Source organism: Polyodon spathula, chromosome 8, assembly GCF_017654505.1.
Source record: "Polyodon spathula isolate WHYD16114869_AA chromosome 8, ASM1765450v1, whole genome shotgun sequence".
Taxonomy (NCBI): Eukaryota; Metazoa; Chordata; class Actinopteri; order Acipenseriformes; family Polyodontidae; genus Polyodon; species Polyodon spathula.
Window position 1 is genome coordinate 37944729 of NC_054541.1, and position 288358 is coordinate 38233086.

General features: G+C 35.8%; 2 protein-coding genes across 11 annotated transcripts; both read right to left on the reverse strand.

The window, feature by feature from the left end:
* Positions 1–4478: 4478 nt before the first annotated feature.
* On the reverse strand, positions 4479–148194 carry LOC121319909 (voltage-dependent calcium channel subunit alpha-2/delta-1-like). 10 transcript variants are annotated; one of them, XM_041257863.1, is made up of 41 exons: positions 147722–148194; positions 133143–133224; positions 131500–131616; positions 94178–94237; positions 89828–89869; positions 88898–88939; positions 85247–85364; positions 65716–65847; positions 58282–58351; positions 57654–57704; positions 55533–55632; positions 49860–50018; positions 45963–46067; positions 44566–44644; positions 44111–44160; positions 43315–43404; positions 37514–37603; positions 37018–37092; positions 36630–36704; positions 33451–33507; positions 28700–28771; positions 25497–25568; positions 24797–24858; positions 23278–23354; positions 19400–19420; positions 18312–18372; positions 16609–16706; positions 16403–16484; positions 16139–16201; positions 15071–15174; positions 13653–13745; positions 13084–13151; positions 12721–12759; positions 12565–12636; positions 11986–12027; positions 11403–11455; positions 10791–10846; positions 9856–9979; positions 9627–9739; positions 9192–9274; positions 4479–5347 (listed from the first exon to the last, which is right to left on the reverse strand). In XM_041257863.1, exons 1-41 carry the CDS (start codon positions 147808–147810, stop codon positions 5231–5233), a joined length of 3255 nt encoding a protein of 1084 aa, XP_041113797.1. In that variant the 5' UTR covers positions 147811–148194; the 3' UTR covers positions 4479–5230. The 10 variants fall into 10 exon arrangements, with proteins under 10 accessions (XP_041113797.1, XP_041113790.1, XP_041113791.1 ...); XM_041257856.1 differs by having other exon boundaries at positions 11986–12138; XM_041257857.1 differs by lacking the exon at positions 33451–33507 and adding an exon at positions 34399–34452 and having other exon boundaries at positions 11986–12138; positions 28700–28756.
* Positions 148195–170438: 22244 nt separating this feature from the next.
* On the reverse strand, positions 170439–281859 carry LOC121319910 (protein piccolo-like). The gene is made up of 27 exons (XM_041257867.1): positions 281524–281859; positions 278921–279479; positions 276110–277300; positions 241858–242451; positions 234347–239504; positions 231974–233964; positions 223590–225795; positions 219941–220015; positions 218481–218614; positions 215939–216014; positions 211919–212044; positions 201364–201472; positions 200433–200500; positions 199888–200099; positions 196736–196786; positions 196298–196428; positions 195117–195143; positions 193674–193767; positions 193114–193185; positions 191747–191927; positions 191027–191221; positions 189511–189693; positions 184028–184163; positions 182407–182468; positions 176906–177040; positions 175198–175343; positions 170439–174581 (listed from the first exon to the last, which is right to left on the reverse strand). Exons 1-27 carry the CDS (start codon positions 281766–281768, stop codon positions 174438–174440), a joined length of 14301 nt encoding a protein of 4766 aa, XP_041113801.1. The 5' UTR covers positions 281769–281859; the 3' UTR covers positions 170439–174437.
* Between the last annotated feature and the right edge of the window lie 6499 nt (positions 281860–288358).

The following is a 288358-nucleotide window of genomic DNA, read 5'->3' on the forward strand; positions in this document are numbered from 1 at the left end:
TATATGACTAACATCTTACAATACAGGGAGGTGGAATGGACAGGTATTTGAAAAGTTTGAATCACACTCTTTATAACAGCCAGTGAACAAAATAATATTTGTATTGCCCCCTTCAGACTGTAGACCTCTGATACTCTATGTATATGTTTTTAATGGATTATTTCAATCAATAATTTATGGGAAAAGGAAGGCCAAAATATTTATTCTAGAAAGCCTAAAAAGCATTAACATATTTTTTGCTGTATCCTTTCCATTGTTTACTGATGCATGTGAAACAACAAATAAAAAAGGACTGACTTGTATTTGATCTACTGTATGCAGAAATATACTTTGAATAAGCAGCCAAGTGTGTTAATCAGTCAGTTTGCATCACCTGTGCATGGCTGAGAACTGGTATTCCATCGGTGAACCGTGGTCCAACTTTAATTTCTTCATGAAGAATATTTTAATAGGGCAAGAAACCAGAATGTTATACCACTGGTTTTAATTAACCTGCAAATATATAGTGAAATAATATAAAAGATTGTGTCTTTCTATACTTTACTATAGGATGACGGGACTTTATCGTAAACACGGAGAGCAAATGCTGTAGGATACAGACATAGTGGTTTCCGGAGATACTAACAACAATTAAGAAAAGTACTGTAAAAAACAAACTAGATAGGTAAGTCATTCAGCAAACCAAGCAGTTGGGTTAAGGAAGATCTGAACACTAAAGAAATACTTTTATTTAACTGAAGAGTTGCATAACTTAAGCTGACTTTCCTGACCAAATCATTTGAACTTTTAAATAGATGGTCGCTAGTTAGCCGAGCATACATTTAAAGGTTCATGCGGTACTCTTTGTAAATAAAAAAAAAAGGGTTATGTTTACAAGAAATTCCATATTTAGTTTTTTACATTTCCATGTATGATTGAATTGCATTTCTTATGAAATGGTTACTTAGATTTTTCTGAAAAGCGACAACATTGAGGTTGAACTGTTTTCTTTAGGATCAGCAATGACCAGGTGCCACATGACTATCCATCCATAGAGTGTAAATCAGCTTCCTCTACTGCTTCTGGTTGTTTGGAATTCACACCAGAGCTGTGTATGATAAAAGCTAATAAGGAAGGGTTGCCACAGATAAGATTGGCAATATCACTACCATCCTTCAAATATATGCAATGGTTGCGCCCCTAATATGGCTAGACATTTGTAAAACAAAACAAATCTACAAAAAATGGTTGAAATGTGGAATACAAAAACAATACACCTTGTAAACCCTGGTTCTAGATTCAAGTGGTAGAGGACCAATCAGTCTGGAAGTGCGATGTTTGTTATTTTGAGGTTTATATATTTAATATAAATATGTAATCCACAGCGAGATTCGTCCTTCTGGAGAGCTTTTAAAAGACACACTAATAGACCATGATGTACTACCTGTAAATACCACTACATTATCACCCAAACTGAGATGAGAGCCGCTAAATCATTACTCAACATCCATGAATCTTTTACATGCATCTCTGAAGGAGTCATATGCAGCATTATCTGTAATTAATGCAACAACCTACATTGGGGAAACTAAAAGGCATTTAGCATACCGCATTGTGGAACATTTACAAAGCATTCAAATCAACACCACTACATTTCCAGTAGCCCGACATTTCAATAATGATAATCACACTGCTGATCTCATCTGTGGGATCAGTCAGTGCTGTGGAACAAATGCTCCTTGGAAACAAAATGAACGTGAGTTTCTCTTCAAACTACAAACTTTGGAACCTCTTGGAATGAACATTCTATTCTAACAATCACGACATCATCCACTGATTCATTTATTTATTTTTTTAAACAAGTTTACTGCACTTTGTTTACTTTCCTTACCACACAGCTGAAGAAACAAGCCAAAAGCTTATGATATTTTTATATATATATATTGTATATCTATATATATATATATATTATATATATATATATATATATATATATATATATATAGAATAATATATATTTTAATTTAAACATTGTGCCCTAAAATTCCAATTTTTTTTAAAAAAGCACATTTCTTATTTGGGTCTCAATTTTACTGGTATTTATCACTGAAGATGGTGTTCTTAGGCATGGACATTGATTTGCACAACAGCGAGTCCAATAAAATAATCTTTCTTTTGAACACAGCATCAATAATATAAACAGTATATGAATTGACTGTCAGTCAATTTGTAACAGATGAAAAATCTAGCCCTTCATTATTATTATTATTATTATTATTAGTCGTAGTAATAGTCTTATATTTTAAGAACATTCAATGTACTGACAAAATACTTTAGAAAACATCATAGTTATTTTACATTTTTTATGTGGATTCAGCATTTTAAAGTTCAAAGTGAGTTTAGTGGACCTCTGTCTATAGAATAAATGCAACTGAACTTGCATTGTCAGTAATTTGAATTCGGAAGTACACAACTAACCTACACAGTGGTTAACATTTTAACACAGTTACTAAGTGTATTTCCAATCACATTGTTCTGTGATTGGGAAGATAGTGTTGAAGTAAATAATGGGTTATATATTTAGTTAATTTATGCCAGGGATCGGCAAGTCTTTCCAGACCAGGTATTTGACCCAACCATATTCTTAACTGTCTAACTGAACTAATTAAACCTCCTTCTAGGTCTCAAAGGCCTTAATTAAAACAAAGTTTATGGCGACGCTATAGATTAGAATGCTTATGGCCCTACCATTATTTGGATTTAATTCAAGCCCTGGAGTAGAATAGCCATGCAGGATTGGAGTTGACCATCCTTGATCTACGAGCTGCAGATCTAAATATTGTCTGTTTGGATAAACCGAAGTGTCTTTAACGTAGCTACTGTACCTATATATTGATAACATGATTTTGTTTACTGGCTGCTGTTTTGTGTGTACCTGTTCCAGTATCAGTAAAACATCTTTGAATTTAGAAAAGCATTGTTATTTGTTGAGATAAAACAATTACAAAAAAACATTGCATAGTGGCAAAATGAAAATGGGCACACTGTACTATGAACAATGTTAAAATGCGTGTTACACTTTAATATATAATCACTTGCTTTTATTTAAAATTCAGTTGTAAAGGGTGAGCAAGGGTGACTTTACAAATTCCTTTTATTTTAATTTGAAACATTTTTCGATAACTTTCAGTAACTAGCAACTAATGTTACACAGGACCGAACATGATAATTTGATGCAAAATTTTAAAATTGTCATAAATACTCTTTAAAAATAGAAGGGTTTGCATATGGACCATTTAAGTCACAGTACACAAGCAGTTGATATAAAAATGATGGTGCAGCAAATTCAATCAAATTAAATAATGGGCAAATCTTACCGACAATATTAGGTAGTAAAGCATGATTGTTTTCTTTTCGCCTGTTTATAGCACAATATATTCAGGTATACAATAGATGTTTAGGACTCAATTGGTTACACTGTACTGTTCCGTGTTCACACAACACTAACCACTCAGCTGCCTTTTGCAAGACAAAACACTCTACAATCAAACAGAATAAATACAAATAAAAAATAAACAAACAGCAGCATCATGCAAACGTACCCTTGGTAGCCAAACAGCCATTGACACAAAAATACAATTTTCATTCACAAACTTTTAGAATGATAAAAAGGGTCTGGCCAGCTCTAAGTATATGTATCACATTGCAAATAAATGGATTGAATGGGCAGTAGATTTACTCCCTTTGGCATGAATAAACAACTGCTCAGGTGACCTGAAAAAAACTTAAGCAGAAAGAGGCTTTGTAATTACAGTAGAGGTTCACCAGCTAATCAAAAAGTACACGTTAAAAAACGAAATGCAATTCTGTTTGTCAATAACAATGTTTATGAAAAGAGAACGGCAAGCAAAAATAAATTAAAAGGATACATTTGATACGTTGTTTAAGGTTTTCAAGGAAATGAACTGCTATATTAAGGGGTAGACTGACTAGATTATCTGCATCATGGAGGAAAAACTTATCAATAAAAAGAAAGACATTGTACAAGATGTACATTTCAGTCGTCATCTCCCATTTATAATTCATGTTACCAGTGTTGTAAAAAAAAACAACAAATCCTTACCAATTTATCTGATCAGAAATGCTGACTGTAATTACATCTGTAACCACAAGCAGCCCCTCAATACAGTTGAGCATTATCAATTGTATTTATTGGTAACCTTGAAGGAATTATATTTAAGTTAAAAAGCTGGTAAAAAATATATATTAATAAAAAAAAAAAAAAAAAAAAAAAAAAAAAAAAAAAAAAATTACAATTGAAATATAAGATGGGATTCAAATGCTTGTGATCTTGAAAGGGTGTGTGTAAATTTCAGTCTTTGGAGAAGTGTTGCAGACACACCCAACAGTGTCTTGTTCAATACATTTAAGGCAAACATCATTTAGTAAACATGACTCACATTTAGATACTTGAAAAAATAAATAAAATAAAAAATAAATTCTGCGTCTGCAAGAACATATCTTAGTAAATCTACCCCAAATGTTGATGCATTGTGTATGGGTTTATTTTTGTAAACCAAGCAACCGACTACTGTTTGAATGTTGTTTGGTTTTCATAAAATCTATAGTATACATGAATTCATCACTGATGCTGCCTTATGTGTAGAACCATCATCACTATTAATATGTGTTTGTAAACTCTCTGAAATTGGGTTTATGCTCCTTTTTACTTAGAAGAGAAATCCGACATGCTTATTTTTTACACTTTACAACAGCTTGTAACCAATTGCTAGCCTTCAGAACCCTAAATTAACATTCAGCAAAAATACTAACAAAACAGTTACGAGGGGCATCACTTTAAGTCTTTATATGTTTTTAAAAGTCTAGATTATTTTTTTTTTATATTATATTACTATTTGTATTTTGAAAAAAGAAGCACACCGAGAAACCACAACATAAATGAAGTAGCGTTCCCCAAAAGATCCCTTCCAAAGATCAGACAGTCCATACTTCTGCCTTTGTGGGGGCATTCAGCTTCAGATGGAGTAACATTCAATGTTCTTCTTCAGTGAAAGGTCAGTGGCTTTCCCAGGCAAAATTACTCCAGGGTATGGACATGATCAGTCTTCTACTTCCTGGGTCATTTTTTTCTTTTGTTTTCATCAACCCCTGTCAACATAAAATTTCGGAAACAAAATTTGGCAGGATCTTGAAATGTATGCAGAAAGGAGCTTGGCCTTTATTTCTGGGGTCATGACGGGTAATGTCTTGATCCAGTTAAGAGCCAAAGCAGCACAAGTTGGATTCCAATCATGGACCACAGTGATGGGCTCAAACCAGAGACCCCACCACAGTCAGAATCGTCCTCCTGTCATCAAGATGTAAGAAAGTCAATATTAATAACAATTAAGTGTGAAGTATCCTGTATGCCACATGATGTATGATTTAATACTAAACCTTCCCTACCAACTCTAATTCTTTAGTAATAACTTGGTTTATTTTGGTCTGTCCTGTCATAAGGGATTCCCATCATACAAATTTAGAAGCTGTTACATAGCCTGCTATAGGCAAGAGAGCAGATATTCTGCACACCGCTGCAATCTAGTGAATACATCTGCATTAGTCCGTGTTTACTTTTAGAAACATAAGGAATGATTTGAATGCAGCGTCTTACAGACCAGTGGTACTCAACTCTGGCCCTCGAGATCCATTTCAGACCTGGTCTATATTTATTCTATTTAATTAGTTAATTGCCTCTTAGCAGCTTCAATTAACTACATGAGAACCTGCTTTGAGTAAAAACCTGGACTAGATTGAATCTCGAGGGCCAGAGTTGAGTACCACTGGTATGGATTATACCCTGCATTGGAAAGAGAAGTCTAAATGCCTATGCTTAAGATATGATCATAAATATTGCCTACCTGGTTTAAAATGTGAAAGCACATTCCAAAAAAGAAAAGGCCACTGCCACCGATGACTGGGCATTCTCAAATATTATTTCTGCACCAAGCCCAAAGGCTCACAGAATCAGTCCCCTCAGAAATTTTAAACATTTTAAATAAACAATTAAATCACAAACACGTGTGTTTATGAAAAAGCAGGAATGAAACTAAAACAAATGGGAGTTACTTTTAGGGTTAATTGAGAACAAAAGCAATGCAAACTATGAGATGTCAGTCCTTGCGTTAGTTTTGTTAGTATTTTAAAATCAACAGCTGTATATACATTTTTTTACCTTTAAAATGTACCGTTTGATTACCAAACTTAAGACAAAACTATCTGCAAACCAAAATTACTAGCACTAGTATATAGAGGGTATATTTTCAAAGGTGATAATTTTAGTTAAACGTCCAAAGTTCTACTTCTTCTTAAACGACTACATTTGTCAAGATTTTCGAAAACAGCGTGGACAAATGACGTTCGTCGACATCTAAGTTTACTATTCATGGCATCAACACCCAGCCTCTCATAGGTTAGCATCGGAGTTAGATGTCAAGAGAAGGGAGTGTTTTTCATTTAGTAATGCGCTCTCTTAATTGAGACGACTGTTTTGTTATTAGATAAATATCTCACCTTTTCATTTATGATACTCTCCATGTATTAAAAAAAAAAAGCATCAGACCTTGCATTGGAACACTACTGCATTTTTAAAGTACAGTATTTTTTTTTTCCCCCATGCAAATGTGACAGAGAAAATAAATGTATGTTATACTGCAACTTAATTTGAATGAAAACTTTTTGGTATGCTGTACCCCATAGCAATACATAAATACTGCTTGATAATTTACTTAAAATCTTTTGAATGTCTGTTATTGCTCAGACATTATAGGAATACTATAGAAATCCCATAGGATATTATAGTAATACTGTAGATTTTTTTTTGTAAGGGATGAACTATATACACACAAACCTAATTCTTTTTCAGCAATCAATACATGATTCTGACTCGATATTTCTTTAAGATAAATGTAAATAATGTTCCCAACCATTACAACACACCTGTCTCCTTTTCGTCAACTCTAATCTTTTTCCACTCTCAGCATTCCACTGTGTTCTTGCACGTGACAGCAGCACGCACCTTTCTGTAGACGTGCGCTACACACCATTGGAGCAGGTCTAACTTTACTCGCCTAAATGACTGTTTAGACACAGTCTAAATGTTTGAAAATCACATGTAAATACGGTAATGAGCTAAAACGAGACTAGATGCTGATAGACAGGGCAGGGCGTCTAAGGACATGAACGTCTGAATTTAGATGCTTTTTGAAAATTGTCCAAATGTCTAAAAAATTGAGTTACACGCGTCTAAAGTCCTTAGTCGCCTTTGAAAATCTACCACTACATGTCTACATAAAACCTCCTATCCAGCCTGAATTAAAAAAAAAAAAAAGAAAAAGAAAAAAGAAAAGAAAATAACTGACCCTTTACACCACATGAAAACTTGCAGTAAAATGAGGAGAGGAGTTGACACCATGGCAGAGGCACGACTTGTTGTGCATATAGGCTCGTCCTATTAATAACGGGCATAAGTAGCGAGTAGAAAACGAGGAAAGAAACACAAAAAAGACATACAAGATGAGAAATCATGCAGTTTTTTGGCTGGCAGTTAGCAAAGTTAATGTGAAAGAGAGAGAGAGCAACCACCTAGAGCAGAGAGTCAGAGTATCACGAAAAAAAAAAAAAAAAGATTTACACCATTACAAAAAAACTAAGACCACAAGTAAAACACTGCTATGCAAACACATCAAGCCAGTGAGCAAGTGTTGTGCTTTCACACAAAAATATAATACACCATTATACATGTATCTGTGTGATTTTAGACTTTTGTTAATTAGAATTCTAACAAATTAGATGCTTAACAAATTATCTTTAGCCTCAGAAGATAAAATATCGATTTTGGGAGGGTGTAGTACTGTGCCCTGATAGAAATATATCAATTTATATCAGGAATTTATAATGATTACATATTATGCAAAAAGATTAAGGTGGAATTGTTCAAATGTTTCCTCAGAATAATGTAGTTATGTACGTTGAAAAAATGAATAGCTATTTAGTTTTATACAAAATAATTTGGTATTAAATTTAGTGTTGGGAGATATCATCTACTGAGCAACACCTTTGAAAAACAAAACAGGCTATTATCATGCCATTTTGTAATGCTAAATTTTGTTTTTCTCTTCCATTTAGCATTATAAAACGGTTTACTGCACATGTAGCTTATTACAGTGGAAAGTTAACTTCATCACTGTGACGGGGTGCACACCCCTTGTGTGTATCTGATTTCTGTATTATTATTATTATTATTATTATTATTATTATTAGTAGTAGTAGTAATAGTATTATATAAACTGTATTTTTGTGTGGATGGACAAAAGCTGACCAACATTTTTATTTATTATTTAAGACCGGCGAAAAGATGGTCTTATACAGTGTAGCTGGTATGGATGGATTAATTCCCCATCCCGATAAAACTTGTGGGAATGTTGCTGGAGACTTAATAAGGTACTTGTTTAATAGGTAATTAAGACACCAGCCACAGTAAAAAAGACCCACTCCAGGCTCAGAGTTAAGAACGACAGCGAATGCTACCCGGAAGCGAATCAAGGTACTCTTTTTTTATAAAAAAAAATATAGCTAGTGTTTGTTTTGTTTTGCCAATGTGCTCTTTCTTTTGTGTTTTATTTATATTATTTAATAAATGTACTACTGCGGCAGTATGACCCTGTAGTACGTGTTATTGTTTAATTTCCCTGGTCTGACATCACCCCTGCAGCCCCCACTGGCACAGTCATGCAATTGATCATGGTGATATGCATTAAGAAGCCAGAATGGGTCTGTGGTCAAGAAGTATCTACAGATTATCATGCTAAATCTTGTCAAATTCATGAGAAATTCACAGGCTCCAAAATGTCTCCTATATGAAGAAGCATGGTGCTCACTTTCTCGTACTTAAATCTATATCATGACCTTTTTGTGTGAAAGCTCAATATATTAATTTATACAGAAAAGGCAGATAAAAAAGGCAGCCATTATTTAGGTTCACATTAATAAAGTATGGCCCAAAGCACATGTACTGTGAAAACGATAACTAAATCAAGTTTCTTCAATAAGCAAATAAAAGGTACCGGTAGTTGCATGTATACTGTTTCTTAAAAGAAAATATCTTATCCATAAAAGGCATGGGTATACTTTTTCATATTGTTGAAACTTACATTGTCATCGTTGTCAAAACAGACTTCGGGTCCTTTCCTATGTCTAGGGTTTTGAGCTAACTCACAAGGATTTGGTCCATCAGCTGAAATATTTAGTTAAGGAAACATACATTGTTTCACTATTAGTAATAAACAGTGTAATTAATATATATATATATATTTTATTAACAGCACACTTTACAGCCCTGGACCTATCAAATCAGACATTTACAATATTACATTCTTATGAAGTTCTTAAACGTAACAGTTGGAATGCTAAATGCTACCAGCTTTAATTCCATGGCTTCAATACTCAGGATACATATACATTGATTTTCCTCTATGTCACAGGCAGTAACTGTTAAAATACAATGTAGGCTCAAGCCATCTTACTGCACAAACAAAGTGTCTTCTGCTACACAGTACAGGACAGGATGTAGCACTGGTAAAGGATACATGGCTGTTCTGCTTGAATCAATGGTTTTGAGTCACAGGCCAGACAGGTCACTTTGCTGTCAACAATCAGGAATACTAAATTTGTGTTCGCCAGCTTTTCTGCGTGGTATATTCTGAAAAAAAAGGAAACACTCAAACAATAATGCAATGCTTAAAACATAAGGCATTTTAATGTAATGCTATGCAATGCAATGCAAAACAATATGCAAACACGCACAATAAAAATTACCTGGAACAGTTTCCACAGTCTAGGACGCCGTGAAATGATTTCATATTATTGGAAAAGAAATATTGAGTCTGCTCGGTAATACAGCTTTTCTTTGACAGAGCTGCTATCTCTTCTTCAATGTCAGCTGTTCGAAATAAAAAGAGATAGGACTGATTATTAAGAACAATATGAAACAATTATTCCAGAGAAAGAAGTTCTTTGTCAATAGGTATTGCCTGGTCTCTCAGTGGTCCACTGTGATTAATAATGATGGGTGCTCTCATACACAAAGTCAAAACTGGCATAGCTAATTTAGAGGGAAGGTATTGCACTGTGTTAAATACAAGAGAATAAACTAAATTGTATGCACAGAGTGATTATTCTAACAGAAGGAACCTCTCCAAATAGACTGGCAATTTTTTTAATAGTCAAAATGTGAGACTAATGTATACTATTTCTGTATTGACGAGTTAAAACAGGGCTGAGGATTCGGTCCATTCCCAATTTCACTTTGGCATACTCTTCAAGTATGCAAGTCTTTATACAGCCATAGAAAATGTACAGTATTTAAAATGCCATCATCATCATCACAAAAGGACACATGGAATGTTATTTAAAGAGTGAAAGACTTTAAAGAGTGAAATATGTCAGTGAACTTGATTGAAAGGGCACAATTGTGATCATTCAGAAAACCTGGATTCCACTGTAACATTAAACACTTATCTTTGTAAGTTTATTTTTTAAAAAGTTTTTTTAAACAATACAATGTTTGCACATATATCATTGTTTATCAATACAATGCTTGCTTATACATCACTGTTTACCACCCACACGGTGCAGTGGTTAACACATCCACTGTAGATGGAAGACATTGATTCTTGTTACTCGTGGTAAAAGGATAATTAAATGCAATATAAGTTAAAGTTTAATGAATAATTAAATCCATTCCAACTCACCTGCTTCTAGAACATTTGGGAATGTAAGGGTTAAAAATAACTGCTGCAATATTGACCTGCAACACAAAATGTTTTTCAAAATGTTTTGTTTTTCTATGTTGATTTAGTTCTTACTTTTTATAAAAGTAATATGACATTTTCAATATGAAATGCCCAGTTTGAATGTTTCCTCACCACTGCAACCCACTGATTTATTTAGGTGACTGAAGATCAATGGGCACCTCTGTTCCTGCTGTCACTCCATTCAAGCAGATGCTGCCAAGCTACATACATCTGACCAGTAGGGGTCACTGCATCATAGTATAGAAGCAAACTACCCTGTCAACCCCCCCCCCCCTCCCCCCTTTCCCCCTCTCTTTCCCCTCCCCCAATTGCAGAAGTGTAAGGCCAATGCTCTAATCACTGCTGGGATAGTCAATCTGGTGAGATCAGGATTCAAGCGATTTCCCAATTAAATGACTCAGCCCGTGCTGTAGTGCTTTTACTAGATGAACCATTCTTTGTGTGTGTTTTTTTTCTAAATGTTATTTATTTTTACATACAGTTTAATGTACAAATCTCATTCTAATGTATATTGTTTTGGAATACTGAAAAAACAATACTATGACTTACCATGCAGCTGCAGAAGCCCACCAGCCAATGTTTAAAATATCTGCTATTGTAGGCTAAGGGTAATAAAGAAAACCAGTGTTACTCGGAACTAATTCAATAAGCATGCTTTTTAATTTTTTTTATTTACCACCACTTGGAAAAAAAAAAAAAAAACAATAAAAAATAAAACCCCAAGCAGTCAACAATAGATCTTTTATTATTTCTCAAAAGAGCCACCCTCTGTCAAGTTCCCTTTATATTTAACTATAAAAGAGATGTTTGGCACCATCAGATGTGTACAGTTGAAACCATACATTTCAGAAACTTATAAAACAAACTTTACAAAATAACAAATTCAAAAATAAATGACCCGAAAAGTCCCATTGTTTATTAAGTAGCAATAATAATAATAATAATAATAATAATAACACAAAATCCTACAGTCTGTTTCAATTACTAAAACACCATCTGATTCCAATCACTCAGTGGGTTCTTTCTTGATTAAATATTGTCCAGAAATGTTAAATATAATTTCCTGCATCATCTGCTGTGCTGGTTAGGATTAATTGCAGATGTTCTTTTTAGGAATACAGTTTGCACTTACCACAAAGACAGAACGCAGACCAGCTGCAGCCTTGGTATCTCTCTGTGGATCACACACAGACTGATAATCGTAAGACTTATTAAATGAATACAGAGGCACCTCTATAAGGTTCCTCATGAAACTGGGGTCAATCTCTCCAAAGAACCTGCCAATCTGCACAAGAAAGAACATGTATGTATTGTAACTGTATCTACACACTAGAGGTTTCTTATGTGTAGATCTATTTCTGGGCATACTGAAAATGCAGATGGCTTCTTTATTTAGACTGCCCAATTATTTCACACCTGTTTTTCTCCCCAATTTGGAATGTCTTTCACCAAGCCAATTGCATCTTTACACCTAGGAATTCTACATCAGATGTCCACATACAACCACTACCTAGAAGACAAAGGCCAGTCCTGCAGATTACTAGGTGCCTGATCATTAAGGGGAGACAGTTTGAGTTGTATTTTGTATTAGCACACTTTCTCATTGAAACCATCCACACAATTTCAACATTTAAGACAAGCTATTTTACCTTAAAGTGAACGTACAATAATGTTATTTTGCTGCTTAGAAATACAAATCCTTCAAGCTTACCTGTGAGATGTACTCATCCTGATTAGACATCAAGAGGAATCCACCATCATCCAGAATCACACAGTCTACATACTGAAAGGAAGGGCAAAAACTTTGGTTTTACTACAAATGGCAGGACAATCAGATGGTAACTAACTTTTAATGATGTAAGCATACCTTGTTGTTTTTCTCACAGTCACATATCTCACTTGTGCACTGCAGAAAACAATAAAATACATTTAATTTCAAACTGCAATTCGGCAATATGAATATTCTCCAGTAAGTAGGTACCATACATTTTATAAAATGTGTAATGTTCAGGTTAAGCTCGTCTTGTTATATTTAAGTGTCTACAGTACACTTTCTCAAATATAACACTGTAGATGTATATTATTCCCCTACATTTGAAATCTCTTCACTCAATCAAGATATGTGTGTGTGGAAGACATTTCCATAAAACAGAGATATGCGCAAATGTTATAAATCGTTTGGGTGAAATCTGTGTGTCAATCTATACTATCTAAATACATTATTTCTTACATCTGTCCTCATTGTGGCTTTTGTGAAGTTCTCCATCCAGGTAGTGACATTAATCTTTACTCCAACAACTGTTAAAAAAAAAAATCAAAACACTCGATCAATAACAAATATAGTGATCAGTTACAATTTTCTACAGCTATAAGGGTGTTAAAAATTCAACCAAACACGACTTTGGTCATCTTGGAAGGGAATTGGGTTTTCCTTTAAAGAGTGGTTAGTGCACTGTATCAGTCCCTCATTTAAATACCACCTCACAGTTCTAGTGTCCAATGGATCAGAATCTGAGAGGTATGTGGGCAATTTGGTGTTAAATCCTCTGTGTGTGAGTGTATTGACTTGCATATATCTGTAACTATCCTTTTTAGTCAAATGTCAGGATAACCTTAAAATAAATGGTGCACTTATCTTATACAGAACAAAATCATAAAATAAAAATAAACTTTGGTAGGCTTTTTAACTGTATTTTAACACGGAAGCAACAAAGTGTATCAAAGAAGTTTAAAAAAAAAAAAAAAAAAGAGTAAGCAAGTGAAAGAAAGAATGTAAGTATAAAAATATAGTATACCTACCAGCAGGTTTTAATAGTTTACCATCCACTGTAATTTCAACTGCTCTGCTCACCATTATACCAGAATCAAAGCCACTCACACCAATTTCTGAATCTGAAGAGAGAAAAAATGATAATCTTAAAACCTGCTGCTGTGTTCTTTATACACAGATGCACACAGGTGTAACAGCTTAGGAGATGCCATGTACAGCTTTCCTATTAGCCTTATTTTAGTCACTCTGTTGTTGAAACTGAGGAATACTGGGACTGTTGAAAAATGTGTGTTCAACTATGGGTGCGTGCCATGTAGAAATACAGGGGCCGAGTTTCAGGTTTATTTATTTAGTGTTAAGGTTTGAAGTATGGACAAAGTTTGCGTCTAAATGGAAATCTGTGTCTCAACTTTCTTTAACATTGTATATCATTTTCACAATAATGTCTTACACCTTTAAAGTAAAAAAAAAAAATAGTCAATTAACAAGACTAGGACAAGTTCCGCTTGTGCATTTGGTTTGGTTTCTTACAGTTCTATCTTGGAATTATGACTGAGCATTCTGAAACTATGAATGAAAGGTTATAAAGAATATACATTCTAATCATATAAAAAGGGAATAGAGAAAATGTAAATTATTATTCAACTAATGTAGAAAAAATAAAATACATGCACCGGTATATTGTTTGTTGTAAAATATATTGATATTGTTGTAAATATGTAATTAATTGTACGAAAATCAATACAAAAAAAGAAAGCCCAAAGCATTAGATAATGGTCTGTCTTTGTCTTAGAAAGTGCTGCAGATAGTCCTGTGTGTGCTAATGATGCAAGGAATTGTGTGTTCCTTTTCAATTTGGTGAGGACTCTCACATACAAACACAACCTTTTGACAAGGGCTATAATGTGACTGCAGGTCCGATCTGTATTTTCACACACACTCCGTAAAACAGGCTTTTCTGTTTCTTTGTGGATTTATTTTCTTTACATGTGAGTTTGGTCACTGCACACCTATTCACGGATGTCTCCGCTTCTTATAAGGGTCAACTACCTTGTTAATTGAGTTATTCATTGTGAAACTAACATTATTACTGGATGATCTTAATTGGCTGGATGTTAAGCGCCATGCGAAACTATATCTCCTTATATTGATAGATATATATAATCATTGTATATTATTATATATATATATATATATATATATATATATATATATATATATATATATATACACATATATATATATATATATATATATATATATATATATATATATATATATATATATTTTTTTTTTTTTTTTTATTCAGACACTTAAGATCAAACATCTAAAGGTCGGAGTATTAAGATAAAAGAACAGTGCCTAACACTTGTTTTGAACAGAATCGAAGACTCGACCCTGTGGTATCCAATACATGGCGAACCTCTGATTCAGAATTATGCCTTACTGTTGAAGTATGGTGCAGTGAAGATATAAAATGGATTATCCAGACTCCTCTTGTAAAAGCTTGCCTCATATGTCTCTGCATCTTCTGTCCAATCCTCCCCAGCACTTTAAAAAAAAAAAAAGAAAAAAAAAAGTTATGTACATAGGTTTCATGTTTTTCAATATTGTTTTTCAAAAGACGACATGTCCATGCCTTGTGAAATTATACAAAACAATAAAACCCATAGTAACAGTGGAGACGTGTGTTTGCTGCTTGATTAGCAGGAGATCAAGATGGAGGATGGAGCTGACACGCCCCTCAGACGCACAGGGTATATTTACAAACAGACACAGACAGCTCAGGTGAGGCGACCAGCGATGGTAGCTTACGGAGGATATAAATATAAATGTATAAAAAGCAAAAATAAAACACTGTACAGAAAACTCTACTCCGCTAATAAATTAAATGGAGGTCCTGCATATACACCTTGCTATAGTTTCATGGGATCTCAAACCCCTGAGATAATCCTTAGTTATTATACAAGTAAACAAACCCCGCCCCTGGGTACACACGCAGTGGTCAGTGGTTTCGGTTCCTTTAAAAATCAAACCCCGCCCCCGGGTACACACGCAGTTGGTCAGTGGTTTCAGTTCTTTTAACAATCAAACCCTGACCCCGGGTACACACGCAGTGGTCAGTGGTTTCGGTTCCTTTAACAATCAAACCCCACCCCTGGGTACACACGCAGTGGTCAGTGGTTTCGGTTCCTTTAACAATCAAACCCTGACCCCGGGTACACACGCAGTGGTCAGTGGTTTCGACTTCTTCTCTTTAACGCTCAGATCTGAGGATTTCAGCTTTTAGATTTTTGTCCAGGTAGCATGGACAATCTTAATCCCGGTGCTTGTTATGGCCTTGCAACAGCCCTGAGGTGTATAATTGGGACCTTTTCATACCTGAGGCTGGAACACACCTACCTTCTGATCAGGACTAATGAGTCTGGGGCTATCTTTGATTAAGATATATACCAGAGTAAGATAGTTTGCCAGGATATCCTTTTACAGATGGAAAAATAATATTGTACAATACCTTTTTGGGTAAATTCTTGTTATTCCACCATCAGTAGCGACAAACCTGGCAAGAACTCCTTGGCTACATTTCAAAAGAAAACAAACATTTATTAGAGAACTTAATTTTCCATTACATTTGAACTCCAGGCTGTTTATCCAGGAAGAATATTTTTACTAATTGAGCTTGATGGATGTTTTACATCAAGCACATTGGCTTATCAAAATACTGTGAGGCTCAACCATTTCAGTCATTTCAATAATTCATGAAGGGTAACAGACTTACGGAGATTGCTTTTTCCAGTACTGCACCAATTCATTTGAAAACCCAGCATCAAGTAAGAGCCGGTTAACTAGTGTAACGTTGCCTGAAATAACATGAACATTTAGTAAACAAAATTGCATTTTATTTTGCTGACCTCTTTGTACAGCAAGGCATAACGTTTCCAGCATATTCTTTAAGAATTATTTATAAATGTATTTGATACATACAAGATGGATGACTGGGTGACTTTCTGTCAATAAAATCATTGAATTCCAAGAGAAACTGGGTTTTGTTGCTTGACAGTTTCAAGTCCTTGCAGTATTCCCTAAAAATGTAAACCCTGTGTTAGTCCTCTCTCACAGCAGTAAATGAAAAAAAGTACAGAATTAAAACTGTATTTACCACTATAAATCTAAAACATAAAACAAATCTCTGACTGCATATGTATTAAGAAAATACTTTTATGATACCATGTGCACTATCTTGCATCTTAGATCTTAGCTGAGTTTTTGCAGACTTTCATGTTCAGAGTAAATCCTACAGTAGGGTTTTAGAGGTAGGTGTACTAAGATGGGCCAGTCGCAGCACAAATACACCACATGTTTATTGTGACACTTAGCAAAGTAAACATTTTGTCGTGTGCACAAAGAGAAAATATATTAATGAAAAAAGCTACAATATACTAATTTAAATATCTGTTGTGTCCTCTTAGCAAGATCTCTTTTGCGAGAGTCACGCGACATTGTTCAAATAAACAGCAGCAGTTGAGTTGTGGTTTGCTGCAGCAGAGTGTGCTCGAAGGATAACGTCTATACAGGCAAGGGTGCAAGAATCAAAGTAACATTGTTTTTGTTAAATGCAAATGTCATCTGTACAATGCATTCTGTTACGTCTTCATTTTACCTATTGTAGTACTGTTATATAAAAAATGAAAGGCAGTTTAATCCCATTAGATTCTATAGTGGGGTCTCAACCTTCACCCACAAATACAAAATGACTTTTTATCAAAAAGCTTTTACAGTCATACAGTAGCCTCTCGCTAAACCAGATATGTTTGTCCGACATTAGGAGGTGTTGGGTTTTTTAAAAAAAAAAATACAATACAAATCGCACACACATACATTTATAGTGCTCAATGTATTTTAAATGTATACATCATTGCACTTAAATAACACCAATGTGAGCTGGAGGGGTCAGCAGCACATGTGTGCAATCTATTGAACACATTGGGGGAACCAGAAATGTCATAGAAATTAGTTTGAGGCTTGTAAGTACCCCCTACTTTTAGGGAAAAATAGGTATTTGGCTGGTCGCTTCAAAAATGCATTGAGCACACCTGGCAACGCACAGGAAAAAGCGGACTGGGAAATGCCAGCAACAACAGTTCTTAACAAATTGATGCAATTGTAAGTGTCGCAATTGCCTACAACATTTGTACATCTCATTATAATATTTAGCAACCATCTTTTTTGCAAATTTATGCAGGAATGCCCATAATTACATATTTATCTACACCGCAAAGCATTCCCTAAATAGTCGCAAATAGTACTGCGCTTGTCTAGTACATTTCACTCAAGACTTCCAACTCGACAGGCGCAACACTTTAGTAAACCTACCCCTTAGTGTTTGTTTTAAAATTCTCATAAAAAAATAAAATCCTTGAAATCAAGCAGCCAAAATCACTCCAGCAGTCCACCCTCACCTCTAACACATTTAAAAATATATCCATAATAAACGATCACAGGCGGTGCTTCAAATAAATGTTATCTGAGTAAAAGGAAAACGCAAAGCAGAGAATGTCATTATAGCGTCATATTTTGACTTCAGTAAATTTAAATAAGTCATGCTTTATCACAGGATTGCCTATTGCAAATATAATGTACTTTTCCTTCCGCAGAATAATTATTGATTAGCAGTAGGGCACAGTTACCTTGGTGCAATTGATGTGTAACCATATTCTTCAAAGTAATCAAGTTGCAGGGTTTCGGAAACTGCAAAAGCAAAGTCTAAAGTTAGACATGTACACTGCAGAGCAAAGAATATTTGCAATAGGTTGTCCATTTTACAAGACAATGCTCTCCATATGCCTCGTATGCACAAGGGTTAATTTCAATAATATTATTTCCTTAATGGATGAATGAATAAATTAATAAACAAAACGAATGAATGAACTAATCGTAATATGTAGAAATGTGTCCAAAGAAATAATATGTTGCAAATGGTTCTCCATAACTTGGTTGACCATCACCCTTCAAAATAACATAAACAGTTGGATACATGTCTGCACAGTTTCATTTATACTGCAGATGTAGTCATTTTCTTGTCCAGATGGTTTCCAACCACAAAAGTTCTAATTAGGTTAAATCTTCCAGTAAATAATTCCCCAGAAGCTGTTATTTTGTCTAGCTATAGAATGGAACAATACAATCTATTTCAAATGAGTCACCTGGAATTATAATATTGTGTATTCAATTGTACTCTTAAATGAATCTTACAAAAGCACATTTTTACTTCTGAAAAATCCTAAATGTGTCAGTGCTCTGCTTAGCATACATCTGATGACATTTCTGTATAAGTTACCAAATGACTTAGTGAGTAAGGCTCTGTTTAGATCGGTGACTAACACTAAGATAAAGCTACATAAACAATACTAAAGCCTGGAAAGGCTGGGGTTGATTTTCAGAGACATGCTAACCATGGGCAAGATCTCTAGATCGGTGTGAAAGACACACATACTCTACTGGAATTGTTTTCTGTTTGTACATGCTAACTAGATGCTCATCTTCCACCTGTTACAAGGAAGGAAGTAGGGTAACATTAAGAACAACTTAACTGAAGCAAAAATATATTAGTAATAACACAACACATACACCAAAAAAAATACTGTATTTGAACCGTATTCTCAACCTGGCTGGAGCAAAGGGACAGTCTTAACAGGAAAGGATAGCAGTAACCATGTACAGTACAACAGAGATGGAACAACCACAGGAGGAAAACGACCAACAAGTAAATACTTGCCCTTCAGTTTGCTCTTTTTGGCTGAGATTATCCAGGAGAGAGAAAGCAGGGAAACAGAAAAACAGGGTAAAACAACAGAGGTTGTAGTCAACAATATTTTATTCAATGAGTTTGCCTTGAATAAAAATATTGTGGTCTGATCAGAAGTTTTCTTTTTCTTTTTCACTGTCATAGTCTAGGCAAAGGAGACAGACATCCTGAGGAAACTGGTGTTCCACACACATTTTTAAGGTACCTTCTGCAAGCTGTGGCTTTGTATGTTATTTTTGAGAAAATGTATTAGTGATTGCTGATCCAAGCTGAACTGATTTTTATTTTTTATTTTTTTTTACCTCAGCCAATAGACTAGAAGCTATGTACTTTGTGTTCTCTTACTGGAACAGATAAGAGCGAAGATCTTCTGTGTCATAATAGATAACAACTGGGGATATTTATGTTCACCATTGTAAACACGCTTTGTTTCCTGTACTATTAGCAAGAAATAAAAAACATGTTGACACAATGGGTGATTTATATGTCAAGCTATTTATGCCAAAGAGCAATCTGTACTTTTAACATTTACAAAACTAGTAATAAATAGGCAGGGTATTTAAATAACCATCTGAGGGGTTTGTTACTAGTTTTTTAATATGGATATTTTTTGTGCATACAAATTGTAAATGATCTTTCATGATTTAAAAACAAATCACTATGAAGGTTTTATAAAGATAAGCAACATGAGAATAACTAATTCTATTTTGAGCCAGAATCACCGACATACATACAGGGTTCTTGCTACATTATTAGTAGTATGATATTTCTCTTAATAAAGGGTAATCAGGAACTACAGTAATTCAGTGTTGTCAGTCAATAAGCTGCAAGCTTTGCTGGACTTCTAATAGACAGAAGATGTCTGCTTGAACTTCAGTACATAATTTTCCAGCTCTGGAAGTCTGTGAGCTCAAGTATCTCTTATTTATGTGCAAATCAGTATAGATTACCACTTAATTCACGGCTGCTCTGTTACTATATGCCCTGCAACCTATTTTTCAACAACAAGCTCCTCAGATATCACAGACCACTTGCAGTACTACTGTAGGACCGACTCGTTTCAATTCACTGACATTGTCCACATAAAGCCTAACGCTACACTGACAAGTGAAAAAATTATTTAAAAAAGTGACTTTTTTGATTGTTAAATGAATATTGTTCTTTTTTCATGAAACTTTTCCTTAAACATTAAATAGAATATATTGTTGTATAATATCATTTGCGTCCTCTCGATGCAGGCTGTTCCATAGATGACATTGAGCTTCACCAAACAGTAGAGAATAATTAAATCATATTCTCAGTATTGTTCCACTGACCATTATTTAAATGCATACCCTCACCCACTGAATATCTACTATATATCACCGTGCTTTAGGCATGGATAGACTGGCAGTGTCTTGTAACTAACTTTGCTTTTTGACAACATAATAGGCAAAATTATAGAGATGAGGAAATTTGAATGTATCTGTTTTGTTCTTATGTAAGAACCATAGGAACAGAAGATACAACTGAACATTGATTCTAAAGATGCATAACAAGGGAAAATCCAGCACACATTCTATATGTTAACCTATCGTGTGGTTCGGGGGATGGAGCTAGGCCCCCCTGCATCCTATCATCTCCTTTCATCAATTAAGTCTACCTCATTTAGCCATCAGTCACCCCTATCTAGCTGATTGCAAGACGCACATCTGATGACTCATCAGCAAAAGAAGCATTTAATATGGAGTACTCACAGCAACTCTCTTCCTCAGATTCAGACGATTTTCAGTATTTCTCGTCTGTAGCAGAACATTCTCCCGCAGCTTCAAACCAGGGTCTGATCAGCCCACCATTCTTCTCCCCGCCCGGCATCTAAGTAATCTCTGAACAGGTGCTTTACGACCAGGATACCGTATCTCTACCTGCCACCCAAGGAGCTAATCTCTGCCGATGCAAGTGACGCCGGGCGCAGGATGCATCTCCTGAACGACTAAACTGGAAGGACTGGACGCTCAACAAGCTCATAAAGTCCCTTCTAAAAAATGGCAGCGCGATCCCAGCAGGGAGTAATTGAGAATCACTTTTTCTTCTTTATTTTAAATTTCGTTTTGGCTGAAACAGTTTTTCCACCCAAGAAAGCTCCCTAGCCGTGCTCAGCTTTTCAGCCCCAACCAGACAGCAGGCAGTCTGCACCAGAGCAAAACATGCCCAGAGTTAGCACATCAAACAAGCAGACAACCGCTCCAGCCAGCGAAATTCAGCAGGAGCACGCCCTGATATTTCACAAAATAAAAGCATTCACGCAGCCATTCGCCGACACGTTATCTTCAGTCAGTACTAAACTGAGCAATTTGGATAAAGAGGTGTCTAATATTGAGAAGCAAAGTTCAGCTCTTTCAGTATTTCCCTCCATTCCTGCAGTAAACACAGCAAAGGTCAAAACAGTCACATCCGCTTCTGCTCTAACTTTGGTCCCTTGAGTAGAGCCTCCCGTGTAAACCTCACTACTGCAACAGCATATGGTTCCACCTCCTCAACCACAGCCCGCTGTCACTCAAAATCCCCATAAATTCGGAACAACATAATAGAAGGTAAGGACGTCAATCTAGTTTCATTATTGATGGCGACATCCGAATTCTTGGATCGCAGAGTGGTTGATTGTGGAGATCTATCAGTAATACTGAAATCCAGAGACCCCAGATTACTCAAAAATCTAACTTTGGGGGAATTCGTCCTTGCATTCACCATATTCAGAGAGGTACTATGTTCACTATACCCAAACCGCAAAGCTGAATTAGACTCCTATGAATTTTACATTGTGGAGCTGTCTGTCAGATATGGAGGGACCACGCTTTTCGATTATCACAAAGCTTTTTCAGCAAAAGCAGCAGCTATATTGGAATCAGATAACCACAACATTGACTGGGCACAACCTGATTCAGATCTGATCAACAGGATTTACAGCTGTCTCAGAGCTATTGCATGCGGGGTCTGTGGTTCCACTGGTCACTCAACATTTCTCTGCCTGAAGACGGCCATAGCACCATATTTCTCCAGATCAGCAGTCGGCGTCACTATTCAAACAGAATCTCTATCCTCAACTCCATGCAATCTTCAGCCCACCCTGAGCAATCCACAAAGCAAGACAAATATGGGTGCAGAATCAGATTTGCAGGAGGAAGACAAATCTGTAATAATTTTAATACCGGTTTGTGTTCAAACAGGCAATGCGATTATATTCACATATGCAGTATTTGCGGAGATGCTCACTCTAAAGCAATCTGACCAGCAGCTCCCAAGCAACTATCTTCAAAGCTCAGTCTCCACTCCCATAAACATTTTGAATCACCCAGACAAGATTTTCACCAGTTACTTAATCGGAATGGAAAGTGGTTTTTCAAATGGGCTCAGTCAAATTCCTCCTTCCTCTTTTCAAAGTAAAAACCTCCAAGCAGTGGGATCCCTCTTCGTTTGTCGGGTCTCCACAGAGACGGTGACCTCTCTGCTGTTTGCTGGGTCTCCTCAGCAACGGAACCCTCCTTCTATATGTTGGGCCTTGAAGAGGCGGAGCCCCTCTCGGTACACGTTTTATATGTTACTAACCCCATGGTCTTTAAACACTACATCAGGGGGTCTTGCTCTACCCCGTGAACTAAAAATAGAATATCTATACAACTTGCATGCTTGGTTGCTTTAGAATTATTGTCTCATTTTTTTGCCACAATTGGAAAACCAAAGCTTACAGCATTTTATGCTCACACCTTAAATTTGTTAACTTCTGTTTTAGAATGATATTTACTTTGTATTATGACATAAATTCATAACACAAAAAAACAACGTACATATTCAAAGGAGAATCTACTTACATCTGGCCTGTGTGATTGTGTCGTCAGCTTTTGCCTTAATATAGTAAGCACTGTAGGACGGCAATACCAATGCCAAGCTGGAAGAAAGACAATACAATTACAGCTTACAGAAGTTCCTTCTTACACTAGAAGACAGTGATAAAGGTCCAGAAATAGACAAAACCATCACCCATGAATCGGTGGTTGGAAATTCTGGCATGTGATTGGTTATAACCTCATCATCTGAGCAAAAATAGATTGTGAACTACTGCCATGACATCCTTACAGCACCGGGCAATAGTGTCCGTCTGTCATGTGTTTGGTTCACAACACTGTCAGTCCATCCCTTTTCAAAGGAACACCCTTCTCCCCTGCCCTCACTATATGAGAAAATGGCTGAACACTGATTCTGTGATTTAACCCTTTAAGGACCAGGATCGTGTTAACACATACTGAAGTGGGCTTCTAGGACTGTGACCGTGTAAATACGATAAAAAAGCACTTAGTTTTGATGACGTGCAGGGCCACCATACTTTGCAGTGATAGTCCTGATAGTTTTTTTTTTCGTGTGGTGTCACTGAGAGGGGCATTTAGTGTCTAAAGGGCGGAGACAGTTTACAGCAGCCAGGCAGAGACAACAGCAAAAACAAAACATTACAGAAACTTGTTTAGAGTGAATAAAGAAAGGGGAAACACTGTAAATCTGATGTATTTGACTTAGAATTATATTAGAGCATGTGTTCTGTTTTGTGTGTTTAAATATATATATATATATATATATATATATATATATATATATATATATATATATATATATATATATATATATATGAACTGATTGTACGACTAAATGTATCATGCGTAAAAAAAAAATGGTTTCTGAAGTACTTTATAATGTTCCCCAGTGTTCTGAAAAAAGGACACAATTTTCAAGCTGCTACTGTAAAAAATAGATTTTTAGTGATTTTTTTTATAGGTAGAGAGTCAACTACAACCAAAAAACACCCGGTCCTAGGGGAGCATCTCACTGAAATACTTGGTCCTGAAAGGGTTAAAAATGAATTACAAAACATACTACAAAAGAAAAGATGCTCCAAACACTAAATGGTGATTAAAATGTCACTGTCACTCTTTTCTGACTCGACGATGTACACGGATATGACGGCCGGGATACAAACTGGATTATGCAGCAGTCAGCAAGCCACACGGAAAGCTGGACGCCAAACAAACCTTCACACACACACACACACACACACACACATATATACACATATATATATACACATACACATAACAGAATAATGTGAAAGATAAATCAGAAAAAAGAATTAGAGAACACATTTTTTCAGAATAACCAAAGATTAAGACAAGTTGTCCTCTATTATTCTCTTTCAATCTGGTGCTGCATAGAATACCAAAGGGCATTTAAAAAAAAAAAAAAACTCTACTTGCAACTTTGTCCACTAGACAACTTGGCCATCTATCGAATCAAAGCCAACTGTAAAACTTTTAAATAATGTGTCAATATACTTCAAATTACCTGTAATCTGTGCCATTCACTGGGGTCCAGGTGTATGTTCTGACTCCCTTGTCAATATACCTCTGTAAATGTATATAAACAAAAATAAGTACATGTGCATCCACAAAGGCTGACAAGCATACATATACAGTGTTAATAAACTACTGCTTTCTCTCTACTGTTGAATTTGTCAGTGTGGTCATAAAGTAAATTAAAGTAAATGAACTGACCGATCCTGATTTCACTGAATGCAAAGACAGTTACAAATGTATAGATCTCAACCAGGGGTGGTAAACTGCAGTCCTTTTGGTTTTCATTCCAACTTAAGCTCCGAATTAGCAGAACTGATCTAATTATTTTTTCAATTGGACATATTTAATATTTTACAGTTGATGATTTACAAAATACACTTGATTCGAGGTACAATACCTATAAAACATTTTGAGGCCTGGAGAGTGTTACGTTTGTCCAATTAATCAAATCATTAGACCAATTAAGTAATTGAGAGCTCGGGTGGAACGAGAGCCAGAAGACACTGCGGCCCTCCAGGAACTGAGTTGGACACCCTTGATCTAACATGGTCCAACAAAAATGTGTCCCCTGTATAAACCTTTTGTGGACCTTTTTTATTTTATTTTTAGAAATGTTAATAATTGGGTCAATAAATCACCTGAGGGGAAAACACCAGCAGGATTAATATGGCTCTCTTATCTTGACCTACCTCATCCTGAGACTTCACTAGTGTGTTTATTTGAATCTCTCCTTTTTCTCCATCAATCATTTTCCGTCGAATCTAGACAATAAAGGAAAAATAAATGAACACAGAAGACGTTTGTCTGATTTGTTGGATTAGTATTTCTACCATTATGATTTGTACGTGTTTCTTAATTTCCTGAACTTTGATTTACAAAACATTTGAAATCTCAAAACCCCCCTCGTTGTCATAAGGAAAAGGTGGCTTCAGTCCTCTGTCATTGGTATTTATAATGCAGTACACTATACTGTATATAGACGTTTGTTGATTGTGAATGTGATACATAACATAACCAATAACCATACTATTATTATTATTTATTTATTAGAAGACACCCTTATCCAGGACGACTTACAGTTGTTACAAAATATCACATTCTCCTTTTACAGTTGTTACAAATCATACACATTCCAATGTTTATAGGTTGCAATATTTCAGTTGTGGCTGAATGTCAACACATGTTTTGATAAAATGACATGTTGACACCATATCTTTCTACGTACCTTATAGAACCGCCTGTACAAAAGAATTTAAACAATTCATATACAGTGCCTTGCAAAAGTATTCAGACCCTTGACCAATTCTCTCTTATTACCGAATTACAAACAGTACATTGAAATTTCGTTCTGTTTGATATTTTATTTTTAAACACTGAAACTCAGAATCAATTATTGTAAGGTGACATTGGTTTTATGTTGGGAAATATTTTTAAGAAAAATAAAAAACTGAAATATCTTGCTTGCATAAGTATTCAACCCCTGTGCTGTGGAAGCTCCCAGTTTGCACCGATGAAAGAAATTGCCCTAACGAGGACACAATTACATTACCATTGGCCTCCACCTGGGAACCATTAAAGTTGCTGTCACATTTTCTGGATAAAAACCCCACTGTTGAAGGATCATTGGTAAGGCTGTGAATCCGAAGGAAAATAAAGACCAAACAGCATTCTACAGAAGTTAGAGATAAAGTAATACAAATGCATAGATTAGGGAAAGGGTACAAAATAATATCCAAGTGTTTGGATATCCCAGTGAGCACAGTTGGATCAATAATCAGGAAGTGGAAGCTGCATCACACCACCCAGGCACTGCCAAGAAAAGGCCGTCCCTCAAAACTCAGCACTCAAACAAGAAGGAGACTTGTGAGAGAAGCCACAGAGAGGCCAACAATCACTTTGAAGGAGCTACAGAGTTCACTGGCTGGGAGTGGAGTAATGGTGCACCAGTCAACCATATCAAGAGCTCTGCATAACACTGGCCTGTATGGGAGGGTGGCAAGAAAGAAAGCCGTTACTCAAAAAGTACCATCTGAAAGCACGTCTGGAGTTTGCCAGAAAGCATGAGAGTGACCCAGCTGTGATGTGGGAAAAGGTTTTGTGGTCAGATGAGACCAAGATAGAGCTTTTTGGCCAAAACTCAAAGCAATATGTGTGGCGCAAACCTAACTGCCCATGCCTCAAGGCACACCATCCCTACAGTGAAGTATGGTGGTGGCAGCATCATGCTGTGGGGATGCTTCTTATCAGCAGGGACTGGGCATCTTGTTACAATTGAAGGAAAAATTGATGGAGCAAAATACAGGAAAATGCTGCTAAAAAACTGAAGCTTGGGAGGAAATTCACCTTTCAGCAGGACAATGAGCACAAGGCCAAAGCAACATTGGAGTAGCCCAAGAACAAAAAGGTGAATGTCCTACAGTGGCCCAGTCAAAGTCCTGATTTCAATCCCAGTGAGAATCTGTGGCACTATTTGAAAATTGCAGTCCACAAGCGTCGTCCTACCAACCTGAACAACCTGGAGCAAATCTGCCAAGAAGAATGGGCCAAAATCACTCCGACACTGTGTGCAAAGCTGGTACATACTTACCCCAAAAGACTCAAAGCTGTTATTGCAGTGAAAGGTGGCTCTACCAAATATTAATGTGTGGGGGTTGAATACTTATGCAAGCAAGATATTTCAGTTTTTTATTTTTCTTAAAAATATTTCCCAACATAAAACCAATGTCACTTTACAATAATTGATTTTGAGTTTAAGTTGTTTAAAAATAAAATATCAAACAGAACGAAATTTCAATGGACCATTTGTAATTCAGTAATATGAGGGAATTGGTCAGGGGTCTGAACACTTTTGCAAGGCACTGTATATTTCCCTGTATACTACATTTACTGACTGTGTCTATTATTAATAACCAAACTTACATACGCCAGTGAATTCTTAAAGAGTAAGTAGCACGGTTCGGAAAAATATAGCGTTACAGGTACCCACGTGTTGCCACAACTGTATAAATAACCTACCTGTAATTGTTCTTTTCATTGTTAACATCCTGACAACTTTTTACACTTATAACTTTAAAGTCTGTTTCAAAGCTCTTTTCAAAATGTCCGCTCTAGTGCACTGACAGTGTAAGGATTATTGTCCACCCTGTCAAAAAGGTAACACAGCAATAACGATCCATGATGTGGTACAGCACAGAAAATCCAGAGCACTTGTTTCTTTTTTTTTTTTTAAATCTTCTTTCTACAGTGATTTAGAGGACAGATCTCAAACCCCAGAGTGGCCATTTTGAAACAGACTTAAGTGTAGAACGTTGTCAGGATGTTAACAATAACAAGACAAATACAGGTATGTTATTTAAACAGATGTAGCAACATGTGGGGACGTACATAACGCCATATTTTTCGGAACCCTGCTACTTACTCTTTAAGGTCCATCTTACAACTAGTACATGATGCACAGCTGGTATCTTACAGTTTAGTATACAGAAAGAGGATTCCTACTAAATTAATCAGAGTCCTTGCACATGCTGATTTAGTACACACACCTTAGGCTCTACAGCTATGGCCAAACATTTTGCATTACTTAGAATTTTAAGATTGTGAATTCATTTTAAAAAAAAAAAAAAAAAACAACTATATGATGATAATTGAGATCTTTCATTTAACATCATGTAAGCAAAGAAATTACAAAAATAATATTACCAGAAGCCATAATATTAGTTCATGTTAAATTCTGAAATGTCACATTTATGTTAAGTATATGGAAAAATACAAAACGCGGGATGTAATTCAATATGTTAACGTTTAGCAGGTTTCGTTCAACTATGTGAAGCAACAGTAGTTATTTCTACAGGGTGACGCAAAACGTTTTGCCATAGCTGTAGGGCTTTCATACCTCCACTTTGACATCATTCTCCAGTTCAGCATCCAGAAAATCCAGTGTAACCGGCTCCTGAAATTTGGGATTCTAAAGAAGAAGGGGATAGATGTTGGAAGAATAATTTTAAAAATTTTTATAAAACATTCTGCATTGATAGCAGGGCCTTGGCAGACTAGTTTCATTAGAGTTTCATTTTCATTAGACAGTTTGTACGCCTGTTTTTGTTTAACATCAGAACCATATCCTTTTTTTTTTAAAATTTAAATCTGCCTAAACAATTTCTACTTGACATTAACTGTTTGGTTTACTTAAATATAGGTGAGAATTACTGCAGATTACTGCCAACCTTGTATACATACATTTATAGATGTATTTACACAAGGGTGGCCGTGAATTTCATAATATATATATATATATATATATATATTATATATTAGTATATATATATATATATATATATATATATATATATATATATATGAATTTAACAGAGATGCACTCACGTTAAGTAGATACAAATTCTAATATAAATAACAGTTTCTTCCAGATGATAGTAAATGCTATGTTTTTACATAAATAAAATGGTCACAATGACTGAACTCCAAAAAAAGAAAATGTATGATGGTGCTCTTTATGCAGAATTGTATAAAGGTACTGTATATTTATTGTGAATAAAATGCATAGCCCATCAACTTCAAATAGCCTTTCAGCAAATGCATCACTGTATATGAAAGGAATGGAAAAGCTGAGCAATCATTTTCATGTTATTTAGATTCTCTCTGATAAACAGTATACAGTAGTACTAAAAAATATTTTGCCATTACTGTATATTAAACCATTTTAAGAGATCCGGAATTTGACTTACGGTATTCAGACTTTTCATCCCTCTAACAACAGCACAAGACATACTATACAACACAATATTTTGCTTTCAGAAAGCAGGTTAATACAGAAAAGCTAGTTAGAGCTTGTACTGCGCAGGTTGAAAAGCCAATGACTGCTGCACATGACCTGTGTAACATGATCTCTAGAAATAGCACAGCTCTAGACAACAGATGTGTCCTCACCTTTCCTTAACAACTTGGAATTTAGGCTGCCTAAATAATCACCATCAAATCTCTTTTGCAAGCAAACAATAATCGCTGTAGTTTTGTTCCCATTTGTTATTGTGCTACCTTCCGGTTAGATCATTAAAATGGACCCTGAATTTAGATAACCAAATCATACCAATATAGGTTTGTAACGAATGCCTTTTCATTTACTGTTTTTGCTAAATAACATCACGGCCTACAATATACATAAACTAAAACTAACAATGTTTTCAAGATGAAGTTCGTAAAATAATGTTTGGAAAAGAAAAAACATTTAATGAGAAAACATAAGTAGTACCAAGGCAGAGCAATGGAATCACGGAATCTTACAAGCAGTGGATAAGCAAAGCAAGACCAGACCAAGCAGCATGCATGATATGATGGATATGGCAGAAATGGGTCAGGAAGGTAGAGGTCCGCATCCATACAACCCGGTCATGGAAAGGGGAAAAACAAAACAGTTAGAGGCAAATAAAATGAACACCTAACAACACTGTCACTGTATGTTCTATATTGTAGCTTTCAACAGATAACTGAAGGATTAAATAAGGATTTAAAAAAAAAAAAAAAAAAAAACATTAAAATAATCCTGAAAATCAAAGCTCAGGGGACATCTTTTAGTTTCGTAAAAAAAACCCCCCTGTAGATTTGACGGAGATTTTTTTTTGGGATATTTCATATAGTAAATTTATGATGATGATGATGAATGATGATGATTAGTTATATTATTATTAATTATTTTAATCATCTAAGACTATAGTATATATATTATGTTATATATAATATATATATATATATAGATATTATATATATATATATATAATATATATATATATATATATATATATATATATATATATTTTTTTTTTTTTTTTTTGTTATTTATTAGTATTTATACAGTCCTAACTTAGACGACATAATACTGACTGTTGCAACGTATTCATGGAAATTTGTTAGATATACATGATTTGCATAAAGATGAGATTGAATAATAAAGCGTTGCTTATAATAATAATCAAACAACACACAGACATTAAAAGGCACACATTGCATGCACCACACAACTCAAATCAAACCACTTCAGATAGAGAAAGAAAAAACACTGAATAAATTCCACTGATTTCTCAATTTATCACACAAGATTGTTTTTTTTTTTACCCTCTCCCCTTCCCAACCTCCAATATTGAAAGATTTTTCCATCGCAAACTTACTTGATAAGAATTGACTTGCAATTACCAATTTGCTACTTTACATTATTGTTATTAAAATAACATCATATCACCACAACGCTCTTAATGTTTTTTGTTTGTTTGTTTGTTTGTTTCTATGGTATAGTGTCAATACAGAGAATATGTGAGAATAATTATATTAGATCATCTGTGTCACTGGGCAGTATTGTAATTATCTGAATAGTGGCAGATCTTATTAATGTCACTCTTAAAGTAATTCCATACAGCTTATACATTTTACACTTCCAATACCTACATAAATATCAAATGTGCAGTTTTTAAGGAAACACATGTACTTTTATTTTAAAACATGTTACTGGCTGAAAGCATGTCAGTCAAAAGAGGAGGCAACTAAAGGGCTGGGGGAAATTCCACCTTCTAAGTGAAATGATACAGGAAGTGCCAGACAGTCTAAAATCATTGCTTACAAACACATACTTACTTAACTTAGTGTAATACTAAATAATACATTTGAAAATGAAAATGAAAAACATTTCTCTGAAAACTGCACATTTGAGTTAGGTACAGTTACTTTAATGTTTAAGTCTAAATGCCTCTGTTAATCACAACTCAGCAGACAGTGTCCAACCACGAACTTGAAAAACAACATTCTGCACAGAAAGTCAGATATTGACAATTTTGATGAAAACACAGGGCACAACAACTAACACGCATCGCCTTAAAATCGAGAAAACTATTTCACAAAGAATTGCTTAAGTTCATTATTTGTTTATTAATCAGAGGGGTTTGTCATTAGAGTGCTTAAAGTTATATATGAGATTTGAGGTGGGCCCAAGAGGTGAAATAGGATGCATTTGTTACCAGCTAAGTTAAAGTAAGAAGTAGTTTTGTATGATTTATATATATTCACTTTTTGAAGTTTGCCATTATCAGCATTACAGGCACATACCCCATTATATTATCCTCGCTGGGAAAGAAAGAAACATCCATCTCATGACTAATTTTATTGATGCTACAAGGAAAATTTTGTCTGAGAAATTGTGGATAAATGTATTTTAGAAGGAAATATATTTCTGAATAATGCTTTGAAATGTTTGATTTGAACATATTCATTATCACGCAATCACTTACATACAAACTTCAACTTGAACTGGAAGTATATTTACATTAATGATGTATAACCATATGTAGGCATATCACCAATTATGATCTAATGTCTGTAAGAGAGAAATATATAATCATACTGGTGCTGGGAAATTTAAAAAGCACTGGGGTTGATTCTCAGCTAGGTCATATATTTCTCTTTTAAACAAATACAGTTTTGATAATCAATGTAAAACATTGATGTCAAAATGAATTACAACATTACCTTAACATGGCGTGAGGTTTAAACAATATGTGGGGTGCGGTGATAAGTCTGTATATATAATCTAAAAGGTTTGCACATTAATACCGGGAACATCATTTAATGCATTTAACCTACATACTAGAACAGCAATTGCAAGGCAGCGATTGGACAAGCACATTACCAACAATGCCCAATTTGCTAAAGAGCTAATTTAAAATCTAGTTATCCTGCATTCTCTTGTACAGAGCCTACATATCCTATGATGCTCAACTACATGCAGCAGTCCTGCTATAAAAGCTGCCTGCTAGAGCAGCTGGTTTTACATCATTTTGAGACTATTTATTTGGATAAACAAGGGGAAGTCAGCTCTTACAGGGATACCAAAGACTTGTCAGATATTTCCCCTGCTATGATTAAAGGTGGAGTATGTTACGGTAAGTGCTGACAATACTGGCAGACTTAACATAGCCCAAGACAACTATATCAGAATATCAGCATTTAAACCTGCAGTCATCAGCACATGAGGGAAGAACTAACAGCTTGTTAAATGCATGTTAAAACATTCAGTTGTAAGGCAGGGGATTCATGTTTCATCAGTGGAGAATACATTGTTTTTTTTTTGTTTTGTTTTGTTTTTTTAAATATTAGATTTAAAACTACAAATGATTATAAAACTATTGAAGAGTATAATGTAGATAACAAACAGCATATTTACATTTTTTGTCAGATCTACACCCCACTGTTGTAAACAATAGCTTAGTTTACATGCAAACATAAAAATAAAAAGTTTTTAGTTAATTTGTGTGACTTTTTAGCATGAGAAGATGATTTCTCAACCCTTTTTAGCCATATATGTTTTTGACCACGCAATTGCTAAAGCGTGAGGAATGTGCGTGACACAGCACGTGTGTGCTACGTCATATTCTCACAACACAGACAGAATGTGGAGTTTCTAAGCTGCATGTAAACAAAGCCAATGATAGGATTTTGGATTTGGGTTTTAAAAACATATCTTGGCAAGCTGCACTCTCATGCTTTTGGGCTTTATTTATTGACTTCCTAAAATTAGGTAGGTCAAAAGCTCTTTTAGCAAATTTAGCTTCAGTAGCGCTAACCCCACCTTTTATCCACCATTACCTGGAAAACAGGCTTCCGTTTTCCCGTATAAATCTTTGGGATGCCTACACCAATCGTCTGAGTTAATGAAAAAGTAATACCCATGTAAATATTGCCCCTCTTGTTGTTATTAAGTACATTTAACCTGTACCGAGAAATTCACATTTTCCATGTAACATGCCTCAAACTGGCCAAGCAGGTTAAAACTAATTGAAAAAACTAAAAGTTTGAAAAGTGTAAAACCATGCTGTCTACTGAGATAGAATAGAGTAGCGTCTAAATGTGCCATAATGTTGGGATTAGTTTGCAAAGGCTCTGCACAATACAAGATACTTTAAAAAAATGTCTTTCAAATATTCTGATCCATTCACTTTCATTCACACGACATTAACGGAAAATTCTTATGTTCTTAAAACCGTCACTTACAGCATCCGGCAGACCTACATGACTTCCGTGATTGATATGATGCACTGTAGTTCATCCAATACAGTTAACATTTTAAATAAAGGGCTCTGTTTTATCTCACTCATGCCAATGCAAGTCGTTTAATCTAGTGTATGCTGGGATTAAAATACTGCACTAAACCCTGTTTTAACTCACTCTAAGTACTACATTTGTAAGTGACTGAGCTGAAATAATATAAATACTACCAAAAAAATGTCTAGCTATTTTACCTCACTTACTATAACAACTCACTATTCTTCACTCTCAATCCTCCCTTTTACTGAAAGTAATGATAGATAGAACAAAAAATAGCTATTTTCGGGAGCACTAGTTCTTCATCTGTGGGTTTTCATATACAGTTCAGATTTTTGTCTTTATCAACAGAAGTTTCCACTGCAAAAACCAAACAAAACAACAACAAAATAAAACCAAAAAAACAACTTTCATGTTAGAAATTTAGTTGTGAATTTAAAGATTATAATCCCAAAATTATGGCAGCTAACTAACCCTACGGCACACTCTCACCTCCTTGAAGGTTAATGCATATTTGTTTTTACGTTTGAGCCTACGGATCCTTTTCTAACGAAAGAGTAAAAGTTATGTTGGTTAGTATGATTATAAATAGCCACTTCATTTACATACTACTGTAGTTAGTGTGGTAGTTCAAAGGCAGCTACTAGTGCTATGTCATGTCACATTATACCCACCCTACATGTTGTCTGGTTCTGCTGAACAGGCAATATATGAACATGAAAATGCATACAGCACAGAATATGATTGTGACACTTATACACAGCTGCCTTTGTAACTACGCATAAGCTTAAATGAATCATGTACCAATCCCTACAGCACACAGCACACCACACTGGTTATTAAACATTTGAATCAAATAATCATTGCAATTCCAATTAATAAAAAAATCCTTCTAATCAGGGTCTGTAAAACCAGCCGTACATGTATCTTTTCCGTGAATATTACCATCATGTGAGCATTTCAAAACCATATCACTGTGATATCTTATTTAAGACAAGTACTTAAGCATTACAGGAGCCATAACACGCCCGAATATAATTGTGGCTTTCCCTCAAGATGTTATATGCAATGTATGTTAGGGTAAAAATACCCTAACAATTAAATTACTGTCTAATAGACAATATACCATTTAAATTGTCAGATACTAGACATGTAGGCAACTAGATTAGCATATGGCATTTAAGACTAGTTTTATTACTAATAATGTTGCAGTTTTAGAACATAGCAAAAGCAAAGTAACTTTGTCATCATACTTCATGAGATGTTTCACTAGAAAACCCATTTGAATTTCAGATGACAATTGTTATATAATTAGGAAACCCCCTTTAATGTCATACATGTTACTTTTATGGACCATGGCAATATATGTATCATAAAAAAAACATGCAGCCCTTAAAAAAATCCACTAGAATGTGGGTATTGATAAGAACTGCCCAAATCAGCGTGCTTTCAATTTTTACTTGAAATCCACCACAATGCATGTAACCTAGTGCTGCTGCTTTTATTCTCATAGTCATTCACAATAAAATGTTCAATACATTTAAACCAAATGAGACTTGCTAAAATGACATTTGTTATGCTGTGATGACCTGGCCTGTGATGACCTGGGGCCTGTTTTACCTATATATATATATATATATATATATATATATATATATATATATATATATATATACACATATACACACACACACACACACACACACACATATATATATAAGTGACTGAAAAGTAAACAAGTTTTTAATATCAGCAACCAACTGATATTGATTACACCATCTTTGATATCAAAAGTTTAAAAAAAAAAGTGATTTTATGATATCAGAAATTTATTTTTTGACAGCAAGGCAAATGGGAACTACAAATGGTGTGTTTCTTGATATGAATATTTCAAATTTTGATACTTCAAATTGTGTCATGCTGTACATGCTAAAACGACTCATTCTCAGAACTTATTGTGCATGCAGGAGTGCGAGTACATGCAGTGATGCACATTAGCGATGGAGAGAAATATGGGATTTCACATTCCTTTAACTGCAATAACTGCGTTTTAAAAAAGCAAATCTCAATAATTTAAGAGGTAAAAATACTCAAATGTTCTGCCCTTACCTAACGCACATTACCTTTCACGTTTAAACACGACAAGGATTTCGACATGGTATATTATATACCGAAAAAAAAATTGTATAAACTCTTTTAAGAGCCATATGCTGTTGAACGCTTATCAATTTTTAACTCATGAAAGTGCAATATAGAAACAGGCCCCTGAGATGGATTCAGACTCAAGACTACAGTTAGATACAAGTGCAAAAGACCATTAAGCTCCCAAATAATAATTTTTCCCAATAATAATCTATATTGTCAATGCTACTGTATACCGCCTGTATTCAGCTACATGTGCTTCAGAAAACCAGCTTTGAAATAATTTACCAAATATTATATATATATATATACATCCAGATGGTAAAATAAGAGCTTTCTGTTTTCTAATTTAAACCACATGTTATGAAGTGGCTGAAGGTGGTATATTTTGTTTTGAAGCATTGGGATTTCCTACTAAAAAAAACATGACACTTCATTAATTATTTTTTAATTATGAATAGCTGGCCAGCGAAAACATTTGCTCATGCGATATTGGTACACTTGATTGCTGATGAAAAAATAAATAATAAAAAAACAAAACAGAGAGAGTTGCCTGTTTACAGAAAAAAAGTTTCACATACCTTTGGTTGAAGGTTAGGATGGAGCAAAACATAGCCATTCGGGTCGATTGCAAAATAGTAACCATTTGGGCCAATCTGAAAAGGAAAAGAAAGGATGCTATAATTAATCACAAAGCCATCATGTGCATAATCATTCTAAACCCTGGGGCAGATTAAACCTGCTGAAGCTGGAACTACAGACACTATTATAACAGAGGCCACATTTGAATTAGGGGCAAGTCTCGTGTCAACTTGAAACTGATGAATTACAGTGCCTTGTGTAGCAGGTTGTTCTTTGATATTATATTACATATTTTGATACACACTCATACCCTTCTTTCCTTGAACTTATTTGATGTTTAACCATTGTTTTTTTCTTTATTTCCTGCATTCTGGTTTTGATACTTACTGTAAAGCGAGGCGTGAGCCTCTTAATGTCCTCAAGAGACACGTCGATTGCCATCACTCCGAGAATCAGCTGGTTCTGTTTGTTAAAAGAAAACACTGTGTGGTTAGGTATCAGCTGGTCTTGTCATCATGGGATTCTTTCCCTCGATAGCGTTGGCTCTGTCACTGAATGTACGGTGGCACTCGAGGAGACCATAGGATTATATGAGCTAAAAACCTTCCTTTGAACCTGTAACTGATTTATCCACCTCATTACTGTGGTGTTACAAATGATTACTAATATATACTATATATATAATATATATATATATATATATATATATATATATATATAAGATATATATATATATATAATAAACAGAGGTGACTGAGGGTGGCACTTTCGAAAAGGAATGTAACACCTTGGTCACCAGTTGAATAACAGTTCTGGTTGTTTATAAATGGAGGTCATTTGCATCGGCTACCAATGCATGATGAAATAAGAAAACAATTCACACCTGTCTTGGAACAGCACCTTTCTCACTTGACTTGAGCTCTTTGGTTTTGTTGAAGACTGGCAGCGTTCCGGTGATAACAAGACCAAGTTCCTATTGGACAAACAAAGTGAGACAAATACATACAAACACAAAGAGATAAAACAAGAAAATGTGGACAATTAGCACATTTTCTGTCATAATATTACATTATCATCTTTAAACATGTACTTCAGCTAAAAACACTGAATAGCATTATGTTGGCTAATAGAATATTCAATATTGTGACAATCTAGAGATCTGCCAACAGGAGGCAGCACTCAGCACTGTGGATCTGGTGTGGATTCGGCAATCTAGGAATGCATTATGGTACGCTGCAATACTCTGTATAATTATTATGAATTAAGCTGAGAAGCTGCCATTATAGTGATAAAAATAAATTTTGAGAAAATAAAATATTGCTGTATATACAATAAAAATGTGTGTTTTCGTTCTTATAAATTACTTGAAAAGGAAAAAGTTGATAATGTCAAAGAGTGCTGCAAACTGTATGCTGTTTTATCACAACATCCTTTCTATTTCCAGTAACAGGCAGATGTGAGTTACAATAACAGGTCAACAGCCTGGTGACCATGAAAAAGCAGATACATCTATCATTTTGTAAATGCATGTAACTAGCAACTGGTTTAAACCAGTACTCAAGTCTGCTCATTATTCTTCAGATATGAAAGTCATTTACTGTAACCATATGCAGACATGGCACAGTAAAATGATTGTAAAGCTCTGGCCAAAAGTTTGCATCACCTATAGAGTTAACTCATTTGGCTTCATCAGTGAGACCTGCAGAACAATGTTACGTTAACATATTGAATTACATACCGTTTTTTTTGTTTTCCATAGAATTAACGAAAAAAAAATGAAAAATGTGACAATCTAACATGAAATACTGCACTACTATTATGGCTTCCAGTAGTTTTATGATATTATCTTGTAGGTTCTTTGATACATGATGTTAAATAAAATATCTAAATTATGTTCATATAGTGTTTTATTATTATTATTATTTTAATTATGTCTCATCCTAAAATTCTAGGTGATGCAAAACTTTGGGCCATAACTGTCCTAAAAAAGTGCCTCAAATTCAAATGTGTGACACAGGATGAATTGAAAGTTTGTTCTTGTGTGATTATCCTACTGGGAAGATAGATGCGTATTAATCTTTTGAATCCAGCCCAGTTGAACGGGACTATAAGTGCTATGTGAGGCACTGCCATGACAGATTTGAACCCCCCTATAATTGTAATGGCATTAAAACAAAGCTTGTCTTATTTGTAGAGTGGTTACGAAATTTGACCTGGGAGCGTGTGGCTGTGTGTGTGTAATATCTGCTTTAGGCAAGTTCAGTGACACATTCAGGGGTAGATGTACTAAGATGGGCCAGTCGCAGCGCAAACATACCGCAATTTGCTTTTCTGTTGCAACAATTTGCAAAGTATACATTTTGTCATATGTACTAAGAGAAAATAATTTAATAAAGAGAGCCGCAGTATAATAATTTAAACATATGTTGTGTCAGCTCAGCTAGATCTCTAGCATTGTGAGAATCATGCATCATTTTTTCAAATAAATAATGAAAGGCAGTTTAATCCCATCAGATTCTGTAGTGGGGCCCCCACCTTCACCCCCAAATAAAAAAGGTTTTTCTACCAAAAAGCCCCTCGCTAAACCGGATATGTTTGTCAGACTTAAGGAGGTGTCAGGTTTAAAAACAATACAATAAAATCGCACACACATACATTTATAGTGCTCAATGTATTTTAAATATAAATCATTGCGCTGAAATAACACTAATGTGTTTTGGGTAGGCAACACATTACATTATGTACAAATATAAATCTGTACAGTATACATATACAGTATACAGTACAGTAGTAAAATAAATAAAAAAATCTTTCTGCTTCATTGACAAGTTATGATACTTACAGGAGGCCAGTCAGTTCTCATTAATAAGAAATTACAAAGGACCAGCAATAAATGTAGCATTATACCACTAATTCGTATTATCATGAGTAGCCTATAACCTAAATGTATACTGTCAGTTTGTATTTAAGTTAGTCAGTGGTGCAGTGCTAAATTGTGCACAATTACAAACCACCTGCACATTAGTATTTCCTATTCCTTCACAGATGTTCAGAATAAGCTGGAGGGGTTAGCGGCACATGTGTGCAGTCTATTGCTCCCAACACGTTGGGGAAACCAGAAATATCATTGGATTTCTTTTAAGGCTTGTAAGTACACCCTGCTTTTAGGGCAAAATAGGCATTTGTGTGTTCGCCTCAAAAATGCATTGAGCACAACGGACAATGCACGAGAAAAGGCGACAATTGCGACTGTTTAAAACATGCTTTCAAAGTTTAACAAATTGATGAAATTGTAAGTGTTGATATTGCTCATTATAATATTTGATATTTAATATAATGATATTTTATATCATTTCCACTCTCCACCTGCTTTTTGCGAATTTCTGCAAGAACGCACATATTTACATATTCATCTAAGGCTGAACAGCAAAAAATAAATAAAAAAAAAACTGCTGTCGCAAAGCATACCCTAAAAAGTCGCCAAAAGCATTGCACATGTTTAGTCCATTTCACCCTAGTCTTCTGACTCATTTGCAACTGGTTTGCGACTATTGCGACTGTCGCAACTCTTTAGTACATCTACCCCTCAGAGTCAGACTGCTTCTGTCTCCCAGAATTCATAAAGTAACTTGTAAAAACACACAGTAATCAGTAATTTGGTAACATTTTTGTTAATTACAGTTGTTATACAATATTATGATTTTTTTTCATTACCCTAACCATACCCTGAACCATAACAACCTATTACCAGTTAATAATAGTAAATCTACAGATATTCCGAATTAACTCAATGGAGTGAATCGTTTAGGGAGCTTGAAGTGGAGAGAATCATTTAGACGTCACTGTTAAAGTGAGGTTTATATAAAGCATGACCTTTTATTTCAAAATGGTAAACCACTATGGTTGAATCTTTATTCTACATTTATCAAACAAGTAATAAAAGTTTAAGAAGTGCAATGAAAATGTTACATACAATAGAAAAATTACTGAACAGCTCCACCTAGTGTTTCAATTTAAGATCTGTGCTGCTTTATCAATCATAAGGCAGGGTAATAAGCTTGAGCATGCCAGTGCATCTACACATGCTCCTTACAAATTAGTTTCATACAGGTGTGGCATATGAAATTTGCAAAACAGGTATTATCAACCAGGTTTGCAAGGGAACAGGTGCAAGCCACAAATAACATGCACAAATATGCATTTATGCAAATTCATTTTGGAATGATTTAATAGGATATATTAGTAATGTGGTCTATTGTAGTGATCCAAGCAGCAGCAGATCTTAAAGCCAACTGCCTCTTACTCTAAATTAATCTGACGGGCGTTTTTCCTTCAGGGGTTTATTGACCTCTTAAATTCACTAAAAATACAGTGGTTAGCATTTCATTGGGTTAACATGTTAAATGATATTTAGATCATTAAAATAGACCCCAATGTGTTTTTGATGTTCTGCATCCACCCATATGGTGTACTCGTGAACAAGATGTACCTCAGTGTGCCTTTCTATATACTTTCAGAGGTGCAAATAAGTAATAACATCTTCATTATAACTTTTTTCTTTAAAATATTTATGTCAATACTAGCATTGTGCTTTGCTTTGCCATACTGTAAACATAATGCACTGTATGCATCCTATATTGGAATGTTTTTAATGGAGTTCACATGCTGCATCATGCTTGTGTTAAACAGGGACTGACAAAATCGCAGAAAAGATAATCCTGGGAAAGTGATAGACAATTAACAGATTCCCACATGTATGGTTGCAGATTATTCAAATGAAAAACCTGTTTAGCACACACCTTACTTATGTATTTACATAAAAAGTTTGCTTTTGATAGTATGAGGGTGTTGTCACTTATGGGCACCACTGTGCAATTTTAAGCAATAAATAAACAACAGCACTTACCTTACAACAAAATTCCAAATTACTAGTGTTAAAGACAAAGCAACTTGGTATCACTATAGCAGAAGAGACTGTCAGATAAATTCTTACACACTGTAGATTTATAGGGGCTGATGTAAGGATTGGCGCAATGCAAACAATTGCGGCTGCAAAATCCAAATTGCCTAGCGGCCAGGCAATCATTTTGCACTGTGGCCTATGTAAGTTTAAGAGCAATGCAAATTACTCAACATGCACAAATAATGAGCTGAAATCATGATAATGAGGATCGCAATGAGCGCTGCCTGTGCATCGGGCTACTTAGCGGTCGCACTTATAGTCCACAGGTGAGGTGAGTTAGCTGAAATTAAGTTATTTGGAAAAGCCTCAGCCAACATTAGTTATGCTACCAAAGAGTCCTCTACAGTAAACCAGGTGATGAAAAGGTGGCAGGACCTGAGGCGTCAAACAAAAGCGAAACTTGCAATGCAGCACAGGCATGCAGCAAGAAGAGGAAGAAGGCCGCCTTCCACATCACAGCTGACAATGTTGGAGAGGCAAGCGTACAGGACAATCCATCCCAAACAAAGTGACCTTGATTTTGAAAATCCTTACATCTCATTATAATGTTTGCGCCCGCTTAGCATTCTAGATCCCTGACAAAGTCCTTGCTCTTTTCTTCATTTGAATACATTTCAATATCATTTAAATGGACAATGATGGCAAAGTGCTAATTTGATAACGGGTGCTGAATGGCAGGTAAAAATCATTCTTTACATACGCACATTTTTAGTGACCGCTAAGGTCCCACTTTACGCCAGCTAAACACGTTTTTTGGCAGCAATATGGATGTTTTGCAGTCGCAAATCACTTTGCACGTATCTTTACATCAGACCCATAATGTATGTGTTTTGTGAGAAATAAGATTAAACTAACAATTTAGCATATACATTCAAACAAATATATATATATATCACATTCATTCATTCATTCATATATATATATATATATATATATATATATATATATATATATATATATATATATATATAGCAAGGTGGAGGGTCAGATTTTCCTCCCTGCCTAAAAAAAATGTGAAAATGCACATTTTGTTTAATTTAATTGCTTTTGGTTAATTTAACTATATTTGTGTTAATTGTTGTATTGTTAATTATCCCCTGCACCTGGCTATCATTGTAAATTAGAGCCAGGTGCAGGGTATTTAAGGAAAGCAGCCAGTTTGCTTGTTGCTGCTATGGAGTGAAAAGCCCAGCTGCAAGTCGTTAAGGTCTGTTGGAAACCTATATTTGGTTTTGTAAACAAGTGTATTAGTGTTTTGCTTTGGTGTTATATATCAGGTAAACAGCTTAGCTGTCCTGTGTGTTAGTCAGGGACGGGCATAGTTTAGTTAGTGCTCGATGAGAGCTAGGTGTTTGTTTTGTTTTTGTTTGTTGGTTTATTTTTTAATAAAAGTGTGCGGAAGTGCTAAAAAACTAAATTTTCTTCTCTAGGTCACATTTTTAAAGGGGCACGAACCCGAACTACGGCCAGCCTGTTTACTATATATATATATATATATATATATATATATATATATATATATATATATATATATATATATATATATATATATATAAGAAAGGAGGTATAACTGCACACAAATGAAAAACATGCAAATAGGTTTTTTCAATGTAAACAAAGGGTTTAAATGATTAGAATATAATTTATTTCAGTATGTTTCAGACAAACATTCTTTCAACAGCTGTGTATAAAGAAAAGTAAACAGGTATATAAACACATACCAGTGCATCCAGGTACACATTTGTCCATTGTACTTGTTTGGCCTTCTTATCAGCCAACACCATTGGTCTTCCCAACACGTCAAGGTACTCCTAAGAATAAAAAACAGTTGTCACATTTTCTTTAACATGCTTCTTAAGCCCCTTTCATACACAAATGCCACTACTGTGTGGTCTCAAAATCTTTAAAATACCCATTAACACAGCAAATTGCACATTTTACGGCTGTAGAGTACCATCATCAGCCTTTCACACAGCCAAAGAGATCCTGTGAGTGCAACTTTCAAACCTGACCGTCAACAGATCGTTTCCGTGGCAACGGCGATTCACCCATAAATCACAACATCACGCACCACCCTTCTACTTGTGATCACCTCCTCGTCAGCCAGGAAAATGTTAATAATTCCTTAACTTATTACAGACTCCAATTACTACATCGTTCTTGATTGTATTTGAATAAAGTGAAAGTGTGTAACACTAACGACAAAAATACCCAACACATCCAGTGTACAGTCATGAGGGATGCTGACTTTAAATACACTCCCACTATAGCACAGTGCCGGCATAGCCTTTCACACAGGAGTCAAGACAGTTCAGAGATGGCATAAAATATAGTATAGTATATATAATATATGTATAGGCAATTCACACAGACCAAAATGCCGCATCAATGCCATTTCTGAGCCTGTGTGAAAGGGGTATTCAAGAACTGAGCGACTATGAAAGAGTCATTGGGACATTTCAACAGGAATCCAAAGATATGTATGATGTACTTTCAGAAGATATGATAAAAGGTTACCTGGGTGTTGATCCTTATGGCTCCAATGGATGGAATTTCATAATAGTGTCCTATGAAATAACATTTTGAAATATATAAATATACCTCTGTCCCAGAAGATATATTATGTAATAATTAGTAATATTGCTTAACAGCAGAATGTGAAAGCAGATACAAAGTTATTACAATGTATAATTTGTAGCCATTTTGTGGTAAGTAAAAACTCTAGGCAAAATGCCGCCATAATGCATTTTTTAGTGTGGCACTGCTTGTAGGTTTAGATTGAAGCACTTAGTAAAGTGTTTGTCTACTTGTTTTACTTTAAAGCTCTGCGTATGTGCTACAGATCGCTTACGTATAGCATTGGCAAACTTAAAGGGTATGATTTGCTGCCTTTTTGAAATTTGCAAACAACTACATACTGTATATAGCAGTTTTTTTTTACAAATGCTTTACTAGAAAAAAAAGAAAAATACCTTTATTGGCACAGGCCATCCACTGAATTGGGCCTTTATCATAGTTGTGTTGACCAACAGAGAATGTAAATACACGGACCTAAAGAATCAAGAAATTCAAGATTTTATAATCGCCTTTTAACAAAATAATAAAAGAAATGACAGCCAATGGTCAGTCTAATCAATACAAACTGTTCAAAAACTGCAACATGATACATTAAATATAAATTAATGTTAAGTCTATGATTCAATGTCTTTATATTTGTCATGTTATAATTGCCACCCCAGGGTGTGCATTGCTGTGAATAATAACACTTTACTACTATCATTGCACCATATTCCTAGACTGTACACAAAGCCCTTTACATGCCATGCTGTGTACACTCACTTAATCCTGGGGAAAACAATTACACAATATATGCAAACAATTAAACAATATATGCAACACCTGCATATAAGGTATGCAGCAATTTTAACATACTGTAAGTGGAAAAAGTGATTGTATAGGATGAATCTCCTTGGTTACAGCACACAATCAATGTCCTCACATCCACAGCCACAGAAAGGTTGTCAAGCCTGCTCATCATTCACCCATAATTAATATCCCTTTTCAAAATGGGCATATGTCCAAAGAAATAATATTGCTAAAGGGGGTATAGAAATAAGCTAAACAAAATACATTTGCTGGAAAGTGTTTTATAATATTTTTAAGAAGTACATATAATATTAAAAAAGAAACAAAGGAAGCACACTATATATTTTTTTTGTTTTAAGCTTTGTCATTAAGGGGCCACAAATGACATATGATGTCTTTGATATCAGAAAAAAAGGTTGCTTTGGTACATATTGATCATGGGCTGAGCCAAGTAAATGATTGGCTCAGCTGGAGTGATGTCCATTACATCACCCCACTATGCTGTACATAATCTGATTGTGGGGTCTCACAACTTGAATTAAAGCTGTAACACTGCTTCAAATATAGTACTTGTTATGTATTCAAAGCATCCAATATATATATATATATATATATATATATATATATATATATATATATATATATATATATACACACAAGAAACCGGTGGGAACCCTTTTCCACCAGAAGGTGGTACAGATTGTATAATGTCTAAACATAGTCACACACAGAATTAATTGGAGTAGTTTCCCCTCAAAGAACTGCCTTTGGGGAAACCACTAATAATAATAATAATAATAATAATAATAATAATAATAATAATAATAATAATAATAATAATAATAATATACAGTAATTTGTCACATATCCGGCTGTGGTGGGAACAGAGTTTGGGCGGGTATGTAAACAGTCGGATGAATGAAATTTTAAATACCATTATACACAGCTGTAACAATTACTATATTCACACAAGTACTGTTTTGAGATTCTCTAGCTACAATACCTTCTTTTCTGGGTTGTATTTCTCAAAGATCTCCTGAGCTCGCTCTTCCCCTCCGTCAGTGAACAGCATGATGATCTTGTTGCAGTTGGCTCGAGAGACATTAAACTGGAAAGGACGGAAGTGTAAAAACCTTAAAAAGAAAACCCTTGCAAGAAACTATATATTATGGCTCGACTGGATATCAGTCACATTTGAACATTATCTCTGTGTTTAATCTTAGATGGTATAGTGCAGTGGTACTCAAAGTAATTTTGGCACGGGCATAAAGTGATCTTACTTTGCTGTTTGCGGGCAAGCCGACTATTGCATAGGTTATTATCTTAAACACTGCCTTCCCGCGACAATATACAATGTGTTTCTCTCTCTCTCTCTCTCTCTCTCTCTCTCTCTCTCTCTCTCTCTCTCTCTCTCTCTCTCTCTCTCTCTCTCTCTCTCTATATATCTATATATATATATATATATATATATATATATATATATGAGACAGGGGAGATATCTTGACTCACTCTGATAAAGCCAAGTCTCAGGCAGTAATTGTGCGTGCTGCGCTTATTCTTTAAATAACACCGTGTAACAAATATATATATTTTTTTGTTCCTGGGTAGTAAGTGTTATTTCCTAATTGCTTATGCCTCAACAGTATAGAAAATGGCTATTATTCCCCACAAACTTTGCTTTTGTGACCAGGACAGTGATATTTAAAAATATCACTATTTCCAATGGGAAAACGGGCAAATGTGTGTCTTTTTGTTCACATAAAGTCAGAAAAAAACAACATATGAATCCAAATTAACATGTATTTATACTAAAGTAATACAAAAATGACTACAAAAGATTTAGAAGTGAGTAGTTTTTCAGATTTACGATTATATTGTAAATACAGTATAATCGTAAATCTCGAAAAACTACTCACTTCTAAATCTTTTGTAGTCATTTTTGTACTACTTTAGTATAAATACATGTTAATTTGGATTCATAGTGTAATTTACATAAAATACACAATGCAAATATTTTTGAATCGCAGGTTAACCGCAGATAACCGCGAATAAACACTAAAATAAAATTTTAAAAAAAGTGTAGCTAGCGTCTCGCTTTGTTTCAATTTGGCAGATTTGTCAACACTACTCTGTTTTAAAGATCGCTCATCTCCAATACAATTATTCAGAGAAAGTGGATTCGTAACTAAATCTACTATGGTGTTTCCCTTGTCTGGTGAAATAAAAAAAAAAATATCGGAGATAGAAAATTTAATTCTAAACACTCAAATGTATTATTTTTCTCAGTAACAGTCGGCAAATTAACCCCCCCGCCTCTGCTCACAAATGATTGGACAGCTGCCAGGTCTTTCATTTTCCCGTTGGCTAATCACTCGCCTTCAACTTTCATGCAGCATACCGTGAATGGCCTCTGCTTGCTTATGATTGGACAGCTGCGTAAAACTTGCCAAATATTTTCCCACGTCATGACCCGCCAGAAATGTGTTCATGACCCATAATTTAAGAACATCTGCCGTGGGCACGATGGCCTGGCTTCGCGGGCACGAATTTGCCCGCAGGCACCACTTTGAGGACCACTGGTATAGAGGATGCAAACTGAATAGCTGAACAGACAGAGCACGTCAGGTTAAGAAAGGGTTAAATGTCTTTAGGCAATCTGTTTTTATAGAGGAATCCATAGAAGACAGTTGCTGACCCTGTATCACCTCGTCAAAACAGAAATGCAATTAATGAAATAATATTGTTTTCCAGCAGGTGGCACTTTTTACAATCATGCATGATGTATACTCTGGAATAGTTTTGCTTGTTTTTTGTATAAACAAACAGTAGTTGTTTTTGAGTTTGACTGAATTGATTTGCTATAATTAATAGATCAATAAAAAAAACACACACAATTGTTGACAGTGCCACTTAAGCCAACTTAATGCCTTGTATTTCTGAGATCTTGAAAACAATAGCTGATCTTTTTTATTACCAGTGAGTATATGAACACATCTGTTAAGATTTCAGTGGTAACATGGCGATGACATGGAACCACAGTGGCTCTCAAAAGTATTCATCCCCTTGGCCTTTTCCACATTTTATTGTGTTACAACATGGAATCAAAATGGATTTAATTAGGCGTTTTTGCCACTGATCAACACAAAAAAGTCAGTAACGTCAAATTGAAAAATAAAATCTACAAATTGTTCTAAATTAATTACAAATATAAAACAGAAAATAATTGATTGCATAAGTATTCACCCCCTTTGCTATGACACACCTAAATAAGCTCTGGTGCAACCAATTGTCTTTAGAAGTCACATAATTAGTTGAATGTAGTCCACTTGTGCGCAATTAAGGTGTTTCACATGATTTCAGGTTAAATATACCTGTCTCTGGGAGGTCCCACAGTTGGTTAGTACACTTCCTAACAAAAACTACATCATGAAGACAAAGGAACATTCAAAGCAAATCTGGAACAAGGTTCTTCAAAAGCACCAAAATCAGGGGTAGGACATAAGAACATTTCCAAGGCACTGAATATCCCCTGGAGCACAGTAAAGTCCATTGTTAAGAAATGGAGAGAATATGGCACAACTGTGAATCTGTCTAGCACAGGCCGTCCTCAAAAACTGAGTATCCGGGCAAGAAGGGCACTAGTCAGGGAGGCCACCAAGAGGCCTATGGCAAATCTAAAGGAGTTACAGTCTTTCACGGCTGAGCTGGGAGACACTGTGTATTTGGCAACAACAGCCCGGGTGCTTCACAAAACTGGCCTTTATGGGAGAGTGGCAAAAAGAGAGCCATTGTTGAAAAAAACTCACATCAAATCTCGGCTAGAGTTTGCCAGAAGGCATGTGGGAGACTCTGAGACCAAGTGGAAGAAGATTCTATGGTCTGATGAGACCAAAATAGAGCTTTTTGGCCTAAACGGTAAGAGCTATGTTTGGCGCAAGCCTAACACCCCACATCATCCCTACTGTAAATCATGGTGGTGGTAGCATCATCTTATGGGATGCTTCTCTGCATCAAGGCCTGGAAAGCTTGTGAAGATAGAGGGCAAAATGGATGCAGCAAAGTACAGAGAAATCCTGCAGGAAAACCTGCAGAAATCTGAGACATGGGAGAAGATTCATCTTCCAGCAGGACAATGATGCCAAACATACAGCCAAAGCCACACTGGAGTGGCTTAAAAACAAAAAGGTCAATGTCCTGGAGTGGCTCAGTCAAAGAACGGACCTCAATCCAATTGAGAATATGTGGAAAGAGTTGAAAATTGCTATTCACCAAAGGTCCCCATCCAACTTGATGGAGTTTGAGCAATTTTGCAAAGACAAATGGGCAAAAATTGTAGTGTCCAGATGTGCAAAGCTGGTAGAGACTTAACCAAATAGACTCATGGCTGTAATTGCTGCCAAAGGTGCCTCTACCAAATATTGACTCAAGGGGGTGAATACTTATGAAATCAATTATTTTCTGTTTTGTATTTGTAATTAATTTAGAACAATTTGTAGATTTTATTTTTCACTTTGACATTATGGACTTTTTTTGTGTTGATCAGTGGCAAAAATTCCTAATTAAATCCATTTTGATTCCATGTTGTAACACAATAAAATGTGTAAAAGTCCAAGGGGGTGAATACTTTTGAGAGCCACTGTATATGGCATGCTTAAAATAATGATCACAAAATAGGTGTTTAACTTAAGCTTCTTTAACTTAAAAAAAAAAAAAAAAAAAAATATATATATATATATATATATATATATATATATATATATATATATATATATATATATATATATATATATATATATATATGCTGCCCTAAAAATGAGTACATTTATTTCTGGCATTCATTTCAAGAAAGCTCCCAATGGGAAATGTCAAGCGACCACTAAAGCAACCCTGTAACACTTACATTTGACAGCTGTTCAAAGGCAAAGCTGAAGCCCTTTTTGTAATCTGTGATTCCCTTTGCTAAGATTTTATGAACTGCATCTTTCAGCACCTTCTTATTGCGGACGTTGGCTTGAACAAGATGGGTGAAGCAACTGACATTCTTGGCATCGTTGTTGAACTAAAACAGAGAAAAAACAAAGAGAATGTGTTTCAGTACTGTGTCTACAGCTTGAGTCATATGGGTTCATTGGAATCAGAAACACCAGCTACCGGGCTCTTAAACCTTACAGTCTATTGAAATCAGAGAGCTTTTTTTTTTTTTTAAACATATCCCAAGTGATTTAAGGTGGACTATTAACAATTTCTTATCTCTACAAGGTCCATTTCTTCTTGTCACAAACATGTTTCCCCTCAAAGTGTGCTGATTAATTAGATGTGTGTGTGGCGCATCAGCATGTCTGTACAGTGTTTTCTGTCCTATCTTTGATCAATCTCTGCACGTTTTAAACTCCTAATGAGCTGGCAAACTAATGGGCAGGTGCTGGCGGCCTGGAGAACAGCCTAATACAGGCCTGCCATCTATATTCAGACTGGGTGTTAAGAACTATAATACCTGATGAAAGAGAATGCTGGTAATGCATTAGCAAATACAAAGTAGTGCTTCAGGTCATTATTTTCAATTCATATTATTTGGTCCCTATACACACCATAGTTTCTGCAGCTAATTTATGCATAAATTCAATAGGTAATCATATGTTAGGTAATATATAATTGACACCTGGAATGAAGTGTGTGTGTGTTTTACAACTGTAGTTAAGGTGCCAGAAAGTAGAAACAGCTGCTCTCCAGTACATGCAAACATTCACTGACATTCAATCTGGCAGCTGACTGTCAAAATAAGATCTTCAGAGGCAGAATAAAACACAATAAAATAAAAAATCACTGTATCAAGAATCTTTTATATCTGCCAACTAGTCCTGGGAATGTGTTATAGACTTGCCTGGGAATGTGCAATGGACTTGTCCCAGCCCTATGAATATGTTTTCCTCAACAATAAATGTCAATAGCAATGTTTATTGCTATTTTAAAGTATATGGTTTTGGGTTCTGGAGCTCTAATACTGTTATTAGCATTTGTCTCTATATTTGCCTTTACCTGATGTTAAGCTTGTCTAGAGAATCCAGGACTGAACAACCTTCTTAAATGCCATTTAAACCATGTGACAATGTGACCTTTCAGCTCTGCCAGTCCCACCTGCTCTCTCTGTCTGTTAATATGTTGAGTAGGTGGAGCTGGCAGCGTTGACAGATCACATGATTTGGATGGAATTAAAAAGGATGCTCAGACCCGGCACTTAGGATTCTCCAGACAAGTAAAAGATGAAAAGCAGATTCAGGGGGGAAAAAAAAAAAAAAAGCTAAAAACTTTTTATTCAAGATACAGTACCTCTTATAACGATTGCAAACATCATGAAATAGGAAGATACAAAACACATGACTTGCTCTTTAAATTGTGTGCCAATCATTCAACTCTTATCCAATAAGTGGCAAGTAGCATTGGTATTTCATAGACAGTTATGCTACTGGATTTTCCATGCATCACAAGCTACGCAGCTTTGCGACCTAGTTTTGATCCCTATATTAAAATGAGCAGCATTACAATGGAGCTGATTAGATTAGACCTTGTATGAAACTAAATCCAGCTTTACCAGTTTCCCTTTATATACAAGGGTACAGTAATAGGATCATGGTGTTAACCTCCAGGGGAACTCAGTCAAATTCTGTGTACTCTTCCAAGCATATAGGCTAAATTAGAAGCACAGTTGGATTATACCTTTATTGTAGAAATGTCCATATTTTTATCTGTGAGGGAAGTAACAAGAGAACTACAGTCATATTTGTATGTTTGTATCAAAACAGAGATGAATGCCAAACAGGTTAATACAGCAATAAATCAAAATATTAGCATGTATTACTGCAGTTTACTATTCAGATACTACAATAAAATAACTTCAATGGGACTATCTGTCCCAATCCTAGAAGTCATTCACATCTTTCACTTTGCTTATTAATTACACCCACTTTCATTTTGTAGGTAGGACAAAACACTGTTTTAAAATTCTATTTCAGTGATATGCTTAACTGGGAGCAATCACTGACTGTTAATTACACCGTACAATCGATCTGAAAAAATGAACAGCAAGCAGCAGTGAATCAGAAAAAAAAAAGAAAAACTGAAAAAGTGACATGTTTTGTAGTGAGTAAAACTGTCAGCTCCTTGGATGAAAGGAAAATGAACCTCCAACCAGATTTTAAATCACTCAATAAGGAACTTTATTGCCACTGATTGGTACAGATGAGGTCAAATGAAGCTTGGAAATGCAGCTTGTATTATTGTGAAAGGGAATCACTACCCTAGCAGCACCTTTTTAAACAGAATACATAGCACTATATTAGAATACTTCAACTATATTGCTTAATATTTGTTATGCAAAGCGTTTTAATATGCTGGAGGTTTTGCAATTGTTTTGTCTGGACTTACTGCTGGAGTGTCTATTAGAAACTGTTTCTCTAATGGGCATAGAACAGTGAATGGAACAGGTAAGGCTGTTTAAGTCTCAGTGGCACTAATCCATATATATTTTTGGAAGTTTAAAGTAGAGAAAAAAATGTGTGGGAGAAATAAGAAAAAAGTATTGTACTGTATGTTTCTTTTTACTTTTGGAAAGTGCCAGAAAGTACTTCTTTCCTTTATAACTTGAAAGAATGAGATTGCATGGTATGCTCGTCTCTGGATAAACCAGGGTTGCTATCTATTTTTACTGTTTGGAGCTCAATCAAGATGTTCAGCTAAACATTAATTATACTGTTTATAACAGTCAGATGGATTATATGGTTCCATGCATGTCGTCAATATTACACACATAAACCTGCACTGAATTTAATTATATACATTCCAAATGCCAGACTATGCCTGAGGGTTTTAGCAAAGATAGAGCTCCTCGGAACAATTTGGGATTTGAATTGCCTTTGAATAATTTAGGGTCAAAGAAGACACAACACTGAAGAGAAATGGTTTACCTCCATTTTCCTTTTGTGTTTTTAATTATTATGTTTCTCACAGACCAGTGTGCCCAGAGCAACCGTGTTCTCTGTATAAGCCTACTGCTGTAGGCAAAGACATATATATATTTTGTTTAATGGAAAGGCAGTCAGGAGCAACTGCTGTTTTTCTGCACAGTAAAATTAATCGGTTAAAAAAAGGAAAAATAAGCCATAGTGGTATCACATTGACTTCCCCCCAAAACCCACAGCCTACCCAGCAATCATAAATATATTAAACACTCTGTGTCCACATTGGAGAACATGTCCCTAAATCATAGCTTGCTGTGATTAAATTGTTGCTGCTATCATCTGCTGCTAACTGCTATCAAGGAATATAACAGGATTAGAAAAGGCAGCAGAAGCACTACTCACTCGTTTACCCTCTCCAGACAGCAGGGTCCATTTTTATTCACTCTCCATTTTTCAATAAGCCTAGCCAGAATTCTCCCTAACCACTTACTTGTTGTGGCTCTAATGTCACCATCCTTTTTTTTTTTTTTTTTTTTTTTTTAAATCAATATAAACCTATTAGTGCAAAATTAAAATACATATATTAAGAAGGCCAGAATAATTTAGTAATGGATTTTAAAACATTATCCATCATAATTTGTGACTTTTCATTCTTCACCTCCTAGAATACTTTATTTAAATAGTATACATGATGCATACAGCATGTAAAAAAAATAAATAAATAACGTGACAGACGAATGCATGATGAATGATGAGAGGGTTATTTGTTGCCTGTTCATAACCTTGCTCAGCAAATATCTTGGTGTCCCTGAATAGATAATCTCACCCGTCTTCAAACACATGTAAAAGATTTTAATAAGAAAGCTATCTGTGAGGGTCTGGAATCAACTCCCCAGTAATGTTGTTGAAGCTGACACCCTGGGATCCTTCAAGAAGCTGCTTGATGAGATTTTGGGATCAATAAGCTACTAACAACCAAACGAGCAAGATGGGCCGAATGGCCTCCTCTCGTTTGTAAACTTTCTTATGTTCTTATGTTATTATGTTCTTATCTCATGTAGTGGAACCCTAAATGTAACACATAATTTTAGCAATATACAATGACTGGGAGTGAGGCGTTTGCTTCCTATTTTACCCCAACCAGACCCCTTGGTTACTAAATGTTTAGGTATAACTTAATATTTAAATGTCATCCAGATAGCCCCCATTGCCTACTAATTCAGAACAACAGGGTGGGCCATTTTTTTTTCATTCTCCAAAATAAATGGGTTTCGATGGCCTCCAGTCCCAATATTTTAAATATATTTCATGAGGGTAAAACTATGTATTCAGAGATACTAAGGTATGTAGTAAACAGGAATTAACAACAATTAAACCTACTTTGAACTGGATGTGTGCCATTACAAATGTGGAGACCACTGGCCATCATCCACAACTTAATACTTACAAGTGGTTTCACATACCTGGATTACCACTAAGGGTTTTCCAAATCTATCATTAAATACAGCTTTCAGATTTCACACATGGTAAGAATAAAATGTTCTATATATGAAGGAACGCATACTTAAATAAATGTATATGGGACTTCAATAAAGTCTAAACTATTTTATTTAGTTTAGCCAACTATATGATCAAATGTATAACAGTTTGTAGTTTTGGTATATTATGCATGCAGTTGTCTCAACTAAGTAAATTCTAGATGTAGCTGTATTAAACAGAGGAGAAACATTTTTACTCTGTATTTGCTCTGTGTTTCTTCTATGCTCCACTGTTGAACCCCTACCCAGTATGGAGCTTTATTCCAATACAATCTTAGCCCCAATTCCAGGTACTACATGAACAGTGTCATTAGTGGATGTTCGATTGGTATCACTTAAAGTTCCAACTGGAGTTTATTGGAACAAACTGAAATTTGCAGCAGGCTTCTCAAAGAAATACAGAGATATATCAAATGATGGATGGAGTGTTTCTGGCTGCCATGGATTTCAGGACACGAGTTAAGAATGCAATTCCAATTCAGTTCAAAAGATAGAACACTTGTGATTTCACTAAACTAATGCTTTCAAGTGCAGAGCTCAACAGACCCATATTTCATTCTATTTCTTATCTACAGTACCTGTATCCCCAACCCAGAACAAGTCCCACTTTACTTGCAATGCATTACCAGATTGAAGAATTTTACCAATAGACTTAATGTGAGTCACATGTACTTAACAACACGTTAAACATGAAGCTTTATTACTCGATTTTAATCTCCTTGTGACAAGGACAGAATGAATCAGAGCTGTAAATCTCCCTCCCTCCCTGTGAGGGCGCTGCGCTCAAAGATAGGGGCGCTCCTGACCGGAAGTGCTGACATCTTCTGTTACTTCAATTGTATTTCCAAGTTAAATCCAAGTTGGTCAACCTGTAGTATATTTAATGTTCCTGCTACAATTACATACAGTTTCTGTACTTACCTAATCAATCTTAAATAATATTTCAGGTGTACTAGTTTCTTTATTATTTGTATTGGATTCATTATCTTCATAGATCAAAGATTGTCTCCTTTTGGTTGCTGACTTAACCAGTGCTGAATGCAAACTGAAGGCATGGTTAGTGCCATAAAACATACTTACAGAAACTACATTCACATAGTCGTCATCAGAAAGTGTTTCCAACATCTCAGAGACCGACGTCCGGATCAACTTGAGAGTCAGGCCAGAAACACTTCCACTCCTGGTAATAAATCAAAACAGTATTCCAATTTCAATGAACCTTTACAATATCAAGCAACTTATTAAATCTGCCATCTTGATGCTTTTGTTGGAAAAATATCATAACAACAACAAAATAACAACCTTGTGCCCATTAATGTGCATATGAACATTCTATATGAATGACAAATAAAGGCATATGTAATGAGAGGACTGCCATTACGGTATACCGTGATAAAAGCATAGTAATGTGCAGTAACTTGTCATCACACAGCCAAATGAATGTGACAATTTTAACTTTTAAATGAGTCCAGGTAGTCCAGGGATGATTTCCAGAAGGAAATTGTAAAATACATGTGTAAATACACTTTACCGTTCTTGTATATGAAGCACAGTGGCTTTGATCACATAGACTTTAAAAGAATGTTTTGAGAACAGTACCAGGATAAGATATGCTATAGATACTTTTTAAAAATAAATGTAGTGGTCGCCAATTGATTTTACTCTGTTTTTTCTCCCAATCTGAAATATCCATTTGTGTTTTAGGCTCAGCTTGCTGCTACCACCCCAGCACTGACTCAGGAGCGACAAAGACAAACACACGCTGTCCTCTGAAGCGTGCGCCATCAGCCGACTGCTTCTTTTAGCTCTGCAGGTCCGCCATGCAGCCAGCTATAGATAGACTTAATGAATCCCACATACAGTACCAGCCGCAGAGTTGAGATATATACCCTGAACTGTGAATTAAAGTTTCATGACAACTAAAATAAATGAACCAACACTAAAACTGAAACAGGGACGGTTTAAAAATAACGTGATAAAAACAGATCGAACAATTGCTTTACGTTTGACAGTTTATGAATTAAAAAGACTGAACTAGCTGTGAAAAGTTAACTGGGGAGAAGAAACTGACTTTCATTTTTATTGTCTCCATTTAGCCCTGGCCTTGTTACAGCACAATTTACAGCAGGAACACTTAATCAGTATTCTAGAATGCAGCCACTGTCAAACCCCCAATGAATGATACTGCCACTGTCCTTTTTTGGCAGGTTATCTCGTACAGAGCCCTGCGGTGCACCACTAGAAGTCAAATTTCCAAGGGTAAAAAGTGCATAAGCATCAGGCAGAGGTTTTGTCTTTTTTAAAACTTGTAAAAGCTACGGTGTGACAACGTAAGGTAAATCTGTCAGATGTGGCCGAGTAAGCATGAGAAAGATGGTGGTCGGCCACTAAAACAATTACAAACGGAATAGGGTCACTTAGTCTTAATTGAGACATTCAGTCACTGAAGCAGAAAGGGTTACTGAGGTGGGCACTGTCAAATTGATTGCCTGGAAATGACAGCCAGATCTCAGACAAGAACTAGCAGCAGATGTAAATATTATATTGATGGATTTTGTTGAAAATCACACTATACGATACAGTGAGTAAATAAAACAAAAATGGTACGGAAATAAACATTATTTAGACAGTTACCCTATAGTTTAATATCCATAGTCCTATACAGTAATATTAACCGTATAATTAATTTTATAAGTAATCATATTTGATTTTTCTTGTTTTATCTTTTAGTGGTCAATCGCTTACCATTAGCTGCAGTCTTTGGTGCTGGTATAAATGTTGAATTTTAGTATGTGTGATCTGAATAATATTTTTTCATTATCATCGTTGTGCGCTTTTAGCTATTCTGCTGGTAGTGTGTAGTCAATTCAGTTTAGCTGATATTGTAATAAGTAAGGATTCCTTGCTGAAAATCTGCTAGTTGCTAGGTTGTTATCTGGGGTTGACAGGTGGGACCTTTATAAACAAGATGCCCTGTGTCCACTGGATTTTTGCATTCTACCAGCCTCTTACTCCTGAGCTAATTGGAACTGCAAACCATAGGGGGCATGCAAGAGATTCTGTCTGCAATGTTTTAGTGTAGACTGTTATAAACACCCCCACACACACACACACACACACACACACACACACACACACACACACACAAGCACACACACGTCCTTATTTTAATTAAGGTGCACAAATCGTTAAAATACTCACACATCCACCAGAATCAGCATGTCTTTAGGTGAGGCAGCTCCCTGAATGTACCTGCAATTACATAAATAACAGATTTGTTGACTGGATTTTTGGTAGGTTTTTTTTGTAAACCAATAGTTCTTTGTCTCGCTCGTTCTCTCTAAATTAAAGGCCTTGATAATGCTGCCCCTTTATATTTACAAACTTAAGAATGCTGAAATAATGCCAACTACAAAGATATTTTACGACTAATTGTACTGGTTTATTTCATATTGCTTCTTTATATATCTTTTTATTACTATTATTATTATTTAAATACCATTTGCTCATAACGACACAGTACCATTATAAAAAGCTTCAGGGTAAGCTTACATATCTTAAGTGCAAAGCGTGCATTTTTTAATAAATATAAATTCATAAATATATTTTGTACTACTGACCTTTATGGCTAATTATATTTATGGCTTATTGCAATATCTTTAGTTGTGCATCAGTATCACTAACTAGGTCACATTGAAATCTAACCCTTTATTATTTTTAGCATGCTTTTTAAAGCAGGTATAAACTGAGCCTGTTTTAAATGCAATATATTTGGCCATGATTTCACAAATTCAGCTTCCCCTTCCAAAGAACACTTTTGATCACTCACCATGGTCGCCGGCGAACATCGTACAGGTCAATCTTGTTAGGTGTTTTTGAAGAATCCATCCATGGAGAGGCTAAAACAAATATATAAATGAAGTCCAGTTTAATTGGGGAACATACTGGTATTTTTAAACAAGTAAGAACATGAAATCAGTTGTATCCCTGCAAGAGTAAACCAGTTTAAAAAAAGATGAAATGCATTGCTCATGTGGATTGTTACAAATGTGCATGATAATCTAAATGAAATAGAAATGCACCCCTACATATTCAGCATGTTTTCTCAAACTGTTTTTATGGTGGCTTCAGATACAGCCCTTCACACTATAGCATGTACTTAAAAAGTGGAATGACCTTGTAAAAAAAACAGGGTTGATTTTATGCTTTCTTTTGTTTTGCACAGAACACACAGAAATATCCTGCACAAAGGTATAGCTTAATAAGCCAAAGGGTTGTGTACAGCACCAGTTGAAGACGGATGAGTCTAGAGACTGCACCCATGACCTTTTACGAGGGACTGATGAGATAAACACATATTAAGTTAGATTTAGAATTGTCACACAGTGTATATTGCTTACATGTGTATTTTCCTTATGGCATTCTAGGTGTACATACTAGCATTGTTTTTTGTTTCACTAAGAGATTAAAGACACTTTATAAACTTTGCGTTCTTTCTCTTACTCACATACTGTACTCAAAGCTATATGTTTAGTATAAAGGTCACAATATATTAAGGAAGCTTGAATGTAGGTTAATAACAAAGTCTCCTGGAGACACAAGATCAAGTTTTTTAATGATGATCCAGGGGCTGCTTTTATCATCTATTCTCATGTTTTTTTTTTTTTTGTTTGCACCACACCAACCACAGGCACTGCATAACTCTAACCCCAAATTAGGAAATTCTGCTGATTCACAAGGAATTGTATGTTATCTTAAGTTATAAAACAGCATGCAGAGATGCTGTTCTCTGACTGGTCAATCACACGCTCCATCCATTGAAAAAATTCACAATATCACCCACAGCCATTGTGATATTTCAGCACCCTGTATTACCATACTTCTTAATCACATTAAGCTTCTATTCTTTACCAGTAACTTAGGTTGGCAGCACTATAAAGAATGTCTTTGGAGCAGCATGATGTTTGTACAGTATACAGCAGAGGTCTCCAACCCTGGTCCTGGAGGGCCAGTCTCTCTCATGGTTTTTATTCCAACTGTAACCTATATTACTTAATTGGACCAATTAAGTAATGTACTTTAGTGCACAGTTAGAACAAAAACCAGGAGGGACACAGGCCCTCCAGGACCAGGGTTGAAGACCCCTGGTGTACATCATCAATATAATGAGCTATATCATGCATAATGGATTAGGAAGTATGATGCAACTGAGACAATGTTGAGTCTGGAGATGGGTCTGCAGACAGCCACTAAGGCCACTGACAAGGCTTTGCCAGACATGCAGTCTCAAAGGAGAGCTTTAGTTTCATTATTCTGCTGTACCACCCCTTAAAGACAATCGTTACAGTGCACAGTACTATACATGCTGCAATAACTGCATTACTGTAAGTATGTTACTGTACCACAGACAGTTGAATCTTTAAAGTCACAGTGCCAGCTAAATGAAACAAACAGATTCACAACCTATGCTGTTTTAATTTATTTGTATTTTTATTTCCTAAACTTCTTTTCAGGCTATCTGCCTTACTGTGCCTCTTACATGCACAGCCCCAGCCTACCTCATCATGTCAGAACTCATCACATTTCTGTCAGCATTTCCTGTTCCAGAAACTGTAATAAGCAATACGCCATTTCAAACCCCACTGCCAAGTACTGACACATGCTGTGATAGCTGATGCATGAATAGCATTAGGATGAGCTCTGCACAGGAATACCTCTGTCATACCATCACTGAAGATAATTAATCAAACCACTATAATTAAAATCAGGAAATTAACCACCATAAGTACTAATCTTCCAAAAAACTAAAACAAAACCTCTACTGGCACATTTTTTATTTGTTTTATTTAGTACCTCGCCAGTTATTTAAATTTAGAATGTCCAATTATTTTTAGGCTCAGCTCACCACTACCACCCACGCGCTGACTCGTGAGGGGCGAAGTTGAACACACACTGTCCTCCACGGCGTGTGCCATCAGCCGCTCATTTCTTTACCCACTGCAGGCTCACTATGCAGCCACCTCAGAGCTACAGTGTCGGAGGACCACAGCAGTCACTGGTGTGCGCTGAGCAGAGAACACTCTGGCCAACCTAAGCCGCTCCCCCCCCCCCCAACCCAGATGGCACTCGGCCAATTGTGCGCCACCCCCTGGGAGCTCCCATCCACGGTCGGCAATGGAATAGCCTGGACTCGAACTGGGATGTCCAGGCGATGGAGTGCATCCTGCACTCCACGCGGAGCGCCTTTACCGTATGGGCAACTCGGGAGCCCCTACTATCGGCACATTTTAAGGTTAATATTGATATCTTGGCATGGCTAGAATTAATTACAGTGGAATAATGAAGTTCAAATCGACAGGCAGCAATTTCACTTTTTGTTTAATTAAAAAAATGTAATTAATTAAATATATTTTCCAATAAGATTTAATCTTTTAAGATTCCAAAACGCATTGAAAACAGATGTTACATTTAAAACATTAAGATAACATTAGGCAATGGCAGACAGCTAATGATTCTCAGTTATGCAGTATTCACAATGGACGCGAGCAAATAATTTAGAAGTCACTGCAGTCAAATAGGAGTATCCACACCAGACGCGAGCGTCGCTGGTTCTCATTTTTTCATGAATGAAACTGACCAATCGGAAGAAAGGTTAACAAACGCCTCAAAACAAGTTAATCATGGGCGACGAAAAGTTAAATTATGAGGTGCAGCAGTATCCATTATTATGATAGCAAATTGAATGACTACAAAGGCATACAGAAGAAAGACAATGCCTGGGTGGCTTGCAGGTGGTCCATTGAGCAGCACCAAGACAGTTTCTTCCCGATTATGCAAGTTGCATAAAAATAAGTTTATTAATAAGGAAAAATAAACAGGGACCATACATGCAGCCTACATATCCAGCATCTAAGTGAAAACTGCACTTTTGCTGGCTTTTAAAAACGACACAGAAAAGGTCCCGCATTCACACAACGTGTGACCTCATTTTAAGCTATGACTTTTTTTGGTTTGTTTGCTTGTTTGTTTTTTTTTATGATATATAAAGTTCTGTTCACTAAATTGTTCTGTGCCACAAATCTGTGACAAGAATGTCTTTTACATACGCATAAAGTGAACATATACATAAAGAGATTCACCAAACAAACCAAAATATTATCGAGGTCCTACAATTCCATATGTTGTAAAACAAAGCCAGCAACACGTTTGTATTCTATGTGACACATCCCAACATTACCAAGCTCATACATAAGTATGAAAACTATGAGCCATATTTATAAAGCTTTTTCTGTTAAGTTCACAGGACTGTTTTAAAAGGAAAAACGAAATAAAAATTAAAAACTAATACAAGGGAAGTGGTGACCTGTGCATAATAACACAGATAACAATAATAATAATGCCCTTTAAAATACTTAAAGTTAATAAACAAAAAGGATCAAAGAAGGAATTTGTAAAGAAACACAACTGAGATTGCAGTAAGTTGTTGTGACAGGCTGGCGAGTGGATAGAGGCCCAGTGACAGACTGCAGTTCAAAAAAATAATACTTTTATTATAAATAAACACAAAATAAAAGAGCAAAAGGGTGAAAACAAAGATATTTAAACACAAATAACAAAACACAAAAGCAAAACTACAAAAATAAAGCTTTCCAGGCTAGGCGATGCCTTCACTGGATTAGAAAATTCAAAAAAACCCCAAACCAAAAACAGCAAGCACAACCACCTGCTTGCTTCCTCAGCTCCCTTCTCCCCCTAATGGGAAGCTGAGGCCTCCTTTTGTCAGGTGGCTGGGTGCTGATTGATGGTTAATTACTCCAATCAACCCCAGCCACCTGAACACAATAAACCCAGGCAGGTAGGGGAATTTAACCCCATCCCTGCCAATCTATATAGGGCAGAGCTCTGCTCTGCCACACACCTCCCCGCAGGCTGCAATCGGCCAATCCCCCCCCCCCCCCCCCCAAGAGTCCGATTACGTCCCTTGGGTAGGCTGTTTCCGTGGGCGGAAGTGGGCGGGGTTGATGTCGGAGCCCCCAAGCCTTCTTTGGTTGAGGGGGCCCCGGACCTCCAAGGAAGTAAGGTGATGCTGTCATGGGACCTTGACACTCCAGCAGATGCAACGTTGGCGGGCAGGCATCACCCCTGGACAGTGTAGGCGTGGCCTCCTCGGACGGTGTGAGTCCCCCTAGCAGTGTCAGTCCCTCTGGTGGCGTCGGACCCTTTAGTGGCGCTGGACCCTCCGGGGACGGTGGCCCGGCTCCCTCTGGTGACAGAGGCTGGGACGGCGGCCCGGCTCCCTCTGGTGGCAGAGGCGAGGATGGCGGCCCGGCTCCCTCTGGTGGCAGAGGCGGGGATGGCGGCCCGGCTCCCTCTGGTGGCAGAGGCGGGGATGGCGGCCCGGCTCCCTCTGGTGGCAGAGGCGGGGAGGCGGCCCGGCTCCCTCTGGTGGCAGAGGCGGGGGTGGCGGCGGCCCGGGCCCCTCTGGTGGCAGTGGCAGAGGCGGGGACGGCGGCCCGGCTCCCTCTGGTGGCAGAGGCGGGGACGGCGGCCCGGCTCCCTCTGGTGGCAGAGGCGGGGACGGCGGCCCGGCTCCCTCTGGTGGCAGAGGCGGGGACGGCGGCCCGGCTCCCTCTGGAACAGCAGAAGAGGACTGTGGCCAATCCGGTGGCAGCAGTTCCAGCTCCTCCGGCGGCAACGGCTGCAGCCCCCCCACCACCGGTACCTGCCATAACGATCGGGTGTGCCTTTGCTGGGCTCCTCTCAGCAGCACATGTAGAGGTTGTTGTAGAGCATCAGCCTTCTCCCCTTCTAGATCCTGGGTCCATGGCTCCTCCCCTCTGGGCTCTGGGAGCAGCGGCTCCTCCCTCTCTGGCTCTGGGGACGGCGGCTCCTCCCTCTCTGGCTCTCGGGACGGCAGCTCCTCCCTCTCTGGCTCTCGGGACGGCAGCTCCTCCCTCTCTGGCTCTCGGGACGGCGGCTCCTCCCTCTCTGGCTCTGGGGACGGCGGCTCCTCCCTCTCTGGCTCTCCTCCCTCTCTGGCTCTGGGGATGGCAGCTCCTCCCTCTCTGGCTGTGGGGACAGCAGCTCCTCCCTCTCTGGCTCTGGGGACGGCAGCTCCTCCCTCTCTGGCTGTGGGGATGGCGGCTCCTCCCCCTCATACTGCGTTGGGCAGATAGCCACCGTGTGTCCATACGCCCCACAGCCGGGGCACAACTACGCAGAGAGGCTCTTCAAAAAAACCTCCCAGCTGTCATCCCTGACCTCCTCCTACTGTTGCGGTTTCTGTTACCACTTTCTGCTCTTCTTTTCCATTTCTTTTTTTTATTTTATTTATTTAAAAAAAAAAAAAAAAAAAAATTGTCCCAAAAATTCAAAAAAAAAGAAAAAACCCTGCAACCCTGCTCTGAGCCTCCTGGAGGCACTATATCCCTCTTCTGACACCAAGTGTGACAGGCTGGCAAGTGGATAGAGGCCCAGTGACAGACTAAAAATTATACTTTTATTATAAATAAACACAAAATAAAAGAGCACAAGGGTGAAAACAAAGATATTTAAACACAAATAACAAAACACAAAAGCAAAACTACAAAAATAAAGCTTTCCAGGCTAGGCGATGCCTTCACTGGATTAGAAAATTCAAAAAACCCCAAAACCAAAAACAGCAACCACAACCGCCTGCCCGCCTGCCCGCCTGCCCGCTTGCTTGCTTGCTTGCTTGCTTGCTTGCTTGCTCAGCTCCCTTCTCCCACTAATGGGAAGCTGAGGCCTCCTTTTATGTCAGGTGGCTGGGTGCTGATTGATCGTTAATTACTCCAATCAACCCCAGCCACCTGAACACAATAAACCCAGGCAGGTAGGGGAATTTAACCCCATCCCTGCCAATCTATATAGGGCAGAGCTCTGCTCTGCCACAGTTGTATATATAAATGTAGAACAAAAATATCAGTTCAACTATACTACTACTGTCCAGCTGTCTTCTGATAGCTGGAGATATACCAGATTACTGGCACCACGAAAAAGAAATAAAATAAAAATACTATGACTACAACTGTACAATTACTTGTAATAATAATGATAACAACAAAACAGTTGGATATATAGGGATGTTCAATAACTCTGATCTGAAGATTTTACCTTTAAAGTCCAACCTTTATTTTACAAGTTGCTGGATGTCAGGGTGGTAACCTTTTATCAAAACAAGACCTGCTTTGTAATGCAACAGCCCATCTCTAGTATGTCCAATAGGAATGCATGGGCAGGGTCATGTATTTATTGCCAGTCTTTTGGATCGTTTCCAAGTCTGGTGTGGACTGACATTCTGCGACTTCGCTCGCATGCTTCTGTCCAGTGTGGATGCAGCCTTACTTTACCTAAACCACTCTTAAGTATTAATTAGCAACAAAACAGGAAAGTAATTTACAAAAATGTAATGCATGTCACATGGCAATCGTGTAACTGCTTAATTGCTTCTTAATTGAGTAATTGACTAATTAAAAATGTGATTTGCCACGCTCATAAATGATTAACAAAAAACAGCACATATACACATGAAAACTAAAAGCTCAGCATGTGAACTGTAACCAAATGAGGGTTCATAAGATGTAATGAAAAGCTGATTTTTTTTAACTTAATTAGCTTCAGCAAAGATCATGGATGGTGAGTTGGGTGTTTATGGGAGAATAATACATGGCTTTTGACCACATGGATAAAATTAAGTAAAATGGAAATTTAACAGTAATGGTAGGTACTGCTAAAAAACATATGTGGCCACACAATGTTTTAGACTGAGAGAATCATGAAATATCACTGTGTACCAAATAAAATGGCAGTGTGTCAAACTGTACTGTCTCTGTCATGCAGAAACCTAAAAAAAGTCACAAGACTACAATATTTTATTCTATATTTATATACTCTTGTTTATAGTTAGACATTGTTAACAGACATAAGATAGTAATGATAATTGCCTGTAGTGGTCGCTTTTGGAATCACAATTCCTTAATGATTTATTCTGTTTTGGTGTAACCTGTTAGTCTGGTTCTTTGTCCTTTTCCAGGTCACTACTGTGACTTATTGTTTACTGGTGAGAGTGTTTAGCAATTGAGTACAATTAGATTTTTGACTGGGAAGAGTCCACACCTGCAAAAAAAATGTTTTACTTCAGAGAGAAAAAAACAAACCCTCAAATCAGGGTTCTAATGTTAGACGGACCTTAAACAAACCATTGTGGCTTCGTAAAGTATCAGACACCCATTACAGAACAAACCTGGGTAATACCGTGCCAAACCAGTTGCACTGCCGAACACCTGCCACAGCAACGTGGGATCTTCATCACGGTTCTTTTTAAAAACATCTTCCAATGCTGCAGTCCAGTTCAGTTCATTTAACACTATAGTTGCTGTAAAAGAAAATAAGGAATTTCATTGTAAACCAAGTTAGCAGTGTACAGTTTGTAACATTAGATAAATATATGTGTACAGGGTAAATGCATTTGTTTTAGGATACTGGTGCTGTACTGTACTGTACTAACCCGACAGCACTAAGCTCAAGTAGATATGTAGAAATCCTTGGGGTCATAAAATAATTTACTCCTGACAAATTTGTGATACCATATTTCATTTAAATTGTGAACTTCATTAAGCAGCACACAAACACACATTACAAGCTAGCCACTTAACAAATCTCTAAACAAAGACTAAATAAAAAGTTATGGGTCAAAATTCAGAGCATGACTACAGTTTAAGGTTTAATCCTGGTGTAACATGCGAGTTGCAGGTGTCTGTGCTGGTATGATATGTGTGTTTCAGTCTAGCTTGTAAGGTGCACTATAATAAACTCCCATCGGTGGATCATTAATTATACAACAACCAGTTCTCTTGGGAAGAACCATTACATGACTTTGAAAGTGTTTTGTTATGCAGAAAAGATTCCAACTGTAGAGCTCTTAAGACACTTAACATTCATTAATAACTGTAAGCTGTATGGTATTAATAAAAAGCTCGGTCTCAAGAATTACCTCACATTGTGTCACCTCGAGACTGTGATTCAAAAGAAAATTAGAAGCAACAAGGACAGCACATACAGTTTCAAAAGTGAGAAACGATGCATGCTAAAATATAAAACATAGCGTGGTGACGGTCCGAGCTTAACCCCACCCACAATCACATTATTCTTTCAAGAACACCAAGGTATTTAGAATGCAGGCAACAGCAACTTGCTAGTATTCCCAGGCATAAATATTTATTTTCGTCATGAATACTTCACTCAGACTGCAAATGAGAAACAGGTTGTACATACAAGGACTGAAATTCACAAGACAGGTCAACGACAGACCACCTAATACTACTGTTCTCTAAGGAAAGACACAGCATCAAATAATAATTAATTAACTATTCAATAACCGGTTACACCTGGAATCATTTTATACAAAAATAAACTATTATTTAGCATTCATTCTATTTACAATAAACATTCATATCATTTTCATGACACGTGTTTCTTCTCATTTATAGGTATTTGCTTAACCTGCATAAATGTACCGTCTTTGTTTACAATCACAACCGTTAAACTATTCTAGTGTTTACTCTTTATTATTATCATTGTTATTATTATTCTCTAGTCCCTAACCATTACAAGTAAAGACTGAACATCAGCATTATCCCTTCTCTTGGAAGAAGACTGATATGGCTATAACAACAAAATCTTTATTTCACATGTAGCTATGGCAAATTCACGAAGGGAAGCGCCCTAATCTAAATACAGCCGTACATCATCATATATCAAATACACTTTGCTGAACAACATGCACGATACATAATAAACTACTGCTCTATCAGCAGTAGAATAACTTGCTAATCAAAATTTAAAAATTATATTTATCAATTTAAATATGTAAGTAATATTTTTTTTAAAAAGTCTATAAAAAAAAGAAAAACAGTCACTCTTACCAGTCTCTACATTGTATTCGTATTATTTATTTTCATATAAAACTCTACAACTATTTCATTAGCTTTTAGTACGGTTTGCAAACCAATTTTCTGCTGGACCCAGTTAGGCAGAAAAGCACTAAAAAAGAAGGGGCTCTTCCGTATTCCTTTTATTATGCAGTTCAATTGACAATGCTAATGAATTCAAACTGGATTTCCTTCCTGCAACACTGCACACTAAATACTATCTGACAACAATTGAAGGAAGTCACCCAAGCTATATTAAATGACAAAAAAAACATGACAGGAACATGGGTGTGTGGTCTCTGCATGACAGCAATTACCAACAAACTCTGATACAGGAAATCTAAAAACAACAAACCTAATTAATGGTTATCAATACTAATGAAATGTTTCTAGTGTTCAACAGGGTACCAATTGATGCACTATATATCAAAAACTGAACTACTGAAGCACGCACATGTGACATGTCATGCTCCAATGCAACAGATGTAATTGTTAAGCTAACTAAAGGCATTTTCAAATGAAAAAAACTAATTTATGGTGCAGTACTTTCAAAACAAATTTTCACAGTGAAAATATATGTTAGAATGTTCAGACATGCTCCTTGGTATGTTACTGTAAATCTACAACATATAAAAAAGCCATTCTGAGAACTGTGCTGTGTTTCCATTCACAGTCAAATTGAGCATGACTAAAGGCTGGGAATCTAGTCAGTATTGCACACAAAATTTCTGCTGAAATACTAATTTAAATTATATTATGTATTGTTATATACCAATATTGTTATATATATAGTTACATAAAAATACTGTTATATACCGGTAGGCCTTGAATTATTACGGCATATATAATGTACTACATACCCGTAATATGCAGTATATTATAGCTTTTATAAGAATGTTAATTGATTTTAAACATTATTAGACACATAAGAATTCCATTCTCATAAAATATTTAAGAAACAACACTTAGAAGCTTAGGCTGAAATTAGGGGGAGGTATTATTGAATGTTTGTTCTCCCATTTAGGATTATTGAATAACTATCTCATTAGATCACTTCCTCAATAATAAAATAAAATAAATAAATAAATAAATATAATCACAAAACTTACTTGGGCGATGCTGTCGCAATCCTAGAACTGCCCTCTCAATTTAAAAAATGTCTGAATTATAATTGGAGCTAGACTACGAAAATGGCATGCTATCACAGGAAGCAAACAGCAGTCCTGGATCTGTCCAAAAATCAGACACTTCTCCCAAAAGAAAAAAGGATGAACATCCATCCAGTTTGACCTTCCCAGCAAGAACACGGTTCTCCCATTGTTCTCAAGTCGTTGACATTGTTGTAAGTGACTCTGCAGCTGATGCATAGTTCACACATCCTAGTCTCTGTAAGTAGCCTTGGGTAAAGGCATCTGCTAAATAAACAAATAATGATAATAATTAAAACTAGAACTGCCAGGCAGTTTTACGGCTTCCAAGCCCCAGTACCAGTATCAAACACTTAAACAATTACTGGAAGAAGCGGGTTTAGCTAAAAAAAATGCAACAAACAGCCATTTTGGTTTCAGTTCAACACCATTTTTTTAAACGTCAGTTGAATTCCTACAGTGTCAAGGATGATGCTTGTGAAGTTTGGAGTTAGTCAAGTGAATTGTTTGTCAACTGACACAGGTTTAAATTTCAAATGTAAACGTATAACTGGCGGCCATCTTGTTTTATAAAACATCACCATTTTCACATGTATCCCATTGTTACTGGTACGATAACTACCAAGTTTGGAGTTTGTTGGTCAAACGGTGTTCAAATACCAGCAGTTTGCTGTTAAGGGCGCATTTCGTTAAAGTTTATGGCAGCCATTTCGACATTAAAATTTATCGCAGAAACTTCTTCGCAAACTTGATGCGGGTTTGGATGTTGATATATATGCCAAGTGTCAGATCAATCGCTTCACCGGTTCTAAAGAAGGAGAATTCGAAAGGATTCTAAAAAACACGTCAAATGGCCATTTTCGTTTCCAGTCGACACAATTTTTTAAAAGTCAGTTGTACTGATACAGTATCAGGGAAGATGCTTGTGAAGTTTGGAGTTAGTCAAGTAAATCGTTTGTCAACTGATGCAGGTTTAAATTTCAAATGTAAACGTATAACTGGCGGCCATCTTGTTTTATAAAACATCACCATTTTCACACATTTGTATCCCATTGTTACTGGGACAATAACTACCAAATTTGAAGTTTGTTGGACAAACGGTTTTCAAATAGCAGCACAATCACCAATCCCCACAGTCTTGTCGTTGTAAGATTTGTGGCAGCCATTTTGACATTAAAATTTATCACAGCAACTTCTGCTTCGCAAACTTGATGCGGGTTTGGATGCTGATGATATATGCCAAGTTTCAGATCAATTGTTTCACCAGTTCTCAAGAAGAAGATTTCGAAAGGTTTTATCAAAAAATGCGTCACGGCGCCAACTGCATGGACTCAGCAGCAAAAAGCATCTGACAGGCAATGTATGCAGCTTGTCATCTGCCAAGTCAGAACCTGATCAGTCACACAGCTTTGAAGCAGCAGCAGTTAAAAGTTTTAGGAAGAAAACATTATTATTTTTGGCTGGGAAGCCTAAAAATCACCGCTCCATGAAAAAGAAAACACATTTAAAAAATGCCACGTCCTAAAGAAAAGAAACCCCTTCTTTATAAAGATTGTCCGATCCCAAGATTACTAGAATTCCTTCATGTAAATAAGGTCCCAAATCCCAGGGGTTCAAGCAGGAAAATATTATTCAATTCACTTTGTAAATTCCTGGCTGCTGAGCCTTCAGCCATCAACAGAGCCCTGCACTATCGATCAGTGAAAGCATTCAAACAACAATTTCAATAGAAGGAAGCACCGTTCGATCATCAGAACTTCACTTCATTCCTGACGCCCAGCTCACCACACCTGCAGCTCCTGCAATTGACCTTAATCACCTTGCACTCCCTACTCCTGCCAACACAGATGGTATATAGGATTTTTTTTTCCAGCATTTCAACAATCAATTTAAACTTTAACAAACAGAATTGCTGCCATTGAATCCTCCAGTCAAATTAATATTTCCATGCTTCAATCCATGTCCTCTGTGTCTCAGCATATGATTTCCATGCCTCTGCTTATGACTTTAGTGCCTTTCAATATAACTTCTGTGTGTCCACAACCTCCTTGCCTCCACTCACGACTTCTGCGCTTCTACCTGCAACCTCACTGCAGCTTCTATTCAGATGCCCTTCATGCCACCATCCAGAGCTGACCCTACTGCAACCTGGCTTCCAACACTAACACGTTTCCAATGCCAGGGACCTGGCTTTCCCAAACCGCTCCCACCGTTCTTTCCTACACTCTTAGTAGTGCTACACTGATGTCTCCGCCACCAAGTGCTTTATGCCTTCCATCCCCATCTCCTGACAACCCCTGACTCCAGCCATAAGAAGCAACATTCTCCAAGGTAAAGACGTGAATATGGTTTCCACTCTTATTTCTTCTCTTGATTCTGTAAAGCACTGTACCATGTGCAGAAGTTTCAGCAACACTTAAAGCATCTGATTCTCATCTCTTCATTTGTATATGCTGTTGGCTTCTATCGAGACACCATCTGTGAAGTGCATCCAGATACACTTCGATGATTATATGTCCATTATCCTCGACTAATCATTGATCTCTGCTCGTCAAAGATATTCTGCACAGCCAAGTATAAACAGCCTTATCCCTTCAGAACAATATTCTTTACAGTACGCAACTATCGATCATGCAGTCAAGCTCATTAAAGAAGCTGGCAGGGGGGCCTGGCTTTCAAAGACCAACATAAGGGATGCTTTTATAGTGCTGCCAATCCACCCTGAGCAATGGCACTTGTTCAGAGTTTCATGGAAATCAATTTCTATTTTTCTGTTCGGTTTACTTTCGGTGTAAAGGTATCCCCTTCCTGTTCAACACACTTTCAGAAGCCCTTTTCTGGATCCTATTAAACTACAAGATCCCTTTTTTAATACATCTATTAGACAATTTCCTATTGATCGATTGTCCATCTTCACCCACAGACCAACAATTAACAACCCTGAAGTCGTTTTTCAAAAAACTCAGCGTTCCCCCGTCAAAAGAGAAAACTCTAGGACTCTCTACTTCCATAGAATTTTTGGACATCATCTTGGTCAGTTCCACATGTGAATGGGAAAAGCTAACCAAGCACTCCCATCATGCAATAAGCAAGCGTGATTCTGTGACTGACTGAATTAACCAATTTACGTGTGCTATTTTTATCATTATGTGGGCCGAATCTACAGTAGATAATAATTAAAATTTAAAATTAAACATTTGCACTTGCTGGGGAGAAAGTAGACGCCTTTGATCTTCTGCCGACGAGCAGAACGCTTGAATGCTCACTCACATTCTTTTATCTTGACCAGATACAGAAAACAACTCAGACCTTTCAGATAAAGCTACCTGTCAGGACAGACTCTGATGTGAGCCATATGTGACTGGGTTACATCTTATGGCAGTTTTAAATTTTCATGTGTCTCAGTCAGTATTCAAATGAAATGTCACCTTTCGGGCTGCTACATGTCCTTTTCCTTATTTGCATTTGTGAAGGCTCATCAAGGAAAACATCTAAGTACAGAGAAATGTTTTGGTCTTTGATCTATGTATCCCACTACCTCACCTGAAAGCTGTTTACAATGTACTTCACACATTTTTGGCTCTGTTTTAAATAGATTTATGACAACTTAAGCCATGGTAGTTCAAGTTAATTTTGTAAATAATTATACCCAGTGTGGGTCAGCATCCATACAATTACAATTTCAAAAATAACATTTGGTTAGTATTTTGGTTATCATCATTGAGTACTTTAATGCATGTTCATTACTCAAACGTCAAAATTGATAATACATTACACAGAAATAATTGATTCAACATATTTTTAAATCAACTGGAAGAAAGTTCTGGTTACAACCAGGAAACACTTAAGGAGAGAGTGCTTCATTAAGGGGGGATGGGGTTTATACACATTATTGGTTGAGAGAGTTCATAATGTTCTACCCCACTAGCTTTAACTTACTTTGTTTTTAAAATCCTAAAAGCACAACAATTTGGGATCTATTAGCTGCTAGGAACCATATGAGCATCAGTTGCCTAAATAAATGACATTCTTATATATCTACCTCAAGTATCAGGTTTTTACTTTATGTTAAGGTTGAGAAATATACATAAGACTAATCAGTGTGCAAAATAAGCTAGCATCTGTAAAACAAGCTGTCTGAAAATATAATTTAGCACTTCACAAAGAAGTTTCTAGATTCTGTCATTTGGTAGCAGCTGGGTATTATTTCCTTTCCCATGGGATTAGTATGCAAATACACTGTGTCTGTCTTCAATGGGAATGGCTGCTGTCACATAGACCAGAACAGATCAATTCATGCTTTCTAAAGCCATGTCCAATAAACACTCTGGGGTCCAATTAATCAACCCTTACTGAATTGATCAGGCTGAACTGGAAGCCTAATAAAACTGAAACAGCGGAAACAAATGATCTGCAGTAACAAACTCACGCCCAGTACACACACAGACACAAAGTTCAACCTAATTCCTTCTGATAAAGACAGAGAAGTCTATGGTTAGCAAGATTTTTCTTAACCCCTGTCAGATCTGTCAGTCTAGCTAAATGTTACCTTAAGGGGGCCCATGTAGCTAACCATTAAATCTCTAATGGCTGTTCCACCAGACGATCGATGGTCAGAACACGAATGTGAATCCTGTCAGGGAAGTTAGCTATCAATCATTTCCTCTGTTTAGTCCACCCCCTAACATCAATATCTATACGGCCTACTTTACACTCATGTCAAATGGCTACCTAAGACAATACCTTCACCACTTGTTATTTTTTTCCTGTAGATTTAATTCCTAATAAATTATAACAGACTTCACAACAATGAGATAATAACAAGTTTAAAATGATGTAACAATCTAAAATGGCCAAAAGCAACTATCAGTCCAAAAGATACAAAGCAGTATATACTGCACATTGAAGAGATTTGTTTGTTGCCGGTGTTCCTTATGCCAGGGGACAGGCAGAGACTCACAACTGAATCATTTTGGTTGCATTTAAACACTTTTTAATCTTTTATTTGTATAATAAACATTATATTTTACTCAATACCCAATCTTCTGAGTCAGGGTACAGTAAGAGATCAAAATCACTTCTGCTACCATAATTATAGGGGTTGTGCAGTTGACAATGGAATAAAATTGGAGTAGTGGGAAGCATGTAATCATCAGAGGAAAAGAAAGTGAGCAATGTGCTTGCCTAAATCACACCTCTCTAGAGGCCAACTGTTGACAGCTTATTTGATATCAGTAATTCCTTTAAGAGCCCTCAATATCTCTTATATAATTAGCCCCTGAAAGATGGAATAAAAGCCAAACCAAACAGAGACTCAAATGGCACAATGCAATACATTGCCGCTGACTTGTCCAAGTTTGTCATCTCCTCTATGGTAAAACACACAGTCGATTCAGAAATGAAGTATAACGCTCTGGACTCGGGCCTATATTTTAAAAGTCTTTCCACCCCACCCCCTCAAGTGTAAAGCATTACTAGATCAACCATTTGTATCTACGGGTCACAGTCCAGGTTCACATATAAACAAGGTTTCAGCAAAAAATTGTAATTCATTATTGAGAGCTACAGTCTATGGAAGGGGCATTTCAAATTGATATGCTGATCACAGCCCATGAGTGCAAAGCTGCACACTAAGAAAAAAAAAAAAAAAAAAAAAAAAAAAAAAAATATATATATATATATATATATATATATATATATATATATATATATATATATATATATATATATATATACACACACACACACACACACACACACACACACACACACACATCAAATCCACTGGATAATCTCTTTTTTGCAGACTAATTACTGGGCTATGAGAGATGGACTCAATTTGGAAACAACCTTATTGGTATACTTTATATCATTTTAATTTTGATGATATTTCATGTATCCTGTTTAGTACCCTAATATGTGTGTTTTGTATTTATTAATACACATAACAATTGAGGCTGAAACTAAATAGATAATCATTTGTACAGGTATACAGGTACAGAAAATACATGACATATTAGTGAAACCAATGATATAAAGTATCCCTTAAGAAAGAGAGGCAGTGGTGTTAGTTGTTTTTTTTTCATTGCATATGTTATTCCATTTTTAAATATAACAAATTCAAACTATTGTACTTTTAATGACAACTCTGTTTTAATGTGAACAATGAGAGCACTTTCAGGTAGGTGCCTGTAAGTCACAAGAGTTGGCTTTTTATTTGTCCTAATCTTCCAGTAAAATAATTAATATGAATTTGTTAAATATAACATAAAGCTACAGAAGATTACTTTTGTTTAAGTTTACAGCGGGCTTGCTGTGACTGAACTCTATTTAAGTTCATCCAGTAAATTTAAAATACTATGCTGGCAGTTCAAGCCAATTTTGTTAGAGTTGAAGAATCAATTTTATCAGCTGCAGCTTCTTTATAAAGAGGAATGTAACAACCTCAGAGCTGTGCCAAAGCCAGATAATGAGCATGTGCTGGTTAGCAATTGCTTTCTGCTTCAAGGAGAAATCACATTGAGGTATAGGAACAGAAGCCTGGAAAAGGCAACATTTTATATTTTCACCCTTGTGTTAGTGTCAGCAACGATCCACTAGCAAGTAGTTGCAGTTCATCCTCATTCTACCTGACATTTAGGAGAGTTCCTGTAAGAACAGACCTGTGATTGCAAAGGTAATATGCATATCACACAGATGTACCAAATATGACAAGTTGACAGCACATACAAAACAATAGTTTACAAAACATGTGTTGGTGTGTGTGTCGAGGAGAAGTTTCTTACACAATATGATTATGATCTTACACAAATATGCTCACAGGTAACTGAAATTTCCTTGATTTAGTATATCCTCACAATTAGCCACACAACACAAGGAGTTTGATGACACGGATATAAAAATAGCAGATCTGACTCTTCTCTGACAAATGTATATTTAAAAGCAAACAGTGTTATCCAGTGAAGCATGCTGCCATCAGTTAAAATTGACAGGATTATTATGAAGAAACTTCCCATTTTAAGAAAAAAAAAACATCAATACAACATGAATCCTTAAAAAGGAAAAGTCACATCCATAGAAGACACAGCTTCTTAATATAACATATTTTGTACAAATAAATAAATAGCATGTCTGTTTTAGCACTTTTGTCTGTCACTGCCAGAATCGAGCTTATCTTTAAGTGAACAAAATAGAATCTCTGCCCTCTATTAGCTAGGCAGGTTTCTCATCAAGAAACTTAATTTTTAATTCAGAAAGGTGAAGAATACTGCATGTCTACAAATGGGGAAGAAATGAAAGAGGCTACAAGACTCAGAGTCTTTCATGACTTGTTCAAACAATGCTACAAAGTTCTAACCTAATGACCTTCTTAAGACCTTCTCAGGAGAGCCGCTGAGACTAATATTATTTTTAACAACACCTGTGCTCATAGCCCATACATCTAAGGCATGACACACATAACTTGATTAGATCTGCAGAGAAACAAATGCTCTGTCAGTGGGTGTATTTCAAAAAAGAAAATCACATAGAGTTTTGCAACAAATACAGGTAGCAACATTAACATTAAAGACTAAGTAGCGGGGTTCTGAAAATTATATAGCGTTACACATCCCCACATGTTGCTACACTGTTTAAATAATGCACCTGTCATTTTTCTTTTCATTATTAACAACCTGACAATGTTTTACACTTTTTTAAAAGTCCGTTTCGAAGCTCTTTTTTAAATGGCCGCTCCAGTGCACTGACAGTGTAAGGATTATTGCCCACATTGTCTAACGCAGCAATAACGATCCATGGTGTGGTACGGAACAGAAAAGCCAGAGCACTTGTTTTGCAGTGATTTAGAGGACAGATCTCAAACCCCAGTGCACTAGAGCGGACATTTTGAAAACGGCTCTGAAACAAACTTTAAAGTTACAAATGTTAAAAGTTGTCAGGATGGAAATTAGGATGGTACATTATTTAAACAGTTGCAGCAAAACGTGGGGATGTATACCGGTATATTTCTCAGAAATTACTCTTTAAACATGTGTTAATTGGTAACTGGTTTGTAAATATACATGTACAAAAAGCAGCTTCTAAAAATAAACATGTATAATTACACAGTACAGTACCTACTACACAATTGCATTCAAAAGCATGCAAAGCCCTTTCTATTTCCCTTGCACAGTAGTTCCAACTGAAATTGAAAGCTGTCACCACAAAGTATGCAACATTTTTTATGTGCAACTCTGCATAGTGCTGAAGCATTTTTTAACCATGGCTCTTAGTTTATCTATAAAGCTAATTCACTTGGATTTCAGTGCAGGACACAAGTGTAACATCCTTGTAACTATTTCTCCTTTCAACTGTGTTATAATGAGGGAGCAGTGTGATTGTACATGTTGCATTTTGCTTTGCTGCTCAAGTGGTTAAGTGAGAGCGAGAACGAGGAAGCGAAGAAGACATTTATAAAGAACTACATTGCCTACAAATTTAGGCGTGTTTTGTAATGAATAAATCATCCCATCTCTGTTGAAGGAATTAGCTTTTGGTTCAGACTAATGGCTTTCTTTGTACACACTGGCTATTCATTTGTAAGGTGTCAACATAATGGGGCTTGGAGTCCAAAGTAAAAGAGGATGGGAGGTCTTAGTTAACAGCCATTTCAAGTAATATTCCTTGAGAAATCATTACTTTCCTGGAAGTCTATGACCACTTTGGCAGTTAATACCATTGGTCTGTATGTTTTTAATTTTATTTCTAGTGAGATTTCTGAATTTGGTGGTGGAGTTAAATGTAGAATAAAAAATGTATTGATATGGTGCATTCACCCTTTACAGACCATGCTAATGTAACTTCATTTCCATTTTGGTGAATTGCAAGTGATCTGATTCCCATTTAAAGATACAGCAAGTATCATTTTTTTAGATGTGTTAAGTGTCTTTAAATGGGGGAGGAAGTCTGCGTTCTTATTTCCTTGCCTGGACTTCCTGGCTCGCTGTGGAACTAACACCAAGCTTGTCAGGTCTGCTGTGTGAAGCCTGCAGTTGTCTCAGCTTTGTTCTGACAAAAAGATTTGAGTGCTTGCTTATGCGGCATGTAAGAAAAATGTAATTTTGAAGATGAACAGAATTCATATATACCAAGAACTGTATTCTTCTTTTTGTCTCTGGCCAGTTGCAGGTATGAAGAGGTGCTAATAAGTGGCGCTCGTTTGAAGCGTGAAATTTGTATTACATGACGGTAGGATTTTGTTTGTGAGCATAATTGGTATAAATAATGTAGTCATTTACAGCAGACACTAAAAGCATCAAGCAGGGATATAGTCTTCTTTCCACAGACAATCCTAATATAATTTAACCTAGACACCAACAAATAACATGATAATGGAGAACAGGATTTCCATCATGGCATACTGTTGAAACATAATTGGCAATTAGAAGAAATACAAGGTCATTGCTAATGACTCTTCTCCCCCCTAATTAATTACATAAATACACACTCAAATTATTTAGGCCATGCACATGTTATGCCTAATCAAGAATATAGATGTACTTCCAGTAAAGCTCATTAGCAAATTAGAAAAGGATAATGTAATGTCTGCACATCCTACACTCTCTCACCCAAGGTCAGATACAATACTACAGATACTACAGAATGAAATCAAAATCCATCCTTTCCCCTGTCATGTCTATTTACTATAAACTAGTACACTCCTATTTGTGCTAATTATTTTTTTTACACTTATAATTTTGGGACTATTGTGGTGTGAAAATATTTGTATAAGGACATTGAAACTATTAACTAATAAATGAGTTACATAAAGAACAGAACACTTGTCAGTTGGAATTTTCATTCAATTTCATGAAAACAAGTACTGTGCTGTATATATGAACATTTATTATGAGTGGTTAGAAAATAGCTTGGAAATACATCATGTTATTATGTAGTTTTAACTATGCAGAACACAATAAATACTTTATAACTAGCAACAAGAAAGGGTTCTACTGTCAAGACAATTATCCTTCATGAAAACTAAGACATCTACCACAAATGAAAAACAATCAACTATTTACTGTATCTCAAGAACTTGCAGGTAAACACAACAACCCTTTGTTAGTGTGTTATCTGAGTGTAGTCAGCGTGGCCTACTGTAAATGTGAATTAGCTAAATATGGTTACTTCTCAGTTTGTACAATTGCAAGACTATCATTTCACACAATCATGGTAGTGGTTTAGGTAAAAATGAAATTTTAAAAACCTCTATTTTATCTATAAGCAGCATTTATCATAAAAAAAGAAAGCTGTATACAATGTGCACCTTGATGAAGCAAATACAGTTTAATGGTCCTGGTAGCCCCTATAGAAACATGCAGCTAATTTATGGTGTAATTGGCTACAGTGGTCCTATTCTTTTGGGTACTAAATTCTGGCATTTCTCCACTAGCCTGATTTTTAAGGTTACTCCTGTTGTGCATTGGATAAGTAAATAGTTTTAATTAAAGAACAAGTAACACATTTATTTAAACCAACATTAGAATACAGAGCAGCAGCCAACATAGTTGATGTGTGAATAAGCAAATTGGCCAATTTCATGTATTAGTTGACTTTTAAACTTCAGCTGCTTAATGTATCCTTTTAGTGATGTCCAATCCACCAGAATTTTAAGATTTCATTATCTTGTTTCCCAAAGGCCCCCGAGTATTCTGTCACTCGTTATTCCCATCAGACCTAGCCAGCCAAGCACAGCTTTGAGGTAGAGCAACTGGATGATCCTATCATTTCCAGCACACACACACACACACACACACACACACACACACACAATCACGTAATTTCTGCATATGCACCAAATTAGCATGTACTTTAAAGTGTATGATATTATAAGTCCTAAATTCTAACGGCCATATTCAGAAACAAACATTTAGAAAGCAAACACGCAACGGTTGTTAATGGATATGGCTATAAGAATCTCTGTAATAATACACTTTAGAGTGCTGCCTCTTAGAATCCAAGACACTGTTGCAAGCAATGTGATTTGACAGACCTAAAATCAATATAGAATGTTCAGGCTCTGCCGGATAGAACCCTGCATTATCGAACCATGCATTTAGCCTGCACAAAAGAACAGCAGGCCTCTTTTGTCATAGAGTTGGCAGTGTATTGCACAGGACAAGGTCCTAAGCCCAATCAACTTCAGGTCTGATCAGACTGTTTTGATCTATTTATTAAGTCGGTGCTTCACCTATCATTAGCTGGTCAATTTTATATCTTTAAGGTTAACCAACTGTATACCAGAAATGGAAGTATTTAGTCGAGTATCTTATTCGATGCAGATAAAAAGAAGGGTGATCAAATATCCACGATTCCTGGTTTATAATTGTTTCTGCTGTATTAGATCAAAATACATATGGCCATTAAAACTAGAGACTTGGCATGCCAAGGTAATGATAAACAATGTATTAGTTGTTTTTACATTCAAATGTTACCTAATTAGTCTGTGATTAGGGTGTGTGAAAGCAGCAGGAAGGCTCTGGTCATGTTTTCTGAAACTGTGGAAATCACTCTCAGGGTTACAAAGAACTGAAAACTCCCTGTCAGGTAAGTTTCAATAATTAGGTTACCAATTCCAGACACATGTGTTGAACTTTATTGAGGCCTGTTGCCATGACAGCAATGACAACAGCAGTTGTTTAGAATTGCATTCATGTGGAAGTGTCTCTGTTGAGTGTATGACTAATGCAGACACATATAGTCATAAACAACCAAAATGAAAGAAAGGCTGACTGAAATCCTCTCGCTTCAGGCAAATTGCAAAACCTATTACCAACGCAAATCCCGACAAATTAGATTTCTTTATATGAAGAGTTACTCTATTTTTCATAATTCCATTCAATCACAATTTCTCATCAAAACAGCTTGTTAATTTCACTGGAGAATATAGAAAATAAATTAGGGAACAGTTAATACTGTTCTACCAAAGGAGTTCACACAAGATTTAGATGCCTCACATTTCCAAAGAAATTAGTGTGTTTCAATTAAGAAATTGAAAGTTGAATGATATTAATATCAAATTCTAATTGTTGACCAGTGTTGTTTTCACGAGAGGTTCACAGTAGTGAAATATGGAACTCAAGCAATGAAATGTGTTTCTTTAGCATCTATATTTTCAGCTAAAGTATATTTATATAAACCTATAAATCTTGTAAGCATTTGCTTTGTTTCTGCACACAGCTGAAGTAAAAATCAATATGGTACAGTATTCTTGCTGAGATTCACAATGGAATCATTTGTGCAATGGCTACAAAGAGTGCATCCAATCCTTATAATATCTAATGCTCTAAGCAAGACAGAAACAAAGACTCAATGTTGCACCCCACCTGTTTATCAGCACATGCAAAAGGTCACATATTTATACATGCCAATAGTCCCTATATGGTCGAGGCAGTCCCGATTTCCTAGAAAATGTCCTGCATCCCCATGCATAGAAAGTCCTGATACTTACCCATAGAAAAAAATGCATTTATTCTGCACAGTAGTTAGTGAAAACCACATGCTGTGCTCTTCATGCGGCTGACTCGACTGCTGATCACTAACTTATACAAAGTTAAGAACGCTTCAATATGTCTGTTTTTACTGTCATGATGGTCGTGTTGTGTTGAGTTGGGGGATACATCTATTATATGATAATATATATGATCAGCTTCCCACTGAACAGTTTCCAAATGTTGGTAAGTATGCATATTGCTTTCATGGTTTTTAAAGGGTCCTTTCAGGATTCATTTTCTTGTAAACCCAAACTTTCTATTTATAAAACACCTCAGGTAAATTACTTTACCTGTTTATTTAAAATAAATGAAGATTGACTGGTCAACCCCACGTTGGTTATGTCAGTAAGAGTGAGGCAATGTCCAATGTAGCTGTATCATCATTTCAAGGCACCTGTGACCTTATATAGGATAAATACAAATATAAATATTAACTCACTATTTATTTTAGCTATATTCAAATATGTACTGCACATTTTGTGGTAATCAACTAGTCATCTACATAAATAACAACCATATAAGGCAGAGGTTCCCAAGTCTAAGTTACTTAACTAGACCCTTAATTGAACTGATAATTTGCTTAATTAGGGTTAGAGTTAGAGTTAGGGTTAGTCAACTGAACTCAAAGTACCACTTCCCTGTCTTCACTGCGTTTTCAGCTCCTAAAAAGTTGCAGAGTTCAAGTTACTTATAAAATGATACCTAACTTGAAATCTGCAACTGTTTAAGAGTTGAAAACAAGTATAAAGGTCTAATTAAGCAAATTATTAGTTCAATTGAGGGTCTAGTTAAGTAATTGAGAGCTCAGTTGGAATGAAAACCAGAAGGACACAATTCATAGGCTGACATGAATACAAAATAAAATATTTCAGTTACCTTTTTTTTTTAATCTGTCTCAAACTTTAATGTCTTTTACTATTATAACATAATTATAGCTTAACCCTATTACTAAGGATGCCATTGAGACTGAACAAAAAAACACATACCCAGTCATTTTTTATCATCTGTAAACCCACCTAAACTCCCTCATTTAAATGGTATTTATTGTAGGCCAGGTGTAAAGCAAATATAGCTTTAAAATCATACAGTAGGTATGTTAAAAAAAGTGACATCTAGACTATTTTTATAAGGACAATAAAAGCCATCATTCCTGCCACTGCAGTCTGTTTATCTGAAGATTTACAAGAAGCTGTCGCCCTGGGTATTTTGCATTCAATGACCTACGAAGAAAAAGAAGGGAAAAAAAAAACCTTGAGTGTTCTCCTAAGAGAATGTGCAGCTATTATGACCCCCACAACCCTCTCCTCTGGATTTATACTTCAGTAGCTCTAGAATACTGTAGGTTGAACATTAAACCCAGCTAAGCAGACTGAGAAACTCAACATCACATGATGCTAAAATTTGATTTCTGAACCCCTCCAGCCATTGCATTTGATATTTAAATTTGAACACACACAGGCTCAGTCTAAAGCAGCGTATTTGTTTCAATTTAAAGGTGCATTGGCCCTTTCATTTCTATTATTCCTGATTTAATCCTAGCATACATTGCACTTAACCCTTATAACCATTAACCCTGATAACTCAGGTTGTCTATAATATCAACGGACCTAGTTGCACTGCTGCTGTTGAAAACAGCATTTTGCAACAAAGGTAAGGCAGGGTTTTATATTAAAGTAGCAAAAACATGCACTTTAACTAACTCTGTGTTATAAAATGAATACTGTATGATCAACCACTCACCGTTAAGGGTTTGTCAAGATAGAAGTACATCTTCTCCTGTGTGCAGATGTCATCTTGACAAAAGCCAAAAGAGAGACTTTTTGGCGTTTTGGGGTGAATGTGCTGGATTCACGTCACATATTTCAGAGGCCAAATGTAAGTACGTGACGGAAATCTGGTCCAAATAAATTAACAATGCAATGCCATTTTCAGCTTTGGATTCAATGTCAATAATATCACATCCATGTAACACACATTTTTGGTTAGCTCCAAGAGTTTTGCTGAAGGTCAGCAGGATGGTTCACTATATTTTAGTTGAAGTTGTACCTGATAAAAAAAAAGTACTCAAAAATAGTGAACTGTACCTTTAATTTACTTTTCCATTTGAGAAAGACAGGACAAAAACAAAATAATCTATTCAGATTTATCTTCCTTGTTTCCACCTCCATGTCTCTTGCACAGATTTCATTAAAGGTGACATCTCTCACATGTCACTGGTAAAGCCCACGTGAGTTTATTTCATCGCTCTGCACTGGAAACTTAAAGAGCAGGTTGGGGCTTTCTTTCTTAATGTCTGTAATGGCTTTTGAGGCCAATATCAAATACAGCTCTGCCCAAAATGTATTAAATAATTTTCTCTATAAAAATCTCTTAAGCAAAGATGTTACATTTAATATCATGCTAATGCTTTCATGAAATAAATATCACTCATTCCTGTAGATAATATGGAGCACTGTTGTACTTTCAGGATATCCGTTTTCATTTAGATGCAGAACAGTCAAGATCGTTCCAGTTTCTGTAACATTGTAACATGTCAAGGGGGAAGGGGCGGTGGGGGTGTGCCCTACAGTGATTACAGCTGTGTGTATGGGCAACCTTGCTCCAGTCACTCCTACAGTCACACTGCAGGAACTGTCTTATCAGGTTCAGTTGGTGTAGGAATACATCAACCTGCCTGGGAGCATATTGTCACATTAAATTAGTCCATGTTTTTGTTTTGTTATTGGGCTCTTTTACTGTGCCTAGGCTGAGTACGTGGGGTAAGTGTAAGGAGTGATTGGGTTAGAAAGCCACATGTGGGACCATTATTAATACTGGCGGAATGGCTGGGGATGGCCATATAGTTTCCAGCACTTGCTGACTGAAAACAGACCTGCACTACACCAGAGCATCTAGAATAGGGTTCTGGATGTTCTGGCCTCTGTCTGTATACGAATAGGGCTTCATTACGAAAGGTAAATACAGCTTTATTGTTCACCACCCAGGCTATTAGGGTTGACCAAGGCAATTGTGAAGCGATAGATCTCCCACTTGTTACAGTACATTAGTTTTGCATAGCTGTATTATTTTATTTCAGTCAATTTTAAGATCTTCCTCTAAAATACAGCACAACATTAAGAAATTGCATAATTTTATTATTCAGCTGCAACAAAATGTTGGCCAAGACCTGGTAAATCAAAGTCACTGATTTAATCAAGGCACATTTTTAGTGATACCATTTATTTTATCATTTTTAATCAGTCTCTAGGACTACTGCCCACATCAAAACATCTCCACAGTGCTTATATGTGATGTGCAAGTGCATACAACAATGGCAGTCTTTTCACAACACAATGTCTTCCAATAAAATAAAGAAGCTGACAAAAACTACCCTCACACCCTTTAAATATGTTAAGTCAAACTGGTGGTGCTAAGTAGAGGACACAAACATTATAACTGTCTTGGTGAACAAAGAAGTATCTAATCAAAATAAACTTGCACACTATAGACCATGCTGCAAATAATGAGCTGCAATAAGCAAGATAGCCCTGGAATAAATGTATGTAGGTGAGTGGCTAAAAATCATTACAGGCTCGAAATTGGACTACATAAATAATGTAACTCAACATCCTGTGGCTTTTTGTGTGTACACACACAAACACACACACACACACACACACACACACACACACACACACTGTATATAGATAGCCAATACACTGTTTTTATTATTGACTGGGATCACATGACAATAAGTAGCATTCTTTATTCCTCTATCTACTTATAGAGCACAAGCTTTTAACAAATATCTATACTGATAACTCTCACTCTATATACAGTAAATCACATTTTCTCTCCAACCCATACGCCTGGGTTTTTGATAATAAAAGCAGAAACAACAGCGGTCAGTTCAGATTTGTGTTACCCTGATAAACACAGTACTTTTTCAGCTTGCACAAAAGATGTAACATTAATGTTGTAAATAAAATGGCCTCTCAAGAATAGCAATACAACATTTGCAAATGATCTTCCTTAAAAACATTTTCTCCAAAAAAGCTTGTCTGAGGATAAAGTGAAAAAGCTGATTGGCTGAATGATATCTTGATATAAAGCACAACATAAATAGAAATGTACTTCATTCGATTACAGTTGGAATCTTGATAGAAAAAAGCTAATAGTTTACTTACAGCCTTCATAGATGTCAGTGGGGATATGGACGGCAGTGTAGTTGTAGTTAATGCGGCGTTTGAAGGAAGGATCTTCTACGAATTCTGGCTTTATTCGGCCGGTCTCATTAGTATCAGACTTTTGGAATGAAACATACACAAATGATTATCATTATTATTTTTTTAACTGGTACTTAAAAAGCATTGAAACCAAAGTATTAGTTATTCAGTACCTTCCATTAGTATTATATACTTGAGTTGTTCAGAACACAGAGGACTCGATGGCTTGAATTAAAATGTGATCTAGTTTCTCCCCTCTTTGAGATTAATTAAAAAAAAAAAAAATACAATGCAGAACACTTCACCAGCTAAAGTAATCTGTTACAACAGTGTATGCAATTAAATTCTAAGTGAATCTGATTATTTTCCAGATGCAGTGGCTGGAATGCAATACCAGAAAAAAAAACAAAAAAAAACAAACAAAAAAAACACACAGCTGACAACAAAACACAATCTCTTGGGAGGTATGGACTGGAGATTAATTTTCCTTCCATTCAAACTCTGCTTTCACTTCATTAAATGATATTGTCTCCGACCACTAACATTTAGCAAAATAATATCTCACTCATTTCACTGAAATGGAGGTCAGGACTCTCTCAAGTTGTCCTGGCCGCTTTCTATCTCTGCATTGTGAATTTAATACGTTGTGAAAATAAATAAATAAATTATGAACAATAATCAGAAAAACAAAACAAAAACAAAAACAAAAACAAAAAAAATAAGATTAATATTAAAGACAATGGATATTAGGAAGCTCTGGGAAACAAAATGTTTATATGTGAGAAAAGGGAAAAATTCCCCTCCAGTAATTTATTTTTTAAGACATTAAAAGAGCCAGTATAACATCTACCTGTTGTAATAAGACCTGTGAGACGTAGCAGACCTTGTTTTTTTTTTTTCTCCTATCACAGATAACATTCAGTACTTTTTTGAGATTGTGAACAGTTTCAGGCAACTCCGTTCTATCCTGAAGCATGGTTTCAGTGTTTAAATGTTTGCTCCTGTCCCAGAATTAGCGTATTCATTCTCTCCAGTCAGGTAGCAGCATGATAAAATTAAGTGGATGCACCTATTCTCATTTGAGAGATCCCCAGAGCTAAATTACAGACAGCAGCTGTGGCGGCTCCAGTCAACTTCATGCCCACAATTTAAAAACAGTCTGCTTTGTCTGAAGCGAGGCCATGACTACATCAAATAAAACAGAACAGCATTTCACTTTTTTTTTTTAAATAAACTTTGTTGTTTTATAGCGCCCGTGGTTTTCAAACCAAACTCTACACCACTGGTATATGAACACAACAAAACACTGTCAATACCACAGCAAACAACAACTGCTTGCACATTTAAAGTTCTATCTGCAGAAGACAGGGAGAGTAGAATCAAAGTACCATCCCAGTGATTATGTTCAGGGCAGTTTTCAAGATCATTTGTTTTTACATTTACTAAACTAAAATATATGAATACTACACATGGCTGTTCCCATCAGTAAACTGAACACCTGCTAGTAGAAAAGGAACAAAGACAGAACAACCACTCCAGCCCCCACAATCCAAGCAGGACTCGGTGTCAATGATACAGCACAGAAAGCCTCAGAAGGAAAATTATAGGGGAAAAGAATTTAACAACAAAAGTATCATGAATGTTAGTATAAATCACAAGGACTGATGTGTGATTATATTTTAAACAACTATAAAACTAAGTTTTACTGTATTTTACTGTATTTAATCTTGCACTTAACCCAATCTGTAGTATTTTGTATTTCACTTGCACTCATAACTAACCCCAGTGTAACTATCAACACTGTTATCTGCTCTTGAACTGCCCCGATATCAAATCATACTGTGTTTTGTATTTGCTCTTATTAGGACTGAAGTCATTGTATTTTGTATCTTGCTCTTAATTGTACTGTAATTCTTGATTTTTTGTATACAACTGTAAGTAGTCCTGGGTAAGGGCATCTAATAATAAGTAAATAAATAAATAAAATAATAATAATAATAATAATAATAATAATAATAATAATAATAATAATAATAATAATAATAATAATAATATGTATTCTGTGGTGGGAATAGACAGAAATGTACAGCTTTGTGTTTTTTTTTTTTTTTCCCCCTAATACACCTGTGGTGGCTATAAATTACTGAATAAATATACTTCTTCTCAAAAACACGTTGATTTGTGTATAAAATAAATAAATAAATACATCTCATTTGTCAATTAGGAACCAAACATGCGACAAGCAATTCTGCCAGCTGTGCTCAGTTAAGGACTAAGGAATAAGTGTGGACTCTGTACTGGTGTTTTTATATGAGAGGAAATGGATGTTGGAAACAGAAATGTGGAAACACCTAATATGATTCAAAGCTCACTGGGTCAAAACTGCTGTGACCTCCCTCATCTTAATGTAATCTATAAAATTGGCACAAACAGCATCTCCACACATAATTGCATCAATATCAGGAAGACTGCCATCTAAGTCTTCAGCCTGGCAACTTGATAAGAACCAATATCCCATTCTGACACAAGGGTCATACTCTATGACAGGGTTAATATTTATCCCTTAAGTGAATAAAAAAAAACAAAAAAAGAATCAACTATTGCTGCTGACAAAGGAGACTGAAAGCCATTAGTAGTGAATCTCAAACCTTGGTTGCAATGTAATGAGTATGTTGAACATAAGATAGCTCGATAGATAGATAGATAGACAGACAGATAGATAGATAGATAGATAGATAGATAGATAGATAGATAGATAGATAGATAGATAGATAGATAGATAGAATGATTTTATTTTTTGTTGTATGTACACAAAAGGTTTAAATGATTAAACATTATTTATTTCAGGACATTTAAGATAAAAGCACTTCCTTTTAAATTCAGTATGTATGTTTTTTTAGACACACACACACACCCACACACATGTAATTTGAAATCCTTTGCAATTATTAAAGTAAACTGGATATGTGAAAAAGATCTGTATCATTGATATGGCCAATTAAAGCAGGGGAATAGAAACCGGCCAACGTCTGTGATGGAAAACACTGCAAACATGAAGTCTGATCGGGTCAAGGGATCAAGTTATAGAGGGGTCAAAATGTGGTGTATTTTGGACCCCCAACCTTTAATCGCTGTTGAACTCAAAAACTCCAAACACCTGTTTCCTAAGTCCTTTTGAAATGTTGAATTTGTACAGTTAAAGCTGAAGTTAGGCTTGTGCATTGAACACTGCATAGCATGTTTTAAGAGGTATCCAGCATTTCTCATTCTTCTCCAGCCAGAGATACGACCTTGAATTCCCACTTGGGTGTCTCCAAATCCTTCAGAGATTTTCAATCATTCCAATCTAACTTATCTGCATAGATGGAAAAAAAAACCGAACCTCCTTTCCTATATGCAATTGTGTATTTTCCCTTAGCTTTCATCTGAGCCATCCCATGTGTCAATTATGGATTCCTCATGCAATTTACAATATAATACAAAAACACACCTAACAAGTTTCTAGCTCAAATAGTTTTTGAGTTATTGCTCAATTAAAGGTTGTGGCCAGACCCCGAAGTAAAACAAAAGAAAGCACTTCTAAAACAAATTCAAATTTTTGTTTGTAATAACCTTGCGTGGCGGGTATCCATGTTGTCTCATGAGCTTCTGTAACTGGGAATTATATGTAATTATTAAAACATGCAGTTAGTTTGTTATTATTAATGAATGACACAATATCTGTTATGAAATGCTTCTAGACTTTGTTAAGGAAATCAAGAGCAGTGAAGAACAGTTTCATGAATATTAAACATTATTGAATTAATCAAAAATAGACTTCATGACAAGAGCCAAGCAGTTTAATCAAATCCAGTTAGTTTACAAAATGGTTAGCACTCTTGGCAGTGGGAAGTGGCACAGAAATTCCCAGAACTGAATAATGCAGTTTAGACTGGTCATCCGTATGCACATATTTTCCACTCATCTGCTTGTTCCCGTTTTCTTTTTGGATGGTGGATGAGCTACTGACAGGAACCATACTGATCACACAAGATTGGCGTTTCTATCATCTACAATATATATTTTCTTGTTGCAAAAAACCCTGTTTACCCTTAGCTGTGAGTGGGCACACATAATCTTGCTTAAATGGCAACCAAACAGCATGTTGCTTTATGTGCTTGCTGGGTATAAATTCTTAGGTGTCATGTAGTTCAATCTAGGCACACAGCCATTATTTGTATCACTGTTTCATACACAAACACCACTAGTTCAAAGACCCTCTAAACAAACTGAATATTTTGGATCAAGAACAATTATTAGGCACACTTGTGACCACTAACAGTTTTCTAGCCCACAGTACTGTATATAATTGTTATCATAAATTAAATACAAGACAGAATTATTTGCAACTTTGGACCCAAGGTTTGATGCTACTGAACTGATCTAAAAGAGGTATATAACTCTTCACCCTCAATGAAATTTCCACTAAACAATTACATTTATTATAATAATAATAATAATAATAATAATAATAATAATAATAATAATAATAATAATACTTACGTCTATGTTATCTTTTGCATTGTAGTACATTGTATCATTTTCCTAAAAAAAATAAAATTAAAAAAAACATTTATCAGTGGTTGAGAAAAAAAATAAAATGCCATAGGTTAGATTTTCAAAATGCAAAATGTTACCAAATTAACACTTTCACACTTAAATGAAGGGTGCTTCACTATTTTCAAAGCTGAAAGTGCACAGTTTTAATATTACAGATACTGGTACATGAAAAGCAATTCTTTTTGTAAAAAAAAACATAAACAAATATGCCTAAGGGTTCAAGCTGCATTTGTTTGTTATGTTTTTATTGGTTTGTTTTGTTGTTATAAAAGTATGTACTTTTGTTTATCAAAGTTAGTTATTTGGACCAGTACGTGATATTGGGTTGGGCCACTGTTTGCGCAGATTATTGGCAAACACTGCACTAAATGCTGACGGGCAGGATATTAGTCAGCGCAGATAGGCAAAGAATAGTGCTGATAAATATGTTGCTGAAGTGCATCCCTACATGCTCAACTGGACTGATACCCAAACATTGTGAGGGCCATGGAAGAAGTCTGAATTCTCTGTCATGGTCCTCAACCCATAGAGTCATCAGGGCACACGTGCAGTAATGTTGGACTTGATCCACAATGACTCTTAAGTAAACTATTCCAGAGTAAACCAAGGGACCCCAAGTATACCAGGAAAACATGCCAGGTCAACTGGAACCACACAGGGGGTGTTAAGTGATTTGTGCCATCTTCAAAGAATACAAAGGATCACATCGGATTTCTAAGAAAATATATTTGGATAATGACGATAATATGCACTTGATCTGTTTATTAGGTTGTTCGAAATTTTCAATAAAGTAACCTCATTTTGTGATAAACATACTCTTTTTTTACCTTACACATACCTACGACTATATAAGAATACCAAATCAGGAATAAATGAACCTACTTAAATGCTATGTAAACTTTTGGCATGTTGCCTATACTATCAGAATCAGCTTTTGAAAAGACTAGAATACAAACTTAGACAGCTAGATCAGATAGCTCAGCAAATTAATATTTTTACATGTACATCACAGATAAGAATGGCACTGGAAAGCATTGCAAATGCATACTGTACTTGCCAAGTCTCTAGTCTCTACAGACGTACTATACTAGTTAATAACTAACAAGAGTGCCTGTGTTATGACATATGCCCAGAAGACACGGCACTGGTTCAGTGACTGCTGCCACCTGCCAGCACCACATCATTATCACCTTACCACAAGCACATATGCACCTGGGTCTAAGTTAAAATGAACTGCAAGATCATTACACTACAATTAATTAGCCTGTAGCCTAGTTGACCCGAAAACCATTTTCTTCATTTTCATGTGTATATACAGTTCACTGTATTTTTTTTTCCTAGACCAAAAAAAAAAAAAAAAAAACTAAAAAAATCACAATCCACACAACAATATACCTTTCTTTATGTACTGTAAACATGGACTGGAGATGAGGGTTATAGTGGAAAATTATTGCAAAATTAAATATTTGCAAGCCTTTTATTACAAGTTTTTCGCGTATGAAAAAAAAACTTAAACATTTTTGGCACAAATATATTAGTGCTGTACATATAATTAAGTAATAAACTACTACCAGTGCAACAGGTCATCAACATTTCTGAACCAAAATAGGTTTTACGAGTATTTTGGTCACAAATATTTATGGCTTTTACAGTATTTTGTTTAACTATAGCTGATACAGCATAATAAATATCATAAATAAACAACAAAAAATGTTTTTGAAGCTCATACGGCAAGTTTTTTTTCTTTCTTTTGTAATATGTTTTGTAATGCGTTTTCTGTCACAGAATCGCCGTTCAACAGTTCCCTTTCAATTCGAAGACGACCATTAACCAATCCTTTTGAGATATGCCTGCCACAGGTCAAGTATTCACTGAGCATTTTATATAAAATATGCTGCCGATAGGCCCCTCCGTGGAGTGACATCCTCATCCCGCTTCACTGAGGTAATAAACAGTCACTCATTCTCTTTTGCTTTTCACCAACAGGTAGGTAGGTAGGTATAACTAATGTCTCCAGTTGCGTGATTGTAGCTTTTTAAAAGAACTCTCACTTCGAGTTTTCTGCTAATTCCAATGCAAATATTCGGCTTGCCAGTTCCTGGAATCAGTAACTCGGCTTCTGAGGACTGAGCAAACGCGGTGCAATTGCGCTCCGTTTAAAGGCTTTATTTCAACAGCCTACATCACTCACCGATTCTAGGCTGCTTTCTTACATCCACTTATTTTTTACAAAACAGTTCCACCAAATGGATAAACATAAACAATTCAGAACGCTATACTAACAATATCTGCTCATGTCACCACATAAGTAAGTATGATTAATATTGGCAGCTCAACTGGAAACAAAATTATCTTAACTAACCAACCGTTTCAGTGCAATCAAATATCATACCAAATTGAATGGCAAGTGATATGCTTGAGAAACTGGACAAATTAATTCACATGCAGCAATCATTTTTTGCTCTCATTTTTATTTCCTGCCTGAACACCAATAACAAATTGCATGTAGCTGCATAAATGAACAGACATTAAAAATATAAAAAACTCACTAAATCCTGAACTAGAGCCTTTAATTATATTGTTTTTGTAACAGCTTAATGTGATATTTATGCGAAGGACATGTCTAATAAAATCCCTCTTAACCAATGTGATTGTCCTTTGGGGGAGGTGAAGGAGTGAAAAAAAAACTGTAAAAACTTTATTTTAATATACTGCATTACAAGAATCCTCAGTGCTAGAGCTGGGCTTTTCCTTCCATAAGCAGAAATAATTATTTATCAAGTAAGAAAGCATATAGAAATACTGTAATATATTTTAACTCACTTAATAGTATCATATATACTAACAAAGGATTAACTCCTTCTCAAGTCATTGCATTGTACTGGCATTATTACTCCTGCTTATGGTTTCATTTGAAAAAGTGTGTCAGCATTTCCAGGTGCCAGTTTTCTGTGCTTAATTAAATGTATATGAACTTCAGCAAACCTGTGACCTGACTGAAGTCTGAACTGCCATGACATGCAGATCTAAATTTGATCTTAAAAAGTCATTTTGCCTCGCTGTTGCCTCAGCATCTATTCAGCTAGCCCAAATGCCAATATAATTATTTTCATTGTCAAACATTCCCTATGCAACTTTCACCCTTTTCATTTACACTGAGTACCTAATGCACACAGTTCATGGGTTGGTTTGTGTGGATCTTCATACATCAGCCACTGTTAATGGTGAATTTAGATAACTTAGTACCAGCATAAGTACATCTAGTTAAACTTTGACCCTTGTTTCTGGAGAAGCATGGCCTTAGATATGTCTTGTATATTGACTAACATTGTGGATATTTAGTTAATTCGAGGGATGTTTTTAAAATGGGTTTGTGGAGTTAGTGGGCATTAGCACAAACTGTTGTTGGTGTCACTGTATTAGCCAACTTGGGCGAGTAGCTGTTTAATAAAAAGTCTTATTATTGCATATATATAACGTATTAGACACATATAAAAGTATCAATAAAGTATTGATAAATTATACTGTGGTTATGTGATCCCCACAGTACGAAATTATAAAATTAATGGAGATTATTTAGTTAAATCACCAAAGGTAAAATCATTCTTGTCTTAAAGGGTCTGCTGTTCGATGCATCGATCAATAAACCAACATAGAAGCCAAGCTAAATTGTCGATAATTGTCGCTTCGCCACAAATATCGCTTGTAACAAACATGTTCTTATTTTATTTATTTTTAAAGTTAACTGTCCCAATTAATATGCAAAACCAATATAGCCACAGGTATACAATGTGTGGCTTTCTATATCCCAACATATTACATATGGTCATATTCTAAATTCAACCATGTATTTGTCAGATATGACATAGAACCAAACTGTTACAAGGAATTATTTGTTTTAGTTATTTTTATAAAAGGGGCCGTGTTCCTGGTGTTACTTACCAAAGTCATCAGAATTTTTTTGCTAACATCTATGACCTTAATTCATTACTGCAGGTATTTTAAGAATGCATTAGGTGGACGAACCACTCAATATAAAACTGGGTTATTAAAGATTAGGGTGTACAACTAATTTTAGAAAGTCATGCTCTATACCTAGGGAAAGACCAAATAATTATAGGAATCCTATTACATTTGCACATAATTTACCGTAATTACGTTTCTGAACACAGATGTTAAATCATTCTGTATAAAACACTGTAGCTTTTGGACCTTTATTAGATTCCACTGGAAACATGGAACGTGTTTTCCTGCTGTGCACAGAAGAATATGTAACAATCAGTTTTTTCTTACCCCAAACTCATTTTTCCATTGGTGTTCCATCTGGAAATTCTCAGCCGCTGTTGCAAGGGTCTGAAATAACAAGGAAAACATAATGTCAGTCATTGGGGCGTCAACAATTATTATGTTGCTTTGGGGTAAATTATTAAGACTAGAATTTTTACTTTTATTTTTTCATTATTTATTTATTTAGTTTTAACAAAAACACCACCCGATAGCATAATCAAAGGGGCATGTCATATCAGATCATATGGTTTGTAAAGAACTGACAAAGAAAGGTGCATAAGAGCAACATCTCAAAGTGTACTGTCTCTATGCAACACATTTAGCATGAAGGCTTTATACAGATTTCCCAGATATGAAGTCACAACATGAAATGGTATCTGATCCACAATCAAACTTGACCTAGAGAATCACAGAACTGTACCTGTGCAAAGGAATATCTAAACCAAGCATCTGTCTCAGGCCACATACTACTCAAAGTGAAAGGTGGCGTTAGATTTTTGCACAACACTGAAAATATGAAATATGTTGTCAGCTTAAACAGAAGATGACATATTAGCCGTAGCAGGTGTGGCGCAGGAGATGAATTGACAAACCCATATAGTCTCCCCTTATGGAGATGATTAAATACACACATACAGAACACTTTATATTGACTCCATCAAAATGTAAGAAAGTTCAAAATAAAAATAACGCAAAGTTATTATATATTGTTTTTCACCCAAGTATTTATTATTACAGTTCCTCTTTCATTCTAGGGAGTCCATTTATTAATGTGGTATGTTTTTTTTTTTGGCTCCTGTTATCCCAATATGCCCTTCCACTCGCATCTGTAAATAACAAGGTCTCTTCAACTATGGCTAACAACTATTCAGCATTAAAAACATTTTCCTTATTAAAAAGAAGCAGCTTGCTTTCCAAGTATGTTACCTGAATGAAAGCACAACTCCAATATGTTGCTTCTGGCAAGTAACCAATTTCTAGTCAAGCTAACATTGCCATGACTATATTCTAGACAACACCATGATATTAAATATGTCTACAAATGTAGTTCATTTACAGCAGTCGGTTGTAACCAAGGAGGCAACACCCACACATCTTCCCACGCATATAACCTTCATAAACTAAAATGAGATAGAGATTTTGATCAGGGACTATTAGCTGTTTCATTACTAATACTAAATATGTGGGGCTGTATGCATAAAGTTTTTTTTTTGTATCACAGGCTTTGGGGGAGAAATTGTAAAAGTATTATTATGTACGCATATTTTAACACAAGTTGCTTTTGACATTTTCTTTTTTTTATTCCTATGTATGATTAAAAGATGCCTTTATCTGTTTTCAGGTTTCAAAACAAATTGTCTGGGGTTAGACTCTTACAAGTCTGGGACCATTTCTTTCACCTTGGAGTTGAATGTATGTTGCTATTGTGTTATCTGTTAGCATACTTGCATGTATGAAATGATCTTCTTTAAAATGAATAGTACAAATGCTGCCAATTAATGAGCCACAGACTTGTTAAATACATGTCATTCATACTCAGAAGAACTGCCGTATTTGTAACAGATCCTGGTATTGTATGAGTATTTGGCACACTTCTAATTATTATGAAACCATAAGTCTAAATCGTAGTTATTCAGTCATCGCTGTAGCCAAAATGAAAAACACTATTTTAATGAAAAGAACCTAATACAATACATGTATTGTTATTATTATTATTATTATTATTATTATTATTATTATTATTAAGGAGCTCTCCCTGAAAAGTGAATAACATATAAGCACCTCATACACACTCATAAGGATGCATACCGCTTTTTAAGTGAACATGCAATTGCATTCAATGGGAACAACTGATGTTTTTATAGATGGGGAGATAAAGGTCAATGGAATTTTCCGTTACACCAGAACAAGCTTATTTGTACACAGGCAAAAAAAGACAATCAGTTCCTGCAAAAGCCTTGTATAAGAAAAGAAGAAAATCTGCTAGTCAGGAGCCATCAAAAGCTCAACAACAGGATGGGATGACCATGGTTATTGTGTCAAATTCTTCACTCAAGGTAAACACACAATAATGTTCAAACATTGTGTTAGGAAACTCATTTTTAAAGGAGGTTGTTAAAATGCATTTTGTTTTAGTTTCTTATATTCCTTTTTGTTGCCCTTTATAGCCAAACAATGGATATCAAAACAACCTGTGCCTGGTTGCTTATTCAAAAGATAGATCTTAGGATAAGAATGTGAATTAACATTTTTACGATATATAAAGCTGATGGAAAACTAGCTGGAAAAGTATCAATCCTCAACGTAATAGCTATTTCCCCATTCTCGCTTTGTCACTTTTCCTTTTGAATGGTGGGTTTGATGTAAAAAGCCAGTGATCTATTATCCACTAGGACCATATTTTAGGAAATAAAATACAGCTATCAACATTATTGCCCTAAAGTTATACAGTCTTGATAGACAGCATGAAGTAGCTGGTGGGGGTAAATAAGCTTCATATTTTACAGAGAAAATAATATGTGCTTAAAATCTTTCCAGAAAAAAAGAAAACATTGCACCACATTCCAGCTGGATTGCGCATCAGCCAGACATTCTAACTGTTCTGGAACCACTGTTTATAAAAACTCTGTTTACATCTGGTTTGCAGGTGAGTGAACATGTTTATATATATATATATATATATATATATATATATATATATATATATATATATATATATATATATATATATATATATATATTATATGTATATATCTCCTCTTTGTCTGATATTAAAACACAATGAGTCTGAATCCTGTTTTTACCAATTATCATCCAACTGACAGAGACACAGTCTAAAAGCTCAATAGGGAAAGTATAGATTGTCTACCTTAGCTTAAGGCTAGCTGTCATATCTGCTTTTTAATCAATAACAAACTGAACAATTTAAAAGAGTTAACATGTCACCGTACATTTTAATATACACAAGTTTAATAATAGAACAAAAATAATTGAATACAAAACATATTAACTGGTAATTAACTGGCACAGACAAAATAATAACACCATAACAGAATGACAACAGAGACTGTTGGACAGACAGACAGACTTGGTCAAGCACAAACTGTTGAAAAATGTATGCTATATAACTGCAAGGAGTTGAGATTCAATTCCAGCACTAAATCAAGCCACCGCTAATTCAGCTAATGTTTCAGAACCTGCTGGGCTCAGCTCATACAAAACCCCCTTGTCTGGTCCGTGTCTTTTCAGCAGATAGACATAGTGTGAATGACCTGAGATCAGCTGTATTTTTAGACATTGGCATGAAAGTTGAGTGACCCTAGAGCAGCTGCTGCAGCCAGTATACTGCTGAGAAACACCTAAGGTTCATAAGAACATAAGAACATAAGAAAGTTTACAAACGAGAGGAGCCCATTCAACATCTTACTCGTTTGGTTGTTAGTAGCTTATTGATCCCAGAATCTCATCAAGCAGCTTTTTGAAGGATCCCAAGGTGTCAGCTTCAACAACATTACTGGCGAGTTGATTCAAGACCCTCACGTTTACACACACATTCTCTGTGTAAAAAAGTGCCTCCTATTTTCTGTTCTGAATGCCCCTTTCTCTAACCTCCATTTGTGAGCCCTGGTTCTTGTTTCTTTTTTCAGGTCGATAAAGTCCCTTGGGTCAAAACTGTCAATACCTTTTAGAATTTTGAATGCTTGAATTAGGTCACCGCGTAGTCTTCTTTGTTCAAGACTGAATAGATTCAATTCTTTTAGCCTGTCTGCGTATGACATGCCTTTTAAACCCTGAATAAGCTCTCCATGGCATCAGCTCACCATTCTAGGCAATTCCCTGGTAGCCTTCTGGTCTGTAGCACCTTAGATTCCATTGATACGATACACTAAAAATAAGAAAGCTTCCAGCTGCTCACACTACCTTGACAGAATCATTTCAATAATCACCCACACATGTGACTTTATAAATATTCAACAAATACTGAAAAAAATACACAAATAAAATTAGATAAAATTCACACATGGCTTTAAAAAAAAACAACAAAACATATTCTGATAGTTTAGATGGCATACCTACAACAGTGTTTACAGACACATTTTGATAATTAAACTAATTAGTGTCAATTGAATAATATGTCTAGCTATTTAGGTCAACTTTCAGATGTACACAGAGGAGTACCATACACTAAACTGCAGAAAGGAGGCAAGAGTTATTAACACTTTAAGTGATTGTACAGTAGCTACCAAAAAATCCCCAAATCGTACCTTACATGGTCTACTGGTTTATTTTTGTTCAATTAAGCCAGATAAAACAATTTAATGATGTAAAACATGGTAAGGCTGAAGTCGTGAACTAAACATGTTTTACCTGTCATGTAGATACTAAAAACATGCTAGAAATTTGAGAGAGGTGTGGCTTTTGAGAACATTTGCATAGCACCGCCTTTTTATACAGTATATTGATTAAAGTTGGGAATTGCTAGCCTAAGATGTAAAACCACCTAACCCCTTTTATAAAAAGAAACAAGAACAGGGCCCTGCTTCATATAAGACAGGGTAATTATTATTTACATTACTTATGTATTTACTTTTGGATGTTGAACCACAGTGGGAAATCACTCTGCTCTTTAGAGCAACTCCAGATGTGAGTGTCTTAGACTGGAGCAGCTGCCTCTGTGTCAGTGTCTGCCACTCCTCACACCTAGGGCAGAAGCAAGCATCCAGCTTCGAGGAGGTGGCATCAGCTGGCCTTACCATATCTAGGGAAAACACAGCAAATCTCCAACAAACAAACAGCTTTCTGTTTAATGCATGGCTGACACATCTTGACAGATCTGGATTTGAAACACACGTTAGATGTGTCAACACATAGTATTTTTGTTGTTGTTGTTGTTGTTTACAATAAAATATGGATATATCTAATTGGACTTGTAGTATTAAGTAAGCATTGAGTTTTACAAATAACTGACATTTCAAAACATGTCTATTCAGTATAGTATGTTGCAATTATTTTCATGTTGATTGGGAGTTGGTCACTGTTTAAAAAAAAAAAAAGATGAGTGGCTGTATTTAATTTATCCTAATTAACACTGTAAAGGAGCCTAGACTGTGTTGCCATGACAACCATGCTGTTTTGCAGGTAGGTATTTATCAATGCACCCTTCCTCTTTCTGCCAAGGAAGGAGAATCTTCTTTGAATTCACAACAGCAACAAAAGCAGTTATATGACATTCCAGTATTAAACCATGTCAGCCCTGGAAGCTTGGGTAGACACATACTAATTTCTATAAAGCAGACATGTTTTTTTAAAACCTAATTAGTTGTATTTAAATCTAGTGAAGGAAACTTGCTTTTTCTGCATACGGTTTCAGTGCTTACTCTGCTCACTGATACAACCTTTTGCAATTGAAACCAATACGGTAATACTTTATATTAAGTGTCTTTGATTACTATATATTTGCACAGTAATTAGAGACACTGATGAGAATGGTGACATCATTTACTTAGACAATTAACAGCCTCTCAGATTTGCTAAAATGAACTTACACATATACCAGCCACAAAATGGTTCCTAACAATATGATCTCAGCTCACATATACAAGAGATTTTGTCCACGTTTGTTCTGGGATTGATTACAGTGAAAACCTTTAGTTTGAACTTTTGCATGCTTTGGTTTTGACCATTTTACAGCTCAGCCTCAAGAATTTAATCAGAAATCTTTCCGCACTTTTTCAGAACTGTTAAACAGTGCCGTGCTGAAAACGTAGTCTCACACAGGCATATGGAAATAAAATAACGGCAAATTCCAGCTCCCACCTTTGTTAGGCTTTGGCGCTATCTTGACCTTGTTTGAAACAGCTGGGATATTTCCACCCAAATTGGTTCTACTGGAAGGCACAGAAGGCTTTCCCAATCTTTTGAAACTCACACCACAAAGCGATCCATTGAGACCACCAAACACAAACTCGCAACTGTACACTATGAACCACCGCGCTGAGGAAGCTTGTTGCTCGGGTTACTGGGTATGGAAGCCAGAGTACAGTTATTAGTGCCATCTGCTGTTTGGAATTAATGTAATTTTACTTTGTATGTATTCATTGTCAGGAATTATATTTTTTAAATACGCAATCAACACTGTTAAAACATTGCTATGCTTATGTGTTGATGTTTGTTGATATTTAACCCAAGATCCACCAAAAATCTGTCGAGGTTTACTAGTGGATCGTGATCCATGTATTGGCCACCACTGCTCTACAGCAAGGATTTATAATTTGCAGCCATTTGTTACCAACCAATTAGACTAGTAATTTTAACCCATGTTATGAATTGCCAGTGATGGGTTAATAAGGCATTGAGCTATACAGCATTACTATTATATGGAAACTGTAATAAGATCCAAAATGGAAAATTACCTATATGGTAACAGTATCCTGGGAGACAGTCAGCATAGTTTTATGAAAGGGAGATGGTGTCTAACTAACCTGCCTGATTTTTTTGAGGATGCAACATTGACAATTGATAATTGCAAAGCACATGGCATGGTTTATTTAGATTTCCAGAAAGCTTTTGACAAAGTCCTGCATAAAAAATTACTTCTCAAACTGAACGCAGTAGGGATTCAAGGAAATGCATGCAAATGGATTAGGGAGTGGTTAACAATGTAGAAAACAGAAAGTACTGATTAGAAGAGAAACCTCAGAATGGAGCGAGGTAACCAGTACAGTACCATGGGGTTCAGTATTAGGTCCTCTGCTCTTCCTAATCTAAATTAATGACTTATATTCTGGTATAGTAAGCAAACTTGTTAAATTTGCAGACTACACAAATACAGCAGTGGCACACACTGTTGCAGCAGCAAAGGTCATTCAAAATGATCTAGACAACATTCAGAACTGGGCAGACACATGGCAAATGACATTTAATAGAGAAAATTGTAAGGTACTGTACGCAGGCAATAAAAAAAAAACACTATAAATACCATGTGGGAGATACTGAAATTGAAGAAGGAATCTATGAAAACGATCTAGAAGTTTATGTTGACTCAGAAATATCTTCATCTAAACAATGTGGGGAAGCTATAAAAAGGCCAACAAAATATTCAGATATATAGTGAAAAGTGCTGAATTTAAATTAAGGGAAGTAATGTTAAAATTGTGTTCAGTTCTGGTCACCTCGCTACAAAAAGGATATTGCTGCTCACTGTGTTACATTTTTAAACACTACATCAAAAATGGGTGGATCTTGGTATCCTGTTTCATTGGACTATCACAGATAGTGCCGTTGGTCCACATTTGTATATATGCTTACTGTATTTGTGACCAAAACATTTGGCAAATCAGATCATTTTCATTCCAGAAAAGTTTTTACTTCAAATTGTGTATAGCACATATTCAAAGTCTACAGGTTCTTGAAGCAGAATGCAGTGAATCCGCAGTGTGGCACTGACATATCTGCATGGAGCTTTCAATAAATTTTCTTCACTACTACCTTAGAAAAAAAACACAAGTAAAAAAATGTAATTCACCTTTAACAAAGTGTGTTTTTCACACAGGACAAAACTTAATTGAAACTACAAAATTGAACCGTGTATAGAACTTAATCCTTCACAAAAGTCTTTGTGAAAAATCAGGTATCACTTTAAAATATGGAAATGGAGGCCTGCCCAATGATTTTTGGTTAATAGCAAAACTGTTATTCCACTTTATCCATTGAGTAACAGCTGTTATAAATTTGCGTTTACTGATCTTCCATTTAGCCAAGTAGGTCGTAAATTATTCATTGTACAGAACCCTGTCAAGGCTGAGATTAAGATGTTCTCAAGCTTGCAAAAGGCCAATTCCTCATAATACTCTATGTAGATTAAGAAACAGACACATAATACAGTCCATACAGAATAGTAGATGGGAAATGTATTTGCAGTCTGGGAACATGTAAAGCAACATCTTTGTCTTTTAAAGCAAATATAGTTATAACAAAATAATGTTAGAATCTCACTTATATACAAATGTGTAAAATACAGTTAGCAACTGCATCCAAATCACAGACAAAATGAAATAGCAAACTGTTCCGATTGGGAAATAAATAAAACCTCCATTATTGCAACCCTTGCCCTGTGACAAAGATAGAGTGATTATTGGTAATAAATCTCTCTCCCAACCTGTGAGGGCACTGTGCAAAGGGAACAGTGCCCTGGACTGGATGGCCAGACAATTAATTCCCAGGGTTAGAAGGGAGTTGGCCATCTAGAAAGGAGGCGGAGCTAATATACACTAAATCATCAACCCAGAAGGGAAACGACGTGCCTGCTGCGGGTTGCACTAATGAACCAAGGGGTCAAGATTGATGGTGCAAAAGGGGGCGTAGCGAGGTGATCTGTTTCTTGTTACGGTTAAGCTGAACCGTAAGGAAAGACATTCCAATTCCAAGTAATGGAAAATAAATCCAATTACGTTTCACTCATTACATTAAAGCACTTTGCTGGGAGTTGAGGGACAGACAGGTGGGTTCATAACACCACTTTGGCAGGGACCCACATAGAAGATTAAATATCTTCCAGCACATTAATCCATTCACCAAATTAAATTGGAAGACTAGTAACTATATTACCATAAAACCACAAATTATAATACAAAATGTATCAACAAAATGTTGAATGTGTTACAGCTGCCAGTATTATGGTTTCTTAATATGTGTAATAAAGAAAAAGGGATATTGTTCTGACAGAAAAAAACAATGAGTGCACACATTAGGAAAGTATTATGCTAATAAAACAGTATGGCATGTACACCAGATTCAAAACAGAACCTGAAGGAATTTTATATCATACGCTAAATATGTTCTGTAATTAGCAATTTATTTCTCACTACATATAAGACCATGATACATTAGTCCTTTTAATGAATTTAACCATAATCTTGCTGTATGCATCAAGCAGAATAAGATATTTTTATATGCTTTGGTAACAGTAGTTATTATAATATATTAATATATATATATATATATATATATATATATATATATATATATATATATATATATATACATATTATATCAATGCTGAATATTTAGTTTAATATTATTTTATTCTGTTGAATGCAGCTCTATGTGGTGCTAACATTTTAAGACACAGTTAATAGCCCAGCAGTTTTGCCGCCATTCCAAGCACTCATTAAATGTTCCCCTCCTGGGAACAAGCAGTGATATCAGGTGAACTGGAAAAGTCAGTCAGTCAGCTTGAGCTCTTGTAGACCAATCACTGGCATGGCAGGAGAATGAGGTTTAGCTTCTACCCCTCAACCCTTTCAGTGCTGAAATCCCTAAACGCAAACTTTCAATCACCATGCACAGTCTGCGTGTATCACATGCATTTATTTATCTTCTTGTATGATGCTAGCCTAGGATGACTAAGGTAACACAGTATATTTAATAACACTCACTTCATTTACTTTTACAGAGATATTAAATCTGTATATCCTGCTGTGATAAACCAGACTTCATAAAGGCTTACTCGTTTGAAATCTCAGCCTATTATAGCCTCAGCTAAATGTATAATTTCTATGAAACTGGGTCTCTGTAACTATTTAGGCTTCTCTAAAAATGTATCAATGCATGCGTTTAGCTTTCCTTTTATTTGTTTATTTTGTGTACTTAATATGCACAGCCATTTGAGGTATCTCAGACTCAAAATGCTTTAAAAGCTGACATTTGTTATTGTGCTTGTTGATTGGATTTTAATTTAAGCTTGTTCAAAAAAATAACTATGCATTTATTTTAAATACAGATTTTTTAAAAATGGCTATATTGTCTTGAGATACACTTTGTTTTCAATGTACCGTTTTAAATGTATGTTGCATAATTACTTTAGAGCTGGTTGAGTGCAGGTCTCCCTCGCTAGTAAAACAACAACCCTAGAATGATTTACTCATACCCTCAACCAGCCCTGAATCACTTAACTGGCAGAAATGGGAAACAGATTATGTGATCCAAATGCAGTGCTGTGATTGGTCTCTGTCCTGATTCACACTTTAAGTTACACCAAAACAACATCATTCCCTGTTGCTCCTTCAAGGCCAGTTTATTACATTATAAATTGAGGGTACTGGCCCAAAGTTCTACAGGATCTTGAACAACTGATGGCAGCACTGCATTAGTGAAGAATGATAATACACTGCTCTCTATGCCATTTCCCAAGCACGCTCTAACGGATTGAGGTCAGCGAAATTACTGGGAATATCTTCATCATGAAGTCAGCTCTGGTGTGGCGTCATCATGTTTTCACATACGTACTGCAGAAATCCGAAAAAGCCACCTCAATGAAAAACAGAACCTTCCAGCACTTTTAAACAGCCGATGTGACACGTCAGAGTTAGCACAGACACATTAGATGCCAATAACGAGTTATCTTGCTGAAAGTGATGGCTGTCGCCCAGCTTGTAATGCGACAATCAATCTTGTCATGCAACCGTGAACCTAGGGTGACCACTGCAATGTCTTCCATCAACACTGCCAGTGCTAATCATGCTGAAAGCAAATCATGCTAGTGGCAATCACGTCATGCATATTTTGCTATGTTATTAATGTTTTCTAGTGTACTAAAATAATATCAAACTCACAATATCCCAGTAGTTTCTGATTGGTGTATTTTGAAATGGAATAACCAGAAAACTTGATGGTAGATCCTACCATCTCAATATCACTATAATTCAAACCCATGCACAATTTCAAAAACAGGATAGCATTCAGTTTAAAAAACAACCTCATCCACTTTAACAGATGTTATGTGACTATTCAATGCATGTGAGATTCTAACAGATTCTACCTTCTAAACCCATTAACTATTAACTCTAGAACAAAGCCAGCTTTTGTCATAGAAAGTCATTCCTTGCAATATTTACATCACCTCCATTGCTGAGAACAAACAAAATGAAACGTTCTTCAAATTTCACTAACAAAATGCACTGCCAACTCTTGTTTGCTTTTGGTAATCATAATAATAAAAAAATTAAAATAAGCGTACAGAATTACATCAGGCACGGTGTGATAACTGAAGGGCAAATTTATGTGAAGAATATTGTGACAGTGAACTTTCCTTGACGCTAATGCTCTTTCCAGACATGTCGTTAACTGGCATCACTGCTGCTGAAACCTCCCAGGATCAACTTGGCAGCAACCCCACAACTACAACTGAAAAACAATGTCACAGGCCCTGCTAATGCATTTTTACACATTAAGTCCTATGGAAACAGAAAACATAGCACACATGTATATTACATTTCTCCTCTAGCATGATACATCTGCTTTAATGTAACAATTTCCATTGAGTCATCGTACGAATGAAAATTTAATGCTGCTATCTGTACCTGCTGTCTACATAAGCCACTGTCAAACCTGTATTTATATACACCATTTTTTAAAATATATTTTCTTTTGTTCTTTTTAAAGTATACAGACATTTGGTACTACACTTGGTATAAGAAAGTTGTCTTGTTTGCTTGCCTTGCATTCCAGGAAATCTTTTACACTGCACATCCTAGGTCATTTAACTTCAGCAGTGTCTTGGGGATCAAGCATCTTAAGTGCAGCAAAGCACGTCAGGCATAATGGATTGTAGCTATTTGGCTACTGACACGAAAGCCCTGAAGGGGTGGGGACAATTACAGTCTCCAAGTGAAATAATAATGAAAGTGCAAGACTATTTGAAAGCAATGCCTGCAAACAGTGATATCTTTAACCTATATGAAAATATATGCTTGCTAAAACTTTCAAAATGACATATTTGAGTCCTATATAGTCAATGTATATGCATGGTGTGGGGCAGTGTCTAGACTTATTTTGTAAGCTACAATTCCTTCCAGATAGTTTAAAAAAAAAAAAAAAAAAAAAAAAAAAAGTTTGGACATATGACTGCAGCTCAGCTAATGAAGAAAATCCTTTGGCCGATGAGAAAAGATCTCTTCTTTTCAGGGAAGATATATCATCTTCTCCTTATCTGCACTGCTACTGGCCAGACTGTACTTCTATTGACATTTTAAATTGTGGTACAGTTCCCCATGGGGTAAGGGGAACTGTGGCTGACTGCCTCAATAGTAAATCAATACCAGTGTAATGTATCCCTTGGATTATAATCCATGAATAATTTACCATGCCCAGATTTTAAGTCACAAGAACGCAGAATTATCCCTCTATCTGTCAGCGGATGCCTAGCCTTGATGTGAATTGCATGGATATAACATGTGCAATGACATATATAACACAACTGGAAACCGAAACTGGTTTGTTTACTATGCTTAAAACATAATATTCTGCACATTCAGAGACATATAAATGGGTGCATTTATCTATCTACACCATATGGTAAGATATTCAAAAGTTTACACGAACATTAAAGACAGAGCAAAATCTGTAATATCCCACCTTCACTTCTAATGTACTTTGCTATAATATGCTATTATATGCAGGGGATAATTTGTAAAAAAAAAAAAAAAAAAAAAAAAAAAAAAAGGTACTGGATCTTTTTTTTGTTTATAGACCTAATGTACTGACCTTAGCTTACATATATGCTTCATTATCTCAGCTTGTTAATGGTGGCAGTTGCCTGCCCTTTGCCTGGCTATGTTTTAGCATCATGTTCAGGTTTGAACAATACCAGTGGTGGGCTGACTAATCTGATGAACAAGGGTGATGACACTGTTGTTGATAAGAGCACTAGTTTTAGGCATTTCGCTGATTGGGGTGTAAAAAGACCAAAAAACCCCCCCAAAAAAACAGTAATTTTCTTACAGCTGATCTCAGCCATAGCAACAATGGAAGAGTCATCTCAGCTATAGTCCCCTAAGGGGGACTGAAGCCTTCAGCCAAGTTTAGCATTTGCTTTTCAATTGTTTTGTTTTATTTTGTATCCCTTTTTAGATCAAATCAGTACTAAATAAACATACTGACAGGGTCCATGATTACATTTTGGAATATTATATAATGCAGAGTGTTGCTCTTGAGTGTTAGAACGCCAGTTACTTGATTTTCACATGCAGTCATGCTTCCCCACTTTAGGACTGGAAGACAGAGTGGGGTTCTAATTTTAGCTTTGTGTATATTCTCACAATTGTAGCCATGCACAGAACTCGAAATCTTGCAATCCACAACCAGCTGAGCTTGTCATTGTGGTGCATGGTTAAAGATGTACTACAGTTACAATTATTGTTGCACCTTTGGTATGAAAACCACCTCCTTTACAGCACACAGGCACAAGGACATTTTTCATCTCTGTTTTCTTTAGATATCCTGTATTCATAACCCCAGTTTGGACCTGCCATATGAACACCTTTTTCAAATTTAAATTTCACTACCCATCTATGCTCTATTTACTTTAATAAGAATGTGTGTCTGAGCAATGCTGCTAGAACACATTTACTAAAACCATCTTTGTACAAGGACCACTTTTTAAACCTTGGTCACAAGGCAGTTTTTTCAGAAAAGCCTTAATGAACAAGACAAAAGAGGAGCACTGCTTTTAGACTCATCTGCACAGCAAGTAGTGAATGCAAACTACCCAATTTGGAGCATTTGACAATACCTCAGGCGGCAAGAAAACTGTTACGATTTATTGTGCCAGTACTATCTGTAAGTATTCTCAGGGAAATCTCATTTATTACACCGCTGTTTAGGACAATATATATTTTTTTCTCTTCTACAATATTAAAAACGGATGTACATCCACAAATTTAACAAAGCCCCAAGATCAGGGGTTAACAAACTGGGGTCCAGGGGCCCCTGGGTGACTGCAAGATGTTTCTCAATTTGCATGAATGCTGCTGTTGGGGGTTACTTAGAATGTAACGTTGACGTCAGCTTGTGCTCATGCTAACAGTGTGTACCATTATAAAACAAAAGGGGGATGATTCTAAAAGTAACAAAATACGCAGATCTTTATGCACTTCATAATTATAACATCAAAAAATAAATGCAGGATTTCTGTCAATATGTTTTTTTTTGTTTGTTTGTTTGTCCCAGTACATATTCTTGATATATGTTCTCCCCTCTACATAAATCAAACAAACCAAGCCGCTTACCTTTACAGTTAGGTTTGTGTTACATTAGCAGTCTGAGTACAGTAATTATGGAGCGGCTTCTCAAACATCTAAGAAATGACACTGACCATAATGAAAGCAATATCACTCCTACTGGTACAGATGAACAACTTCTCAAACTAAAGGTATCAAAATAAAAATATTCAGTTTGGATTTGTGGGCTTTCCAAACAAGATGGCCTTGGAATGGCTGTCTAATGAGCCTTAAACTATAGGCATGCAGAACCCAGAGTGTGTGACATCTCCATGGACACTGTAAGGTGTAAGGTTCTCTGTTTCTATGGATTCATCGGGTGGGTGGTCCTCAATGATGATACCTGATGTCATGGAGGGCTTTGAGCCAAGAAAGTTTGGGAACCCTTGTCCTAGATGATTTAAACTCCATTAGGTTAGCAAAATGGTAACATGTATTTAACAAATAATATTAAAATACTGTCTGGATGTTTAAAATAAATGAAATGTCTTTAAATACCTTTGACCATGGCCTTTTTCATTTTTAGCTGTATTCACAGTGTTTTCTAATTATGCACTTGCATTTTCAAATTATATGACATCACTATTCTTTAATTAACCACATCACAATTTATTCTCAACTACAGTGGAGAAATGCAATTGAAAGGTTTGTTTTTATTTAATTTAGATTGCTCTGTAATACTGCTAAAAGTATTAATAACTCAAAAACAATGTTTGCAGGCATGTACAGTAAATACTATAGGCATCCTAAATTATGATGTAGTAATAGATTTAGTGAGCATGCCAGGTGATGGAATGTCTTTCATCTAGCCACTGACAGGTTAATTTTTAAGTCTATAGTGTTCCAGTTTTCACAATATCTTACAAAAACAAAACAAACAGCTGCTGCTACTGCTCATCTTTCTCTCACAAGGTTTCTCAGTGTGCCTATAGCTGGCTGTGATGGCAATTTGTATGTCATGAAAGGAAGTGTCCACCCATGCATATGAGTGGAGAAGCAGCACACATTAAAGCTAGCTATACAGACCACATGGGTAGATGTTACATTGAAATGCACTCTGTATTTTCTTATGTCCATTTCAAGGTACAGTATATTTGGCTAAGAGAACACCCCTCAGGAAGCAAGCAAAATGTTTTCTTAGCCGAAGTGTTCTCTAAGACCACCGGACACAATACGCCGAGGTCAGTCACAATGTGACTCATTAAATACAAATGTATTTATTACTTGTAATGACACACGTGCATCAACATATTAAATTAACAGAGTAAATAAGAAGAAAGCAATAGGCAAGTGTATGTTAATAAACTATAATAAACTAACTAAATTAAAAAAACACCTCTACATAGGTTAACAATGCAGCAGCGGCCTGAATAGTAATTATGAATACGAGAATGAATTGTAACAGTGGTTGTTAACACAGCACCGCCCTACACACATTAAAAACCACAGCAGCAGCTCTAGATTACTCTTGTGATGACAAATCAGTTTTGACAAGATTGAATAAACCATTTCAGTTTGATGTTGACGAGTTATCAGGTTACAAAACAGTACTGAATCGATTAGCAACTAATCGCTATCAGTAACAAAAAAGGTGTTCTTTTAAGCAAAGTTCCTGTTCCTTTAGGCGTAGCATTTACAATGAAAAAATTGTTTTTAAGCCAGTGTTCTCTTAGGAGGTGTTGCTATACGCGGAGACCCCTATACAATATTAACCTATTTTTGTTTTTGTTTGTTTTTTAATGAGCAAGGTCTGTTGTTAAATGTCTTTAGTGTAATGTGTGCATGTTAAATAACGTAATTAGCCACAAAACAGAAAGAAAACATAATGAAATGCTTGCTATAACTGGAGTAAACATTTAAGGGGTCACCAAGAAGCTGCAACTTGCCTCTTTACAGCTTTACTATTAGAACTGTTCTGAATGTTCCAACAACCCATCATTCAGCACATCAGTCACACACTGCAGTGCAAGTGACCGTCATGTAAATCAATGAGGAAGCTTTTAGTAAATGGTAATGCCCCATGCAATAAAGACCCAGCTGTGTGCAGACACAATCTATACAACCTCAGCCACCCACATGCACAACACAGCTCATATTAGCAGCGCAATATTATGTGTTAAATATAATAATAATAATAATAATAATAATAATAATAATAATAATAATAATAATAATAATAATATGCACATGGGTGGGCACCCCTTCACAGTGATGCTTGTCCATATGTCTTGTTCTAAACAGTAGTCACAAAGTACAATATATGAACTATACATGCAGAATTGTCTGTTTATTACCACTGGAATCTATTCTCACAATGTAATGAAACAGTGGCTGATCTAAATTCTATAGAATCTGGGGGTTTAACCCTGTAAATATAATATAATACAGAGCATTTAATACTAATATACACCACTGTTTCAAATTCACATAGACTGTATGCTGTATGTGGAGTCTGCAAAATGTTATATTTAATTTATAAACCTGTGATAATGAATTGGTTTATGCAGTAAATCAAAAAGTAATCTGTAGGCCCCAAAACCCTATTAGACTTACAACTAGCTTTACAGGAACAATGCAGATTTACTTGAACACTGTGTCCTATTTATACTTCTCAATTGTGAGATCTAATAGTGAAACATTATTGTAATGTTATTCATTGACTTTGCACATATTCTGCAGCAGGAAAGTGATATGGAATTTGAAACAAATAAGGTGGTATATACTGTAATAAGCGGGCACAACAAAGGAGTGATTCAATAATCTAAAGAATTGTTTTGCTTTGCTTTTACCCCTTTAAATAAATTTGGAAACAACAGAATTGCTTTCCTTGCCAACAAAAGGGAAACAATCTGTGAAGCCCAGGGAAATGTCAAAGTGCAGCATCTGGCCTTATCTAATTAGCTATAAAACAAGCATCCGCTTCTGTAAACAGTGGGATCAGTGAAATAAAAAATGCTTTATCTAGAATAACCCTCTTTGTGATGATGTGCATGTGATTACTGCAAACCCTTGTGTGTTGGCTAAGTTGTTATTGCTTAATACACTTTTTCCACTGTTTGCCGTTTAGAAATGAATGTATTCCAGAGATGGGGTGGTGGAGAGGATTCTAATTTATGCAAAGTGTATGCATAGATAGAACATAACCTGTTATAATTCCATTAGACCTGAAACATACACTTACCAGACAAAAAAACATGTCCCTTACTAATTCATTCATTCATGTTGTGCTAATTTACTGCTGCTATGAGATGCCCAACCCAAAGCAACACTGAGGTGTCCTGAGTCTAAGCATAGTTAGGAGCTTAGACAAATTCTCATGTGTGTCAGCTGGTTTAAAATAGACTGCTTTTACTTTATATTTTGGTATGGCCAATGTTTGCTGTTTGTACCCCACTGCCTTAGTGCATACGCTTTTTTTGGTGAGCAAGGTCTGTAAGAATGACCTCCTATGGTCACTATCCGTCAATGCCAATCACTTCTTCAGCAGCAGATCACCATTGTATCTTGAGTTCTGTATCTGTAAAGGAGACAACTGTACACCATGAAGACAATCAAACAACAAGACAGAGCAATAAAGATAAGAAAATAAACTACAAGTTTGAGGTCTAGGCCAATTAGCAAATTGAGGAAACTCGAGGAAACAGCATAGCACATAACTATTTTTTTTAAACGGTACCCTTGTAAATAACACAACAACGAAAGGATTAGAATGATAAGAATTGATAACAATGTATGCCAATCTTCAGCCATTTCTAAAAATAAGCATTCCAAATCACTTTTCGCTGCATGCGCTCTACAGTATTCATAATACATAAAAAAAGAACCAGGAATTCCAACTTAGCAGGGTTAATTCAGTATATCATTTCATACCCCCAATACATGTATCTAGTAAATACATACAGTTCTTCCTGAAATTAAAATGTGTACAATTTGCTCTGACTAATAAGGTCACATTTTTAATGCACTTTAAATAAGTAAAAATGCATCCTTGGGCTGTATAAATGGACAAAATGCTATTAATTCTGTCATGTCATTTATTTTAACATGCAATCTTTTTTTTACTTTCTGTTATCCTCATGTCCATCAAGTAGACATATTACATTGCCTACAGACACACAAAAAGTGAAACCTTTTTAATACAATCTCTGAATAAGACAAACAACCTGCAGATAGCAGTGCAGTCAGCAAGTCCCTAAACAATCTTCTTCCCCATTAGCACTGACAATATCTAAATGCAACCTGAACCAATTCCAACAACCAAGAACCAAGTAAAACGATGCAATCAAAACCCTGTAACTTGTACTTTGTGTGTGTGTGTCTATATATATATATATATATATATATATATATATATATATATATATATATATATATATATTATATATCTATATAATTCAGAGGAGCTTCTCCGTGTCCTTGAAGAGACACAGGAGAAGCCGCAGTAAATACATCACGTGAACTAAGTCTAACAGAAGGGAGTCCTTCTCACTGTCACATTCTATCTACCTCTAAATAATCTGTCTGCAATCCACATAAATAATTCAGTTTTTTAATTATGCTACAAGCTTTTGACCTGGAGAGAAACGGATAGGCTACATGATGTGCCAAGTCAATGGAACTGGATTACACCTCAGGTAACTTAAACACTTTCTCTTTGCTGCATGAATGGTAAAACAATATTTAAGATATGAAACTGAGAACAGATGACCTCTTCTGTTCTATACAGCTCTTAATACAGTAGCAAGGGCCAAGGGATAAACATGCTAAGATAGAATTCTGCTGCGTTTAGTGTGTCACAATAGCACATTTTCAACACGTATACTGTAGTACTTCATTTTGTAAAAAAACAGGTCTATTTCTTTTGGGTATAAAATGTCCATTTTAAATATAGCTATGGATAAGAAGAAAAAAAAAATAATTACAACAGTGCTGTTTAAATTGAGAAAATCTAGGTCGAAATGAATGAGGCCACTTGCATGCTTTAATGAAATGGAAAATACAATGCATGATTATAATAATCACATACTATATAATAACACTGTGTAACAATTTCTTTTTTTTTTTGGTTCCTGGGTAGTAAGTGTTATTTCCTAATTGCTTATGCCTCAAAAGTACAAAAAATGGCTATTATTCCCCACAAACTTTGCTTTTGTGACCAGGACAGTGATATTTTGAAATTTACCTATTTTCCATAACATTCCAGATAGATTCAGTGCTTTGTAAACTTGGAGTAACTTCTAGAACTTTCCAGTAATATAAATAGTAGTATAAATACAGGGGCCTTAAGCTCACCAGTTCAGTTTAGTTCCAGCTGCCTAAGTGGATACATATCTGCATTTTTCTGAGATGGCATCAAGAGGCTGCAATGGTGGCATTCCTGATAGGTCTCCAAGGCGGTTTTAGCAAGTTTCCCTGCTATCTTTGCCTTTGGGACAGCAGGGACACCAAGGCACACTACCACAGGCGGGACTGGCCACAGCGGACCGAGTTCTCTGTGGGGAGGAACAACATCAAGTGGGAACCACTGGTGGACACCGGAAGGTGCTGATGCCACCACTGCACATCAAATTGGGCCTTATGAAATAATTTGTCAGAGCTCTAGATAAGGAGTCGGCAGTCTTCAAGTACCTTCAAGATTTCTTCCCTAAGCTGTCTGAGGCAAAGGTCAAAGCCGGTGTCTTCGTCGGACCACAGATAAAGAAGATCCTGGAGTGCAATGAATTCCCCAAGAAGCTCACTAGTAAGGAGAAAGTGGCTTGGAACAGCTTTGTCGCAGTGGTTCGGGGCTTCCTGGGCAATCACAAGGCCGAAAACTATGTGGAGCTGGTTGAGACTCTGGTGAAGAACTATGGCACAATGGGCTGTAGGATGTCCCTCAAAGTCCATATCCTTGATGCTCATCTTGATAAATTCAAGGAGAACATGGGAGCGTACTCGGAGGAGCAAGGCGAGCGCTTCCACCAGGATATACTGGACTTTGAACGCCGCTACCAAGGACAGTATAACGAAACAAAAGCAAAGTTTGTGGGGAATAATAGCCATTTTCTATACTTTTAGGAGGCATAAGCAATTAGGAAATAACACTTACTACCCAGGAACAAAGTGTGTTACATAGTGTTATTTTGAAGTAGCTCTGTCGGTTGTGTTTGACACGTCAATGACTAGAATATTCTTCACAATGGCAATTGTTTCTGATGACATTTTTCAAGCTGAAATACAGGTTGCATATTATGAAAACAACAGTAATAACATACTGAATTTTGACCAAATATCAAATAGTATATGCTGCAGTAAGCTCAGTCACCTCTGATAAAATGGTATGTTGTTTTTCCTTATGGCACATAACACATTTCTGAAGGTTTATGGAGATGATAGAAATGTTACTGAGATCATTACATTGAATATTGCTCCAACAGATGAATAAATCTAATCTGGACAAAGACTGCATACAGCTCTGTGCACCAGCCTTTGCCTTCAGTAATTAATTTCTAAACAGGGTTAAGATCCAAGATCCAAAATGACCTTTACATAACACACAGAGAAATAACTATAAGGAGAGTAGCTGTCAAAAAAGACAGACACAGGGGTGAAGTAAACAGGACTGGCAGCACTTGATTCAAGGGTTGGTACTGAGGGCTCAGATTGCATGTGGAGAGGGATCGCTTAATTGTGGTCCATTTTGGAGATAAGGTCAAAATAGTAAGCAACACTAAGGAGATATGTAATAATTGTATTTACAGTATAATCATAAATCTCGAAAAACTACTCACTTCTAAATCTTTTGTAGTCATTTTTGTATTACTTTAGCATAAATACATGTTAATATGGATTCATATGTTGTTTTTTTCTGACTTTATGTGAACGAAAAGGCACACATTTGCCTGTTTTCCCATTGGGGAAATTTTGAAATATCACTGTCCTGGTCACAAAAGCAAAGTTTGTGGGGAATAATAGCCATTTTCTATACTTTTGAGGCATAAGCAATTAGGAAATAACACTTATTACCCAGGAACAAAAATTGTGTTACATAGTGTAATCATTGGTATATTCTATAATTATATGGTTGGTTAAAGTCCAGGGTTTGTAACCAGAAGGTCGCTGGTTCAAATCCCACCTCTGCCACTGACTGACTCGCCGTGTGACCCTGAGCAAGTCGCTTAACCTCCTTGTGCTCCATCCTGCGGATGAGATCGTAAATCAATGTCCTATTGTAAGTGACTCTGCATATAATGCACAGTTCACAGCCTACCTCTGAGAGCACTTTGTGATGGTGGTCCACTATGAGAGGCGCTATATAAAAATAAACATAATAAAATATACTGATGATTATTATTTCTATCTTACTTTTCACTTTTGTATATCAGTAGGAACCAGTCATGTGGGTTGATACAATATTTGCACAAATACATTAAAAAAGCTAATCTAAAGTCAAGACTGGCAGACACAAGTATAGAATATAAGAACATAAGACACATTACAAACGAGAGGAGGCCATTCGACCCATCTTGCTCGTTTGGTTGTTAGTAGCGCATTGATCCCAGAATCTCATCAAGCAGCTTCTTGAAGGATCCCAGGGTGTCAGCTTCAACATTACTGGGGAGTTGATTCCAGACCCTCACTATTCTCTGTGTAAAAAAGTGCCTCATATTTTCTGAATGCCCCTTTGTCTAATCTGCATTTGTGACCCCTGGTCCTTGTTTCTTTTTTAAGGTCGAAAAAGTCTCTTGGGTCGACACTGGCAATACCTTTTAGAGTTTTGAATGCTTGAATTAGGTCGCCGCGTAGTCTTCTTTGTTCAAGACTGAACAGATTCAATTCTTTTAGCCTGCCTGCATATGACATTGACCTTTTAAACCTGGAATAATTCTGGTCACTCTTCTTTGTATATAAAAGTTGTATATAAAACCATTATACAGCAAGAACACATTTTCCTAAATATCAGAAATAGGCTCGTATCTGTAGGGGTTTCTCCTATATACAGTATGCAAAATGAATTGCAAATGTTTCAATGTAGGACTACATTCATAACAAGTGGAAATGATTAGAAAACATTTTTGCTTTTTGAATAGAGTCTTTTAGCCTTGAAGTCACAATAAGGCAAGCTATTGAAAAGTAATAGAAATTCCTAAACACCTCACACATTTGCTCCTGATCTTCATCCACAGGTGCATATCAGCAGGTGCTGTATTCCAAGTATATCTTACCCTACAGTTTTACCCAGGTAACTATATGCCCGAGGACCGTACAACAATTAAATTTATTGGAGCTACAGTGGAACGTGATGCTGATTTGTCTCGCATTTGACAAAACTCCTCATCAATAATTCAAGCAACACAAGGAGTTCTGTATTCACAGACAAAACCAACAGTAAGTAAGAACTGAGAACTTGGCATGAGAAGCAGTGCAGTATGGTAACAGTGAGATTTGTCCATATCATTTGAAGTGGAAAAGCACACATAACCTAGTGCAGTTAAAATAAAGAAAAGGAGCCCAGCAACATTAGAAAAGTAACACAAGTGAAAAAGTACTGTGTACATTTACAGCTGTTTATATAATTGTACATGTAAAAAAACAACAAATTGTAGTTTAACATTTAACATTTCAAAAGGTAAACTTGCATCACTATGTACTGTAAGCGATCAAACAGATCTAACTTAAATCTAATTAAAAATTTTTGCACCACTGATTTATTTCTGCAGATTTGCAGATCTACTATAGCATGTTTTGTGTCTGTATATCAAGGAGCCAAAGATAATCATCAACTATAACCTACAAAAAGATTCTGCAGATTGTGCTTTGCCTCAGTCCTTTAGAAGGCTGCAGTGCAGTGCATTTGTTAAAACATACAATAATTAATATGTCACAACTACAATATAATATTGCCCCAAAGTCTCTTTAAAGTCCATGTAAAATCTTTGCAACCTGTTGCCTTCTATCTGGAGGTGGAAAAGGTTGCTAATCAGATTTTTTGTTCACTGCATGGCAATGAATATAAAACATACGTCTGAAAAATGTATTGACTAAGATCACTAAATATGTATCACCTAGGCTTAAAGACAACCCTATGACCTTGTATCAACGTATCAAACATTTTCCATCACCAGAGTCAGAATGAAATTTTTATATTTATATCTCTTATATCTTTATAACATTTTGGTTGGAAATCTGACTCTGAGAGTGTGGTATAGATGCTATCGGAGAATGTCCTTTAACCCAGTCCAACACTATCCATCTAATATCAGTTCCAATCATACATTTATCCTAAGAGCTAGGATAAACAAGATACTGCTTTTCTACAGCCTTACGAACACCACTTTTGATCTTCCTGGAGAAACTTATACAAGGAATACAAAGACATGAGTCCATTGGATATTACTTCCAAGCAAAAGGATAGGGATTACAGCTAATTATCTTGTACTGGTGAAATGCTCATGGAAATGTAATATCCTTAAAAATGTAGGTGCTTTTAATGAAACATTTTCAAAGCTAAAGGAACCTTTGAGGCTTTTAGAAAAGCAATTACTGCTATACAGAAGTGGGATCTTTTATAGTGCTGCTGATGTTATACAGGAATATTTTAAGAGGGCTCACACACCCAGCTACACCTGACAGCATAGCCTACTGCTCTTTATCTGGCCCAAACATGTATCCAAGGAAGGTTATGTAGCCCAGGTGTAATGATAGTCTTAATAATTCATTGCAATTCCACTATACAATAAATATACATATTTTATCAAACAGTCTGTAGGTGCTTGGACATATAAAGAGGCTGTTGAGATGAAAGCTGATTGGCAAGATAGTGAAGGCTTTGTCACTGCTACACCACACTCAACCACAGTAGCTTCACAGCAGTTCTTTAGCATATTTACTGCACATTACATAGCATTGAATCACAATATACAATATGCAACATACAAATACAGTACTAAGCTATATACTGAATTAAATGTATGAATAGTAGTCTACTTAGATTTTAATAAAAAGTCATGGAAACTCTCTGGCACAAATAAGTTACAAGAAAAATAAATTATTGAGAAGGTCTTTAGTTTTGGATGGTCCCTTGGGATTTTTCTACATGGAAAGTATTTTAGAGCCCACTGTGAGACACTGACTTATTATTAGGTTGACAGCACAGTCTATGGAAAAAAAAAAAAAAAGTTTCCTTAAACTTTTCATACCAGAAGTGTTGCTTCTCATGCCTCACATAGTTAAAAGCAGACATGGTCCAGGTTCAGAATGTAGCAAATGTATTTACTGATGTCTCTTTCTGTTCAGCTAACGTTAAGAAAAATAAATAAATCAGATCTTGCAAGGGCCACAACTAGACAGAGTAGTCTTTTAAACAGACTAGCCATCGTCCTTTCTAATTGGTCCTCTCTACATGAAGTCGGTAAATACACTTGTCAGTATCTTGTATGTATACCTGTATATAACAGCCGTCATTGAATTTCTGTCTGTGTCATTTACATTTTTACTTCCCACCTTGCTGCTTGTGTGAAAATTTCTCTATTGAAAATATAGGTTTGCTGGAAGAAACCGCCACAAAAAGTGTGCAAGCAGTGTTCCATTTATTTTCTCAAGAAGAACACGGTAGAGTTGTAGAAACTTCTCAAAGGCAGACAGGGGAATACTACCTATTGTAATAGGGTTTACTTTACATGTATGCCTATTTCAGTTCAAATTCAGACAAGCTCATATCTGTCAGACTTTCTACTACTAAACTCCTCAGTCCTCTCAAACTCTGGATACAGGACAGTTAATTACACTGAACACAAGACAGTATCATAGTAATAGCATATCCCACAGAGCAAACCCAATTATAATGTGGAATGAGTGTGTAAGCATTTCTAGCTGCTATAAGATTTGTAACACTTGGTCGTCGTCCCCGTCTGGTTCTTGCATATATGGATATATGATTCAATGAACATATTCACCCCTAAAATGAGCCTTGTAAATGTGCTGAATAGAGAAGAAACTGCGCCTGAACTCAAAAATCTAAAACAAGACCTCTCACCAACTGTCCCATCGTCATCATCAGTGGAGTCAAGAAAAAATTAACCTTGATAAAGGAAGCTTATTCACAACATTGTCCAGCTGACTCTGCTAAGAAGAACAAGTAGTATTTGAGTACTATGATTATTTACCATTTTAAAGATGCCTCTTTCCACCAGGAAATAGCTATATTAAAAAAAAAAAAAACGGGTGTACTTCAATCTATTCTCTGCAGGTTAATAAGAAACTGTGGTTATTATCTGTAAGCAGACACAGCACACTGCCGGGGCTAGTTTGATCCTACGTCTTTCTGCTGAGCAGCCGTATCATTAACACAGGAAGGGGCCATCGGCACAGCAAAGAGTGCCGACATGCTTCCTTTGTCTTCACTTCACTGAGACAAGTGCCATCCAGGGCATGCTGTACTGACACCTCCAAGCAAAACCCCTTCATTATGCTCCACAACCCCCCCTGCCCCGCTCCCCACCCTCCACAGCTTGTTAAAATGATTAGAATTAAAGGCCATGGTAAAGATGAAGTATAGCTTTGAAACTAACAGTATAAACAAGCACATATTGTATTTTCATTGCTATATGTTACAACTTGCTCTATAATACCATATTGGTATATTTTGTAATAACTTAAGCATCTGTTAATCTATATATAGTACAATGTTGCATATCCGACCACCTGTGGACTGGGGTATAGGTGGATATGAGAAAAAGTCGGATTTGCGAACATCTATAGAAAAAGCATTTACTCATCCATAAATAGGTTAGTGAACAAACACAATACACAAACTGCTTTAAACATGGGGAAATGTTTTGCTTTAAAAGTAAGCAAACGTAAAGAAGATTAATTAGGCTACAAATACACAGTTGCTATGAAGGTTTCTATAAGCCATCTCCATGCAAAGCTTTAAAAGAAGAAAAAACAAAGCAAATGGTAAATGTACAGTAACCTGCTTATTTTGTTTACTTACAATATTTAGTTTTCGCAGCAACTGTTCTCATAGCATCCTTTCTTCCCTTCCCTAACAAACTGAAAGCTTCAGCCTTTATACGGAGGAGGTTCGGTGATTGAGCTGCTAATCTGCTCAATTACCTCAGCCACTTTGCCCATACTTCTTCAGGTGAACCCTGGCTTCACCTGCTCTTACCAAAGACTGAGTGTATACTCCATATGCCCAGGGTCCTAACAGCTGCCAATAGATAGGGAACATACATTCCATCACAATAAATATACAGTCAGCACTCACATATCCGACCCTGTAAAACTTTAACTTCAGTGAGCGATTAAAAGAGTGTGACGCATATCTGATTATTTCATTTTGGCCTGTTCCAACCCTTGTCCGTTTTTCATGAAACAGAAAAAAGACACAATGTCAAATGCATAGCTGAAAGGACTGTTTCAAAATAAATTGGCTTCCATTTAGATGTACTCTAGTTGGTTACAAGTACTATATTATCAACAGAAGTATTTTAATTCATAATATGATTGTGAAACTATCACTTACCAAGAGACGACTGTAGACATGTGGACTGTACACTACATTATTTTAAATCCGGTACATAGTAATTTGTAGGAGTATGTAAAATTCCATATTATGACCCAATAGCAAAATTAAATCAAAATGTTACCCAAGCACAGAATTTCATAAAAAGTAAAAGGCAATGCAATTTACCAAAAGGTTCAGAAAAAAAAAAACAACATATTATCCAGTAATACTGAAATAGTATTTAAAAAACTGCATTTGCTGCTCAATAAAGCTTTGATTTCACAGTGCACTTGTAACTGAAAATGCACAAAAGCAAGATCACAAATTTATAATAATATATCACAGAGTATCTAAAACTGTTTAAATATTAACTGTTTCACATTATCATAGTTGGGATCGCTCTTTGTTTATTTGTCCTGCATTTTCGTCAGGTAAAACTTGCCGAAGCATACAGGACCACCCTGTTAAATCTTACCTGTGCTGTTGAGTGCTGTTAACTGTATGCAAGAAGACGGAGACAAAATCATTCCTATACTAACCATGATAAAATAATCTGCTTGTAAGAATCAAGCAATCCGCTTATAAGAATAATTTTGGGGCAAAGTGACTACATGTAATACATACTGTATCAAGTGCAATGATGCGTACAGCCAAAAAAGCTGCTTTTGAATTTGAATTTGATCACATCTTGCGTGACTTGGCAGGTATGCAGCATGGATGGATCGTGCAGTGATGCAGGGAACACTGGACAAGTTTGTAATCAAACTGTGACAGTGCCACTGCATAGTGCAGGTATCTTTTTTGTGTTCTCCGTTAGTGAAAATTTGTTTCAATAAAGTGAATACACATTCATTGACTGCATACTAAGTACAGCACTGTTATTGTGTGGTGGTACAGTGAGAGGGGGGGACTGTGATTCGGCGCGGTGAGGAGGAGAGTGGGGGGTGGGGTTGTAGAGCTTTGCATTTCTGTGAGATTTGCATCACAACTAAAAATAAATAAGCCACAGATGCTTAAATGCAGTGGTAGTCGTGACAGTAAAATACTGTACTGTAATGTCATTTTAATTCATAGGCCATTACACGTAACACCACACGGCAGTGAAACTAGGCACCCTCACAAGACGATCGCTTCTCAAGTATACTATAGTAAAATAGGATTCTGCAGGCTTGAGTAAACAGAAGTGTGATTATATAACAAGTTGCTTACCCATGAGGACTTGTTTTGATTGTTTTGATGTACTGTCCTCAGTGATTGAACACCATTGACATCTGTATACTGTATTTAAACTGCTGATGCACGGAGGCACGCTTTTGCTAATTGTAATCATATCAATGTCACACAAGATTATCGATGTCAGCGTGATGTGACAGATGGTGAATTCAACAATAACAAAATACATACAATTAGCATTAACAAAAAAGACAAGAAAAAGTAAATATATGTATTTGGTGTTTCATTCAGCCATTCCATGTGAGCATGATTTTAACCTCCAGAATAACAGCTGTAAAACTGTAGTTGGTGGTAAGATTTCAAACACTGAATTCAATACAGAAACAGAAGGGCTGGTTGACATGAGGCCGTACATCCTTTATTCATTAAATAATGTCCCTTAGGTCATATAACGAGAAAACTTTGCATAATCATTTAAAATGTATATATACTTTTTAAATAACACTGTTCAATCAGACAACACACTTTTGTTATTGGTTTAAATACAATACTCTAAATACGATACTATTGATTTAAATACGATACTCCAACCTCCAAGCTTTTAAACATATTGCACTGGGTCTTTGGGATTTTTAAACTGAGACAGTCAGGTTTGACCTATCAGACACCGACCAATAAAATAATGGTGTTTGTGAATACAAGAAAGATATTTAAGGCACTAAAGCCAAAATAAGAGCACATAAAGAGCTAATGCATCAATATTAAATCAATATTCACACTACAACTGTATTTTCTCTCTTTTTTGAGCTTTCCTTTGCAGCTCATTAACCATGCATTAGGTCACATCCTTTCAACATCTCCTTTATTAACACATCCCTATTGATTTTAGACAGCCGGAAATTTGATGAGGAAATGCCTGGCCTCAATGACATAGCCGTAGAGCTATTCTTCAAGCCCTGACAGATAAACCAATTGCTATATACTGTTCAACCCCATGAATGTATACCGTTAGGATCACCTCGCATTAAAGGCACTGTAACCTCTCCTTGTAACTATGCAGTTGGAATGTTCAATTCTTACCCTTTTATTTCCATTTTAAAAAGCATTTGAAGGTAAAACACTACATAGCAGTCCTCTTCTATTTCTTGCCTTCATGTTCCTTGTCGTTTACAAATTACGTTTCTTGTATAATGCCTGGTAATGCCCGATGTGGAGGGTTGTATTGCTTATATACTTCAGTGTTACAGCACAATTAATGATATTTCTATGGATTTTAACTTCATTTATTTAGGTTTATTATTATTATTATTATTATTATTATTATTATTATTATTATTATTATTATTATTATTATAAACTGAGGACAAGACAGATCGAAAAAAAAGATCCAATAATAATAATAACAAGAAGAAGAAGAAGAAGAATTAGTATTTTCCTTGGTAATTGATTTGAATATTTCCAGCTATCGAGCAGTTATTAAAAATGCTTCCAGGAAAGTTGCCTTGTAATTGGACAGCAGAATGAATGTTTTGTGTTGGTCTTTGTTGACGGGCCAGTCATTTTTATTGCTACTTTCACATCGATGACCAGTGACAGGCAGCAGCTGTAGACAACTCAGAGGTGCTTGTATTTTCCGGGATGTTTTTATTTAGCCATTCCTCAATCTTATTAAAAAGGTCGAAATTTACTTTTAACGACATTTTGTTAATAGCTGATGGAGTGATCTGTTTGATTTGTTTTTGTGTTACAAAGATTCTAAGGGCACATAGCAGGGATTATATCCCTCTAGCTCAACTGTATTTATAATGTGTGGGATCTTTCCATTGAAGAATATATATATATATATATATATATATATATATATATATATATATATATATATATATATATATATATATATAATATATGTATAAAATTTACAGGACTGGTACTATTTGGAATTTCTAATCTTAGTCAAATTAACAAGAGGAAGGTACCAGCAGGTTATCTCACTTCTGAAGCAAGATCAGGAGGCAGTCCATGCCAGCGGTGTCCTGTTTGTTTAGAGGGGGGCTTCATATCATGCCTGCATGTGCTGAAAATACAAGAATCCCCACTATTCAGACGAATGAAGGCCTAAATAATTAATTGCATGAACAAAAAAAACAAAAAAAAAACAGCTAGCAGGTATTTCCAATGACCTTCTTGGATTAGAAAAGAAACACAATAGGCGTGTTAGCTTGAAATGTAGTATTTAAAAAATCCAGTTTGAAAGAAAACGGCATATTCTTCCACAGTATTACAATATAACATATATATATATATATATATATATATATATATATATATATATATATATATATATATATATATATATATAGACACACACACACACACACACAATGGAAAAGTTACAATAAATATATGCCTACAACTATTTACTTCAGCATTTTTTTTTTTTTTTTTTGCAAAACTCCAAAAATGCTAATTCAAAAGTATTCATACCCTTTGATGCTATGATAGTATTGTCTACAAGGTGCTAGAAATGTACTTATGACAATGCAATACCTAATTCTAGAAAAGTCTAGAAAATGCTGGATTATAGGTGAACATACTTAGACAGTATAAAACGGTTAGGCATAGGATGATTGCTGTCATTACCAATAAGTCAATATGGGAAAAAGTAAAGAGCTATCTGATGACCTTAGGCAGAAAATTATTTTTTGTCGTTACGCTGGAAAAGGATACAAGAAGATTTCCAAGCATTTGAGTATCCCAATTTGAACTACTGTTTCTATTATCAAGAAGTACAAGACTCATGGTACTTTCACCAAGAACAAGTAGAAGAATTGTGAGAAAGGTTAATAACAATCTGAGATTGAATGCCATAGATATTCAAATTGGCTGCAAGTGGGACTGGAGTTTCCATTTCAACCATAGGTCGAGTATTGCATGGTCAAGGTCTCAATGGTCACAGGACAAAGCCCAGATCTAAATCTGATTGATGAGAATCTTTGGTATGAGTTGAAGAAGGCTGGGCACAAGAGAAGTTCACGGAATTTGAATGAAATGGAACAATTTTGCATTGAAGAATGGTTTAAACTTCTAATAACATCTGCCGATCACAATGCTGCATTTTTTTCCAAATGAAAGCACTGTTAAACAGTTGGAGGGATTCGTTTTAAAACTTTAAACTACCAATTGCAGTGACATTTTACTGTAGTTTTTTACTCTCTCTTTGAATCAGACTTTATTGAGGTCAAGCTACTGAAAGTTGTAGAATACAGTAGTTTTGAATTACTTAATTTTATTATTTTTTTTGTTTTTCCAGTAGGCCTAGTAAATAATTAATAGCTTTTGGATCACATTGCTGCATTTTAAGCATTTAAAATACCTTTGCACTAATATCTGTTTTCCTTTATGAATCGGACAACATTCGTGTATAGAGTGAAATCCAGCTACAGGATTTTGAGGAATAAATTACCTTAAGTTACTTTATTTATATTTTATTTTTTTTGTAAATGAAAGACAGTTCATAATGGTTGTAGCATGTTCTTGGCAGTTATAGATTGTTAATAGATTAGATTTATCAATCAACTAAATGCAAAGTGAGTGAACAGAAGAAAAATCTAAATCAAAACCATCCAACCTTTGCCTTCAAAACACCATCAATTCTTCTAGGTACACTTGCACAAAGTCAGGGATTTTGTAGGCATATAGTCAGGTGTATGATTAAACAATTATACCAAACAGGTGCTAATGATCATCAATTCAATATGTAGGTTGAAACACAATCATTAACTGAAACAGAAACAGCTGTGTAGGAGGAATAAAACTGGGTGAGGAACAGCCAAATTCAGCTAACAAGGTGAGGTTGCTGAAGACAGTTTACTGTCGAAAGTCATACACCATGGCAAGACTGAGCACAGTAACAAGACACAAGGTAGTTATACTGCATCAGCAAGGTCTCTCCCAGGCAGAAATTTCAAGGCAGACAGGGATTTCCAGATGTGCTGTCCAAGCTCTTTTGAAGAAGCACAAAGAAACGGGCAACGTTGAGGACCGTAGACGCAGTGATCGGCCAAGGAAACTTACTGCAGCAGATGAAGACACATCATGCTTACTTCTCTTCGCAATCGGAAGATGTCCAGCAATGCCATCAGCTCAGAATTGGCAGAAAAGAGTGGGACCCTGGTACACCCATCTACTGTCCGGAGAAGTCTGGTCAGAAGTGGCCTCCGTGGAAGACTTGCGGCCAAAAAGCCATATCTCCGACGTGGAAATGAGGCTGACTCAACTATGCACGAAAACACAGGAACTGGGGTGCAGAAAAATGGCAGCAGGTGCTCTGTACTGATGAGTCAAAATTTGAAATATTTGGCTGTAGCAGAAGGCAGTTTGTTCACCAAAGGGCTGGACAGCTGTACACGAATGAGTGTCTGCAGGCAACAGTGAAGCATGGTGGAGGTTCCTTGCATGTTTGGGGCTGCATTTATGCAAATGGAGTTGGGGATTTGGTCAGAATTAATGGTCTCCTCAATGCTGAGAAGTACAGGCAGATACTTATCCATCATGCAATACCATCAGGGAGGCATCTGATTGGCCCCAAATTTATTCTGCAGCATGACAACGACCCCAAACATACAACAGGGAGTCCTGGAAGTGATGGTACGGCCCCCACAGAGCCCTGATCTCAACATCATCGAGTCTGTCTGGGATTCCATGAAGAGAGAGAAGCAACTGAGGCTGCCTAAATCCACAGAAGAACTGTGGTTAGTTCTCCAAGATGTTTGGGCCAACCTACCTGCCAAGTTCCTTCAAAAACTGTGTGCAAGTGTACCTAGAAGAATTGATGCTGTTTTGAAGGCAAAGGGTGGTCACACCAAATATTGATTTGATGTAGATTTTTCTTCTGTTCACTCACTTTGCATTTTGTTAATTGATAAATATAAACTATTAACATTTCTATTTTTGAAAGCATTCTTACTTTACAGCATTTTTTCACACCTGTCTAAATCTTCTGCACAGTAATATGTGTGTGTGTGTGTGTGTGTGTGTGTGTGTGTGTGTGTGTGTGTGTGTGTTACTTTGTCTTGTGATTGTAAATCATTTTAGGAACAAAAATGCCAATATTCGTTACAAGGCGAAACAGAAATAACTTATTTCTTTTGTGTTCTTACAGTATCAACAATCTTTCAGATACTGTTACCTTGCTTCAAACACAAACACATCACTGGCTATCAACATATATCACACTGTATGTCCCTTAAGTTAACACATTCTTTGTTTATTCATTTGATAAAAGTAATAACAGCCCATCTTCATTTAGCTTAATAAATGTAACTCCCTTTGGAATTGTTATACATTAGTAAGTATTAGCTTAAAATGTCAGTGTATTAACTGGGTGACAGAACAAACAGAGAAAAACAATTTACATCCTTTAAGGTTCTGAATCTGAACCCTAAAACCTCAGAACTTGCTTGCAGAAAACACTTGCATAAATGTGAATTTTGGCAGCTAGGGGGTGGAAACAATCTCCAGTGACAGGATTAATGGTTACCCCCTGAAAACGCAAACCATCAGTGACATTTTCTTGCCAACATCACTTCTGGCTGATACTCAAGAACACCACTGGCATGGGTTGCTCAGAAGGGTGCTTATGGCTATTCCATTCCACCTGTCCAAACAGATGTCACTTGGAAGCTAAGCAAAAATAGTCAGGATTTACCCATGTTTCCTTTTTGAAGTATTATCCAAGTTTAACAGCTTCAAAATCAGAAGACCACCACTGCCAGTCCTTAACTCTAACTATTAAGGACCAAAACCAAAAGTATTTCCCAGCTATTTAGGATGTGTTGAGCTGGTATATTATTGGAAGAAACATTATGCTGGTATATGAAATTCTGCCAGGTGAGGTACTTATGCAATATAGTATGTTTTTAGATCTCTGTTACACATTTCTTCTGTAAAGGGATTAGCGGTATTCTTTCAAATAAAAGAAAGATCCATGAGCTCTCTATTTTATCTCACACTTTCAGCCTAACCCAGGAACATGCGAATAAGGAACATAACATTATAATATATATATATATATATATATATATATATATATATATATATATATATATATATATATATATATATATATATATATATATATATTATTATATATTACTATATATATATACATACATATATTATATATATACATATACATATACATATATATTGCATTCATAATTCAGCTCTGTAATTCAAGGAGGCATAACTGCAATGTAAAAAAAAAAAGATCACACAGCAGACCGCTTTGTGGAACATTCATGAAGCACTAGAATTAACACCACTGCATTTCCAGTAGCCCAACATTTCACCAATGATAATCACACTCCTGAAGACATCACCATCTGTGGGATCAGTAGATTCACTATTCTGACATTACCATGAGTATCAAGTTTTCTTTTCCTGAAATAAATTATTTTTGAATCATTTAAAACTTTCGTGAAGAGATGTTCTTCTAGAGATGCACTTTTATTTGATTATGAGAAGAAAGATAAGACAACACTTTTCCCTGGGATGTGGGTGGGAATGGACACTACTGTTGCTTCACACACTTACTCTGGGATACTGTTACAGTAAATGGCTACACCCGTCTTTATTGATGTCAGCCATGACAAGCAGGGGTTCTCATCAGTGAGCATTTTCAAAACTGTGCTAGTTGCCTGAAGCATCCTTGGCAGTAAATTACGAGAACCTTTTCCATCTAAAATATTTGTGGTCATGCAGAGCAGTCACCAGAGACTTTTTTTCAACACAAAAATTGCATCTGTTATGCCATCAGACATCCTGTATTATTCTCTGCTTCTCAGACTTTTACCCAGTATACAAGAGCCTAGTTTATATGTATATCCATTTGATTTGTTTAGAATCTGAGTCTTCGGTAATTAAGTAAAGGTGTTCAAGTGGCTGTTTTATTACCTGGTTGGCAGTTCATGACGGGGTTAAGCAATTATCGCCAGCTTAAGGCTACGTCTTGTCATTGCAATGAAGCTTAGACTCTTAAAATCCTCTAGTTCTGTTGTTTCTGCTGCCGTAGTTGCTTGTAAATTTCTGCAATTTCATGCAAATCCCGGCATTTAAAGTTAAACAATGATTGTGTAAATTCTAATTAGTTTCAGCTGTGCTTTACTGGATTTGAAAGTTAAAAAAAAAGAAAAATCTTGAAACATTAAAGATGTGTGGAAAAGCTGTTGCTCCAGGCACCATCCAACAAGGATTCAGAGATAGATTATGAGGAAATACGTGTACATTTTGCTCCGCTCAGGCACACAGTGACGCACTGGTTATCCATTGAGGAAGTCAAAAACTGTTCATATATCCATGAATAATGAAAAAAAAAAATTAATTATGTACTGCATATACCACGTGGTGTCTCATATACAATACTTCATATAAAAAGACACCTGTGGTAAGGAATAAGCATTAATGCCCATCACAGTGGTCATTACTTGTTCGATAACTGATCAAGCAGATAGACTGTAAAAAATGTCTGTAAATTCAACAGTAAAATTATGGTAAACAGTGAAGGTAAATTGCCTTCTCTTATAAAATGACAATTTACCTTCAATTTAACAGCAAATTACCTTCATACTAAAAAGAAGACAATATGTTTATTTTTACAGAACATTTCCTTTAAAAAAACATTTTTTTACATTAAAAAAGTAAAAAAAAGTAAAAACAGATATTTTCCGTTTTTTTAACAGACCACATTTCTTTTAAAAAAACATGGGTTGCGTTCACGATTAAATACCGTAGATATTAATAGTACATCTAATTACGTTAAAACTGGAATCCTAGAATCCACTGCAGAGGATAATTGCAAATAGTAGTGTTTTAACAGTGTTATTTGTGTTATTGTGTGTTAAATGTGATGTGCGGTTGCACAATTATATGTAAATTTACATGTCCTTTGTGTTCCCTCACCATTTTATATGTTTTGTTCATATTTTGTGTGGTCACCATCTGTGGTAGGTCAGACCTTGGAGTGGGCTAGTCTTCTATTCCCTTTAATTGTATCTCTGTTTTCTATTGAATTCAATGCTGGCAGTATCGTAGCCTATGAAGCAAATCTGAGGTGAAATTATTGCTGGTTGAATGCATATAAACTCTTTTTATTAAAAGTTAATTTGCTGAACTTTGTTAATTGTGTGTTTTTATGATATTTTACTGTAAATATATGGTTTTTAAATCTCTAAAAAAGATGACCCTAATGTATGTAAAAACATGAAGTATGATACTATTTTTACACAGTTTTACTGTAATAACATTATTTATACGGTAATTTGCTCACCAGATAACAATTTTTTTTTACTGTACAAATATGACTGGCAACCCCAGCTGCCAGTTTTTTATTGTAATTTTTTTTTTTTACAGTGTGAGGGCACTGAATGAAAGGCAAAGTCAGTTATCTACAGTAAAGAGTGATGTGGAGGTTATAATTTAGACTGGATATCATAGGCTTTCTGAAATCTAGCTTTTAGAGGGCATTACAGTTTATATTAGCCCAGGTTAATTCCTAATTACAACATGGTCATGATTTGAGTTTGTTTATTAAGAACTCTAAAAAAGTGACACAGCAGGGATACTGTTATACCTTGCTGGGATAAGCACCCCTGGATGTTACAAGACCATTCTACTGCACTAGGGAACCCCCTGGGTAATCCTGGAATAACTACAGGTAGGTGGTTGATGCAATCCTGGTTAATGGAAATTGAGCTACATAATACACATAGAAAAATGTAATAAAGCATAATGAATGCATGCTAAGGCACAGGCAAGCATTGTAGAAAGTAGTGAGGTACGGTAAAGCATATTAATAAACCTGGCAAAACAGGGTAAACTATAGTAAATGCATAGTATAACCATGGGAAAACTGCAAAAAGACCCTGTAAAACTACAGTGGTAAACTTTTAGAAGGACTGGATAGTCACTTAAGGTTAACGATGAGTTTTGTGATTATTTGTTGTTCTGATTTTGACATGGTTTAATTTAAGGCCCAGTATTATTTACATTTTTAATTAATTTGTTTTCATTTAATTTTTACATCTGTATGCACCAGCATTCCATAAAATAAATCCAAAATGTCATACCTCATCTTGTCATGTGCTGCTAGATTCAGTAGAGCACAAGCCTTCCAATCATACAATGAAATATGCATATGGTTTATTAAAATCAATTACATGGACAGTTTAAAAGATCTAACAGTCAAGCTTAAAAAGCAGACAAACCAGCAGAGGTTTTGATAGCTTTAAGTTTGAGTTTTGATGATTTAGGCAAGATACCACTGATCAGATATCACTGATAATATAACCTAAATATATACATTCATGGACCCTTGAATGTAAAATGTCATTTTTTTTTAAAACAGTGGTAAATATGGTGGTCATATGAGTAGATGTAACTTTTAATCCATTTGTACTTCTCAATAAGAATGAACTGAAGATCTTGATAACCATGATTTCAAAAATGTTGAATCACAACAGTCTTAAAAATGCTTACATTATGAGTAATGTTGGCACATTAAAAGTCTTTTGGCACACATTTGGAAAGATAGCACAACATTCAGTACTCACCTCCAAAGCCATTGATCTGTTCAGCAGCAGTTTTTCTATATTCCAGGCTGCACTTTCTACCAACTGCTGAGCATTATTCATTTCCACTGTATAGGAATCCCTGTTTTTCAAAAATACCTAAAGAACAAAAGGTAACGTTAATTTCATTATTATTATTATTATATGCATTGTAACATCATTGGCAACAGTCTGTTACAGTGCCAACACCTGCCACAAGAGTTTTCATTTAGCGCATGTAAATTGGGAAAGTTTTCCAGGACTTAAGGCAGAGGCTGTTCAGGAAAAAAACTGTGTGGCAGGGCTGAGGTCTGTCCCTGTAAATTAATTTATTTTGGCGGTGGTTTTGTTTCTAATTAAAAAAATAAAAAGGTCTGTTTAATTTGTACAGTTGAAAGGAATTTGCAGCAGGTGGCCAGGTTCAATAGAAGAACTGATAATCAATTAAACTGTGTCATCTTTCTTTAAAAAGAGGCTGAAACCCCCCTGAAAATGGTTTGGAGGTGGGGGGGGTGGCATGGGCAAGCTGGATTTAAACCTCAGCAGCCACCGGAGGCGCTGCTGTGGGAGACAGAGAAGGGGCTGCCTGCCCGAGAGCTAGAAAGGGAGAAACTACCTGTCTCAGAGCCAGAGGGAGGGGTTGCCGCCCTGCGTGCCAGAAAGGGAGGAGTTGTCACCCTGCGTGCCCAAGGGCGAGGAGCCACCCAGGGCACAGCTAGGGTTCAGCCAAGCAAAATGTAATAGTGTCAAATATAGGCAATACTCTGCCAATAGCCTCCATGACTACAAAATGCTGTACTGTAACTATTCCAGTCTTTTATGTTTTCTAGTTAACTTACTGCCACTTTTGAACTATTCCTCATGGTGGACTATACCTCATGGTGGACAGTATGATTTTTGCCTAGATATTTTTACATTTTAGAAGTGAAGAGTTATAGTCCAGTTTTCTTCAACTTAAAATGGTTTAGACTTAAAGGATGATACGGTAACTGGCTACTTGTAGTTACACTGTATATTTACAAAGATTGTGACGTAGATCTTTTTTGAGGCATTGTGCTTCTCTAAAGCAGAAATAGAGGTACATGCTTTCAGGTCTTTCTAATGGTGTAGGGTAAAGCGTTTCATCATTGGATTCCTTTTCGGTTTATAATAAATTAAATCCAAACTCTTGCCAAAAAAAAAAAAAACAACTCTAAAAATAAACCTTCACAAAAGACCACACACGTCAGTGGTAACAAAAAGTTAAGTTTCAGCACACATTATCTTTCTAAGAGAAACATTTGCACACACTCAATTCAACAGCAGACATTGTTAATTATGCTTTTTATCTCATACAGAGCATGTTGGCCTCTATCCATAATATTACAAATACAAAATTAAAATAATAAGAAAAAATAAAAACACTGATATGCCTGTTGTAGATGTTGCACCACAATTGCTCCTGATATATATTAAATGACAAATGTAAAAGAGTACCATTAAAGATCCCATGGTTACTATTCTGAATTCATACCTTTTATAGGATCAATAAAAACAAAGCGCACTTAGTTTTAAATAAGTCTCCAGTCTCTGAGACTGTGTTCTCCTGACAGGTCCAATTAGCGTTTTCATGTGAAGCCCAGTGATGCACACTTTCAAGCACTCACCGCGCCTAGCTGATCAACTCCACTTGCTGTACGGGCCAATGTGACAAGGTCCTCCTGCATCTTATCCACCCACGTCTTTACTCTGTAAATAAAAAAGAGGATGTCCAATCAGATCAATAGCAAAGAACTCTGAAGATCACAATCATAAATTAAACCTGACATGCTATCATCCAAGTGGCATATTGATGCTGATGGCCTTCACTTCGGTCAAGACGGTCACAAGAAGGCGTTTCTTATTTCACCCGTGATGTTTACGCGGTTTCTATTGATTTTGTTTTTTTGTTAATATAGCTTAGTCTATTAAAAAAATAAAAAATAATAATAATTCTCTCAACTAAAAACATGCTACATCAAAGCAAGACAGTAAGCTCTGGTTATCCTTTCCTCCTTACGACAAAAAAGGCTGCCCTTTAGAAACAAAAGCAGAAAAACAAAATCATGAGCCTACTGCTTTTCTGTTTACAAAACACATATGATAAAACTATTATCAGGATGGTGGGTGTATAAATTTTATTGAATGCATTACACTTTACTGTAGTCCATGTAGGCATTCCATCAATAACATTAAAGTGCTCAATAATGCAGAGCAGTACAGCAGTACAAATGTAACAAGGACATTGTTTTTTAAGTATAATGTTTGCTATATAATCATAGCATTGGTATTATGTCACTACAAACTGTTCTATGTATGTATTAATAAGATAAACAACTGCCTACTGATAAATATCACATGTATAAAGACCTGCTGCCTTAATGTTTATCAATTATATGTGGGATTTAGAGTGAGAGATACCAGGTTTGAGCCCAGCCTCCACATGTATGTGCAAATTGGGTAGATACAACAGGAGAGTTCTTTCATTTTTATGACTGTTGTTATTATTCTGGTCTGTAATCTGCCTAGGAATAATTCATTGTACTGCTTTAACTGGAATCTAGTAAAAGCTGCTGTTGTTCTAAAAGGACCACTGGGAGTAAATAAGAAAGCTACTCTGACATATCTCCTTTTGTGAATTATTTTCACAACAAAATATCGGAGAATACATTGGCCATTGCTTGAGAAACCCCCCCCCCCCAAACCCCTCAAATTACCTGGCTTATTAGTTGTTCTGAATGAGTAAGCATTAACAAGAAGTGACTCGATCTTGTACCTGAGAAAGGTTATGGCTATTTTCCTGTTTCATGGGGATATCATTAACAGTGAAGCCAGTTTCATCCACAATGCAGAGGATGACAAAAGCAAGAGAATAGATGAAGCAGTGAGCCTGAACCTCAGAACAATTAGGCTCCCTGTTAATAGCTGATACAGAATGTTACCCAAAGGCCCATTCCCACTAGACTGACAATTCAGGGACTTATGGTCACATTGAAGTACATTTTTTTGTTTATACTGCTCACCAGCAGACCCCTAAATGATCGGACTGATAGAAAGAAAGCTGTGAGTTGTGAGTGGATTTTAAACAATTTTCCTTTGGTAAAGTCTGCCAAATCCAGAGTGAGTTTCAATACGGGCAATTTTATTTTTCTTTTTTTTTCTCAAGTTTGAACCTTTGTTTTTTACCTGCATAACAAAAAAAAAAAAAAAAAAAAAAAAACATGACTTCTTCTTGCACCTGTTCTATCGTTGTATCCCTTTACACCTGTGGTCAATGGAAAATATTTTGCTGTGCCATTTTATTGTTATACAATATTTACTCAAGGCAAAAGTAGTTTCCTGTGTTTCTTTACACCAATTTTCTATCATAGTATTAGTATTTAAACCCGTCATAAAATTACCAGCTTAAATGGGCAATACGCAACAATGAGAAAGAAAACACAATACGCAACGACGTATAAGAAAATGTTTGAAAATCCATAATGTCTGCCACACTGTGTACAGTATACAGTATATGTTATATCATACATCATTATCATCAATAAATGGATGCAAATATTTCAAAGAGAAAATCTAAAGAATTTAAAATGTCTGTTTCTTCCAGGAACCCGGTCACTTCCACCTCTGCGGATTTCTATCCAGTGGTCTGGCTGCAATCAGACTTATAGTTAGTAAACATGAAAACATGGATATGTAAAATAGTGGCTTATGACCTAAGCTTAGTTATATTAAAAATTATGTTTAATGAGTTCTTTCGACAACCCAAAGTTTAAACACAAATGGCCGTTTCTGCATTAAGAGCATTTTTTGCAATAGAAAAATGTTCATTTCCTTCAGATACAGTTTGGGTTGTTTGAAAAAAGTGCAACATATCCTTCCTAACAAAAATTGTTCACAAGGACTTTGAGTACAATACAGATTATAGATCATGCCTTGAATTGTCGGTTCTTTAGAGTCATCGTGAACCTTACTGGAAGTCAGAATACTGGAAGGCGTAAGTTTGCAAGTAATTTCAGGTGCATTTAAACATGGAAAAATAATTAATAGAAGATGAAGCATGGAAATACAGAGGTCATTTATAAATTAATGGAAATATTTTCAATTTACAATGACCTCTTGGTTTGAGTCTGCTTTTTCTAGCAGTTGCAAATGGCACAGCAAACAACTTTTTAAACAGTTTTGTAGTATGTGCTGAATCATTATTAAAGTGAAATGTATATTGTTGTGCCATGTTAAATAAAAATAAAATAGAGGAAGGCAGCACTACTACTCATTTAAGCTCTGTAATAAGGAGCTCATAAAATGACAGTTTGCCTCAAAACTAAGGGATTCCTGTGGGCTTATTTCTAATTTGATGACAAATCTTATACTGAGACTACAAGGACAATGTCGCCAAGGGCAGCATGCTTTGTAAAATGCCTGCATGTAATATCAATGTACACATATTCTGCATGTCAGTCAGAGGTAATTCACTTGTTTTCCATGACAAATAGCTTAAATAAAAGTAAAAAGAGAAAAGGAGTAAATTATCTGTGTTATCTTAACTAATTCTGTTAAAAGATAGCATTCTTATTACCTTTTGATATAAGTTCAACTTGCCATAAGTAACTTCTAGACAAACCGGTTTTCACTAGATAGAGAAAGCTCTTACTAACATAATTTAGCAAGTTATGTAGGTCTATTTATGTCATGGCTGGCAAACAGAATGAAAGAACAGCTTCTGAACTCAGGCCAAAGTACCTTAAATACAAAAAAATAAAAAAATAAACATTCAGATTTTCAAACACCATAAAAAAATTAAAAAAAAAATATTTGAAGCTATTCTTTGTAAGAATGCTAAGAAAGTGTTGTTGTAAAATGTCGTCATACAAATTATGTTTAGCACATCAGCTGTTCAAGATTTCAGAAATTGTTACTGTGTTGGCCAGTAGAAAAGACATTTACTCCTGATAGACAAAGAAAAGTGTCCCGCGCCTTAAGTGTATATTTGAAAATATGTCTAGTGCGCTCTTGAGACAAACCAAACTTTGGACCTAATATTGGCACAGGCTGTTTAGCTGGCAATAAAGACGATGAAAGACAAAGGCAATACGAATTTCTTCAGCATTATACAAGGTCTTTATTTTATTTTCCTAACAAGCTCAAAAGTGTGCAGTGGAAATTAGGCCTGTGGGGGAAGGGTTCTCTACAAAGCCTGACCGATATGTGCTTTCACACTACATAATTAAGCACCCACTGCTGGCAGCACTTGCACTGAGAACATCCACAACATTACAAAAACAGAACTTATAACATTTTCAAAAAAAGATATGTCAAGGCGTTCCAGGTTTGAACCTCCCCAGGGCCATTCCATTCTGAAATGAGTTCTGGAGTCATTATTCTATAGGCAGATTGGTAAGTCCCACAATGCCAAAATCAATGCCACAACGGGCATATATCAACACCTAGGCTCCACGTAACATTGTACAAATATATTCAATTTAGTGTTTACCACCTTCTTTCATTGCTTTCACTTTCATAAGTCATGCCTTTAAAATGTTATATTTCCAAAATGTACACATGCAGTTTTAGCATGCTAGTCAAAATATACACTTCGGCTGCTACCTGCAAAATGGATAGGTCTGTCAACTGTCAACTACTCCTGATAACACACAAAAAGAAAACACTAACTTTATGAAATGTACACAAATTGTGATGGAATTCTAATAGAGTATGTGACACATTTATCAAATTAATAATTGTTTTCATGAGTTTTGCTGACTGGCTCAATGTACTTTTAATGGTGCATTTCAGAAGAGATTTCTTGAAAAGCCCTCACAAAAAATCTTTCCTGGGAGTTTTTCGATTACTAGAACAGATGTAGGGAAGGTAAGTCAAGTTTGTGTCTATTACTTTACTGCTTGTTTCAGTAGATAAATCTCCATGTGTCAAATACAAAACTGTCAATGACTTAATCCAAGTTAAGCCCTTTTGTAGCTTTGTTGCTAGTCCATTCACCTGGTCTTGTCTGGTTGTGTTTCTTAAATAATTTTAATCCTTAAGACACTATCACTCACCATGAAATCACTTCGGAACCAGTTAGTGAAGAACAAGAAACAAAGCTATGCTACAGGCAAGGACTTAACAGTACATTTTGTATCACACTTGACAGGCTCACAAGTCACTTAAATGCAGCATTCATTTCCAATGACTTCCACTTCGATAATGTACCAAAATACTATTTTTTGAAGCTTGACTTCTTTGATTCTGTAAAAGCTGAAGATATGCTTTTCTATCATTTTCTTTTCTAAACCTTACTTTTATAACAGAACAGTGTTATAAGGATATATGGTGAAGACCATCAATCAAGGGTAAATGCCTGTGCCCATAACCTATTATAGCATGTGATATGTTTCCATTCAAAAACATAAAGATAGAGTAACACTCACCAAAATAAAAGCATTATGCTGACCTCTCCAGAAAAGAAAACACATGGATTGAAAGAATATGCCACATAGTTTGGGCATAATCGATACATAAAAACTAAAACCTAAACCCCTGTACCATCTACAATCTACATACACCCTAGACAGAGCCTTTGCACGCTTTCCTATTTAAACGATAAGTGAGCAGGTGACACTGCTCTAAAAATCACTAAGGCAAGGGTTGAGGTACACTGACATGTCAGTTTGACACATAAGCTCACCCTGAGGGGCCAACCTTGAGAATTGTCTTTGCTACTGTACAAATGAAGAACAAAATGATGTAATTTTCTTTAAATTATAAACTTTCTGGACCAAACCTGATAGCTCCATTAGTGGGCATTAATTCACATTAGAAACCTCAGAACTTTCATTCACTTAACAGGAACCTTTCTTACCACATTATAGATGGCTTCAAGACATTTAGAAAGAAGCCTGGCTTTAAAAAAGTGAACCATTAAGCCTTATTGAAACAATAAATAAATATGTGATCTGTAAGAACTGTTAAAACAGCAATAAAAGACATGCTTAACAGTTTCTAATTGCAATACAGTCCCAAATGGGCATCCATTGCACTACAGTAGGACCCTCCAAACACAGTGAAAAAATCTAACTGAATGCCTACCTTTAAAAAAAAATGGTATGTTATTTTTCTGACAAAAAACATTATCCTTTGTAAAGTAGCCTAGCTTGGGGCTCCCAGTGGCAGCCGTGTGAATGCAGTGAGTCACACGATCTGCAGCTGGCAGTCTTGGCTGGGGCCACATAGAGTTTTTTAGGGTTGGGGAAATTGGCTGGGTTTAATTCAACTGATTGCAACCTACGATTTCAGACAGAATGTCCTGGACATCTGACATTTCAAATTTGGTAAAAAAACAAAAAAACAAAAACAAAAACAACATGGGTAAAATTAATTAAAAATTGATTAACACAAAAACAGTTACCAGGAAACATATTTGGCTATGTTATAGCTTGGATAATGTAAACATGTATGAAACTGCACTTCATGAAACACGTAACAGGTAAAATGAAAAGGCACTGAAAATGTAAATTATGCCATTCTCAATGTTCACCAGCCAATCAGAACATTATTTTCATTTGCACAAATTTTTCATAAGCCACACTAACACTGTAATTGCACAGCTAGTCTCCTTGCTATTAGACTTGAGTAGTATATTGATGAATTGCACTCTGAAGTAACCTTTACGATCCAACAGACAAACAAGTTGGACCACATACTGACAGCCAAATAAAAACACCTCTACGACTAACATAAAACAAGCAAAACAGAAGTAAACTTTTAACATACTTTGTTTTTTCTAAATTCCCATCAATAAGGAAATTCACAGCCAGTTAAAAATGTTTTAATGGATTCAATCTAGCACACTGAATTGATACAAAAAGAACACCCAGTATTACATTCATATCATAACTTCAGGATGTCTTTATTTGGCATACCCAATTTTCTAAATTCCAAGTTCCTATATTTCTAAGTTCTAAATTTGGATTTAACATTTTTGGTTCCAAGCCAACAAAACAATGTTTAAATGTACTGCCTTCTGAAATGAAATACTTACTTATTATGTAATTGTAATTAACCCCATGATATTGAACAACTGTACTTGCTACAGTGTTATAAAGCTGGTTGAATAATGAAGCAGTAGCAGGGTTCCAAAAAATAAAGCATTACACAGCCCCACGTGTTGCTACAACTGTTTAAATAATGTACCTGTAATCTCTTTTCAAAATGCACATTCTAGAGCACTGATAGTGTAAGGATTATTGCCTACATTATCAAACAGGTAACACAGCAATAACGATCCATGATGTGATACGGAACAGAAAAGCCAGAGGACTTTTTTTCTTTTTTTCTTGCTCTTCCTGCAGTGATTCAGAGGACAGATCTCAAACCCAGTGCTCTAGAGTGGCCATTTTGAAAAGAGCTTTGAAACACTTTGAAGTTCTGTGTAAAAAGCTCTGTTCATTTTATGAGTTGATAGTCAGTCGACGTTTCTGTTTTTTTGTTTTTTTTTTACACATATAACACCTGACTATTGATCAACTACAAGCAACTGTAACAAGTGAGATACACTGTTGACAAGAGAGTCTGATGGTGACAGCTGATGGCCAAGTAAACTGTAGAGTATCTGCAAAATGTCAGACATCTGTTGATCAGGCCATTATAATATAGTATGTTGAAACAAATGTATGTAAAAAAGGTAACATAGAAAAAGGGGTGCAAAGTCATCCCCATGTGGTACAATACATGGAATGCTCCAGCTCATCCAAAACTGTGGCTCCCTGTTGCCGTTCGCATCCAATTGAAAATGCTGCCTCAACCTTTCTGCCCCCTCCTACCTCCAGACTATTATTTACAGCACCTCCTCAAGACACACCTGTTCAGACAGCATCTGTAAACCTCACAACTCTCGACTATACTGGATATAAGGCACCCGATTTTATCAGTACTTGCATCATCTTGTGCTTGCACTGAACTGCTCCATACTTTGCTGTATTTTACTACTGCTCTCAGTAGTAATTATACTTTCTGTATCTGTACTTGATTTTACTCTTAAAGGTATCTGTATTCGTGTTTTTTGAAATTGACCTTATTTGAAATGTTCTTACCCATTTATTATACTTACTACTTGCTCCTAATTTAATTTACTCTTATAACCAAATATTTTAAGCTTAACTGCTCTTAGTCATAATCGATCTCAACCGTACTGTATTTTTTAATTTTCTCTCATTTTAATTTGCTCTTACTTACTACTGATTTTATTATATTTTATAAATGCTCTTATCTGTAATGTGATAAGAGCGCCTGCTAAGAAATAAATATAAATAAATAAATAAATAAATAATGCAATACAATATAAATTGAGTGATTGTATCGTTTTTCACCTCAATACGGTCCCCCAAGATCAATAATCTTTAAGTTCTTAATTGAGTGGTTACCTTTAGAGAACAAGCATTAGACCTATTCCCTAAAACAAGAGTTTTGCTCTCTAGATCAGTACTTGTAATGCGATCATTGATTGAAAGGTGGTAACTACCAGAAGTAGTTTCTAAAAACCATGACTTGCTTTATGCAACCAAAATAATGTATTTGTGGCTAATATATATTACAGCGATATTGACATTCCCTTATCTAGCGTCATACTGTCGAATATATCCGATCTACTTATTATTTTTAACATATTACAAATCGTATCCCTTAGTAATACTGCAAGGAATACAACGGTCACATTTACGAAGAATATGGCGTTTATGTTAATGTGTTGTGTGCAAACAACAGAGAGATTTGTTTCAATTCCCAGCCTGAGTACGCAGACACAATTCCTTTCTGGCTATTTGTGGTTCATTTTCTTCACCCTGTCCCAATTTAAAAACCACAACCCTAAACCTAACTTTTTTAAATAAACATAATTGTATGTGTAACAAGAAATGTTAATGCTTAAGACATGCAGACAAAACAATGCACTGCATATTTTTTAACTAGCAAACTGGCAGTGGTAGGCCTACGTTTTGCCACGTCTAAACTGTAGTAAACTTACAGCTACATGAATACTAAAATGTAAAAATATGACCTTGTCATATTAATACTATGGATGCAGCATGTCATTAGATTATATTACTGAAACATTTGAATTTTGATTAAAAATTGACAACATTTTGATTTGTAAAATCATTTAATATATAAATAAATCTCCCCAATCACACATAAACTACATCTGATTGACAACAATGTTATAGAAACATAAAAAGACAGGGGTTTAAAACAATTTACCATATAAAGAGTCATCGATCACACATTTTAAAGCTCATACGAAAAGACAGTGGCACGAACACACACCAACATACAGTCTTCCAAATAAAACGATTACCTACCCTTTAATCAAACTGTTGCCCAGTCTTACTTTTGCCTTCTTTGGCATTACTGCGCTTGCGCGATCAACTTATTTCCCGGTCAACTTATTTCCTACGACACCGGTCTTATAAAAATAAGACCTGTATGGATCGTGAACTTTGTTTTCTGTCTTCTGTTTCATATTCACATTACCTCTACACCTGCGCACTGAAAACCACTTTGCCACACAGTCACTATCGTAACCAAGTTTAATCTTGTTCTGTGCCTCTTTTTGTAACTAGGCCTATGATGTTTTATCATCCTTTTATGACAGGGGGATATCCACTGTAAAATACAATTTTGCATAAACCAAGTTGGTGCCAATCAAATTAATGTAATTTTCGCTACAAAACAATTCCCTAAATCTTAGCCATGTTGCATTCCCATTAGCTATAGGTACAAATGTCTCAAAAGTGCAGTTTTAAAAGCAGCACGTGTTACAGCACACATGTATTTTACTTTTAAAACATGATCGCTGGTACTGCTTTAGGTTAAAGGAAACTCTCAGTCTCTATGCCTTTTTCTTGGGTTATCTCTTTGTGCATGTGTCAGTTAAAAATTATGACAAAAATCTGCCTTGTATAGATCTGAAATCTTATTAAATGACTTTGTAATTGATTTATTAGGATTTTTCTGTGCTTGAACTATGGCACTGAAGGCAAAAGTGATTTGTAAAAGGCTCATAAAGACTTTGTATACAAGTTAAAAGCAAGAGTAATGTGCCACCACTTAGTGCAGGCTCTAATGCACTAAATCATTATGATTAAGATCTGAAAAGCATGCTGTATTCAATTCTCCTCATTAAAGGGTTCTTTTGTTTTTACAGTGTCTGTGATGCTTTCCTATAATACATCCTCACTGAGATCATGAAAAACAAAAATGTCGAGATCACGAGATAAATTATAGTGTGATCTGATACAGCGGTTTGATATGTCAAGATCCAGAAATAATTCATCTTGTGAGCTTGAAATAAAATATTAAAAAAAACCTTTCGTTCTCTTATAAATTTAAAAAAATCAAACTATATATTTAAAAGGGAACACTTTCTATTTAGTTTCTTGTATAGGACTAGGGGTTCAGTTTGATGGATAGCGATTAAATCAGGGGTCAGCAATATTCCTAACATATGTATGATGGTTATTTTCAGCCGATTTACATAATCTCTTCCTGAATAAACAAAAGCTTTCAGACCATCTTCCCAACATTTCCTTACACTAGGCATTTAAAAATGTGTTGAGAAAAAGTGTTGCTATACCTTTAATGAAAAGACTTAACTAAACAGCTACGTATATATCTTTATTGAAAACGTGTGAAAAGACATGTAAAGAAAAAAGTTTTAACCCATGAAAGACTACAGCAAGCTGAATTTCACACAATGGTTTTAGGAAGATTTAGTTACTGTACTTTCTTCTCAAGCCAGTTTAGCACACCCCTGCTATATTTAGCCACCTCCTCACACCTGTCATTGAAAGCAGCGTGAGAGAGAGAGAAAAAAGCACCCTGTGTTCTAATATACAGCTCTGAACAGGTGTGCAGGAGTTCTAAATATAAACCAGGGGCAGGGTGAGGGGGTGAGGTGATAGGGAGTTATACTCTATCACCCTAGCTGTATTTTTAGAAGATGTGGGTCTTTGGTAACAAAGATAAAACATGTATGTTTATATTGAAAAAAATAATAAAGATTTCATAAAAGAAATCATCAGAGGTAATATTTTTACATGTGCTTTAAGGTTATCTGTCAGGGTATACTGGGGTTATTAAATGACAGAAGCCCTTCAGTCTCACAAAGAAAATCTGGAATAAGCCACACCCTGCTGTGAACTTTGACACCTGCCCACAGCAGGGAGTTACAAAACTGGGTTTAGGCTTTTTTTTTTTCCTGCATTACAAACATCTGCTGAAAATCTTTGTTTTGCTGACAGTTATACCCACATAACAGAGCATAACTAACTAGATCAGGCTGAGTGAATGGGAAAGGGTTCTGACTCCTTACTTATGCTGTTCATTCAATAAACATGCTCACATATTTCTTTATTTTTCTGGAAAACCTTATCTTATCGTCTCTTATGAGATCTGATGTGGTCACTTTAGCCCTTGAAGACAGTCTTTTTCTTTGATCATTAGGACGATATGAAATGGCGTGCACATTATATAGGAAGACTGATATGGTTCACAACATGCTGCTTGGCATATACTGGCAGTCTTTTTTAGATGCAGATGAATAATCTTGAGATGGAATTTAGAAGTAGGAATGGCAGACTCACTTTCATTGCACTGAAATACTATGCAGCAAGGAGCATAAAGACAGACAGTTGATGAAAGAAACTGGTATTGAGAACAATACAGTCATCCTTAGACCAGCTCAGTGACTGGATGTCAAACCAACTGATCTGTACAGAATTAATTTCACTGATTTCCATTTCCTAATTCGTAATCTGTTGCAATAAAGACATTTATATAGACAACTACTCAAAATGTTGCTCCTGCATATAAGCATCTTCTGAAGACTGTTGAACATCATCAGCAACTGTAAAAACTGCAAGCATTAATGTAGTTCATTACAACCCAATGCCTCATTATTTTTCTGATGCATCTTATGTTCATTTATATATAGTTCTATATGATATGAAACATTGCATGACCCAGCAGTCCACGTCTAGTTAGAACCACATTACTAAATGTTAGAAATGAGATCCAAAATGAGAAATGTGGGGGTTATTTTGGATTCTGGATTAACTTTTGAACCGCATGTGCAGAATACTGTTAAGGCATCATGTTTCCACCATAGAAACATCGCTAGGGTGCGACCTATGCTCTCTGCTTCTGTAGCTGAAAAGCTGGTTCATGCACTTGTTTTTTCAAGGATTGATTATTGTAACGCTCTGCTTGCACGCATCTCCAAAAGCACACCGTCCAAATTACAACATGTCCAGAACTCAGCAGCTCGTATCCTGACAAGGTCACGTGCAAAGGATCATATCACTCCTGTTCTAGAGGCCATGCACTGGTTGCCTGTCAGGTTTCATGTTGATTTTAAAATTTTCATGCATTCTGCCACTGTTAATGCTTTTAAATCTAGCATAAAGACCTACTTGTGTAGAAAGAAAATTTTATTACTGTTTTTATTTTATGTTTTGTTTGTTTGTAAGGCATTTTGAGATGTTGCTTTTAAAGGCGTTATATTATTATTATTATTATTATTATTATTATTATTATTATTATTATTACTGCTGAAAAAAAAGTACAGTATTTAATTCCCATTTCGGCCACACAAGGAACAGGATGCAGGAAAAGTTATTGTAATAACAGTTTAAAAACAATAAAAGTCAAGTAAATAAGATCATACTTCTTATACTTTATTGTGCAGATGATGTTAAATAATATGAATTAGCCTTTCTGGGCAGCAGAAGGGAAGCCCTCATAATACTGTCTTGGGAGATTGCAAACACAACCATGCACATGCTTATTGGATCTGGGTTAAGCTTTTCTAGGCCTAATGTATTGTAACTGTATAGTTTCCAAGAAAATATACACATTATACTCTAAAACATCTTTTCAGCATTTCATATTATAGTCTTTGGAAGTTGTGAAGTCACCTTGAGCTGTTTTATTTCTCACAAAAGGACAAAAACACGATTTTGAACAAACGTGTGGGATAAGTACAGCTGAAACAAACCATGTGTATTAAACTTGTGTTCCTTACTTACTTAATCAAATATATGTTCTTTATTATGAAGATATCAAGAAACTATTTTAAGCAGTCCAGAAGTGAATAAATGAATAATGGCCAATATGCCTTTAAAGATAACAGAGCACTCACTACATGATAGAGCTCTTGGGACAGTTCTGACTAGCTCCTTCTGCTCTGATTTTATCCTATATGCAACACAGCAACTCCTACATGGAATCGGTAAACAAATGCTCTGGTCTGCTGCCAATTTTCATATCAAATTAAGACTGTATATGATAAAGTTGACTGTGTTTGCAATACACATTTCACAATGTATCAGATATGCCTTACGAGAAGTTTCCGGAAAAAAAAAAAACTGAGACTCCACAATTTGGAGTAAAGAGCTTTGAGAATCTAGCCTTGGTCCAATTTAAGTCTGACAAACCTATATGAAATTGATGAACCACAAGAAAACATTTCAAGTAAAGTAAAATGAAAAATACTGCAAAGCAGATCAACTGGCAAATTTACACGTAACATGGTCATAGTCATAGTCACAGGAAGAGACTTAAGGTGCATATTTTAACAAGAAACTTAACCTCATCATGGCTTCAGATTTCCAAGAACAGGAAATATATTAAAAACATAAATCAAAGATATTTTGTTTTGCATTCAGATTTCAGTACAAATTTAGAATACTGTCATTTATTAGGCTATAAAAGCATGAGGAGAAAAAACACAAATGCAGTAAGAACTGTTAAAGTAATAATGTATTTTAACAAGTCCATATAAGTCCATTATCATCATAATAATAATAATAATAATAATAATAATAATAATAATAATAATAATAATAATAATAATAATTAAATAAAGGGTCAGCGCATATTACAATTTGAATTTGAAGCTCTTTACTAAGAATAGTTGCTTGGTTTGCTGCTTTATTTATTTACCAGCCACTCTACACTACACATCATTAATATAGTGGATATGTTTTATCATAAATGTTAGAGTATGTTGGTGATAATAATAGCATCTGTTGTTCTGATAAATTCTGTAAGAAAAAAGACCAGTATACTGCTTCACAAATAATGTATTATTACTGAAAACTGATTAGAACAGTTTCACACAGATGTAATGCTAATGTTATATAACAACAAGTTACCTTACCGAATATCACAGTGTGACAAAAGCAACAAGTTACCCTGAATGTCTAATATTACTATTCATTAGCAAACCCTTAGGTCCCGAACGCGATGCAAGCTCATTAAGAAATCTTTATACATCAGTTATTAACAAAACAGAATATATTGCCAACATACAATAGGCATATAAAATGCATGCCACCTCTATAAACCCATCACTATACTGTAGTTAAGGATGTACAACAATAGAGGTAATCTAATGCCTCTTACAATTCTGAGTCAACAGTGATAGAAATCCCCATTACAGAGCGTCGCTTTAATGTACAGGACTTCCTTAAATGATATATATATATATATATATATATATATATATATATATATATATATATATATATAGAGAGAGAGAGAGAGAGAGAGAGAGAGAGAGAGAGAGAGAGAGAGAGAGATAGATAGACAGATAGATAGATAGATAGATAGATATAGATATATAGCCTATTCAACATCAAATATTGTGTTTGCAGAAGTTCTCATTTCAGAGCAGATGCTTTCGTCTTGTCTGACCACACGCAATGAAGATGTGACTCCCCTCACTGTTCATTATCAATGATTAACATTAAAACTGAAAACGCAGACACACCCACTGTAATTTCACACGTAAGAAACGTACATTTTACACAACTGATGTCTAATAGTGCCTTGTTATTATCCAGCAGAACGTACTGTATCATAAGTTAGCGTTTTTACTTTTCACTTAAGTAAATGAATTTTTAATTATATATAGATATATATCATATATTATATATATATATATATATATATATATATATATATATATATATATATATATATATATGATTGCTGCCAAAAACAAAACAAACAAACAAAAACTGGTCCCTGTTTTGTTTTATCTGTTCCAGCGACGCGTTTAAAAGACTGTAACTTACACAGCACGAATCTGGCGTGCCCAGATACAGCTGAGTGAGAACCTCATGCACTGGAAATAAACCCTGCTGCTACTTACGTTGCTGGAGTAGGAAACTCTGCTGAAGAAAGATTCATTAGCGAAGATAAAAGTACGACCAAAAAGACGGCTGTGCTGTAGGAATCCATTGCTTAGCAGAATTTACAACCCACGAATACAGTATACGATACTATAAAGGAAATACAGTGTAAGTCCACAGCAGCTTGTTGTAGTCACAGTTAGCCAGATAACAGTCTGGGTTACACTAGCTAATCTGATCAGCCGCCATCAGTGCTATTTTCAAACAGACCCCAGTTGTTTTCGTTTTCTGTTTCCAGAGATTTTAGTTTTTTAATTGACTGCCAAGGTGTGGTCATTTAGGGTTTTATTTTCCAGCAGGAGAGGACGGTCTTCTATCTTCTCCTCTCCGTAATGGAAAGCCCTTGTCAGACAGCTCTCGTGTAGACCACTTTGCGTGAACTCCACCTCTGTGTTGATGATCATGTACTACTGCCTTTCCATACAAGGAATGAGACGAACTCCCTATGTCAGCAGCTGATCTCACACGGTCTCTGATGTCAGATCCGGAACCAAGGCTCCATATATATATATATATATAATATATATATATATATATATATATATATATATATATATATATATATATTTAGTAACCTCACATTTGACATAAAGGCGCAGTGTCGTTTTGGTGCATATGTTTAACATGTCTTTATGGCAATTTAATTTACTGTTAAATGGAGTCGAACGCGTTTGTAGATTGTGTTTATCTGGTGTTATCACATCAGATTATTGATGTCGAATTCCTTAATTACTTTCTTTGATACTGAAAACACGAGTAATCCATGAAACATATAATTATACATTGTTAGTCTATCAAATCTGTATAAAATAATCTTGTTTTGTCTCTGGTCTTGTGCAAGTAGTTGTTTGTGGTTGCCCCAATATGACACCTCATAACCCTACTTTAACAAGCAATACATGTACTAATAACGGTGATAATAATAACGTAAAAATAAATAAATAAATAAATAAATATTGTATGTATTATTTTCTATACAGCTACATTTTTATGTAAATGTATTGCCATTTGTTTTTATTTGTTTTAAAATTGTGATACTGGAAGTTTTATTTAAAAAAAATACTAAAAGAGCAATCAGTTTTGTGGAGTTTATGCATTCATTTTCTGAGTTCACCAGCTGTTTATATGAACCCCCAACTTACCAGTGCATCACAGTGAGCGCATCAATAGGTACAGAATATCCCATTGTAAAATTGGACATTGTATGGATATTCCTTAGCACAGCACAAGTTGGTGTTCATGGTGATCCACAATAAAATGCCGGGTCAAATAAAAATATGGACTGAAATGCAACCCATCTCTGGACCTTCCCAGCATTGGGTTATCATAACCCAGCCAGTTGGGTTAAAATCATATCCCAGCTTGTTGGGCCAAAAGACAACCAATTCATTGGGTTATTTGAACTCTTTGTTGCGATTCATTAGGAGTTAACATAATGAAATACATTAAGTGATGTACAGTACATCGTTACTGAGAGTACTTTTGTTTCACTGAAAATTTGTGAAAAGAAAGCATCACCATTTGTATTAAAATCTTAATAGCTGTACAGATAACTTGTACCACATATCAAATAGTGTGAAATTCAGAACTGAGTAACAGTCTACTGGAAATACAAGGAGAAATCAATCAAGTAACCCATTTTGATTTGTTTTTTTTGATGCTTCCTTTACATCATATCTGCAGATTAACATTATGCATGCAAATGTGGAACAGAAGCTTCCAAATCGGCACATCAGAATCTGCAAGGCAATAAGGGGGCATTGCCATCAAGCGAGTAATTAATAAACTCTGCCTTTAGGCCGTCGAAAGAGGAGGGAATGAGCTTTGAAATTTGGTTAGAAATAAAATTGCAGTTGGAATTGCAGATTAGGAGTCAAAATAGGAGTTGTGGATTACCCAAAATAAAAGAATGAAAGATAACAGCAAATTGAGAATGCTTTCAGCAAATTAATACAAATTTTGCTCTCTTGTTCTCACCCTGTTTATTCACCCTGAATTATTGGATATTCTTAGGACTGCAAACAAACACCCAAAAGCAAGATAAAGTATTGAATACAATACTGATAGCCCATTAAACGTGTTCTTGTTATATCATTGCTTTAAAAAAATTGCAACAAATATTTAAATGTGTATATTGTTGCTCTTTTCATTAACATATTTTCTCTTAATACATACAACAAAATGTATACTTTGAGAAGTGTCGCAACGAAAATGCAAATTGCAGTATGTTTGCGATGCAACTGGCCCATCTTAATGCATCTACCCCATAGGATTTAAATTGGAGAGTAAATTACTCAGTGACTGAAAACCTTATCTGGAATGCTGGGTACCTGGGATCGCAGATCATCATCCCACTTAAGTGTATACTACATTTAAGTGTATAAATATTTGTGAGTGGGTTATTAGACTGTACATACACACTCAACACAATATGCAACATTTTTTAAAACCACACTGTAATTTGTTTTCAAATAAATAATATATTACAAGCTTCTAGCTTTTTCTCTTAATATTTACCTTACTTATCAACCTCAGAAATGAGAGTGCTCAAATGAGATACTGAGGTGAACCACGAGGAATACATCATCCACTATTCATACAGTTTTGGCATGGCAAATCCACCCATCTGTGTATGCTTTTTATAGATGTGTGGAGAGGGTGTTTAATGTAGTTGGAGGTGGAACTGTGTCTTAGTAATTCTGTTGAAAAACATGGTAAGCATAAAGCATTTAATTAATGATATACATGTCATGCCATTGTTTTGCACTTTCATTTTAATATTGCATGGACATGACAGGAAATAGCATACAATATTCTATTAAAAAAAATGAAATAAACACGATAAAGTAAAACAACCAGAGCACTTCAAGGAATAGTTTATTTCCTTTTGTTAAAGGTGTTGTACATTGACTGTTTACTTTACATGGTTTAGCACTTGCTGCCATGATAAACCAGCACAGTGGGGAACTCTGAATTCATATTTCTGATGAGCTCCAATATGATTCTGTTTAAAATGTAGTTTCTGCTGATGTCTTGCCTTTGCCAATTCCAATTGCTCATCTGTGAACACAAAACTAAACAGCCAACTAAAATTAACAGGATTAAACCTTATTACACTGAGTTTCTGAGGAATTACAAATCCTTGATGAAAAGGCAAAAAAAAAAGCAAATTAAGAAAATAAAGCACTTGCCGCGTATCCCCACTTACACAGGTTGGCATGCATTTTACTGTGCAAGGGAAATCGCCACACCATAGGTGTCAATATTGATATCTAATAAAATGTAAAGAATTTCTTGTAAAAAATAATTAAGAAATCAGGACCAAAAAGCGATTCTGCCCTGCATGAAGTCCATTTTTTTTTTTTTTTTTTTTTTTTTAATGCAAAAGCATTTTTAAACTTTAATTTTTATCAAATCCTTGCTTTAGTTTTTAATGGGAATAAAGTGTGGTAACACCAGAAAGGAATGAAACATATTTTCCGGACCCATAATTCGTTATTAAAGCATCACATCAGGGTATTTACACATTTACAATTTGTCTATTTAGAAGGATAGGCCCTTTATTGTTGTTTTGAATAAAGTCTAGATATATTTTACATTGTAGAAAAATAATTATTAGTTTCAAGAATTTCCAAAAAAAAAAGTTGTAATGGTAGATCTGTTTAGCTCTATAATTCTATTGCAGTTTCTATTTTTTTTTAATTTATTTATTTTTTATTTATGTTTACATAGACATATTCTATGGTATATTTTGTTTGGGTTAACCTGGTATATGTAAAGGTCTTAAATGTGATCAGGCCAACCATAAAGAAAAGAAATAAAGCACACACTGGATTAAAAAAAAAAAATTGCTGGTGAAAAAACCCTAGAAAAGGAATAAAAAAGTGCTGGAAATGTTGCAAAATATCTTTTGTTCGGCTCCTCCAAGTTGCGCTTTAATACCAATGAATTGGGCGACGTTGATATTTTGCTCATAGCACATTTATCCCACCTTAGCTAAGATGATACACGTAATGTAGATTTAATTTGCTCCTGTCAGGAAAACAGAATACATTGGAGGTTTTGTAAGCGTTGATTAACAGGTGTGCAGATCGCAATGATTTAAGGTGTGCTTATTTACAACAATGATAAGCTTATTAGCAACACCTTGTTTGGAAATGTTATAAAACACATATAGGAGTACAGTTCTTCCCTGTCATGGAGTCTAGAGAGAACACAGGAACATGTCATGTTTTTGTGGAGGGCAGATAATTACTAATGACAGACATTAATCAGACATAAATGTACATTCAAGGATGTGGTGATCCACAATATACAAGCTGCTTGTCTTTGTGTAGACACTGCCACGTCTTACAAAAAAAAAAAAAAAAAAAAAACTAGAGACTGATATTAATCAGAATTGAGAATGGGTATTGAATAAACCTGAAGACATAATAATTATACAACATGGGAAGTAACATATCTGTCCTGCAACACATGATGTATCATATTTGTAACAGGCTTTTGAAGTTGGCTTGAAGGAAAATTGATGTCATTAGAACTCTCAAGATGAGCATAGCAGAATTGGTACAGTAAGAGACTCAAAAATGATATTGACTGAACTATAGTACAGGTATATTCATCCACAAGTGAATGGGGTCATTATAGTACTATGTCAGAATCGATGACAAACATTAAATAATATCATACAGTATGTTACTGGTAAAGAATAGTAATTAAGATTTACAGTAAAGGGAATTAATTTGCCCATGTGAGTCATACCCTGCAAGCAGACATATGCATGTTCAAGCCAATCATTATGCAATAACCAACAATACTCATGTTTAGTCAGAACTGGTCCGTTTCCAGTAGTTAATTTTTAATTAAAAATGTTATAGAGAGCAACAGACCACAAGTGGTTTCAAGTGCTGTACAGGACAAGAATATACATATACAGAAAACATCACACATGCATATACAAAAAAAAAAAAACAGCACACAGCATGAAATATCAGTATCAAAACATATCAATTCTCTCTCTCTCTCTCTCTCTCTCTCTCTCTCTCTCTATCTATATATATATATATATATATATATATATATATATATATATATATATATATATAGATAGATATATGTAGCAAAAAATGCATACAGTGTATTCTTTTTCTAGAGCAATCTATAAGTGTTTAACCTAATAAATAAAATGTTTATAGTTTGTATAAAACCACTTTTAAAATAAAGTGTTACCAATATTAAAAGAAGCACACAAAATATATACAGTATAAACACATTTTTATCTGCAAAGCATGTAAGCAGAAGGGTAAAAATCAAAGAGTACATTTAGCGTGCAAATTCGGATCAAGTTATATCTGTTTTTTACATATTTGTAAATCCATATGTGGAATACGATATCCACAGATGCATTGACAGCAAACAATTATTAAATTGTATTCAAACAATTATTAAACAAAAAAGTCTTCTTTCAAAGATACAATATAAACAATAGCCACTGACTTACAGTGTTTAATATAAGACCTGTAACTCAATTTCAGAGTTTCCTCTGATTATCACCAGATTTGATCCTATTTATTACAGCATCAAGCAGAAAACTCACAAGTACAATACCTTTTTTTGTTTTGTTTTTAATGGTAGATGTTATTATCTAGTTATTTATAGATTCTGTATAATATCTAGAGGCCAGTATGCATAGGTAAATGTATTCTTTCTATATAGTATACGTTGGTGTTTTTATTTAGATTGAGATACAAGAGGTGTGCGTTATTTTCTGAAGATTATGATACTGTTTTTTTTTTTTTTAGAAAAGATAAATTTGATTAAAAGAAAAAGACAATTTCTCAATTAAAGACACTCATTTGGTTTATCCAATTGGCTTATGAGTGATGGATCATGACATTTCTCTTAATGCTTGTTTGACCTTTTTAAGACACTAAAATGTAAACCGGAGAACAACCATAAAGAAAATAGACAAGCGTGAACTAACAAAATAAGATCCACACTCCCCTTCATCCTCTTCAATGAACAACAATTTGCATTGGAATGGTTCTTTCTTCTCTTGACTTTTTCAGTTTTTGTTGGAACTTAATGTCAGACAACCCTTAATTGTGAGGCAGCAAAGAGAAACAGATGTTAAATTTTAACACTGCAGATGAACCGAACAGCACAAAAGGGGAGACAGAATAAATTGAGTAATTTAATGGAATAAACATAAATTAAGCAGACTGAAAGGCAGAGGATATGCTGATGGAGTCATGGAGAATATTGTCTCAGTTATGCTTGTTGTTGCTTATGAAAAAAGAGTCCAATGCAACATAACAGTTTTATTTGAAATTGACCAAGATCAGATATTTACCAATACTGTCTTTATTTAGGCAAGTAAGTTTCAGTCTTAAATAATATCTGATCAAGAGTCTAAAGGATACTTACTGCTCTGTTTACCTGCCACCAAGACACAGATGGGTTTACACATAAAAACAAGGTTTTCCAGATCATCCTGGTAATTCACCACAAAGCTTTGTGTTATGATTCACAAAATCACTGTCAGTGTAAATATAGTGATGGTACCTTATTACTGTCTGATTTGTGGAGACAGTAGTTTAATTGACATGCCCAACAAAACTGTCTATTTTAATGATATTGACCATTATTATAATAACAGTATTGACAACAGATAAATGGAAATGTCAAACATAAGGTTGTGCCTTGTGCAATAATGATATCCCATTTAAAGAAATTGTTTAATATAATATATTTCTGTAACAATCCTGTAATATTTACTAGTCATAAATAGTTTATGAAAAACATACTGTTTCTACAATCAGTGCTATATAAATAACTATACATGCCGCTATATTAAAAACAATATGCACTAGTATATTATTTTGCAACATAAAATAAGTGGTGACAAAAATTAGATACTGTACTGATTTGTTTTTCAAGAAACTTAAAAATAAATATTGATGTGATGATGTACAAACAGGAAAAATGCCGTATAGCATACACAGCACATTGGGCAATTAGTTATCAATTAATATAGCACATAACAGTCTTCACAGAATTTGCTAAAAATATTTGGTTTACATGTAAATGTGGGTTTACAGTTACTAAACTGGTCCCATTTCTTTTGTTGGAGACAACTATTGATAGGGCCTCCAGTTATTGTACAATGCCCATCTGGACTGACCCTTCCCTCAGTTACAAATCAATAGAGCTGTAAGGGGCATTCTCCATTACATAGATGGTGGTTATCTAAATTAAAGGTATGGCCAACTTATTGTGAAGAAAAGTCATTCAGGTATGTTCACTTTTTGTACTGGGTTTCTAGTGTTTCATTGTTTCCAGTATCACCAAGAAATGCCCAAATTATTTTCTTGGACTTACACTGGGCTAGAGATCCCACTTCAATGGCTTGCTCAGTAGAAATTAAACATCTATGCTAGGAAATTTGGGAATTTGGGAAGGTTTTTTGGACAATATTCATTACGTTTGATAAAGAAAATCTGAATATACCAAATATCAAGACATTTTCTCAACCAACACTGACGACCCTTTGAGAAACATTAAATGTATCTCATATTGTACAATACTACTACCTTCATATAAAATCCTTCATTTAGTTTACTATTAATAAACGTTTAGAAAATCCATATACCGGTACTGTAAACTAACATCGTGAAGCTGACAAAACTGTATAATTTATAGTTTTTGCCTTGTGCTGCAATTGCATACAGACTCAATAGCATTCTATTTGATTTGCATCAACATAAAAGCAGCAGCTTGTATGTTAAATAATGTAATTTACTTAAGTAGGCTGTTTATTTTTCTACCTTACAGGGTGAATGCATTACTTACTGCTTAGTTGAGTGCAGGCTTTATTACAGTATGTGTACTGAATGTACAGTGCAAACACAGTACTTTTTAATACACTACGTTTTTTATGTGGATGTTTGGATCTTTGTTTATATAACAGTTTTTGAGGCCCATAACTTCTGAACGCTTTGTTAGATTTATTTGAAAATGTGTATAGAGTTTCACGATGGTAGGGGAATAAAACAGGCATAGCTACAGATGTTTATCCCAAAACAGCCACCCATCGACTCTTGATAGAGCTATGAGCACAGTCATTTGGTGTGATTCGATGTGTAATTATTTCTGTACTGTTTGTTATTGTTGTAAGAAAGAATTAAGAGAAACAGTGCACACACACACACACATGCACAATGTGCTTTTCTGAAATTGTAAAGCACAGAAGTTATTTGAAGAGCAACAGTTATCATTAAGGTAGCTAGACATCTCTGCCTGCTAATTTGCTGTTTCAATGCGAAGCAGTCCAATTATTCTCTTTACTCATGTGAGTTGTCAAACATCAGTAAACTCGTGGCACTGCAACAGTGCTGTGCAGTGACGTCAATAGGTTAAGACGTGACAAGCAATACTATTTCAGCATGTTGGCAGACCATTATGGATGTCAGGCTTGTGCTCAGAATTTATGTCTACAGTTTACTTCAGCAGATGTTAACACACGTCAATTTAAAAGTCAAACAAATAAATAAAATAATAATAGTCACTTTTATTAAACATTAAGGCCTAAATGAGTATTGTTAATGTAACACAATGCAACATTCTCTTATCACATTTGCAAAGCAAAATATAATAATCTTTATATAGCGCCTTTCATAGTGGACCACCATCACAAAATGCTGAACGATGCATCAGTTGCAGAGCCACTTACAACAACGTCTCACCCGAAAGACGGAGCACAAGGAGGTTAAGTGACTTACTCAGTGTCACACAATGAGTCAGTAGCTGAGCTGGAATGTGAACTGAGGACCTGCTGTTTACAAGCCTGTTTTTTTTAACCACTGGACGACACAGCCTCCTATAAAGAAACATGGCATGGTGTGGCATTTGTTTTCTCAGTAAGTGAAATTACAAATCATATAAAACAATATATATTTATACAATATAAAGGCACTCTGGTGCTGTGGTGTCCGATGCATGTCAGTTCAAGAGTTTAGTCTGATGTGAAAATGGTTTAATGAAACAAAGGAATGCTTCTCAAACAACCTCACAGTTTGATACCCTACAAATTTCGTCCTACCATTATTTCTTAACAATTGTATAACTACCTGACAGCGCATAAACAGCGCTGTTTTAAGAAATACAAGTAGATGTATGTCAGCAGTTGACAAAGGGGTTTATTTTTATTATCAAAACGGTAAGTGATCTTCATATAGACACCCTAAATGGTATATATGCTATATTTTATGAAAGGTGATTAATAAATAACCCATGAAGGAAAACATAACCCCCAAAGCGATAAACACTATACGTTTGTTGATAATAATACTATTTTTTTAAGTAAAAATAACATCCCACAAACATTTTGTGGTTTTACCCAAACCGCTTTATAATAACATATTTTACATTGATGCTGTTTGCAACAATTTAGTAGCAAACAGGAGAGTTATATAATGACAAATAATGACCTCCAACATGCTTCTACAATGCTGCCTGAAAACAGGGGTTTTTGCTTATCTGAATCTGTAAAAAAATAAAAATAATCAAATAAATAAAAAAAATGTGTTCAAATCCTCAGGGCGAACGAATAAGTGTTTCTCCTTTATAAAATTAGGCCAATGATGTCATAATGGTTTTCTTGCTGTGCTCCAAACATACTGCTATGCAATTCACACCTGTTTCCTAAAGGTAAAAAAACTGTGGACATATTTATTGTGGGGTCAAACATTTGCAGTTCATGCTGCTGATCTGAATTATAGCTAAGGTAGAGTACTAGTTTTTGTCATCTGCTTTGAAGTTCAATTAGGTAAAACTGTCACACTATTCCCTTCACATATGTATAGAAAAGTCAATTAAAGTAAGTGGTGCTCACACTATATATATATATATATATATATATATATATATATATATATATATATATATATATATATATATATATATATATATATATATAAAAGACTTTGTGGAATCAATTATTAAATGCAGCTCAAATCAGTATGTGTTTACCCAGACAGTTTTTAATTAAATAAATAGCTAGTACAGAGGCAGGTGGGCCTGATCAGGCAAGCTCCAAGGGGATTTGGCTTTCAACTGTTGCTTAGCAACATCAACACCATCTCCACACAACAGCTCAACTACCTCTCACAGGAGAGACTCACAGGAACACTGCAATAGGAATGAGAAATAAATTGTAGACAAAGAAAAGGAATGATCCTGGAAGAAACAATAACAGGAATTCATGGCCACCCTTTCATTAGTAGAACACGGTTTTGTTTTGCATCTGAATGTTTTTTGTTTTCTTTTGTTTTGCTTTTTTGCTAGCTCTTTAAAAAGGCACTCCTTTAAAAAATATATATATATATATATCTTTTCAAGGAATAATTACATGTTTTTGTTGTTATCTTTCAAGGTAACACAAAAAGAACATTTCATTTTCACCTTCAGGTTAAAAAAAACATACATTGTATATACAGTATTCTAACTTTGAAGGGTATGCTAACTTTGTATATTTTAGTGTCTGAATCATCAGCATTTACATTTTGCTGCATGTGTATTCATATACAAGACTGTTGAATTTAAAACAATCTGTGTATAGGGTTTAACATACCCATGTTTATTATAATTTAATTTGTGTGATTAACAAGACTATATTACACGTAATGTATATCACCTAGGGAACTGGGAACTGGTTTATGCTCTATATACTTTAGGGTATGTTGGTGAGAATAGTTTCTGCTTGGTGTGGGGATTTGACAGTGATCCTGCCAAGAATGTTTTCATCCTACTGAAGCACTGGGTCTAATATTTATTTAAAATGTTGATAACACTTTAATTGGCCAATTTGCATGGAAGACATCTTCTTATTACCCATCTTTCTCTTTTTGTTTCTCTAATTTAATAATGCATTTATTTTTACCTATTTTTCTACCCATCTGCCTAAAAAAGTATTTTTGCATTTAGTTACCAACATTTTCTGACCGGTGTGTTGGCATGGGTGAACGCCTTCTTGGAGCCTGGATTAAGCTTGTCTTGGGCAGTTCCTTGCTTGTTAGAGCAGTCTTTAATAATGCACATCGGGTGTGCAAACTAGTGTGTTACTGCATCACCAACACACTAAAACACTTCCAATTTCTCAGTTTTACAGCTGGGTTGTATGTTTTAATTTTTTGTCCCAATAAGCTGTATATATTCTTCCCACACATGCAGCACAACATGCATGGGTAAATCTAAATTGCAACAGAGAGAAAACATGTTAGCAAGCCATTATACCAATGCTTTTTAAAGAGGGACTGCATAATGGCTGTTGTACTATAGTTCCTGTATACAATATATCAAAGTTAACAGAATGTGCACAAACATCATTACCAAAGTTTGTTAAAAAAGAGAATGAGGTACTAAGGGAGAGATAGCAGCATGTAAAAAAAAAAAATAATAAAAAATCCCCAAGGTCTGATGGAATCAGTCCAGGAGCATTCAACGAGAACAGATTTTTAAACCAATATGTTATTTGTTCTGTGTTTTGTTTTGTTTTGTGTTTAAATATTTTATTTATGACAAACTGGCACAACAGTGTGCTCACTCACCATTCTGTGTTATTCAATTTTTTGTCTGACGTCACCTCAAGCCATTGTGTCACACTTGGTGTCAGTGTGGGATAAACAGCCTTTACTCTGCATTTTTTTTTTAAATATACATTTTTGTGGGTCATTTTTGGCAGAAAGGGATGGACGTCTGCCTCACCTGTTTAAAAGGGGAAGAGTGGTGCTTTTTCATTGAAGAGATCGGGCACTTATCACCCGACCAACCCCCTCCATGGCAGGAGGTAGAACTGCTGGCCCCAAGGACTACCTGTTGCTTCTGCCACCACCACCAGAGGAGTTGAAGCAACCGCTACAGGATCAGCTCCCTCAATCACCTCCCAAGGATCAACTCCTTCCCAAGCCTGCCATGCCTGCATTGTCTAAGGCCGCTGAGCCTGCTTTGCCTAGGGCTGCCGAGGTTTCAGCATCCATTTTCCAACCTTTAAAAGCCCCAGTACTATATCTACATCATCCAAAGTATTGTGTTGTTGAACATTTATGTCTTCTGTCAGCACAAATGGTGAAACAAAGATGCACAAAGAAAATACATGGTAAAATATAATTTGTAATAGAGAGAAAACATGAAAGCTAAAAAGGCAAATGCACTATTGCTATTTGAATAAGAAACGGCTACCATAGTGCCTGTTTTTTTCAGAATGCGATTTTTCAATGTTGCACATGACTATATATAATGTGTCACTTTTTTGGATTCTTACTGCATTGATAGTGCAAACCTCATAACCCATTAGGTAAGCAGTGGCATATATGCAGGGTTGTGGGTGATTCTGTCTTACTGTTCAGAGTCTCTGGACCTTTGTTGTAAACATTAACTGTTGTCTAGTGTGACTCATCTCAAATGCTGCTGCCAAGCAGAATCATAAAGGACATTTAGTGGGCAGACAACAAGCAGTTGCAGATAAAAGAAGAAATTAAATACAAAATGACTGGGTTGCAGTCGAAATGTACAGCAAGCAAGTTCAGCATAATGATTTATATGTATATATTTACTAAATAGACAGTACAATAAATTGAATGCAGTTAGTGAAGAAAAATCTGAATCAATTTTAAACTACTTACAAATCTGGACTTGCACTGAAAAACTGTATTTCCTTAAAATATGCTGAAATGTGCTTATTTGGTCTTTAGAAAAGGTTTTGACTTAAAAACAAAATACCCAGATGGTCAACTGTTTATACAATAGGCCATCATTAAATCTCCTTTATAAAATCTCCTTTATAAAGGTCAAACGTGTGTCAGAATGAGGAGGTAGATTTATCAAACTGCACCCAGTCATACAAAAAAAGGCTGATCTTTATACTCTTTGTTTTCTATAATACATTTTATTTGGCCACTATCTGGCACATTTTAACATTACCATTTAATTCAGACTTAACTGAACCAGAACTAGAGAGCTAAATTCTCAATTCCTTGCACATGTCAGAGTGTTTCTCAGAGCTACCCCCCATGGATTCATTCCCAATAGAAAGATTACCTTACATCAATAATAAACAACCCCCACAAATAACCTGCTGTAACTATACATGTTAACACATCAGAATGTATATTTAGATGCACTTACACAGACTAGTATTGTGCAGTATTTATATATTTATGAGTATTACAGTCTTTACTCCATAGCCATGTATAGCACTGGAAAAATCCACATATCCCACCAATTTGGTATTCTATTCAACCAGGATCAAAATCAACGAGAACTAAACCATCCCAATGCATTTTTCTAAGCTCTGGTCTATTTTTTAATAATACTAATATAATAATATCTTTATTTTTAAATAGCACCTTTCATAGTGGACCGCCATCACAAAGCATTATGATATTGATTTAACATCTCAACCACAGGATGGAGGACAAGGAGGTTAAGTGACTAGGGTGGGACCAGGGGTGGGACTTGAACCAGTGACCTTCTAATTACAAGTCCTGGATGACACTGCCTCCTTTAATGAAATGTATACAACTAAAATATTTCTTCTGTCCAATACCATCACTACATGGAATCTTACTGTTGATCTGTTTTATGCCACAAATTATGAGGAATGACGCAAAGCTTTGAGTGACATTATAAAAAGCAATTCCTAAAAAAGGGCACAACTAACAAAACACGATTTTAGTTTGTTTTTCCTGTATTATGTATTATTTGTTTATCACGTTTAAAATCTTTTTCAAACTGTACATCCTGACAAGAGGTATAAGATTGTGAAGACAACACTATTGCAGTTTATCTGCAGTATAAAATATTTTTCTGTTATCTAGTGTGGTAGAATATTATTATTGGTTTGTTTAAGTTTTTAACCACTCTCAAACTATGAATGTCTATTGGCGTTAGTGATTGATTAAATTTCTCCAGTCTGACATACTCACATGATGAAGTTAATCAAAACCTAGATGGATTAACTAATGTAAAATCACTTTAAAAAGCAGACCTCATTAAATATTAATGTGACTTAACAACCCTAGACGTGATTCTCACATTATTTCCAGGGCTTCACTGGAAATTAGACTTGGTTGCTTCAATGAGCAATATCTAAATTTAACTTACAAAGTAAATGCAGTTACTTTTGTAAGGTCATTATATAACATGAATAAGGTTTGTTGATTTTAGTGGAAAAACAAGTTTAACTATTTGCACATTTTACATGTTGTTATAAATTTATTCTGACCAAAATATATCTAAAATATACAGTTTTCTCCTTGTCCCTCCACAAAACCAAATAGAAATCGTCAACTAAAAACAAGATTATTTACAGTAAACACTGCAAGACTAGGTTGATTTCCCATTTTATATATATATATATATATATATATATATATATATATATATATATATATATATATATATATATATATATATATATAGGCTAGGCAGATCTAGATGTGAAGATTAAGGAAGGTATATTCCAAGGTTCACGTTGTCAGAAATGGAAAACTGCATCTCTTAAGTATGCCCAAGGTAAGCAATCTGAGAGACACAGAGTAAAAAGTACAGTAAAGATCAAGTCACCTGTTTTAGTCTTACCAGCTATCACTACTTACATAAAGTAAATAGATCTAAAGAACTGATACAAAGGCACATAGTGACAGGGGCAGGTGCACTTTCCATTTTCCTCTGGCAGAGGCAGCTGTTTCAATAGTTCGTAACTGTAATTTATAAACTGTTATAGGACATATATAAGTATGCAGCATTATTATTAACCTGCTAACACATGTATTTTCTACAGGAGCCACCCAGGCTGTGTCACATATCTTGTGTTGGAAAAGTAAAAACTATCAGTTCTCAAAATATGACACTGGGAGGGGGTAAGCTAGTCTGACATTATAACAAGTAGTCATCAGAGGAAATCTGTTCTTCTTCCTCTTATTTATAAGATACAACAAAGTGTTACTAGCGAAAACACTAATATACAGCCACAGTAGTCCCTGCAAACATTGTGAGCAGGTGGTAAGGTATGAAATAAATTATAGGGGATTGTACAGAAGTGGTGTGTATATCAATTAGATTATTATCTAAAATTGCCATTTTACATAAACGCATGATAAATAAGCTGCATGGTCAAATAATCTTTCCTTTCTGGAAACATTGGTTAGACTTGTTAGGCCACCGAAAAAAACAAACAAACATATAACTAATAATCTGGCTATTCAAAGAAGTATATTAGTAACATATATCCCCATGTTCCCACCACGTTGGTAAATTCATATTACATCTATCGGTACGACGAAAAAAAGTTAATGTCCATTAAATTAAGAATTAATTTAATGAAAATTGAATATGTGGCATTAAGGACCTAGGTTGTATTAGGTAAGCAACAAGGTGTTAGCAGCGTGGTAAACTATATTATAAATAACTTCTTGTGTTAACGGGATACGTGTAAAAATCTAGGTGTGACAGACGGACGGATTTACAGAGACACTTCCATGAATCATTCTCAAGTGCTATTTTTGAATTATGATCTCACTAATGGTTGTCATTGAGACCTTACTCACCAATATTTTAAAGGTAATTGTTCACTGTAGTGTTACAATTGCTGCTTTACCTCCAGATATGCACAGATTCAGAATGACTGCAGACTGCCAAAATAAGAGTTTAGTAGCTGTGCACTGCTCAACCCAAAAAAAGATTTCAGCAATTAAGACACCTTTCTAACAATTGGCAGCCATGCGCCCCTCTGTGGAAGAAGACATTACTGCAGTACCAAAACCCCATATACAATACAAAAAGGGTTATAATTAGTCTGACTATTCTTTATAAAAAAAATTAAAAATACTGATTTGGGTTTTCAGTAGATCAGATGGATTGATAACTGGTGGAGTCTGACCAGTTTGTACCACTCAAGGTTTAAGAGTTTCTGTTTTTAAGTCTTCTTTCAATAAAAGAGCCTATTTTGCTGATCACAATACATTCTTGCCATTAGCTTGCTTAAAAAAAAAAAAAAAAAAAAAAAATTAAAATGTATTAAAATGCCGTTATATAAGATCCCACATGTTTAAGCACAAGCGTAGAGAATGTATTACTTGTTCTAGTTCATATAAGACTCTTTTTTTTTCAATAAACCCGTTTGAAACAAGTTCCTAAATGACATTGGGCAAAGAAGAACGTGCTATGAAATGGGAGACATTGTATTTTTAAACTATGTTCTGTGCAGATGAAAGCAACATTTTCTTATTTTTAGAAATGTTGCAATGGTAATGTGGCTGGCTTTATTATCTGCCACTAATTTGATACTGAGTAACAGGCTGTACTAATTGATATGCCTATTTTTTCTACTAATGTATGTTACATGTACCATTGTGTACTGCAAGCTGGTATTAAAATAGCACACTGATTATCATTGATATTGGCCAGTGTAGCATAAAGTTAGATGCAATGGTTTAAATCAAGTGCTCATAAGACGAGGAGAAAAGCATGTTGGCAAGTTAAAACCCATTATTGAGTCAGGTTACAACGGTGCACAGGCATTTTCAAATGGCACGAACATTTAAATTACAAGAATATGTTACAATTAAAACCACAATATTGTTGGTGTGTATGGCATCGCCCATGAAAATGTGGAAATCCTATATCCTGATATCCCTGTGTTCAACTGTCATATCATTGCTGATGCGTAAGAAAAAAACATATATTCACTCTCTGGAGCAGAAACATGACAGTCTCATTAGTTTATAATTTAAAAGCTGTATTTCTACTTCATTGATTGTTAACTGCTTAGTAGTTGATGGGACATGTTTAAAATGGGATGTTCTCAATGGCTGTTGACTTTTTCAGAATTATTATCCCCTGCTGGGGATGACATCCCCATGGAAATGGAAGACAGTGGAGGAGGTTGTATGTACAGTTTGTCACACCTCACATATTTTGTATATCTGGATAAAGGCTTATCCAGTTGTAATGGAACTTGCTATTAACATTACAATATTTAGCAAACGATGTTGGTAATACCATATTCTGGTTAAATATGGGGGTGTTAGTCTGTCCGTACATCCATCCAGCAGTATGTCACACTATCAATGTCAGTAGAACTGCTGAAATCCGGTTGTCAGTTGTATTGAGAGCCAGCTTCTGGGGATATATGGATGTGTCTTTCTGTCATAGTTACATTTTTGCATATATCACGTATTACACATTTCATACCTAATTCTTATTCTGAGTACTAGTGTACATATTGTTTATATATGTTATGGTGATCAACTAATATATTCACAAGACAGGAACAAGGACTGCATGGAGGAAGAACCACTGGGGATTAAAAGGGGAGGAGAGTGTTTGTGACTTAGTAAAGAGGTCAGGGTCTTCCTTTGTCTCACAGAGAGCTGTCCTTGCTTAGATGAGGTCAGCACAGCTGGGAATCCATCGAAAAAGATGGAGAGAAGTCCAAAGGCCCCCCCCCCCCCCAGGCTTGCTGAGGATCGCCTTTGCTGAGGGCTGATTAGTGAATGTGAACGATGAAAGAAGCATGCAAGGAGGCCACGGGTCTACCCCTGGATGTCAAAGAGCCAATTTGGTGGAGGCTGGCATTGCTGGGCTCTATGGCTGGGAAAAAGGCATAGTTCTTCACAGGGGACAGCAGCATGGGTGAAAAGGAGAGTGAGCATAGGAAAGGAAAATGAGAAAAAAAGTTAAGGTTTTGACCAGAGGTCCCTTCTGGCTCATGGAGAACCATCCTTGAGAGGAAGAGAGGCGCAGCCAGGCCTCTGAGTTTGGGAAGTGAGCTTCACTTGCCCCCACAGGGAGACCATTGCACAGCATAGTGGAGGAGGAAAGATGAGTGAGACAGAGAATAAGGGCCTGACCTAAAATTTAAGTAGGGAGTTTGACAGGTAGTTTGTTGGGGGTGGGGTGGGGGTGGCTAGCTCCCGCCCCCTGAACCACATTTGTTCCTTATCAATTGTTCAATTAATGTAAGTAACCCTAATTGAGGTGTATTTAATAAAGTATTGGTATTATTTAAACCAACAACACATATTCTTCTTCTTCTTCTTCTTCTTCTTCTTCTTCTTCTTCTTCTTCTTCTTCTTCTGCAGCTGTTTTTTGTCAAGGTATTTCCTTTGAAATGTTGTTATTGAGGTATTGGGAACATTTTGAATGTGTAAGTAAACAAGATGCAATACAAATGATGATATATTTACCGGACTTAGTTGTTAGAGGGACAGTCCTATGGGGATGTGCTGTCACATCCTATCATTCATGGTTCTGTTGTTTTCTGCTTCCATAAAGTGCTCCCTTGTTATTTGTACAAGATGAAGTTTGATATGCTCTTTTGTGGGTGGGGGTAGTATTTCACACTTATTTGTATACTGTATGATTGACAGAGTTGGGGGCAACGCGTTAGTAACTTAACCCGCCATTGTTACATTTCTTAATAACGAGTTAATATAACGCGTTAGAGTTTTAATTTGATTAATAATATTACAGTTACGTTCCGTAAAAAAATAAACGAGTGTTTTCTCGCTACATTATATGTTCTACATCTAAATGATGTGGTGTTTTAATAGAAGCAAGCAGCAATAAATTCAACACGACTTATTTATTTATGTGCGCCATATCAAAATCACTATACAAGTACACACAGCATGTAATGTCTATGCAGCGGCACCACTTGGACGGTTTGGTAATTAAAAGAATATAGCCTACCGGTATTGAGAAAATAACCCCGTGCCTTGCAATGTACTGCAATTGATGCGATACAACAAAGATTGCTGGGATTTTTAAACTAAACGTTGAACCTACGACTTGAAGAACTCAGATTGCATACACAGTAAAAATGAGGACGGATTCAAAACCTTTTTTTTTTGTTGTTGTTCAAAGTTCATGTAGTTTAATACAGACAACAGTGACCATAAGCCTTTGCCAAGATTTCTGCTTTTTAATTTTTTGTTTCCTGATATGGATGAGTTCGAGATAAGTGCCACTATTTCAATGTATGCGTTCATATATATTGGAAGGCTATCTCAATTAAAGTAAATGATTAAGTGGTGTTCATTTTGTGAACTGTTATAATAAAGCTAGCAAATTGCAATATTTAATTTGATTTTACAGTGTAAGTTTATTTTGTACCTCACTAGCCTCCGTAGCTAATGAGAACACTGCGAGGGGTGTGAATTCGTGCAGGAGATGTTGTGGGTGCGGAACGATCCCTACTGTGCTTCCATTTTATTTGTATTAACTAATTGTAATGCAGTTTAGAACACACTACTGGCAGATTACTTTGTTTTCTGTTATTGCTGAGCCTTTGTAATGAAGACGCTGATTAATAAAACTTCAGTGGAAGAAAGATAATATCGCCCAGCCTGATTCATTTGCAGTTGTTTACGCTACTGTCCCGATAACTAAGGTAACCCACGGCCTTACTGTTTATTTGTTTGACATACCTTTAAAAAACGCATTACCAGACTATGGAGATTAGTCACAATTGTTTTTCAGGGCAAAAGGGAGGAATGCAGTGGGTAATATAACGAGTAATATAGCGCGCTATTTTTAAAATTAACTAATATGTAATACTAATATTATTACTTTTTTCTCACGAAACGAATAACGACTAATACATTATTATTTTATCAGTAACGACCCCAAACACCGATGAATGACAAGATAAGCATGTAATTGAGATTTATCTCTGTGCATTCTTTATAATATATTATCAATGAATATATGTGACATTTCCTTTCTCAATTTCTTGCACCTTAAACAGAACACTGGGCAATATTATAGTACAATCTCCTTGAGTGATTTGGAAATCCAATGCTGCCATCTACTGGTACTGAAAAACTGCATTCAAATCAACTGAATTATTCAAACACACACACACACACACACACACACATATATATATATATATAATCCCACTGTTGCAGATATGCACAGATGTTAAAGAAAGTGTCAGTGGTTGGTTTATGCATTTATTGGTCAGTGACACAAACCAATGTTTTAACTGTACAACTGTAAGTCAGAATTTAAATATTGTCCAACAGCACAACTTTTAGTCATACATTCAAACAGACTTTAAATGATTGTTATGATTTTAACCGAGACCCGTGCCTTGGGTGCCTCATATCTGGTTACAGCCTTGCATTGTAACTGTTAACATATAGTGCTTATACAGTGCTTAAAGAACGTCTACACAAATTTTGGATTGGATTTAGGTTGGGGCTCTGACTGGGCCATTCAAGGACATTTACCTTTTTGTTCCTTAGCTACTCCAGTGTAGCTTTGGCTGTGTGCTTTGGGTCGTCGTCATACTGAAAGGTGAACTTCCGTCCCAGTTTCAGCTTTCTTGTAGAGGGCGGCATGTTTTCCTCAAGGACTTCTATGTACTTTGCTCCATTCATTTGCCCTTCTATCCTGACAAGTGCCCCAGTCCCTGCATAACATGATGCTGCCACCACCATGCTTCACAGTAGGGATGGTGTTCTTTTGGTGATGCACTGTGTTGGTTTTGCACCAAACATAATGCTTTGCATTTAGGTCAGAAAGTTCCATTTTAGTTTTGACAGACCACAAAACGTTTTGCCACATGGCTACAGAATCTCCTGAGTGTTTTGGTTTTTGCATACTTCAAACAGGATTCAAGGGGGGCTTTCTTGAGTAAAATACAGGCCAGATGTGTGGAGAGCTTGGGATATTGTTGTCACATGCACACTTTGACCAGTCTTGGCCATGAAAGTCTGTAGCTCTTGCAAAGTTGCCATTGGCCTCTTGGTAGCCTCTCTGATCAGTCTCCTTCTTTCTCGGTCATCCAGTTTGGAGAGACGGCCTGATCTAGGCAGGGTCTTGGTGGTGCCATACACCTTCCACTTCTTAATAATCGGCTTGACCGTGCTCCAAGGGATATTCAAGGCCCTTGATATATTTTTATACCCATCCCCTGATCTGTGTCTTTCAACAACTTTGTCCTGGAGTTCTTTTGAAAGCTCCTTGGTGCTCATGGCTGAGTCTTTGCTTTGAAATGCACTACACAGAAGCCGGAACCTACAGGAACTGCTGAATTTATCCGGAAATCATGTGAATCACTACAATTTAACAACAGTGGAGGCCACTTAACTTGGTGTATGATTTTGAAGATGATTGGTTACACCTGAGCTAATTTAGGATTGCTATTATCAACCATGCTATTTCACCTTTTATTTTTAATTAATTTTCTACAAATTTCTAGAATTTTTTTTTTTTCACTTGGAAGTTGTGTGGTAAGATGTGTAGATAAATGAAAAAAAAATTTGAATGCATTGTAATTCCAGGCTATAAGGCAACCAAAGGTGAATATTTTGAAAGGGTCTGTAGACTGTCTATAGGCACCGTGTGTGTGTGTGTGTGTGTGTGTGTGTGTGTGTGTGTGTGTGTGTGTGTGTGTGTGTGTGTGTGTGTGTGTGTGTGTGTGTGTGTGTGTGTGTGTGTGTGTGTGTGTGTGTGTGTGTGTGTGTGTGTGTGTGTGTGTGTGTGTGTGTGTGTGTGTGTGTGTGTGTGTGTAAACAAGCCATAGTATAGCATTTTATACATGTTTTTCATTTGGTTTGTTTAGCACTTCCCTGCATGTTGTAATTTTAGGTATAGCATTGTGCAGCTATGCCACTGGAATGGGTTCTGCCATTTGGTGCTACTTGTGGTTGTACTACATTTGTTCTACATTTTATGCTGAAACACCTGTCCATTTTTGTGGTTTTACTATTACAAAAACAGTAACTTGAAAAAGATTGAAAAGTAAAAATTAGGTTTCCCAGAGCTTCTTAGCAAAAAAAACAAAACAAAACAAAAAATCCCTCGCTTCGCTTGACAGTCCTTCTTTATCCCCACCCCCCACTTTTAAACAAATGTCATTGCCCATGCATAACTGTATGTCAAATTCACATCTTGGGACGTCTGTATTACTAATCGTATATAGTATACTCTGTATGATATGTGTACCTTTAATTGAATGGAAATTATTCCTTGTTTAAAATGAAATTATATAATATAAAATAAATCATTGAAAACACAGGTATTCGGGAAGTTATGGAAGTATCTGGGAACTTCCTAAAACTGTGACTTCAGGTATTAAAACATTTTTTGTTTCAAAACGTTCATGTGCTTAATTTAACAGCCATGGAATGTAGTGCTAACCACACCTCCAACTATCTGTGTAAAAGTGCTAATTGCATTCCTGACAAGAGATTATTTAACAACCTTGAGTTTTTATGGAAAGAGTACTGTTCAACACATTAAGCAAGGCTACAAATAGAAGTGGACCTCAGCGTTATATGAAAGTTGTTTAAACACATTTTGTTGTTTATTGACTATGCTATATTACCAATAACTACTATGCCATTTATCCTTGTAATCTTTTCAAACCCATTACCAACCTCTAAATTAAAGGAGCTCAAACAGGGCTGTGTTAAAGTATTCTAGCTTAATTCTAAAGCTTATTGTTTGGGTTTCTGTATTTTGCCAGTGATTTAATGAAGTGGCTTGGTCCTTATAATTTTCATGGTTTTATATGGTTACATCACCACAAACAAAACGGACCACTTGGGAATTTAACAAGAGATTGTGTAATGGTTCGAATAAAGAAAATAATGTCCACAAGCATTTTTTAAATATTTATTATTTCGACAGAGGGAACAGCTTTTTGTACAGCACAAATTGCATAATATCTCAAGATACATCCTGTGTACAACCACAAAACCATGACATTCTTCTTTTTTTTTTACACAGATTGAAAACCCAGACAAGATTTACAAGCATATTTTTGTACAGTTATTATACTGCTTTAATTAAATGTATACATTTTTTTTTAATTATTTTTTTTTACATAGAACCTGGAAACAAAAATTGTATTAACAAGCCACCAACAAAACATGCAACATCCAATGTGAAAACATTGAAATTCTCCTGGAACTACTCAAGTTGTTATAATTTTTTAAAATTGTATTTATTTATTTGATTTTGTTTGTGTTTTTAATAAGCAAAACTTCAGGTTTGCTGTAGGTTCTGATAGGTTGACAGCACACACTCTATTCAGCCAATTAAATATTCACCTGAGCACATCACTAGACAACTATACAGATACAGTCAAAGAGAATCGTTTTTTCACATTCACATGCTCAATGCCAGACCAAAGTAATAAATATGTAAATCTCTTCTGGTAGAAAAAATTATATATATTTACAAGGTTATAAATAAAGAAACCACATTCTCACAATTCACAATAATTTTAAGACGCCTTGGTTTCTAGTTCACCAGAAAACGAGAGCTAAATATGGAGCACACATGAAGATTTAAGAAGATCAACCAATATCATTGAATGAACTTGTATGTGGATACAATTATCTAAGACCAAATAATATGTATGATATCAGCTGTTATAAACATTTATTTGTGAGTTTGTTCATTTCTAAAGTAACACTAATATTTGCCTGAATGAAATGTTCAACTGATAAATAACCAGGAAACAAATACTGTAAAAAAAAAAAAAAAAAAAAAAAAAAAAAAAAAAAAACTGTAAAATGCTGCATGAAATGACGACCAGCCAACAGAAACTGTACATTGATTTAAAACGTATAGGAAGGATGCTGTCTCCTTAAATCTGAGTACCGAAAAGCAACTAAGCAACTTACAATGGCAACTGTAAATCCACATTATTATTATAGATATTGCACGCATATCTTCTCATTAATAGGTCGGAACAGTTTGTAAACAAATATTTTGTGCTGCTGTTATCCCAAAACATGCCCTTTTCCTGTATGAATTCCTCTTCAATTGCTACCACATGAAAGCAACATAGGAACGCCTTTGTGAAATGGATAATATATTGCATGCAATAACATACAATGAAAAATACAAAGTATAACTTAAATTTATAGTGCACACCCTCCATGTGCAGCTTTTAAAACTTCAACCTGGCAGGTTAAAAAATATATATATATATATACAAACAGAAAGTAAGTTAATTCTCTATATAAGATTAGTTTGTCCAGACATAATTCTTGCTTATGTTTCATTTGTTAATAAAATGCATACAAGCACAATGTCTATTTTGCATAGAATTACTCCAACAGAACCTGTGAATTTCATTACGAAAAATTAGGTTGGTACATGTAAGCATGTTTTACTTTTAAACCAACCCTGTGCCTTTTAAAACTGCAAGAGCATAGCTGACAACTTTATTGATATTGATACAGATTTGAAAGTCTCAGGTCTCGTAGCACTGTGCCATAGAAGGCCAGTCAGATTGTTATTCAGTGTGCAATTCTGGGTCTTGTCCTCTTATATCATAGGGTAAAGGCAATGATCCTGACCCATTTAATTAGTTTTATTAAGGATAATAGAGACTTTCAGTCTTTAAAATTAATCTAGAACTGAAACATACTGGTCAATTTCATAGAAGTTTACAATCTATTTCTTCCACTTATTTATTACACTTGGAGACTGTTTTTCAGCAGTAGCACATGTACTGCACTGTGTATGTATGTATGTATGAATGTGAAATACCAGGAGATACCTTATGTTTCTTGGAGAATTGAAATGTCAAAATGGAACAGAACTGGTCTAAAACAGACCACAAACACATGTTCACCAATTGCAGTTTAATCACATCTACAGTACAACCGCTGTGGACTGCCTGCACTTCAGAATTAGACTATCTTCCACAGTACTCCTGTTTAACCACAACAAAAGTTCTGGGATACATCTTCTTAATGACGTGAGTGTAAATTCCACAACGATATTCAGGAATGTGTTTTATACATGTAAGGCTGGGAAACAATAATAGAAAACTACTTGAGGGCCCCAAGCTGCCACTTCCTGGCAGACAATTACAGATGACTATTTTTCAACCACACAGTGATGATTCCATTGTTTACATTTCTATGGAAACCATTAGCATACTTTTTTTTTCTTTCTTTTTTTACACTGGCAACCCTAGAGCTGCTTCACACCCTTTAAAAACAACAGGCCCTGACAATTTTAGTATTAAAGTGAATAATGGCAAATAGCCCTTCAAATTCTGCATTTGCTATCTGCTATATTTGACAGGGTTGTATATCATTTTTTGTAAACCTTAGACCATAGTTGTATTAGTAAATCATGGAAAGGTCTAGTCTTTACTTTTTATGAGGTAATTGTTTTCCTAGTATGTTATACTGCATGCAAATAATAAATATCCTATTAAAGCTTCAAATAAATAAGCATGGCCTTAAAAGTGCTTAGGGTGTTGAAAAGCCACTATGGTAATCCCAAACATTATACCAAAACACCTTGTTTTACCATAGGTGATTGTCTTTCTTCATTTACAATACAAAGAGCACTAAGTGCACCAAGAAAAAAAAAAATCTTGTTTAGCATCATTCATTTTATATTATAAAATGGCTTGGAAGATTTCAGCCATCTGAGTCGATAACAATATTCCATAGGTGTGTGACATTACAGTGTAAACATACAGTAGTGTCTTGTCAAAGCAGTTTAGTTTTTAAAATAATAATAAACAACAACAGCCCTTGTACTGTAATATACAGGTGTCTCAGGTGTTGCTTTACAGTGTACATACTCATAAATACTGGTATAGTATACCCCCAACCCTAGTTCAGGATTTTCATTGGCATATGTAACCCCTTTTTTCTGTATTTTCCTATGTCATATATTTATACTGTAAGATACTGAATAAACCTCATCTGTACTTAGAATGAATAGTGCTTAATAACATGAGGATGTCATCCAGGAATGTTTTAGCTTGTTGTTACTATGTAAAAATGCAGCGTGTTTGACATTTGAACTGGGCTACTCCTTTGAGGCGATATGCATTTAATAATTTGTGTTAGTAAAGAGAAAAATAAATGACAACCTGACCTATGTTTAGGACATAAGTAAACATTGATTCAAATCTGTAATAGAAAATATTTTTCTTCGAACAAATGCCCACTATATTGCAATTATTAAGTATATAAAAAAACAAAAAAAACAATAATTACATTGATTCCATGTATCAACATCAATTGGAACACATCTTGTCCCAGTAAAATGCATTAAAACTCCACCAATAAATCAGATATCACTGTAATAGTCTAGAATGCCACTTCTAAAGAAACTGCATCTGAAAACTTTGTTCCTGCCTTAATCTTTGTGCAATGCATTAATGACAGCTCTAGGTGTCAAGAAATGCACCTTCACACTATTCAGAAGTGCAATGTGCAAATTCTGTCTTGTGATACCCTGCACAAGTTTATACTGCATAAAATAAATATCTCCTTTGTGCCACGCAGAGAACCAGCTTGCTTTCCATTTTACGGCAACCAGCCTCTCGGGATTAACACCTTCCCATAGTTTTTTCTTCCTTGCTAGTTAAGTCACTGCTGTTAAATGTGATTTGAATTCCATTTACTTTTTGAAAGTACCTGTTTTTGAATTTGAAAGGTGTTATATTCTTTAACTCTTTCTTCACCTGGCCTCTGTGAAGTGTGGCAGCCTCAGTATGACTGGGACTTTCTCTCCCCACCCTTTTGGGGGTCTACTAGTAGCTAACAGTACAAAACCAATGGACCTGGATGTCTTTCCTAAGGAACAACATAAATATTGTGTAAACACCCTGAACAGTTGTTATGGGTGGCTTTGTGTGGAGCTGACCAACAGTTTGTGCCAGTTAACTACTCTTTTCCTTAGGTCCACTTTGTCAAGCCAGATGTAGGCCTCTCCAATCAGAGTCTTCTTCATGAACTTCCCTCCATTCGAAACCAGAAACATCTACAAGGAACAAGGTTGACATTATCTTAACCTTAGCTTAAGTGGATGTAAAACAGTCACAATTAGTGTCTCTATGTACAGTCAGGTATCTATTACCCAGGTTTTAATTCACCTCACAAATTACTTAAAGCTGATTAGCTTTCTTTCCTCAATTATTACAATGTGATACAAAAATCAATAAAAACCTGCTATTGCTTTTTAAATAAAAATGGTAGTAAAACTGTTTTTAAAAGGTAAAATATATAAGAATGTAGACCCATATTCTAAGCCTTTTTAAATCAGAACTATCACTAAATATTGGTCACATTTTAAAATAATGGCTGCCAATCTGTATGGATTACAAATGAACAACAGCTATTCCAACAGTGCCATTTGATTTTTTTTTTTCTCCAAAAGAATATTACTGTAGATACTTGACTTGCTTTAGTGTATCCTGCCTGTTCCTAAACAAACAGAAACTTTGATTTTATTTCTTCAAAAAAATGTAATCATATTTCCTTTTTAAACCAATATGTGTTATCTGTAAACAGTTTGTTTAGAAACAGGCAGGATACATTACAGCAAGTAAAGTATGTGCAGCAATATCCCTGACTCACAAAATAAATGTTACCATTACCTGGATAGAGTGCCCTGCTGGATTCATACTAAAACGAAATGTCTCATTAAACGAAGGCTCACGATCATGCCTGCACACTCTTGTCTTCTTCTTAATCACTCTCTTCTGCGTCGCTACGTTGAGCACGTACAGCTTCACATACAAATCTGCAAAAACATTGAAGAAGAAAATGAAGGTCTGTGGATGAGTTCTGCACCATTGTATTGATTATGATATGAAAGCTACCGATGTACAATGTAACACTTTTAAAACTGTATTGCACTGTATTTATTTGAGGTTATTGTTCAAATTAGGTTGTGCGGTTATATCAAAATGTTCTCTAACATTTTTCAAAAATTTTCCAGAGTAGTTTATTTCTGAGGGAGTCTCTAAGTAAGACTGAAGCAAAGTCTAAAAATGACCACTGTGGGTGCACTTGGGATGTGCACCAGTCATTTCTGCCAAATTACCATTGCATACCCAAAGTGTACCCACTGGTGATTTTAATACTTGCCAAACAAACATGCAACATATCAATGACAGCAGAAACAATAATACAGGATGATTAAGGTCCTATTTAAGAGGAACACACACACACACACACACACCCTATATATATGTTTTGATTCAAACACAGGCTCCCTTGAGAAAGATGTGTACAACGTATCGAAACGTTGGGCAGCTGGCTCTACAGAGGACAAAAAATGGAAACACCAATGTAAAGTCACTTAATAGGGCATTGGGCCATCACGTGCGGCCAGTACGGCCTGTTTGCGCCATGGTATAGCGTCTACCAGCCTCTGGAATTCTGTAGGAGGGATGCAACACCATTCTTCCACGAGAAAGTCAATCAACTCACGTCTTGTTGATGGAGGTGGAAAACGCTGTCTCAGGCGTCATTCCAGAATATCTCATAAATGCTCGATTAGGTTCAGATGACCATATCAAATTTCTCCACTGCTCGGTAGTCCATTGCCTGTGCTCTTTGCACCACTGGACTCGCAAACGTGCATTGCCAGATGTGATGAGCTGTTTGTGCACTGCAACCCAACTATGCTATCCTGCTCTGTGGAGTTCTCAGCAGACTGTTTTTGATGAAACTGGCTACTCGCGCTCCAGGTTGAAATTTGCAGTCAATTGATCTGCAGTTGCTTGCCTGTTTTGCCTTGCACTTTGAATTAATGCACGGATATCACAATCTTGGAGTATGCGCTTCCGCTCACTGTTGCCCTTTGCTGATGATGTCTTTCCCTCTGAGTTCCATGCCGACATCACCTTAGACACCGTTGCTCGTGAAACACCAACAAATTGAGTTGTCTTGGTCACTGAAGCTCCTGCCAAACACGCCCCAACAATCACCCCTCTTTCAAAGTCACTGCGGTCTCCTCTTGCAAAAATGGTAGCCATAATTATAGGCAACCAGGCCTGTTCAGCATTTTTATACATGACCCTAAGCATGCTGGAATGTTATTTGCTTAAATAACGCATGAGCCACACCTGTGTGGAAGCCCTTGCTTTCAATATACTTGGTGTCCCTCCTTTACCCAGGAGTTTTCATTTTTTTGTCCACTATCTGTGTGTATATATATATATATATATATATATATATATATATATATATATATATATATATATATATATATATATAATATATAAACATTTGGCCTTTTTAAAAAAAGCTATTAATAACTTTTACTGCCATTTTTCATTTAACAGCCTAATGGTTTACCTGGGAGATGATCAGGGGATTTAAATTTATAGGTGATGTTTCTACATTGAAGAATTTCTACTACAAGCTGTTCTCCCTCAGTCTTCATTTCTTTCTTCAGGGCAATTTTAATCTCCCCCATAATTTGGGTTTTCCCTATAGAGAAGATACAGTTTGGTTAGTTATTAAGGGCTCAACAGTAAAAACCAAATGGGACAAGTGCATTACAATGGAATTATTTAAGGACTTAAGAGTACAGTTTGGATATTTACATCCCACTTTGTCCACAAAAGTAGCATTTTAGACAATAAAAAATATTAAATTGAATGATTATTAAAAAGATTTGTTTTAAAAAATATCAGTGACAACACAGCTAGTAACTATTCTGCACTCATCTCTTACACTTAAAGCAAAACACTTTTGTAATATCTTCATCAATAAAGCAACTACATTAATATCACTGTTGGGAAATGTTAACCGATTTTTATTGTGTGAATGATTGTCTCGGCTGGTATAACTTACTTTATAAGGGCAATTTACTAAAAAAGCATCAGAAAAAAAAAAAAGTATGACCCAAAATATGTGTTACAATACTACATCATTACCACAAGAAATATTGAGACATATTGCAAACCTATATAAACAATGTATATTTTTATGCTTAATCTTGTATTTTTGTTTTAAAACAAATGGCACAAAAGTCTCAGACATCCAGGCAACTATATGTGCAGCTGCTCAGGTGGAAAGGGAACCCAACAGATATGCAAACTTTACTAAGTACAGTTTGCTAATGAGGTTTTGTGTGCTATTTGTACAGATAATCCGATACAAGCTTCCCCTTGGGAGCTCCATTCTTGATCTAGGATTAGGTACCTCAGCTCCAGAGAGCATGCTCATGGATTGAAGCAGCTCAGTCCCACTGGGCACCATCTGAGCAAGTTTATGTCAGCTATGTATAGGTATCATCATTTTACTGCAATGGGACCTAAACAGGCAACTAGCAGTTCCCTAAACTGTTGCAGGCTAATCACTATGGTTTAGGGGTGGTGGTGGTGTTGTGATGAAGTGTTTTATTTCTATAAATGCATTGCTGGTAAACACAACACCAAACTATATTATGGGCTTTTATATGTGTTAAAATGCAGTTGTTTAGTAATGGTTTGCTTTATGTAATAATGAAACCAGTTACAATAAATGTATTATTCTCACAGTTGCATTTTAATGTTTCAAGTCATCTAAAAAATGTCACGGAACATCTGCCCACTACTTTCAGATTATGAGTAGCCACATTTCTGAGTTATAAGGAAAAATAATAAAAAATATATTAAAAAAATATGCTACATAAAGATCACTGTTAAGATCAAGCTGTTTTGGACTGTTCTGAATACATTTACGGCACTATTGGTAAGACAGACAGCAACTGATAATCAAACAGGTTATGTAGTACCATAATGTGTCCACAAGATGGGGCTGGTGACAATTGTAGCAATGGCAAAAAAAAGTAAAATAATTCATTTAACACAGCATGCTCAGTAGTTCAGCTTCTTTGAGACTAAATTAACATGTTAAAGGGACACATCTGAACAGTGTAGGGACCATCTTGTGCATATTTGCCACATGTTTAAGCCTCATTACCTGTGCCAAGAATAACTGCAGAACAGAACAATATGAAAGGTTGGTGCTCTGTCAGAGTCTGCGAATCTCACCAGGGAGTTTGAATCTTAGTTTTAGGTTTCATTCAGAGTCAATCAGTAAACTGGAACAGCAGGTTTTCATATTCTATATAATTAGCTCTGCATGTCACTGCAGAAGTACACAGATTAAGCGTGTACCCCTGGCAATACCAAATGCTCAGTTACTGCAGAGATGGTGCATTTGCTTTTCGAGTTTGCAGAATTATGAGTCAGGAATCAGGATTGCGTTATCCAATGTTTGATTTTTTTCTGAAGCAGCTAGACTATCAATAGCCTCTGTGAAATCAAGAAAAGCTCTCTTCTCAAGAACAGTGATGAGCCAATGAGCCTGAGTCAATATTTAATCAACACGTTACCTGTCTGTAGGGGCTGTATATTTTAAAGTGAATATTTCTAGGTGTGAAAGTTTAACAAAACATAGATTACTGTAGTTTTGTTTAAGATTCCTATTACTTTAATTAATTTATTTAGGTTTGTATATTCAATTTTAGCATGACAATTATTTAAACATCTCTCCTCAGACACTGTAAACTAAATATCCCTATCAAGCGTGGCTGTGCAATGTCTTTTACTCTCACATAATGTTTTCCTGACCCCAAGCAAAGCCATGATAGCCAAGTGTAAATTGACCCCTTAGTGAATCTGTAATGCATTCTTAGTGCTTTAAACTGAGGTTACCATAGAGATTAGGAACAGACAAATAGGCTAAACATCTCTGCACCACTCGTGTCTAAAACAGCCACGTATTTGGTATTTTAACAATGGCTATTTTAGACACATGTGCAGCAGAAGGGCTTTTCATGTATATTGGATGACTATTTTTATTGCCCCAATTTACCAAATCTACAGTCCCTGCTGTCAGATATCACATATTCAGAAGTCTGTTTATTTGAAAAATAAGGAAAATACATTTTCTTATAATAATTATGTTGTGGCATGAAATCATCTACAAGTAAAACATACTTCAATCCTCACTAAGCTATAACACAAGGTGTCAACATATAGAAACATTCTGTCATTTATATATGACTCACCAGCATCCAGTGCTATCAGTTAAGAAACTAATTGCTTTATGCACAATAATAAACTGCAATAAGTGTTTTTTTTAGATAAATGAAAAGTCTTTTTATATTGAGTCTATACTATGAATGCATGACAGTTTGACAACCTGTAAATTCAGTTAATACTTTAAAGTGAAAAGTGTTGAATTTAAATCAAGGGCAGTAATGTTAAAACTTTACAATGCATTAGTAAGACCTCAACTAATATATTGTGTTCATTTCTGGTCACCTCGCTACAAAAAGGATGTTGCTACTCTAGAAAGAGTGCAAAGAGCGACCAGAATTATTCCGGGTTTAAAAGGTATGTCATAAGCAGACAGGCTAAAATAATTGAATCTAGTCAGTCTTGAACAAGGAAGACTATGCTGTTATCTGATTCAAGCATTCAAAATTCTAAAAGGCATTGAGAATTTTGACCCAAGGGTCTTTTTCGACCTGAAAAAAAAAAAAACAAGGACCAGGGGTCACAAATGGAGATTAGATAAAGGGCTAAAAATAGGAGGCACTTTTTTACACAGAGAATTGTGGGAGTGTAACCGGCTCCCCAGTAATGTTGTTGAAGCTGGCACCCTGGGATCCTTCAAGAAGCTGCTTGATAATATTCTGGGATCAATGAGCTGCTAACAACCAAACTAGCAAGATGGGCCAAATGGCCTCTTCTTGTTTGTAAACTTTCTTATGTTCTTATGGTCTAACTGGTTCTTAACAAAGAAGAAGATAGACTGAATTATTTAACTGGTACGTTTAATCTATGTTACTAAACACTTTTTTTTCTGCTGCATAACTTTTTATGCCATAATATATTTTAAGGCATGAAAGGAAAGAAGCCACATTGTGTGTTTCTTTAGCCCTGTGTAAGCATGTCCATTGCAAACCATTTTTCATGATGTCTTTGAGTGTAGTGTCAGGCTTGTGTAAGAGCATTTTACTGATTACCTTGCCTTCGATCTGCTAGATATTGCAGCAAATTCAATTATACAGCCAGCGCTGTTTGTTCACTTCAGATGCAGAACTCAAAGCCTTATTACAGAATGCTTTGCACTTGGACAGCAAGGTAGACTGTATGTAAAACAATACAAGTAAAACTGGTACCGGCAGAAGCATTGGACTGAGTAGCAGTCCTGATAATTATCCTCCGCTGATGATGAAATCCCCTATAAAGTAGATATAGTAAAAACAATTGATTGTGATGCCCTTATAAGTGGAAAAGAGTCAAACATGAAACATTAATGAGCAACTGCAGGGATGAAAATAAATCATCCCCCCTCCCCTTTATTAGAACTGTAAGGAACTGGCTTAAGGTAACACATTTTTTACTGTGAAATAAACCTCCTTAAAATACTGAAAGTAACAGTCGGTATGTTGGCACAAAATTGTTATTATTCAACTTTAAACAACATTCTAAAAAAGAACGAACAAGCATGAGCAAGGAATGCTGTCTCCTTTGAAATATCAAACAAGGAAACAATTGTGCTTGCTTTGCGCCGTGCCTCCTTCTGTTGGAGCTAAAGCAATTATTCAGTGCTAGCGATTTCCTTTTTTCCTATTCTCTCAGAGTATTTTCATCACAAAATACATTTTTTCATTGACAGATTCAGCAGACCGTTAGTCTCCAGACAGTCCCTGGACGTGATTCACATGTTTATCAAAAGGCAAGTTGATGAGCCATTGTCACTGTTAGCCAGATTGAATTTACTGGTAGAGGTGTATTGTTTAAGATTTAGCTTTTAAAATACTGCAACAAATTAGAGTAAGCAGCTTGAGGAATATAGTACAATACTAGCCACAAATCACAAGGAGTCATAGGTGCATTCATAGGTCATCAAAGATGACTGAAACATCCTAACTGGTGGTCCAACCTTATATCGTGATAATGTATATAATAACTCAGCCAGTATAATGATATGCTTCTAAATCAAGCCAACAAGCTGGACTTACGAGTTAGAGCACTTCAGTTCAGTCAAAGCTAAGAAGCCTCTCTGAGCAAGTTACAGTAGAGCTATAAAATGTTTTGTTCTTCCCTGTGGAATCAAAATGATAAAAATCACTGAAGCACACAACTCATAACCTGGTGGTACCGTTACAAAATAAACAGAATAAGTAAATCACAAATCATTTGTTTGCTAATTTTTATCTAAACCACAAAAAAGAAGAAAGTTTAACTTTTTTCAATCTCAACTTTATCTTGGATTGGTTGCTGTTTTTCATGTCTGAGATGAAACATAGATGTGTAGTGATGACCAGGTCCCTGCAATGTTACTTTTGGAATCTTTTCATATGAATTGAAATCATCTACTTGTATAAAAACACATAACAGTACATGTTTGTCTCTTCTCAAGTTTGTAATGTCAACCATTTAATCTTCATCACTTAATATTGTTAATATATTAAAGTAAAAATATTTTGATCTTGTAAACAATTAGTTATCTTCAAGACAGGTGTTTTTTTTTTTTTATAAGAAGGACTACCTAATACCCTACTGGACCTATCAACAGAGAAAATAAAAATGTATTACAATGTATAAAACTTGAAATGGTGTATTAGAAAAGCAGAATATTTTCCAGAATCCTTACACAGGCCTGCCTTCTTTTATGCATTTTTCATGTAATAAATTAACATAAGAGTATCTAGTTTGTTTTAATGTAAGCAATCAATTTGAAGAAAAAAACCCACAAAAGCACAAATATTTCAATGCATTAAAGAAAACTGCTTAAAAGCACTGTAGTTTTATCTAAACATATAAATAGGCTTGTAATCTTTTCTTTACCTTCTGTTTCTGATAGGCCCAGCCCTTGTTGCTTCTCAGCACCATTTGGAATAGTCTTTCCCCTTTGGAAAACAGCATAATAAAGAGTTTAATTGTGGAGTTGTGAGATTTAAACTCTCTGCAATGCAATAACTAAATAAATAAATACAAATAAATAAATAAATACAAATAAATAGTTTATGCAAGGAGATGTATTATGCTGACCATCAATTCACAATTCACTTTTTTTAATATAAGTCAATTTATAAATTGAAAATGTGTTACAGTAGATACATGTGGGAGAAATATGGACATATTTTGAAGCCTGGAGACACTTCTTAAAAGTCTGCTTCATGGGGGTGGAGTGGAGGCGGTTTTCAAAAATCAACAGTGTAGTAACAGACTACTCAAGAACTAGTATGTGCTGTGATTCAGGCTTTTCATCGTCTGGAATCTAATTATGCTGATTCCAGTGATTCCATTCAGCCTCCTGCACGCTTAGCTTTCAATACTGCAGAACATTGATTTGAGTATAAAATGAACAGTAGACGATAATGACCGACATAAGATATGCACTCAATTTAAAGAGAGGGGATGTGTGACACATAAAGCTAGTAAGGGCATTTTTAAAGCAGTTGTGGCCCAAGCAGTTGCTTTTGTTGTGAGTTATAGTTTCCTGCAAAATGTTATCAGTATAATTAATAGAAGTATTTTTAATGTGAGATTTAAAGATCAACAAACTGTATAGACAGTTTAGCTATGCATCTGAGTACTTTGTTAACAACAGGTATGCTGTATTTTATATTTGCCATTCTTTAACTGTTTAATATAAGGATATAAGGACTACGAAAAATGTAAGGACAAAAGTATCTTTCCCATCTTAAAAACAGGTGACATTTTCTGTTTTTAAATGTGTTTGCCAAGCAGGATGTCTGCCAAAGCAATAGCTTGTTTGTATTGTTGAGTTAATAATAATAATCACCAGTTTTGTTTGTATGAGCACTGCCATATTTAACAGGATGCACAGCATTTAAACCCACTGGCAACACTTTGTTTATTTATAAGTGTCAATCTGCTTCTAAAGAGCAGTTGTAACTAATTAATTTAGATGCTGCTACCTTTTTTTTCTTACTAACAGAAAATTAACTTCATTTTTTCTCTCTTTTAAAATACATATTATTCAAGCATGTCTTGAGTAAATGTGTGTGTCTTACCACAAGCCTGTCAGGTGGTAATATCCCAGCAGATATCTTGGTGTGCTTGTAAAGTTGCAAACATTGTCATGCAACTTCATATAAAGTGTGACCTACAGTAGGTGCATAGTTGAGCACTGTGAGCCATGGCATTCTGGTTTCAAATCCCTACTCATTTAGACTGATAAAGAACAAACTCAGTAGATTTACTTTTGCCTTAATTCTCCAACCCCCCCCCCCCCAAAAATTGTAGTGTCCAATTATTAGGCAAGCTCATGATCGCAATACTCACCCGGCCTTCTCAGTGATAGAACTTTTACAAGGTGGGACTGGGGAACCCATTGCTTCTAATCTACAGTACTACAATATTGAATGCTAGAGCAGTTAACATTTTTGGTTAGCCCAAGTGAACTTAACAATGCAAGGACGAAATAAACAACAATACTTACATTCGTGGAGCAGGAAAGATGTTGTTTTCCCCTGCCGTGGCGCTGCCTTCACTGTCTACACTGTATCCACTGCCAAAGCTGCTGATGGATGAGGCAGTCGAGACAGAGGAGTCAGTGGCTCTGTGGTTGGACCTTGCTGTACAAAGAGTGAACAGAATTTTAAAGTAAGGGATTTCAATCTATGGCTTTTCAATCTTTTTGTCATTGAAAAATGAAATTCTGGTGCACAGCTGAATTACAGGTTGGTAGAAATATTATTTGCTTTCAATCCAGTCGACATCAGGGGATATTTTACGTTCCACACTTTCGATATTTAATGTGCTGAATGTTGTCAGTATTTGCACTGGCACTGACACAAACCCTACCCTCATTCAACCTCATTTAAAGAGCTTGATCTGTGGGCCCAGAGGTCTGTAGTTAAAAATAAATAAATACATAAAATAAAAAAATCTGCTGTAAAAATAAATCTAAAGTAACGTGACAACAATAATACAAAATATATTCTGGACGAGCAAAGATCTGTTTTAGGTGAAAAAGCAATTAGCCTGCTTGTTGCTACTAATATGCGTATTATGCAAACTAGTCAAAGGGAAATCTGTTTTACATTTGCCAAGAAATTCAATGCTGTACCAATCAATCAGTTATTATGTTTTTTAGCAGATGAAAAACAGTGCTTGTCTAATGAGGCATCATCACTAACTACAGAATGCACATATAATCAGAGATGCTTACATAGACATACAAGCATGTCTTTGAGCACGTTACCTCCTGCGTACAACCCATACTCACTCAAGCACACAGTTACACTCACGTCCATAATCAGTAAAACAGAACAGTTCAGAATGCTTCAATATAATTTTGAGGGGTAGGTACAATAGTCGAAAACCAGTGCAAATGAGTCGGAAGTCTTGGGTGAAATGTATCAAATAAGCTCAATGCTATTTACAACTTTTTAGGGAATGCTTTGCAGCAGCAGTTTCTGTTTGCGGTTCAAGTGTAGATATACTTATGGGTATTCCTGCATAAATTTGCAAAAAGGGGGCGGAGAGAGTGCAAATGAGGGTTCTCAAAAGCTGCAGGCAGTTACAACACTTACAGTTGCATCAATTTGTTGAAAACTTGTAGCATGTTATAAACAGTACAATTGTTGCTGGCATTTCTCATTCCGTTTTTTCTTGTGCATTGCCAGTTGTGCTCAATGCATTTCTGTGAAACAGCCAACATCTATTTTTCCCTAAATGCAGGGTGTGCTTACAAACCTTGAAAACAAATTTCTATGACATTTCTGGTTTCCCCAACGTGTTGGGAGCAATAGACTGCACACATGTGCCACTAACCCCTCCAGGACACTGACAACATGCCCCACATGTCGACCTGTTCCTATCCAGTTTTAAATAACTTTAGCATAACAGAGGCAGAAGTGTTAAAGGGACTAGGAGCTCTTAAAATAAACAAATCCCCATGGGAAAATCATCTCAATAGTACTAAAAGAAATTAGAGAAGTTATTTACAAACCGCTAAGATCATGCAACAGTCTCTTGAGGCAAGGGTTGTACCGACAGACTGGAGAATTGCAAACGTAATACAAAAAGGGAGACAAAATCAAACCAGGTAACTACAGAACAATAAGTCCGACCTCTATGATATATAAACTTATGGAAACTATAATAAGATCAAAAATGGTAAATTACCTATATGGTAACAGTATCCTAAGAGACAGTCACCATAGTTTTATGAAAGGGAGATCATGTCTAACTAACCTGCTTGATTTGTTTGAGGATGCAACATCGATCAAACCGAACTCAGTAGGGTTTTAAGGAAATGCACGCAAACAGATTAGGGAGTGGTTAACACGTAGAAAACAGAAAGTACTGATTAGAGGATAAACCTCAAAATGAATCGAGGTAACCAGTGGAGTACCACAGGGATCTGTTTTAGGTCCTCTGCTATGCCTAATCTACACTAATGACTCAGATTCTGGTATAGTAAGCAAACTTGTTAAATCTGTAGACTACACAAAAATAGGAGGAGTGGCAAATACCGTTGCAGCAGCAAAGGTCATTCAAAATGATCTTGACAACATTCAGAACTGGGCAGACACATGGCAAATGACATTTAGTAGTGCAAAGTGTAAGGTACTGCCTGCAGGAAATAACAATGTGTATTATAAAAACCATATGGGAAATATTTAAATTGAAGGAGGAATCTATGAAAAAGATCTAGGAGTTTATGTTAACTCAGAAAAGTCTTTATCTAGACACTGTGGGAAAATGTTGAATTTAAATCAAGGGAAGTAATGTTAAAACTTTACAATGCATTGGTAAGCCCTTATCTAGAATTCTCGCTACAAAAAAGATATTGCTGCTCTAAAAAGAGTGCAGAGAAGAGAGACCAGAATCAGTCTGGGTTTAAAAGGCATGTCATATGCAGACAGGCTAAAAGCACTGAATATATTCAGTCTTGAACAAAGAAGACTATCTAAGTCAAGCATTCAGAATTCTAAAAGGTATTGACAATGTCGACCCAAGGGTCTTTTTCGACCCGAAAAAAGAAACAAGGACCTGGGGGTCACAAAGGGAGATTAGATATAGGGACATTCAGAACAGAAAATAGGAGGCACTTTTTTACAGAGAATTGTGGGAGTCTGAAACCAACTCCCCAGTAATTTTGTTGAAGCTGACACCCTGTGATCCTTTAAGATTCTGGGATCAATAAGCTGATAACAACCAAATGAGCAAGATGGGTCAAATGTTTTCCCCTCGTTTGTAAACTTTCGTTTGTTGTTATGAACATCTGTATAGGAATAGGAAACACACCTATCCTTAAATGTGCTGATAGTTTGTAATTGTGCACAATTTAGCACAGCAACACTGACTAACTTAAATAAAAACAGCATACACTGGCTTATAGCCTACAAATAATAATATGAATTAGTGGTATAATGCAAAATTTGTTGCTGGTTCTTTTAAATTCGTATTAACGTGAATTGACTAGCCTCCTGTAAGTGTCATAACTTGTCATGATCTATTTTGTGTTAATTGTCTAGGCTGATAAGTCAATAAATAAATAAATAAATAAATAAATACACTAAAAGCATTTAGCTTCAATTTAAGATAATCTTTTATTTGCATTGTACACCAATGTGTACACTGGAGTAGCATGATTTATTTTGTGTTACTATACTGGTAGCCTACAGGCTGAAGTAAAAAGAAAGTGGTTAATTAGATTTTATTACAGTACTGTACACTGTATAGGCATACTGCACATATTTATATTTTTGTTCATAATGTAATGTGTAGCGTAACCAAAACACATTAGTGTTATTTCAGTGCAATGATTTATACATTTAAAATACATTGAGCACTACAAATGTATCTGTGTGCAATTGTAATGTGTGTGCGATTGTAACAAAAACAACGTTGTTTTGATTCATGAACCCTTGCATGTATAGACTTCTTCCTTCAGGCACCTTCTGCTCTAGTAAACCACAACTCAGCTCCTGCTATTTATTTGAACAATGTCGCACGACTCTCGCAATGCTCGAGATCTTGCTAAGAAGACACAACAAATATTAAAATGAGCATATTGCGGCTCTTTTCATTAACATATTTTCTTAGTACATACGACAAAATGTAAACTTTGCTAAGTGTCGCAACAAAAAAGCAAATTGCGTTATGTTTGTGCTGCGACTGGCCCATCTTAGTATATATACCCCTAAATGACTTAAGATGGCAAATAATTGCCACAGGGAGGTGATGGAAACAGTTTCCTGAGATGTTTAAATTATTAACGTATGTTAATTTTAGCACCTATTGATGAAAGGTACTTAACCAAAAACATTTTTAAACGTATTGGGTAATCTCATTTCCATACATTCCAAGTTCTACTGTCTATCTATTTATAGAGGGTTAGATGGTCTTCATAATTGGTGATAGCTGACCAAAAATAGTAAAATAAAAATGATTAAAAAATTAATCGGACTAAGTTAAGCTAATTTCACTTTGTAGCACTGTTACAATGTTAGTAAAGAATTATGTACTGTGATATGAAATGTACGGCTTGCTAAGTAACCTTTTAACTGGTAATATTTCATTTAGGGTGGAGCTTCTAGTAAGGCTTCAACTGTATAAGCAGTTTCCAATATGCTGTCAGAATATTTAACTGATAACCAGAAAATGAAAGTTGTGAGTTAACTTGTTATGCTGTATGAAAATAAGGCTGAATGGAAACACATGGAAACAAAACATATTCTTTAATATGTATGCGTAAATTAATACACAAAGACAAACAATAACACTAATGTAGTCAGTAAAAGAACATTTGTAAATTATGGTATTAGTAAACTGTGCGATGATATATTCTAAGCAAATAATAGCGCACATTATCTATGAATTATTTAGGAAACACATTACAGGTGCACTCCACTTATAACGGATCCTGTTAGAATGGTTTACAACATATTTCAGAGGCATGTCCTTGCTAAACAGCATGAGTTTTATAGGGAATTACTCTGGTTAAAAAGGACTAGTTTATAATGTATATACTGTTTAATACATACAGTACTGTTTAATACGTACAGTTTTCCTGTTCTACGGGTAGATACTTTGCACAAGGCAGGAAAAACAGTTACTGTTTACTTTTATTCTTCTATGTTTTTGTTGGCATATCCATTGTACAATTTAAACATGTATAACATATACAATTTTTATTACATTTAGTGAAAATATAAATTCATAAAATGGTAGTACTTATTACATTGTACGGCCCACAAGGATGAGTTTTATACAAATAATAAACTCCTGTTGTTTGGCAGTTAAGCTTTCTTGTATTGTTTATATTTAGGCACTTCTGTTCGTAGTTACATATAGCATTTCGAATTGTGTTTGCTACGTACTTCGTTTATAAAGTATTGTGGCGACATGGGGTCCCTCTTGTTTTGTTGTTAACAGAATAAATGGACAGACTCAGGGATTCTCTACACTCGGTCTCTATGAGCTAAGACAAGACCACGCCAAAACAACAACCCCCCTAATCTCTGGCTTTGCAATCCTTCACTCCACGCCTCTGCTACCTGTGCTAGTTCAGTCACTCCTACTGTGTCATGCTCACAGCCTTTACCGGCTCTCTCTCACAGACTCCCACAGGTTTCGTTCTTGCAGCTTTTCGCAGATTGTCACTCACTTTCACTTTGTCTCTTAAGGTCTCTCACAACTCACCCTCATACTGACCTCGCTCCCATTCTTATACCCCCCCACAATCCCTCCACTTCCCTGCTTTCCTAACCTAATCCTCCCCGGCATGGTCCCTGCCCGAACAATCAAAAACAAACAACATAAAATGTCTCTTCAGGGTGCAGTGCCCGCACCCAGGTCGCTATAGTATTGCTTTTCATTGTCCCATTGGAGTCCATTATACGTGGAGTGTACCTGTATATTGATTGTATTTTTAATTCTTTCAATGAGATTCAATGTGCATATTCTCACCTCCTTCAGACTTGGGCAGTCCTTCAGACATCACTTTCCTGATGGCAAGCTGACTTGTGTCTTTGCTCTCATTGGCTGGTGAAGGCAGATTGTCAGATTGAGTTCTTTGAATTGGAAGGACTCCCGCTATGCTGTGTCTGTGCTGCTTCTTGGCATGACTTGCCAGACTGCTTTTATGAACTGCTGCGGTAAGTATGGGTGAAATGGAAACCCAGAGTATGTATCCTCATATGGAACCAGCTTCGGTGTTACTCATGCAAACAAGAGTGTTTCTGTATTTTGTCTGTATTTAGGTCAGTAGTGTTTCAGACATCAACAAAAAGACATCACATGCATGGCATTAAAAGGGTCGAGTTTTTCAAAACTGGCTGTTTCAGACATATATATACACTGTACATTACTTTCTGATTTAAGAGCTACGTGCGTCCAAGCATGGTGTGTTTGTGGAGGAGATACTAGGGAGCTCCGTCTCTTCGTGTGGGGGCTATACTTCAGTATGTTTATATTGTGTACTTCCTAAATAGTATGACATTATTTTATATTGTATTTTAATGCAATAGCAGGCTTGGTTTCTAAACTAGGGAACAGTGAGGCACAGGCAAGAGTTGGTTGTTTAGAAACACAAGGCCAAGCATTACATTGTCAGGGAGAAATCAGGTGCCAGCATTGGAGAGAAAAGAAATCCAAGTCTTTTTATTTTTTCCATTTGCTTTGTTAAATACGCATGAATTCAATGTAAATATGTAGCTTGGTCAATTTGACTATAAAGTACGGTAAACCTACTCTTATTATATATTTCTGTCTCTACCATGGCTGTTCAAAATACAATATAACAAGATGTACACTACTTTCTGTTTTGTTTATTTTCAATTCCAAACTGCAATTCACTTAAATTTTGTAAGTGTATGACCTGCGTAGGTAGTACTGTACATCTCAAATATTTTTTATTACAAACTATCTTTGGCAGAAGAAACATCATCTTGTCATACAGGTTGATATGCCAGGTTATATGATACTCAGGGATAAACAAAATACAGTTGTGCTTTTCACCATTAATAAATACAATGTGTCTTAAATCACAGACATTTAAAAAAATCTAAACTGTGTGTATGTTGCGTAGTACTGAATCTCAAATTACAGGAAAGATTTTTTTTTTTACTTTCTAGAGGTTTAAGTGGATCTACTCTTTCAAAGTGCTTCCATTTCATTCACTTTTTTAATGGGTTAATTAAGAGATAAAAAAAAAAAAAAAAACATTTCGGTTAAACTGAAGTTACAGTTGTATTGTTCAAACAGCCAGTTTCACTCTCCTTTTCTTAAATAAAGAATAACATTTCATACAAGGTGGACTCAGTGGAGTATTTTAACTACACAAAGAAGTCTGTGAGCAGACCGTGTTTAAAATTAATTAAAAAAAGGCAGAATGAAGGAAAAAGGGAAAAAGAAAACAAAGAACAAAGGTAGCAACGGATGAGAGTTAAGCTGCCATGCTGAGGAAGTTATTTGTGTCGTTTACTTGGTTGAAGATGGAGCTGCTGGACGGCTGCTTCGGCCGCTGCAATGGCAGCCCCTGCATCTTCAAGGTGGGTCTGAGTGACACTGGTTTTGCTTTGACTGCGGGGTGGTCCATGAGAGCGTAAATGTCCTTCTGAGGAGGACTTGGAGCTGCCAGGGCTGCTGTGAGATTTCTCAATGGTGGGCACCTGCATGTCTACAAGAATAACACAACGGCTAGATGTGTAATACCAGTGTTCCACAGGCTTAATGCTCAGGGCAGCACTAATATTGTTTCCCGCATTCAGTTTTGAGCGGTCTTTTCAAAGGCTATTTCTTTTGCAGGTGTGAAAGGATATTAAACAGATAATACTAGTACAGTGTAGCTATAGATCATATAAAGAAAGTATCCTTTTAAGTCAAGCTGTTCTTTTCTTTTCCTCACTCTGTAACTTGTTTATAACAAGCATCTTTCTTTGACATACCACCACCAGCACACACACCAAAAAACGACATGACGTTTATATATTCCATGTACAACAATTTAAAACCATGTCATTGTTTACATAATCGTTTAATGACTTGTGATCCATGTTTTAGCAAATGTGTTTTGTGGAAATATTTTTTATATTGGCTTTTGTTTTTCTTTCCAGAACAATTGTGGAGCAATATTCCAGAAAACAACACCCTAATGTAAATATCTGTGTGAAAGTGAATTTATTATTGACACAATATCCCTTACCCTTGGATGGATCTGGGAAAATTCCATGACTTCTGCTTTTGCTCACAGATGGCTTTGGTGACTGCTGGCTGCTCTGTCCGGAATGCAATCTTCCATGATCGATGCTCTCACTTTGTTCCTTTAGAGGGTACCACCTATGAGTATTGTCGAGGTGGGAGGTGTTGGACAAATCAATGAGAACCTGGGTCCATAATAAAAGGGGAAATAGAATGATTAATTCATGAAAACAAAACAGAACAAACCAATTGTATGCAATAAAGGATGCATCCCACCTGTTTTTTTCTAGTACATTTTCTAGTTATACAGCATAATTCCCACAGATTCATAATGAATTCTATTGGAACATCATAGGAGTACCAGCTAGAGGACTGAAAGCAAGATAGTAAAAAAGAAGAACACTGCAATTCAATTTTTTTGGCTCAGCCAAGAAGAGCTGATTAAAAGAAGACGATTAGTATGAAAAGTTGAGGTCTTTTTTCTTTTATGTTTGACAATACCATCTTGGAACATCTGTCAAAGACACAGGTGTCTTGATAGATTCAGCTTTGCCTCTAGATATCACATCTAAGCATGTAAACAAAAATAGCATTTTAACACCTGTGAAGCCTTACTAAGTTCTTAACGTTGACACAGTTATCTGTTTCGTCTTGGCTTCACTATAATTCAGTACTGGCATTAACTCAGCACAGTCTGCTTCAGCTGGTGCAGAATGTGGCAACAGATTGAAATGGGTTCTGACTAGCAGCTGCTGTATCTATAGAAAGGCTGCAGTTTAAATATCTGTTTAATAGATTAAACATGTAAACCTTTTGTTTACAAGTCTAACTATCATACATAAGCCTTCTTACGACACAATTGAAGGAATTTTACAAATTTATATTTTCACTAAATGTAATTTAAATTATATACGTTATATATGTGTGCCAACAAAAACATAAAACAATAAAAGTAAACAGCAACTGTTTTTCTTGCCTGATGTCACAAATGTCGCCTGACTGTCATTTGCTGTCCCAGATGTAACTTATTTGGGCAAAATATCTACCTGTGGAACTGGAAAACTGTACGTATTAAACAGTACTGTACGTATTAAACTGTAAGTATTAAATGCAAAAGACCTGCCTGCAGAACAAGAAAACTTTACGTATGAAACGCTTAACATCTGCCTGTGGAACAGGAAAACTACACATATTAAATGGCATATAAGTTATAAAGTAATCCGTTTTAACCAAATCCCCCATTAAAACCCATGCTGTTTGGCAGGGACATGTCTCCTCAATATGTTGTAAATGGAACTCCATTCTAACAGGACCCATTATAAGTGGACTGCACCTGTACATAAAGCAGGGTAATAGACAAATACAACTTACCTCCCCAAGAAAGTCATTGGAAGAGAATCTGTCATAGTCCCAGACAGTCACTTCCAGGGTCTTCTTTTTCAGCTGTAGTTTAATAAATTAAAAAATAAATCATTACAGATTCCTGCTTTCACCTTGTTGTCACATATCTACAATAAGAACCATCTGCTATCTTCCCTTCTCATCTCTTCTTGACAGGCTTAATGCGACAGCTGTCTCTAACAACATTGATCCAACAAAATGGATTTTAGAATTGTGCAAACTCAATTAGACCTTTATGCTGTTAAGGAATCACAGACCTAAATGATGAAGATAATGGGACCCTTTCTCTCTAAAATGTCATTTTTTTTCCTGAAAGATAACTAACATGTGTTTATTTATTTAAACGACAGTTCCAAAAGATGAGAGCACATTCCGAACCTGAAATTATAGTAAAATTAAGTTTTCTGTGCATTACGGTATACTTGATATTAGTGTTTCTACAACTGCAACCACAATTTCTAAATCTCTTCTTATAAGAATGAAGCAACACTGTTAAAACAACCCAAGACAGAAAGCACACAAAAAGTTACCTGCTCCATATGTATGTTTTTATAAATGACAGTTTGATTCCATTCAGGGTTGAGGCTTTTCTGCACATACTTGGTCCTTCTCTTGTTCTCGACACTACATTATAATATATAGACAGTATATAATAACTTGAAGTGAAATTAAAGCAACCAACTAAGTGTATAATGATGTAACACAATGCATTTGTTAGCTAAAAGATTATTAGAACTACTAATGTACGGTATCTACAGCTCTGGCCAAAAGTTTTGCATTATCCTTTATATGGAATTAACTCATTTTTCTTTGTAAAGTCGAACAAAACATACTGAATAAAGTTATGCTGACACATTGAGTAACATAACACTTTATAGTTTTCCATAGACTTAACCAAAAACTGACAAATTGAATAATGTGAAATCTAACATTAAATACTGCACTACTATTATGGCTTCCGGTAGACTTTTGCGATATCCTTGTGTAATTTACATCATGTTAAATAAAAGATCTAAATTCTGTTCATAAAGGTTTTTTTTAGTTTTTTTTAAAAAAAAATTTATTATGTCTCAATCCTAAAATTCTGCAAAGCTTTTAGCCGTAGCTGTACATTACACAAGTATTTGGACACATGTAGTATTGAAACTATTGAAATGACTGTGCCCCAATACCATTCCAATATTAGTTGCAGAGTAGTGTAATCATGGATTAATGCACTGCAAATATATAGCAAACCCAATAAAACAGTAATTCAGTTGAGCATTCTAACAGAAAAACAATGTATTGCAAAGACTTATTTTGATAATTTCACATTAGATAACTATTTTCCTGTTCATTTTCTTATTCCTTGGCTCTCATAGTAGTTTATCTGAATGTGAGACATGTTTTTTCAAACAATGCCCATAGAAAAACAGAACAGTTACTTAACTGGCTTTGTATTGTACTCTGTATTCTGAGAGAAAGTTCCACTAAAACTACATTTTTAATTAATGATCTCTAATCTAAGATTGTAAATGTATCATTTCTCTCTTATAAACCAGTCATCTACATGTTCAAATAGAAATAAATGCAGATAAGAAAATACAGAATATTAGATTCCACAGACCATGTCAGATCATATTCAGGTCTTAATTTGATATACAGAGAACAGCATTACACTTATGTTTAGATGTTCTTAAAACATTTAACAATATTTTTGTATATAATTTTTTGATGATAATGTTTAATGGCATACCAAAGACATTCACACATGTCAGCACATGTATAATTATTACCTATAGTGCAGACAGTTATTTTTATGGGTTTCTGTTTGTACGTTTTTCAGCAGAAACAGATATTAGTTTATGTGATGTGGTTTGGAGAGAAATGGGTTACTCTTTTAGTATATCAACTACTCCACCAATACCAGGAGGAAGATCCACACTGCAGAATGGCAAGCAAACAAAAAAAGAAAACACAGCACACTACCATACCTTGCATTCTGGACAACCATGACTTGGCTACATAGATCCAAAGGATTGCAGCAGATATAAGAAAAGTTATCAAAATGTAATAGAAGCAGAGGGAAGAAAGCCAAGAAAAAAAGTAAGAGAGAAAAAGCCAGATGTGATTGTAAATATACGATAAATCCTAAATGAACTGTGCTGACAAATGTAATATCTATCAGCACAGATCTATTGTGCATATCAGCTCCTTTGCACAGCATAAAAAGGCAAATCATCACCATTAGTCTAGAGCAGTGGGTCTCAAACTTTTTTGTTTGTGGACCATCTGATTTTTTTTTTTTTTTTTTTTTTTTTTTATCTCGCGGATCACATAATAAACAGTATAGGTCACTGAAAAATAAGCATGTAAAAAAATCACTATAATACTAAAACTAATCGTAGACTTACCTTTCTTTGTTTCAATGTGATGGGTGGGCCTGTTTTTGTGAGCAAAGTTATTTTAAAATTGAAGTTTTAAAGAACGGTTCTAGTTTACTTTTCATTTACATGAATTTACTGAGGGGGATTGTTTTTTTTTTTTTTTTTTTAATTGATAATTACAGCAGAAATTGATTTATGTGAATTAATAATCTGTGAAGTTAAAATGCATCCATGAGGTACCAGCACAGACGAATCTATAGCTATAATATTTATTTATAAAAAGGATTGTTTGGACGCTGCACGCTGGTTGGCTGTTGAGGATTTTTTACCATGCAGAATAGTACAATGCACGGCAGAATTAATTTTAGCCGAAGCAGTTCAATTAATAAATTATCAATACACAACATATAAGAGGCAGCTCAATGCATTCTTGCACATTGCTCTCAGTACATTGATACTCTGCACACGTCTCTTTGGGGGAACTTTAATTTTGTAAAATTTGTAATTAGTTTTAGAGATGTCATTTTTAGTGATGCCAAAGGGGTTTGTTTCCTAGGAGACAGGGAAAGTTGCATAAAAGACAGCCAGCAATTAAACAATATTTAACCAGTTGCTGATATTGACATGTAATGACTGTGACTGAATCCACAGCTCCTCCGCTTACAACCAATGTGGCTACTAGGTGGTTGAATGAATTTAACATGTTTTGGGCTCTTTGGCTATGAAAAGATAATCAAAAGTAATGTGAGAAAAAAAGGTCCAAAGTATCCTTCTGTGAGTAAACTTACCCTCTCCCTGGTAGAAGATAAACTTTAACGAAAGGGTCAGAATAGCCATTGTTGTCCCTTGGGGCAAGGTTTCTTGCTTGTAGAACATGGACAATAAGATTGCCAAGGTGTTTGTCATAATTTACTTGTAACTGAAGAAAAACAAAGTTTGATATACTGAAGATGTGTTGCATATGTTTTAACACAACATTTTCAAGAAAATACAGAAATTACTCAATTTCCACTTTGAAAATCTTTGAGTGAGAGGGTATAAGACTATGCTCATAGGAAGCTCTACTGGCACCATATGACTGCAGCCAGCTCCACTGTACTTAACATTTCATAAACACTAAATTCACAGTCCTAAAAAAGAGCAAATATATGCAGTGCAGTGTACTGCAAAAACGGACAGTACAGCCTGAAAACTAAAAATGACATAATTCAATAGACAACTCTTACCTGTATTTCACCTGTGATAGGATGGGATTGGGATTTTGAGGCTTCAGCAGGCTATAAGTAAGGGAGAATAAGGATGCAATTGCTGAAATGTTGCCCTTATCCAAAAATGTACATTCATTTCTAATTTTTAAGAAACCTGTCCCTGTTTAGATGCTTTTGCATATGTATATTTACAGTAGTTAACTATAGCTAAAAAAAAAAAAAGTTGAAGTAAACTTTATAGATTTACAGTACACAAAGTTATTTTGAAACAAAACAGTAAGTTTTATGTATGTGCAATTTATTCTCATAGAACTGTGCTTTTAAGAACTAAAGTCATTGTCACACATACTTTTACTGTACTGCTTGAAGCACACAATTGCATACGGAGCTCACAACTAACCAATAAGGATACAAGAAAGATCTCTGTCAGGTATGGATGAACGTGCTCTGTAATCATTTGTTGGAAGTATACATTATTCATTACTGAAGTACTGAAGCAGTCTTTAGTATATATTTATATTTTATCATTTCACTAAATAACCCAGTGCATCAATATAAATACACCAGGACTTGTATGTAAAATACTGCATATGTAGATTACTGTACAGAATCGTGAGTTCCATCATTTTTATGTCATGAATGATGAATAATGAACAGTGTCAAGTGAAGTCATAAAAGGCCATTCTTTGTGATAAAACACAAGATTTCAGACATAACCTATTTACTATATTTTAGTTTTGTTTTCTTAGAACTATTCTGTAGAAAGGATCATTGTTTATTCCTTCTGATTGCCCAGTGACAGATTTATAATATTTTTCAAACCACAGAACCAGGCAACAGGCAGAAGTTTAATTACACTGTGAACAAAACAACTAGGAAACAGATATTCAAGTAAATATATAACAAAAGAAACACATTTAGAAAATACAAGTGCAATAAAAAAATTAGAAAATAATAATAATAATAATTTAAAAATCCAGAAAGTACTGGAATTGCTATGCTTTGGAATCTAAGATAAATGACTTGAGCTAAATTTAGAAAACTAATTTTGACTAAGACTGGTACATTTGCAAGATTAATGCACAAAAGTACTGTGCAAGTGTCAGCCTTGAGATGTTCGCCAGTTTCTGCAAGTTTGTGTCCTGAGAACTGCTTAAATGCATATTAAAAAAAAAAAAAAAAAGGTTTTCAACAGTACAGTATATCTCAGTTGCAGCATTAAAGACAAATGACTGTTCCAGACCGTGTATCATTTTAAAAAGATGGCTAATCAGTGATCTAAAATGTCTCACCGATTAGCTTTATTACACAGTTACTTGCCCCTCTTTTTAGAATGCTGAAAATCTTTTTTTTTTCTGTTAATTCAGGCTATGTAAGCATTTCAAATACAACGCTGTAGATATATCTTTGTATCTGTGCTATACGTAACATAGTCTGACAGCAGCTAGACCACTGAAGTGCATCTTTAATGCATTAACAAAATCATGACTGACAGGAGTATCTTTGTTGGAAGACCTGCAATCTACAATGCATGATTGGATACCCATAGCTCTGTCTGAAATGGCCTGTCAGTTACCCCCTGCTTAGACAGGCAATGCTCCTGATGATGACTCACACACAGCAAATGAGACACAATGAACAAGAGGAATATAACTGCGAGTCAGCATACATGCTATTACAGGGAAACACCAATTATGTTTTAATCCATAATGAATATATTTCCCAAGAGTGCAGGTACTAACCCAGTTGTGTATTTTATAATTAATGTATGGAAGAAAATGAACTCAGAGTATCAACCTAGATCTGATATAAAGTAGGTGCAGCTAAAATAAGGAACCAAATAATGCAACAAGAAAGAAGGATTTGCTCCACAATGCCAATAATAGGATCAGTCCACCACCTCAATCATCAATAGGGCTTGCTCTTTCACACACAGATTGTTTCAGCAATCCCGTTTTTATTATAAGATATTGCAATCAACTAGTCTCTCGTAATTCTTTAAGCAAGGCATATAAATAAACCAGTAGCATCACTTCAGTATCAAGATTCATCAACACACTGCAGACTGTCATTGGAAACACTCACTACTGTCCCAGCGCGAACATGACCAACCAAGGGTTTGGAGGCATTTAATTCACATACTGTGTTTAAGTGCATGTATTCAAAACAACAACACAATTGATTGCAATAATTGACTTCTGATTAATATTTGTATTTCGTCTTGCATGAATAGAAATATGGCAATTTGACTGCAGGGATTGCATTTATTATATTGTAACCCTGTCTCTTATTGTAATGCTGATGAAAAACACCCTCTAAAAAACAAGCACGACCATGGGCTTTCCTCTAAATATAATTTCAATAACATACACACGATTCCATTGCAATACTTCAAAATCCTGCTGTGTAAGAATTAAGTAAACTGTTGAAGTACTATCTTCCAGTCTGACTAGGCTGTTCCCTCATGATGAGGTAATCACCACACAAAGTGAAAGCCCATTTGTGGATACTATTTTCAGCATGGGTACTTTTCAATTTCTATTTGGAATGTGACATGTTTACAGCTCCAAAAAATCTGCTCTATATTATACATTTAAGCAAGTAGAGCTTTTTGTTTTATTATTTTACAGAAATTGTATTTACTGCATTTTTTTTTTTATTTACTGCCATTTCAAATGTAAACATTATCAGCACTATTTACAAACAGGGACAAATAAGAACTACTGTTTAGACCACAGAAAGACAGTGGACAAATTCTCTAAAATACAAACACTCAAGCAACTTTTAGTTAGGAAAAAAAACAAAAACATTTTAGGGAAAACTAAAATCAGGCAGTGAACAGAGCAAATTTATTTCATTCACATGCACTCTGTGTGATATTTTTCTAAAACCCCTTTTCCCAGCTATAAGTTATTTGAATTAGGTCTTTATATTAACTTAATCCAGGTAACTGATTATATATATTAATATAATATATTATATATCTTATATTATATTATATATATATATATATATATATATAATATACGATACACACACACACACACACACACACACACACACACACACACACATACACATTTGACCTATTCTGGTTTCGTCTTTTATAGCCTAGTGCATAAGACATATCTGAACAATGAAACAAAACAAAAAACAATGATATTTCACACCTTGCTACTGTGTCTTTTCTTGCTCACAGATGGTGAACCAGGCTGGCCAGGGCTTGGGACAGCACTAGAGGCAGCTGATGGAGTGCCTGAGTGAAAATGGGTGCCTTTCTCCGTGGCTGAGGTGACTGAAGAAGGTGCCTGTTGCTGAGAAACCTTCTGTAGTTCTGCCGCTAGTTGTTTAGGATCGACTCCTGGAGACCTTTGTCTTTCTGCTATGGAAACATAAAATAAAGAAACAAAGAAAGTGGTTTTAACAGCATAAATAATTTATTTGCCATTGAATGTAATTACACTGCAGCCATCTAACTTGGAAACAGAAGGTCCCTATATAGAACGGACTACAATGAGTTTACACAGAACTGCACTGCCTCTAAACCTATTTTAACTCAGGAAATTCTGAGAAGTGAGATAAGCATCAAGTGAATGCTGATCAAGTGAATGCGAATACAGTTGAAATCTTATCAGAAGTTCTCTAAAAACACTAGCATCACGTATGCACTGACAACATGTAGTCAGGCATTATGAAGTCATCAGCGTTCACCTACCGGCCTTTGTTTGGTCGTGGAGCTCCAGGTGCTCTGGGTTTTTGGAATCTGATAACATGTTCAAGTCCCTAAAGGAAAAGAAAGTGAAAAGAGAAGAAACTATTCTCAGATGCTTTTGATTGTCAATGACCAGGAAATATGAGAAGTGGGTCAATGAGAAACCTGCACTTTTCAAGCATGACGTACCCGTCAGATCTATTTTACCAACCAGTTTAAAGTTATAAGTAGAAATAACATGTAAACAATAAAAAAAACATTCTGTGTGAAAGTATATTATTGTTGATAACACAGGAACATTGTTAATACATACAAGACATATACAACAATTTTACATACTAGACAAAAAAAAAAAACACCTCCCCAACCATTTCCAAATTAAGAGGGACCATCCATTCCCTTGCCAACTCCCACTATCCCTTGTCCTATAGTATATAGTCCCCTTGTCCCCTTTTGTTGAATATTCACAACCAACACTGCTTAGACTGCACTAAAAACCAATATACTTGAGACTGTAGCACCCAGCACACCGTGTTCCTATCCCACATCCATCTTTCAGAATGTTGGGAGGTACAGTATTTGAAAATAGCTAAACCCTAAATCTTTCTAGTATACCATACCATTGCAAATTTGTTCTTTTATGTAACTTTGCAGTGCTGAATAGTGTATTAAAATATCTAAAACAAACTAGTCAGACTTAAATCACTGAACTAACAAAACATTTATGCTTAGCTTAATCCAATACTCCTGTCTTGGTTAAATACGTGAATGAAATAACAGGTTGGAGATGATTCTGAAGAACCATCTAATCGTTCATTATTCAGAAACAAATAAACTTTATTTAACCATACACATAGATTGCATTATACCTGGAAATAAAATTAAGACGCAATGACAAGCCAACATGGAAAGAGGAAGATGGGGAAAAACTCACAGTCTTACACATATTTCAGCTTCCCCACATGGCTGACCAACGATACTTTGGACTGCCTCATAAGTTTTACCAGTCAGAGAGATTCCATTCCACTCCAAAACCTGCATTCCTGGAAGAAGATATGTGAATAATAACCAGGCAATGCATATATATATATATATATATATATATATATATATATATATATATATATATATTATATATATATATATATATCAGGAATTAATTTCATATCATGTATCTGTATAAGAAAGGGATCAGAATTAATTTCACTCCACAAAATCTGAAATGCTTCAATGGGTTGAAAAATGTGTTTATTCACTTAATATACATGTTTTTATATCAGGCATTTAGATTGGAAACTTAGGCTAAGATACATGCTAAGATTCATTCACTTACAATAATGTCAGGAACTCTATAGTAATTTACAAGCTCTTTTCACCAGTCAGCTGCTTCTTTGATTGAACATAACATGTAGAGCTCATTTCAGTTTATTACACACATTGCAGCAAACTACGTGATTTAAAACAAGACCTTTGCTTGTCCTATCAAACTGTCATTAACTGAATAATGTTTTTACAATATTCCATCCACTAATCCTACAATATGTAGTTATAAAACAGGTGATAAGGATGTTATTAATCCACTACTCCTGTACATATGATATCAATATATAATATATATATATATATATATATATATATATATATATATATATATATATATATATATATATATAAGTGTGATTTTAAAAAAGGTATTATTTTAAAACATGCCAGAAAAATAGAAAAGATTCCCTTTAAGAGGCAATATATGAGATATTGTTTTCAACATGTTCACAGCAAACAAAAGCACTCCGTTGTTTAACAACTTACACTAGTGAAACCGGGTCTTCAGATTTGCCTTTTGTTTATGACGGTAATCATGAGCTGATACATAAAATAAAACAAATAAAAAATAAAAAAAAACACACAAGCAACTTTCAAATCATTGTTCTCCATCGAGAGTACCACTGAGATTGAAAACCATTTGTAACAGCAATATTAAAACAAATGGTACTTGTACATTTTTTTCAACATTTACTCTGATGGGGGAACTAACATTAGAGCTCTGGAATCCGAAACTAAGCAAAATAGCATATTACAGTGAATGTGTTTTTGGGAGTCTCTGTATATTTCGGCGATCTGAGATCATACCAAGGAAAGCGCCATTACTTGGCCTTTGTTGTAAACATCCAAGTGCAAATTACTGTTGTAGTATTCATTAACATGCCCCAATATAAGGCCTATTTCATAAGATAATTAAAATATAAATAAACAGATTCTTAAAGCCCAAAGCATATGTTACTGACCCTCTGTGAATATACATCTCCTGTTGTTTTCTTTGGTATTTAAAAAGTTCAAAGGAATGTGGCGGTGTACACCCCGCCCCTGTGCGTATTTTGTTTGTTTTGTATTTGTGTTGTTTTTTTATGTTATTGTCGTACTGTTGTTTTAGATTGGCAGGGATTGATTGCCATCACTGCCAAATCATTTAACGAGTGTAATGTGCCTGAGCCCAACTCAATGATGTAATAAACAATCAAGCTCAGGCAGAGGTGCATAAAAGAATGTATAAGCTGCTCCTCGGGGTTGAGTGTTCAGAGGAGGAACGAGAGACGCTTGTGAAAGTAAGACCTATATAAGAACTACAATTGCTACCAGTGCTGGTTTTACACCAGCATGATACTTGTGTGTTGTGTCTTGTTAATGTTTTGTATGTTTGTTTTGGCCATCTTGCCATTTGTTTTGTATTCAGTGTTTTGTTTTGTTTGTGTTCAAACTTCAGTCATAATTATTTAATAAAAACGCACAACAGCGCTTCATACCCCATCGTACAGAGTCTGTCAATTTTCTGGTTTGACGTCATCTGGGTAACTGGCAAATATAATATTACAAGCCGATTCCTAAACTGCCCAATGAGCTTTTCAATGACATCATACTCATTGTATAGTAGAAAGTAATAATAACAAGATCTACATAACACATGTGAATGCATTTTTATGAGATGTTTCAAACAAGTGAATGAGAAATCATTTTTCTCATTATAAAACTACAGTGGCTTATTTTCACTGAAACCTAATATGTTTCTTGTGTCCTTTTTGAAGTGGAGTCACAAAGCAGGCTGAGTCATAAAGCAGGACATAAACTAATTCTACTGCAACTTAATAATACAGAGATTTTAATTAGATTTATGTTACATTGCCTAGGAAATTAACCATTCCATGCTCTTTTTATCATTCTTTTCCTTTCTTGGTAAGAAGGTATTGCAATCCATAAAGCCTGCAATGCAAGTAAGTATGACCCTTCTTCAAAAAGCTACACTGAACCCGATTACAGTATAAATCTTATGTCTGGTAAAATAAAAATGATCGTGCCAGTTTTGATGGGGGAAAAGTGGCTCTGAGAAAAGAGTAAAACGTCTGTAACTCCTGGTTGTGAGAGACAGCTTACTTGTATAAGAAATATAGCATATCCACTTTTCTGTATAAAGTTAATTGTATAAATACTATTTAACATTACTACGTTGTCACTTGCCACTATTTCGAATTATTATTATTTTTTTAGTTTTTGGTTAAATACCAGAACGCAACCTGCTTGTCAGGCACGTGGCTATCTATACCATGGTGTCTGAACAAGAGCTGCTGAGAAATCCACAAGCAACCAAAATGAATGTTTGGGAGCATTTTCGGTTCTGTAAAACTAAAGGACAAGACGGTGTACTTTTTATAAGCAAGGACAAGGCAGTGTGTGCAATATGCAAATGAGAAACTACCTATCACGGAAATACGACAAATGTGTTGCTGTGGAAAGTTCCGTTGCAGGAAAGGGTAGGCTACCTCTAGTACTGTTTGGAAAAATTATGCTATAGTTGTTTTCACTGAATATAATGCAAACTTAAGTGGCTATGCAAAGTCATGTAAAGTTTTGATTAAATATGACAGCAAAAAGTGAGATGCATCTCTGCAGCTGTGGCATACTGGCCAGGGACTGCTGCTTTCACCAGAAGTTTCATCAGAAGGGCTCCGTAATTAATAAATTATAACCTCAACAGCAAATTAAAAAAAAAAAAGAAAAAAAAGAGAATTATTTCCATGTGATAGGCCATAGTGTTAATGTAGTGGTTTTTTTTTGTTGTTGTTGTTTTAAATAGTGGGTTTGTTTTTATTTTTTCTTCATTTTTTTTCTTACCGTTATTACACTCGAAATTCATCAGATTTTATACAAAACAAGAAGGCAGAGTGATGGCAGGAATATGAAAACTGGAGAGTGCTATATTTAAATGCCAATGTATTTATCAAATGTGTCTTGAAGCAATGCAACTAAAGCTGTTCCCACCAAGAGGAATACGCTTGGGTGAAATGCATTTAAGAAGTCCTGAATTGGAAGACCTAAGCTGTCTTCCATGGATGTATGGGCTAAGAAGGTCCTTGATGTAAGAAGGACCCTGACCATGCAGGGCCTTGTATGTCAGCAGCAGAATCTTGAAAGTGACACAGAAACAGGCAGGTAGCAAACACGCAAGAATAGGAGCAATGTGTTCAGTCCGTCTAGTGCCGGTCAATATTCTAGCTGCTACATTTTATACCAACTGTAAACTATTAATAGAGCAAGTAGGAAGACCAGCAAAAAGGGCATTGCAATAATCTAAGCAAGAGGTGGCAAAGGCATGAACAAGGATCTCAACATCTCTGGGAGACAAGAAAGTACAGATTCTAGAGATTTTCTTTAGGTGAAAGAACCCTGCCTTCAACCACTGTAGAAATATGTGTCAAAGGTCTAACTGAATACCTAAACTAATTAAAAGACCTCCAATATGTATGTATAATGGAGCTGTATTTCCAATTAAATAATGTATGGTGAGATGATTGCATACTTTATATGGATAAATATTACAAGCAAGAATATAGAGACACCCACACATTTCAGTGGACTATGGGGTACACTAAGTCATAATGAACACAAGTGTATATGAGTGGCGGTAAGTGTTTTCTGAATCTACAAGAGATCTAAAGGGTTATATTCTTATGAAGCGTATTCTTTCTTTAGTTACAGAATTCAGCATTTTAGAAATGAGAATGAGATGTAGAATGATCATTTATTGACAATATGAAAACTTTTGGCCATGGCCTTGTCCATAGGAGCTCGTTAGCTGCCCCTATGCTGGATGAATATGTGAAACCTAAAAAAAAAAGATTTAAACTAACTAACTAACGAATGCCAGCGGGCAGGACAAGTGGCCTCGGGCCACCTTCCCCCTAAATAAGGCTGCTGCGAGGTGGAGGCAGTGGAGGAGGGGGCCAAACAATAAAAAAACGACAAGAGGGTGTAGACAAATGAGGCTTATAGGGCTGATGATTATGTTATTGATTAAAGTGTGGATTCTCCTTTTCAGAAAGACAACACGTTTCCAATTAATTCCTGCCTCACACTATGTTCACAGGTTGCTATTAAATAACTCTGAGGACAGGCTACTAGTGCTTCACACTGTGTTTATATTTGTACAATCTGCTAGAAAGTACTGTCAGAAAGAACAGCTGAACCAAAATGATAAAACATTGAAGCATCCCAAAACCACGAATTTGAGGTAAGAACACTTTTAACGTTATTTATTAAAGCCCTATTCACAATACTGTCTGCCACCTCTAGAGCTGTTTACAACAACAGCCCTGACTAACCCTTAATACCACTAATACATGCCTAAAATAATCCTCCCCCCTTATGATGGGTGTACCCACCCTTGCTTAACCTTTTCCACTAGGGTTATCCAAACATAACCTACAACATCAGCATTGCTGCTACATTATGGTGATATTTAGTTTTAGAAAAGTGTGCTTTTCAGCTACATCTGCTCATAATCAGATATAGATTTTTGTACTACAGTATGTGTGTTGCTAAACTTTAAAGGGTACCAGCACTACATGATAAAACATAAACTATCCCACCATGCTGTTCCGAATGTATTTGGTGATTGTATAATAATCACTATGCACCAAAACATCTGCATAATGCCACACTGCCATGTCCAAAATTACTGTTCTCAAGCATCTCTTCTGAGCCAAAAAATATGCCTTCCACATGTACCCTCATATGTACTGTGAATGTACCGCAACAAGCCCAGTGAAATGTTGTATTAGCTACAGTACCTCACTGTGGAAACACACTAGTCTGTGTGAGAAACATGGCCCATTTAATTTTCCATAAGGAAGGAACTTGTACCTGCTTTTATTTTAGACATGTTGTATTTTGATGTATTATTATGATTAATGTTTCATTCAGTAAAAAAACAAAAAAAACAAAACAAAACAAAAAACAAAACAAAACAAAAAACAAAACATCTGTGTTGTGTAAGTGGGGGAAAAGAAAACCAAGACAGAGTTGTTCTCACTAACAAAGGGACCTACCCACAATTATAGCAGCACTGTGTTATTTAAATATATTTCCCCAAACTCTTAGATATCGCTCCAGCTGATTCTGAATGTTTGCAGAATGGACACGTATCAAATAAACTAGCAAATGAGATTCGGAAACAATGTATTTCCTTTAGGAATTAGGTCTTTGAGGATGATCTGACTTAAAAATATATATTGCATTTTTTCATCCTTAGTATTTGGTTTTCATTTGCATTACCTGACACTACACATGCACAATGGGAAAGTCGAATTTGGCCACAAATTCCATCTCCCTATCAGTTTCTGAACAATCTGATGAAATATTGTCGGCATTATTTCAGACTTTCCCTGTGTACAGTTACACTAGGTTCAAAGTACATGGGAGGGTACATGCAGAAGTCATGTTTTGTGGTTCAGAAGAGATGCTTGAGAACAGTAATTTAGGACATAGCAGTGTGGCATTGTGCAGATTTTGGGGCGCATAGGGATTACTATACAATGACCAAATACATTTGGAAGAGCAAGGTGGGATAGTTTATGTTTTGTCTTTCATGCAGTGCTGATGTACTCTTTAAGGACATTTGAATCTCCTGTATAGTGGTTTCACTGAACTCTATGAAGGAACATTGTATGGAAACAACACAAGATTGCCTGTCAGTAATCTCTTCAGAGTTTGGAGTAAACAACAAAAATCTGTAAAGTTTTTTTCATTTTTCTCTCCCCAGAAGGCAGCTATGTGCTGTAATACTTATTCAGTAGCTTTTAAAAGGCAGAAGGTCAACACAATTGGAGGAGAAAGCTATATTCTTAAACATATTTTGAATTAAAACAATACCTTTAAAATGTGTCCGTGCATACTGTATAGTATACAGTCATGATAGTTTTTCAAACCTTGCCTATATTCATGTACTATTTAAGAATGGTTTTATACATCATATATGTAAGCACTGCTGAAGTAGGCGTTGGTGGAACTAAAATAGATAAACACCCTATTTACTTTTCTTTTTGTCTTCCAAAACAATTAAGAAAACAAGTGTAGTCTTTTATGTATGATATAAAGTCTCTCTGAAATGCTTTATATTAAATCAATTACTTTTGTTGGCCTGTATTGAAAAACAATGGCACAGAGTAATGATGTTGCCAGTAATAATCACAGTAGATTTACAGAGCTAAACTGCTTCTGTTATTAGCAAATAATTAAAAAAACGATGAGTTCAGTATTCTTTAAATAGCTGCTCCAGGGATATAAAGTATATATTAACATTGCCAAACATTAATGCAAACATGGCCAGTGTTACTTGCATTTAGATAACTAATACATTGACATATCACAAATGATTGAAAATAAAAATAAAAATAGAAAATATGTTATACAGTAAAAAAATGAACTGAGCGATGAAAACATTCATCATCTTTAAACTGTCTTTCTTCAGCTGTTTCTAGTATGCACACATTTCTCCTCCAGGCTATGTATTATTTTCATTAGTGCCATTGTGGATGTCGTTTATTATTCAATGTGTTTTTATGTAATCACCATTTATATAAATGTATATTCTAGATGAATTACCTCCCCCATTTATGCAATTTTTTTTGTTTTTGCTGAAAGTATATTTTTACATTTGCCTCCCTGTCAATCCATTGCTGATTTTCTCCTGCATTTTCAAATCTGTCCTTATCATTTCAGTGCCCTCAAGCTGCTTCATGCTGATTTGCAGAATGTTAATTATCATCAAACATTAAGTAATGCAGAGTTTCACAACTTTACCACCCTATTATATACATATCTTCAATATCCCAGAATTATTATTTTATAAATGCTAAGCCATATGAAGTTTTATAGCGCTTACAATATTCAGGGCTTTGTCTGTTTCCATTCACTTGGTGTCACAAGGCATTAGTCATTAATACCACTGGCAGCATCTACTGTATTTTCTTCAGCAAGCTTTTACTGAATCATGCTTTTGTTGGTAATGTACAGCACTATATATATATATATATATATATATATATATATATATATATATATATATATATATATATATATATATATATATAGTCCCTTGCAAAAGTATTCAGACCCCTGACCAATTCTCTCATTTTACTGAATTACAAATGGTACATTGAAATTTCATTCTGTTCGATATTTTTTTTAAAAACACTTAAACTCAAAATCAATTTTTGTAAGGTGACATTGGTTTTAAGTTGGGAAATATTTTTAAGAAAAATAAAAAACTGAAATATCTTGCTTGCATAAGTATTCAACCCCCACACATTAATATTTGGTAGAGCCACCTTTCACTGCAATAACAGCTTTAAGTCTTTTGGGGTAAGTATGTACCAGCTTTGCACACAGTGTCAGAGTGATTTTGGCCCATTCTTCTTGGCAGATTTGCTCCAGGTTGCTCAAGTTGGTTGGACAATGCTTGTGGACCGCAATTTTCAAATAGTGCCACAGATTCTCAATGGGATTGAGATCAGGACTTTGACTGGGCCACTGTAGGACATTCACCTTTTTGTTCTTGAGCCACTCCAATGTTGCTTTGGCCTTGTGCTTGGGATCATTGTCCTGCTGAAAGGTGAATTTCCTCCCAAGCTTCAGTTTTTTAGCGGACTGAAGCAGATTCTCTTGCAGTATTTTCCTGTATTTTGCTCCATCCATTCTTCCTTCAATTGTAACAAGATGCCCAGTCCCTGCTGATGAGACGCATCCCCACAGCATGATGCTGCCACCACCATACTTCACTATAGGGATGGTGTGTCTTGAGGCATGGGCAGTGTTAGGTTTGTGCCACACATATTGCTTTGATTTTTGGCCAGAAAGCTCTATCTTGGTCTCATCTGACCACAAAACCTTTTCCCACATAGCAGCTGGGTCACTCTCATGCTTTCTGGCAAACTCCAGACGTGCTTTCAGATGGTACTTTTTGAGTAACGGCTTCTTTCTTGCCACCCTCCCATACAGGCCAATGTTATGCAGAGCTCTTGATATGGTTGACTGGTGCACTCCCAGCCATTGAACTCTGTAGCTCCTTCAAAGTGATTGTTGGCCTCTCTGTGGCTTGTCTCACAAGTCTCCTTCTTGTTTGAGCGCTGAGTTTTGAGGGACGTCCTTTTCTTGGCAGTGCCTGTGTGGTGTGATGCAGATTCCACTTCCTGATTATTGATCCAACTGTGCTCACTGGGATATCCAAACACTTTGATATTATTTATTACTAATTATTATGAAACTTGTACACCCTAATCTATGCATTTGTATTACTTTATGTATAACTTCTGTAGAATGCTCTTTGGTCTTAATTTTTCTTCAGATTCACAGCCTTACCAATGATCCTTCAACAGTGGGGTTTTTATGCAGAAAATGTGACAGCAACTTTAATGGTTCACAGGTGGAGGCCACTGGTAAGGTGATTGTGTCCTCGTTAGGGCAATTTCTTTCATCAGTGCAAACTGGGAGCTTCCACAGCACAGGGGTTGAATACTTATGCACGCAAGATATTTCAGTTTTTTATTTTTCTTAAAAATATTTCCCAACATAAAACCAATGTGACCTTACAATAATTGATTCTGAGTTTCAGTGTTTAAAAATAAAATATCAAACAGAACGAAATTTCAATGTAATATTTCGGTAATATGAGAGAATTGGTCAGGAATACTTTTGATACTGAATACTTTTGCAAGGCACATATATATGTTAATTTTGTTGGGATTTTACCCCATTTTCTCTCCAATTGTATTTTATTAATCCCAGTTCACTGCTAGAACCCCCTGATAACAAGGGGAATGGCAGCTGACACATGAAACGTGTTCCTGCTTAGCCGTCTTTTTTCACACTGCAGATCTACAGTGAAGCCATCAGACCTATGGTGCCAGAGGACAACACAGATCTGAATGGCTCCACAGCAGACCTGCAGGCACCCTATCAGCCACAGGAGTCGCTGGTGTGCAGTGAACCATGGATTTCTCTACCCGGGTGGTGATAGGCCAATTGTGGCCAATCCCTGGGAACTCCTGGTCACAGTCAGCAATGACATAGCCTGGATTTGAACCTGCAATCTCCAGGCTATAGGGTCATCCTGCACTCGACGTGGAGCGCCTTTACTGGATGCGCCACTCAGGAGCTCGCAAAATATATAAATCAACCAACAAACCAACAGTACAAGCCTACTCAATGTGCTAGCTAAGTACAATGTTACATTTTCCATCAAGACTTATAACATTTTGCATTAGTATTACATTTTGTGGCATGGTTTATTGCACTCGAGTTAATCCAATATCCTTCAGCGATTACATTTTGCGTTGGCACCTCCATTTGAAAGGTGCCAATTCAGAAGTACAGTGTTGAATGACAATGTGACTGGTTTTAGCCACATATGACCTTTGCTACTCTAAATATAAGAAACATAGAAAGATGTATTAACCTGATTAACATTTTGACACAACCCATAAAACCCTTTTATTAAAGTACTGACAAGAAATACAAAACCAGCCTGCTAAAGAGAACCTTCTTTTTCTGTATAGTTGTCCACAGAAAATGACAAATAAGGCTGCCCAGGGATTACAGCAAGAAAGATTTAATCACCGAGACAGGATGAGACATACTTACAATATGGCTGGAGAATATCTCTCACATGCAATGCATTTGGCTCTTCATTTAAACAGTATATTTAATAACCCACGTTAACTTTTAAACTTTATCACACTGATTTATGGTTTATCAGAGACATAAGTGTAAACAATCTGTACAGTATTTCTATTTATTTATTTATTTATTTAAAACCCAGCTAAGTATAAAGTATAGTTCTAAGGTCCATTTCCTTACCCTTACGTAGCTTTAGTAACATTTTCACTACTCTCATTAGAGTCCCCCAAATGCTGTATCTACCATGTGTACTACTTCAGAGAAGATATTAAACTGTGTCATTCAGCTGCAGGATGGCACAGTTTGTTTTAAATTGGAAAGGGACTCTTTGATTAAAGAGGGGGGTGAACAGGTGCAGACCAAGAAAGTGAATAATTCTTCTCTTTAGTGTTCTACCCTCCAAAACTTCTTAAAGTTGAACTGCACAATGAGAAGTAACAATTGGCCTTCAAATTGATGATGATTAAAAATCTTTATAATCTTACCTTCAACAACCTTTCCTGTTTGCTCAGCAGTCCCTCCAGGTAGGATTTTGGCAATATAGGCTCCAGTTTCTCCATTGTTCCCAGGAATCTCCTTCCCACCCACAACCCTAATACCTAAACCATTTCCTAAAATATAAAGACAAGAACAACTTTCAATAAGAACGTCTTGCATAGGAAAAGTCTTGCGTAGAGTGCAATTTATTTGCAAGATCAATTCAAGGAAACAGCAACATTAATCAAACTACAGGTTTGGTTTGGTAAATATTCATATCAATCTATAATGCTGTAAAGTTAATTGACTCTTTTAGAATTGTAATGAGTTGAGCTCTTCTCAAATCAAGTTGTAAAATATCTACATAAAGCTATATATATTACAGTCAATTACAATTCTTTGTAGTATACCATATCATGAAAACAAAAGCAACTAGATTTTACAGTCAGTGCCAGACATATCCAAGTAAACAATAGTACAATGATTGCAGACATTGGTGTGTTTTAAATTGCAGTAAGAAGTTTGTGTTGACTGCCTGCCTGCCCTTTTGAACACACAAAAAAGTGAAAAAACTTTAAGTTGTAAATATGATGCAAAATGGGGGAAAAAACATATTAAAACAAAAAACATTCTGGAAGACAAGTATAACTTTCACTCACACAATATAAAATACGAAAAAAAGAAGGAATATAATCTGTTGCATTTTAAAACATGTAACTCCTGATGGAATACACCATTGAAATAAACTGCAGAAAACAGAGAATCATGAACATATTCAATAATCAATAGTATTCCAGATAATGCTTTACGTTTATGCTCCCATATGCCATTAGTTGGAAAAGGCACACTAATTCTTATATACTGTAGGGAGCTGAGCTGTTCCTCTAATCAGATTTATAACTATCTAACTCAACCTGAGAAGTGCACTTGAAACAATTCAATGAATCTTAGATGTATTTAAAGGTCTGAGCATACAATCAATTAAAATCTATTTCCTATAGTTTGATAATCATGTGTAAAATATAATTACATTCTGCCTACAAAATTTGTTTTATTGTGAGTTTTTTCAATGGTAATAAAATTGGGGGGGGGGGGGGGGGGGGGGGGGGATAATGCTAGTTAGAAAATAAAGAAGCCCGACACCTACAAAGTTATTATGATTGACTTTCCCCAGTAGTCCTAATTGCTCTTGTGTGAATGCAGTTAGCTAATTTTGTGTAATTGACATGTAATTTATTTGTACTGTGAGTCAGCACTTCTGTCTGCAGTAAAGACTGCCAACAGTGTGTACAATACTTTGCATATTATCAAAGCTTCAAAGATCAAAGCTCAAATTACTTCAAGCGCTACAAATACTGCAGTGGATTGCACATTTATTTTATTATTGAAAAATCTACAGTATTTCTCAGATATTTATACTCACTTTGATCATGACAGTACTCAATTCTTGGTATGGTAATTATTTAGTGCACTTCATGTGATACATGATTCATAAACATTTTTTTTTTGTCATTATGATAAAGTTAGAATCCCTTTAGCAGCTTCAGAATTATCCTCCAAATGGTTGCCCTCGGGAAGCAAGCGAAGTGTTCTCTATGACAGGGTTAGCCACCAGACACCATATGAATCAATAATTAAATACATAGATATGTATCACTTTTCATGACACATGTGCATCAACATATGAAATGAACTGTAGTTAATACTCTAATAATAAAGTAACAGACAAACTAACTTAAATAAAACTAAAGCAAAACATCACGGTCATCAAGCTTAAAATGCTATGTACTATGAAATTAGCTGCCGGGTGTGTTTCGGGCAACCACAATGGCAGAGGCAAAAATAATGGGCATTACTTATGGTTAACTTAACGTTACAAACTAAGTGTCAAACTAAATTACACAGCACCCCTAAACACATTAAAAAATGCACCAGAAATATACAAGACGTGCACATTATTTAACAAAATGCTAAAGCAACTAATCCAGAACGGGAAAAAACAAATTGCTCGGTGACTTGTGTTTGATTCAGGTTTTTTCAAAGCATTCAAACAATCTATAACTATTTATAACTTTGTGCAGCAAGAGAAACAGTGGTGCAATTTTCCATTTGTTTACATGCCATTTTTTAGCAATGAGGTGCACCCATGGAAATCAGAATTTAAAACAATTCAATGATATGACGACGGTTCTGAAAAGATTTAATAAACCCTCAAGACACTCTCGCAACCACAAGTCACTGCTTTATAAACCAGTACTGTTTCCATTGTGAACGAATATCTATCGGTGCCAAGAAGGTGTTCTTTTAAGCAAAGTTCCTGTTCCTTTAGCCCGGAGCATTTACAATGGGAAAAATTAGGATGTGTTCCTATTCACGGAGAATACTGAATTGCAAAAGAAGCGAAATAAAATGCTCTCATTTTTTGAATGAGCAAATACTAAGTGTCTGAGGCACACTAAGCATCATGCTGCTAACCTTCATCATTTTAAAAAGACCAGTGCTTTAGGACAACCTGAGTTTCTTCGTTTGTAGTTTACATAGTGACACACCTCTAAAAGGCTGATTTTATTTATAACATGACTTAGCAGTATAGTTTGATATTCAAAGATAGAGATCAAAATTGTAAGATGTAAAGTGTAGTGTGGGATGATTGACTGGCCCAGGATCTCATCTTCTGGACCGATACGAGCTGCCCGCATTTTAGGTGTGACCTCCGACGTTGATAAGAGGTCACCAAGGCCGGGTGACGGAGGACCACCGAACTCCAGAAGGGAGACACAGTTGCAAAGGAGGTGATGGGGAGGTGGAGGAAAAAGACTTGCAGAACAAGAAAGGCAAGTAAGTCTGTATTAAGGAACCCATAGGATTAGCATAGTGAGCTGAGCTGAGCCCCTAGAACTATGGCAAACCTCTATTAAAGCACATCATTATTCTTATTTTCTGTCTGAAATGTCAAAGCCAAACCGTAAATTTAAATTATACTGTTATACTTGTAAATAAATCCCATGCACTGAATACATTATAACTGTTGGCAAATTCTAACAATTTCCAGGTAGGAGGTGATGAGTCACACTTTGCAATGTTAAAATAGTTGTTTATTTCTACATAATTTTGCAATAAGGTGTAATTCAAAAAAAAAAAAAAATTAAAAAAAAAACAAGGTTAACAAAAACAAGGATCCCCTTAACACGACACGTTTGCCAGGTTTGCCGAACAGGGTCTCAGTTGAACAGTCTGTCAGGTTAATGTAGGATGTGTGCCCTTAATTAATAGATTTAGGTTTTGTTTTGTGCCCATATCCATAAGATAAGATACACTGCAGGCAGACCTACATCTATTGGTTATGATACCACAATATTGATCTTCCAAATTACTACATTTCATTTGGATTATCTTTATTTGAATCTCTGAGATTACAAAAACAATGCACACACATGACTGAAGGGGGTGTGCAAGACAAAACATGGTCTCTAAATTACAAGAGACGTTCCACATTCTTGCAATGCATCATTAAAACAGTTTCAGGTCAGTCCCATTCTGCTCATATTCAACAAAAGAAAACTAATTCCACTGCAGTCTATTAATGTTTCATTTATTTTTTTCAAAAAATGCTAGTCCTTAAAAGAGCAGGAGCAGATAAATATTGTTGTGAGATAGGCTCAATGGATCCTTGTGGCAAATTATTTGTCTTACAACCGTTTATTTTCTGACTGTCTGTTCATTTATTAAATGCTGGATGAGACCATTTGCTCAGCTCCACCAAACTCCACCTCTCTGTCGTTTATTTCCTGGTTCCTGTTTCTGGTTTGACGCCCTCCACTTTGGCCATCTTTGTGACAATGCTTTATAAATTCCAAAAGTTTTTGATTAAACATAGTTAAAGGATTTGTTGAAAATAATTTACAGATGACCACTATATATCTTACACATATTTCCAAAAACCCAGTTGACCCAGCAACCCCCTAGCCAACATAAACCAGTCTATACATTTCATGCAACAATAACACAGTCAAGAGATGTATATCTACCTGATACACTGTGATCTTTGGGGTCCTTCTGCAGTTTGATTTTGGAATAAGGGAAGGTGTACTGAATAGCCTTGGCCTGAAGAAAACAGCATATGTGTTATTTGAGTTATAGCACAATAAGTAATTTACATTGATACCTTAACTTTAAAATATTGAAAGAAATAAATGGATATTAATTTCTATTGTTTTCTACATGTGGATGAGGTTCTTGGAATTCATTGGCTATTTTTATTTAAATGTAGTATTTAATAGAATGGTTACGTTTGAGGCAAGCATATACCTACAGTGATTAACATCTGGAAATGAGAATTCCTATTCTAGATTAGAAACGTCTTTGAAGCCTTTCAACTTTTACATGCAAGAGGTGCTTTACCAATTCCATCTGAAAAAACAATTTTAGGTATATATATATATACTTTATAATACTTTGGTTTTATTGGAGGTAAGCCAAAAAATGGCCTAACAACTTTGTGAATTAAGTATTTTTAAAAAATATAACTTATAGGAAAACAATACAGTATTAAACCACAGCCAACTATCAAGCAGGCTATGACCAATGCTTATCCTGATATCACAAGTTTTTTTTTTTTTTTTTTTTCCAGACATGCAAGAAAAACTTTATTTATCTTCAGTTTCCATTTCTTACTTCAAAACGTGTTTGTAGTCTCAGGAGCTAGTGCATTTTATATACATATTCAGCTGAACCTAATTAAATATATCACCAAGAAATGTAACCTACATTTGCTGCTGGGTTAATCTCCCTTTAAATTGGTGCTTTCTTTATTTTTGATACTGACAAACTGTATTGCAAAAGGGTTTATTAAAGTTTGTAATGTATTTCCAGAATTGTGGAATTGGTCGGCCGTCAATGTATGCGCACCACCAGAATTAGAGGGGAAGTTGTCTATTAATTTGTATGTAAAGGCCAGTGAAGCAAAATTAGTTCAACAATAAATCAGTACATTCAGGCCTGCATGCCTCAAAGCACTAGCAAAATATTGTGTCTCAAACTATAACTACAACAAATACATCAACAGAAAAACAACTTTTTTCACTGATGATCAATTTGCAGAGTCATATTCTGGGAATTCGTGCCAGTGGTCTCCTATACTATTGCTGCAGGCTACCAACCTCAGCACCAGGCTTTAGCTTAAACCAAAGAAAGTGTTTCACAAGATTGAGGGTAAGAAAACATGAAAAAGAACAGAAAAACTGTTGGTTGATTGAGGGTAAGAAAACATTCTTGTCTTTTTGACAAAAAAACTGTTGGTTCCATGAAAATCGATATATAGATATATATATACTATATAATATATATATATATATATATATATATATATATATATACACACACACACACACACACACACACACACACAGTGCCTACAGAAAGTCTACACCCCCTTTCAAAATGTTTACCTTTTGTTGCCTTAATTAATTAATTTTTAATTAATTAAAAAATAAAAACTGCAATAGCTTTGTTGGATAAGTGTCCACCCCCCCTTATAATAACAATTTAAGATGAGGCTTTTTGAGTAATGGCTACTTTCTTGCCACCCGTCCATACAGGCCAGTTTTGTGTAGAGAGGGGCTTATTGTTGATGTGTGAACACTGACTCCCATCTCAGACACAAAACTTTGCAGATCTCTCAAGGTCATTATTGGCTTCAGAGTGACATCCCAAACCAGTGTCCTGCTTGCCCAGCTGCTCAGTTTGAAAGGTCGACCTAATCTGGGTAGTGGCTGGGTGGTATGATGCATTTTCCAGTTCTTAATGATGGACTACACTGTGCTGAGAGGGATAATCAGCGACTTTAAAATGTTCTTGCACCTTTCTCCTGCTCTGTGCCTCTCTTATCACTTTATCCCTGACTTGTTTCGAAAGCTTCTTGGTCTTCATGGTTGCTTTGTTGGATCACTGTGTGCGTTGCAGCTTGAAAGTCTTTATACACCTGAGGGAAATTATCTACAAGTTAAAGCACTTTGAGTACACACAAGACTGAAACCATTTCACTAATTTTGTGACCTTTCTTTCAGACAAATCTTTTGCACCTGACCGGATTTAGGGCTGCAGTAGCAAAGGGGTTGAATACTTATGCAATTGAGATTAATCTGTTTTTTCTCTGTAAATCTTACTTATATTCTAAATGCATTTTTTTTTACTTTATTAATGTGGAGTAGTTTGTGCAGATCATAATTTGTAAGCATAGTGGAGTACACTCAGGTGCCAACAAGATGTGAAAATATATATATATATATATATATATATATATATATATATATATATATATATATATATATATATATATATCATATTATACAAATGTAATTATAGAACAAGTTTCAAGCCATCTGTTATTCATTATTACATCTTTCAAAACAAGGATTCAACTGAACCCTTTTATAAAATGTACATTTACCCTGTTGTTGTTGTTTGTATTGTTTTCAAAAAGAATAACTTATAAACATGTTATGGTTAAAGCAAATCCATCATGTTCCTTGAAACATGACAAGCTTGTGTAAGTAAACAAGTTGTGCTTACTTCTTGCTGGTGTTGGCTTTGCTTGCTGTGTGACATTCTTTCAGGGAGTCTTCTATCCAAGTCATGTCCATTCTCTATCCGGGACTCTCGTGGCTTGTCAAACCAATCAGTCTCCTCCTGACGCAGGTGATATGCTTTTGGAAATCAAGTTAAAATCAATGTCCCTAACCATCAATGAAAAAGCTGAGAAGGGCAATCAGGACTGTGCATGCGCTGAGCAACCCGCATATTATTATATAGCTTTATCATGCAAGGCAAATGTGACACATACTGGCAAAATATAGAAAGCAGACACAAAAACAGAAACAATACCAGAAGAAACCAAATTCGACTTCGTGACGGTACTTCTGTACACTGCATTTTAGAGGTTCTTGTCAATTAAGTTTATTCTCTTCGTGTATTAAGGATTTTTCTGGTGTATAAAGCCATCTGTCTTACCACAAGTCTTTTAAAGCTTTGGTGGTGCTACAGTATAGTCTATACTGTGTTGAAGTTATGGAAGAGAGAGGTGGATGTCTTCCCCAATATGAAGGAAGTCACTTTTCTCAAAACTGGAACTGAATTATGCAATCACAATGCAAACACTGGGATTTAGTCCCATGCTCATACAGGCTTAAGTAAGACTGAAGAAAACTGCATGGACATTTGTACTAAATGAAAAACAAGTGAAAAAGATATGACTTTTCTATCACCCACCCAAAAAAGGAACCTCATTAAATGATATTCCTTCTAAACAACATCATTGCTACTATTTTCAGCTAACACTGTAAGGAAATCAGTGATAGATAGAAATATGGGTGTATTGACATCTAGCAAGTACTTAACATGCTGAAATTAATTTGTAGACAGTTTGAATCTGCCCGAATCTCATATGTAATGCCTGTTTACCAGTATCTGGAACCTCAATGTTAAGTACTGTAAATGGTGCAAAGATATATTTTTACAGCTTCTTCTACCAAATCAATATGTGTTGAAGGAATTGGTTTAAACTTTTTTCACTTAAAAAGGTTTTGTACACTTCAGTGTATTTGAAGTACAGTGCAGTTTGTCTAAAACACTGCCTACAGTAGTTCATACAGACAGCCCAGCTTTTGTAGTAATGGCTAGCGATGACTTCACATTTAAACACAAGATCTCCAGTTTCTTGTGCATCAGCTCAAACATTATGACTTGACTTTATAAAGAATATTCACTGATGGTATGTAAGTCTATATATGACAGATTATTATTATTATTATTATTATTATTATTATTATTATTATTATTATTATTAAACATTACATAATAACAGGTGTTATACACAATGTCAGATCATGTTTTTGCTTCTTTGTTTGCAGCAATTTTTAGAGGTTCAAATTACATTCATATTATTTTTATATGAAAAGTATTGCCCTGTGTTGTATGTCAAATCTGTAGATTTTTCAAAATTAAGTTTAACAAAATTTCTGAAAAAAATATACCGTAGTTATGCAGAGGAGGGTTGCATTCCAATGTATTCTCGGAGCTTTCAATTGTTTTACTGTTGGGGCCACATTCTACAAAGGAATTAAACTGCAGTCATAAAAAAGATCAACATGTTATCTTGAATGAAACCATACATATTGGATTAATTTAAAAAAGGGCTAACTACTTGCCAGGTTATGCTAAAACAGTAACTCAAAACTTGTGTTTGCATGTGTTCTTTATAAACTTTTTTTAGCTGCTGATGTTTACAGAATGTAACTGGGCAAGGTGCATGCTGGAAATAAAGGTACAGCATTATCCATTTTCATGCGTAATATAATGGATTACCATTTTCAGTTGCAAGAAAGCTAAACTGTATTGATGGTAATGGATACAAGGTAATTAAATACTACATTATGGTTAGTTTAAATATTTAAAATTTTACTCCCTTGTTTTTAGTACTTCTTTCTAATAGTGTGCATTATAAATATATCCATTAGTGTGCTTTCAAATGTAGAGTACTCAACAACAGAACACATGTGAATGTAATTAGTAATCATACAGTATACAATATAATTTGAATACCTAAACATTTACTCTAACCGTGAATCATTTCCTGATTCAGCTCTTAAGTTTTAAAAACTGGCATAAAATACTGGTGTATTTTATTGACAGCACATATTGATCTACATACAGATATATGCACGTCTTCCTAGAGTCACATTTTCACACATTGATCATACAAGCCTACAAGCTCCTGAAAAAAAATAGTTAATGTGTATATGAGGATGATTGGGATTGAACCAATGGATCAGAAGCATACCGCTGAGATATGATTAGTTCAAACCATGAAACATGTGGTAAATATAACTGTATGCTTAAATAATGATTTTTAAAAATTATATTAATTCTCACCTTCTAAATCCCAGCTAGTGCCTCCTGCTGTGGTGCAGAATTAAATTTTAGAATCTAGGTACCAATACTTAAAATAATAAATAAAAACGCAATAGAAAAAAAGGTATTTCTTCTCATTTGAATTCAGTTAGTGCTTTCTGAAGTATAGCCTGGAACCTCTGAGGACCCTGTCAAAGCTAGGACTTGAAATCAGGAAACAACATATAATAGAACATGATTTGATGGGTTAATAGGTCACATCTCAAAGGCCAGGTCCATAGTATAACAGGTATGACAGAGACAGTCATACCAAGAAATTAATACAGATAGAACACATCACATCTGCAACTTGAGATTTGTGTTCAAATTCAGCTGTTGATTATTGTGAGGTGGTATTGGATAATCAAATCAACTCGTTAGTACCCTAACATATCGAATAACAGAAACACAAATTTAAAATAATGTTCCCAGATGTACTTGCTGCTTAAAAAAGTAGAAGGGGAGAGCCATTTACATTTCCACTGCTGTTGTGCAATGTCTATACCTAACATGAGTTTTTCACTTACTGTATACATGGTAACCTTAACCTGAAGCCAAAATCTATGTGTGAAACCCATGTAAACATAGTCAACCTCACTGAAATTAGAAATTTTAAAAAATAGACTACGTGTCAATCTGTTATAAATATTTGAAGTTAAATATAAAATAGAAAACAGAATTGTAATTGTTATGAACATGGTTTAAACATATATTTGTCTAAAAAGCAAGTGATGGCTTTGTCATTCTATGGATGAAATTATGGGTAAGGTACTAGGGATTTATGTTAAGTGAGGGCCCGTAACTCAAGCCATGCAAAGCCAATGAAGAAGTGGCCCACTCTGACATGATAGTTGCTGTTTTGCAGATACATTATACGCATCACATCCAACATAATTGTTTTTCTAATGTCTTGACTACATTATATGTTAGTGATTACTAGAACCTATTGCAAGGATCAACAAAGTCTTTCTTGCCGTTTTCCCACAATTTTGTATTAAGAGAAAGATTCTGGTTTACCTATTATTTAGGTCAATCTATTAAAAGTATGACATTAAATATTAAAAACACAAAGCAAGCCATGCACATTTTGTCAACAGACATGCTTTTTGCAATCATTTTACAAAGTCAAACACATGCAAATTACTACTGTTTTATTTTAACAAACATACATATAAGTTGGGTACACAATCATGCAGTTGTAGGGGGATTGTTAGAATAAGACATGTGGAAAAGTACAGTAACAAAAGGCTCTTTTTTGTTAGATCATTTATAAAGATAGTGTGTATTGTTAAATACAGTACCTTACTTACACTATGAATTGTATTCCCTATAACAAGGGATATGTTACACAAAATTGCAACCCTAGAAAAATGTCAATTGTATCATTGCATTTTACCAGCTAACATTCAGAGAGCATCTTTGTGTATGTAAGCCTGATACAATACTACATTATCCCATTAATTGCACTCAACTACTCATCAGCTTAAACTTAGTGTTTCCACAAGTCTCAAGTACTTCACAGATAATTAGACCTTGCACACTATTACACTACTGAAACAACTGGACGTCAGGTCTATACAGTATATTATATAAATAAGGTGCACAAGTAATGGTGGCACCATTTTCGGAAATGAATGCTCCTCACATCATCCCGTGACAAGAGAAATTAAACAATCCAACAAAAGCACACTAATGACAATTTATGATTGTATTTGTGTGTGGTATATTTTCAAAGCATTTACTGCAGTCTTTAACTGACTCCTTTTTTTGGAGAAAAACATCAGATAATTTTATAACACTAGAACCTCAAAATTACCAGTGAGTAATATAATTAACAACTCAAACTGGAAACTCAAGCTCACTTTTAAGCAAACAACCATAGGTAAAGGGGCATACCAGTTTGATGAAATGCTCATATTGTTTTATAGCTAAAACAATATATGCATTTCATGCTGTTAAAGTATTCCCTCTTCTTCTTTTAGACTGAAGAAACACATATAACCCGGATAATAAGTCGTTTTGGGCTTTGTTTTAGAAGTGAGCATTTAGTTTGTCAAAGAGGCATGACCCTGGTTTTACAAAAAGCTGAACAACTTGTTTTTATGACATATTGGACATCATTGGACAAAATGACTGACATACTTAATATGCAGTGTACAATATCTATAAACAATGAACACCCTTATCAATTGGCAATGCCATTTACTATACATTATATATTAATAACTCCTTTGATACACAGTAGGTTAGGTAGATTATATTGGGATCAATTTCTTAATTGATATATAATATTTGATATATATATATATATATATATATATATATATATATATATATATATATATATATATATATATATATATATATATTCTATACAAAAAACAAACAAATAAAAAAGCTAATGAGAACTTTACAGGCAAAATTGCATGCATTTGGAATACTAAGAAAAACATGAAATAATACCGGGTATAGATACATAACGGCATACAGATCACACACAATCAAATGAACAAGAAACACACAATAACAAAAATACATTGAAAAGGGACATCAGCATGCTATAGTGCAGTCAGAAAGCATTACAATAACAAATGAATGACTACACAAAGTGTATATGAACAGACAGAAACAAAACAAAAGCTTTCACACGCAAAGATCAACAGAATCAGATACATGCATAAAACTAGGAATCTGCATTATGGTAATGGTACAACAACCTGTGACCTAGTTTACCTTCGCTATCTGACATTGCATGCTGGAAGTCATCCATAATGAATGCTATATCCCGGTCATATCCACGGGTTCTTGATTCCTCTCTCATATGTTGCTGGACCTCAGGAAGGGAGTGGCTTGAGCCAAACTGGTCTCTTGTATCAGCAGAAATAGGTGGAAGTGGTCCAGCTGCAGCACGGGCCATGCCCATTGGTTGCCCAACCGGACTTAAGGGACTTTCTTCCTCTGAGTTCTGGGCTACAATTGGAATTCTACCTCTGCTTTGGCTAATTGGTAGGCTCGTTGGTTTTGTTCTCACAGAAGATGATGCATGAGTGTATGAGAAATCTAAGGGCTCATTCTCTTGAGTTTTCAATCTCAGGGATGTGCTGGAGGAATCTCTTTTTATTGAAAGGTCAAGTCCATAGACAGATGAAGGTCTTGATGAAGGCCTTGACCTAGTGCCACTGGGATACGATTTATTAAGGTCATCATGCAGTGATGATCGCATGTTTGGGACCAGATTTAAAGCATTTCCAAGGGAGTGTGCAAGGTTTGCACCGAGTGTAGACCCAAGGTACTTCTGCTGATCTGAGATGTTCTTTCTCAGTCCAAATGTAATATCATCTTGTAGTAATCTAGCTCTAGAGGAAAGACCACTAACCGAGGATGTGCTAGAGGCCAGGTAATTACTATAATCTGGCTCTATGTCTCTGCTTTCCTGAATAGGAGAAAACTTGGTGACTTTAGGGTCCATTAAAGGCTTTTTTTGTTTGGTCTGTTTTTGGTACAGCACAGATGGTGGAAGCTGTTTGGCAGCTTGCTTTTCAAGAGTCAGTCTACTGATGCTGTACTTTTCAGTTTTAGGGAAATGTCTGTAACTGCTATCACTTTGATAACAGTGGGGCAGCCCAGACATGTGATCCAAACCTTCTGTGCCTCTACGGAACTCCTGTTTTATCTGCTGCTTTAGCAGTTTTAGTTCATATGGGTCTTCCATCGAATCCTCTTCAGCCTTTCCATAAGTATGCATCCTTGAAGAAGTCTGTAATGGTCCAAGAAAATCTGTTACTTCTGGAGTCCTTCGTAGCTCACCAGTGCGAAGCAGTCGATCCGTTTTTGTGAGATCCTTGTCAGAAATGTTAAATGTAGAAGACACAGATGTGGAACCTTTGGTGAGTTCACCAATGTCATCAATTAGAACATAATTCCTAGGAGTATGTTGCTCAATGTCAGCATAAAAGGAATCTGCTGCTATGTTTGATAGGGGACTGCTTACCATACTATTTCTCTCATCCAAGCCTATTCTCAGGTCCAGATTGCTATACTTACTGCCCATATGGGGACCTGCATATGTGGTTTCAGTGGAAGAAGGTACAATCATAAGGGGCTGGTTGCGTATTACCTCATAATTGGTAGTTATCTTTGGTTCCAGATCAGCTAGTGTGGTCTGCCTGGGCTTTTGCATTAACAGCATCTGTGATGGACGTTGATAGTTCGGCTGTTGGGACTGAGGGAGTGGTGCTTGTGGGTAGGATATTGCAGGTACAGATGAGTAACTGGGTTGAGTTTGATAGGGTGAAACCTGCTGGTGGTACAGTGATTGATGCTGGTAATGAGTTTGCTGGGGATACTGAGAAGGGGCTTGTGTTGGTAGTGAAGGGGGGACATATTGATACTGGGTGTAAGGGCTTGTGTGTTCTGCATACTGGGATTCAGGTTGGGTCTGTGTTGGCATAAACTGGTCAAATTCTGATTGTGGTGCTGTTCTGGGTCTTTCTAAGCCATGCTGACTATCTACCCTAGTCCCCCTAATGTTGCTTATTTCACTGTCTGACATGTAATCCCGTTCCTCTGCAACACCTTGCAGATAAGCCCGCTCCCTCTTCTCTCTTTCTTTAAGCAAGGCATCCTTTCTTCTATTAATGCCCATTTCAAGGTATCTCAGCTTTGCGTCGATTTCTTTTTCTTCTTCGTCAAGCTCTGCTTGTTTTTTCCGAAGCTTAGATGACTCTCGCTCCACAAGGTCTAGCTCTCTGTCAATGTCCTGAAGGATCTTAGCTCTGGCCATGGTGTTTGTCCTGCAGATTCTTCTACGGGAAACTGACCCTACGGTGGTATAACCGGACTGGTTTTCAGCTGTATCTTCGTCAGGAGGGGGATTCGGAAGAGTCCTTTTAACTTTTTTTTGTGTTCCGGATGGTGTTCCACTTTGACTACCTTTGTTCTAAAAAGAAAAATAGGTTTATAGTAATGGCCATGGCCGTTATAGCTAGTATAACTGGATTTAATAATCATAAAATGTAATATCTATTATTGACTTAACTTATGTGACAATGGTATCTGGAATTTTGAGAAAGCACATAACTGGCCACAGGGCAAGTGGAATTACCCAAAGAGATACTTTGTCTAAATATCAAAATACTTCACATATGTAGTTACTGTAGTAAATCTGGACTGTGAGCCGGATAAGGTTTTTTTTTTACTGCTTCAGGACAAGAAATTATTAGTGTGCTTAAGTGTTGGTATTTATATCTTCCACTGTTTCATATCAACTAATTAGACCTCAGCACTGTATTTACTATATTACATTTTCTGAAACATATTTTAAGAGAAGTCTCTATAATGAAAATTAACTTAGTTGAGCAAATGGGGCATTGTCTTCTATTTTTTTCTGCAAACAAAGTATCTCCTCTTACTTTTTATGTCAGAATAGTAATATTGCCCACTATAAGTACGCCTCTGGCACTTTAAGTTTAATACAAGTTAACCTCACTAATGAATTATATGGGGTAGTTTAAACCCTCACACAAAGTAGTAGATTACAAGGCAAAAAACATCTTAGCATGTATTAAGTCAAAATAAATATGTTCAGCATAGTAATTCTGGAAGTGGTATGCAAAACTGCAGACAGGATCATTTATTTCACATTAAGCTTGTAAAGATTTTGTGGAACTCAATATTTTGCTTCACTTATCTGGGTCTTTCTAATGCAACTCATGTATGTGAACAGCTTGCTATAGGATTGGAGCAATCATGCAGAAAACTGATTTCTACATCACTGGAGGGGTGCCTGCTTTAGGGATGCCACTCACATAAGCTCTATTAATGTATGTTTTTAATTAATTATTTTTTTTATTGCAATGTCTGTTAGAACATGGGGGTGCGATGAAACAGATCTCAAAAACCCTGTATGTCAAAATTTCAGAGCCGGAGGATATATACATGGTCACAAGAGAGTTTAATAAGACATCACATCATTGAAATTACTGAATAGTGAATATAACAAGGCTACATTAACTAACTATCTGTAACACTGTTTACTATTTTAGCTTTGAAAAAAGGAACTGAATTTTCATTTTGTGAGATGTGGGACTAAAGGTTTGATATTTAACTTAAAATACAGAGAATGATACCTCGCCGTTTGGATCGATTGAAACCTGATTTTAATACTTTTGACAACAAACATTACATAAAACCATTAATAAAAATGCCAGTGCTTGTTTCTTCTATAAATATGTTACTATATTCTAGGCACTCTTTCTGGAACTTGTTTCAGTTAGAAAACATTCTGGGTTTCTTCCATTTTCATAGACTTCATTTATAAAACATCACCAGATGCTAAGATATGAGGCTGTGCTTGCGGGTTCATCCTAGGGGTTGTTTATAAATTATCTTGTCAAAACACATAATCAGTGAATGATGAGGGGTACAAAATAATAATGAAGCTTTCAGTATTCATGCAACTTGTTCCTGGGAACCTGAATGCAGTTGTAAAATACCCAATCCCAGTTTTACTATTGTTGGACTCCTCAGTCAAAAAATGGGAACCCTTATTGACTGATCATGTCCATCCATCTGTACATCATACACTCCTAGCACCCTTAGACATTTCGGCTATAATCCGATACACCTTTATATAAAACAAAATGCACACTAGCAGTTTCCCTTTCGTACCTTTGTGCTTACGTTCAAACTGCTGTTGTGGTATCTCAACTCTGCTACACTGCGTGATGTCAACCTTATTTTACAACCCGTCCTATCAGTGTGTAATAAAAAAAAAGTGTGTTCTAGAAAGTTCTAGAAATGCGTTCGAGTTCATCTGTGCCCTTGCCCTATAATAACCCTGTACCTTATATAACTTGTTTTTGTCACGTTTATATAACTTGTTTTTGTTAGAATGTTCTAGGGAAAGGAATGGTTTATTCAGAGGGCCGAGCCTCGAGGGAGTGATCTGGCCAATTACTCTCTCGCACGCAAAAGCCTAACTTGGTAAGTTATAAAGGACGGGGTTCTCCCCTGCTCTGATGAGAGTCAGCCGTGAGGATTAGCGCGCAGTCCTGCTCGGTAATTTCTTGGAGACAGCTGCTTTCTCTTACCAGGGTCGAAGGGCTCTCCCGATCCGCTTGGAAGGGTAAGAATTAGTTCAGTTGCGTCTCATGGATTGTATTGATCTGTGATTAATATAATCTTTGTATGTAACCTTGTTGGGTTGTGTCCCGTTAGGGATATCGTTATTCGCAGTATAGCATCTGTGTATGTAACTGTGTGTGTGTGTGTGTGTGTGTGTGTGTGTGTGTGTGTGTGTGTGTGTGTGTGTGTGTGTGTGTGTGTGTGAAATAATAAAGGACCTTTTAAAATTACTCTGTGAAGTAATTGTCTTATTTACTTCCACATCAACTTCCTTTTAAATTTAAAGTAATTAAATTTCACACAACACAGTGCAATTCTCTAATAAGAGCCTACAGCTTGGTTGAGCTCGAGAGATCAAAACGAACAGTTATTTTCCAATCTTTATTGAGTGTTTTTAACACACCAATGCGGTGCAAGCTGGTTGAAAACAAACCTGTGTTTACAAAAGCATGTATATGGAATTTATTTGTATCATATAGCATTGCCTCTGAACTGTCACCCTACAGAAATAATTCCTATACGTTTATATACTACTATTTTCTATACTACTAGTTTTAGGAAGAAGCTGATGACTAGTGATTTTTAATAACTGAATAGGGTGGTTTTCACAAAGAAAGTCATTTTGAAACAGACCATTTTCTGTTTGTTCAAACCTGGCACTAAGTCTGTTATAAACAGTATTATGGGACAAACACATTTTTCAAGACAGGATACAGGAAGCAATACATTGTGTAATCAGCCGGTGTTATCTTTTCAATGTATGACAAATTAAATGGTAGATCGTCACTTGCTTTTATAAGTTGTCAAAATAGAATATTGCTTTATTCAAATATGTAGAAAAGAGGAAAACAATCACTGTCAGTATTAGAGCTGCTGGGTGCCGCCTCTAAGTTGATTTGTTAGAAATAACTATATTGCAACTATATGCAATTTTCTCTGTGATGCCACTCTCATTCTAACTACAGCCCATGAGTAGCCTAACATGCCATTTTAACTATACTAATTTACAGGACTTGCATAACACAACTGAAGTGTTTCTGCGGTCAGCGAGGATAATAAGAAAACAGCAATACAGTATGAAACAGCGCACCCTCCTGGGTCCTGATATAGGACCACTTGGCACAATTGGAAACAGCACTGTTGGTTTCAGATGTTTTCTTGTAGAGGCTTATCTATCCATAAATACTACAGAAGCATATCTACTGTCGTACTGTTTTATGTTTTATGTACCCACCCATGTCAGAGATCAGTACTGATAGTGTAGGATGCTTCCTTTACAATGCTGAGAAGAAGAAGAAGAAGAAGAAGAAGAAGAAGAAGAAGAAGAAGAAGAAGAAGAAGAAGAAGAAGAAGAAGAAGAAGAAGAAGAAGAAGAAGAAGAAGAAGAATCTGCTTTTAATTATCATCTAAGAATCCAACAGTATGTTATGGTTAAAAATATACACAGCAATTTGCATTTATAAAAACAAAATACATCGCATGCTTTCTCTCTTCTCCCTGACTCACTCAGCTACATGCTTAAAGCACTAAATCAAAGCTAAACCACAATTCGACTTTGTAGCTATACTGCAAATCCCATTACAGCACTAAAGTGCTGCAGGTTTTTTTTTTTTTCCCTCAGAAATCAATACATGCTTTAACAAAAAAAAAAAACCTTTTTAATTTAATGTGAATCACTAATCCAAATACAGCAAAGCATAATGAGACTGATTTCCTAATTTCACAACTGTTGCTTAGCTTTTAAAGCTTTTAAATAATAATGATCTCCTTAATTTGTTCATGGTCAGGGTGTTTTTTTTCTCAATAGAAACCAGCATTTACAATATTCGGATTGTTGATGCTGCAGTTGTTTTTTTTCTTCAGGAAGCAGTAATTGGCTACACCCATTTTTGAGTGTTTTTTTTTTTTTTAAATTAAAATTAAAAGGGAAACTACTGTATGTTTTCTTAAGATAACAGAACAAGCCAAAATACAAATATATTCCTTACCAAAGGGATGTCTTGTCGTAAGCTCAGTTTGTGATAAATGTTTGAGTGCAGAAACATCAGCGAAGAAGCAAATCATTTATTATTTAAGATTCTTGCTGATGGCTGAAATTATTCAGTAAAACATCAGCCATTAACCTCAGTCGTTAACCTTGTGGCAAACTACTGTTTCCACGCATAATTGGCTAATCTTTAAGGGTATATATAATGTGTTGGTGGCAATACAAAAAAAAAAAAAAAAAAAAAAAAGAAAATGGTTGAAAAAAAAAGGTATTTAAAAAGTTCTGTAACAGAACTTGATCTAAAAATTATTTCAATTCACTGCTGTACACTCCCACCCAAAACTATCTAGACAATTACATCCTTTCACCTGCTGTTTATAACAATCCTAGCCTGCAACTGTTGCTAAACCTCTTGGCTTGTCTCAATCTGGCCAGCCTTGCCCTCTCTGTATGCTCCCAATCAAGATTGGCAACACACTGTGACAGAGATTTAAACGAGTGAGCTCTAGATCGAATGACACCCCTTCTGCTACTGTCATAGCAATCCTGACATGCAGTCACTCTAAAAGCTCAATCTAATTTTCATTGAGAATTGTGACATTCATTACTCAGATGAAATGGCATAAAACGGATGGATATAGGTTCCTACAATGGTAAAAAAAAAAAACAATTAAAAAAAAACTTGTTAAGAATGAGTAGTAATGACTGAATATCACTGTAAACATTTCCAATTTACTGGCAGATATTTTAAATAGGCTTTAGGACACTTACAGTAGTCTTAAAATAATAAATTAGAATGGAGCACCTACTTTGTCAATTCTGAGTATAGTTAGTTGTAAATCTGAAATCTGCTTTGATTTTGTAATCATATACAGCAGAACCGCAGAGTCACGAACTCCAAATTTACAAACTGACCGGTCTACCAAACCCCCACTTTCAACCGGAAGTATGCAATCACTCAATCATGTGTGCTATGCAACCGGATAGGCAATCCTACATAACAAATGTATCCAGAAATATGAGGCAGATTTCAAAGCAAGTATGGGCAGTTTTACTGGGAATATTTTAGTTTTAAACAAAGCCCAGTTTTTTTTTTTCAAAGTTTAAAAACAAACACAACGTTAACCCAAGTTGTCCTGGACATTTAAATCTGTGTTTTTTTCTAGTTACAATTTCAGTGGTACCCTCAATTTAGCCTTTTTCCATGTATATTGCTGTTGTAAAAACTTTAGAACCATAACAATATGAGTATTGCATTACTGTGCTCTATTCTTTTATTATTCGTCAGATTGAGGGTGTAGATAGCAGGTGTACACATTTATTAAAACCATTGAAAACTAATTTTCAGAGTTACAGGAAATTCAGACATATGAACTACCTCCATTCCCAAGGGGTTCATAACTCTAAGGTTGTACTGTACGTTTAATGCTCAGCCCATAAATCAATTTTATTTCAAATCATATCCTTATCAAATATCAAACTGAAAGATCTATTGGAGGCTAGGAGTGTATAATAAAATACAGGTTTGGTGAAGATCAAGGCAGTTACGGGGTTCGCTATATAGTGTGACAGACAGACCGACAGTCAGAGGGAAACAATCAGCGCATAAGGGTCACAATTTTTTCAGTGAGGATCCTAAATATATAAAAAAATGATTGTTGATGTAAGAATGTGATATTTTAACACGTGATATTTCAATTTCACATGAATTAGACATTTGGAAACAGGACATCAGGATATACTGCTCTGTATCCATTTTATAGAGTGTTTTTGCAAATGTTTAGCTTATTTATTTTATATTATATATATATATATACTATATATAATATATATATATCTATATATAGATGAATTTCATATAAGTAACTATATCTATCATATTAGATAGATAGATAGATAGATAGATAGATAGATTGATATATTCAATTATTGACAAACTATAGGTTAATTGGATACTTAAAGTGTCATTTCAACTTTGTAACTTTACTAAAAAACATATTCTTACCGAATAACCATCAGAATACTGGAAATGAGGCCTGGTACTTTCATCAGCTGTAGGACTCTGTGGCTTTGGATCAGACATAGACCTCTGCATCATCTTCATTGTTCTAGGACTGGGAGGAGGAGCTGTGGATACTTCAGATTTCAACGTTTTCTGTGGAGTAATCTCAACACCAAGAGCTTTTTCATACGGCACAAATTCTAATGATTTACTTGGAGACACAGGAGAAATAGGAGAGTACAGAACTTTAGGAGATTTTGGAGGTGATGGAGCAACTTGCAGGGAAGAGTCTGTTTTCAGGTGGGTGGAATAACTCTCTAATGGCGTTGGACGCTTCTTGTCTTTTTGAGGAGAGTGCTGGCCAGTTTGTTTATCTGTGTCTAGTTCTGTCTGGCAACTTAAACTACCACCTTTATAGGTCTTTTCTGAGGCAGATATATGTTTTTTTAAGTCTACCTTGGTATCCACTCGTGTCCTTATTGATGGCAGCCTTATAGTTCCTACAGGTTCGGTTTGAACTGAAATTTCTGTCACAGTCTGAATTGCTATGTTGGATACTTTAGAATTGTGTTTATTTTTATCTGTCTCAGTGCCGTCGCCATATTTGCTTACCCGTGACCTTCGTCTTGACCTAGTAGGGATGTCCCACTCTTCTTGGTCCTCATCATCTGTCTGAACGCTGGTGTCAACATTCTTCTTGGTTCTCCATCTCCTGCCAGTGTAAGATAAATCCACAACTTCTTCGTCATCTGTTTGCATTCCACTGTCTACAATCTTTTTGTGTGATCTAACATCATCATGCAATGCTTTGTCAGGTTCTTCGTACTTTCCATGTAATCGTGGCAGAGAGCTTCTCTTTTTCAGCTGTCTATCATCTTGTATAACAATGTCTTTTAATGACATTTCAGAGACTGAGTTGGACAAGCTAGGGATAAACTGAGCTACCCCTTCTGAGGGAACTGTGTACCAGGTAGCGTTTTGTTGAAGCTCAATCCTGGTTAAAGCAGATGAGGTTGCAGTTTCATCCTGTAATGGCCAATACTGTCCATTCTCTCCTACTGTATACTGTGCATCCTGCAGTACTTGTTCTGAACTTGTCTTTGGTGAAGCATTGTCAGATGGGTCATAGCTATACTGATAGATCTGTCGAACTTTTTGCTCTTCCAGTTGTCGTTGCAGTTGATGCTGTAGCTGCTGAATTTTCTCAAGCTGCATCTGTTGCTGGGCAAAGGTCTCCTGTTGCATAATTAAGTGAGCATGTCGCTCTTCTTCTTGCTGTAAAAGGAGCTGGTGCTTCATAGTATGCAGTTCTTCTAATTCTTGTTGGACTATCAGCTTATCCTGTTCACGGAACCTTTGTATCTCTTGGCGTTCCCACTCCAGTTCTTCAGCTAGGCGCAGCTGCTTAAACTTTTCAAGTTCAAGAAGTTCACATTCCATTTGATACTGTTGCTGCTTACAGTCATCGTATGCAATGGGTGCCAATGCCTTCAGGGACAAGGCTATAGCATCTAATGATGCATCTGTGTAGGACTCAGAAGCGGTTGTTACAGTAGGAATCAACCCACTCTGCCCGGTCATCAATGTTTCTAATGATGTACTTTGTAAACTTGTTTCAAGACCAGCTGTTCTTTCTTGACCAGTCGCTGTGATTGTTAAGAAACTGCATGACCTGGGAAGTGGTTGATTCTGTAGACTTGACAAGGATGGCATGGTATCACTAGTATGCAGTCCAGACAAATCTTTGTATGTTGTGCTAAAGACAGATCCAGGCTGTGTAGTGATGGCAAAAGTAGATGGGACTGGAGCTGCCACTGAAGAATATACAACACCATTGGATGCTCTTAATACACTGTTTACTCCATATTGGGTTCCAATTGGTGGGGTTATTCTTGCTTGTGAATACTGTGGAATACCGATTCCAGTTCCTGAAATCACTCGTCTGGTCTCTGGATAGGGGCCAGTGCTCTTGCTTGAATGGTTCAAAACTTCACCTGTAATCATATGGTCAAAATTATAGCTCAGTCCTTATCAACAATGGTGTTTTTCAAAGTTTTTTCAAAGCCATGCCATCCAGATGATTTTAAAGCAAAAGAGAATGCATGCAACATCTTCAGTGTGTTCAAATTAGTAAGATGCGAAGCAAAAACACTGTGGGATAACATGCAGGCACATGCAAGCACCTGTGCGCAAAAGAAAAAAAAGGTAAACAAAAATTATACCCATACCAAAATATGTTGTCAATGTACTGTTCAAAAATGCAAACAGATGAATTACAAAATAAAAAAAGGAAAAAAGAATAGAAAAATCAGCCAGGTATGAGCTGAGGTAACCCATGATATTTTAATGAAAGTTCAGCCGCTGTGTCATACTGACCTGCAGGTCGTCTTCCAGAAGTAAGGTCCACCGCACCCTCTGTCACACCACTACGATAGTCAAAGCTGTTCTTGCTTTTGTAAAGAAACAAACCAGCCTCTTCTAAGTTAGTTTCAGACATGGAAGGTTTCATGCTACCAATACCTCGCATGCCACAAGATCCTGGACGGTCATATTGATAATGATCTTCTCTGTAACCAAAACGATCTTCAGGCAGAGTTGTTGCAGGCTGCTGTGATGTGCAGATCCCTCTAAATGGAAGTTTGTAGACAACATCACAGCAAACAGCTCTTCTTCTTGCAGTTAGGTCCACAGGTTTGTCATCTTCTTCTATAATGGTAGTAACCACTTTTGAAGCAGATTCATTAACAGCCACCATTGTCCGAAGAGGTTTTGTAGTGCTTAGGTCCACAGCTCCATTCTGAACAGATTTTGTAGAAACATCAATTAAGCCATTGGTTATGCCTTTAGGAGCAACAGTTACAGGCTTCCCAGCTCCTATATATGCAGCAGTACGAAAAGACAGATTTATAGGGGCTTCTGAACTGCTGGTGGCTATAGACTGAGTATCCAAGGTTCTGTAGGTTATTTGGGCAACGGGCTGAAAAGGCTTAGGTGTTGTCAGTTGTAGTGGCATTGGCATTGCTTGATCTACATCAATGGGTCTCTTACCTGCACTTCTGTAAGCTGCTATAGTAGCAGTGCAAGTCACAATGGTTATGCTCTCAGTCATAACGGCCAATGTAGATACTGGTGTTGACCCAGTACTCAAATTTACAATAGCTGACTGTACAGCACTTATCTGCCGTCCACTGCCTTCACTTGACCAAGACTGTCGTCTTGAATACACAGAACCCGTGGATAAGTCCATTCCATTATCAGTCATTTCAACATCTAGCTTTGTTAAAGTACGGAGATCAATCACATCATCAACAAACTGTATGTTGCCATTTTCTTTACTTGTTGTAGGTTGTTGATGTTTAGCTATTTCTGGGGGAATGGTAATAATAACACTGGCAACATTTGTAGTGGGTAACCTTTCACGAACAAGAGAAACTGTAGTTCTTTGAACCTCTGTGGTCACAACTTGTGCTACTAGGCTGGGCAAAGTTGCAGGAGGTTTTGCTGAAGTTGAAACTGAGGAATAAACATGACTCACACTTGAAACATATTTATCTGGACCCATAACTTCTTGGCTTTCAGATTTTGTATACTGAGTAAAAGGCATAGGTGGCAAGCTTGATTGTCCCTGTTGCTTTGGTGGATACCCTGAAGGAGCCTGGGTTGTTATAGATTCTGTTGGAGTGCCAGGCTCAGATGGTAAAGTGATAACCACATAGGTTTCATGAAGAGAATTAGTATATCTTGGTGAGGATTTATTAGAATAGGGAGACATAGGGGATGAAGGGGATATCAATCTACATTCAGCTGGGGTGGTTAAATTTAGTGTCATAGCAGTTGTGCTTGGTGGGATGAAGGGTATTGCTTGTGAATCCTCTGTATATTCCTTGGTAGTTATGGTTGGCTGGGCTACCCCTGGTTTAGGGGTAATTGGAGGCTTAATTCCTTCTACTGTTCTGTGACCAAACAACAACCCTACTGGAATGGACAGTGGCTTAGGTGGAACAGGTGGAGGAACTGGAGTTTTCATAACAGGAACCACTGAGCCTTTTACCGATGGACTTGGGCATGTGGTTATAATGGTTGCCTGAGCATATGTTACTGTTGTGGAAACTGTTGTAATAGTTGGAATTAATGCTGGTGTACTAACTGGAGTTTTTTTTTTGTGGTAAACAGATGGCTTGTGCAAGGTTGGTGGTGGTAATGGAGGAGGAGGAGGGGGAGGAGGTGGTGATGGCACTGGTTCATATACAGACTCTTGAGAAGAGTGTCTGAAAAACGAGAACATTTGAGAGGACATAGATGGGGCTGATGAGGTTGTAGAGGGGATCTTTGACACTACGGTTGTGACAGCAGTAGAAACAGTTGTAGATATTGAGGAATTATACCGTGGTACAACAGGCAAAGGGGATACACTTACAACAATAGGAGGAGTACTAGAAATTGAACTAGTAGAGGCTGATGGGACTTTGCTAGTAGCCTGAAAGACAGCTCGAGCAGCAGCAACCCCTATTGAACACGTCACTGCTGTTGTTTTAGGCTCATAAGGTTTTAATACCTCTTCTGATTTTGTTACAACTGGTTTCCTCACAATTGTGTGAGCAACATCAGTTGAACCGTCTAAACCAGGCACAGAAATTACAACGTGGTCTATGCTAGTTGACAGGGGTGCACTAGTGGGAGAAACCTGTGAGAGGGCAACACTGACTGAAGTTGGATTGGTCAATGATGAACTTATTTCAGCTCCTGAAGCAGGGGCGGCAATTGATGTAACCACTGGTGTAGATTTTGAAAATGTACTATCTTCAGCTTTAGATGGTATGTCAACTATTACAGAGTCTCTGTACTTGGGAACACTAAATGTATCAGCAGAAGTGGTGGCAGCAGCAGTTGATTTTGTTGCAGAAGACACCTCCGCTACAAAGACTATGCCTGTAGTACTTTGGAATGAAGACACAGGTGGTGGTGGTGGTGAGTGTGTGTATTTCATTGAAACTGAAATAGGGTTAGATCCAGAAGTTGGGGTTTCACAAACTACTGAACTGGGACTTGCCATTGAAGACGTTACTGTAGTTGCGGATGTGGATGTTGTACTTGCGGTTGATGTCCGTATATTGATGTTTGTAGCATGGTGAGATGCTTCTGATAAAGCTGTTGAGTGGGGCTCCTGTGACTCACTTGCATACTCATTTATGAATTCCTCTTCAATATCTTCCTCTGCTGTAAAGTGTTGTGTAATTGTGACATCAGGAATTGGGTATATTGTGCTGCTGAGTGGCGCTTCTGTGACTACTACTGATGAACATGTTGTAGGTTCATTATCTGTAATGGAAGGCTGGGTTGGACTGGTTCCAGGTGTCAGAATAGCCCTTTGTCGCTTCATAAGCTCCTCATAAGCGACATCTGCATCCAACAGTGGTTTCTCTTCCTTTGTAGAGGGTTCTACACATCCTTTGAAATCTGAAACCTGGCTTGTCTTACTGACAGAAGGTGGCATACTCATGCCATGCTGAGGTAATTTTTTGTTTGATGGCTGTGAATAATAATATTCCTCTTCTGTCTGATATTTCTTTTTTTGCATCATATCATCAAAAACCTGATCTGGCGATCTTAATTTCTTTCCAGGTTCCTGCACTCCTTTGCTTGATTCTTGTTGTGCAGTCAAGTAGCTGCTGTCTGTTGTTCCACTGTATGTGTCTTCTACTAATGATTCGTAAATATAGTCTTCAATTAGCATACCTCCATATAATGGCTCCTTCTCGTGTGATACATCTGTTCCCTTCTGACTTTGAAGCACTTTAGCTTTCTGTGTCATTTCTTCATAAACTTCATCAGCACATTTTAAAGATTTTGGAGTAGTAACCTTTTGGGATATATCAATATTCTTCTCATCAGTTGGAGAATACAAGGATACAGATGTAGGTAACTTGTACACCTTTTGAACTGCTAGAATTTTGTCTGGGGAAATTTCAAACCCTTCAGGTTCAGATTCAATACTTGGAGAGTATTCAGAGCAAGAGGACCTATGGAGTTCCTCCATCTCTGCTGCTTGACGTAACTCCTCTGAAGGAGAAGCATCTTCAATTGGGGACAGAATGCTTGGAGGTGTTTTAGGACGCTCACATCTCTTCTGTGCTCTTAGCTCATCTTTGTCTTTCTTGGATTTCCTGCTGGAGCTTTTTCTCTGCTTCTGTTCCATCTCTTGCTGCTTCTCTTGTTCCTTCAGGAGTTCGTCTTCTTCTCGCAGCTCTTCTTCTTCAGAAGAATCTTCAATTGTAGGAAGGACTTGGCCATGTGCTCGGTGTCTGGCCTTTCTTGTTTGTTTACTTTCTCCACTCATTTTTTTGTGACTGGGACTACTGTCACTGTCTTCATCAAGTGATGACACAGATGTAGGTGAAGTTCCAGGTGTAAAACTGGATGCATGTACACTGGATGAACCTTCCCCTCTTGATCTATCCTCAGGAGAGTCAGTTAGGCTTTCCATCTCAAGTTCTCCCTCATAGCCTTTCTGACTCCCTTGTTTCTCTGTCCCTTCTATATATGGTGTTGCAGTGGTACTGTTTAGCTCAATTGTCTTAAAACGTCTGAGGCCTCCTCCACTTGAGACAGAGAGTTCTTCATTTTCCTGACTTTTGGTTTCTCTGAACTTTGACTCTGGGTTTACATCATACACTACTTCCTCTTCCTGATCACGATCGTGCCATGAATGCCTCCTCCCTGGGTCATCCTCATGACTCGTGCCACTTTTTTTGGTTAGTCGTTTGCTTTTCCCTGCTGTACTTTTCCCTTTGCTTTTTCGATCCTCATGCTCTTTTTTCTGCTCTGCACTAATTTCTTTAATCTGAGTCCTAATGTAATCATCCTCATCAGAAGCAGAGGCATCCTCATCTGCACTCATTCCAATTATCTGTTTGCGAATGAAATCTTCATCTCCAGAACCCTGACTATCCTCTTGTTTGTATTCATTGCTACTGGAGGATCCAATACTCACCCTCCGTTTTCGTTGCGGAAGAGTAGAGTGTTCACCTTCACTTCTGTCTACAATGGAATCATAATTTTGCCTACTTGCTGAACTACCATCCTTAGAATCATGACCTTTGAGTGATGCATCACTCCGATGTTCCTCTTCCAGAGCTTCTTCATCCTCTTCTTGGATGTCTTCCAGATCCTCCTCGTCCGAACTGCAAGATTCTGGGGTGATTGGCAATGTTCTAGATCTCTGGCGATCCCTTTCCTGCTCACCATAAAGGCTGTACGGATCTTTTTCAACTGTGCTTGTTTGGGCTTCTAAAATTGAAATCACAGTGCTTTCTAGCTTGGCCAAATCTGATGGACTTGAAGGACTACTCTCTTGAGAAAGTGAGTCCTTTTTTGAAGGCTCTTTTACCAACTCCTTTTCATCGTTTGGAGCAAGACTTGGGATTTCACCTAGTGAACTTGAGATACCATCAGATGAGTAGCCAGTATCACTTAAACCTTGGGGGCTTTTCTGCTGTGAAGAACCTGAAGTATCAGATTTATCATCTTCCTTTTCCTGTAAATGACAATTGTGTCAGGTTAATGCCATTTCTAATCTGTTTCAAAATATGGGTTCCTATTTTTTTCACATTTAATGAAACTGAAGCAGTAACAAACACAATCAATCTCTTTTTGTGTAGTGTGATTATTATTTACACTGAGGCTTTTTAATTACCTTTGAGCCATGGCACCATAACTATTACTTCTTCATAATTATAACAAACATGTTAACAGCAATTAAGGCGTTTCTGAAGTCCCTAGGTTACATCTATTTAAGTAAAGTAGCACAATGCAATGAATTCCTAAATACAGTGGCTCTCAAAAGTAGTCATTCCCCTTGGACTTTTCCACATTTTATTGTGTTACAACATGGAATCAAAATGGATTTAATTAGGAATTTTTGCCACTGATCAACACAAAAAAGTCCATAACGTCAAATTGAAAAATAAAATCTACAAATTGTTCTAAATCAATTACAAATATAAAACAGAAAATAATTGGCTGCATAAGTATTCACCCCCCTTGCTATGACACACCTAAATAAGCATTGGTGCAACCAATTGTCTTTAGAAGTCACATAATTAGTTGAATTTCACATGATTTCAGGTTAAATACACCTGTCTCTGGGAGGTCCCACAGTTGGTTAGTACATTTCCTAACAAAAACTACATCATGAAGACGAAGGAACATTCAAAGCAAATCCGGAATAAGGTTCTTCAAAAGCACCAATCAGGGGTAGGACATAAGAACATTTCCAAAGCATTGAATATCCCCTGGAGCACAGTAAAGTCCATTACAAAATGGAGAGAATATGGCACAACTGTGAATCTGTCTAGAACAGGCAGTCCTCATAAACTGAGTACCTGGGCACTAGTCAGGGAGGCCGCCAAGAGGCCTATGGCAAATCTAAAGGAGTTACAGTCTTTCACGGCTGAGCTGGGAGACACTGTGCATTCGGTAACAGCAGCCCGGGTGCTTCACAAAACTATCCTTTATGGGAGAGTGGCAAAAAGAAAGCCATTGTTGAAAAAAACTAACATCAAATCTCAGCTAGTTTGCCAGAAGGCATGTGGGAGACTCTGAGACCAAGTGGAAGAAGATTCTATGGTCTGATGAGACCAAAATAGAGCTTTTTGGCCTAAACGGTAAGAGCTATGTTTGGTGCAAGCCTAACACTCCACATCATCCCTACTGTGAATCATGGTGGTGGCAGCATCATGCTATGGGGATGCTTCTCTGCATCAGGGCCTGGAAAGCTTGTTAAGATAGAGGGCAAAATGGATGCAGCAAAGTACAGAGAAATCCTGGAGGAAAACCTGCTGAAGTCTGCAAGAGACCTGAGACTTGGGAGAAGATTCACCTTCAGGAGGACAATGATCCCAAACATACAGCCAAAGCCACACTGGAGTGGCTTAAAAACAAAAAGGTCAATGTCCTGGATTGGCTCAGTCAAAGAACGGACCTCAATCCAATTGAGAATATGTGGAAAGAGTTGAAAATTGCTATTCGCCAAAGGTCCCCATCCAACTTGACGGAGTTTGAGCAATTTTGCAAAGACGAATGGACAAAAATTACAGTGTCCAGATGTGCAAAGCTGGTAGAGACTTATCCAAATAGACTCACGGCTGTAATTGCTGCCAAAGGTGCCTCTACCAAATATTGACTCAAGGGGGTGAATACTTATGCAATCAATTATTTTCTGTTTTGTATTTGTAATTAGTTTAGAACAATATGTAGATTTTATTTTTCACTTTGACATTATGGACTTTTTTTGTGTTGATCACTGGCAAAAACTCCTAATTAAATCCATTTTGATTCCATGTTGTAACACAATATAATGTGGAAAAGTCCAAGGGGGGGGGGGATATTTTTGAGAGCCATTGTATTTGCCTACTTTTAATGCAGTAATTCATCCATGTACACATATGTAAAAAGCTAGACTTTGTGTGCTAATATATACAATTGGTAGTAAGCTTCATCTTAGGGTATGTTGTATTACTACTTTTTGTGATTTTTACTTAATATATACATACAAAAAAACATGTTTCACTTTCAATGTTTATTTACAATTACCAATAGGTCATCATATTTTTTATGAGTTTTTAAACACGTTTGCTGTTTTTGATTTATAAGCAAATGCAATGACTAAATTTGTTAGAATTTGTCTAAAATGTATTTACAATACTTTAATTTGCAATTGCATTTGCTATTTGTTTTATTGATTTATTTTACATTCTGTGAGAAACTTAAAATAATAGGGTAATACAAATGACTTCTAGCAGCTAAAACTGCTGGCAGATAAAAGCCTGGTGGCCATAAACTTTTTTTTTTTTTTTTTTCTGGTTGGTTCCACTTCATCAAATACTCACAGGCCTTTCTTTCATAGTTTCCACTTGGATGGGCTTTTTCAATGACTGTGCTTCGACTGGAATCTCTGTCATATGTTTCTTTTCTTGTGTCCTGGACACAGAGGTTTCTGCTGACTCAGTAGTAGGACCATCCTCTGCTTGCTTACTTTCTTGAAGAGATGGAGCAATTTTCTGAGGTGTGTCTGGCATGGACTTCGTAGGCTCAGTGACTGATGCTTTCTCATTTTTTTCTATATTGACCTCAGGTTGGTTTATGTCTTTAGGCTTCTGCGGTAGTGTTTTGTCAAGAGAAGGTGTCCTTGTCAATTGCTTTGGAGGTATTTTCTCCTCCTTCTTTTGTATCACAGGGACTGTGGGTGTTTCTTCTTTGCATGGCTCTTCCTCCTTTTTTTGCTGCACTTGTACAGGTTTAGGTGGTGTGGGTTCAGTGATGACTGGTGGCTGTTGTGCAGGCCCAGGCTGAATTTTAGGTGCTGGGGGCTGCTTGGCTGCTGGGTTCATGGAGACAGGCATTGGCGGTGTCTTTTTTCCCATGTCTCCAAGTTGTCCAGCAAGGGCCCTTTGTGTCTGGCAGTTTAAGCAAAGCCATTCTTTCTGTAAAAGAAACAGTGGGCACAATATGTTATTATCAATTTGATAAAAGTGAAATTAACTGTGTTAAGTAGCTAATTACAGTATTCATTTGAGCACCAGAGTTTTACTAGTTAATGTACAACATAAGAACTTACTGTAAAATGACCATGTTTTACCTACTGCTACATATTTTAACAAAGGGATAAACTGATATGGATTTCATACTGTCTCTACTGGGATAAGTTATACAGAGACCAGAGTTTTGTTTAAGCATAACCAAGTAAATATTTGCATACATGTCCACAACCATGTAATTATAAAGCCCAGGCTCCATGTAATTACACCCATATAGTTGAATTAGTTGAATCACCCAAATGTAAATAAACAAGAAGCTCCTGTTTCCTTACAGTGCTATCCAACTAAAATACTCTAGATTATCATTTATGCAACACACTTTACCATACATCTAGGAAATGTATTAAGATAAATATTATTTAAAATGACTGCTACTGGTATTAAGAAGCAGGATGTGATATACTCTCTCTACGTTTGATATCGTCAGAAGTGTGTATTTAAGAAGGTTTTATCAATACTTAATTTAAATAAAAAAATATCAATACAGAACAAGTAATACAGCAGGCTTTGCATTAGAGAAATGTTTTACATGATTATCAGTGTAATGACCATATATTTATAGCGACACATGAAAATCATGCAGTCGTGTTCCCTCAGGTGTTTCCAGGGCAATACTATTCCCTGAATTCCCACAACAGCATCAGGGTCACATGTGTGAAACTGATTTGCATTTAATCACATTCATGACAAACGAGTGCAGGTGGATTTTTTTTAGTGCTTCTGACCTCCTGTTCTTTGTCTTACATAGTTGCATTGTGGGTGTTATTTTCTGTTTTTTTAAAAGAAACAGAGGGCCCTATTCAAAAACCTTAAAAAAAGATCAATATGTATCAAACTGGATACTGAGCTGTTTTATACCTACTTGTTTTATTTTAAAGAAAAAGCAATGCATTTATTATATATATATATATATATATATATATATATATATATATATATATATATATATATATATATATATATATATATATATATATATATATATATATATATATATATATATATATATATAATTATATTATAGAAAGGGAACAAATTGGGATTATTTATTTATTTTTTGTGAATCTTATCTGCATGTAACATAACTCAGCCGAGAAATTTTAGGCCCGGTCCAAACTATGCCTTTAAACCGGATTAAAAGTGCTAAATACGGTTTGCATCCACACTAAGCAGTGTTTAATACCGTACTCGACAACCGGACTTGAGACCACCTCAGGAGGTCGTCTCAGTCTGTTTCTAATTAAATCGCACCAGGTAGTGCAGTTTATAAGAAGTGTGGAGGCTGTAATATTGTTCTAGATTTTTGGTGTATCCTCCAATATCCCAAAATGCTTTGTGGTATGTTTGGAAAAATACTGCGCCTGAAGGACTTGCTATCAGTGTACACTCTGCAGTGGATATATATTCATTTTTATAAACTAAATAAACTGTCAGGACATCTCTGTTAAACTAGTGTGAAAATAACAAAAACACAACATTCAATTAGGCGACTGCAAAAATGAAATGCAAGTTAAAAGTAGGATTGAGGATTAACAATTCACATAATTTGTCAGCTCTGACCAGAATTGGGCTCAGACAAGATATGAAGGAAAAAACAATGATTGTTTTGTAATTAACAGCTTTTTTAGAGAGAGTTTAATTATGAAAACAGAATCAGCTCAATGCGTTTAACAGAGTGTCACCTGGTTAAAAATAAACCCCCAAAACTTCAAGCCCTGCTTGTGTGTGTTCGCATTTACTTTTTCCAAAATACTTGTTTTACTTCATGTTAGCAATATGCCCCTCTATTAATATGAAGCATAACACATTATTTTAAAATAAAATACAGTGCATGATGGGATACTATTGTATTAATTTCCACTGTTCACTGCGCTGCTAGGAACTGTAACCATTCTAATAGTGTGTGCATTAAGCCAGACTAAACATGAAATGGTACTTCAGTGTGAATGGTCTGAGCTGGATTAATTAGAATGGTTTTGAATAAGATTCTCGAGATCGGTTATGTAGTGTGGACAGAGTCTTAATGTATTTTTTAATATTTTTGTTCAAAACTGTTTTAGGACATAAATCTGTCATTACTGTAACACAACTAAAAACTATCAGACATTAGGTCTGTAAGATTACACATTAGTGAACATATTTATTACATTTTTCAAGAGATAAACTTTGATTTTCATATGTATTGACTAATAAAATTAAAGTTAAAGTTTTGGCACTTCTATCATATTTTGTACTGATATTTTGTATTAAAATATGTTAGCAATGATTAAAAGTATACTATTTTATTTTTTAAAATATGAACCCATTAACCCTTTGCTAATATAACTTTAACTCCTGCCAATGCTGCTGCAGTTTTATTCACTGAACTAACCATTGCTATGGTAATGACATTGCAGTTACGGCTTAGTGCAAACAATTGTGGCTGCAAAATCCAAATTGCCTAGCGGCCAGGCAATCATTTTGCACTGTGGCCTATGTAAGTTTAAGAGCAATGCAAATTACTCAACATGCACAAATAATGAGCTGCACTCATGATAATGAGGGTCGCAATGAGCGCTGCCTGTTCATCGGACTATGTGTGGCCGCACTTACAGTCCAGAGGTGAGGTGAGATAAGAGTGCATAGAGCAGCAGGCGCTGTATGAGATTTGTGGAGCAGGAAAATCAAAGCAAACAAAATAATATGTCATGAAGAGGAGCAAAGTCCTCTTGGAACACAGAATATATATATATATATATATATATATATATATATATATATATATATATATATATATATATATATAGTTTTGTTTGTTGTTGTCATGGTGCGATGTGTCGTACGACACATTCACTTGTCGCCTTTACTCTAAAAAAAAAGATGTAAAAACAGTAAAGCATTAGGCTATACACTGCCTGGCCACTTTATTGTGCATTTCTACCCTGTTAGATTTGGTAGGGTTGAGAAGAAGACGGAAAGCAATTAATCAATTTATTAATCGAAATAACACGTCCCTGTTCTGGCAAAGACCTCGCCACAAAAACAATAAAAATACCCTAGTTCCTTCCTTCACCCACTGATCCCTGCTTTCCCTTTATCGAGCTCTCACTATCGATCAGGCTCTCGCCCCATGTCACTCCAAGGCTTGTCTCTCACAGGCCCAATCTCACTCCCACTCCACCCGGACCGACCAACCGGATCCATCCCTCGCTCCTCTCTCCATTTTAAGTGGCGTGGTGGCACCCTAACAATACATGCAACAAATACACAGGACAAGACAGAGGAGACAAATAATGGGGCAGCATACAAGTCCAGCAGACACAGAACGGTGCCCGTGTCTCTACAATGTAATCAATGTTCTAGTAATGCAGATGGAGTGGACTTAAAAGGCATTAATGCCCCTCCCCTAGTCATTCTGCATTTGAAGAAAATACTATTGTGAAATAAAGATTAATTAATTAATATTTAACAATAATTTAGTATAAATCATTTCTAAAAAAAACATCATTACCGTAACAGTTCTGTCATTACCGAAACAAACTAAGTTGTTAATGACTGTTACGGTAATGATTGTTACTGTAATGACTGTTACAGTAATGGCAATTTTAAGCATTTTTAGGCCTACGCATTCTGACCTTGCCTAACTTTGAACATATAAATCATGAAATGATTCTAACCTATAATCATTTGTTTCGTAAAACACCTAATCATAGCAGATTAGCATGTAGGGTAATGACACACAATAAACCTAACCTATGACTTTCAGACACTTGAAGTGATTTTTTTTAAAGAAATGTTTGAAACTGATCTACTCACCACGTGGCCGTGTTGGAAATGATACAATCTCTTTTCATGATTACACGCTCAAAGGGGTGGCCTAAGGAATATTTTCACTGGGGGGGAGGGACACTGTCTGTTACGGTAATGACATTGAAAACTGGGACAGGTTTTCAATGGCTTTTTATTCAAAAATAGAAAATACTATTTCAACATTATACTATGATACAACATTCCTTTTTATAAAACAAGTTTTAAAATGATTCCATAAAATACATTTGTTTTGATGAGTAAGTATAACAGCCGGAAGTGGAGACCCTGTACTTTTATATATATATATAAAAAAAAACACCTTTAAATGTTAATATTGCATAAAAATAATGATGCATATTTACTGTACTGCAATATACATACTACACCCATCACACAACTGTATATTACCATATAAATGTACAGGCTGTCGTGTGTCATTACTAAAATGTGAACCATACTACAGGGATAAAGGTAACATTCTAAAGCTGAGAAGACGTGCACAACAGATAGTAGTAAAAAGGCCATAGGGCTTCTGTTAAAATGAAAAGTGTTTACCATACCACCAGCTAGCCGGGAAAGGTTATTCCAGTCAGACTGCTTCTCTAGGAAGCATGGTGTGTTTTTTTCATTATGATGTAACACACACCCACCAAATTTACAGAAAGGCCTACACTAAATCCCGGAAAGGCCTACAATCCCTGATTTCCTGATGTCAGAACAAACAATGAGTGAAATGAATATGACTGATACTACTACAGCATAAATAAATACAAGGATGTGGTTTTCTTGTTATAGTATTGTAATGTTGTTATACTATTTAGCAAATTATGAAGTGCCAAAGAGTCTGGAACAGACAAATGATGTTTTTTTTTTTTTTTTTTCTTTTAAGATACTGAAGTAGATGTATTATATAAGTAATTTAAGATTATGAATATTTTAACATGTATAGCAAGAAAATGAAACTAAATAACTAACTAAATGGTTTGAAACTGGTGTATGAGAACAATCCACATGGTAAAATTCACTGCACATAAACTAACCTGCCAGGGCTAATGGTCTACTATAATAATAATAATAATCTTTATATAGCGCCTTTCATAATGGAGTACCATCATAAAGTGTTTTATAAGATATGTGAGTAGGGTGTGTGAACTATGCAAAAGCTGCACAGTCACTTACAACAACATCTCACTGAAAAGATGGAGCACAAGGAGGTTAAGTGATTTGCTCAGGGTCACACAATGAGTCAGTGGCTGAGCTGGGATTTGAGCTGGGGACCTCCTGGTTACAAGTCTGTTTCTTTAACCATTGGACCACACAGCCTCTCATAATACTTGTCCCTTATGTAAAAGATCAAGAATGCAATCATTTTTTTAAACATCGACGCGTGTCCAAAGAAAATCCCTAAATTATTTAAACAATTTAATGATCAATATTTAATCAACATCAACAGATCTGTGTGTGAGTGTGTAGGTGTATATCATATGTTGTAATTAAAAAAACAAATTAAAAAATCCCTGATAGACATCTAAATTGACCAACATTCCAATGTGAACACCACACTTATTTCCACCACAGACTGCTTCGATTCTGGAATACAGTGGTGCTGCAATAGACATACTGCTAAACTGCTTGCTAGTTGGAATCAGAAGGATTTATGCAAACAGTGATATAGCAAAGGTATGGATCCCAAGATCGATTGCTGCAAGTTACAGGAAAGGTGGAGGAGATGTAGAAAAGGTGAGTCGCATCTAAAATGATTGATTTAGCGCCACAGATATTTTTGTTTAGTCAAAGTCATGTTCATAAAACTGTGGGTCTATGTGTGTTTAATGCATTCGTTTGTACCACCGTATTTGCTAACAATTAAATTTTGTGTGCCCAATTAATTGATCGCTATTTGAGGCTTAACTGACAGTCCTTCTGCATTGGTGTATAATGCGAATAAAAGATTATTTTAAATTGAAACTAAATGATTTAAGTTTTTTTTTTGTTTTAACTTGGTCTACTTAGTAGCCTTGAGAATTAACACACAATAGATCAAGGCTTGTAAGTACACCCTGACTTTAGTGAAGATTAGGTACTTTGGTGTTCGTCTCAAAAATTAATTGAGCAAAACTGGCAACGCACGAGAAAAAGCAGACTGGGAAATGCCAGCAACAGTTGTGACTGTTTAAAACCTGCTACCCCTCCATCCCTGTGCAGTTCATTATTTTGTGTTTGTATTATGATTTATTTATTAAATACATGATGGCGTAGCCGTGTTGTGTTAGTGTTTTGTTTTTGGCAGAGGCGAGATTAGGCAGCTTGTCTCTGCCAGTGTGTAATTAAAATCCTTGTGCAGAAGGTGGCCATCTCCTGAATTAATTACCTGATTAATTTGTTGCTAACTGGGAGATGGTCCTCTGCATAAAAGCCTGCAGATCTCTGCACTCGGGTGGGTGTTTGGAGGAGAGAGAGTGCCAGCGAGCAAAAGAAAAAAAAAATTAAATTAAAATAACTGCTACATGTACTGGAAGCTCCAGCGCCGTATTTGTTTTGTGGAGTTATTTTGTGTTCGTGATTTGCTTTGTTCAGACCTTTTATTTTGCTCTGTGAGCACTGTAAGCACTGTTAAAATATTTTATTTATTTTTTGTTTCAAAATAAAAAGGTGCAAACGCCTTTTCACCTGCAGTTCTTACTTGTTGGTTTTCTTCCTGCATTCTGGCCTGATGTCACCACTCAGCCAACCCTGTCACACATGCTTTCAAACGTTCATAACAAATTGAGCAATTGTAAGTGTCACAATTGCCCACAGCTTTAGTAGATCTCATTTCGACCCTGTTTTTGCAAATTTCTGCAGGAACACCCACAATTACATATTAATTTAAGGCTAAAGCGCAAATAAGAACTGCAGCTGCAAACCATTCGTTAAAATGATTCTAACAGCGTTGCATTTGTTTAGCACATTTCACACCCCACTTCCGACTGGTTTGCATGTGGTTTGCAACGATTGCGACAGACGCAACACTTTAGCACATCTACCCCTAAGTGTTGTTTTTCATATATGGTGTTTCTGTATTTCTAGAATAATTTTTTTTATTATCTCATTTTACATCAAACTTGCAGATTTAAATATAGTATAGTCAACCCTCTTCATAACGCCTGGTAAGGACCATGTGCAAAAACAGGCAATAAGCAAGGGTGGCGTTATAGTGAGGGTCCAAAACACACACACAACCTTCTATGTTAGCAATAAATTGAAACGTTTAATTTTTTTACTTCTACAATTACAGTATCTCCAAGCCATTTTAATAAAACATTAATCTTTTTTAAAAACTACAGTACAAGTTCTTAACACAATAGTAGGTATACTAGTGATGTTTTATCATCTTATCCCATCTGTATGAAACATACCTGGTTACTTTTTAGGAACAGTTTATACTTAAAAATAAATAAATAAATAAACACTAATTTAGTGTCAAATCACCCAAACAACAAAGTTTACTTTTTTTTCCTTCTTTTTACTGTACTGAACTTTAGTGTTTGTGGCACGACTGAAAGCCTGCTGAATACTATCCCCCATTGAACGATGCCATCTATTTATTTCACAAAGCAATTTAAGCTCAACAGCATTCTTTTTTGAGCAGTTAAAAAAACAACAACATTGAATATGTAGACAAAAAGAACAAAAAAATAACTAGTCAGCCTTCAATTGTGCAAAACCTGCACGTACACAAACCTCTTACCATACTTTTTTTTTTTTTTTTTTTTTTACTGTGGTTTAGAAATGTCACTTATTTTAGGCTGTGTCAAGCCTTTTTCAGGTTAAACAAATCAACCTGTTCCATCAAGGTAAGCCATTTGTTTTTATCCATTACAATGTCTCCAATTGTCCTTCGATTAACAGTATATGCCTCACTTAGGTGAGAAATTATTTGCTTTCTTATTTTCAGATGCATACATGCAGATTATTATTTTTTTTGCTCTGGTGTTAAATGTAGGGTCAACTCACCATTCTGTACTTTCCATTTTGCTTTGGGAGCGGGAGTGTTGATGACATTGGTTGGTACGAACGTTCAGTTAATGAATTGAAAGCGAGTCATAGGTTAACTCCATAACTTGGTTATTTTAATTGGCCATGATTATTTCGCTGGTGCTACAATGACGAACACTACAATGCTTATATTCACGTTTGCTTGGTTTGAGAAGTTGGCAGATAGCAGACAGCTGGGTGGTAATATAACAGGTAAAAATAGCACTGTTTTTATATTGGTGACATTTGTTCAGAGAGAATAGCTGGTGGTATGCGAGGGTGGCGTTATAAAAGGGGGCAGTATAACGCGGGACAACTGTATGTGGAAGTATTTTATGGGGCTTTATGCATATCAAAATCATTTGTTGCAAAAACAGTATGTGAGTATAAAGACACATCGATTGCTACAATTCACTCAAGCAGACTGTCCACCCACAGTACAATCATTTTAATTAGTCCTCTTCTATCTTTTAGATCTGTGTTGCACTCTGTTGATGAATAGAGACTTGAATAATTACCGTAGCTATGCTGTTTACAGGCTCAGGGGTTGTATCCAAGTGCTGTTTTCTCTGCACTTGTTAAACAATGCATGTTCAAAAACAATGTTTTATTCCTAGTTGAAAAAGAAAAAAAAAAACATTGATCAGGTTGAAAACCACTGCACTTATACATGAGTGACTTATAGTATACTGTGGCTTATTCCACTGGGTCACCACTGTATTTCACTACAATTTCCATTAATATTTTTAATTGCTCATTAACACTGGATCCTGTCCATAACATTTTCTGCCCATGCATTAGTATGATTTTATTATTATTATTATTAATTTTATCTGAAATACTGTGCCTGCACCTTCAAAATAACTAAGTGTTAAAGAATACAATGTAACTCAAATAGCTCAACAAAGGGCTTGGAATTATTTATCTACAGCAGCAAGGATTTTCTACCTTAACTTTGTGATTATTTATTTATGTATTATTATTATTATTATTATTATTATTATTATTATTATTATTATTATTATTATTATTTTCCCCTACAAAATGCTGCATTTAGAAATAAATAAACATTTTGTAAAAAAAAAAATCAGATGGGATGTATACCATCAAATACAGGATTATCGTGTCCCCTCTACCATTCTATGGCATATCCAAACAGCACCGGCAGTTATATATTTCAGGAGATGCTGCAGTCAAGCTTTCTTTCACATACACCACTATACAGCTATATGGTTCAGTGATAATTTTGAATAACCAGTTTCAAAGGATGAAGGCCTTTTGGCTAATAGGGACTGGTATGCTGTTAAATACAAATGCAAAAGAAATACGTTATTTAATACAGTCTTTATCATTTGATTTTATAGAAAAAAAAGTAATTTCCCTTGTGTCAATACCGTGGAATCCATTAGATAAAAACATGCTACATTATAATACGGTATCCCGTCAATTTGTCACGCCCTTTTCATCACCGACAATTCATCACCAGCGACAATTCATCACGGAGAACCACGAACAATAACTCACCGATTAAGGCCACAATATATCATAACAGCTGTGCTAAAAACAAACACAGCTATAATAAATTGTAAATAACAGGTACACTACGTATTCATTTACAAATTACATAAATAAAACCCATAATGTACTAACTTTTACTAGTTCGTGACCACTCAACTAACAAACAAGCAAAAAACAAAACACAAATAACAAGTTTGCTTTTCAAAACTTTATTTTAACACTAGAAGCGTCGAAATTTCAAACTACCTACAAGCGCCACAGTGGTCATTTTCACCTGTAGCGTTTTAAATAGCTGTGATATGATAATGTACCCTCCGGAATGAATTGTACCTCATGATGAAGTGTACCTGGTGATAAATTGTTTGTGATGAATTGTTGGTGATACATTGTCATAGACCCTTAAAGTACAGTATATTCAGAGAATAAAACTGCAGTTTAATATACAGAAAACAGGATACAAGTGTAAATGTATTAAGTGTAAACTAGCTAACATGTTTCAAAATATACGTTTCAAGCGTCCTCCAATATCTGTATCCTAATGAGCTGCAGTCAAACACATCAGTTAACTAAGGTAGACCGACATCACAAGGAAAACAAAATGTCACACGACCCCAATAGGCAGCCATCTTAGGTCACAGGCCAAAGTTTAGGACGCCGTTAGATTTTGCCCGAGGAGTTTACATAACACTGAAAATGTGACGTTGTCATCTGAAATGGCTGATGAGATATTAGCAGATGCTGAGTCACTATGATTACCATAAAAGTTATTTACAGCACTGTGGCGGAGTGTCCTGCCCCTTTGTATTATTATTATGATTTATTATATGTTTATTGTTGTGGTGTGGACGAAAGCCACTGCCATTATGTGTTATTGTTTTGTGTTTATTTTAAGAAATTCGTGAAGATGCATGACTGATCAGCTACTTAGTAATTAATTAGCTGACAGTCATGCATTATTATTAAACTCAGGCAGACTCTGGCCATCGGGTAATAAGATAATTACTAACTAGTCAACCCTTCAGCCAGAATATAAAAGACCTGCAGACTGGCTGCATGGAGAAGTGTAGAGAAGAGTAGAGAATGGTAGTGGGGAGTCAGGAGGTAAATGACTAACAATTGCTACGTTGTGCTGGAGAATCAGCATGGTACTTGTTTGTTTGTTCGTCCACTGTTTTGTTTGTCTATTTATTTTGGCCCAAAGTGCTTTGCGCTGTTTTGTATAAATCTCTTTTTTTATTTGTTTAATAAAACACTGAGCGCTGCCACTGCGTCTCAGTTTCAACCCCAGTACTGCCTGTCTGTGTGTTCCTTCCGGGTATGTGACGTCATCCACCAGCTATCTTATCGCAGGTACTTTTTTTTATTGAAGAAAGCTTGGACACCTGCTGTATACACAAACACACACTCAACAAAAAGCCCTGCCAAGTACACTGAAAATACATTATACAGGTGCTTAACTTCTACCTTTTGAGAATATTGTTTTATTGTTCTAACAATTGCTGTCCATATAATAATAATAATAATAATAATAATAATAATAATAATATAATAATAATAATAATAATAATAACATAGTACTATGAAATTAATAAAAATGTTATTGCCATATTTTAAAAGCTTGCTTCTGTGTAGAGGTTAATGTTGAACTGATGATAATGTTAGATTTGACCTGAGTCACGAAAGGGGACTCAGTGAAATAAGTTTAAATGAAGCCACTTCTATATGCTTCACTGACTTTGATACAAATCCGATCTGACTATCTTCCAGACAATGAGGCAGAACTGAAACTGAAACATTAACATGGCAGACCTGAATAATACATACATGTTACTGTACACTTGTGTTGCTTTACGGAGAATAATATAGACTCTAATTAATGCTGTTCTTTGTTGGCCATGCAGATTATAACACTTATGCTAGTCACACAGTAATTATGCCACTTGATTTACTCATTCATGCACTGATAATCTTCAAGGCCGGGTCCCAACGGTTCTACCTAAAAAGACATTATCAGTTTTTTGGTGGTTGTATGAAATATATTCCTTACATAAAAAACAAACAAACAAACAAAAAAAACCCAGTAAATTGAACAACTCAAGGGTTTATTTTTGCAATTATGCCTGAGCAAGTAAAGGAAATTAAACCTTAGCTTTTATTTCTCTAGTGATTTTTTATGTTTTTGGAACACCAGCTGTCCATAACTGTTACCAATATAATGTGCTGTTCATAATTCAATGCTAAATCGTTTGCATACAGTTGATGTATGCTGCCCAAACAGAGCCCCGTTTGATTCATTTAGATCAATAGTTGATCTAAACACAATATTTTGCTGGTCTTTTACTTGAGTGTAAAATGAATCAATATATTATTCAACCTACAGTATTTTGATTGTATACAGGCCATGTCATGCGTAGCAGGTATGTTAACCTATGTCAAAGTAGTATGCTCTTCCTGACAACTATATCTAACAGCAAATGGAATTCCACTGCATAGCAATACAGCTTCCTATTGTTATTTACTGTTCCAGAATTTGGATTAGATTCTATGTAAATGAAAAAGCTTGCAAAGTACATCAGTCTCTGGATGTAAGCTATAGATTTGCGCATATATATATATATAGCCTACATATATCCTCTATCTATATATCTATAATATATATATATATATATATATATATATATATACACACTATTATTTATTAAATTTGTACATTTGTCTCCCACCAAGCAAGGGTGGTATACTAGGAAATAATAGAATACAAAATAACAAAGGTTTATTTAATAAAGGCATAATAATAGTACAAAATATTGTAATAACCAAAATATTTTAATAACTAGCAATGGCATGGCAGTATTTTGAACTGCCATTGTTATATTGTTTTGGTAGACCTCCATGTCTTACCATCTTTTTTTTACTGCTTGGGTGGGAAACTACCACAAAAGAGGAGTGTATTTGAATGTATATTATATAGAAGACGTGTTGACGGTTCTAGCTTTGCTTAACATTTTTGTATTCAACACTAGGTATTGTTGTTTTTTCTAACAGGATATCATTTTGGAATTTATTTTGCATTCCTTCAAACCCAATATCAGAATAACAAGGCACACTGTACTGTTCCAAATTATACTGCGTTTCCAAAACATTTGCAACATTTAATCTAAGGAAGGTAATTCTTCAAAATTCAACCTACTCGGTTAATCGGCTATCCTCAACCGCACATGAAGAACTGAACCTGGAAAAAAGAAAACCTTGACCATTTGAGACAGGCGTCTTCATTGATTAGAGCCACCTGTTTAGATTATAGTATCTGAAAGACTTTTTTTAAATCGATGCCTGTCAAGCCTTTGGTGATGTAAGTGCATTTTCTATTTTGGGAAAAGTCTTATTTCATTTCTTTTTGCATCCCCATGTATATATAAAATTAAAAAAAAAAAAAAAAAAAAAAACTCAAAGGTATCCAAGAGATAAACAGAATGGATTACACAATACAGTTGCAAAACCTTTGTGGTGATGCTTCTAAAATCAATATTTTTATTGCCATTAGTTGGTTCTATTCTGCAACCTAACATTTACCCTGATGCAATGCCAAAACTGTCTAGAAGCAGTGTTAGTGAGTTATCAGCTTTCATTTCACTCAGTGGCTATTTGTTTTTTTATGCATCTATGTTGGGTATATTACAATTATTCATCTAACTTGTCTCTGCTGTGTTCGTAAGTGTTGAAATGCACAGTATTTATCATTTTGTTTGTTTGAGATATTGATTGTTTTCTTTGTTATCAGGCTGCACATTGAGGTTGACCATCCATAATTATACAGATTTGCTTTTAATGTGCAAAACAAAACCATACAGTGTTTTCCTTGACAGAAATTCCTGAGTGAACACTCTCCTTCAACTCTCTCTGAGCAATGACGTGTTGTGTACAGAAACATAGAAGGTTTGCGCAGACAAACCGTTAGTTTCAGACAAAAAACTCCCCCAAAATGAAATAATACGCTTGGTCAGTTGTATTGGATTTACCTCTGTATCATGTATAAAGGGTTTCGAAAACCTCGAAAACAATACTAAGTTTATACACAAATGTGAGAATCCATTGCACGGCCAGGAGACTCTCAAAATTGTGAAAAACCATGAGTTTCACAGGTAAACCTTGAGACTTGACATCCATGAGTACACTTCACTTTAACTTGTGCCTTAATGTGGCTGTCATATTGTTGTTTATTGTGGGACTTCTTGGTATCTGTATGATAAAGACCTATTGCTTTGCTGTTAGGTTAAACTGTAAACAGCTGTATTTGATGATTCAGTCATGGGTATTGACCCCAGTGAGTAACAATATGCTATCAACTTTGCACGGAACTCAGCTTTATATTTTTTATTTTATATTGTTAAACATGTTATTACAAATAAAGTACATGTTAGGATCTCAAATGAACACATGCCATTTAAAGATGGGTATCTACTGTATAGTTCAAATAAAATACATTAAAATGTTTGTTGAACAAGTTAAGAGGATACTGTCAGAGAGCACACTCACTCACAAGTGTACTTGCTTTCCATTAGCCACTGCAGGTTCTGAATAAGTAACTGACAGGCCGCAATCAGCACCTCATTACCAAAATCCCCTTCCTGTGATCGTCTAATTACTGCTTGGATGTCAGTATATTTAATTACTGGTTGGTTCAACATATACAGAATGTTATTTACATTTAAAATAAAAGGAGCAAGCAGAGATTCGGGATGCATATTTCATAACATTTTAAATGTGTATCACTAGTAACTTTACCCAGTAATATTTAAGACTTCCACCTTATTATTTTATCTTTTTTGTCAGATTACATCAATACAGTATCCTCAAGCTACTTCTAATTAACTACAAAATCATATTCAGTACTGACATATTGGATGCAGTTCTACAGTAAACCATGTCACTTTTTTCCACCATGCACATTTACTATAGTTAGGGCTTCTAGTTTTCGGGTTTTATTTTTGATCACGTGATGTCCCTTTAAACATATTTTTAGCAGATGTGCTTTCTCAATCAAACACTAATTACCAAAGTAAGTTGCTACTTTTTACCCTCATATCTTGATTGAGTTAACAAACGATGTGCATTGATCTCACCTGATTCTATTTAAACCTGCATTTCGTTATCGCCAAAATCAGCTTATTAATTTCCACTGTGTTAGTTTCTAGTAGTGTCTTGCTAATTGAAACAATCTGGTATTCAGTTAAGGCTTAACAACTATTAATTAAAGTTTAAAGGGAGGGAGAGAGAAGGAAAATAAAAGCCGAAAACTAGAGAGGAGGGCTGTAGTGGAAAACTATTGACCTGAGGGAAGACTGTTCTTACCGACAGGGGGCCATTATGCCTGAAGCAGCAGTATAAGGGCATTACACCCTGGAGGTAACAATAGTCTTCCCGAGGGGCATTTCCTTTGCTACTATGAGGAGTCTGCAGTACATGTTTAATATAGGAATCAGTCAAGATAATAAGGCAGGCAAGGTTGGATAGTAAATATGTCTTTTTACAGTTTGTTTAAATATAGCTCATACAGAATACATAAATATATTTATAACTGTATATATATATATATATATATATATATATATATTATTATAATATAGATATATAAAAAAAAAAATTTATTTTCGATATAGCTCATACAGATAACATAAATAAATAACAGCTCAAGTATGGCGTATCAAAGTTCATACCGCATAGTTATGAAAGTTTGTTTGGACGACGCTCTCCGTCTAATCTGGGCCGACTGCATAATCCAGATTATATCCCGGCAGTCAGTCTGTGTCTTCAGTGACAGTGACATTTTAATCACCATTTTATTGTTTGGAGCATCTCTCCTTTGTAGTATGTTTTGTAATTAATTTTCTGTTAACTCACAGAATTGATGTTCAGCCATTTTCTCTTCTTCAAAGAGACTGAAGGCTTTTCTTTGATAGTATCACAATATGGGGAATAAACAACAGCTTCTCTGTCTGTCCCTAGCGTTTCTGTACATTTTTCATGTATTTAAGTGTTTGTTCAACTTGACATTTTGATGTTTTGGCTTATTCAGCTGTGATTAAACTTAGTTTGGACTTCCTTAAGCACAGGTTATTAACTATCAGAATCAGGAATTTGGATACATCTATACAGTGGAACTATGAACTCTAATTTTGTATTTACAACATTGCTTGACCATTAATTATTATTATTTGTTTATTTAGCAGACACCTTTATTCAAAGTGACTTACAGAGACTAGGGTGTGTGAACTATGCATCAGCTGCAGAGTCACTTACAACAACATCTCACCCAAAAGACAGAGCACAAGGCTAATGTCCATGATATGTTTGTTTACATTTATATGACATAATATAACGTGTTATATTAAGGTAACACATACACTGGAGACCAACCATTATTCCCCAGACTTTGTTTTTTCTTGTATTTTGAGGCAACGTGTGATAATAGATTGGGAAACCAGCTCTTTTGTGTTGCTATACATTTGTATGCCTAATTACACCGACTTCCCTTGATGATGTCAAAATCGCACTGCTGGTGATCAGTATACCAACTGATAATGAAAATGCGCATGAACACACACACACACACACACACCCACACACACACACACACACGCGCTTATAATGCACCATTGGGAGTTGTACCTTTTTATCACAATGCACTTCATAGTATAAATTATTGGTAAAAATAAGGCAGTTGAACCTTCAAGATATATTTTATATAAATTGAGTCTCAATTTTGATAGAATAAGACCTCTTCGCTGTTTTAAATAAGGGTTTCATGTTTATTCTTGTGTTTCAAAACACTCACTAACTTTAGAAAATGGGTTCAATCAATCTTTAAAAAATGTCTTACATTAACGTGTTTAATTAAAATTGGGGTTCTATTTTCAATTTCTACTTAAACATTTTTCTAGAGGCCTGACTGTAGCTGGAAAACAATCAGTTTCCCAGCATGTACCTTCAGCAGCAGCAGCTGTTGCTAAAATGTAATTTTTTAAATAGCCTGCACTCTTACTATGACTAAATCTATCAGGTTGCATGATAATAGATATTCTTGACCATTTCATTTACGATAGAGTTCTGGCTTCCAAAATAAACAGAATTCTAAAGAATAAACATTTTAGTCTGCAAATTAAAAATTTCAGTGTTGTAAGCAGGCTTTCTAAAGGCAGTGCCACTGTGTGTGGGAGTACTGGTTATTTTACTTTGAATACTGTTTACGTTAAGGTAAAGATTCAACTGAAAACTATACTTTTGAAATCAGCATCCTATTTGTTCAAACCCAGAAATTAATCATGAAAGACACACACACACACACACACACACACACACACACACACACACACAGTTTTTTGAAGTATCAATATTACATATATTGTCAATATGTTGAATTGGAACTCAACCAAATCTCACATTTGCAAAAAATCTATTTTGTATTATTTTGTTGCAATTTTATTTTGATACCTTGCATTTCTGTCTTATCATGGCTTGACTTTTAAACAGAAAAGTGAAATCCGTCCTGAACACATCATAAAGAAAAATACAAATTGAATTAAATGACATTGTACACTATCTATTAAAAGCAATGTAGATAATTTAGAAGTTAGCCTGTGTTAGTGAAGACCCGCTGTTGGCAGTTACTTGGGCTCATGTGGATCTCTGCAAATATGCAACTAGGTTTGAGTTATGTGTTGTGCATGCAGCAGTCCTAAATAATTTAGTTATTAAAAAGCTTGTTATCTTATCTGCTTTTTTAATGGGAATTGTTGCTTCTGATGAATAACTATTAAAATAATAATTAACATATATTTCAAATAAATTAAGGCTCTTTCCACATTAAATAACCGATCTCGAGAACAGTACTCACCAAAACGGTTTAATTAATCCAGCTCAAAGTCCACACATTATCCCACTATGCACTGTATTTTATGTTTACAACCTGGTAAGTATGGAATCTATGCCCATGGAAGACATAGCACTTCTTAGCATGAATGTGCTTAGCCTTGGTTTTGACACCTGATCCCATCGCTTCATGATGCACCATTTTACAACTGTATATGGTATAGCAGTATTAATAGTTGTTCTCAACTCATTCAGACGCCTGAGTGCTATATTAGAAATGTCCACGCGCCAAAACATATCAGAAAGCATTTTGGGATATTAGAGGATACATAAAAAATGTACTTCGGTACAGCGTTCACACTTCTGACAAACTGTACTACCTGATGCGATCTAATTTAGAACGGGACTTGAGTATCCCTGAGGTGGTCTCGAGTCCGTTTCTCGAGTACGGTATTAAACGCTGCATAGTGTAGACGCTAACCGTATTTAGCACTTTTAAGCTGGTTTAAAGCTTGTTTTTAAACTTTAAACTAAAGGCATAGTGTGGACAGGGCCTATGAGAGAGAAAATGTCCCAAACTGGTTTAAACCCATCTTGATTTGGTAGCAGTCGCTGTAATAGCCTGCTAAAGACTACTAAGCAGCAATATGCAGGAGGAGCATACGCTCACTTGCTTTATTAGAATATATTACATGATGTCAAATTGAGGTAAGCAATGGACCACTTTCATATTCATATTCAACACAGTTTCCAAGTTTGTATTGTATTGCCATGAGTTTTCAAAAGCCATATCTCCAATATGGCAGCCACATTAGTTCAAGTGCGTCCCACACTTGAAAACACCATGACAACTAAAAAATATAAACAGGCCACAGACCGACCCCTGGGACTACATGTGACACTGCATAATGGACATAAAATTACCTTGTCAAATGTGTAAAAACAATACCCGATATCACCCAAACTGAACTTGAATTGGCTGTGTAGGTTAAGCAGAATTATTATAATTAGCTGAAAAAATTCCAGTGATCAAATTGGATAGCAAATTTAACAAGGGTATCTCAGCACAGTCAGACAGTTGCAAACTTAGTAATTGCTTGGAAATACAGCATTTAACTAAACCTCAGAAATATAATCATGGTAAGTTTTTCTTAAGCACCAACATAATTAGGTATCAAGTATACTAATATATACATAATAAGCTTAAGTTAAAATTTCTGTCATCACAATTTAAAAAGAGCTTTTTTAATATGTGGCTCATTTCTGAAGACATAAATTCAACCAGAATGCCATACAGTAGCTAAAAGCCATATCTAATTTTTTTTAAAGTTTCTTTAGAAGTTGCCATGTCACAGCAGTACACAAAAAGGTAGAATTATAACCTGCCAGTAGTGTCCTTATTCGTTACTTAAACAATCAAATTGGCTAAGAATTTCCACAGACCAGTAATGAGTTTTTGGCAACTTATCCTACTGTAAAAGTGAACAGCATGGAACCAACTAATACCTTGTTTCCACCTGACAGACCACACAGGACACCCTAACAGTGTGTGTCTGTATCCATCACAATCGCTGAGATTACTCACGCGGAAAGTACTCAATTCACAATGCTGAATACAAGCTCTGCACTCAAGCGCTGAGCCATAAGTGCTTACCATACAGTCAAGATCAACTACCATGCTAATGCCCCAATAATCAGGGTTTTACTGCAATTAGAAACCTGGAAACACTATATTAATTCTTTAAATGCCAAATTTATTCACAGTAACTGTTCAATTGTTTTGCTTTTGTAGCATTTAGATTTGCTGAAGCTAAACATTATATCATTAAAAATGTTGTACATACCATGTAATTTATTGGATCATTTTTAAAACATAAATTGCTCCCAGAATACTCTAATCATATTAATGCAAATCATATTAATTCACTGTTAAACATGTAATTATGAAACTTCAGCAATAACAGCAATTGCTTTTTCCATTTCAGAGAAAGTGAGAATGAGTAATAAGTTGGTGAACAAATATGCAAGTGGAAGATTGTGTATTATTATATTCTTCATTGAAATGTAAAACTTCTTTCTGTAGAAAATAAGAAGGTATTTCAATGTAATGGTTCAATACTTGTTCTTACATTTTATGACACTGCCCATGTCAGAAACACTGGTTCAGGATATAAATACAATACATTTGTCATACTGGTATAGGGGTTATTTTTATTCTTGTATGAAACCCACAAGCAAACTGGCTGTGATTACAGAATACATACATTAAAATTAATTAATTAATTAATTAATTAATTCTCTTTATAAAACAGCAGTGACCTAAAATGTTTAAGCCTTGACCAATGCAAAACAATTTAATTTACAGGGATAGTAAATGTTTAAAAGTCTAGTTTTCTATTCTGTTTTGTTTTTCTCAGCATTCTATAATCTTGGCATTTGTTCAAGGTTGTTTATATTTCCAGAGTGAAGTTAAAGCAACAATGCAATATACTATAGTGACTTTTAAACTGACTAATCTAATTATATTCCTACTTGCCATGGCTTGCTACTTTTCAATTTTAAATCAGCAAAGCATATTAAACGTCGAACTCTCCCAAAAATATAAGTTTGACTGAAATAAATTTACATAGGATAAACGTTGATAAAACAACTCGCTATTTTTTATATTCTCACCAAAAATTGAAATTTAGAAATCATCTCTAGTTTGTCTATGCCGTATCCGTTCCACTCTGAATGGCTAGGGGTCGCTGTCAATCATCTCAGTGATCCCTTAGTGGGCTACTGTAGTTTCACTGTCAGTCATTTCATCCTGTTCTGACATCTGACAGCTCTCATTCATTTAAATTGCTGTCAATCAAGACCTGAAACAACTGTGCACTTTCATTTGCCAGCTACAAGCCTGTCATTCAAAGTGCCTACTTTGAAATTAGCAGGTTAAGATGTATATAAGCTTTTGCTATAGGTATACGGTGACAGTTACTAGTCTGATTTGAAAATGGGCCGCAAGGGAAACACTTAAGTATTGTGCACAATACCTTGACCAACAGCTGAAGTCTCCGCGGCTGGACGAAGCGGGCCTGTCTGCCTTGCCTGCCAGTGACTCTTACCTCTTAAGGACATTTTTTATTTAGGTTCTTAAAAAAAAGAATCTGCACAAGTGTAACGAGAGCCATAGATGTATGTATGGTACAGCTGCATTTTGTTACTATATTTATTGTAGTAAATACTATAGTTATATAGTTATACTATACTATATTTTTGTAAATAAGTTTACATTATTTTATTCTTTATATTAATGTAATAAAGTCCAAGTATGAGAAATGTGGTAGAATTTTGTATTTTTGAGTGTGTGAGTTAAGTTTACTGTATCCACAGTTTATGACCATTTGCTTCAAATCTTCAGAAATTTAGGCATAAACTTGACTGCAGATCTTCCTGTACCACAGAGAAACTAGAGCCTACACTTCCTCAGCATCCCAAGGCTGTACTTTTCTCTCATCACACTCGCTGCCCGGCATGTAGTTTGTTGTCTGTCTTTGTGGAGTGCATTGACTGACGCAATGTAATGACGAAAATCCTTAATCCCGCCCCGGCTTGGTTTGGTTCGCAGCTGGATTCAGATGTCCTTAGAGGCTGGAGTTTCACAGTTTGGTACTCGACAAATAGCCAGTGGAGAATGACCCGTACCGTAACGAGCCCTCATGTTTTTTGGGGTTTTTTTAAGCATAAAGATTGATTTCACCTGTTCTCAGCTTGAATTGAAAAATAAAGACGGCAAAATTCTTTCTAAAATAAATGTTGATATTAATAGTCGATTTGGCAAAAAAATTTAAATCAAAACAGTAGCAAGCCCATTTATAGTAAGCCTATTTATAATGAAGGCTGTTTTATAAAAGCATTATGGTGCGTCAGGGTCGTATGATGTGCAGATATCAGTGACTAGTCATCAGAGGCCCTTTTCCTGCACGTTGTAATATCTCTCAGCACATTACACCACCCTTTCATACCATTATGCTAGAGTGTTAATTATTGTTATGGCTATAAATTTGAATTGTATCACTTACAGTAGTAGGACTGTTAATACTTTACCACTAAGAATAATTGACAAACAAAAAGACAACACATTTTGAGAAAACATCATTCTAATTGAAATAATCGTATTGTCTCGTATTGTCCAGGCTTGAGAATAACTGTTGTCATAGCAATGAAGAAGACATCTTTCTCTCTCTCTCTAATCAAAGGATTATGAGTTTAACTGAAATGCTGGTTTACTGCTGTTAATAAATGAAAAAAATATAATCTTCCTGCTAGAAAAGTATGATCCTATAGCATTCCCTTTCACCCCACATTACAGTAAGATTTACACCCTTCACTTCAACATAACTGGTTATGGTTTGTTTGCATAACTTTCATTCATTGTACTAGATAATTGTATTTTAAGTAATCGCCTTTGAAGTGCAAAATAAAAGACCGCTTTTATATCTGTAACCTTTCCCTTAAGCTACAGAATGTAATTCTTAGAACAACCACAAAGAACTGGCAGCGGCTTTCCAATGATAGAAAAGTCAATTTGGAAACAAATCATAAGGGATCATAAGGATGGAAAAAATTACTTTATGAAGACTTGGTGTAATTTGCCAGTAAATACTGAAATACCTGGCATGTGAATTTTAATCATATAGGTAATTCACAGGCCGCCTTTAAGGGCTGAGAATTAGTAGACAGACAGGACAGACATGACTCTCACTACTTGAGAGCCGTGAGGAGCTTCCTCGGCGGTGTGGGAGCAAGATAACCATGAGAGCAAGAGGTTCCGGGATGGTTGGAACCGAAAAACATATAACATATGGTAAGTCCGGTTACTGCTCAGAGGACCACGTTCTAGTGGCCTGGAGAGACTCGGCTACCCATAAGGACAGAAGGGTCGCAGACCTGGAATAAGAAAGATTTAGGACAGGGCAGGCAGCAGATGGCGACCTCGTGGTCGAGTTCAAGTTGGCGTCCAGAGTCGGGTCACATGCCCAGAAGGAACCTGTGAATAGGAGACAGTTTAGAGGCCGGAGCTAAGACAAATAGCTGGCTAGAGAGAAAGATTAGGATAGATGGCCTACGTAGAGGTAAAAGCACATAAGCTGTGAAAGTACAGTTGTGACCGGGGGTCACCTCTGGTTTCCCGAGAGACCCTCAGCCGTGTAGGCATATGGGCGACGCAGCCGAATCTGAGGCAGGGGAGTGAGCTTCGCTGCCCCCAGAGACGTGACCCCGTAAATAGCGGGTCTATTGGGAGAGCATAATTCCTGGTGGCGAGGTATTTGGATATGGATGAAAACCAGCACAAGGGAGAGTCCATTTTAGATAGTTGGATGAACTGCCCTTGCCGCAGTTGATCAGTTTTAGAAACTCTTAGAAGTAAGATGAAGTTGCTGCAGGGAACCAGAGACAGATCAGAGTGGTGTAGACCCAGGGTTGGAAAGCTGTTTCAGAAAGCCGAAGAAAGCTATGAGACATAAGGTTTTCATGGTGAGGTCGTCGGCTGGATTTAAGCAGCTATTTTGCAATGTACTGATGAGTTTGGAAAGATTGTCTCAGGTTATCGGTTATCTAGTTGGGGAGGCTGAAGGCAAGCTCTTTTTGATGCCTCAAAGAGTTAGGCGGACAGCTGTAACTGATAGTAGAGGAGGGAATGGTATAGACCTCAGGCAGTACTCGTACTGCTGTTGGGACCAGGTTATGGAACTTGAGAATCTGAAAGCGAGACAAAGCATCAGCTGTGTTAATGAGAATACCCGGTAGATGGCGAGCTTGTATAATGAAGTTGTTTGACACTGATATCCAGACTAGACGGTGGAATAGTTGCATGACTAATGGAGATGAAGACTGGCCTTTATTAATGAACGGAAATGTGGATTTGTTGTCACTGAGAAACAGAATAGATTTTCATGGCCAAAGGTGTCCCCATAGAGAGGTGGCCACTACAATAGGATACAATTCCAACAGAGGTGTTGATTTTTGCTGAGGAGAGAGTGTTTGAATTTCTTGAGCCCATGTACTGGAAAACCATTGGGACCTGAATAGCCTGCCAAATCCTGCGTGTGAGGCGTCCGAGGACAAACTGGAGCTGCTATGAAATCATCATTGAAAAGTGACAGTCCATTCCAGTGCTGAAGCAGCGTTATCCACATTGTAATGTCTTTCCTGGCTTCAGGGAGGATGAGGATAGAAGCACTGAGGTTTTGAGTGGTAGTAGAGAAGGTCAGGAGACATGATATGAACGTTCTGCCTTGCGGGATGATGCGAATAGCATCAAGGAGAGATAGGAGATCAATAGGAGATGTTTCTTTCCTGATATCTTCCTTGTTACTATACCGATAGGGTTGACATGGTATTCTGGAAATGGTAGCGACAGGAAAGGCCCAGCCATGAAATTCTGCTTTGATGTGAAGACAGCTTGTGGATCTGATGTGGTGGATCTTAGATTTTTTGCAGGTATAGGATGAATCGGTGGGCGCCGCCGCAAAAGTTACATCAGTGCAGGAATATGCAGTTTGTATTGAAACAAGACGACCTATTAAACTTAATACAAATGAGCTTTTCTCCTTCAAATTTAATAGGTCGTCCGTATTTGTCTTTGTTATGGGAGGCAACTGGAGGTGCACATGTGTGGATCAGGTTTGGTATTGAAAGCCGGTTTCTGAAACGAAGAGGGGTATTTGGAGGCTGTGGGGTGCTAGTGTTGGCAGTGCTGGCTGTTTTCGGGTAGAGATGAGCAGAATCCGTGGTGGATGCGCAAACCTCGCAAGCGTGAGCCCGCAAGCCTCCAAAAACCTGGTTTAACAAACATTGTTCAGGAGCTCCCCAGTTAATGATGTGATTGTCTGACGCAAGGAAGGCTGCTGCCTTGGCTGAGAAACTCTTGTGATATTCGTAGAACAGTGTCCCTCCGTATCTTTCCACTTATTTACATTATAAATAGCTCAGCCGGTCAAAAGGTGAGTCAGTTGCCGAGTGCTTTGCAAGTAGAAAAGACAAGAAAGACAAAGTTCAGAAGTGAGAGTTTCGCTTATATAGGTGATTATAGATTGACAGATATGGTAGCCAAAGAGAAGCTCCAGTTCTGTGCAGTGAAGACTGATGTATTGGCAGGGTGTCAGCTCGGGAGTCAGGTTTCAAGATTGAGCTTGGCAGCGGAGGCGGTACCCTGCCACCCAGGAGATCGTAGCGAGAGAGGGTCCCTCTCTGACGTCCCCTGAATTTTGCCTGAAGGCTGACATTAAAAAGAGGAATCAAACACAAGGACCCCGACAGACACAACTTGAACTCATGAGTTTCTCACACTAGACTTTAAATTAAGCTTATTACACAATACAGTATGTTTTTTAGACTGTTGTCAAGTTAAATAATACAAGTTGTAGGAATATCAAATAGTATTTCCTTTGACCGACTTTTCCAAAAACTGGAAGGCTTGAGATTTTTTTTGTAATAGTGATATGTAATGCCTATAAATGCTTAAAAAAACGGTGAAAAAGTTGTTGTCAATCAATTGATCTAAACAGTTCTAAATACCATCACAGTTTAGATATGCTATGGTAGTGTATGTATTAATAATCAAACATCTAACAATGTATGGAGTCTCTTTAGTGTATGTATGCCTTTAAAAATATTAACTCCAGGATGGTTAATACTTTAAAGACAGCAGTGTTAGATCAATTGTACTGACCCAAGTTTGTCAAGTTAAACATTATATTAACAACATCAATCATGTTGAAAAGGCATATTTCACGGATTGCATACCAGAGTTATTATGTCATATGGGACTTAGATTGTGCAGGTGTTCAAATAAAAATCCATAATGTTACACTATGGCATGAGTTTTTTTTTTTTTTTTTAACTAGGCTAATATCGCTTCGTTTTTCATTTTTCATTTTTCTTATTGATCATTTTGGTACACACACACACACACATATATGTATAGTAGATGTCGCTTATTAGCAATCCGATATAAACAATGTTCGGTTATTATCCACATTTTTGTGGGAACCATTCCCGTCCCATAGACTTTAACAGATTTCGGATACTAACAATGGCATACTGCTTAATAACAACTTTTTCAAAAGTTTCCATGGTTACAGTATGAGCGGGAATGCAAAACCAGCACGCATTTCTGTTTCAACTGAACACGTCATAATGTCATAACGTACTGAATTGACCCCTGTATTATTACAACTGCAGATAGCCTAACAGTATTTAGTGGATGGGGACACACTGTACATTTATATCCTCTGATTGTTTATGTGTAGGCCTAAAGGCTTCCAAACGTGTAGACTTGTCTATAACCGATAAAGTTTGGATTCTGGAGGCTCAAAGTCAACCCGGAGCTAAGCAAGTGCACGTAACGGAAAAGTTTGGCATTTCAAAATCTGCCATTTGTTGCATTCTAAAGATGAGTGACAACATTATAAGGGAGTATGAACACAGAACAAACCGGGGCCGTAAGCGGCAATGGAGGTAGATGTTGGCGATGCTTTATGGCTCTGGTACTGTCAGAAACTTGCGCAAGGTGCTCGCATCTCCAGACCTGTTCTGAAACAGAAAGTGACCCAACAAGCACTAGAGAAGGGGAACAGAGTTCAATATGTCAGATGGGTGGCTAAGTTATTGGAAAACCTGACACAACGTGGTTCAACGTAAAAAACACGACGAGAAACAAAATGCCTGCGTGTGGGGCTTGGCTGGAGATACAGTACTGAGTGTACTTTATCGATTCAATGCCTTTTACTCTAATATATATTTTAAACAGTGCATGTAAAATAATCAGCGTGTGTGAAAATAAATTGGACCTGACGCGCCTGACAAGCTCTGAATAAATGGACCGCAAAGGGTCAAGAGACAATTGACCAACTCATCCACGCAACACTGAACTGTCTCACATTGTGTTGCAGTTTTTTTTTCCACTGAACACAACCTCTGTTATGCAACCGATGGACATGGGGTCATTAAAAACTTAAAAGGCCACTACCACTCTCATCTCAATGCACACATTATTGCCTGCCTGGATACTGACCCACAGCTACGAGCGACGGATCACGCTTCGTGATGCACTTCACCTAGTTAAACAGTCTTGCGCCGCTGTTCTCCCCGAGACTGTTTCCAACTGCTTCAGAAAGGGAGGATTTGTGTCTGCCACAGACAGCGAGGAGCAGATTGATACTGATGCACTTGCCGACGTTGCCGTTCCTCACAACCTCACAGCAGAGGAGTTTGAGGCCATGGTGGAGTTTGACAGTCAGGAGGAGATGGCACTTGAGCTCACAGATGCAGAACTTTTGGAGGCAGTAACAGCTGACAGGCACCCACATGTGGAAGAAGTGGAAGAAACAGAAGAGGATACTGCACCAGAACTTTCACTGAAAGAACAGTTGGAGGCAATGGACACTCTGGAGGTTATGCCAGAATCGTGACTTTGAAAATGGCTATGAAGCTGCCGTAAAAAATTCAGAGGGATTTACATTTGGAGGTGGGGAATCGCAAAAAGCTTTGGACAGCTATTTTTTAAATTGTGCTTGATTATGAAATGCAAGTACAGTAATAACAGTTTATTTTTCTCTAAGGACAGTGGTAGTACAGTACGTTGTTGCAGAGTACAGCAGCTTAACATTACCGATATTAGCTAACTGTACTTTATAAAATAAAAAAAATTAGCCTGTTAAGAGTTTACAATGTTTTTTTTTCTTGTATTTTGTACCGTCTAGCTTTAACAGCATGGTGTACATAGCTGTTCCATATAAATAAACCTGAAATTAACCTGAAACTGTGGCTTTCCTCTAATTAACAACTTCGGTTATTAACAACTTTTGGCTGGGAACCAACGGGTTGATAATAAGCGGAACCTACTATATATATATATATATAGTAAGAAAACTGCACTCCACTCGTTTGTTTAAAAACTTAAGCCCTGACACAGAAATGACCTTTTTCTTCTTGATTTTGCTCCTTTTGGTACACAGCATTTTTCCTTTTTCAAATTTAAAATATATAGTTTTCAGTGATACAAAGAAAATGGGGAGAGAGAGGATATTCCATGAATTTGCATGGACTACAGTGGAATGTTTCATATCTCACCATCACATAACTGCCTTGACCAATTAACTACCTCCCTGTGACGAAGTGCCCGTCCCTGTGTATATTATCTGTTATGTGTTGCGTGTGGTGTGTTTAAATGTTGGTGTATAAACATTGGTACACGGGATATAAACGGGTCTGTGTAACACGAGTGTTTAAAATGTATATGTGTATTTAGGCACGAGGAGTGCACAGCACTTCACATGCAAGTAAAATGTATTAATATGTGAGCAAGGGGAATTGCACTTTATTAATTCACGTGCTGGGATTCAAGTGAATAATTAATTGGTAATTGAATCCCAGCACAACAGTATATATAGATGCACGTTGTCACATATTCGCGGTTGGGTGTTCGGTGAGTGGAGAACGGGAGCGAGAGAAGGAGAAACTTAAATATATCAATTGTTATTACGTGCTGGTGGGACCAGCACGATACTTGTTTATTTAAAACTCACCGTGTTTGTCAGTGTCTGTCCGTGCACCGTTTTGTTAGATTTAGTCTGTTTTTGTTTGTCTATTTATTTTGGCGTAGAGTGCCGTGTCCTGTGTTTTCGTGTTTGTGAAACCTGTTTTACTTTTCAACAAACCGGCGCCAGCAAGCGCCACCATCATTTCAACTCATCTGTCCTGTTTTGTTTATTTTCCTGCTTCTGGTCTGACGCCACCCATTCCGGCCGTCTTTGTGACACTCCCCCATACCAGAAACTGGAAAATCCCACCACTGTGAAATATTGTGCATTTTTGTACATAAAAATAGCTTGTGCACAGCATCCACAATGACTACAAAAAGAATGCGTGTTCTTTTAAAATACAACACAAATCAGAAATACTCTCAAGACGTGAAAAGGGAGAAGCTTGGTAAAATAGGCAAAAGTACTATAATGGATATTAAGAAGGTAGAGCCAAATATAAAAAGGTGTGTGGATCAACAGAATCATAATGCAAACAGAAAATGCTTGACTTGACTCCCTATAGAACTTCACAGTCTATTGGAGTACTTTTAAAAAGGTTTGTTATGCTGAGAAGTCTTTGTGGTCAGAGCCTTTATCAGCTATTCGCATGAAAGACCACACAAACCACACAATTCCAGGGCACTAAGCACAATTAAATAACATGACTGTGATAATATTCTCAGATACGAGACTTAAGTGAACTATCTATTTATATAGTATCATAGAAACAAGCCTGTAACATGGCCCAATAACCCACACCATACACATATCAACTTTGATCATTTATTCCTGGACTGAACTCTTGTCTCCAGGAAGTTCAGAACAATTATTAAATGTTAGACCATCATTCCTTAACTGGTTTCACACAGTAAAACAACAAAGATGTATTCATCTCTCTACCAAGAGAAATTGATTACTGTACCAGTGGGGCTTCATACTCAAACTGCAATTTTCACATACACTAGAAAACTGGGTTATCCCTAAGCGGTACATTTATTTAGCGCTTGTCAGGCAAGTCAGGTCCAATTTATTTTCACACGCGCTGTTTATTTTACACACGTTGTTTTTTAAGAGTAAAACAGGTTTAAAAGGCACTGCATAGCAAAGGACACTCAGTACTGCATCTCCAGTCAAGCCCCACCCCTTGTTCGCTGTATTTTTCACATACCTCTTCATAGTTGTGCATACTGACAAATCCTCTCCTTATCACTCGTTTTATCACCAAACTCCTCAATAATGCGACCCAAGTCATTATTTTATTACTATAGCATCTCAAAAAGCTCTGCAAATGTCAGTGATATTCTTTGAATGCTGGATGTGGAAGCAGCTATCTTCTTTGTTAGTGTCCATGTTATCTCTATGGTGCAAGAGCTATGTGTATTGCTCAGATACTCCCCCCTTTTTTGTCGCCTTCTCTCGTCTCACTCGGCCATTGAAAGGTTTTCTCTGCTTTTTCTAGAGAAAAAACGTCTAGAGACCTGTGCTTGATGTCTTTTTGATGGCATCGGACTGACAACAGATTGGAAAGGGAAAATTGTAATGTCGGACCTGGTCTGACATAGGACCGCAAAGGGTTCAGTTTGTTCATGGTTTGGTAAAATCTTAATTTGTAACCAGAAGACTGTGGATCCCAAGAGAGTAAATATTCTAGCATATCCCCACTTGAAAACTTGAATGTATTGTCCCAGGAGACTCACAGCTTGACACATGCTGAGGTCAGAAGTATACATGTGTTGGTGAAAATGTTGTCAAGATTGTCCTTTCCAGCATTCCTTTATTGCAATCTAGCTGGCAATGCAGCAATGATTTCCTATGTAAATGCTTAGATATGAGGTGAAGGAAAAAGAGAACGACTGTGATAATGGAGCCAATATGCGTCTCAGAGGTTTAAAGCTTTTGGTTGACTAAGATAAACCGTTTCATGTAATAAAGCCTTTATGCTGCTTGAAGACTATTAAATCTTATTAGGACACAAAGATTAATGTCTTTTACACACATAATGGTATTTTAAGACAGATCATTACCAAGGCAAAATACAATTGCATTTTTAATGCAGTTATGCGTGAATAGGTGCACAATGTAAACATTTTGCTAAACAAAGACATTGTACAATTTCACTGTAAGGTTGCACAGTATTTTCTCATGTCAGACTGCAAAGGTCAGCCTTTTATAGCTACTTTAAAATATCTTTCTTAGGAATCTAGAAAGCACGCCAAATACAGTAACTGATTTAAATGAGCACTGCTCACTTTACCTATCAATAAAATGAGAGTATTTTTCAGGAGTTAATTGTCCAAATATATTGTGATTTCCTGAATACTCACTGGAAGTTAAGGGGATCCTTTGAACTCACCAGAATCCGGAAGCATAATGTTCCTGCCTAGTTATTGTGATTATTTGTGTAAAACTGAGAATAAAGGGCTGGACATTTATAGACATTGTTTGTAGACAGCTATGATGCTGGCTGAAAAGTGAAACACCAAAACTGTAACTGCAATTGAACAGCATACAGTAAGTGCAAATACTGAACAACATTTAAAAAATGCATGTTTTAAAATGTATGGTATGTTCCACAAGCAAATCATAAATGTTTTAATGCTATGTCTGTTTATGTATTTATTTGGTAGCCACATGGGGCAGGCTGCACTGGCGGTTCTTCAACACAACCTAATAAACCCCAGTAAACCCAGTTTAAGAAAGCTGCACTATATCAGGCATCGTGCGAGGACAAATTGGAACGCTGACAGAAACATTTAAATATACTGCACCTTTCCAGATTTTAATATTAAAATAGGCCATTTGAATTTTAAAGGAGGATTTCTCTTTCAAAGAAAATAACATGTAAATCCAAATTGGGTGGGACTTATTTTTATTTGTGGATGTAAACCAAGCCATTGTCTACCAGTGGCTGGTACAAAGGGTATGAGGAAGTAATCAGGAAACAGCAGGTTAACATCTAAAATATATAGTGTAGTACTTGAATAATCTGCATATACTCAAATAGTTATGTGTCATATAACAATGGTAAAGGCATAAGCTAAAAAGGCTGTTTACGTGACATAGGTTCATAGTTTTATAATCCTAATATACAGTAAATGAACCAATTTGCCTTGTTTGGCCTTTCTGGGCAAAATTGCATAGACACGCATTATTTTAGGTTTATATGTCTATCCTGCAGGTTTTTTTTTTTTTTTTTTTTTTGCTTATACAGTGGTTATGTCATCGTTTGTCTGGAAATATAATTCAATATTACCATAACTGAGGGAAATAATGTGGGGCATAAAGAAAGTGTTACTTAAATCATTACTAAAATATCAAACTCCAAAACTAAACTGACGTTTAGTTATCTACCTCCCTGGTGATAAAATTGTACGTGCACTTAGTTATGCCCCAGTGAAAAATATAATGATTCTATTCAATCTAATATCCAGGAGTGTGGATACCCCCCATGTCTCCTCTCTTGCTGTTGCTTCAATTTGCCTAATGTTTATCTCATGATACAGATAAATGTTGACACTTTGCAAGATACATGCTTCCATTTGAGCTCTATGTTATGCAGGAAAGCTTGCAAAATATATTAGTGTTATGCCTTCTGTTTATGTCTTCTATCTGGCTATAATGACACAGTAAGCAAAAAAGTGAATATACTGTTACTTTGATGCTATAATCAAGTATTGCATGTCGCTGCAGTAATTCTTTTATTTATGGGATCTTGTGTAAAAAATGTAATGAAATAAAATGTTAGAGACATACACAAAACATAATAACCAGAAGCAGCTCTAGTACTGCTGCTTTTCTAAAGAAAAACAAAACAACACAGCAGCAGAGGAACCACCATCAAAGAAGAAGAAAAATAGCTTGAACAAGCTGCAGAATGTTTTAAGCGTGATATGAAATTATTCATTTGGTAGTAAGAAAAAGAGCATAAATTCAAATCAAGATATTCCAGCCACTGTTACATATTTTGTTTTTTTAGCATCAGTATTATAAGCGCCAGTCTTTAACATACACAACATTACCAATGCACAGAATATTAGCAACACCCCATCAGCTGCATTGTGTCTGTCCATCAGAAACAGTGAAACAATAAATCATCAATGGTTTCAAAGAAACTCTTAGATTTCCATGTGAAAATCATTTCTCACGTTGGACCATTTTCATAGAGCACACCGTTTAGTGTCCCAATAACCTCCATATTACAAAAGACCAAGTCTGGTTTAAAATGCTTGCTTAAAAACTACTTGTGTGTTAGCTTATTCATGATGGCTTTTATAATATATGCAGCTTGATAGGAAAACTCTCTGGTCCATTAACCACCACTAAACAATTACGGTTTCAGCTAATTATTCTTTAAAAAACTCATGGTTTAATCTTTAGCTCAATTATGCAGTCATGAGTGTGACTTTATATGCTATCCTGATTAAAGCAAAATGCAAATATGTTCAGTGTTTGTCAGAAATATTATTCCGTACAATGCTATTATCATTTTAAAATAAATTTTTTAGCAAAATGTTCACAATTGAAGTGTTTCAAAAAAGAGTATTTAAGCTGTCAGAACCAAATAATTAATCCAATGGGACTGGGGTATAATACAAGTATAAAGACACAGTACATATCTGTAATTTTAAGTCTAGAAATAGCTAATTCTAGCACAATTATTGTCTTAGTTTCTGTTCTTAGTTATGGAAAAGCAGTACAACCAATCATTTTAAATGCTGATTAACCTTAGAACAGACTTCATTTTGGGACACTGTTCAGTAATCACCTGCTCTCTGATTCACTGTAACCAGGGATTCTAGAATCCACCAGATCTGGCTTTCTCTCCCCATTCGTTTTCCTTTGTTGCAAATAGTTGCACAGCATATATAGCCAAACAATGTCATGCTAATGAGGGGTATTGTTTTGTACAGCCTTGGCTTTTGCAGCTTTAAAGAAAAACCTTCAAAATCTTTATACTTTTTTTTTTGTGTGTGTATAATCAGACAGTATAGAACCAAGTGTATAAATGTCCTGGAATATAAATATACATCTGAAAAAACAGGTGATGTATTATGCCCTGCTATACTATTCTTATCTTTGTACATAACATAATAGTGGATAACTAACTAGAAAACAAATATAACCTATTCTAGATATTCTCTATTTCACTGTTTTTAGTTTTAGTAAATGTAAGTCAAATTAATTTTAAAACTCTTCATTTAATGGTATCCTCTATAAGTAAGAACTAAATAACATGATTTAATTGGTAACTGTGAAATAATAACATTGTTTTAAATTTTCTTCTTAAGGAAATGGGAAAAAATAAAACAAAATGGATATATTTATATAGGTGGGGGCGATGCACATAGATTTAAAAAAAAAAAATCACTCTGTCAATGCCAGGGAAAATACAAATCATAGACCATGCGGGATGAGGGTGTACTGTAGTTACTGGAGCCTTGCATTGCTGGGAAGCTGTCCTGTCATTTCTTTTTGGGAATTGACCTGAGCATCATTTTCATGATCATTTCCTTGGGTGGCATACTATAACTCACTGGAAAACCCCAAAAATATATGCCAATGACACAAGATGTCCACAATATCATCCTTTCCACCTTGCCCACTATTACTTCCTGCCAAGTTTTTTTTTTTTTTTTTTACTTTATGTATATAATCTAGTCAAGTGGCTTTTGAACCTCACTATGAGTAAAGACGGCTCTATTATGATAACACTGTAGAACAATATGCCATGCTAGTCAACATCCTGCTCAGTTATGAATATAAAATGTATGTTTTCTTACCTCTGTGAGGTGAGGCATTGGATTAAATCCACAAAGATTGCATACCATGTTCTTGCATTCAGTACAAGTGTTAAAGTTAGGTGGATCCTTAGAACCAATGTTGAGCTCAACTTTACAGAGTGGACAATTTGATTTAGGAGGTGCAGGGGGAGCAGTGCTTCCTGCCACGGTCTTAGTTGCCTCCTGACCAGAGGCAGGGGCTTTTCCAACAACTGGTTGCTCTGGTTTCTGTGCCACTTGAGGTTGTGTTTCCTTTTTGGCAGGGGGGAGTTTTGGAGAGGACTGAGCCGAACTGGCTTCCTTGGGTGGTTGCTGATGATTCACAGGCTCAGAAGGAGGTTGCTGTTTAGCAACGGGAGCAGGCTGTTCTGCTGGCTTGTCTGCCATGTTGATCAAATTAGATGCCTGACTGAAGAATGATCCAAATCCAAATAGCTTGCCAGTTACAGTTTCTTGAGGAGTGGCAGGCTGTGGCTTAGGTGTCTCTGTTACACCCCCAATGTTTAAGCTGAACCGTCTTGACTGCTCTTGAGCTTTTGGTGGCTGCTGAATGGGATGCACTTGTGCAGGCTGTTCGGATTTTGCTGGCTCCAGTACTGGTGAACCAGTTTTGGGATCAGTTTTAGGAGTCACATCATTAGCTGTTTCTTTCAATTGTGTTTGCATTTGTTTTGTGGGGTCTCCAGATTTTTGACTCTCAGGTTGCATTTGTTTTACACCAGCTTTTGGAGCCTGTGATGCTGGCTTAGTGGAATCTTCTACCTGTGTAAGCTGTTTTTGGTGTGTTGGAGGAGGACCTTGGGGAACCTGTGAAGCTTGTTTGATGCCAGGAGCAGGAGAGGTAGTCTGATCTGGTGTTTTCTGAACCTCTGTTTGTTTCTGCTTACTATCCTCTTGTGGCCTTGATGGGTCAGGCTTGATCGAACCTTTCTGCTGTGCTGGTTTCTGGGTCGAAGAATCATTCCAGGGTTCTTTAGGCTTTATGGGTGGAGAACTGGACATAGACTGCTGTTTGGTTAGTGGGGCAGGTTTTTTAGGCTCTGGTGCTTTGTTTGGTTCAGTCTTCTGAGGGGAGCTAGGGGTAACCTGCTGTCTGGGCTGCTGAGGTTGTGGCTTTGCCATGGGAGGTCCAGAGACATCCATGCCCATTGCTCTTTGCACTTGACAGTTCAGACACAACCACTCGTTAACCTGCAATAATTTTCCACAGCATTAGAGGATGATAAAGAATCAAGACATAACTGGCAAGCTCACGTTCTGGTCTGTTAATATTTAACTTACTGTTCTGACATTATCTACCACAGATAACACACAAATGCATATGTGTTTCTTCTAGATAACAAAATAACATATAACACTATAGACCAGGTTTAGAAACCTCTTTACGGTAAGCTAGATTAACTGATATGGTCTTGTTTACAGTCTAACCATGTTATTATTTAGTGGGGTGAGAAGTAAGAATTTCGTTTAGGATGTTTTTATTTTTTCTTTTTTTTAATTGGAAGGCTGTAGCGCCCACAAAAAGATCAGCTGCATTTCATGCTTAGTTGCAACCAAGACATTACTGATTTACAACAGAGGAGCTTGCTATTGTTGCCACAGCAAAGTAGCAAAGTAGCAAATGGACATCTGCAGCAATGCTGATTACTAGGCCTTTCACTGAAAATGTAACCGTTGTTAGAATTTTATGAGATTATAAGCAATGTCATGAATTCAAATATAAAAGATTTTTGGTGATTTCTCATCATATTAACTATCTCACTGTTTACTAAGTTACGGGCTAAAGTAAAAAGGCAATTCTAACAGTAGTTTGTTTACTGTATTAAAACAAAGAACAGTAGATCCGAAAGTCTATTTATACAGCAGAGAACACGGTTCATTAAATTGGATAATGAATTCAAAAAGGATCCTTTGTAAATGAACTGAAACAGGTCCTATGTGGTTGCTCTGAAAAAAAATAAATATATATGACCCAAATAATACAGATGCTCTTCATCAACATACAGCTAAGTGGGAAGCAGGTGTTATATTAGATTCTGTACAGAGAGTAGGTCTTTTAATTGAAGTTTGTGGGTTTAAATCCCACTATACCAAATGTCTGTTACAGCAATGCATATCATGTCTGGAACAAAATTAACAATAACATTTTCTTTTTTTAAACAAAGCAAAAGGTTTTATATTTTCATTTTTTAATTTGGAAACCATAATAGACATGGCCTCTGCATTATTTGATGTATTAGTAAAAACTACAAATTGGGATCCACAGGTACAGTATTCCCAATGAGTTAGGTGGACACTGTGTTATATTATGTTTACTTGTTACAGAAAATCAGGGAAATAGGTAGCATTTTTTTAATTTAATTTATAGTCAGATACCTAGACACATCTCTCAATACCTGTATAAAACCTTACCTTGGTATTCAGAGTGTAATAAAGCACAGACAGGTAAGTAAAATCATAAGACACATCAAATAGAATGATGGGGAATCATGTTAAAAATAATGCATGGTAAGGTAAAGTGTAGTAAGTACATATTACTGTGCTGACTGTGAATAGTTCAAATTTCTGTAGGTGTTTTTTAAGAAATGGGCACCTCAAAATATGAAATGTATAAAGTAGTACTGGAACTGTATGTAATTTCACCATGTGGGTTCCCTGTTTCATTTCAACTTTTATTAAAAAGCTTTTTGTAATGGAGTTCTAAACTTAGACCATTTACAGTACCTCCACCCCTCTACAGCTGATTGAGTTCTAAGATTATATCTATTAGTTGATAAGGAAAATAGTGTATACAATGGAAGGACTTCTTACCTCTGTCATGTGGGGATTTGGATTGAATCCACACTGGCTACACACCACAATATGACACTGTGTGCAGGTGTTATAATTTGCCTTTTCTGGAGTGTGAAGAAGAAGCTCAGTTGTTGTACAAAGAGGACAAAGAGTTTTCTTATGGGCTGGTGTAGAACTGGAAGATGGGCCTTGTGATTGGCTAGAACGGCTTTCTTGTTTAGATGGGTCCTTTCGATGATCTGGCTGCTGTAAGGGAGGTTTGGCAGGTCCTTGCTGTTGAGGTCCAGTTTTAGTTGGCCCTGGTTGCTGTGCACCTTTTTGCGTTTCCTCTGCATCCCCAAAAAGGCTGAATTTGTTGACTACAGAAGACATTGCACTGAGGGGGTTGCCCTCGCTAAGGAAGCTGGACATCATGGTTGCTTTTGGATCCTCGTTCACTTCAGGCCTTGATTGTGACTCTAGCAAGCTGATGGAGGAGGGGCTCCTTCCAGGCTTGGGTTTTTCTGTCTTAAAGACATTGGTTGTTTGGCTTTTAGTGATACCAGATGAACCCTGGTCTGGGGGTTTTCCAGGCTGCCTAGGCTGATGGGTTTCACCTACTTCTGGTTTCCTAAAAAATAAAGGTAATCAAAATATGATTTACAATCTAGAACTACTGTAATCAGAATGAAATAAAGCCATATTTGTAAGACGGGGTTTAGTTTTAATATCAAATTTGTATTAAGTGATAACAGTTTTAAGAGGATAGCAGGAAAAAATAGCAATAACAGCATGACAGCAGATCGGTAGATATATTCTTAAATTTTCATTCACAAAAAAATATAAGTTTCTTTGACAAAACGAAAATGTGGATTTTTAAAATCATACGAATTATGCACAAAAAATATATCACTTACAAATTAGCATTTTGTTCAAGAATATTGAACCAGGAATTCAGAAACAGTTCATTCCTCCTTGAGTATGTAAAAAGATATATCTGCTTAAAACATTAAGTGCTGCACCATGCAATACTTTGAGCACCAACCACACATGCATTGTGTAAAATGATTACGATTGTAACTGTGTGTACATATATATATATATATATATTATATATATATATATAATATATATTATATATATATATATATAGTAATCTTGTATTATGTTTTGGCAGAGGTTTGCCACTTATAAATGTACTATTATAATTGTTTCATTCTGATATGTTATTGTCTGACATTTCCTAAACTGGGACATGAACATACACTACATTATAAAGAAATCTCAATGTCATATAGCTCATTATACACAAATATTATATATGGCTGCAATACAATAAATGTGGTCAAATTGTCAACACAATAATAGAGTTAAAACTAAACAGTATATAATGTAAATTGTATCACTAAAACTGCTTAAGAAAAGTCCCTATAAAACACTACTTTAACCCAAGTCACACAGTGAAACTATGTTATTCCAACCTGTTTCAGCACCCTGGACAGGGAGTCATGATTTTAAACGTCGTATTGATTACAGTACCAACAGTGTTGAGAAATAATGATCAGCGCTATGGCAGAGTTGTGGGTAATAATAGTGTCAATTTACATCTATAAAGAAAAAATCATAACACGTTGTTCAAACATTATATTTATAGTCAAACAGGAAAATAGACACAAGAGGCACTGCAAGAAAATAGTACAGTAGTATTACAAGAAGGAAGATCAATAGGGCTTCTTCTGTGAGCTGAACAGAGTTAAAATAATTCTACATTCTCTCAATGGGAAATTCTCACACTACATTGCATACTCACTGACATCGGGTAAAAAACTACTGGGAATTGCTGATACCAAAGCAGCTCCTGTCTGCATAATAAAATCAGTTTGTGACTAATTAGGAAACTATTTTGTAACCAATCTGAACATAAAGTTATACTGAGAATGCTTACAAATATTCGACACAGATTATATCTACAACACATATAATGTGTTTGTATGTTACAAAACCAAACATCAGAATTGCTTGGTTTTCCACACTGGAAAGCATACATAACACATTTATAACCAAGGATTTTGAAAAACGATTTAATTCAGTCATACTATTAGACTGATATGAAAACTATTCCAATTGCAATACACTGCGTTACAAATATTGATTAAGTGGAGATATGTTTTTATGACGTCAATGATGATAATTTCGCAAACAGAAACTGCACATTTTGCTAACACCAAACTACAAATACAACAACAACAACAACAACAACAACAATAATAATGCATAGTATTACAATATTAAGCAACAAGCAATCACTGTAGTCACGCTCTTCTGTATGAAAGGACCGTTACTATAATAGTGGAATTATTTTTTTTAAAAATTGATAAAGGAATACATTTTCTTCCTTAGCAATATACTTTTACCATGCTGCAATCCATTCAAGCGATACTTCTTATAATGCAACACAAAACGCCACTTGGAATGATTTGTATCTAGATAATAACGAACTGTCTGCATAAAAAAAATATATCTATATATATATATATATATATATATATATATATATATATATATATATATATATATATATATATATATATATAATTTCATGCCTCTCTATGGGAGGATCCTTTGCATTTCCAGGCTGTAGCCCTTGCGCCCTTGACATTACAGCTGCGATCTGTTTCTTCTCTTCCTCGCTCAGCTGGCTCAGATCCGCCTCTATTCCTGCAGGGATCTGGACAAACCCCCCCTTCCCATCCCCTACAACCCCTTCTGGTAGTCCGGCCAGCCCTCCTTCCACACCCTCCAGGCTAACTTCGTTCCCCATGACTGATTTCCCCTTTTCTATTTTCTCTAAAAACACGTTGTGTTTGTTCCTATGTTGATTGTTCATTTCTCAGGTCGCTCCTCCATCTTTGATTAGCCGCGTTCAACATTTGTCTCAGTTGATCTATCACATCCCTTCTGCTTTGGACGGAGGTAGCGAGCGCTGAATCCAACCCTCGTCCCCCTTTCCCACCAACGCGCATGTTCAATTTCTGACAGGTGATCAGCACATATCTGAGTTGAAACTGAATTTAAAGGGACACTACAGTGCTTGCGTGACCGAACCATTTTATTTTGTATTACTGAAAACCAGAGCTAGTACAAACAAAAGTTATTATTATTTCCTAAATTTAATTATTTATATAAAATACAAAATGGTACAGCAAAGTGGTTTCAAAAGTATTACTTCATGCTGATAATAGGAACATCGTTTTAAATACAAATAAAAAAGAGAACGTGTGTGAATGTGTATAGTTGTACGTATCTTTACTGATAAATGCATACTTGCATAAATAAAACAATGTATAACATGTATTTACTGGAAACAGCAGAGGGCTTCTTATGTGGAGACCGTGAACCTCTTTAAACAGTTATTGTTTGTGATAATTCCAGAACTGAACCATTGAAGTGAACGGGCATTCTCAGAGACCTCTGTTGGTGTAAGTGTATACTGCATGCAACCTTAAGAAAACACACTATAGATTTTAATTACAATAGTTATGCATGGTGGAGAAATTCAATTAATTGATATGGCTTACATTCTTGCTTCATGCTTCTTTATCTTTTTATTTTGTATTTTTTTCATTACAGTAATGACAGCAGGGTTAAATTCAAACCCCACATGAGACATCATCATCTCTTAGATACTTTGATACCATGAATAAAACAACCCAAAATTGAACAAGCAGCTTTTAAACTCGGCATTCACAAACCTAATCATATGATTTCATGCTATACACAAGTGCATTGATAGAAATACCACTTTCCACTGATTTGTGACACCACTTTACAAATATTGAAGAAAATATTCATTCTTGCATTATTTTCATTACTTATTTGCTTCATTCTCCATCAACCCATTCTGGTTATTATCCTGTCTAGAGTTTTGAATGTAATAGAATACATGTAAACGTTAATCAATTGATTAATGTAATGTTTAATTAAACCCAACACAACATCATCTCCAGTGGGAAAAAAAGTTTAAAGCTTAAGAGATATGCTTCTGTTATCCAGATTTTGTTTAAGTTCTTCACATATTTCAATTTGTGTATGAAATAAATAATGAATCTTAATTAAAACAATTCCTGACAGAAATCGCCTAATTATTATGTGTATAGATGGTTTACAGGGGGATTTACGGAGTTTAGGGTGTCAGTATTTAGATATACCACTGTTTTTAGATAATTAACATATCCCTTATCATGCTGCATGCCATATCATATAAGCTCCACTTTCATTTGTCCTTCATCCTACATATTTTTCACCCTTGTAGCCTTGAGTCTTGTAAGTGATGCAAACACACTCACAAACACACTCATAAGCACACTCACGAGCACACTCACAAACACACTCACAAGCACACTCACAAGCACACTCAAGCACACTCACAAACACACTCACAAGCACACTCAAGCACACTCACAAACACACTCACACACTCACACACTCACAAACACACTCACAAACACACACAAACACACTCAAGCACACTCACAAACACACTCACAAGCACACTCAAGCACACTCACAAACACACTCACAAGCACACTCAAGCACAGTCACAAACACAATCACAAACACTCACAAACACACTCAAGCACACTCACAAACACACTCACAAGCACACTCAAGCACACTCACAAACACACTCACAAGCACACTCAAGCACACTCACAAACACACTCACAAGCACACTCAAGCACAGTCACAAACACAATCACAAACACTCACAAACACACTCAAGCACACTCACAAACACACTCATAAGCACACTCAAGCACACTCACAAACACACTCATAAGCATGCAGACTGTAATAAAGTTAAATACAAGTTAACTTTATTCTGTTGGAAGAAAAATCTTTCCACTAGTTTGTCTGGCAAATGAAAGAAACCATTTGTCCATCTAATATAGAAAATGTATCCATAATATAGGGATGTGGGTTATACTGGCCTTAAACATCCAAGTTGACTTTAACTGTATCAGCACTAAGTAACATTACTACCTATGGTGTAACTAATTAAATACTAAATAAATAAAAAGGCGTGGATATACATACTAGTATATTCAATTACTTTATGTAAGTGGAGGTAGCATTCCCATATTTCAGTCTGCATTTTGAGTGGAGGTATCTTTCCTATATTTCAGTCTGCAGTTTTGAGTGGAGGTAGCATTCTCATATTTCAGTCTGCAGTTTTGAGTGAAGGTAGTGTTCCTGTATTTCAGTCTGCAGTTTTGAGCGGAGGTAGCGTTCCTATATTTCAGTCTGCAGTTTTGAGTGAAGGTAGTGTTCCTGTATTTCAGTCTGCAGTTTTGAGTGGAGGTAGCGTTCCTATATTTCGGTCTGCAGTTTTGTGTGGAGTTAACTTTACCTGAACAATATTGCTGATTGAAAACTTTAAAGATGACTGACTTGATTGGGGCAGGTTGTAACACTATGCATAGAGTGTTTTATAACACTTAATATCCCTAATCAGACCTCTGGTTCCATTACAAGTTGATTAAATGAAACGATTTAGTGCTTTTTGTTTACCCAAACAAATCGACCAACCAATATAATTTCTACTCTATAAATGGATAGGGGATACCCTATAATTTTAAAATTGCTCTTGCATGTTGTGAGTTTCCATTCAATTTCCCAATATTCCATCAAATTGATTTCTTGTTGTTATCTTCACAATTTGCTAGTACTTATTTGGCTGCCATTTTGTCAAAAAATCAAATGAATGGGGAGGCACGTTTTTACTGACAAATTACCACATTGGTTTGATAGCCGTTGAGTCGCACTGCACTATCTTCTCAAGCGTGGACAAATGAAATAGTCTTTTTACTCGATCAAACGAGAAAAAAAATAAAAATAAAAATAAATGTTTAGTGTGATTTGCCCCTAATGCTTGCTGATTGTTTATTATTATTATTATTATTATTATTATTATTATTATTATTATTTATTTATTATTTATTTATTTATTTATTTATTTATTTATTTTTATTTGTTAGCACAATTAATATATATTTTAAACATTTTGAATTGTAATGCAATCACAGGCTTGTATACACACACACAAACACACACACACACACGTAAAGTCCTCAGCAAACAATACATTCTGTTAAACACGGACGTACTTGATTATTCATCTCACAATATAACCAGGAAAGCATGTAATGAATCCTGCAACACGATCTGGTGTGCGCAACAACAGTTTCATTAAATTTAAATATGTTCTTGAATGGAGAAAGCTACATGTGCATGTTTTTCTTTACAAAAAGAAAAACTGAATTAACCTTACATTGCTTTCAAACATAGATAGCAGAAATCCATTTAAATACTATCCATACACATGCCTCTTTTGTTGCAAAATAATGTTATTTAGTTGTGCAAGGTACTGTACACAAATGCATTTCTGTTGTTATTATGTATCACTGATAAAGAGGTAAACAAAACAGAGATGACAATTATTTATATGCACGGCCAATTTAGAAAGGTAGCGTTGTTATAAAGGACTGATACATACCTCGCAATAGTCACCAGGCTACACTTCCTACGATTTCACACATTCCATACCCATCCTTTGTGATAAACCAGAATTCATTGCTTCTGTGTCCTGTTGATGATGTTTCATTTGTAATATATTAGTCTCCCCAATCCCTTTACATCCTAGAGACTGAGAGACTAATACCGCTCTGAACACGTACTTTCCTGACCAGTGACAACTGCTGAACTAAAAATATCCTTAAAGAGACAGTACCTGTTTTTCATTTCTTGCTCTTCCCTTGGAAATGTTCCCCATATAAAACCATTAAAACATACAGCAAATGGTGGGCAAAATAATAAAAACAAGTCTGACTTAGTTACCATTTCCCTAAATTTAAGGTTTTGTGTTTTTTTGTTTTGTTTTGTCTTTATCAATATGATCAAGATTGTAATATTTCGATTAAAATCTCATATTTCACCTGTGATTAAGTTTGACTTTTTAACATGCATGATTCATACAAACAGCCACTTATTCTAAGTTGTTTTAGAGTAAAATTAATCAATTAAATACATGTATTATAAATATAAAATATTGTATAACCATAGTATACTGAAACTATTTATTTATTTATTTATTTATTTACACAGAGGTGTGAAGGTTTACTTTACAGCCCTAGGAAATCTAATGGAAACAATGTATGCCCTTTTATAATTAAATAAAGAAGAATAAAAACAAGTTTAATCACAGTATAAACTATGCAATCAGTAAGACCTTTGTGAGGTGGTCCAGCTCTCTGAAGTAGGTGCAAAGTATAGATGAGAAGGGTGAAAATTCACAGCAATGCAAGAGCAGGCAAGTTTCCCAAGGGCATCATGCCTGAAACCTTCCCACATGCAAAGTGTAGATAAGGGTTGCTTTTGTTGTTCTCTATGCAAAGCATATTAGTCAGTGAGAAACTAATTAAAGATAAGATTTCTAGTAAAAACAGTAACATACCAAGCAGGTGGTTTGACGGTAGCTTGTGGGATTCAGATGTCTTCAGTATAGCAGACTGTTTTCCAAACACTGTGTAGACAGGAATCCTTAGAAACTAAGGTACTGTGCTGTTGCTAAGGTACTGTGCTGTGTGATAAACTGCAAACATCGAAATTAGTATGGTTTAGTTATATTACTCCCTGAGAAACCTTGTAGCTACAGTATGTGCTAAACTCACAAAGGTCAGCACTGAAATGTTTTTTACGTTTATATTTCAATGTGTATTATCTATGTTCTTCTCTCCCATAGTCCCCTTCCCAATATTGTTTGATAACATCGTATAACTGTTTCCTTCATTGTAGTAAATGCCCTCTTACTGTTTCACTTAAGAAATCGGTCACTCTTCTTGTGGGGTTAGTCAATATTCCTACTAATCCACTGGTTTCACAATATATGACTGGTGTTATTATTTGAAAGTCGGTTAACCATACATTCTTTGTTTAGTAATTAATGGTGCATGGGATTGAAATAATTTGAACGAGACCTATTTTGCTGCTGAGATAGACTATCTAGCTGTGAATCACATTCTGAATTTCCTTGTGTGAGTTCTACATTTAAAAAAAAACAAAAAAACACAGATCACATAACAAGGCAAAAAAAAGATCAATGTTTCTGATAGTTGAATGTTGGTAAGCAATAGTAAAGAACAAGACACCTGCAAGTGGGTATACAGGGCCCTGCAAAGTGAAGTAAAATAATGATAAGGTCTAGACGAGCAGTCTTATATAATTTAAGAGGTGTAAAGCAATATGGGTCTGGAAATGTAATAGTGGATGAAATCATGAACTTTAAAAGTTTTCTGTGAATCTTGTAGATTAGAATGCCAGCCACACTGTTCACATTTTAAAATCAAAATGTATACTGTATACGATTTTTATTTGCCAAGCATGAATAATTGAAACATTATAATATGCTGTTGAAAACGTGTGTGTGCTTTGATTGGCTAAGACGAATGTGAAAGATGTTGCCATTTGCGTTCTTATGTTCCTGGACTGTACAGCAGTTTGTGTAATGTATACGATTCTCTGGGTTTGTAGAAGGCACACCCAAGCCGTGATACATTACACAGCCTTTTTTGTTTATACATACCATCTCTTACTATACTCTTTACCTATGCTTAATTTAAAATAGCAAATGTATTTCTTGCACATTTACTTGTGGATGCCAGGATGTCTGGGGGAAATCCATTGTCACACCTCCATGCAATGGCCTTTGAGCAGGTGTGAAAGGTAGTACTCCACCCGCAACAAATATTGCCAAAACTCAAGCAAAACCAACCATGCCTTCATGTCAGTTTTTTTCTCAGAATATTGTTCATGTACCTTCTTCATCGACTTCTGTGAACTGAGTCACTCTGATGAATAAAATAGAGCAATGCATAATGTTTGTACATAGGCATGCAGTGTAATAAAAATAGGACTGCAGGCTGGCTAAATTTAAAAGTAATAAACATATCAGTGCTATTAAACTAGCATGAAATACCTCAAAACAATAATATAAGCTTCTTGCTAATTTTACAGTAGTAATGTCCTTGATTCATAACAGATTAACTTATTCTTAATGTTAATGCAATTGCATCCGTCATTCAAAAATTTAGCAAATTACAAATGCAAAAAATGGAACTCATTAATTTCAGTCTCCAAGTAGTGAGATTTGAACCTGAGCCTTCCTGACACATGGTGGTTCAAAACAGGGCTAGCAGTCTCTATCAGTTATTGCTACTGCCAGTTCATTGAATTACAGCTCTGAATTGCTTATTTAAAATCCAATTGATTTGTAACATTTAATATAAAAAAGAAAATCTTATCAGGTATTACTCATGCTCTTTATTTGATACTGAAAACAGACCTGTCACAAATATTACATGTGGGTAGCAGTAAAGAATCCTAAAGAAAACATTCTGAATGATATTTCCTTGACAAGAA

Bases quoted from the DNA above. Each gene is read 5' to 3' on its own strand.
- LOC121319910 (XM_041257867.1), bottom strand. From the start codon at position 281,768: ATGAACAATCAACATAGGAACAAACACAACGTGTTTTTAGAGAAAATA. The intron at 233,965-234,346 runs GTCAGTATGACA...ATATGATTACAG, and splicing joins TTCTGGAAGACGACCTGCAG to GTGAAGTTTTGAACCATTCA. The intron at 175,344-176,905 runs GTAAACCATTAG...ATGTTTTTGCAG, and splicing joins ATCCCCTGATCATCTCCCAG to ATTTGTATGTGAAGCTGTAC.
- LOC121319909 (XM_041257856.1), bottom strand. From the start codon at position 147,810: ATGGATTCCTACAGCACAGCCGTCTTTTTGGTCGTACTTTTATCTTCG. The intron at 131,617-133,142 runs GTGAGTGCTTGA...TTTGTTCTTTAG, and splicing joins GAGTTGATCAGCTAGGCGCG to GTATTTTTGAAAAACAGGGA. The intron at 12,760-13,083 runs GTAAGAAATAAT...TGTTTTCTGCAG, and splicing joins AAGCCACAATGAGGACAGAT to TGCACAAGTGAGATATGTGA.